Source organism: Equus asinus, chromosome 7, assembly GCF_041296235.1.
Source record: "Equus asinus isolate D_3611 breed Donkey chromosome 7, EquAss-T2T_v2, whole genome shotgun sequence".
Lineage (NCBI taxonomy): Eukaryota > Metazoa > Chordata > Mammalia > Perissodactyla > Equidae > Equus > Equus asinus.
Genome location: NC_091796.1, coordinates 63,285,426 through 63,573,783, shown reverse-complemented (window position 1 = coordinate 63,573,783; position 288,358 = coordinate 63,285,426). Strand labels below are relative to the sequence as shown.

Genomic DNA, 288,358 nt, shown 5'->3' with positions numbered 1-288,358 from the left:
TATGACTTGCAAATATTTTTTCCCAGTTAGTGGGTTGTTTTTTTGTTTCAATCCTGTTTTCATTTGCCTTGAAGAAGCTCTTTAATCTGATGAAGTCCCATTTGTTTATTCTTTCTGTTGTTTCCCTTCTCTGAGAAGGCATGGTGTCCAAAAAGATCCTTTTAATACTGATGTCAAAGAGTGTACTGCCTACGTTTTCTTCCAGAAGCCTTATGGTTTCAGGTCTCACCTCTAGGTCTTTAATCCATTTTGAGTTTATTTTGGTGAATGGTGAAAAAGAATGGTCAATTTTCATTCTTTTACATGTGGCTTTCCAGTTTTCCCAGCACCATTTGTTGAAAAGACTTTCTTTTCTCCATTGTATGCCCTCAGCTCCTTTGTCAAAGATAAGCTGTCCATAGATGTGTGGTTTTATTTCTGGGCTTTCAATTGTGTTCCATTGATCTGTGCACCTGTTTTTGTACCAGTACCATGCTGTTTTGATTACTGTAGCTTTGTAGTATGTTTTGAAGTCAGGGATTGTCATGCCTCCCGTTTTGTTCTTTTTTCTCAGGATTGCTTTAGAAATTCGGGGTCTTTTGTTGCCCCATATGAGTTTTAGGATTCTTTGTTCTAATTCTGTAAAGAATGTCATTGGGATTCTGATTGGGATGGCGTTGAATCTGTAGATTGCTTTAGGTAGAATGGACATTTTAACTATGTTTATTCTTCCAATCCATGTACATGGAATGTCTTTCCATCTCCTTATGTCGTCATCCAATTCTCTCAGAAAGGCCTTGTAATTTTCATTATATAGGTCCTTCACTTCCTTAGTTAAATTTACCCCAAGGTATTTTATTCTTTTTGTTGCGATTGTGAATGGTATTGTATTCTTGAGTTCTTTTTCTGTTGGTTCGTTACTGGAGTATAGAAATGCTACTGATTTATGCAAATTGATTTTATACCCTGCAACTTTGCTGTAGTTGTTGATTACTTCTAACAGTTTTCCAATGGATTCTTTGGGGTTTTCTATATATAAGATCATGTCGTCTGCAAACAGCGAGAGTTTCACTTCTGGGGTGAAGATATTTTTAAAAGCCAATACTTAGCAAGTAAAGCATACTAAGTCATTATCAACCATTAATATTTTACTTAGCATTAGTAATCAGTCAGATTAATTATTCTCTCACCCAGCACATCCTCGAAAATTTGTATATCCTAATCTTACCTATTCCTCAACATCCAATTAACCAAAGCCCAATTTCTATGTAAAGGTTTCCCCAGCAAACTTATGAGGCTGCAAGATGTACTGAAAAGAATATGGACTATGGAGTCCAGGAGAACTCAGTTTGAATTCTGGCTCTGCCGCTAATTGAGTGATGTAAGGCAAGACACTTTCTGCCTCTGGTGCTCACTTCCCTGTGAATAATATGCTAGAGAGAGCCCCTCCTTTTTAAGAAACATAGTAAGGAAAAGGGAGATAGTAAGAGCAAATCGTTAGTTTACTTTACAAAAGACATGTTAGCTCCTCCTCTCCCTAACATTTTCATCCTTTGTCTCCTTCTTCTAAAATTCTCTAAGATAGAAAGGGTAATAAATACTGAATCCTACATGTATTATATATTCCTCTGTGCTGGAGGGCATGGGATGGGTAACAAGCTTTGGGGTAGATGAGGGAATGAGGACAGGATCATAATGTATCCGCAAGTCCAGGCCAGACCCAACACTGCAGCCATGGAGCAGGGGGATGAGAATGCCTGGGTGGGGAAGTTGCTGAAGAAGAGAAAAAAGGACTGGAAGGAGAGTAGAGGGTCACTAAAGACCCACTTCACTGACACCACCTTCCAGCCAGCACCATTTCACCCTGTTACCTAGGATTTCAAACACACAGCATAGAGTAGGCATAAACCCAAATATAACAGAATTAATAAGACACTGAGATAAAGGCTGTAATAGAGAATTATTTGGTACCATGTGAGCCTCATGTGTCTCATAATTTCCAGGTTTCCTGCAGGTGGCTGTGGACAATTTGGAGATGGGATTTGGTTCTGAGTTTTTGCTACTTTGCAGTTGTGTGTGACCTTGAACAAGAAATGTGACTTCTCTAGTAATATTAACAATAATAATAGCTCATACTTATTGAGCACTTACTAGGGGTCTGGCATTGTTCTAAGTGCATGGCCTATATTGACGCAACCCCCACAACAACCCTTCAAGATGGCAGACTATTATCATCTGCATTTTACAGTCAAGGAAACGGAGGCACAGAGATGAGTAACTTGCCCACAGCCATATAAGATCCTAAATTTACTAATATATTGGATAATATAAACAATTCTCATGAACACTATTTCTCACAATAAAATGAGATATTCTATTTGAAAAATGCTCTGTAAACTGAACAACACTGTATGACTATCACTCTAAGCAAAGTCGAGATATGAACAAGGCACCGGCCTAAGAGATTTTCACCCTGATGGGGTTTCTCTTCCACATGGCACCACCCCCTCAGTTCTCTCTCTTGGCTGTGTCCAGTTTTTGGCAGTAAAAACTGAATGTATCCATTATTCCAAGAAAGTTGACTCCATGAAATAATCAGGTTACCAGTTCTCTTTCAGCAATGCTTTCCATCCAGAGTCTACTGATCATAAACTCGTCTTAGACTGGAACAGCCTTGCCCACAGCACCAAACGTCAGGCTCCATCGCAGACTGGCATGTGCCTAAGTGTGTCAGTGGATGGGAAAAGCAATCTGCCTCACTTACCAGGGGCTGAGGGAAATAACACCTAAGCCTAATTTCTCTTATTATAAATGTGATCAGAAGGTGTATATTCAATCCAGATGGTTTTAGACTATTTTAATTCAGAGAAAATTAGACTGGTATCCTCATCCTGGCACAGATGCCAGAAGAAGAATTACAAGGTGGTCCAGGTTTGTTTGTTGGTTTATCTTTAACTGTTGTACTGAGGAGCAGCACCTGCTTCCAGGAGGCTACCAGGGGAGAGGAGAAGACGCCACCGCACGGAGCCTCCAGGGCACCCTCCACAAGAAAGCAGGCGGCAGACAGTGATGCCAAAAAACTACTCTGAAGGCAGGCATGGGGCTAGCTTCCTTTTACATATTCTGTTTCCTATTTCATAAATATTAACTCTTTCATCCACAGTACTGTGTCAAATATAAGAAGTAAACATAAAGAATGTCCTTAGGCTATGGAATTATTTTTATGAGGATGGACCCACCATGACTCTGCAGATCTAGGGGTCCCTAGATTTATGGTGAGCAAAGCATGAGACTAAGCTTCTGGCTACAAGCCAAGAGACATGTCAGCAATGGCCCCAGAAAGCAGAGCCACAGGAGTGGCTCACTCCAGGTGTCCAGCCCACAGTCATGGGGACATGGGGACTGGGGGCTGAACTGCCAAGCTCATGTCTGTCCCTTAGACTTCTTGTCATGTGCTGATGCTTCATACCTTGGGTCTCAGCATCTGGAGCCTCATATGTTTGGAGATCAGAGTGTCCTCAGGATAAAGGAGGATTAAGGCCTAGAACAACATCTCGGTCAATGGGCTTCTGGGCCAAGTGTCCTGTACTCTTAGAATGAGAGAAGTTGGAACTCTAGATGCCCTTCCCCCCAGAAGGGGAGAAAGCAGCTGATGTGAGAAGTCGGACCCTCAGGGGAAAATGAATCTGTGATGCTGCAACTGAATAAAGCAAAGGACATACTCAGTTTACCGCAGGGACGAATATCCAAACAAGGGAAAATCATGGACCAAATAGCAGAAACTTTTATTTCAGTCCTTTGAAACTAGACTAATCCAAAGTCCTAAAAAGTGTAATATAGCAAACAACCTTAAACAGGTGACAAATAAGGACTTCCACAAAGAGTGGAAAGTCAGCCAGATCAGTGCTCAGATCCCAGCTCAGACGCGTGGTGACTTCAGGCGACTCTTTCGCTCTCTCGGAGCCTGTTTCTCCATCATCACCCTCAACACTGCCCTCATCCTTATCTCCTCCATCATAACCCTCATCCCTACCTCCTCTGTCACAACCCTCATCCATCATAACCCTCATCCCTACTTCAACAAGACGTGCAGACTGGGTGCTGTGTTTATACAAAAGAAAGGCACCTCCTTGGAGAAGAGAGATCATGAAAAAGCACCTTGCCCTAGAGGGGCAAGGTTTGGCCAGCAGACTAGCTTCTTTGTAGGAATAAAATGATTCCCGTCTCCAGCTGGATCCAGCCTAGCAGAGGGCATCTAGCCTGGCGATCGGAGCCTCGGCTGGAGTGCAGCTCCCACTCACCCCCTCAGGCCACTCCTGCAGGCCGTGCCCAGCCATCCATCTGCACAGCCCTACCTACCCTCAAGACTTGCTTAGGAAATGGGATGGGACCATGAGGCTGGAGTCCTCTACTTAAAGAATCTTGGAGCCAATCTGCAACAAGAAAAAGGGAGTCATTAATTGGAAAAGGAATACGATGACCTCTGGGGTCCGATAGCTAGTAGGCACTCTATAACTAGCAGCTATTATTGATGAGGATTTTTAGGCTGCTTAATTTCAAAACGGTTTATGACGAGGATTTTTAGGCTGGTTACTTTTAAAAGTACAGATAAGAAGCAGGCTCCAAGGAGTGGAATTTGCTTGCCCTTTGATCAGAGACAATTGCATTTGTGAAGGAAATCTCCATGCCTCCCTCTCTGCACCAGGAGGAAGGGGGGATGGCCTTATCTCTGGAAACTCTTAATGGGGAAGGCAAGAACTTAAGTTGTTTACTGTCTGGCAACCTCATGTAACTGACCCTCCCCACCCCCAAATCCTCCTTTGTCTTTAGTTGAAGATAATATTTGAGCGGTGACTTCTGCCATTTACTCAATCTGGTTTGATTCTTATCTAAAAGTTGTGGGACCGCCCAATGGCCAGACCCTACCTGCACTGGTACCATTTTAACTTTTTTTTCTTTGTCTCATAAAGAGATAATTCACATACCTATGCCTTAAATTTAGCTCTAACCCTCAACTTGGGGCAGCAGAGGCAGCAGCAGCAGCGGCTCCTCCTGCCCGTGGGCCCTCTCCCCACGCAGCAGCCTGACTGCCCATGGGTCCTGTCCCCATGCGGGCAGCAGAAGCTCTGACTGCCCATGGGTCCTGTCCCCATGCTATTCTATACTATTCTCTAAATAAAAGAGCACTACTTCCAGATCTTGAGAGTCCAAGAAATCTTTCTTTCGACTCCTCGGCTCACCGACCCCACATCATTTCCACCACAAATCCTTCCTTCAGAGTTTTGAACTCAAAGGTTCCTTTCAATCAATAGCATGCTTTAGCACAGCACAAAAATCCAGACTGGCCTTGAAACTTCACTAACACTGCCTCACATCCACCACCAAGTCAGACTACTATGGAATCTGTAATGACGTAATTGAAACTGGGTTCACATTTATTTAAATAGTATAGTTTTGATGGAATGAAAATATTTTAGTAAGTGGCACAATACATATTTGAGGACCAGAGGTCCCCCCTGCCCCACCGACTTCCTCACTTACCTGTAAGAGCGCCATTTGGAAATGAAAAAAGAGAGGGAGAAATAGGGAGGGGTGTTGAGTTTCAGTTCTGCATAGTGGCACCTTTAACAAACCTGCCAGCTCCTCAAAAGCCAAACAGGGTGGTTTGAAAAGCCTTTACTACTGCCAGTTAATAAGCACAGGATTCTGGGGGAACAAGAGCTCGCAGTGACTCCAATTTGTAAGTGCTAGTGTTGCCCCCAGACACGTGTCTCAGGTTCCTGAGGGGCACTGGGAGCTTCTGCCATGATGAGGGTGGGGAGCAGGAGTTTAAACGGGGAGAGGAGGAGCTGGGAAACAAAGCCAAACACGGAGGAGGGAGCGCCTGGAGGTCCTGGACTCGAGACCACTGACAATGGCGGAGACCTCACCTGTCTGGCTTATTCCACTCTAAACCAATATCTTGAACGTGGGGAAAACATTCAAAATGCACAAGGAGACACTTTTTGTCTTTTTGTTTGAAATTTTACTACTTTGCATCTGCAGATACCAAAAAAGGCTACACTTCCACTAGGGGATATCAAAAGAGCTGAGTGTGTTTACAACTCTGACAGTGTAATCGAAACTTCAAATGCTGCAGAAACAGTAACATTAGTGAGGTGAAGCCAACTCTAAATTAAAAGTCAGTGTTTCCATCACCCACTCTAACAGTGTTTTCAAGAGTTTATATAACTTGATCATTAAAAAATGTTCTAGGCTGAAAACCTGGTCTGTGTTAATCTTGGACTAAACCAGTTTACAAAGCTCTGAAGTTTGTTTGCCCATCTCTTTTATCCCTTGTCAGGAATGTATTACTTTAAATGCTACACATGAAACCGAACCAAACAAATCTGCAACACCTGATGAGCCAATGCTGTTGCATGCATCACTCATTTTTCAGATGGAATTTATGATATCTGTAAACTCACTTTCAAGGTGCCTATGGTTGGAAGTAAAGAGCTCAGATTTCTTTTCCATCTAAACCTTTAGCATATCCTTTCCCTGTTGGTTGCTTCGTCAAAAAGTATTGGAACTTCAAATTGGAATGTTAACTTTTTTCAAAATAAACTTCAAATTAGAATTTAACTTCAGAGAAATAGCGTTTACTATTATGACTTTATTAGATTGGCTCTTTGTGGAACAGAATAGAGCTTTTACCTGGGGACGTCAAAGAAGGAAGGAAGGGGGCTGGCCTGGTGGCACAGCGGTTAAGTGCGCACGTTCCACTTTGGCAGCCCGGGGTTCACTGGTTCAGATCCCAGGTGCAGACACATCACTGCTTATTTAGCCATGCTGTGGCAGGCGTTCTATGTATAAAGTAGAGGAAGATGGGCACGGATGTTAGCTCAGGGCCAGTCTTCCTCAGCAAAAAGAGGCGGATTGGCAGCAGATGTTAGCTCAGGGCTACTTTTCCTCAAAAAAAAAAAAAAAAGGGAAGGAAGGACAATACATCAGTTTAAGACACGTTCCAGTTATACTGCAGTGAAGAATAACAGCAGAGGGCAATTGTGCATGAATGAAAATATCTCTGAGATAGACATGGAAATATCTTGGTATTGAGACGCCCAACTATTTAGGCTGTGAGGTGCTGAGAGGCAGGTCTAACTCCCAAGGTTGGGCTGCAAGGAATGCTCAGGAAGAGGCAGGTCAGGAGGGCAGCTCCGCCTGCACCTGAGACGGCCTCAACCCTTCACCACTGAGAAGCACAGGCTTCTTCACGGTGCTCATGTAGGACCATCCAAGGGATCTAGGCAATTTGGATCCTTGCCTGGGAAAGAGGAGACAAAGCAAGAACAAACCTCTGTATGTGTGTATGTGTGTGTGTATTTTAAGTTTGTGTGTCTTTCTGTCTGTCTATACCTTACAGAGGAGACCATACATAGAGTAAATACATTTATAAGTGTGAAACAGGAAATATTATCTTAACATTACTACAATTTTATTTTGACTTTTCTAAAATTGTGGAAAATCATTATTTTGAATAAAAATAGAAAAGCCTAGACTCTCTAAGTCAAAAGAAATGATGAATTTCACTTCCTAATCTAGACACCCTCCAGTACAGTCCTTTCTATAATATCACTCAGCACCTAAAATTAACAGGCAAGGTAAATATTTATAATCCCAAACTTAAAAAAATCTGATGAGTTGTAATATATCCTGTGATTAAATACTTCCAGTGAGGGAGAACTCATTATTCACGAAATAGCTTTTCATTAAGACAACATTCATGGCTCAAAAGTCCTTCCTTATGGTCCTGGAAACGCGTTATTAATAAATATCCAAGAATTTTTTATTGTGAAGGACTATAAAATATCATGGCTAACATTTCTAAGTCCAAAAAGATTTGAACCTGGCCAAATGCAATAAATAACATAACTAAAGTATCATTATTTAAACATTGTATTTTATCAAGTTTTTAAGAGTGAAGTGACTTTTACCAAACATTAAAATCACATCTTAACAATGGAATATTATTCAGCCATGAAAAGGAATGAAGTGCTGATACATGGGTGAACCTTGAAAACATTATGCTAAGCAACAGAAGCCAGACACGAAAGGTCACATATTGTATAGTTCTGTTCAGATGAAATGTCCAGAACAGTAAGTTAGTGGTTGCCTAGGGATGGGTGGAGAAGGAAGGGGGAGTAACTCTTCGTGGGTACTGGGTTTCTTTTTGGTGTGATGAAAGTGTTCTGGAATTACATAGTGGGTGGTTGCACAACCTAAAAACCACTGAATTGCATTCCTTCAATGGGCAATTTTATAGTGTGAATTATATCTCAACTGAAAAAACAATATCCATATCTTAAACCATAGATCTTAAATTAAAAATCACTTTAGTAGTTATTATTATCCAAGGACCTCTGCACTCAATAAAATGTCCAAAATGAATACAAAGTCGAGCTCTGTAAAGTCTAGCTCTCTAAAAGTCATGCAGCAGGGGATGTTGAATAATCTATGAATATGGATTTTACCAAAGAATCTCTCACTATACTAATGTTAATACTCTTTGATCCATGGAGAATTTTGATCTCCTTTCTAGTTTACAGGGAGGGGTAGGTTATTACTTGTGCTTGCACTTATGAAAGATCAGGAAATTTGAAAAACACAAATGGGTTCCTCAAAGAAAAACTGACCATTGAAAACTGCTATTATGGTCTATTTCAAGTATCTCAGGGTTTCTTTAGGTTTAACTTAAAACGTGGATTGCATTCTCTCTATTTGAAATGCTTCTGTCTTTCCAAATGACAATCACATGTTCTACAAAACCTGAAGTAGAATTTATCTGATGGCAGGTTAATTTTGGAATGATGATACTATCTAGATAAAGTACATATGTGTTGACTTTTTCAGATCATAACTTCAAAACATAATATGTATAAGACATATTATTTCTTTATGAATGGCAATAAAGAACTCCAAATTTGAAAAAGAAACTATATGTGTCATTATATTTTTCCCATAAAGACATATGAAATCTCACATTATGTTTTAGAATAAGATTGAGGTCACTGTCATATAATGTTATTCAACTTTTGTACTCTTATTTGTCATGTTAGAAACTGTACATGTGTCACTAACTGTACCGTAAGCTCCAGGAAGTATATGTAAATCTTGATTTTTTAGATTAAGCCCAATGAGAATGTCTTACATACACATAGGAGGCTAATATCTAATGCACGTTAAAGATTCATAATTAAGTTGCCTGCATTACCCAATTCTCCATGGCAGAGTTTTTTAATATGTATTTATAGTATACCAGATTGCCAAATAACCAAAAGTTGCCATAAATTTTACAATGTAATTATTACATAGATTTCTATGAGTGTTATGACTTATAGCTTTATTATGCACATAAATAATATGAAAAAACCCACTATAATACTCACAGTTGTAACCAAGTGCAATACAGTGTTGAGCTTCAAGGCTGGCCAACATGATGTGAAAAATGACGTGCAGAGAGGAGTGACATCAGCATCGTGGCAAAGTGAGTTGTTCCCTTTGACTTTCCCTTTTAAGTTACAACTAATCGGACATTCATTAACCAACAGAAGATTCACTACACAGCACAACAAGATGCCTGAGAGATCCACGCAGCCACACATCTGAAGGTGAGTAGACTGGATCCCTGGGAATCAGTGGAACTAGGTGAGTGGGATCCCCCCACCCTGAGTGGTAGTGATCCAGATTGCATATCCTCACACAGCAGCCTGCACAACTGTAAGAGGAGGTAGGGGCAGACTTGCCCACATGCAAGTGCTTTCAGAGTGGGGAGCACCCATCATGCCATGGCAGCCCTGCCCATGGGAACACTCCACACTGAGTGGCAGCAGCTCAGCCCCCACAAAGGAGCCCCACCCTCCAAGAGCAGCACCTCAGCCAAACCACCTGCAAGCACAGCGCTGGCCCATGCACAAGAGAAATCACCTGTCCTGCCTAGTGCAGCAGCTCAGCGGGTCCCCTGCTGAGCAAAGAGGCCCTGCCCACCTGAGACCAACCTATCCATCAAGCACAGAGGCCCCACCTGCACATGCCTGACCTGCTGAATAGCTGCAGCCAGCCTGCGCAAACGCAGAGCAGGCCTACAGGCACAACTTCCAGCAGACAGTAGGATCAGAAAACAGCTCCTGTCCCCCCCCCAAGCAGTGGCAGGTGGAATCGGTGACCTGATAGTACGACAAATGGGCCAGCAAAGGATCAATTCATCAAACACCATGAAGAACTACAGTAACACTGCGGAACAGAAGGAAAGTGGCAAAGCTCTAGAAAGCTATCCTAAAGTCACAGAAATTTACAATCTAAATGACAGAGAACTCAAAATAGTTGTCATAAAGAAACTCACTGAGTCATAAGAAAACTCAGAAATACAATTCAGTGAGCTCAGGAATAAAATGAGCAGAAAGAATACTTTTCCAAAGAGATTGAAGCCTTTAAAAAAGTGTAGAGAAATTCTGGATATGAAAAATAAAGTTAATGAGATAAAAAATAATCTAGAAACTGTAAAAAATAGAGCAGACTTTATGGAAGAGAGACTAAGTTACCTAGAAGATAGAAATCTAGAAATACTTCAGGTAGAGGAGCAGAGACAGCTAAAGTTTTTTAAAGATGAAGAAATTCTTTGAGAAACACCAACTCAATTAGGAAAAGCAATATAAGGATTATAGGTATTACAGAGGGAGAAGAGAGTGGGAAAGGAACAGAGAGCTGGTTCAAAGAAATGGCAGCTGAGAACAGCACAAACCAGGGGAAAGAACTGGACTCACAAGTACATGATGCCAGTAGAACTTCTAATTACATCAATGCAAAAAGACCTTCCCCAAAGCATATATTAAACCTGGCAAAAATCAATAACAAAAAAAAAATATTAAGGGCAGCAACGCAGAAGAAAATAACCTACAAAGGAACCGCTTTCAGGCTTTCAGAAGATTCTCGCAGAAACCTTACAGGCTAGGAGACAATGGAATAATAAATTCAAAACACTGAAAGACAAACTCTTTCAGCCAAGAATATGCTATCCAGTGAAACTTTCCTTAAAATATGATGGAGAAATAAAGGCATTCCTGGATAAACAAAAGCTGAGGGAGTTCATCACCACTAGAACTGCCTTGCAAGAAATGATTAAGGGGGCCCTGCCCAGTGGCGCAGCAGTTAAGTTTGCACCTTCTGCTTCAGTGGCCCAGGGTTCGCTAGTTTGGATCCCAGGTGTGGACATGACACCGCTTGGCAAGCCATGCTGTGGTAGGCGTCCCACATATAAAATAGGGGAAGATGGGCACGGATGTTAGCTCAGGGCCAGTCTTCCTCAGCAAAAAGAGGCGGATTGGCAGCAGATGTTAGCTCAGGGCTAATCTTCCTCAAAAAAAAATGATGAAGGAAGCCCTCCTAACTGAAACAAAAAGGCAAAGGTTTACAAAGCTTTGAGCAAGGAGATAAATAGATAAAATCAGAAAACTGAAGCTCTCTTTAAGAACAGGTTAGCAAACAATTATAAAATATAAAGGGAAGGAAAGCATCAAAGATAACTATAGACACTTCACTGTAGCCACAACATAATAAAAGCATAATTTGTGACAACAATAACTCAGAAGGGGTAGAGGAAAGAGATGGAACCTACTTAGCCTCATGGAGATAAGAGGCTATCAGAAAATGGACTGTCTCATCTGGAAATATAGAATAACTGTAAAACAAGAGATTAAAATGGCAGTATTAAGCCCTCATATATCAATAATCACTCTAAATGTAAATGGATTGAATTTTCCACTCAAAAGACACAATGTGGCTGGATGGATTAAAAAACAAGACCCAACAATATGCTCCCTCCAGGAAACACAGCTCTGAGATGAAGGGATGAGTGAAGGGCTCATAGGCTCAGAGTGAAGGGATGGAAGGCAATACTCCAAGCAAATGGCAAGCAAAAGAAAGTAGGGGTTGCCATACTTATCTCAGAAAAAGCAGACTTCAAGTTAAAAAGGACAATGAGAGACAAAGAGTGACAGCAGGTAGTGATAAAAAGGATAGTCCACCAAGAGAACAGAATACTTATGAATGTGTATGCACCTAACACAGGAGCATCAAAGTATATAAAGCAACTATTAACAGACTTAAAGGGAGAAACTGACAGCATGCAATAATAGTAGGGGAGCTCAACTACCCCACTTAGATCAATGGATAGATCACCCAGACTGGAAGTCAACAAAGAAACAGTGGCCTTAAGTGAAACACTAGACAACATGGACTTAATAGATATGTATAGAACATTGCATCCAAAAACAACAGAATACACGTTATTCTCAGGTGCACATGGAACATTCTCAAAGATAGACCATATGTTGAGAAACAAGACAAGCCTCAATAAACTTAAGAAGATTTAAATCATATGAAACATCTTTTCTGATCACAATGCTATGAAACTAGAAATCGACTACAAGAAGAAAGCTGGGAAAGTGACAAATATCTGGTGACTAAACAGCATGCTACTGAACAACCACTGGATTAATGAATACATCAAAAACTACCTAGAGACAAATGAAAATGAAAACAATATACCAACTCTTATTGGATGCAGCAAAAGCCGTACTAAGAGGGAAATTTAGACAATACAGACCTATGTCAAACAAGAAAAATTTCAAATAAGTAATCTTAAACTATACTTAACAGAACTAGAAAAAGAAGAATAAGGTGCAAAGTCAGCAGAAGGAGTGAAGTAATAAAAATCAGAGCAGAAATAAATGAAATAGAGACTTAAAAAACAATAGAAAGGATCAATGAAACTGAGAGCTGGTTCTTTGAGAAGATAAACAAAATTGACAAACTCTTAGCCAGACTCACTAAGAGAAAAAGAAGTCTCAAATAAATAAAACTAAAAATGAAAGACGACAGATTACAACAAATACTACAGAAGTACAAATGATTATAAGAGAATACAATGAAAAACTATATGGCCACAAATTGGACAATCTAGAAAAAATGGATAAATTCTTGGAATTATAGAACATCCCAAAACCAAGTCAAGAAGAAGTAGAGAATTTGAATAGAGCAATCACAAGTAAAGAGATTGAAACAGTAATCACAAACCTCACAAATCACAAGTCTAAGACCAGATGGCTTTTCTGGAGACTTCTACCAAACATTCAAAGAAGATTTTTTTACCTATCCCTTCTCAAACTATTCCAAAAAATTGAAGAAGACGGAATGCTTCATAACTCATTCTATGAGGCCAACGTTCCCACAATACCAAAACCAAACAAGGACAAGAGAAAGAAGGAAAATTATAGGCCAATATAATTGATGAACATAGACACAAAAATCCTCAAAAAAATATTGTCAGATAAAATACAGCAATACATTAAAAGGATCATACACCTTGATCAAGTGGGATTTATAGCAGGGATGCAGTGGTGGCACAACATGCACAAATCAATCAGTGTGATACCCTACATTAACAAAATGAAGAATAAAAATCACATAATCATCTCAACAGATGCAGAGAAAGCATTTGACAAGATCCAACATCCATTTATGATAAAAACCCTCAATAAAATGGGTATAGAAGGAAAGTACCTCAGCATAATAAATATGTAATAAATAAACGTAATATATGACAAACTCACAGCCAACATCACACTTAATGGTTAAAAACTGAAAGCCATCCCTCTGAGAACAGGAACAAGACAAGGGTGCCCCCTCTCACCACTCTTATTCAACATAGTACTGGACATTTTGGCCAGAGCAATCAGGCAATAAAAAGAATAAAATTTATCCAATTGGAAAGTAATAAGTAAACCTCTCACTGTTTGTGGACGACATGATTCTATATATAGAAAACACTAAAGAATCCACCAGAAAACTATTAGAAGTAATCAGCAACTACAGCAAAGTTTCAACTTTGCTGTACTAAATCAACTTACAAAATTCAGTTGCATTTCTATAAACTAATAACAAACTAGCAGGAAGAGAAGTCAAGAATACAATCCCATTTACAATCACAACAAAAGGGATAAAATACCTAAGAATAAATTTAATCCAGGAGGTGAAAGACATATACACTGAAAACTATAAGACATTATTGAAAGAAATTGAAGAAGACATAAAGATATTTGATGCTCATGGATTGGAAGACTAAATATAGTTAAAATGTCCATATTATCTAAAGGAATCTAGAGATTCAGTGCAATCCCATTCAGAATCCCAATGACATTTTTCACAGAAATAAATAACCCTAAAATTTATATGGAACAATGAAAGACACCAAATAGCCAAAACAATCCTGAGGAAAAAAGGATAAAGCTGGAGGTATCACAATCTTTGACTTCAAAATATACTAGAAAGCTACAGTAATCAAAACAGAGTGGAAAACAGACAGAGATCAATGGAACAGAATTGAAAGCCCAGAAATAAAACCACATATCTATGGACAGCCAATCTTCAACAAAGGAGCCAAGAACATACAATGGAGAAGGGGAAGTCTCTCCAATAAATGGTGTTGGGAAAACTAGACAGCCAAAAGCAAAAGAATGAAATAGAACATTATCCTGGACCATACACAAAAGTTAACTCAAAATAGATTAAAGATTTGAATGTAAGACCTGAAACCAGAAAACTACTAAGAAAATATAGGCAATACACTCTTTGACATTGGTCTCAGCGGCATCTTTTCAAATACTATGTCTACTCAGGCAAGGGAAACAAAAGAAAAATAAACAAATGGGACTACATCAAACTAAAAAGCTTCTGCACAGCAAAGGAAATCATCAACAAATGAAAAGACACCCCCCCCAAGTGAAAGAAAATATTTGAGAATCATATATCCAACAAGGTGTTAATTTTCAAAATACATAAAGAACTCATACAACTCAAAAACAAAAAAACAACCTGATCAAAAAATGGGCAGAGGATATAAACAGACATTTTTCCCAAGAAGAAAAACAGATGGCCAAAAAGCATGTGGAAAGATGTTCAATATCACTAACTGTGAGAGAAATTCAAATCGAAACTACAATGAGATAGCACCTTACACCTGTCAGAATGGCTATAATTAACAACACAAGAATAACAAATGTTGGAGAGGATGTGGAGAAAAGGGAACCTTCATACACTGCTGGTGGGAATGTAAACTGGTGCAGCCACTATGGAAAACAGTCAGGAGGTTTTTCAAAAAGTTAAAAAAAGAAATATCATATGATGCAGTGTCCCACTACTGGGTATTTATGCAAAGAACTTGAAATGAACAATCCAAAGAGATTTATGCACTCCTGTGTTCATTGCAGCATCATTCACAATAGCCAAGATCTGGAAGCAGCCCAAGAGCCCTCCAACTGATGAATGGAGAAAGAAGATGCGATGTGTATACAAGGGAATACTACTCAGCCATAAGAAAAACACAAAATCATCCCATTTGTGACAACATTGATGGACCTTGAGAGTATGATGTGAAGCAAAATAACCCAGACAGAGAAAGACAACACTGTATGATTTCACTCATATGTAGAAGATAAACTCATAGATAAAGAGAGCAAATTAGTAGTTAACAGAGGGGAAGGGAGTCAGTGGGTGGGTGAAAGGGGTAAAGGGGCACATATATATGATGATGGATGAAAATTAGACTATTGGTAGTGAGCACAAAGCAGACTATACAGAAACTGATAAATAAAAATGTACACCAGAAAAGTTTATAAGGGAGTTCTGCCAACTTAGAAGGCACAGATAACCCCCATATTATAAGATTAGTTCCAGCAAGTAAAAAACGAAGAAATGTTACCTAAAACATTTTACGAAGTCAGAGTAACTCTTATTTCAAGAAATATTAAGGCTAGAAGAGAAGAGAAAATTATAAGTCCATTTTACTTATGAATACAGACAAAAATTACTTTAAAAAGATATTTGTGGATTGCTGGGAAGATAATGGCATAGGAGGACTCTGAACTCACCTCCTCCCATGGACACAACAAACTTACAACTACCCCTGGAACAACTGCCCCTAAGAGAGAACTGAAAACTGGATAAAAAGAACCCCCACAACAAGGGATGATACTGCCTAAGGTGGAAGAAGTCAAATACCTTTCTGGAGAGGAAACAGCCACATTCTAGCTGCAGAGCTTCACAGCCAGGAGCAATCTGAAGGTATGAAGCCTCCGCTGGAAGAGCGGGGATGTGAGCAGGAGAGCTTTGTCACAATAAGCAGCTCTTGAACTCAGCACAACTCTGAGTATCATAATATCTGGCTTTGCAGGCTACTAACAACAACAGGGACTACGTCCAGAAAAGCAATTAGACTTAAAAGAAAGAAAAGCCTGCCCTTAGAGGGCCCTTACACAAATTCATCCATTTTGGAAAGCAACCAAAATCACCAGAAAGAAAGATGTACAGTCCTTTGGTGAAAAGAAACTCACTTGACAGGCTCTGGGCACATCTTGGTGAGAACGGGACATCCCCAGGGACTAAGACATAGGCATCAGCCATTATTGTTACCGAGTACAGGCACAGGCACTGGCAGAGGCCATGGGATTTCTTCCCCTGGCCTGTTAGCCTGGGGGTCTGCCTCACCCACTAGAGCACCAATTTAATCCAGCTCAACCAGGGCAGGCAGTCTGCCCTAGGGACTGATCCAACCCAACAGCAAGCCCTCCGGCAATTTGTGGGCCCACATAGGCAGGGTGCATGGGACCTCTTCAGTGGGGCGAGTGGGTGTGCTTCTGCATGGCAGGGCATATGTGAGTGGCAGGGTGTGCATGAGGGGTAGGCCTGCATTGGTGGAGTGTGCAGGGCCTCTGCAGTGGGGCAACTGGGTCTTGTTCAGTGGGTTGGGGTGCACACATGGGGCAGGACTGTATCGATGGGGTGTGTGGGCCTGTGGGCAGTGGGGCTTGACAGCTGCAGCAGACTAGTGCTTCTCAAACAGCCACATAGGGGATCAGGAACACCTTCCAGCACCTGAAACCATTATGTGCTGCCACATCTGGGGCCAGCCCCACTGAGCTGCACTCCTCAGAGAGCTGACAACAGCCTCCCAGGCCAGAGGCCTACAGCAATGGTAAGCCCTTGAGCCTAGCAATGAGCCATGCTGGGGGCCTAGCCACTTAACAGAAAAAGTGCAACAGAAATATGCTATTAGACCTTGCAGCCAACTGTGCTGGGGCTCCCTTTGCCCAGTAAAGTGACTGAAGGGACTGTAGCAGCTTCACACAACTGACCATTACAACCAGCCAGCCTGAGGGACAGCCTAGCCTCCCCAGGCACCTGCAGCAAGAGCAAGCCTGCCACAACACAAGGACATACGTATCTCACACAGGGGACACTCCTGGAACATTTGGAACTGGTGGCGAGAGAAAAGCACACTGCAGGGCCTCATAAGGCCTCTCTTACATAAGGCCACCTCCCCAAGACTGCAAGACAAAGCCAATCTACCTAATACGTAGATATAAGCACAGAGGAAGAGGAAAAATAAGCAGGCAAAAGAATATGTTCCAGATAAGGGAACAGGACAAATCCTCAGAAAAAAAGGACTAAATGAAACAGCAATAAGCAATCTACCTGATAAAGAGTACAAACTAACAGTCATATGGATGCTCACTGATCTTAGAAGAAGAATGGGTGAATTCAGTGAGAACATCAACAAAGAATTGGAAAATGTAAAAACGAACCAATTAGAAATGAAGAATACAATAAATGAAATGAAAAAAATCACTAGAGGGAATCAATAGCAGAGTAGATGATACAGAAGAATGGATCAATAGCTGGACAAAAGACTAGAGGGAATCACCCAAGCTGAACAGATAAAGAAGAATTAAAAAGAATAAGGACAGTCTAAGGGAACTCTGGGACAACATCAAGTGAATTAACATTCATATTGTAGGTGTCCCAGAAGGAGAAGAGAGAGACAAAGGGGCAGAGAATCTCTTTGAAGAAATAATAGCTGAAAACTTTCCTAACCTAAGGAAGGAAACAGACCTCCAAGGATACAGGAAGCACAGAGAGCACCAAGCAAGATGAACCCAAAGAGGCCCACGCCACGACACATTATAATTAAAATGTCTGAAATTAAAGAGAGAATCCTAAAAGCTGCAAGAGAAAGGCAACAAGTTACATACAAAGTAAATCCCATAAAGCTATCAGCTGACTTCTCAGCAGAAATTCTACAGGTTAGAAGGGAGTAGCATGATATATTTAAATTGCTGAAAGGAAAAAACACAGCCAAAAATATTCTACCCAGCAAAGTTATCATTCAGAATGGAAGGAGAAATGAAGAGTTTCCCAGACAAGCAAAAACTAAAGGAATTTATCACCTTTAAAATAAATGCTAAAGGGACTTATGGGGGGAAAAAGACCACAAATAGGAACAAGAAAATTACCAAAAAATAAAAAAGTCAAATCACATGTAAAGGCAAATATACAGTATAAGTATCAGATCAACCACTTGTGAAGCTAATATGAAGGTCAAAAGACAAAAGTACTAAAATTACCTATTTCCACGAAAAGAGGATAACAGATACATACACAAAAAAGAGGTAAAATATGACATAAAAAATACTAAATGGGGGGAAGAGGAGAGGAAGGGAGAGCTTTTAAAAAGAGATCAAACAATAGACCATCAACTTAATATAGATTGCTATATACGTAGGTTATTATATATGAATCTCATGGTAATCACAATCCAGAAACCTATCATAAATAAACAAAAAATTAAGAGAAAGTAACCCAGACATAATACTAAAAAAAGCCATCAAGCCACAAGGGAAGAGAGCTAGAGAAGAAGAAGGGAACAGAGAAAACTACTAAAACACTAAAAAAAAAAAAAGAAGAACATAATGAAATGGAAATAACTACATACTTATCAATAGCTATTTTAAATATCAATGGATTAAATGTTCCAATCAAAAGACACCGGGTGGCTGATTGGATAAAAAAACAAGAGCTCTATATATGCTGCATACAAGAGAAATGCTTCAGACCTAAAGACACTCACAAACTGAAATGAAGGAAGGAAAAAGATACTCCATGCAAACAGCAATGAAAAGAAAGCTGGGGTAGCAACAGTTATATCAGGCAAAATAGACTTTAAAACAAAAAAATGTAACAAGAGACAAAGAAGGCCACTAAATAATGATAAAGGAAACAACACAACAAGATGATATAATACTTGTAAATATCTATGCACTCAACAAAGAGCACCTAAATATATAAAGCAACTATTAACATACATAAAAGGAGAAATAGACAGTAACACAATAATAGTAGGGGACTTTAACACTTTTACGTCAATGGATAGATCATCCAAAGAGAAGATCAATAAGGAAACATTGGTCTTAGATGACACATTAGACCCGAAGGACTTAGTAGATATATACAAAATATTACATCCAAAAACTGCAGAATACACATTCTTTTCAAAAGTACATGGAACATTTTCCAGGATAGATTACATATTAGGCCACAAAACAAGTCTTAATAAATTTAAGAAGATTGAAATAATATCAAGCAACTTTTTGGACCACAAAGTTGTGAAACTATAAACCAACTACAGGAAGAAAACCAGAAAAGCCACAAATAGATGGAGATTAATTAAAATGCTACTGAACAATGATTGGGTCAACAATGAAATCAAAGGAGAAATAAAAAAATAGCTAGAGACAAATGAAAATGAAAATACAACATGCCAAAATCTATGGAGTACAGCAAAAGCAGTTCTAAAAGGGAAATTTGTAGCAATTCAGCCCTATCTCAACAAACAGGAAAAATCCCAAATAAACAATCTAACAGTGTATCTGAAGGAACTGTAAAAAGAAGAACAAATAAAGCTCAAAATCAATAGAAGGTAAAAAAAATAATAATAAAAATCAGAGCAGAAATAAATGAAATAGAGACTAAAAAACAACAGAAAAAAAAAATAAATGAAACTAAGAGCTGGTCCTTTGAAAAGATACACAAAATTGACAAACCTTTAGCTAGACTCCCCAGGAAAAAAAAAGAGAAAAGGCTCAAATAAATAAAATCACAAATGAAAGAGGAGAAATGACAACAGACACCTCAGAAATACAAAAGATTATAAGAGAATACTATGAAAAACTATGTGCCAACAAATTGGATAATCTAGAATAAATTGATAAATACTGAGAATCATACAACCTTCCAAAACTGAATCAAGAAGAAATAGAGAATTTGAATAGACTAACCACCAGAGAGGAGATCAAAACAGCAATCAAAAAGCTCCCAAAAATAAAAGTCCAGGACCAGACAGCTTCCCAGGTAAATTCTACCAAAAATTCAAAGAAGACTTAATGCCTATTCTTCTCAAACTCTTGCAAAAAATTGAAGAGGAGGGGAAGCTTCCTAACTCATTCTTTGAAGCCAACATTATCCTGATACCAAAATTAGACAAGGACAACATGAAAAAAAAAAAAAAGAAAATTACAGGCCAATATCACTGATGAACATCAATGCAAAATTCTCAACAAAATACTAGCAAATCGAGTACAATACATTAAAAAGATCATACATCATGATCAAGTGGGTTTCATTCTAGGGATGAAGGGATGGTTCAACATCTGCAAATCTATCAAAGTGATAGACCACATCAACAAAATGAAGAATAAAAATCACAGGATCATCTCAATAGATGCAGAGAAAGCATTTGACAAGATACAGCATCCACTTATGATAAAAACTCTGAACAAAATGAGTATAGAAGGAAAGTGCCTCAACATAATAAAGGCCATATATGACAAACCCACAGCTAATATTTTTCTCAGCAGAGAAAAACTGAAAGCTATCCCTCTAAGAACAGGAGCCAGACATGATGCCCACTTTCACCACTCTTATTTAACATTGTATTGGAAGTCCTAGCCAGAGCAGTCAGGAAAGGAAAAGAAATACAAGGGCCCCAAAGTGAAAAGGAAGAAGTAAAACTGTGAGTATTTGCAGATGACATGACTTTATATATAGAAATCTCTAAAAAGGCCACCAAAAAACTTGTAGAAATAATAAATGGATACGATAATGTTGCAGAATACAAAATCAACAAACAAAAATCAGTTGCATTTCTAAACAGTAACAACTAAGAAGAAAAAGAAATTACAAATACAATCCCATTTACAATTGCAACAAAGAATAAAATACCAAGGAATAAATTTCACCAAAGAAATGGAAGGCCTGTACACTAAAAACTATAAAACATTGTTGAAAGAAATTGAAGACACAAAGAAATGGAAAGATAGTCCGTGCTCTTGGATTTGAAGAATTAACATAGTTAAAATGTCCATACTTCCTAAAGCAATCTATAGATTCAATGCAATCCCAATCAGAACCCCAATGAAATTTTTCACAGAAATAGAACAAAGAATCCTAAAATTTATATGGAACAACAAAGGACTCCAAACAGCCAAGGCAATCCTGAGAAAAAAGAACAAAGCTGGAGGCATCACACTCCCTGACTTCAAAATGTATTACAAAGCCATAGTGATCAAAACAGCATGGTACTGGCACAAAAACAGACACAGATCAATGGAACAGAATCAAGAGCCCACAAATAAACCCACACTTCTATGGACAGCTAATTTTCAACAAAGGAGCCAAGAACATACAATGGAGAAAGGAGTCTCTTCAATAAATTGTGCTAGGGGCTGACCCGGGGCCTAGTGGTTTAGTTCACTCTCTCCGCTTTGGAGGTCCAGGGTTTTGCTGCTTTGGATCCTGGGCACGGACATGGCACTGCTCATCAGGCCACGCTGAGACGGCGTCCCACATGCCACAACTAGAAGGACCCACAACTAAAATATACAACTATCTTGGGGGGATTTGGAGATAAAAAGCAGAAAAGAGAAAAAAAGATTGCCAACAGTTGTTAACTCAGGTGCCAATCTAAGAAAATAAATGTAAAGTAAATAAATAAATGGTGTTCGGAAAACTGGACAGCCACATGCAAAAGAATGAAAGTAGACCATTATCTTACACCATGCACAAAAATTAACACAAAATGGATTAAAGACTTGAATGTAGGACCTGAAACTAGAAAACGTCTAGAAGAAAACATAGGTAGTATGCTCTTTGATATCGGTCTTAGCAGCATATTTTCAAATACCACATATGACCAAGTAGGGAAACAAAAGTAAAAATAAACAAATGAGACTACATCAAACTTAAAACCTTCTGCACAGCAAAGGAAACTATCAACAAAACCAAAAGACAAGGTGACACTTGGGAGAAGATATTTGCAAACTATATATTTGATAAAGGACTTAATATCCAAAATATATAAAGTACTCATGCATCTCAACAACAAAAAACCCAACAATCTAATTTAAAAATGGGCAACAGATCTGAACAGACATCTTTCTGAAGAAGATATAGAGACAGCCAACAGGCACATGAAAAGATGTTCGATATCGCCATTTATTAGGGAAATGCAAATAAAAACTACAATGAGATATCAATTCACGCCTGTCAGAATGGGTATTATTAAAAAGACAATAAATAAGTGTTGGAAGGGATGTGGAGAAAAGGGAACCCTAACACACTGCTGGTGGGTGTGCAAACTGGTGCAGCCACCATGGAAAATAGTATGGAGATGGCTCAAAAAGTTAAGAATAGATCTACCATAGGATCCACCTATTTCACTTCTGGGTATTTATCCAAAGAACATGAAAACACGAATGTGTAAAAATATATGTGCCTCTATGTTCATTGCAGCAGTATTCACAATAGCCTAGACTTGGAAGCAACCTAAATGCCCATCAAGTGACAAATGGATAAAGAAGATGTAGTATGTATACACAATGGAATACTACTCAGCCACAAAAAGGACAACATTTTGCCATTTGTGACAATATGGATGGACCTTGAGGGTATTATGCTAAGCAAAATAAGTCAGAGGAAGAAAGTCAAACACAGCATGATCTCGCTCATAAACAGAAGATAACAACAACAATGAACAAACAGATAGATACAGAGATTGGATTGGTGGTTACCAGAGGGGAAAAGGGGAGGGAGGAGGGTGAAAGGGGTGATAAGGCACATGTGTGTGGTAATGGATGGTAATTAGTCTTTGGGTGGTGAACATGATGTAATCTACACACAAATCGAAATATAATAACATACACCTGAAATTTATATAATGTTATAAACCAATGTTACTGCAGTAAAAAAAGAAAGATATCTGCTAACCAACTGAAATAGCATAGTAAAAATATAACATATTATAATAAACTATGGTTTATTGTAGAAAAACAAGTTGGCTTACTATTAATAAATCTATAAGTGTAAGTCACACACTAGTGGGCTGATGTGATTTCCTCGATGGACACAGAATAAGCATTTCATAAAGTTCAAAATCTATTTATGATTAAAGAAAATAACACTCAGAAAACTAAGAATAGAAGGAAATATCCTTAATATGATAAAGGATTTATACCATAACTAAACCAAACATTCTGTTTATGGTAGAATTTTAGACATAATCCCATTAATGTCAGAGAATGATCAAGGGTACTTGATACCCTTGCCACTTAGATCATTGGGTGTGCTGGCCAATGTTTTAAGATAAAAAGAATGAAGAGTTGTAACAACGAGAATTATTTGCAGATAATATGATCAACTGGAATTATTTGCAGATGATATTATCATCAATGTAGAATGTCATACGGCAGCCACAGAGCAACCATTAGAACAAATACAAGAAAACGATTCAGATGCAGTATCATCTTACAGAAGTCAAGATAGCTCGTCTATATTAGCAATAATCAAACAGAAAACAAGATACCACTTAAATTAGTAACTTAAACTGTGTTGAAATGGTTTTGCCAGTGTTCGGCTGGGCTACCATCCCTGGTTATTTAATCAAACACTAATCTAGATGTTTTGTGAATTTACAGAAGTGATTGAAGTCCATCATCAACTGACTTTAAGTAAGGCTACTATCCATGGTAATCTGGGCAGGCCTGGTTCAATCAGCTGGAAGGCCTGGAAACCAGGCTGGGGGTCAGGGTGCGGGGAGGGAGAGAGAGAGGGGAAATTCTGTGCCCTGTGGACAGTAGCTTCAGCTTGCCCATGACCATGATGTTCCCTTCAGGACAGCCTACTGCCACTGCCCTCTGACCAGGCGACAACAGCTCACCCCACCCCACCCCGCGCGCACAGGTTAGCCTCCCTGCGCCCAGCAGGACCGGAGGCCTCTGCCTCATCCGTCACACCTGCCGGGAGATATGGCGGCACCTGCTGGATGCACCGCGCGCGTCCCTCTGGGGAGAGGAGGGAGGAGGCGGCTCTAGGATAATCCTGAACTGCACCTGAGAAGGCCTACAACCGCCGTCCAGAAGATTTGCATCCATTGTGCACGTCAGTATTTCAGGAAAGAAAATCCATGTGTGACTAAATTCATCACAGTCCCAGCACATGCGGAACCCAGTCACCCAGACTAGAGCTAGACGGTTCAGAAAGATCCGGATGGTGCGCCCCAGCGCGGGAAGTGAGATCGCCAGGCTGTAGCACTTGGGACAGCGCGGTGTGACGCCGCTGGCACCCGGACCGCGGCGCGGGCTTCCGGGACTGAGTCCCCGACCAGAGCCCTTAACTTTGGTTTGCTCGGAAATGCCCCCTCCAGAGCCACTCCCCTTCATCACCCTTCCCAAGTAACCTCGGTGAGCCGGCCACATTCCCCTACTGCCAGGCAGAGGGGGAGCGGCAGCCTGGAGATGGGTCCCCACACCCCTTCCGAGGCCACCGCGTGGGTCCGGCGAGTCCGAGCAGAGGGGCGAGGCTCGAGGGTCCTTAGGGCTGGGGCGCCAGGCCTATGTCCGCCTAGGGCCTCCTGCGGCCGGCGGCTCGCAGCCTCCGGGGCATCGCCTCGCCAAGGGCCGCCGCGCTGTCCGCTCCGAGGGCGCGCTCACCCGGCTCTCCGCAGCCCCTCACCAGGCTCTCGGCAGCCCCCCGCCCGGCTCTCGGCAGTCCCTCGCCAGGCGCCCGACCCGCCGCGGCCGGCCCATGCAGCGCAGAATCCCCAGTCCCGCGGCAGAGGCTTCTTCCGCGGGCGGCCGGGGCGGGAGCCGTGGAGGGGGCACTCGAGAGGGTCCTGCGGGGCGGCGCGGCGAGGAACGGGGGCGAGAAGGGCGTGCTGTCCTCTCGCCTGGCTCCTGGGGCGTCGCTCCGGGCGCTGAAGGAGTTTCCTCCGCGGAAGACCCTCTGAAGCCGACGTGCCTCGGCTGCCCGTTCCGCCCTCCGCCCTCGGCCCGGGCTCTCGCAGCCACCCGCGCGCCCCGAGCGGCCCCGCGGCGGGTCCCCGAGCGGCGGCGCAGCTCAGCTTCTGCACCCCCCGGCTTCGGGCCGGATGGACCCGGGCGGGAGCGGCCAGGCGCGCAGAACCATCCCCCACAGCCCGGGGCTCGCGCTCTCGGTCCGCGGGTGGCGCTGCGAGTCCCTCCCTCACTAGGAGGAACCGTGCGAGCGTGGGCAGAAATCGAGAGGAAAGCGCACAAGCAGTGCGTCAGGCTCCAACTCCCTCCTCCACGGCCTCAATTTAAGAAAATAAAATGAAAACCGAACGCGGTGCAGATGCCAGCGCGCCCCCCGCCCGCCGCGGTGCAGCCTCGCCCCTGCGCGCAGCCCCGGCTCCCGGGCGGGCGCGCACTCCTCCACCTTCAATGAAACTTTGGCAGCCCCACTCGGGGACGGGCGCGCCTCTGGGCCAATGGGACGGCGGCTCCGGGGAAGCCGGGCCTCTCCAACCCCGTGCGCTTTACGCATTAGTTCGCCCCGGCTCTTCGCCCTCCACCGCGGCTCGCTCTCGCCCACCGGCAGCCCTGCTGGGTCCTGTCATTCTGCAGACGCGGAATGCACACCTCCTGGCATCGTGTGCACACGGCGTGCCCCTGAGCTTACCGAAACCCAGGGAATCGTTTAATGTTTGAGGAAAACTGCGCAGACGCAGCATGAGAGTAGTCAGGGGCTCGAACGACTTTGTGGGGTTGCCACTAGTGCCAGGTCCCCAGGTACCCGCTTGCATTGGTCAGGAAGACTAGAACCGGAATTAAACCAGACCAGTGACCCTGTCCCTATTCACCCTTGTGAGAAGTTTCAACTCCGAATGGGCTCTGGGAAATCCCGGCTCTTTCCAAGAATGAACATCTTGCTTCAGATGTGCATCCATTTTGTGCATTCTGGAGAACTCTTGTTTTCGCCTGTTTGTTTGTTGCTTGTCATGGTTCCTGGAAAAGAGAGTATGTTTCCCTTTTCTCCTAATAATCTACTTTATTCTTGCTCTATAGGTAAGATTAGAGAAATGTGATGCTAGCTGGGAGACGCCCGTGTGTCTGGGTCTCTCATTTCACGGTTATCCAGGTGTGAGGGAGGTCTGCTGGAACGCTGACCAGGAGGCAGACGATCTTCCATCTGTGGGGAGGACCATTCAGAAGTGGCGTTTCCATCAAGAGGACAGAGAGGGAGGAACCGCCTTCCATCCTGCACCAGCATTCTGGGCTTGAACTGGCTGGAGACGGAAAAGTCTACTGATGTGAGTCTTGGTTGTCTGTGTTAGCCTCCCTTTTGTGAGATGTAGAAAGCTTTTGTTTTGAGCTCAGATGCCTTCACAAATTCTCTGAGAATGACACACTGTGAACCATTACTTTTTTATGAAGACTGGAGGCAGCAAAATCGTGTGAAGACACCCTGAAACTTAGACCATCTGTGTGCTCTGGAGCCCTCAAGAAGCCTAGATATCTAAACCCCCGATACAGTCACGAGCCCAACAGTAGGGCTGGAGGGTGGAGGAGACCGTGGGAACTTAAATTATCCGCAAATCATTGACTGCTACCAAGGGATGCTTTGTGTCTGTAGAAGCCTGACATAAACCGGCACCTATTTCACACAAGTCCAGTGTTTGGACGTTCCTCGGTGGCGTCCTCTCTCTCTCTCTCTCTCTCTCTCTCTCTCTCTCTCTCTCTCTCTGGTACAACTTGTTCTGGGGAGCTACTGGAGAGACCACAAGCCTTCCTGAATTTTAAATAGTATTGTGTCACCACAGGAAGCCTCAGTTTTCTATGAATATTTTGTCCTGTTCTTGGTAGGCTGCCCATATTAACAACTGTCTAGGTTTCTTCACAATAACCGTCTTGGACGCTTAAGTCAGGAGACACAAGACTCCCAGCAGACAGGCGGTCTTACCGAGTACACTTCTTGCTTTCTCTGCCACATCGTGTGCCGGTTTGGCTGTTCACGTCTTAGAGATTTTAAGACCTGGATCCCACTTCTTAGTCTTCCGAGCACACACTCAAGGCGTTTCAGTCGTCTAGACTACAGCTCTAAGGTGCTGTCCAGCCTGGCTGCATGTTGCAACCCCCCGGGAGCTTTCATAACATCTAACGCTCGGTCCGCACACGCAGAGATTCTGATCCACTCCCCACCCCGATGCCTGTGGTTCTGTGAAAGCCCGCGGGGAATTCTCAGGTGTGCTGCCGCAGTGGAGATCCACTGTCCTCCTTCACATGGCAGAACTTGGGAAAAGTGCCATCACTTTTCACAACTAGGGCCGCCGAGACAAATCCCCCTTTCTGGGGCTGTGTTTTCACACCGGGTTACATGTGCGTGCATATCAGCAGCCAGTGGCTTTGTCTTTACAGGGGCTGTTTTACCCTAAGCTTCTCCTAATCTGAGGAGAGGTATTTGATAGCTAGACGGGCTCGTTTTTAAGGACTCTCCAGCCCGTCGGGTGATTGATCCCATTGGTCAGAAGCCCTGCTTGCCTAGAGAGCTTTATTCTCCACGTGAGCATGATCTTGCCTAAAGCCTGGCAGGAGATAGAAAATGCTTTGGGGAGAAAATCAACTACCTAGAACACTCATAAACATATTATTTCGATACTTGGTGAGTACCTAAAGCAGAGGACCACAAGTTTAGCGCAGGTAATGAGTTAAGCACCAGCCCTCCGCCCCGCCCCTCCCCCCCCCCCCCCCCCCCCCGCCCGCCTCTCTGCACGGACAATCGCCGGCTTCTTTCCATCGTTACTGGGACTTTAGCGCGTCGGATTCCTCATCTGTGAGTTGAGGGAGTAATAAAACGACCTAACGTGGAGTGCTGTGCAGACAGAGGCAATTTACAGAGTGCTTAGACAAGTGCCTGTGCGTGGTCGTCACTCAGTGAATATCAGCTGCCATTATTACCACTATTATTACTGTTTTATTGTCATTACTGGAAAACAAGGGCTGGTCCCACGTTTCTGAAACTGTCACGCTGAGACACAGCAGCCTGCTGTGATGCTGAGAAAGGAGCACTGGCTCTTAGCAACCTGTTCGAAACCGTGGCAGAGTCGAGCGATAGGCCTTCTCCTAAATGTTTACGTTTAGCCCTAAAGCATACGTCACTTTGTCCTTCTGTGGGCTTCATCCCACTGGTTTAGCTTTTACCTCTTCTGAACTTGGTTTAATGCTACACTGATGGACAAAATCATTCAGAAACACCATCTCTGTCCCCAGTGCATTGTCTCTCCCATGCTTAATATGCAAACACAGAGTTAATAACCTTTTTCAGTCCCATGTCATGTTTTGCCCTATGTCGATTATTATTTCCTCAAACACTTGGTTGGCTTCTTTTGGAAGATCTCAGGGGTGGATCTCGTCTTAAATGGTAACTTTACCAAACAGTATTTTCCAGAGGATTATGGACGTTGTCAACCTGCCAGTGTCTTCTCCCAGTGAAATCTGCCAAGCCCGCGGATGCCCTCCAGCCTATGGAGAAGGTGGTGCCTCTCGCCGGCTTGCGGATGTCCCCAGCCTTGGGGACGTGCTCTCCTTACACATGCGCTGAATGACTTCTTTAGATATATACATTTCTATGTGCATCTATAAATCACAATTGTTGTTTGCAAGTTATTTTACTTAGGAGCCACATAGTTGTGGGTCTTATACTTGAAAAAACTCGGAAACAGAATGGAAGCCTTTCTTCTTTTTGCTCATACATTGTGGCAGCAACTTTTTTTAAGCTGTCAATTTAATGTTTCCAGCAGAAATATTTTCTAGTTCTCCAAATTCTAAAAATCTAGATGACTCCTGATAATTTGTAGGAGACAATACCTTGCTAGAGAGGTTCGCCCCCTGCCGTGCTTCCACAGTCATCCACAGTGAAAGGCACAAAACCCTGTTTGTGTTCCCCGCTCACCGTCTCTGACGTCTGGCCCTTCCACGAAGTCTTCCTGCTGGGTGGACATAAGGTTTATACCATAGAAAGGTCTCACATGAAAATAAAGCAGCATGTCACATTTTGTTTGTTTTGTGGAGAGGTTGACACATAAAGGAAGAGATGATGAACTTACGGGAGGCTGCTCTGTTTATGTCGGTGATTTGCCGTGGGCGCACAGGCACCCAGATGGCTGACGCTAAAATATGGAAACTGCTGTTCATTATTCACAGCCAACACCATGAGCAGACTTTTATCTCAGGGGTTGTACAGCTGTGTGTTTGCTCCGGGAGCCTTTGAAGAGGCTGCTGGTTGTAACATCATTTCATCCAGAAAGGCTTATCAAACTCTGGGAAGAGTTTCAAGGAGGGAACTGGAGTTCGGGGAACAATTTAGTAGTGAAATGTAGAGATTCAAAGCAAGTTACTAAGTAAAACGTTACAACTTGTTTTCTTTATCTGTAACTACTGAAATAGGAAAAGCCTCCTTGTCTATATCCTAGTAGCTATTTACTAGCTAATAAATGTGCATTTCACAATGATTTGGATGCCACTTGTGTCTGTTGTAACTCCATCAGGGGCTCTTCAATGGCCATGGACATGTTAATATGCTTAGTAAGCCTGAGTGATTTTCCTTCATTGGTCTTAAGAGATTTCAGATGTGTGTATGCATGTGAGTGTGTACAAGTTTTGGAACTGGCTATTTCTGATTATTAGCATTAGCCTGTAACTGTTACTCCTGGACCCATCCAATGACCGTTGAGTCAGCTAGTTTGAAGCTTTGTTCACTTATTCTCCTGCAGTGCCACCTTTTGGCTGAAAGTATATTGAAAAAATACAAAAACTGAGAGTCGAAAGCAAGCGATTAGGCACAATCAACAAATGTCTCCTGCAGCCAAGACATGCTGATAGGCTCAGAAATACAGCACAGCCTGCCTTCGTGAGCGGCCATCTGGTAAAGACGTTAATCAAATAATTATCAATAAACACGTGCAGAGGACTAAACAGAAGCAGTAGGCCTTGTGGGAGAGGGTGAACGGTGACCCTAACTCACTCCCGGGGAGTCCCAGATGGACAGATTCCTCCAGAAGGTGGTGTTTATTGCGATTGGAAGGGTGACCATGGAGGCTCCAGAGTGCGAGCTCCATGAGTCCCCCAGGTGAGTGGAGAAGGAATAACGTCATGAGGCAAGAAGAACAGCCAGCGCCCTGGAGGCAGAGGGGAGCACGATGTGGTAGAGGAATTATGAGACGCTCACGGTAAATTTCCGCATTCTAACAACTAAGCGTCCTCTGTGGCTTAAGCAGTTTTCTAGATCATATGGTCTCCATTTCATATCCTTTCTATCTCCTTTTTAATTCAATTGTAACAGTAATAAACACCTATTAGGCACAAGTAGAATAATGGACACAGCCAGGTACATTACGGGAATGGGGACAGTCGCCATGGAAACCTTGGGAGGTTACCAGTCCATGTCGGCCCGTCTCTGCACTGCTCCTGTTCACCGCAGACCTGACTCAGCCAGAGACCGATGCTGGAAGTCTCCAGACTCGGGTCACTGCGGCTCCAGCAATCTCTTGCTGAAACGACGCCAAATAAGTCGGTTGATCTTTCTGGATTTTGTGGGGTTTTCCCCACTTTGCGGTATGTGTGTGTCTAAGCTACTTTCCTTTAAATCTCTATGCAGAGAGAGCTTATTTATATGTGTTCTCTGGGCCTGTGGCAATACTGTAGCCTATGAGATGCTACTCTTTGGGTCCAGAACTTATTCACGTTGCCCTTTACTTTTCAGAGGGTGGAAGAGGCATTGGCGGTTCTGAGCGATACCTCACCTCACTCGCCAAACCAGCCAAGCACACGCTGCTGCTGAGCGTCCTGACTCTGAAGAGTCCTGTGAGCTCTCTCCACAGATCAGTGTGACACTTCCACCGGCTTGCCAGGCGATGGGGTAAACATCAGGGGCTTTTCCAAGATTCTTTTAGGTCCTTCAAACAAGTGTTGTGCTTATTTGTTTTGGGATGTGAGGAAACGGCCCTCTTACTAACATAAACGTAAGAAGCAGTCCCCTTTCCCCGCGTCTGAAGCAAGAGCTCCAGGCAGAGCCTCCGTGGAGAGGGCCGTCACCTCACCGCCACACAGCCAGCTCTGGGGCTCACTTGCCGGCCCTTTCCAGTGGGGGAGCATGCCTCTTTTTGTATTCTGTTTAAAAAGCTGAGAAAAGTAGACATTTTAAAAACAAAACATGCCACAAAATAAAGATGAATGAACCACCAATGGTATAAAGTGTCTTTTCCTAAATACAAGTTTCTGATGTTGTGCATCTCAAAACAATGCAGCCTTCTGAGATGCCCCAAGACAATTGCTCTCCCCTCAGACGAGTCCAGAGCCAGCCACACAATTTGCAAGCCCAAGTGCAGAATTAAAAGTGGACTCCTTGTTCAAAAAGCAGGAAAGAAGGGCTGCTAAGCGGACTGAAATATAAAGCTTTGCCCCTTCCGCATCTTTCTCTTGAATTGCCGCAGCATCTTTTATTTGCCATTTAATGTTATTCCATGTGAAGAAAAATTTAAAATTTTTGAAATTGTCAGCATGAATCTAACCATGAATCTTTATATTCTGCAATGCCAATATATTCTTATTATATACTCATTTTTGTCATTGAATGGTTAAAGTCTAATAATATGGAAACACTTTGTGAGTAGGTTTCTGCAAGCCTAGCTTCTTGCCGGTGTATGTGGAGGGATAATGCAGAGACTGGAGCTCTTGGGTGAGAACTATGACAGGGAGAGCATTTCCTGGGCCCAGGCATGCTATCAGGGACCCGGTGAAACATACATCTTTATCTTGGCTGGTTCTTTAGAGCAGAACCTGGAACTACGTAGCTGAGCCCTAAGGGGAACAAGCAGGTGGACTCTGAGCAGTTTCAAGCATATAAGTGGTTGGAAGTCTCCTTGGAATGGAGCGTGATGTCCGGGTGAACCAACAGCAAGGACCACACATGGGCACACAGCGGGGGAGGAGGAGCTGACTGAGGGGCCAGGGAAGGAGGGTGCCTCCTCACTCATCCAGGGCTGGCTGCATGGCTGTGCCACCTGACAGTGCAATGCAAATACGAGAGCTTGTGACTCACGTGCAGAACCACTGAAATCGCACAATTCCTGTTCTGTAGCTTGTACATGCTTTCATATTTTGTTCTTAGCAAACTTTGACAGGCTGCACAAAACTAATTAGTTTTCATTTCACTTCTTGGTACACTCACATGCTGCCAGCCCTCTCTACTTTCCATTTGCTGATGAGTGAGAAAGGACTAGAAGGAGAAGGAACCGGGGGCTGGCTTTTTGCTCCTTCCCTCTGTCGTCACTGTCAGCGTAAGTGGATAGCTGACACGGGAGTCATATGAGAAAGGACAGGATCCATAGTGTTCATGGGCAGTGGTGGTTCTCACGGTCTGCCACTGCAGATTCTGGTTCAAGCAGAAAGGGTGGCCTCTGGGGCCTGTCAGTGCTCCCGCCTTCCTCAGTCATCTGTATCACACTCCCTTGGCCTCCCACGCATCGTGGGGCCACTGGAGTTCTGTGCTCAAGGGATCAGGAATGTCAAATGTGGATGCAGGAGCAAGGAACAGTGGACATGCATATTGTATGTATCTCCTCTCCTCACGTCATGCTCTGTTGTCACTTACAAAACACAAGTTCAAAGATAAAATTATTTAAAATTTTGAGACAGGAAAAACAGCATTAAACCAAGCACTGGGCCCTCCTGGGGGATGATGGGGAGTGGCCGTGTGACCTGTCAGGTGGCACAGCCATGCAGCCAGCCCTGGATGAGTGAGGAGGCACCCTCCTTCCCTGGCCCCTCAGTCAGCTCCTCCTCCCCCGCTGTGTGCCCATGTGTGGTCCTTGCTGTTGGTTCACCTGGACATCACGCTCCATTCCAAGGAGACTTCCACCCACTCATATGATGGAAACTGCTCAGAGTCCACCTGCTTGTTCCCCTTAGGGCTCAGCTACGTAGTTCCAGGTTCTGCTCTAAAGAACCAGCCAAGATAAAGATGTATGTTTCACCGGGTCCCTGATAGCATGCCTGGGCCCAGGAAATGCTCTCCCTGTCATAGTTCTCACCCAAGAGCTCCAGTCTCTGCATTATCCCTCCACATACACCGGCAAGAAGCTAGGCTTGCAGAAACCTACTCACAAAGTGTTTCCATATTATTAGACTTTAACCATTCAATGACAAAAATGAGTATATAAGAAGAATTAGCCTCATGAAAATATGAACTGCAAGAAAACAACAGACTCAGGAGAATCTCCACGTGTATGACAAGGAGTTGCAGTTGTTCTCCGTACTGTTTCAATCATTCACAAAATTCACCTAGGAGAAAAATAAACTAACACATGGGAAGATACTCAACTTCACTAAAACTAAGATTAGAGAAATAAAAACCAAAACGAAGCACAATTTTTCACCCATGTAGCAAATGATTAACTTTAAAATGCCAGCCACTGTTGGCAGAGTTATGGAGAAACAGAAACATTTGTTTCTTGCTTAAGCCAATGTAAATTTGAAGACATCTTTTATAAAGGAATGTGGGAAAATATATCCCACATAAATTCCATAAACTTATCCAAAAGGACTAGTCCAAAATAGGGAAGAAATTTTCATTATAAACTGTTCATTAAAACATTGTTTGAGGGGCCGTCCCCGAGGCCGAGTGGTTAAGTTCGTGTGCACCGCGTCAGCAGCCTGGGGTTCGCCAGTTCCCAGATCCTGGATGTGGACCTACGCACCGCTGGTCAAGCCCTGCTGTGGTGGCGTCCCACATAGAAGAACTAGAACGGCTTACAACCAGGCTATACAACTACGTACTGGGGCTTTGGGGAGAAAAAAAAAAAGAGGGATATTGGCAACAGATGTTAGCTCAGGGCCAATCTTCCTCGCCAAAAAGCATTAAAAAAATTTAGAAATGTGTTAAAAAACCATTGTTTAATAATAGTTGAAAGACTAGAACTAACCTGATTATCAGTGAGGAAATGGATTAATAGATGTCATTTATAGGTTATTCATAGAATAGTATTGAAATATTTTAATTATAAAAAAATCAGTAACAAGACACTTCTGTTATGTTATGTTAAAAGACTCAAAATCCCAGCTAAGCTATGATTACAGAGTATAAAATGAAGTGTGCTAAACAACAGAACAAATTAATACAGTTTGATTCATTCAATGACAGACTGTAGAATTTCCCCTCTTTATCTTGGTTTGCAGCAACATTCTATGGTGTTTCTTGGGCAATCACAATTTTTTATTGTGATGAAGTTGATATACCATTTAATTTTCTCAGGAATTATGTGGTGACACTGATTTGTGATTTGACATAAGCAAGCCCAACTTAACATGCAGGGTTGTTGTAAAAATAAAGCGAGGAAACACATTTGAACATACTTAATAAGCTACAAACTATGGAATATAAACCAATATGTAATATCATTATCATCATGACTATAATTATTGTTTATTTTTTAAGTTGTCGCTTTGGGAAGAATTCTCCAAGAAGCAACATGTATCAAAGATACATTCTGCATGAGTCTTTCATTTATTATATGCACTGGAAGAGCAAATCCTACTGGACTCGACAACCTTAGATGTGGGAGAGCAGCCTTTAGGGCATTCTTTTCCCTGTGCAGTGAGCGACATGTTTCCTCAGCCCGTCTCCAAGACAGGTCAGCCTTAGCAATGTCAGGAAGAAGCTCTGATTCGGAATGGAACAATAGCACAGCCAAGCGGACAGGAGCAGAGCTGGAAACCCAGAAAGTCTGGGTGCGGGGCTGCCTTCACAGCTTCCTTGCCAAGAACCATGGAACAAGCCACAGAAACGTTCTGAACTAGGGCTTCAGCAGCTACAAAAACTAAGTAAGAAATACAATTAATAATCCTTATTTCTCAGAGTTGTTATGAAGGTTGAATGCAGTATATACTACAAAGCTGTCTGTAACTAGCACCACAGAGCTTAGAGACTTTATGAAAAATGGTCCCCATGCTTTGTGGATCACACACACTCATCAGAAAAAGGTTTGTACATATGCCCCAACTATAAGTAGTTATATACTTGTAAGTTATAAATTATGTTATCGGTAATATATGTATCTACATGTGGTAGTTATATCACTATACCTTGAGCAAGTCACAAACCTCTGTGCAGCTCAGGTGCCACATAAGTTGGGAAGGAGGCGTAGTAGTTATATATGGTATTTATATTTAGTAATATGTTATATATATTTACATATGTGTAATATATGTGTATATATGCATACACATATCTCTATCATTACCTAATAAATCAAGGTACACTATAAATTTAGAGGATTATCATTAATGAGACATAATTCAAACATCTCTTGATGGTGTTGAATGTTTTTGTCTGATTCTTGTTCGATCTGATTAAATGATAATTGCTTTTAGCCCTATAAGAGTGGCTTAACCAAACGAGAGTGAATTTTCTCGCAAGCCAGGCGTCCTGAGATGGGTGGTCCCAGGCTGGCGCGGCCGTGCTGGCCTCTCAGCACCTCAGGCTGCTTTTGGTCAAGGTCTCCTCGCTAGTGTGGGGCAGAGTTAGGACCAGCAGCCAGATGGGCGCCTATTTAAAGTATACAATTTGGTAAGTTTTGTATACTTGTGTGAAAACACCACCACAATCAAAAGAATAAACAATTTCATTATCCCCCCAAGTTTTTTCACAACCCTTTGTGATTCCTCCCTCTGATTGTCCATTCCTTGCACTCTGTCCAAGGCAAACAGTGCTCTCCTTTCTGTCCCTATGCATTAGTTTGCATTTCCCAAAATTTCACATAAATGGAATCACAAAGTTTTTGTTCCTTTTAGTCCAGCTTCTTTCATTCAGCATAATTATTTTGAGATTCAAACTTGTGTGGGTGTCAATAGCTTGTTCCGTTTTATTGTGAGAGACTATTCCATTGTAAGTACATATCATAATTTGTTTACCCATTCATTTGTTGGATTGTTTCCTTTTTTCGGCTATTACAAATAAAGCTACAATGAACATTCATGCCCCAGTCCCTGTAGGGACATTTGATTTCATTAATCTTGAGAAGAGACCTAGGAGTGAAATGGCTGGGGTGTATAGTAGATATATATACTATTATTTAAGAAACTTCCCAACTTTCCTCCAAAGTAGTGGACCAGTCCTGTGAGCAATGTGTCAGAGTACCAGTTGCATGTCCTTGTCAACACATAGTAAGGTCTGTCTTGTAATCTTAGGCTTCCTAATAGGAATGTAAGATATTTCATTGTGGTTTCGGTTTGCATCTCCCTAGTAACTAATACAATTGAGCATCTAATTCATGCGTGTGTTCGCCGTCTGTGTGTCTTCTTTGGTGAAATAACTGTTTAAATCTTTTTATTTTTTCAAGAGAAGCTTTAATTGTTGGCACACAAATTCTGAAGTGAGCAGTGTACCTTTGTCTGGAGTGCACTAACACTCTGTGTGCACAGTTTAGGAATTAGTCTCCTGAGGAGAGCACATGGCTCCACGGCTCTTACAGAGCGTCTCCTTGTAGGGCGTGTTCACAAATGATCCCTGCCAGCCAAAGAGCTAAGACAGACCTTTCACTGAGATTTCTTTTTTTTAATTGAGGTAACACTGGTTTATAACATTACTTAAATTTCAGGTGTATATCATTGTATTTCTGTTTCTATGTTGACGAAATCATATTCAGCACCCAAAGACTAATTACCATGCATCCCTGAAAACACGTGACCTCTTACCCTTTCCACTCCTCCCTCTCCCCTTTCCCTCTGGGGACCACCAATGTGTTCTCCATATCTATGTGTTTGTTGTTGTTGGTGGTTTTTTCTTCCACTTATGAGTGAGATCATATGGTATTTGACTTTATTCCTCTGACTTATTTCACTAAGCATAACACCCTCAAGGTCCATCCATATTGTCACAAATAGCAAGATTTCATTTGTTTTTATGGCTGAGTAGTATTCCATTGTGTATATTTACCATGTCTTCCTTATCCATTCATCCCCTGATGAGCACAAGTTTTGGCTACTGTGAATAATGCTGCAATGAACAGAGGGGTGCAAATATCTGTTTTATGTGTGTGAGGAAGATTGCCACTGAACTAACATGAGTGCCAATCTTCCTCTATTTTTGTATGTGGGACACCGCCACAGCATAGCTTGATGAGCGGTGTGTAGATCCGCACCCAGGATCTGAACCAGTGAGCCCAGGGCCACCAAAGTGGAGTGTGCGAACTCAACCACTGTACCACCAGGCCAGCCCCTGCAAATATCTTTTCACATTTGTGTTTTTGTGTCCTTTGGATAAATACCCAGAAGTGGAATAGCTAGATCATATGGTAGTTCTATTCTTAATCTTTCGAGGAAGCTCCATACTGTTTTCCAAAGTGACCGCACCAGTTTGCACTCCCACCAGCAGTGCATGAGGGTTCCCTTCTCTCCACATCCTCTCCAACACTTGTTATTTCTTGTCTTTTTAATTACAGCCATCCTGAGAGGGATGACGTGATATTTCTGTTCAAATATTTTGCTCATTTTTTATTGGATTGCGTTCTTACAATTGAGTTATGATAATTCTTTATGTATTCTAGATAGAAGTCCTTTATCAGATATGTGATTTGCAAATGTATATTCCAAGCCTGTAGAATTTTTGCATCTAAGTTCATAAAAAATTTTTGTCTATAGTTTTCTTTTTTTGGTTTTGTTTTTGTTAAGTTTGGTATCAGAGTAATATTGATCTCATAAAATGATTTGGGGGAAGTATTCACCCTGCTTATATTTTCTGGAAGAGAGTATGACAAAAAGAAATGGCAAGCAATAGGATATATTGGAGAATATGAGGAAGCCATTTGGTGTAAACCTAATTCGGCCTGACCTTGTTCTTCCAAAAGGGCCTGACCGAGGCCGTTGAGCGTGCATTGTATATCTGCTTTAGAGATTCCCTATGTCAAGAACAAAGGCCGTTGAGATAAAGGTGCAACTTCCCTCCCCCTCCCAATGTTGGCATTCCCTTAAGGATTAAGCATCTTTCCTTAGGCTAGGAACTGATCACTGCGCTCACCTGTGACCACCCAGCTCGAAACAACAGACTTGCTTCCTGCTGCGCCTGCCTAGGTAGCAGACCCACTACCTGCTTTGTCCATCAAGCACTGTGCTGACAGGGCAATCTTGTGACTATTGTGGGAGGGAAACTTCAATCATATGTGAAACAGCCTGTTTGGGGGTATATAACCACTCTTTGCACCTCACTTCTTTGGTGCTCTTTCTTCCTTCAGGAAGAAAGGCCCTGGGCCATGGTCCTCACATTTTAGCTCAGAATAAACTCACCCAAATTTTCATTTATAGATTGGTTATGGATTATTTTTGTTGACAAGTATGTAAAATTGGTGCTAGTTCTTTTCTTAAATGTTTGTTAAAACTCTACAGCGAACCTGTCTGGCCCTGGTGATTTCTCATTTTGATCAAAATTTAATTTAATTATAATTTAATCAATATTTATAGTACTATTCAGATAATGTATTTAACGTTGATTGAATTTGGGTAGTTCGCAGTTTTTGAGGAATTCACCCATTTCTTTAAGTTGTCCAATTTATAAGCTTAGAATTGTTTGTAGTCTTACTTACCATTCTTTAATGATAGTAGGATCCCTTGTCTCATTCCTGGTACTGGTGATTTCTTGTCAGTATTGCTGCAGGTTCATCAATTTTATTGATTCCATTTTGAAGAACCAGCTTTCTGTCTCATTGAGTTTTCTGTTGATTTCTTGTTTTCAGCTTCATAGATTTCTCCTCTTATCACTACTATTTCCTTCGTTTTACTTGCATTAAGTTTATTTTACTCTTCTGTTTCTAGTTTATTAAGGTAGGAATTTAGAGTACTCGTTTGGACCTTTTCTCTTTTTTTATGTAAGCATTGAGTGTCGTAACTTTTTGCTCTCAGCATTGCTTTAGCTGTGTCCCACATATTTTGATATGTTGTATTTTCATTAATTCTATGCATTTTAAAATTTTCTTTGAGACTTGCTGTTTGATACATGGATTATTTCAAGATGTGTTGTTTGATTTTCAGATGTTTGCAAAATTTCTTGCCTTTCTGTTTTTGATTTCTTGACTGATTTCATTATGGTCAGATAACACACTTTGTAGAATTCCAATTCTTTTAAATTTAATGAATTTTTTTCTTTTGCTGAGGAAGATTTGCCCTGAGCTAACATCTGTTACCCATCTCTCTCTTTTTGTATGTGAACCACCATCACATCATGGCCACTGAGGAGTGCTGTAGCTCTGTGCCTGGGAACTGAACCCAGGCTGCTGAAGTGGAGTGCACTGAACTTTACAACTAGGCCACTGGGGCTGACACAGTGAATTTTTTTTAAATCCCAAGATATAGGCTATCTTGGTGGATGTTTCATGGGCACTTAAAAAAATGTTTATTCTGGGGGCCGGCCCTGTGGCATAGTGGTTAAGTGCAGTACATTCTGCTTCAGTGGCCTGTGTTCATGGGTTCGGATCCTGAGAGTGGACATACACCACTCATCAGCCATGCTGTGTAAGCATCCCACAGACAAAACAGAGGAAGACTAGCACAGACATTAGCTCAGGGCCAGTCTTCCTCAAGCAAAAAAATTAAATAAGTAAAAAAGGAGGATTGGCAGCAGATGTTAGCTCAGGGCAAAACTTATTCAGCAAAAAAAAGTTTATTCTGTTGATGGGTGGAGTGTTTTTTTTTTTTTTTGAGGAAGATTAGCCCTGAGCTAATGTCTGCTGCCAATCCTCCTCTTTTTACTGAGGAAGACTGGCCCTGAGCTAACATCCGTGCCCATCTGCCTCCACTTTATATGTGGGATGCCTGCCACAGCATGGCTTGCCAAGTGGTGCCATGTCCACTCCCAGGATCTGAACCAGTGAACCCCGGGCCACCGAAGTGGAACGTGCAAACTTAACCACTGCACCACTGGGCTGGCCCCGGAGAGTGCTTTTATACATGTCAATTAAATCTGGTTGGTTGATTGTTCAGATGTTCTATGTACTTACTGATTTTCTGTCTAGTGCATCTATCAATTGCTGAGAATGAAGTTTTAAAGTCTCCAACTATAATTGTGGATTTGTCTTTTCTCCTTTCAGCTCTATAAGTTTTTGATTCATATATTTTTGAGGCTTTGTTTTTTCATGCATATACATTTAGTATTGTTATGTTTCGTGGAGGATTGATCCTTTTATCATTTTATGATGCCCTCCTTTTATTTTCCTCTGAAGTCTACTTTACCTGATCTTAATATAGCTACTTCTGCTGTTTTGGGGAGGGGGGTGGATTATAGGTAGTATGATATATCTTTTCCCTTCCTTTTACTTTCAACCTACCTATGTCATTGTGTTTGAAGTGAGTTTATTACATACAGCATATAACCGGTTCATGGGTTTTTAAAATGTACTCTACCAATCTCTGTCTTTTAATTGGTGTATTTAGGCAATTTACATTTAAAGTAATTATGACCACATTAAGGCTTAAATCTACCATTTTACTTTCTGTTTGCTTCCTCTGTTTCTTGTTCTTCTCCTTCGCTTTTCCTGCCTTCCTGTGGGTCACTTGAACATTTTGAAGGATTCCATCTTGTTTTATTTATCCTGACTTTGAGCATATTGCTTTGCATAATTTCTTAGTGGTTTCTCTAGGTATTACAACATAATATAGAACTTATCTCAGCCTACAGGTGTTCATGTTTTACAACTTTGAGTGAATATTGAAATCTTAATCCCTTTCCCTCCCCACTATTAAAATATAATTGTCCTGAGTATTTCCTCTACACACATTGAGGCCAACACCAGATGACGTTATAATTTCTGCTTCAACTATCAAATATGATTTAAGAAAATCATGAGGATAATAATGTTCTGTTCAATTTGTCCCTATTTTTATCTATCTGTTGCTTTTCTTTTCTGAGGTTCCAAGTCTTTTTATGTTAACGTATCCTTTCTGCACAGAGAAACTCTTTTAACCATTCCTTAAGGGTAGGTCTGCTAGTGAAAAATTCTCTTACTTTTCCTTTGTCTGAGGATCTCTTTGTTTTCCCTTCATCCATGAAGAATTGCTTTGCTGGGATTAGAATTTTCCATTGATAATATTTCCAGTACTTGAAAACTATTTTGTCAATTCTTTCTGGCCTCAATGGTTTCAGATAAGTTATCAACTCTAATTCAAATTGGTTGCTCCCCTATAGGTAATACATCATTTCTCTCTGGTTTCTTTTAAGATGTTTTCTTGGTTTAGTTTTAAGAAGTTTAATTATGATATACCTTGGCATGGATTTCTTTGGGTTTATCCTATTTAGTTTCATTCAACTTCTTGAATCTGTAGGTTCACATTTTTTGCTAAATTTTGAATTTTGGAAGTTTCTGGCCATTATTTGCTTGAATATTTTTTCAGCCTCTTTCTCTTCTCCTTTTAGGCTTCATACTGTATTATTTGCTTAGATCTTTTGTTATTGTCCACAGCTACCTGAAAAATCTTCACTTTTTTACAGTCTATTTTCCCTCTGTTTGAGTGAGTAAATTATATTGATCTGTCCTCAAGTTCACTAACTCTCTCCTCTTTCATCTTCAATCTACTTTTGAGTTTATCCAGGGAGTTTTTAATTTTGGCTATTGTATTTTTCACTGCTATAACTTCCATTTGGTTCTTTTTTAAAATACTATTTCCTTGCTGATATTTTGTATTTTCTAATTGCTTTTGGAAACATTCTTATGACAGCTGCTTTAAAATCCTTGTCAGATAATTCCAATATCTGATTGATTAAAGTATTGTAATTTTTTTAAAAAATTGATTCTTTTTTAGAGCAGTCAAGCTTTTCTTCATTCTTACTAAGACAATATTCTTTTAGTGTATCCTGGAAATTTTCAGGTATTATTTTAGGAGTGTCTGGATCCTATAATTCTTCTGTTTTAGCACGCATTATCTTCTGTTTAGGTTTGCTGTGTAGGTTCTGGCTTACTTTTATAGGTCGTGGGCTATGATTCCATGACAATGTAGCTCTCAGAGCCCCTGCCACGCTATTCTGTTCTGCTTCATTCACCTCTCCCCACCCAGGTGCCCATGTGATCCCTGCTGGTGCCGTCTTCAGGGAGAGCATACACTTCCCTTGGCCTGTTGCTGTTGGGAAGGACATGCGAGGTACCAGTAGAGAGAACTTCCCAGCCCTCCAGCCTGCTAGGTGCTGGCAGGGCTCATGCTCAATCCCTGCTGATGCCCCACCCTCAGGGTCAGAAGAAGCTTCCCTGGTACACCCAGTGCCTCTAGGGAGGGGATGGTCACTAGGCCTGTACTTCAAGTGACTTGGTTCCAGGGAGCTGTCTGCTTGGTCTCCACCAGTGCTGCTGGGAGGAGAATACTCATCTGGACCACTTCCTGCTGCTGGGGCAGTGAACAGCACAACAACAACTTAGTGTTTTTGCCACTGCCTTGGTTCGTGCTAAGGTGCTAACATTTCTTCTCATCTTTTAAATACATTGGTAAAAAGGCAAATGACATTTTAGTTTTACTTTGAAAATAGTTTTGACCTCATGAATTCCTTGAAAAATTCATGGAAACCTTAAAAGTCCAAACTTTGAAATCTCACTCTGAGAAACACTGGCTTAGGAAAGCTAAACATGATTACGCTCTATAACAATTGGTTGAATTAATTCTGAGTAGAACTAGCTCCCAGCTCTTTCCCTCACTCTCTCCCAAATGTCTTCTCAGTCTTACGTTTGCTACTTGGTACGGTTATGAAGTGTGTGAGGCAAAAGAGACAGATGTGATTTTTCTTTGCAGCCAAGACTTACCTCTACTACCTTTTTCTTATTAGCTTTCATGTCATTCTACACTCTATTAGGGTAGGGTTTATAAGTAAAAGCATTATTTTTTTTAGAGACTTTATTGCCAAAAGCCAGCTAAGCTAGGCTCAGGCAGAGTTTACTTTCTTTTCATCCTGAGGCAAAAGAAACTAAAAAAGTCTAAATGAAAGACATCCAGACTAGAAGGCTTAATGTTATTGCTGAATTTTATATTCAGACATAACCTCTGGCCAGAAATTTGACTTCCAGCCACTGACCCCTGTCAGGCCACAAGTCCTCGTGTCTGATGTCTTCAGTCTGGTGAGTGGAAGGGAAGCAAGATCTTTTAATTGGGAAAATATATATTTTCTTCAAAATTAAGTTATAGCTATTGACCAATAACAAGTTCAATTGAGAAAATGTATTTGCATGAATATCCATTGTATTTAGTTATTTCAAAGGAGACACACATAATAAATCATTTGAAGGCTAACCTTTTCATTGCTGTTTTTTTGTGCCAGCGCCCCTTGTTTATGACCTGCTGGAAAACCCTGGCCATCCCATCAGAACTCACTGTGCTAGGCCGTCGGGCCTGCAGTTCTATCCCTTTGCAGATGGCCTGCATTCAATTGAGTAAAGGAACGTTGGGCCAACGAACAGAACTGGCTCAATACATTAGCATCTTCTGATTGAAAGTATTTTGAGGGCGCATAATTGGCCCTGAGATTTTTTTAATGATTATTATTTTAGGTTAAGATACTGATGTTCCATGAAATATCATGTTTCATGTTACTTGGGACAGGTCATGTATTACCAGAATATTATTCTTCACACCCAAGATGAGACCCAAATCCTTAGCTAGTCACCAAGGAAGATCATGAAACATGGGAGACAAGCAAAGGCTAATGAACTTGGAGTAGAAGGTCCTGCACGGAAGCTCTACGGTACCTTGTTCCCAGAGTCACTCACGTCACTTCCAGAGTGCTGTCAGCAGCAACGCTTTATGAGAGTCACCGAGAAACAGATTTTTTTTTTTTTAAAGATTTTATTATTTCCTTTTTCTCCCCAAAGCCCCCCCGGTACATAGTTGTATATTCTTCGTTGTGGGTTCTTCTAGTTGTGGCATGTGGGACGCTGCCTCAGCGTGGTCTGATGAGCAGTGCCATGTCCGCGCCCAGGATTCGAACCAACGAAACACTGGGCTGCCTGCAGCGGAGCGCGCGAACTTAACCACTCGGCCACGGGGCCAGCCCCCAAGAAACAGATTTTTATTAACACTTGATTTGAGTCAACATGTAAACAATTGCGGAGAAATCACCATATATAATATACCTCTATTTAAAAAAAAAGTCCATGCCCATTTTAAAGGGATCTGAAATAATTTTTCTTAAGAAAAAAGTTCTGCTTTCCTTAAAAGTTATATACAAGTTTGTCAAGAGCTGGAAGCTTGTGGAAAACACGTGATGATAACTGCTATGAATTGCAGCTTAAATATCAAACACTCATTTCCTAGAAACGGGTAGAAGACGCAGGCCTCCTACAGGAAAATCTCCTAAGTGGAAGAAAACATCACAAGGTTTAACACGGCTAACTCAACCATTCTTTCTTTGTTGCCCCCGACAGAGCTGATGATGGGAAGAGAGACGCAACGCAATGACTCTTGCGCTCTTATTAACAATAGAACGTAAAATTATTTTTTCTAGATCCTCTTAGAACTATTATTAATGCACTAACAAGCTGCCTCGAGTCTGGAAACATAGGCTTTCACAAACAGTGAAGGGGAAGAGAAAGAAAAAGAATAGGTGAAATAGAAGATACGGTTGCAGATTCATGAAAAATAATTTTTTAAAATTTTTGTTTTAATTATGTCATCTTACAGTTAATATTTGGAGAGCTATTTCTGAAATTCCTAGTTCTACTAAAGCCTGGTTGTCTGCACGGCGAAGGTGTCACTGCTACCTCACACTCCACCAGCGCCAGCTGCCCATCGTCACTCATCTGTGCCAAGGAGGAAACACGTAGCTTCAGACATACTAGCAAACGGCACTCCAACACGAGGAAACCAGCTTGGGTGCTCGGAGGCCAGGCTCAGCGGCACAGACGGCCCTGGGCTCGGTGAAATCTACCACCTTGCAGTCTCTTTTTCCTCCTGATACAAATGATCAGAATGAGACTGCCTCTGCTCCGCAATGCGTGAAATGCACCATGAGGATGTTTATTTCACTGTAGACATCTGTCACATTTTGAGGCTGCTCAGTATTTTTGGAATGACCATCTCATCTTTGAAGAATTTCTTACCCTATAAGTCCCACCTCCCCAAGATAAAGCCGGAAGTTCATTTCCGGCCTCCCTTGCAGATCCGGGCAGAACCTGGTGCAGGCTCACCATTTAAACACACCCAACGCAGAACAAGCAAGCTTGCGGGGTCCGTTTCTGATGGAAGGGGTGGCAGAGGCAGCCAGAGCTGGGGGGCTGTAGTGGTGAGGTGCTTAGTTGCCCGATATGGGTGGTGTGAACCGTGCGCTCTGTGCTGGGCAGCAGCAGCCGGGGCATCTGCATGGGGCGGTTTGGCCTGTCCCTGGCTGCGCTGCTTCTAAGCCCACCCCTTTGGCCGTCCCAGAGAGCCTGGAAGGTGCTAACTCCCTTCCAGCTTTGGCGATGAGGTGGGTTCTGTAGCGTGCAGGTCAGAACAGCAGCTGGTAGAGCGCTTGTATTCATTCACTAAGCGTTGCCAGGCCTTTCCAAATTGCCGGTTTTGTTGAAGACGTAGCAGTGCCCGGCTCCACACGTGGGCCCTGGATAGGCTCCGTGACCCATGCTCTGCACGAAGCCGCGAGTCCCGCACAGGGAAAAGCCATTAGAACCCAGGCTTCAGTCAGGAAGACCCAAGTTAAAAGGTTGGATGAGAGAATTTACAGTAAGTGCATAATCACTTAACGTAATGGCTGCCTGGCCCAAAGTAGGCACTGCATGCATTTAGCGATGAACAGTAGCTTTTTACAACTTTTGTTAGTATTATATACTTTTTATAGGTTAGGAAATAGAACCTAAAGGAGATAAAATAATTCTCAGAATTATACAGCCAGTAAGCGGAGCTAAGATTCAAACCCGCCACCCGCTCCGTCCCCAAACCCCAGGTCCTCTCCGCTCTGCAGCGCAGCACGTGTGCCCGGGCCAAGGGCCGGGCCTTGACGGGCTGGCTGACCTCTTACAGGCTCTAAAGTGAACTTCTGACGTCCTCAGTAGTGGCTGCGGTGGCCTCCTCAGCCCAGCACGTGTGGTCGTGAGCGTGCGGACGGAGCACGTGGAGTGGGTCACCCGGCATTGTGCGTTGGGAGATGAGAAGGAAGAGGATGGTTTGTGCTCACCTGGCTATCTTTACTTACGACCGTGCTTCTAAGCACTGATTGGGATAAAAACGAAGTGAACTGAAAACAGAAACATGTCCCTTTATGACACTGGGGTTCTTGCACTGGCTCCCATTTTCCCACAGAAAGTAAGCATAACAAACTTCCCGTGGTCTTTTCTGTATATTAATGGACAAAGAGCACTTGAAATTAGAGTTGTTGGTTAAAAGCCCACCTTTATAATTTATATGGATATTTATTTAAACACTACAGAGTCTAGTCTGAATTGACTTTTCTAACGTCTATAAGGCAGACTTAAAATGTTTTGTTCTTGAATACCTAAATTAATTTTCCAACACTCTCATTTGATTTGAGTCCCTGGGGCAGCGTGGACTTTCGGGCAAGGCAGACATGGCACAGTCCTTTTCTATTGCTGCCCTAACAGACACCACAGGCTTGGTGGCTGAAAACAACACCCACGTATCATCTCACCGTCTGTCTGTCTGTCAGGGGTGCCACAGGGTGGCTCAGCTGGTTCTCTGCTCTCAGTTCACAGCCCCAAATCCAGGTGTCGGCAGGGCTGCCATCCCTCCTGGGATGCTGGGAAGGAATCTGCTTCTGAGCCCAGCAGGTTGTGGGCCGTTCAGTTCCTGTTGTTGTAGAACTGAGGTCGCCGGTCCCTGCTGGCTGTCAATCAGTGGTCATTCTCAGCTTCTAGAGACCAACTCCTGGGCTCCCGGCCCCCTTCTTTCATCTGTAAAGCCAGCAATGGCGGTTGGAATTCTTCTCATGCTGTGAATGACTCTGACCTCCCCGTGCCACATTCTCTGACAGGCTCTTCTGCGTTTAAGGATCACGAGATTCCATTGGTGCCCATGACCCATGGGTCCCACCTGGACAGTCCAGCATGATTGTTCATCTTAAAGTCAACTATTTAGTAACCTTAATTAGATCTGCAAGGTCTCTTTGCAGTGGTACTAGATCCGTGTTTGATGGAGTGAACAGGGGATAACGGGACTCATGAAGTGACAGCTTTAGAATTCTGCCAGCAACTCATGGCTGTGACTCCCACGTACAAACTCAGTGGCCTTGACTAATCCATTAAATTCAAAGAGCCTTGACTTTTCTTTTTGGTAAAATGGAATTAATTAAGACGTATTTCTCAGAATTACTGTAAGATTAAATAAGCCAAAGTGCTTAGCACAGTGGCTTGGCAGATAGTAAGAAGATCAATAAATCATAGATATTATTATTATTAGGAGGAGGGGTGTGATAGTAGAAGTGCTATTCCTACAACACAGTGGGTGCTTACTAAATGCCGATTTTCTGTCTTCCTACCTACACGGGACAGAAGCACTAAGCTTTCATGTCCTGGGGGATCTTTCAGGGGCGATCGTCCTGTGATTGTCCTGGAATCCAAGATCTCTGCTCTTCGCTGTTCCTTCTGCTTTCATTCTGCTGATGCCAACGCCAGCATGCCGACCGCTGTAATTGTGTAAACACTTTTGTTTACTCTTTTGTTTTTGTGTAATGGTGTAGCCATGTGGTGGAACTTTGAACGCTATGAGGCAGAAGGGTCTGTTTTATATCAAATATTGAGCTAAAACCAAAAGACCAATTCATCAAGATGACCTAACACTCCTAAATGTTTGTGTATCTAAATAGTGAAACTTCAAAATACAAGCAGCAATAACTCAGATCTGCAAGGAGAAATAGACAAATTCACAATTACAGGTGGCAATTTCTATCTCTCTCTTTCAGTAACTGATGAAACAGAAAATTGGTACAGATATAGATGATTTGAATAACACTACGTTTTTGACAATGCCTTGTTTGTGGTTGGTTGGAAGGGTAAAGCGGGTTGATGGAGAATGGAGAACCTGACAAACTCTTTCCCGTTGTGGGTTGGGAGGGTGAAATGGTTGATGGAAAATGTAGGTTATGACAACGCCACCACATGGAGGTTTGGTGGACAATGGAGATTATGATGCTTTCCCCTTGGGTGGGTGGAGGGTGAGGGGGCTGACGGAAAATGGAGGTTATGACCACGCCTCTCCCCACACGGCCAGGGAGCGGCAGTAGTGGAGAGTTATGTGGTGACTTGAGCCCACAGGGCCCTGGGTGGGGTCTAAACAGGACCCACTGACACTCTTGGAATGTGCAGGATTGGGAGAGCAGGGGGGAGTGCTGTCTGCACTGAGGCTGGAAAGATGGGCAGGAGTCCCTACCCGGCCAGATACGGAGAGGCCTGTGATACCAAGGAGAGCCCCGCCCATGCCCCAGTGTGATTGGCCCTCGAGGCTGCCTCTCTTCCGCCTTCTGGCCAGTCCCAGCTGACCCCCAGGGCCCTCACCTCAACCCCTCCAGTGCTGCCCTGTGACCCCCAGTCTCTCTCCCAGGGTCCACCCACACCAGCAGCATCTGGAGACCACCTACCAATCTCTGATGTGTTCCCCACCCACCGCCTAGCTGTGGTGGAGCCAACGGGGGCAGAGCTCAGACCCCACATGGTGCCCCTGGGTGTGCACCTCGTCAGACTCTGCCACAGTCTGTCCCACTCAGGAACTTCTTCCTTGCTACGCTATGCCATCCTCCCCGTTGGCCCTGTCATCTCTGCCACCTCAGGCTTTCAGCACCTTCCCTAACTGGCGCCATGCAGCCTCCCCTAATAACCTCACCTGTCCAGGGTCCAGCCCCACAGGATCTCCAGCCTGTGTCTTCTGGAGGCCGGGAAGGGCGTCTCCGGCCAGCAGACAGGAAGGTGGGGTGCAGTCACTGTGCATCTCCCGAGCCATCAGTGGACACTGGACAGGCTGGTGGACTGCCCCGTGGCCTCTTTTGTCAGCCACCTCCAAGGATGGAAGGTGGAAGAATGTCCTCAAGCTAGCAAGGACCTGGGCAAAGGGAATCCAGAGTTGCTTGTGTATCCACCATGGGGCTGTGTTGGGCAGGAGGTGGCCCGTGGCAGGCAGGGAGCCCGCATTTTCATGTGCTCTTCATGGGTTCTCCCCATGGCCTGGGGGCTGGATCTCCCATCACTCCCACTTTCAGGGTCGCAGTGGTCTCCTTCCTGAAATTGTACCGTGAGAGAGGGGTTGGGCAGAAAGCCCATGCCAGGGCCTTCTGTCTGAGGCCAACACCCCTGCTGGCCCTGCCTGTGCTGACAGGAGCATCTTGACCTCACAGCAGAAACATGAAGGCTTATGAGGCCACGACTCAGACTCAGCACATGTGAGCACCTTCCTTGTGTGGGGACCACGCTCAGGACTGGGGATACAGGGGGTAACAAAATGAGGCTGTCTGCTTTCAGGTTGCCCAGTGTCATGGGGAAGGGAGACAGTAATCAGGCGGACCCACAAACGCATTTGTGGTTACAATGGTGATAGGACAGTGAAGAAGACGGGGGGTCCTAGCTAGTGTGGGGCCAGGAGGGCGCCCTGGAGGAGATGACTGAGCTGATGATGGGCAAGCCTAGCCAGGTGGCCGACACCCAGGGTGAGGGAGGAGCACACGCAGAGGCCCAGCGGCGTGAAGGAGATGGGCCAGTTCTGGGAACAGCCGAAGAGGAAGGGGCTTTAGAGCTGTGGGCATGGGCAGGTGAGGAGCCCCGTTCCTGGGACCGCAGCAGCTGATAGGGAGACGCCAGCCTGGTAGACCCCTTCCCTGGGAGCTGTGGAGTGGGGAGGAGCCCTGGATAGTCAGGGATCAGCGCATCTGCATATAACAAAATGTCAACCTAGCAATGACTGGGAAAAAGAATGTGAAGTTCTTCTCTATCCTGTAAAGAAGTCTGGATTCTCCGTGCCAAGATTAGGGCCCTGTCTCCGACTTTCTGCTCCATCACCCTCCCGTGGCTTCCACCCCTGAGGTGCCACATGAGGGGGTCCAGCCATCACGTGCCCACTCCGTATCTGCAGGAGGAAGGAGAGGTGGCAGCGAAGGGGCTGCTGCCTCACTTCCAGATCCTCCTCAGAAATCCCACACAGCCCTTCTGCTCAAAACTTAGTCACGTGACCACACCAGGGCTCAAGGGAGCCGAGAGCCTGGTCTTCTTGGGATGGGTGTGTGGCTCCATAAGGAAGAGGAAGAGGGTGTGTGCATTGAGATGACAGGAGCCGCCTGAACAACTGCCAACCCCCTACTGGCGTGTCCCCGACAAGCTCATCTGATGGTCCGCAGACGAATTCCTGGGCAGGAGGCAGGTTCCCTCCCGCAGGGATTGGGGGACACAGGCCCTTCATCCTCGGGGTCCTCCCTCCTCTGGGCCAGGCCTAGACTTGTCCTCTGACTTGCTTTCACAGCAGACACCCCAAGGAGTCCACTGGGTTGTTCAGGTTCTCCATCTCTCTCTCTGTTTTTTCCTTGTTTTGTCTTGTTTTACAGTAGTAAAGATATTGATCTGGGTGAAGGGCTGTGCTCTGTCGATGGCCCCGACTGTAAACCATTCGTTACACACTTGTATTCATTACACGTTTAGCACTGACTGCGAAGGAAGCAAGAGGCTAGGACACTGGAGGACACAACAGAATGAGACACGACTTTGACCTGCAGTGGTCTGCGAGGGGGCCTCCCACCCAGGCCGCGCACCGTTCCAGCTCCACTAGACGGAGAGCGGGGAGCGCCTTACCTGGAGGCAGGCTGTTCCCTGAACCGGGCGACTCGCCATGGCTCCAGAGGGATGCCATGCAGACGTTCTCAGGTTTGGCGACACCACCACCACCGTTTCTGTAGATTCTTGTGTGCCCAGCACGAACTGCAGGCTGGACCATAGCACATTTGCGTTTGCCACTTGTTTTTCCGCTCATTTGAGGGACCTATAAATTGTTTTCTAATGACCCTGAACCTGAATCTTAGAGCAAACTGAGAAGCACGAATTTCTTTTCTATGAGGTAAATAGCTAACTGAAGTGGAATTCTTCAGTTTCTGAAAGTTTACTGTCTAGGGTCGTCTTCACACCAATCCAGCGCTACACTATTCCATATTAGTAGTAATGCCTAAGCAAAACGCTCTGAGATCATCTATCAGTTTAGCAATAACCAAAACAGTTTTATTCTTAGTGAAATCAGCTTTAAAATCATTGAATTGGGGAATGTTCATGATTGACTAATCTTCAAAACAAAATTTTAAATCTGTTGATGCGGTGAGCAGACCCTCTGCTGGGAAGCTGCTCCCTTGATGATGTTGTTATATGAGACTCCGCCTTGCCAGCAGACATGCTCTAGCCTCCCTCCCGGACCGGCTTTGAAGAAGTACAAGAAAGCACACAGGAAGCACAAGGAAATGAATTGTGCAAACAACCGAACAGAGCTTGGAAGTGGATCCTTCCCCAAGCCAGCCACCAGATGGGACCCCAGCCCCAGCTGAGCGCAGCCTTCCAGAGGACGCGGTAAAGCCACGGCCAGACTCTGACCTACAGAAACTGTGAGGGAACACATGCGTGTGGTTTTAAGCTGCTAATTTTGTGGTAATTTGTTATGCACCAATAAAAAGCAGATACAGATTTTGGTACTAGAAGTGGGGCACTGCTGTCACAAATACCCAAACACGGAGAGGTAGCTTTGGAACTCCCACACAGCAATGTCATGGGGGCTGGAAAAATTTGAGGAAAATTTTGAGGAAAAAAGGAGGAAAAGAAGGTTGAAAATATAAAATTTCCCTATGATGTATAATTTTATAAATGTGAACGAGCACTTGTTGCTGAAGACAGAGGAACATGAAAATCTCAGGTCTGGTTTAAAACAGTGAACAGTTACAACTTGATGGACACAAACTATGCAAACAGCTGCAGGTGTCCCTGGGAGACCACTTATCATTTTTGTATCAATAAACTATTAATTTTTCTCAATTTTTAAATTGGCTTCAAACAGAATTAAAATGATGCTTCAGTTTCTAAAATTAATACTTAGTATTCCTAGTAAGGACAAGTTGATAATTCCTTAAGAGACAAAGAACAGGAATTGGACTCTCAATAAGATCAAGATATGTGGTCAATCTAACGGTTTTCTGAAAAAAAGTTTTTTTTTTTTAACTTTTCATTAAGATTGATAGTTTACAACCTTGTGAAATTTCATCTGTACATTATTGTTTGTCAGTCGTGTTGTAGGTGCACCCCTTCACCATTTGTGCCCATCCCCAGCCCCCTTCCCCCTGGTAACCACTAATCTGTTCTCTTTGTCCACGTTTAAATTCCTCATGTGAGTGGAGTCATGCAGAGATTGTCCTTCTCTATCTGGTTTATTTCACTTAACATAATTCCCTCAAGGTCCATCCGTGTTGTTGTGAATGAGATGATTTTGCTCTTTTCTATGGCTGAGTAGTATTCCATTGTATATATATACACCATATCTTCTTTATCCAATCATCAGTTGATGCCACTTAGGTTGCTTCCATGTCTTGGTTGTTGTAAACAATGCTGCAATGAACATAGGGGTGCATGGGTCTTTTGGAATTGCTGATTTCAAGTTCTTTGGATAGATACACAGTAGTGGGATGGCTGGGTCGTATGGTATTTCTATTTTTAACTTTTTGAGGAATCTCCATACTGTTTTCCATAGTGGCTGCACCAGTGTGCATTCCCACCAGCAGTGTATGAGGGATCCTTTTTCTCCACACCCTCTCCAACATTTGTCACTTTTTGTTTTGATTATTTTTGCCATTCTAATGGGCGTAAGGTGATATCTTAGTGTAGTTTTAATTTGCATTTCCCTGATGATCAGTGATGAGGAGCATCTTTTCATGTGTTTATTGGCCATCCTTATATCTTCTTTAGAGAAACGTCTGTTCATGACCCCTTTTAAAAAACTAGTTAAAAAAAAAAAACACAAGTTAGGCACAGTGACATGGTAGGAAATGTCAGCAAGTACATTTAGGTGTTCAGGTGGCAGCTGGTATCAAAAAGACTTCTCAGTGCCTGGTACGTGAGGAGTGTGATGGGGAGGAGGTTGGGACCTCCTGGATGGCCTCTGCAGAACGCAGCAGGGAATCTGCTCAGCTGTGGAGCCAATGTAGGAGAGACAAGTGTTTCTTTGGTGGATTAAAAGCACCCAGAAATACTGGTTTTATAGCAGAGCCTCTCTGATTATTAAAAAAAATCAAAACTTTGAAAATGAGTTTGTGATAATGAGTTGTACTTTTCAAGACCTTCACTGGCAACCGACCAGTTAGACATACGTATTTGATTCGCATCTCCGTGCCTTGAAGGGTGCACACCCTGTACTACCACGTACACTTTCTCACCTGTAAAAAGACAGGCTGTTTCTACAACGCGGAGGAACGAGGTCTTCAGTGTCATGCGAATGTTACCTCTGCCTAAATACAGACAACACCGAAGTGATTCCACACACAATTCGAGTTTTAAATGCATGAACCATTTTTATTTCGCTATGCAGAAACGTACATTCGCCACGGGCTATGTGATGCAGTGGACAGTGTAATGGAGAATATATCTTCTTGAAGGCTATTTATAACTAAACGCTAAATAGTTTAATTACAGTGGAAATTCTGTACAGTTTAAGGCTTGGCTCTGAACTAGATTGTAAATATGGACCAGATTTGGAAATAAAACCTTTTTCAAGTAAAAGAAGAAAAACCAATGAAAAAATACAAGGAAGAGGAAACGAAGAAAGAAAACAAACCCTCAGAAACCCAATAGGTTGTCCTGGAGTGAAATCTCATAATATTGTAAACTAATAAAAATACAGATTTTCTTCCCAAAACAATGACAATTTCCGCATTCAGGACTTGTTAAGGAACTCCGGGAAGCTTTCCAGATTGAATGCAGACCAAAGTGGAGAAGGAAAAAAATCACATTAATATGCTAAAATCAGTACTACCTTTTAATGAATTAAATTAGGTACACAAAGCAGGACTGGAAGCATGAAATATTTCTGGAGGATCAGAGTCATCACTGTTCACGGGTAAGTAGTAAGAGCAGACGAAACGAGGACAAGATTCAAGTCGTTTCCTGAATAAATGTGGTTATTGGCACATCTAATCTGGAATAAACCTGACACACTGGAGCATTTCAGGGTAATCTTCATTTGTCTGTAAACAAAAGAGCTGTCACCTAAGAAATTGAAACTTTGCTTAGATTTTAATAGTAATGAGCTATGAAAGGCATGAACTGCTTATGTTACATGAGATCGCGGTGTCTACTGTCGGTTATGAACGTGCAGGAGTAGCTGAAAACTGAGACACTTGGTGAAAATTAAAAATGCTGCTCTTTTGTAACGTTACCATTGCTTCATGCAATATCAGTTTAGTGATGCTGATTTGGATTGTTTTATTAAGGGAAGATCTCTCTGCCAGTGTCTTTATTAAGGGTCAAGGTCAGGTCTTCCGGATGGAGTCTTCCGCGGGCAGATGAAGTCGGCGGGTCCGGGGGGCCTCCGGGCTCTGGCTCTCGCGGCTGGCGTGCCTGGACTCGTACGCAGGCTGAGCTAGTCCTGGAGGACAGAGATCTGATCAGTGACTCATCGGGAACCACCTGCGAGTTTTCCTCAGCTCAAGGTCACACAAAAGAATCTTGCAGGTTATTAAATGCTCTTTTTGACAAGATACCATAACCTACGAGCGTGGTCACTGACGCTCGCTCTTTTAAGTAACAACTGCATCACCCAGGTGGCGAGAGCTCATGGAAGGAAATTGTTTTTGCTGTCTATCTTCCAAATTACATTATTTTGAACATAATAAGTTATTTTTATATTTTTCTCTGCAAGAGAAGCCACTCATCAATCTATATTCCTTAAATCAGTGTTAGAGAACTTAGTCATTTCATTTACACATGTAAAGCGTTTCAGAGACTTTTATCACAGAGCCAAATGTGCAGGCAGCTGGACCGCTGTGCTCAGCGCTTAGAGCCCTCTAGGGGGCTCAGGCCCACGTGCGCTTGTGTGGCAGGTCAGTGCACGGCAAGTCTGCGCACACAAACAAGATGCTGGCCCAACAGCAGTGGGGGAGGCATGCGCTTTCTCGAGAAAAGCAGGACCACAAGACTGCATTTTTGCCTCCTCCTGAGACACAAAGCTACACCAAGCTTTTGGAAAAAAATCATCCAAAGAATACAGAAAATATAAGACGTCCAAAATGAAAGTGAGTGCTCAGGTTTCACATTAAAAACACGGCAAAACCAAAGCATAAACAGCTTGTAAGCAAGCACGGTTGAGGAGAAAGCTTACGACGAGACAACGCTGCCGTCAAAGAGAAAGTGCTCTATTTTATTTCCCTGGTATTTAGAACACACAAATTGCACCTCTCAGAACAAAACGACCTTAGTTCTGAATAGGCCACACAGCAAGTGAAATCAAATTTGATATTTCAAATTTGGATAACGAAGAGTACAGGGCATGGGTAAAAGGGAACAGCAGTGATGCAAGCAAAGAGTCTGCTTTCTCTTTATCCTCTAACTGGCACAGTGTTTGCAAAAAGTACACAGAATAGAACCTCCAAATCTGAAACAAACTGGCACCCACAAACTACTTCCCTATCCTCTTGGTAACCAGCCCGGCAGACGCCAGTGAGAGAAAAAGGCAAGAAAGGACTCAGGTGAAGGAGGAGGGGAAGCGCCCCACGCGACACGCCGGCCAAGCCCGGAGAACCCGCGGCCCTCTCACCTGGCGTCAGTCCTCGCCATCTTCAGGGGTGATCTCCGTCTCCTTGTGGACCACTACTTTGGTCACTGACATGTCAGGGTGCTGCTCTTTGGCCTCTTTAATTGCCTGAGCCAGAGCCTATACCCAGGGAACCACAGAAGGACAAAGACAAAAAGGAGGTGGGACATGCGTGAGTGGCAGCAAGACTTAGGAGCTGGATCTACATACACCATTTACAAATGAGGCACAAGGATCGCAAAAGGATCAGACGGAGTCTACTGGAAAGTTACTTCAGAAACTTGTTTAGACTATATGCCGGACGAGAAGAATAGCATTGGGAAGAGCAGGGCCAACTCGGGTTTCTCTGCCAGAGAACGGGCCGTCCCACACACACTACCTGGTCATGGTCAATGTCCGCGTCTCCCGTGATGACGATGCGCTTCTCAATTCTCGTCTCTGAAATGCCTCCTTTCACAGTCTGAAAGGAACAGACGAGCATTATGAATCTCCTCACTTGGAGGAACGATCATTATTCAAGGGGGGAAATGGCAGAAAATGCTGACAGAGTTTTAAGTAAGATCATTCATTCTTTAAGAATTGAAAAAGAATTCTGTGGCAGTTATTTAAAACTGTTAATCTCAGAAGCAAGGACAGAATGGAGTCCTTTGGGTTTGGCTGGCTAGTGTTTCTGGAACACCTACTATATGCCAAGTCCTGGAGTTGAGTGTTAAGCAAAGGCTATTGGACGTGGAATGTATATTCCTAAACAGAAACTAGCACACGAGGACAAATGCACCATCACTACTGTGAAAGCTCCGAGGCATCATCCTGCATCATGACCTTCCTGGAACCACTGGCTTGCACAGCCCACCCTGGAAGATGTTCTGAGGGAGCGCCTCTCTCGCTCCGTTCCCATTCCACTTACTTTGGTGATATGGGTGGTGGTCGTGGTGCTGGTGGTTTCTGACGTGATCGTCTGTGCGCTCATCAGCACGCCCGGCTCCAGATCAGCACCAGGGTCAACCTAGGAAAGCAGAGGAACAGACAGCACCCTCCCATATTCGCACCACTCCTTCAGCTGCTCGTCCTGTCAGTTCAGGGCACTGCGATGACTGAGTGACCTCTCACCATCCCTGTGCTGTTCCACCAGCCCTGGGGGCTGCTGCTGTGAGGAAGGACTGAACCAAACATGGCTGGAGCTGACCGTCATTAAACACTGGGACTTCCGCAATGTGAGCAGTGGCTGGCTGAGCTGACATTTTTCCTTATCTTCGGCTAGGGAAAGAGGTTCCTGAGCCTTTTTCTACATCTTGAGATATGTGAAGACCTGCTTAAGCCCCCTGATGCTTCATGATCAGTCATAAAATTACCATTACTGCATTGCTCCTGACGGAGGCAGCTGCTGGGTCCTCCGAGTCTCACACACGTCACGCAGCCACAGGTCAACGGACTGCGTCATCAGAGGGGTAAACAAAGGGCTGGGGCAGTGGGCTTCACAGACGCTCTTACCTGTGATGATTCATATGTTATGGTTTTTGTCTCTGTGTGAACCACCGGCACCTCCTTGGTAGAAATTTCAAGCTTTACTCCTCCTGGTAAAACACTGCCAAAGCTGATGATTTCTGTCTTCACAGCTGACGCCTGTACCCAGGGGAGGTAAGGAGGGGCTATTACAGTTTGCACAGACACACAGTTTGTTTTTTCTTCCCCTCTTGGTGGATATAAATAAGCACAGATTAGTATGAAATAAATGTTTACATATAACATGGGGGTAAGTTGAGGAATGGGGCACACAATAGACAGACGTCAAACAGTCCCTCAGAATTCCACAGCATCGTCTGCATGGAACGTTCCAGGTAAAGGAAAAAAAAAACCAAAACTTTTTACCTTGCTTCTCCTCTATCTTGTAAACTAATCTTAACAGTTTAAAAAGTCATAAATTAGCCTCTTATTAAATAACTTCTTGGAAAGAAGGAACGAGTAATAAGACATTAACCTCCCATATACTTTAGGAATCTCAATAAAAGAAGATAAAGAACAAAGTTCTGGCATTTGTTATCTGGGCAAGTACGATTTTTGGTCCTTCTGGACAACTACACTGATCAGAAATAATTTATCAGATTTTCTAATATCTTCACTGGCCATGCATTCCATAGGTTATTGCCAATTACAATGAGAGCAGAAAGCATTTTCTGGAACAATACATTATGAATAACCATTATAAACATCTGCATGTGATCTCACAGCTGGAAACTACCTGATCGCCTTGAAGAAGGAAACACGAGGAGATGCACACTGCACCTGGAAAGGGTAGAGAGCTGAACATGGCTCCATCGTGAGGCTGAAGTAAACTTGAAGGAATCCCACCTAAGTTTTACTTTAGTGCTGAAAGCAACAGGACTAGTTACCTCAAAAGGAGGTTCCAAAGTTTCAGAAATATGGATTGCCGCACTCGGCTCCTCCTCTGGCTCGTGGGAAGCAGTGGCCATCTCTTCCGGTTTGAGGACAGCTTGATCGGCCACCTCCCCTTTTTCCTCCTTAGCCCCCTCCGTCAGAGCAGAACCATCCTTCCCTTTAGCACCAGAAGCATCAGCAGACGCCACCTGGGCTGCAGCATCCCCGTCGTCTCCAGCCACGTGAGAAGCATCGCCGCTTGCGTGCACATGCTTCACGAATCTTTCCTCCAACACGGTTTCCTGCACAACCTTCTCAGTGCTGACTGGCTGGGGGTGCTGGGCAGCTTCGGTGGACTCTGCCTGGGTTTCTGTTTTCTGGATGGGAAAAGATTGTGGGGTGAGTGTGACTGTCCATAAACCAAAGGTCAAAAAATAGGAAACAAAAGAAGCCACTCACTAGGATGCCTAAAGCCAGTGCCACGTGCTTATAACCAGAAACACTTACAGGAAACATAAATTAGCCTTCGCTCCGCCCCCAGGGCCTGTGCTGCCCCGCCCCTGCCCCGCACACCCCCCCAGCCTTTCTGCTACTTCAGGAGATCCACAAAAGCAGCAGAATGCAGTACAAAATGCAATCGAAAACCAAACAACGAAAGCATCGTAGCACATTCACATTGGCTTTCGCTGCTTGCTTAGACCCAATGGGTGACATAAAATGCTTTAAAAAACTACATGCTGTTAAAATTTCTCGACACGATTGCCTTTTGAACATCTGCAGTACGTTCCTGAAATGGAACAAAGGCATACAACAGGCAAGCAGGCTCAAAGGAAAATAGGTGAAGACACGTGTGAGGTGTGTAGGGCAAAGCTGCTTGGATGCAAAACACACACACACACAACCCAAAAAGGCATAAAGAAAGGCAACAGGCAGAGCCAGGAACACCAAGGATGGAAGCAAATGGCCACCTGAACCCAGCTTTGAGAAGCAGAAGTAACCCCTCCTATGAATTCTGTCGGTTTTCTTGCAGACTCTAATAAACTGAAGATTTCAGAGCCATCCATGAGCTTTTCACCAGTAGACTGTTTAGTCTGAGTGAACAGAGAAACGGAGAGTCAACCACAGAGACAGATATGTACAGAGGCACAGACACTCACAGCTGATCAGACAAAACTCTGGGCGGAGGGAAGCGGGAGGAGGGAGGAAGGAATCCAGGGTGCAGACGTTGGAAACAGAAAAGAATGGGATAAAACAGCAAACCGAGGTGACCATGAGCTCTTTGGTAAAGCAGTTATTAGGGTTGGGGCAACGCTGGTTTAGGCAGATCGTTTTTTCCCTTCATTGCAAGCAACAGCAGCACTACCACATCTCAAGAACGGGGAGCTGGAAATAAACGGAAACTGTTTCAATGCTTACGTTGGACTGCGGTTTTGGTTTAACAATGAAAAAATTAAAAAGCTTGGGTTGGCTGCTTTCAACACAAAGTCAAGCAGCAAGAGAAACAGAAAGGTTCAGGGTGGAAGGGAGCTGCCCCAAACAGGTCATGCTGGAGTCTGAAACGGCGGCCCAAACCAAAGGCACTGGTTACCGCGACTCCGGAGGCTGCCGACTCGGTAACGGAATGAGCAGCAGCCACGGCGATGGCCGGTTCCTGGGAGTATCTCCACTCGGACAGGCTCTTCCTTCTGGGACCAAAGAGTCCCACTTTTAAGGCCTCACTCTCTGGTGCTGGCTCCATTTTGCTGAAGCGCACGCTCCCTAGGCCAGCGTGGAGAGCTGGACCCCTTCCCAGCATCTGAGCTTTCTGGAGGTCTTCTTCAGGACTCTGCCTTCGAGACTCAGCTTCCTTGATGGGAGACAGGGATTCTGACAATTTCCGCTTTGGAGTCTGGACCTCGGGTCCTCTCTTGGCTTCCTCACAGGCAACGGCTTCCAGGACCTCGTACTCTGCCACACCTGAGATGACCTTCCCTGACTCTGACAATCCTCTCTCCATTTTCTGAAGAGCTTCCAGAGTGGACGGTTGCACCACCTTGTCCCCCTCTTTAGCTTTTCCAGTCATAGTAACGATTTTCCCCGACACAGTATCGTAGGATTTTCCTAGAGTGTATATTTTCTGTTTGCTCTCTTCTTTCCATTGCATTTCTTGGGCCAAGTCACAGAAGCTCTGCATGTCAGTGGCACTAGACCTCAGCACGTCTGCGGGGATGTCACCAGTTGTACTGCTCACAGTCACCACCTTGTAAGTGACAATCCTTTTCAAATCACCACCAACTACCTCAGTGGGTATTTTGTCTACAATAACCCAATCCTCTGTGCCCTATATTCGAAATATAAAAGCTAAATTAGAAATTCTGATGGTATCTCATTTCCAAAATAAGAATCCTTTAAGAAAAGCAGGGCGAGAGCTACATGCAGGCCTGTGATGTGACTGTGGAGGCTGGTGTTCTTATCTCATAATTATGGCTGCAATCTCTTCTCATAAGAAACTTATAAGCTCTAACTTGCAACTTGAAATACAGTCTGCATGTAGAGTTGTAATTTCAGGCTTCTTCAAATGGGAACATACTTTGGTGGTAAATTTTGCAAGAAAAATATCTGATCTTAAGCTAAATATCTGATCATTTTGTATCTCAACATTAAATAACATGATTGAAGTTGCACAAGTTATTTAGATTTACTTGTATGGACACAAAAAGACAGTTTTCCGTATGAAACAAACACTGTACTTCATATCTGTTGTTCTCACAGAGAACTTGCCAGTATTCCACAAATTTCTGTGAATACCTTTTCCATGTTGTAAATGATATTTCCCTATACAGGACATCAAATCCACTATGGCACTCATTATCCAATAAATATTGAGTGTGCCTGAGTTCAAGACTCTGTAATGAAACATTTCCCATGGTTAGAGCCTCTTATCAACAGGCCATGGTGGTCTGTACAGGCTCCAATGTCATCTACAGCCGAAGCCCCCATCTGAGTGGTTTCCTCAGTGTTAGTCCCACTAAGGCAGAAGAATGACAGTTAAGCTTTTGTAGTGGAGGACCCTCCTAGGGTGTGACGAGGCAGCAGACGAGCCTACCAGGCTACGGGGGAAGAGAAACCAACGGGGGGCAGACGAGCACCCTGGCTGACACGTTAGGATGTTTTCTACTTTCCTATTTATCATGGCCTGAAAACTCAAATCTAGAAATATGTACCTGAGAAAAAGGATCACAGATTAATCTACATGCTCGTGCTGGATTAAATGAAATGAACTGAAAAATAACCTCTAGGGTCGATGGGACAGTTTTCTGGAAAACGATTTGGCGCGAGGTAACCACAGAGCCCACGGAGTCTCCCTCCTGTGTTCTCTTCATCACACTCGGCTGGTGGGGAACCAACAAAAGTTCACAACTTTCAAAATCAGTCAAGGTCATCTAAATTACTCCATGGGTAACACAGACAGTGAAAAGTCCCAATAATATTATTAGAAAGCATAATGCAAATTACCATAGACAGATATAATCACCTAGGAGCAAAAGCCATAAAGAAATGACGGCTGATAACTAACACAGGAAGAAAATTCTGAATTCCCCTCCCCAGCTCTAAGCAGAAATGACGTAGCTCCCTTAGTTTTAAATAAGGTTTAAATTTTAAAAGAAAAACAGAACTAAAGACATTTTACTGACACTGAAATCTGAAGAGCACTTCTCTTTTGGAAAATTCCTGTATGTTTGTTTTTACCTGGGACTCAAGGAATGGAGAGCTTCCTTGCTGCAAAAACACAACTTTTTCAGAAATCTCTCTTTCTTCTTTGGTCTGTTTGAATAGAGGGGGTTGGGTTGGGGAGAAGGAAGTAGACAGTTTCCAAAAAGGCAAGTTAGGAAGAGAGTTCCTTTATCGTGCTAGACATGTAATAGTCACACTCTTTTTTTTTCTGAACAAATAAATTGTTTATTAATTTGAAAAATGGTCTGAAAGCATCTCAAAGTTTCATAATTATTTCCGAAGAGTAACAGATTATTTTCTGAAACTCCTCTTTGACGCAAACACTTCTCATTTCTATAAACAGAGAACGTGCAAGAGCAAGATAAAGAGCGCCCTGGCATCTGACAGCGTCTACACGTCAGTTACCTGAAATACCACAAAACTGAGTGCTCGAAGTAAATGTTAACATTAAAACATTAAGTCAGGAATAAAGCCTCACTTCTGTTTCTATATTCCCCACTCAGGTGCTACCTGATATAGACTAAGGGAGTGCCCAGGGGTCACAGCATTACCTGTGAATTTGAATAGAGCCAGTTATGCCTAGACAGACTTCTCTACTGTTCCAGAAAGAAATATCAAGTATATCCAAGATTATAAATAACATGGTGAATAATTTAAAAAAGTTAACTTCAAAATACCTTGGTGAAAAATTAAGTATTTCATATCATATTTTTCTTTAATATATAAAATTAAGAAAGAAACATTAAATATGTCATGCTAGAACTAGTTTTCCCCTTTTATCTACTTTTTCTTCCTTTCTTTAGTATTAAATAATCATAATTCAAGTGGCAACACATTAGCTATTGAGCCCATCTCTGTGCACAGTGTACAGCTCCACAGGGTAGTAGTGAAAGAAAGGACAGCTGGGAAGACTAATCTAAAAAAGAGTGACAGAGGGGCTGGCCCCGTGGCCGAGTGGTTAAGTTCACGCGCTCCGCTGCAGGCGGCCCAGTGTTTCGTTGGTTCGAGTCCTGGGCGCGGACATGGCACTGCTCATCAGACCACACTGAGGCAGCGTCCCACATGCCACAACTAGAAGAACCCACAACGAAGAATACACAACTATGTACTGGGGGGCTTTGGGGAGAAAAAGGAAAAAATAAAATCTTTAAAAAAAAAAAAGTGACAGAAAGTTGCAAGTTTCTGGAAGAGTGAAGATTTTAAAATAAATCCTATTGTAAACACTATAATTGTACGAGCTCTATTTAAAGCTTCTGTGCGTCTCCAAGTCTATTAGGACCACATTTAATCATGTGCCTGTGAAGCAGTTGCGGGGGGCATCTGGAGTGTTCTCCCGAAGGACTGACAGACAGGTCTTGACACCACTATTCTCATACGCTCCTTCTTAAGGAGCAAGAAGACAGATGAAGGAAAAAAAATCCCCGTCCTGCCTCATTTTGGAGAAAGGTATTGGAAGACACCAAATGTACCATGTGGAATCAGTAAATGTAGTTGCTTTGTTTTTGCGTTCTCAACTGGAGCCTCTTTTTCAAACAGAAATAAGAAACAAGAAGGAAAGGTCAAAATTATAGGTAGTTTTCATATTAGCACTGTTAGGCCTCTAACTGTAATCACTGAACTAAATATTTTTCCTAAGAGAAAAGCTTAAAAACAATAATAGCAGGAAAACTGGTTTGCAGCATATTCTGTTATCTGATATCAAGTAATTTCAAAAATGTCTACATCTGTAATTGAAAACGTCAACACTGTCTGCATTCAGAACTGCATATGTCCAGGAAGAGAAGAGGGTAACCAGGGGATAGATTTTAAAACTAAATCCTGCATCCGCTCAGCCCTGTCCAGTTAGTTCAGCTGAAGAGAAGTGAAGAGGTGTTGAGAAGAAAAGCTGCTAACGGAAACAGTGACTTTTATCATGGGTTAGAATACAGTCAGATGGATACCCCAACCATTTTGTTCAGTTACTTAAACACTCATCTCTATATCATAATTGGGAAACAAGGTGCTGCGCTGGCAGACAAAGTTCTCAGAGGTATGACTCACTCTTGGGTGACGGAGGGTTTCTACAGAGCTGTGACTCACTTCCGCCTGGGTTAGGGGTTCTCAAATTGGGGTGTACATTAGAATGAAGTGGAGAGCTTGCAAATAATGGTCATGTGTGGGGTGCACCCCAGACTAATTGAGTCAGACTCTGATGCAGAATCCAGGCATCAGTATTTAAAAAACTTCCCATAGGTGATTTTAATCTGCACCTAGAGTTGGCCCCTAGGGCCTGGATGGAAACTCACAGAACTCAGATTCAGAGAATGGAGATAGTTCTCTCTATCCATAAACAGATGATCCATGGTGAATGAATTTTTTGCCCAGTTTGAGGCACATCCAAGACCTAAATAGCAAAAGTAAAGCTGGACAAGAAAGCAGAGACATACAGAGCATCGATTCTGGTTATCCATGGGAGGTCCGTCCTATGAAGTTGCCGTGAACAGGAATTAGGGAACACTGCACCAGCGCTCCTAGGGCAACACAGGGCAAGGGGCATGGGAGCTGCTGGGCATGGCATTTTCATCAACTGATCCACACATCACCTTGTTTTATCTATGTTTCTGTTTAAAGACTCCTATTAAATATGTATTTTTCATCCATTAACATTGAATTCACAGCCCAGAGCACTGTAACTCATTCCTGAACACATGCATTGCCCTGAAGGCACAGCACAGTCTCCTTGCACTTGGGAGCTGGACCGCACTGCAGCACTATGCTCTGGGGTCATTTCAAACAGCATAAGCACCAAGAAAAAACAGAAAAAAGCGAAAATGGGGCACTAAATAGGCTGTGAAAAGGACACTTGTTTATAGGGTGGGAGCTGAAACAAGACGGCAGAGCCGCCTGTTCCACCGCAGCTGGGACGCGCGCACCGAGCACCTCAGACGCCCCCACTCTGCACCCGGCGGCGAAGGCCCGTGATGGTGCTGTGAACGCTGACTTTAAGGTTACAATAAATTTTATTGAGTAGGTGAATTTGCAAATATGGAATCTGTGACTAAGGAGGATCGACTATACTAAGCTTATATACCTAGAAAACTACCAACTGTGTTAAAGAGAGGATGCTCCTGGCCCTACATCACTGCGTAAGTGCTGAGGAGTATCACATTTTGGTTGGCATTTGGAAACTTAGTATTCAAGTAACTACGAAGGAATCCTATGAAGGACTGTTTTTCAAAACAATCACTGAGATTACAAAAAGAAATCCAATTAAGGTTGGGGTCACTGAATTGAACTTTCTCCACTCTTCTGACACAAACAGTATTACTTTATTTGGGACGTCATTTTTAAAATTAAGTTAAAGTAAAAATTTCCTTTTAGAAATAATTGTACTTCTTTCTAAACTGGCCAATTACTGCTTAATAAATTTAAAGTGGAACATATTAAATAATAGGATGATATCATTAGTTATTTACTTAGAAAAATAATTCCCCTCCAAAATAAAAATCTTTTAGTTATGCTTGCAAACGAATATGCGTTGTATGTACCTAGCTGGGAGGATAAAATTATCTTTTGTGCTTTCAACAAAACAAATGACCAAATACAGAAACTGGCAAGAATTGAGAGCATGAGAAGTGCCTGGGTTGCTCTCAGGGCTCTCTCCAGGGCCCGCCAAGGGAGTATAAACTCAGATGTCATCAAGGGCCCTGGAGATGGGTCGCAAGGAGCCCCGAGTGCACCCTGCCAGCCCCGAGCCAAGCGAAGCACACAGGGCCCTGGCTGCCTAAACGGGGCTGCTCTTCCTCTGGGGCTCAAAGCTCCTCAGAGCTGCTTTTCCAGGGCGCCTTTGATAACCAGGGTTAACCAGCCTTGTTTCTAGGAAGTTCTTCTTTACATCTAGCCAAGTCTTTCTAGGACTTCCTCTTTTCACGGCAGCAGTGGAGCACTGTGGCACCGCCTCTGCAACAACTTAACAGACGCTGGACAGCAGCTACTAAACCAGCCTTTGGTCTTCTCCAGTCCAAACAACCTGACTGCTCTGTTCTTCTGCAGAAGACAGGTTTCCATCCTTTAATCATTTACAAAAAATTCTTTCTTGGGCTCACTGCAGTTTCTGTGCACTGACACAGAAAAGGCATTAAGATCCGGGGAAAGTTCAGTATATTCAAAGTATCGCTTCTTCAGGTTATTAGTGTTCATCACTGTCATTCTCCAAGAATTTAGTAAGTGAAAAGAACTTCTTTTATTAATCTAATGGCCTAGACCTTTCAAGCCCCTTGCTTGTTAGCAACCACCCTTCAGCTTCCCTAAGCTTCTCCCCAAACGTCCACTCCGAGCGGCGGGGCCCGAAGTGGCAGCATGCAGGCAGAGGCTTTGCTTGGGTGCCTTGTTTTGATTTTGGTGGCTATTTAGTGTTTTTGTGACTTAATCTACTATCTGCCATCTTCAGAGCCAGCATGTTCTTCATTATTTCCAACAGACACAGTAGAAACAGAAAAAGCCAAAGTTGACCAATCACAATGAAATTTATGCAATCATAACTACAAGTGGTGTTCTTAATAATGCAGGGACTGGAATATTTCTATCAACCTGAATGTGGAACTTGTCTCCTGAAGCTCAAGGAATCTGAATGAAACTTGTGTTTAATGGCACAGGAGGACTAGTAACAGTGCTTTTTATTGATTCTGCATAAAAAGGCCCTTTTCAAAGCAATTCAAATGCACATAAACCTTGTCACTTTTCATCTGGGATTGGAATTGTCAGCTCCATAGTGATTGTGGTCACTTTCCATACATAGCTTTCAAAGGGTGTTCAGAAAGTGATCAAAATGACTGTAATTCTATTCTTCTTCTCACTGCAAGGACCAAAGCATTGTATACTGGCTACTAGTCAAAGGATCTTTCTCTCATAAAGGTTTAAGTTTTAATTTTCTTCTGTTTCAGTTTTCTGGACCAATATCTCACAAAGAAGGAGTCTTGATACAGAAAGAAGTTAATCAACATGACGCTGGGAAGATGCAGTTTAAAGCTACTCCTTTTCAAGACAGACAGAGCAAGCTGATGCCTGACAGCGCCAGTCAGGTTAGCAGCACTGCTGTCGCTGGGCCCGGGCAGCACCAGCTGCATCCTCACGCTCTGGCTGAACATTTAGAGAGACTCTCCTACATGGGAGACTCCTACTTAAAAAGACATTCTGGCCTCTACTTTCCCTATTAAAAACCAAATAAAAAACTGATTATAAATCAGTTAAAATAATGAGTTATATATTTTAAAAAAGCTAAAATTAAAATCAAATACTGATTATCCCAGTAAAAGCCTGGTGTAACATTCCCAGAGTTAAACAGGTCCTGAAACGCTATCAAGTTCAGATCACCATTTAGGCAAACATTAGACATTCTCAACAGGCTTCATCTTGCAATTGATGAGAAACATTCTAGAGTTGTCAGGTCAATTCTTTCTGCAGCAGAAGTACATTCAGAAAAAGCGTCAGTTCATTTAGATAGTATCTCAATTTCTCCCAGATATGAAACCTAGCTTTACGGCTAGAATAAGCAGATTTGCTCCATAGTTTCCCTTTGACTAATTCACACTAAGGACCCCCAGACACAATTATTCACTTCTCAGCCACCTCATCCCTCTACTTTGCAGCCCTACTCTGCAGCCCTGAGGACGTCAGTTCAGGCTATCCACAGACAAGCGGTGCACTCTCTACTCAGGCGCGTGCTCAACCCTGCCCCCGCCACGACCCTGCAGAGAAGGGAGGCTAGCGGACAGAAGACCACTGCAGCCCAAAGTCTGGATACCAACCTCTTCAGGGACCAGCGGTTCAATCATGGGTGCGTCCTCCTGCCTGGCGGCCAGTCGCACTGGAGAGGTAGAAAGCCTCTTTTCCCATTCATTTGTGATGGCAGTGTCTGTGGAGGTTTCTAGAAAGGTTCTTTTCAGCTCACTGATATTGGTCTGATGTTTCATCAGGTCATCTTGAGTTTTATCTAGCTCCTATATTCAGAACATAAAGAACCCAACAGTCAATGTTTTAGATTTGTTTTCCTTTCTGTTCTCTCTTTAGTAATATCAATCTCATTAGTAGTCAAAACAAAAGAATTCTGATGAGGGCTCATGACACTACCACAAAGACTCTGGTGAAAATGTGGTATTTCTGAGGAAAAAAAAATCTAGTTCACGCAAGCATAAAAATCAAGAGAGTTTTAAAAGGTAAACTGTAAAAAGTGTAAATTTACATATAACCAGAGAGAATTAAAATAAATACACACACAAGAAACGGGGTCTATATCTAGGAGAGAGGAAGGAATCCAAGGAAGCTAAGAAGTCACCCCCACGTCTTCACAGGCGAGCACACGGTCCATGCAGCACAGCACGAGCCCACACGAAGCCACTCAAAGGAAATCAACGCACACGAACATGCACTGTATGCACCAGTACCAACCTCTAACATAAGATTACTATGTTTGACATACACATTTTCACCCTTTATTCGCTTAATCAGACTATTCTGAAAAAAGTGGAGAAGAAAGGGAAAGGTGAGGGACATGGTAGTCACGGGAACAAACGCCATCCTCCACACTGTACCAACACCATGGTAACCGGCCATGGGAAAAGACCTCCCTCCACACGGCACCATCATTGGGGTAACCGGCCACAGAGCATGCTGGGAGACGTGAACGTCGGAGATGAACAGTGACTTATCACACACTGGTTTTTGTTTTACTTTTATTTTCTACCTGTGCCTTGAGCTCTGCATCTTCCTCCTGGTCCGACTGCCAGCATCAAGAAAGAGCGGGAAATAAAGTCTTACCATGCAGTTGACTCTATGACTGAAGAACTGTGGTCTATACAAACTTGCTAAGTGAGGGCACTGGTTTGCTCTTGCATACGGATGCCATTTTTTTCTTATACACAAACCACAACATTCTCATACACAGATGATGAGGCTTGTTGAGAAGACGGGATACAAGACTCCTTGCTCAGTGGGTTCTTGGCACTTTAACCTGGAGACTTCCAAGTGTGACCGAGCACACACTTGTGCTTGGCAGGTGACAGCCAGGGCCTGGAGGGCTGTCCTTAAGGGACGTTAGAAATGGCTCAGGAAGTGCAGGGAGCCACATTAGAATTAAAATGCACACGAATGGCTATGATCACCCAATAATGAGAGCTCCCTTAGAGGGTATGAACCTCACAATAATCTTATGAGGTTAGCTATTATTATCCCCAATTTGTAGACCAGAGAACTGTGGCTCAAAGAATTTAACACAAAGATTCCCACATTTTAAAATTTCTTGAACCTATATATGTAAAAACAAATTTGGGTGGGGAGAAGGCTGATAAAGTTAAAAAAAAAATCAACTACTATCAACATTACCATCATTTCTTTAAAACACAGACAGGATAATTTTTAACAAATAGAACAAATTTATCTAAAAGCCACTTCATTATCCTTATTTTTCTAGCTTCAAGGATCTGTTTAATCCTTGGGCTGGTGTGTACCTGAGTACTAACCCCAGGCTACTAGGCAAGCCAGCCCTGGGCACTCTGACCAGCCAGACCTCACATCCGTGTGACAAAGAGGGCCAGAGTGAAGTCACGGGGGAGAAGACGGAGGCACTTGAGCAAGTTGCCTTAAGCAAATCAACCAGTGTATCTGGCTCTCACTTTCCTTATCTGTCAATGGGGACAAGACTGACTACCCAGCATGCCCCAACCTGCACTACTGTTGTGCTGGCTCCCAAGAGAAGAGAAGGGAAAGTGTTTACAGCGCTGCAGAACACGGACGTAATGCTAACAATGCTGGCAGCGTGCTAATTCCTAAGTGCTACAGGTTCAAGAAATTTTAAAATGTGGGAATCTTTGTGTTAAATTCTTTGAGCCACAGTTCTCTGGTCTACAAATTGGGGATAATAGCAGCTAACCTCATAAGATTATTGTGAGGTTCATACCCTCTAGGGGAGCTCTCATTAAGTGCACAGCTCTTCGTTTTAAGTTTCACAATCTACCTATGTTATGCGTGTTTGCATGGTTCGTTATATAAAATTTAAAACTGCTATAGAAATCTGAAGAATTAGTATTAAAATATCTTTCATTCATAGCACACATTAGGATTACAATGAAGTTTATTGAATATATTAACAAGCAGCCACGTGTAACTAATTCGTACAAAATTAAGATAATTTAAGTAATTTTGTTATATTTGGCATAGAAAATTAAGTTATAACAAATTTATATGCAATTGCTTAAAAGAATCTGGATACTGCAGTCATGTACCGCATAACTCTTTGGTCAATGATGGACTGCATATACGACAGCGGTCCTGTAAGGTTAGTACTGTAGAGCTTACGTGTGTAGCAGGTGGTACCATCTGTTTGTGTCAGTACACTCTGTGATGTTTGCACAATGACAAAATCTCCTAATAACGCATTTCTTACAACGTATCACTATCATGAAGCAACACATGACCATAGTTTTACAATATTATTTTTAGCTTTAAAAAATTATGATTTCTAAGCTTTGAATTGTATTCTGGCATTTCCAAAGGAATAAACTTAATAAAACTCCATTTTGAAATGCTTTTCTGAAGATATATTCAATTAAATGATGTATAGATACTACTTATAACATTTTTCAGTTCTTTCTAAATATCCAACTAGAAAATATTGTTATTATTGGGTGATGTAAAAAACCTAAAGTAAACACTATCACAAAGTAAAAAATAAATTCTGCTAGCACTTGGGAAGATGACCATCTTGAATTCCCTTACTATAGATAAATATTGTTTTTACAGAAATTTTAAATAGTTACTGGTAGAGAAGATTTGAAAAACACCATAAGTCACGCACATATTTAATTTACTCTATACAATTAATAAAATATAAATAGTAGCATTGCATCTCTCTTATCATTGTTCAATGTGATTATGGTTTTTCCAATAAACTGCTAACAGTAATTTGCTAATCTTCTCTTCCTTAGAGAATTCTGTTTTTTTTTTTTTTGAGGAAGATTAGCCTTGAGCTAACTGCTGCCAATCCTCCTCTTTTTGCTAAGGAAGACAGGCCCTGAGCTAACATCCCTGCCCATCTTCCTCTACTGTATATGTGGCTCGCCTGCCACAGCATGGCTTTTGCCAAGCGGTGCCATGTCCGCACCTGGGATCCGGGCCAGCGAACCCCAGGCTGCTGAGAAGCGGAACGTGCGCACTTAACCACTGCGCCCCTCAGCTGGCCCCAGAGAATTCATTTCTTTTGAGTGACTTAAGTTGCATGCAGCCTATGAACATGAGTTTAGGGAAGTATTAGAATTTTGACAAGTATTACTTGACCACCTGGGATTTAAAAAGACATCTGTATCCAGTCTACAGGCTAATTAAATTAATTGTGACCCTCCTCCCCACTCATCATGGCTATCATACATACATAACCTCTCATTTGGGATGAGGGAATACTTAAAAAAATATATTTTTCAGTTTAGTCAAGGGTTCCCAAAATATGAGCCTAAAATTGACAGAGTCAACATTGCCTTGGAATTTGTTATGCAAATTTGAATGGAAATTTTTGAGTCCTACCCCAAACCTTCTGAAGGAGAAACAAAAGGATGGAACCTCTGGATGATTCTGGTGCAGGGCAGGGTTTGAGAACCACTGGTCTAGGCAATTAACTATATTTAACCCCTACTGTTAAAGTGAGAATGTATCTCCACTCGAAAAGCACATGCAGTTCCTAAACGCAGAGCCATCCCACAAAGCATACGCGTGAGGCGACTCCCAGCCGCCCTCAGTGAGGGTACTAACCTCCGTGGCAGTGGTTTCCCCATCAGCGGCGGTGTCCGTGCGCTCACTGTCGGTCTATTGATCACAGAAGTGATCAGGTTCCAGGAGGAAGGCAGGAATAGAAAACAAACCCATCTGGTCAAATAGGGTCCGGCACAGGTCCCACAGCTCTTCTGCTCTGTGGTCTGTCTCACATTACCTTCCCCCATAAGAACACAGGTTTGAGCAAAGCAAAAGAGAGGCCAGAGCCAGGTTTCAGCGCAGAGCCGCTTGGCAGAGGCCAGAGCACGGCCTGCGGCTGCAGGGACCACGCGAACCAAGTCGACTTGCCTGGGTCACGTCTCAGGAAAAGTGAATTGTCATTCTTTCCCCCCTTTAACTAAATCCTGAGAAAGACCTCCTAAAAATGTTTAATGCGAATAAAACTGATGTTTATATGTTTTTTATCTAGTAATATGTCACATTTGAAAGGTAAATTAAAATGTAGATTTAAATAAAAAGCTACTATAACAGTCACTGGACTTTCAGCCCCTCATTTATAGCATTTTGATAATTTATATCCATTTATGACCATCAGGCTGTCTGCATTACCTATCAATTATAAAAAGCACATGCCAGTGACTCACAGGCGTATGTTTTATAGATGAAAAATGTCACTCGATTTTCAAGTAGCATTCCTAACTAGATATTTTTTAAGACTACATGTTGTTTATTTTGCCCCACCTTCCAATATAAAGAGGTAAATCAAAGTTATGTGTTTAAGTGTCTCATTCCAAAACATCATACAAATGAAGAAAATAATAAAAAAAATAGAGAGAGAATGACATCTACTTGGAAACAAATAAAACAAAGCACAGCATTTGACAGAGCCTAGGTTTCAGAGAATCACAGTGGTAATTGCAGAAATAGTTTTTAATCTGTTTCATAGAGGTTTACGATTTAAAACAAAAACAATTTTCTCTGGAGTAGAGTCAGAGCCATTGAAAATGGGACATCTAAATGCCTTGATATAATGCTAACTGACTTTCCCTTCACAAATATTAACTAACAATCAACAAAATTCCCTTGAGCAAAGATGTGTGATTAATATTTTGACAAGAAAAAACAGAACTGGGGGCTGCCAGCTTGTGCATCTGCCTCCTCTGATGACCTTCCGCCCTGAAGGAGGAGGGGCGGCAGTGGGACGGCGATGCTGCCATCAGCCCACCTGGGAGGCTGCCTTCCCAGCGCTCTCCCAACTCTCACTGTATCTGTTCCTAAAGGAAAAGGAGCTGGATTCACGCGTGGCATGGACACACGAGGTGGCCGTTCCGGCATCCTTGCCGCTACGCCTAAGTGGACAGCAATCATCAGCATGCTGGTAAAGAAGCGCGCAGACACACCATCACGACCTGACCGCCTCGCCAGCTCCGGGGGCCTCCTCATCTTCTCAAGGGTGCTCACGACTGTGGCACTAGCGTGGCTTCCTCCTCACAGTCCAGGGAGAGGCCAACGTGAATCAGGAAGGCAGACAGGCGACCGCTCAAGGTCACAGAATAACTCACAGAAATCGTAGGCTTTTAAGAAAAGCAAGAATGACTTGTGCTCAGTGTGCTAACTAGTTGTGTCAAAGACTTCAAAAGGAAAAAGCATTTTTCCTCCTATATAGATTATTTCCCTTATGGCTTTAAATTTACTTCAATAACTTTCCAAGCACTAGGGGTTACATTACCATCGTGGTTACGAGCAAGGGGCCTGACATCAGAGAGACCTGAGCTCAAATCCTGGCTATTTAAATCTGTGACACATTGGGCACGTTTAATTTTTAATCCCAATTTCCTTCTTGCAAAACGGGAAAATTAATAGCCCTAACTATATCAGGTAATGGATACTAAATGCTTTATACAATGCCTGACACGCACACAGCTAAAAACGCCTATAATAGCTGTAAAATATTGATATCAATATAATATTTCTTAATTATTACTATTTTTCCTGGCTATACACAAACAAATAGCGTAGGCCATATCTATACTCCCTCAAATGTCTAGTTAGTGCCTAGTCAGTCATTCCATATACAGAATTCCTGGTCCATAAATAATTAATAAATGAAGTAATAAAGGCTGAATAAAGCAGCTTCAATAGCAACTGTTACTTGTATAACACACTGACCAAACAAAACTGTACAACGTATAGGATGTCATAAACTATCATATAATACTTTGTTTACACAATTTAAAATTTAAAATCAAGTGATCAACTAATTTTTTCCTCCAGATTTGAATCCATCTCCTTTTTCTTTGTATTAACAGAAAACTCCTCACAAACTGACACATAGTTACATTCTCTGGTATGATGAGCTAAACTCATCTTACGTTTCTTGACAGAAGTCTTAATATGCTGCCCCCTCCTATTTGACCATTCTGAAAATACAAAAGAAAAGAAGTGACTGGCCCATAGCTTTACATTGAAATGATTAAGCCTTTCTATACGGGGTTTCGCTCTCAAGAAAGGCTGGGACTAACTGAGCCAGCATGTCACACGGAAAAATGTAAGCAGTGATGTTAAAATATTTAAAAAGAACTACAGCCATCAGTGATTTTGGAAAACAAAAGTGACAGTGCTGAACTGTGTGTTACGAAGTCCCCCAGTGTAGCTGCCAAAGTGCTTGAGGCCTAGAGAACAGAACAGGCCATGTGGACCAACGGCATTTCTTTAGCTGAATGACCTACATGTGAGGGCTCTAGCTCAGCATGAACTGCAGTGCACAGCTCTCAACACTTGGGGTTAAGAGATGACACTGAACAGATGGCCCAGCACAGCCTTCCGTCAGGTGGGCTGTCAAGGCTGGCTGAGGCTGGAGAGGAGGCACAAGCACCGCGCGGCCATGGCCGCCCCGTCTCAGAGGTTTGCACAAGGAGCGCGACGGACTGGGAAGCTCCAGTCACGCGATCACAGGCTTGAACGAGTAACTGCTGTGATTTGTTTTGCCAATGTAATGCAGACATGCCCAAGTAGAACATGAATTCTCATGCACTGGTTACAACAAGATGTATACCCTGGATTAGGCACAAGATCTGTGTGGGTTGCTACATACAAGTTCACTTATTTAGTATTCAGAAAAGCATAAAATGGCAATCTTTTTGCTTTATGTTAGCTTGATGACTAACTCCAGTGCTAAAGGAAAAATATATGCCCAGGTTGGAAACCAGCTAACATTATAAATAATCTTTGTAGATAATACTGTGCTCTTAACTGTTGTATGTTCTAGTCCTGCATCATTTGATAATACTGCTACTGTGAAAATAGTTACATTAAAGCCTAGGATTTAAAGTAGTTTTCTCTTAAAATATTTTCCACGTATGAAAATAGCTTTACGTGCGTGTGCGTCTAAATATATATCGTTGGAGCTAAGTCATATATGACCCAAGATCTTTGAAAAGGGCTCTTATGCAATACCCAAAGCCTGAACTTTTATTTGAAACATCTCTGAGACCATTCCCATTTTTTTCCTTCTACTGCAAAGAAATGGTCATAATACCACTAAATATAGACCCTTATACACTCTCACAATGCTGCACACCCACAGGTGCAGCTCAGATTTCGATTTCCAGCTGAGCACAGAACTGAATACACTTCCTTTTCTTTAGTATAGCCCTGACTTTGTGATGGTTCTCTAAATGCTAGAGTATTGGCCTGTGTCCTCCCACAATAGCCTGTTTTGTGGGAGCATGAGAGCTGGAGGAGCAGGCGAGCTGGGGGCAGCAGGGGAGGTGACAGCTAGGTGGCAGCTTCTGTTCTTTTCCCCTGGACTCTATTTGAAGCCTGTAAAGGGGGAAACTGCTGGGGCTGTTCATACAGCCATGGGTGTTGCGAAAGGACAGCAATTAAGAGGAAAACCTACTGGCTACATGCTGACTCACCCAATGGCCTGGATGAAGGACAGGAGAGTGACACGCGGCACTGCCTTCACAGCCAGAGGCTGAAGGCCCAAGTCCTTTCACCACTAAATACACGCCTGGCCGAGAGTCACAGAGGCCCATCCATCTTCCCTGACCTGACCAGACTGTCCACTGTGTGTGGGTTTTTTGGCTTAGGCTGGAGTTGAAGGAATCGCTGCCACCCAATACATGCTTTGGCATTACTAGTGCAGATGGAATTTCAGCCCATTTTTGCAACTGGTAGGAGCCTCAGATGAGTCTTTTCCTGACTGTGTTTGAAACCTGTTGCTTTTAATTGCAGTTCTTTCTGCTCCAGTCTCTGGCCCCACGAATGACTGACGTCATGTGCGCATTTTCAACTGCTCAGACATCCTTTCTGACCCCACACACCCAGGGGATTTGGCTCACCTCCGTGAGTAACAGTGACAGTCTGGCAATGACAGCAGAAGAGAGCAGTGGGGACGTTTCAGAAACCCCATGGAGAAGAGGCATTTACAATTGGTGGAAAGCTACCCCAATGAGGACGATGCCTCCCGATGGCATGTCCTCCCCCACCTCACCTTGAGTATCATTTATGTAGTCTATCACCACTATGTGTGACTGTATCAGGAACATTTTAGTAACACACCATAAATCTAGTCCAAAGTTACTTATCTGTCTTATCTGTAATTTACTTTATTACATGACAACTGTAGCCTGACTTTTTACATAGTTAACAGGTTATTTAAAATTGACTTTTGGCTGAGTCCTTCACAACCCGGATAATTCAGTGGGTAGCAGAGCGGCTCCGGCCGGGCTCAGACAGCTCCATCCACATGGTGTTGTGCCTAACCCTGGGGCTGGCTGTACTCCCCAACACACAAAACCTCTTCACGTATTGGCACAGACAATAAATGAGGCTCTGAAAGGAGGACTACTATTGTAGCAGCCGTCTACCACTGCTTCGGACCGAAGCCCCGACCACGACAGGGAAGTGTGCTCTATGCCGAGGTACACACCTCTTCCTCTGAACTGTCACTCGGGTCATTGTCTAGTGAGGCACTCAAGGAGGCCGCCCTGGGCTCCAGGTAGCAGAGGCACATAGCCAGAGGGAAGGAGAGAGTGAGGGCACATGGCACTGAGAAGGAGGCGGAGAGCAGGAAGAAAAAGATGAAGAGGAAACAGGGCAAGAGGGAGGGCGAGCGGATCGGGAGACAATGCTGCAAGCTCTGTGGGAGGAGTCTGGTTTCAGACAGGTTGGGAAAAGAGAGGTAGCCATCGTCATCTAGAAGAGAAGGGAACGACTCAGGGAGCTGCAAGGAGAAGGAAAACAGGGTGGTCCCTCTGCCAGTTTGCTGTTTGTAGCTAAAGGCCACATCTTGGTCCCCTAAGTATGGCTTCCCTTTGCCGTCAGAGTCCAAGGTGGGCTCTCCGTGCACACACACGGTGTCCCTGGACGGCTCGAAACCGGGTGGCTGGCGCTCATTCTCCTTACACCTCCTACGGAGCTCTGTGGGAGATGCAGGGGGTCGGTGGGCTGATGGGGGGGACAGGGGACATGAGTCAGTGCCAAGCCCAGGTGACTGATGTGAAAGAGAGAGAGAGAGACAGAAAGCAGCAAACAGAGGTGCAAAAGGACAAAAAGAAAACTGCAATTAGTTGATTTTCTTATGGGAATCAGTATAAAACTGTAAAACAAGAACTTTAGCACGAGGGTTGCTCATTATTTAAAGAATTCAAGCTGCGTGCCCACCCTGCCATGGACGGCTGCCATCATGCCATTAGACCCGCAGAAACGGGCGGGCTTTGTAAAGGAGTCAGAACAACAGAAGATATCTGTGGGCAATCTCAAAGTCTACATGTTTCACATGATCCAAAAATTTTGTTTAGACCAACAACTCTAGCAAGTTTCAGGGTTTTGAGAGCAAACACAACTCTCTGATCTCTTAAAATCCAGACTTTCAATAACTTCTCCTGATTTCCAGCTAACAGATCTGTTACTGTAGTTCAGGTGAATTAAAAATAAAAATGAATCCAAATTTTGATTATTTAAAAAAAGTCTCTAGCATTACCTTTCCTTGGTTAGTCAATTACATCCAAAACAGGTAGGTTTCCAAATCAAGAGGTTTCTGGCCCCACTCCTACGTGGGTAGCAGTTCCAACTAGGGAATTCAACAATTAGCATCTTAGGAACCCTGACTCTCCACAAAGAACTGAGGTTCCGCTGAAAACTCCTTTTCCATTGTGGCTCCTTTATCCATGATGTAAACAGAACTGAAACTCAAATAAGTGGTTTCAACAAGCTAATTAGCAAAAAAAGAATGCATTTTCTTGTGATATGGTTTACAAGCATTTACTTTGTATTATTTGTGGTGCACAAATAATAGAAGTATAGATACAATTTCCCAGCCTTCTGATTTTTCTTAGCAGACGAATGCTACGTTTAACTCCCCAGTTTGAGTCTTTAAAAGAAAGGCAGGCATCGCCACTAAAGTGCTCCCAGTGAGTTCAGGCTTCTGCAGAGAAAGTGAGGCTCTCTATAGTCTCTGGCCCGGGCAGCCTGCACGACCATGGCAGTTTCCTCTGCAGGTGGTGGGGGGCTGCCGAGCAAGGGCAGGAGTCAAGCAGGCTAACTCCCAACGGGACCTGGCATGGCACAGAGCTGTGACAGCGGGCAGCTGCAGACAAGGTCACCTGCAGCCCGACTTCATTGCTCTCTTGGACACTGTGCGCGTGTGCACACACGCATGTTTTGCCCAGTGACCCGACAGTATGGAAATTACTGGGCCTGCTTCGTGATGGTGATCTAATCTTGACGTGGTAAATACAGAGGATAAGAAAATGTACAAATAAAAGTACATCATGGATACATCAGAATTTAGAAGCGTCTCTCTTTAGTATTAGACAAGTTTGTCTTCCCCAGTACCCACACTTGACATTAAACACTGGGTTTTAAACAGGACCCTGCATAAATCTCATTCGACAGAGAATCACATAAAGTTATAAGCTGACTTCTGCACGCAGTTGTTCCCCAGGGCAGAAGGCTACCCAGTTACCTGGGGCCATTATCAGCCTGGGAGACACGCCTCTTCGCAAAGGAATCTAGGGGACCAGCCTTTTAAGAACTATTTTCAGTAACACATTTTTATTTTGGCTAAAAAATGAGTACTCTCTATGTCACTTTTTGAAGGAGAAGAATAAAACGTTTAATCTTCCATGCTGCTTATTAAGGTGATTTTTAAAAGACAGCATTGCAGGGGGTGGTTAAGTTTGCGCACTCCGCTGCAGGCGGCCCAGTGTTTCATCGGTTCGAATCCTGGGTGCTGACATGGCGCCACGCTGAGGCGGCATCCCACATGCCACAACTAGAAGGACCCACAAGTAAGAATATACAGCTATGTACCGGGGGGCTTTGGGGAGAAAAAGGAAAAAAATAAAAAAATCTTTAAAAAAAAAAAAAAGCATTGCACCATGGGAAGTGAAGACAGCCACCCACCCACTCAAGTACCAGGTCTCAGCCACAGCCCTTCTGAAGGCATTTGGGCCAAAGCACTGGCTTCTCAGGGACTCACACTATGAGAGTCAGAGTTTCCTTTGTCTTTTTATTTTCCCACGGCATAAATGGCACAAAGTGACGACAGCTTAGTGCTACATTTTACATAAACAAATTGGTGGTCTTTTAGAATTAAAAAAAGTGAAAGGGCTGGCCCTGTGGCCGAGTGGTTAAAGTTTCACATGCCCTGCTTTGGTGGCCTGGGTTCACAGGTTTGGATCCCGGGTGCGGACCAACTCCACTCATCAGCCATGCTGTGGTGGCATGCCACATACAAAGTAGAAGAAGACAGGCACAGATGTTAGCTCAGGGCTAAGCTTCCTCACCAAAAGAAAAAAGAAAAAGAAAGTAAGATGGCCTGGATCTATTTTTGCAGCAAACTAAACGTCATTTACTGTTATGTGCCTTTTTATCATGTTTACACATCCAAGAGAATCATATGTTGGCATGGGAGACTTCATGAAATCATGGAACACATTTGGTTTTTCAGGTGTACTATCTTCTTTTCAGGTCTTATTTAAAAAACATGCCTTGACTTAACTGAAAAGGAAGAGTGTAAAAACAAAATTCAGAACAAAGCACATTTTAACAGCAAAAGTGATTCAAATATTCTTGCTGTCATTTCCTATCCTGCTTTTTATTTTTGTGTTTGGCAAGTAAATAATCTTATCCTAAAAAAAAGAAGATGGATTGGGTCATTTAGAATAGTCTAACATAACTACAACAATGATATATTTGTTGATCTACCTATTTAGAAGTCATTGCTAAATTCCTGTCAAAAGGAGCATTTTTCTATAGGGCCCAGATGGTGAGTCTCTACCACATAGATCCATATTTGAAGAGCCCACGTGCAAAAGAGAACTTCTGAATCAAACTCAGGCAAGCGTCAGCAGAACCTGCAAGCTTTGCAGCATTTCCATCCTCTTAGCTCCTGTCACTCTGTTCTCTGTGTGCTCCAGGAGCCAGCCTGCTTCCATTATTATGTATAAACCTCCTGATGAGTTTTCTGACTTTCAGGCAGCTGCTCTGCTACATACAAAATCCACAAGCAGATGCAGGTTGTCCACTTGTTTTTTGACTTTTAAATTATTGTTCTGAAAAGTTGCCTTACAGTGCTGGATCGTCAGAAATAGGCATAATATTTAAGAAGAATTTGAATTTTGGGTGAAATGAAGTCACAAAATTTAATGAACAAAACCCCTTGGAGAAACTGCTGCTAAATTCACTTTCCATCTTCCCTTGCAGCCTTCTGCCTCAATAGCCCCTTTCAAAACATGGCCACTGGCCACTGTGATGATTAGATTATAATCCTAAAGCTGAGAGAGAAGACTGTGTGCGAGCACACAGGCTGCAGTCACCAAGTTACCGGCAGTCAGAAGAATGGTAACGTAATTACCGTATTTCTAAAAGAACACACAGTATGTGCGTAGGAGAATGGGGCCAGAAACAAAGAAAATGGCTTTAGCAACAGTTCTGAAATGTGAGACCAAACAGAAATATATAATATGCCACTGAATGTATTTTTACGATATCCAGACAGGACAGCTGTTGAAAGCCTTCCATAGCACATCAATTGTTAACATAAAATTTTCAAAAAGTTAAGAAAGAATCCTTCAGAGGAAAATAATAACTTAAAACTTGACAATATGAATGTGACTAATGCTGGAATATAAATTAGCCTAAGTCTTAACACATTCCTGGTTTACATCTTCAGAATTATTTAGTAACTTAAAAGTCTGAGCAAGCTCCAGGAGGCAGCCTGGGAGATGTACCTTTCCCTCTTGCCGCACGACTGCAGCGGGCGTGGCCTCTTCTGCCTTCTTCCGTCTGTCCTCGTCCTCGCCGCGCTCTTCTTCGGCCTTTTTCTCCGGAGTCACAGTGGTGATCAAGTTGGTTTGAGAGATGCCCTTTGTTGTGGCGTACTGGCCAGTACCAACCTCTGCAGCAGACACAGAATCCTTCATGTATATTTCATGGTTTTCATTCACTGATGCTAAAAGCAAATATAATTAGAGAAATAAAGTCTGAAATAGCTAAACCAGAAGAGCGATGAACACCACCAATCGTCCCATTATGGAAAAAAATATCCCTACGAAATACCAGGATTGTCTCCAAAAGACAAGTCAGCAATGTAGGGACCTCCGCCTCAGCACTGCCATGGGCTCACCTTTCTGTATCATCTGCACCAGTGTTTCAAAATGAGTTAGAGGTTCATCTCTTGAAGCCACCAGAATACTTTTCAGCCATTCTCAGACTCTCTGGTGAGGATGTGTGTGGGGGTGTGGTGGTGGAAGGATGAGGGCCTGCACTGCCCCCAAGCCTGTCAGCCCCATAGTAACCGGCTGAGCACCAGCACCAGGCACTTCGTAGCAAGTCCCATGACTAATGGCAGTATTTGCAGTAGACAATTGCTCTAGTACACTTGACTTTCAACATATGTATTGAAGTGTTATTCACCAAGGAGCACTGAAATGTTTTTTAAATTATTATTATTACTAGTAATGGTTGAAAAGTCTATCACTCCTACAATATAAGAGCCCCATGGGTAATAATGAAAATTTACCATCTTGGCAGAGATTATAAAATTCAGATGGCTAATCTGTTCAGCTGAAGTGCAGAAATGTTTTAATTTCTACAGCTCTTTAAACAAACTACCATGATATGCATACATTCATTCATCTCTAATATTTTGGGAAAACAAGACAAATGCTGCTAATGAAATTCATGCAAATGTAAAGCATGCAGACATAAGAGATACGGCACAGTCTTTCATCGCAGCTAAAATGTCTTAGTGAAAGAGATGCTTAATTCAGTCATATGTTTTAAAATTTGATACTCAGTTTAGGTTTTCAGTATCATGAAATTTATTGAAACTTCTAAATGCTGCTTTTCAAATATGCAGTAGCTAATCACAAGCAAAATATAACCTGCTTCACATTCTAGGAAGTTTAAAACAAATATAAAAAAGATTCTGAAATCTTTTTAATTTCACTAAAATACCTTCACTAAGATATTTTCTATCTCTTTATACTGATGAAAAAGCTCATACGAGACAGTTTCTTTCTGGGCCAGTTAGGCTGTTCCACATAAGAGGTAACCTTGCAAAAAGCAGTTTATATGCCAACAAGCAGCCCCGGCCCCAGCTCAGCAGCACAGAAAACATACTAGAATTGGCAGGACCCCAAAGAGTGAGAACCAACACATACTAACATCACTTTTGGGCAAGAAGGAAGAGACAGCATAATATTAGAACATTCATTTCACAATTGTCTTCTGTCTTCTCGGCAATCATTATTACACCAAAGGTGATGAGGAAAACAACATTTGCAACAAATGCGTTCCCTTGGGTACACATCACTGAATAAAGTGGATGATATTCAGGGAAAAAAGGTGTAATCCTACAAAAGCTCCTCCAACACTGACTGATAGAACACAGAGACTTTACAGAGAAAGAAGAGTAAACGAAACAGCACCGAAAGAAACCTTGAATGTGGATATTTAACACGGATATTTCAATCTCTTAATTCAACTCCAAACAGTTCTAATAAACATTTTATTCCAAAAATTTGGCTCTAAGTTAGATATTCTGAAAATGGGAAACTCTTAAAAGATAACAAATGGTAATTAACTTCCTAGGCCAGCTCACACAAGCCTAAAGGATAATTATCAATGTAATTACCTAGATAATTATAACTACATCTATAACAAGAGTGCTTTCACATATGTCTTATTCACTCTTTGCAAAAACCCTGTCAGAGGTGGCCTTACTCCCATTTATGGGTGATGACTAAAACCGAGACCTGCAGAGCTCAGATCATTCACCAACCATGACACGGACAGACGGCCTGGACTTCAGTCTGCATTTATCTACACAAGGTAAGTATTCTTGCCCCTTCACTAGTAACATACACGATATGTATCATAACAATTTTGATGACTTCTATAAACTGTTTAGAAAGTATCCCATTAGGGAAATACAGTCTTTTAAATCAGGGGATTCAGGGAGGATGTTGCCCCACCAACCGCACTAGAGGATGGTGAACAGGCACAGGAGAACTGAGACTCAGCGGCAAGTGGCAGAAGAGGGTAAGGAGAAAGGTGATCCTAGGCACTAGTAACATTATTTTTATTTATGTTTTTGCTTATTATTAAAATCATACACACATGCTAGAAACTTCTAACTCTTTTTATTTGCACATGATAGGTCTCCTATGAAAAGCTCATCAGAGGTGCCCCAAATTAGGAGACAGAGGCCTGGCCCCAGCTCCGTCCCTAAGTTGGGTGTTGGTACAGCTGACACGTCTTACAGCAGAAAGCACAGCTGCGTGTAACTGTGGACAGCTGTACAAAACTTTCCACAAATCAAAAAGCCTGCTGAAAGCTCAGTATTATGTCATTCCTTAACAACGCCATTTACGTGATTCCTTGTTTCACTCACACATTGACAACAGTAGAGAAGACTTACACGGCAATGCTCACCCAGTCCACCTGGTATAGCAATTAATACTAACCAGGAGGATTTAACTTAGAGCCCTTTGCTCTCTTAGCTGAATGCCACTCTTTCTATCAGCTATTATTCATTGATTAATAAAAGTCACATTTTATTCACAAAAATTTTTTAGAAACAGTGATAAATTTAACTCACAGTTTCCTTTCTGAAACAAATCATCTACAACAAACCTGATAAACATTTAGAATGTACTGGCAAAGAACTAAATTACTTATAAATTCTGTAATTACTCTATTTAGAATAAGAGCAACTTTCTTCAAATTTAGGTTGCCAGCTTATGAAAGCTACGCTCTTCATTCCCTAAGTACCACTCTTTTATGTAATTTTATATCAATCTACTAATAACAGACTTTAGCCTCACACAGGCGCTTTTTTTTTGAGGGTGGGCAGTTAAAACTTGCCATTCGGCCATAGACTAACAAATACTTTTCATTTCATACCATCCAAGAGGACCGGTGTTTACCGAAAGCTCATGACGGTTTCCCACTACTGCGTAGGCAACAGCAATTACTAAGGGCCAGTAAGTGATGCCTACCTCCATCCAAGCTGCGAGACATGGTGTAACGTTTGCTGGACGAGCGCTCAAAGTAGGGGGCTGGACGATCGATCAATGCACTGGCTCTTCTCGTCTGGGCTTGCGTTCTGCCACTGTAACGAAACTTGGAACCCAAGGTAAGGAATTTCTTTGGAGGTGCTTCTGGTAACAACAGTCTAAAGACGTTAAAGAAAAAAACAGCAGAAAGACTATTAAACGAAATATTAAGAACCCTCTTAGCTTTTTACTCTGTTCTGAAGGGAAAGTGCTTTGTGTGCTCAAGTTTAACGTCCAGAATGCAATTAAATGAATCTGATGTTACAAGAAAAAAATTAATTCACACAGAACATATCAACCAGGGATGTTGCAGAGTGGCTATAAGCAAAATGGGGGTTGGGTTGCACAAGATGACTTTAACATCCCATGCAACTGGAGTCTATGGTTCTATAAACCCAGAGAGCAGCCAATTAGGTGATTTAGTGAAGAAGAACAGTGATGGTTTTGCAGACACTAATCTGACAGTTCTAGTACTGTATGTGAACAAAGGAGTCTGGAGTAAGGAGAAATTATTGAAACAGTAAGGAATAAATTGGACAAATGAAAAGACACTAAAGATAATAAAGGGGAGATGGGGCAGATAAGTGTAAGAGAAATTAAGGAAAATCCTACAAATTTAGTCTGAAGTTCTTTCAGGATTTCTTCTCAAGAAATGTGGTGACAGTAAACTTGAAAGAATAGAAAGGATATGCTTCCACATTCTTCTTCCCAATAACCTCTTCCAGTATAAGTGATTCCAATCACTCTATTTCTTCCTTAGGAAAGAACAAAACGATCTTTACCTACCTGAAAAATGTATGGTGTTCAACACATACTTTCCATAGACGCTTGGCGGCTCGATGGTTTGGCAGCTTAAACCCAATGGTGCTTTCAAATTGTTCAAACTAAATTTAAAAAACATATTGAAAAGTAAAGTCAAGTTTGGAATTATAAATAACAAAAAAGCAAATAATTTACAAAATCATAATACCACCTACAAATTTTTTCTTTACTTACTAAATCAATTGCTATATGCAGAACTCACGCTATACATATTCATTCATTGAAAAAAATCTCCTTATATTTATCTCCTTAAAATGCTGCAGGTACAGATAACTACATTATATATGCAGTAAATATTTTATGTACAAGTACGGATCTTACGAAAACTGAATGCAAAAAAGGAGGAATACTTGGATTCCTTCCAGAAACCAATTTCTCATTTTAAGCCTTATTTTCATGGTTTCTCCAGGACATCATGACTTCAACTGGAATCACAGAAATGAACAAAAGGTTTATAGTCTATAGCATTCTCAGGATGATGCTTTCTCCCAGCATCTGGTCAGAAAATATGCCTCTCTCTCAGAGATACCTGATGATGTCGTATCAGATATTGCTGATTTTATTTGTGCACTCTAACATGGATTATCATGTTAAATGCGGACATCTCTTGATAAAACATCAGAGACTGAGAGAATACATTTTCATATTTTTCCGCTCGTCTAGCTCAGATGATACTCTACCAGTCATTTTGTTTTTTCAAGGTGAAATATCTGATTTCCTGAGTAACATAGTTTTTTTTGTGTGTGTGTGAGGAAGAGTGGCTCTGAGCTAACATCTGTTGCCAATCTTCTTCTTTTTACTTAAGATTGTCTCTGTGCTAACATCTGTGCCAGTCTTCCTCTATTTTGTGTGGGATGCCGCCAGTGTGGCCTGACGAGCCCGGGATCTGAACCTGCGAACCCTGGACCACCGAAGCAGAGCACATGAACTTAACCACTGTGCCCCTGGACCAGGCCCTGAGTAATGTATTTTAATACTATTACTGTAGATACCCGGCAACTTTTTATTTTCTGAAGACAGTATGCATGAGGCCATCAGAGGACAAGCATCTTAAACAGTAAAGGCTTTTTCCAAAAGAGCACAACACAACCAGACCACTGATGTAATCAACAGCAAAAGTAATTTACGTGGCAAAGAACCCAAGTGAGGGATCCTATGCATGGAACGTAAGATGTAATTATCCTTGACCTCTGTTTCTTATTTGTTGAGTGGGACTGGGAAATACATCACAGGTTGCTCTAATTGCAACTGCCTCCCCCAATTTCTTACTCACGCTGATGTTCACGTGCAGTGGGGGTCATAAAATCACCACTGAAGGACCCAGTGAGTCGAGAAGCCAGAGTATGACGGATCCAGACTAGACCATCCTCCATTGATTCATCCTGCATCTAACGTGCCCCACACACTGCACTGCGGCCAGAGGCCCTACAGAGGAGTTTGAGCCTGCTTCTGCCTGCACCAGAACCCTCTCCCTCCCCACTGCTGTCACTCAGCAGAAGCCTCAGCTACTTTACTCCTGACTTCGCTGCAACCTGGCAGGAGCTCCTAACCCCTCTTACTCCTAAAGGTCACAAGGGGACCTCACTGTCAAATCCCACGCACTTGTTGCTATTCCTGGTGCCTTCTCTGCAACATTTCACAGCGCTGGTTAACCGCGGCCCTGAAGCTCATCTCCTTGTCATCCTTGACCATTTTTGTCCCTTCTTTTCTTTGGCCATTTTTCCTGATCCCTACGTTCCTCCTCTGCCTACCTCTCCCTCAAAAAGTGTTACCCTCAAAAAGTGGTCTTACTCAGAGTTTCTGTTTTAGGGACTCTTTTTTTTTCTCTAACTTCCCTTGTTTTTTGGGAAATTTACTCCACGCCTAAGGCCCTGAATAAAACGTGTACAGTTGATGACTCTGTTCAAGTCTTACACGTCTTACTGTGCAAGAATCACCCTCTGAAACTCTGTCCCAAAGGAATTTCAATATTTTCTTCGGAAATTCTCCCCCTTCTTCTCTCGTCTAATATCTCCATTGACTTCTCCCACGCAAACTGAAAACCTCTGCTTCTCCTGGTCTCTCTCCTCTCTCGATCCTTCCCCGTCGTGTCTCCAGGGCTGACTGGCTGCCTCTGACTCGCCCCTGCCACCCTATCACTACGGCCTCTGCCCTCGCTCAGGAGGTACTGCACCACATCACTAAGCAGCTGAATTTCATCAAGAAACCCATCACTCCAAAATACGCCTCCAGTTATGTGAGGTCCCAACTGAAACCTCGCACGGCTCACTGTCGTCTCCTGACGCACTCGTCCAACCTTCCCTGCTCTCACAGCCGCGCCCGCTCCAGGTCTGAGTGTTATCACACTCACATCAGGATGCGGTAAGTCTAAGTGTGTGAGTCTGTTTCTCTGCTAAACAGAAAATCCCTGAAGGACAGGAAAAAGGAAATATTGACCTTTCTATTTCCAATGCCCAGTGTGGGGCCTGAAAATACAAAGATGCTCACTTAACAAATGTTTAGTGAATCTAAACAAATATCTATTGGTTCTAAGTTTAACATGCAATCTTTAGGAAATGTAAAAAAATGATTGTAATTTCAGGTATTTACATGAAAAGCTTATGCATTATTTTAGTCTTCATGACAAGTTTGATTTTCTATTTACATTAAACATGAATGTTTGCCTTACAGTCTAATATTTTAATTGCATTTTCCACCAGCAGAGAGGTTGATTTTGAAGACGAGATAATTCCATATCGTACCAGAAAATGTTCGGAGACAAACGAGCTGCAGCCTCAGAGCTCTGCCTGCCTTCATAACATTAACCGCACTAATTAGAAACTGGAGATATTCATTAATTATCTATTAAGCAGGTAATAGCAGATATTTACTACCTATTATGTACGAACCACTAAGGAGGATATAAATATAAGTTGATCACGGATGCTACTGCCCAAGGTATAAGGATTAGTTAACGATTATGATTCTTTCATTAGCCTCTCTGATTAAAAAAAAAGGTGGAAATATATTTACATAACTAGCACTCAGCATCCCTGAGTCTGATCTTTCTTGTAGCTTGACCCACATTCTCTCTAAGCTATTCACTTTAGGATGCTATCAGACTCGGGCAGAGAGAGAACACCGAGACCTAAAAACAGGACAGGTGGGAAGAAGTCGACTCTTCATTCACAAGGAGGTTTAATGACTAAGAGTTTCCTTTATGCTACAGCTTGATATATACAAAATATTATTCATGAATCTGGATTTTACATTAAAATATGTGAAAAAAATCCCTTTCAATCAATGTATGTAGTGGGGAAAAAACTGGAATAAAATAATAAAAAAAGAGAGGCAAGCCTGGTGGCGTGGCGGTTAGGTTTCTGAGCTCCACTTTGGCGGCCCAGGGTTCACGGGCCGGGATCCCAGGAGCAGACCTAGGCACCACTTGTCAAGCAAAGCTGTGACAGGCGTCCGACATATAAAAGAGGAAGATGGGCACAGACGTTAGCTCAGCAACAGTCTTCCTCAGCAAAGAGAGGAGGATTGGCAGGTGATGTTAGCTCAGGGCTGATCTTCCTCAAAATAAATAAATAAATAAGTAGAGAACATTTTATTTATTACTATTTACTGGACAAACCTACAATCAATTCTTTTAGGCATTTAGACATAATGTACCATGTCCTGCAATGTTCAGAACCATGAAGAGGCAATTTAAATGTTTGCTTGCTATCAGGTACCTTTATTCCTAATGTACGTGCAAATTTAGGTCTACTTACCTCTCCCGGCCGGATCTTAATGTAAAAGTTGTTCCGTTTGTATGAAATTTTTAGAACCTTAGGCCAGGCAAATCTGTTTATTCGCAGTCGGTCACGATATATCAACAGACCACTTGCACAAACTCCTAGCATAATTTCTACTCCCTCAGAATCCTGGAAAATAGCAGCAAGGAGCAACAGTGAGGACCTGGACCTCACTCGTTTCCAGTGACAGCTGGGTATGACATTTAAGGCCCCATGGCAGAGCCTATAATTGACTACATATAGCTCTAATTTAAATATGAAAAATACTGCAGCCATTTTTTAAACATTACCACTAAATAATAGCCTTTTAATGAAGATACTTCTCACTGTGGAGACTTGTTAGAGTAAGATCTGCTCACTAAGGTACTGCAGGCCCACGACGTAAACACTGCACACAGGCCGACCAGATGAGGCCGTGTTACTAACGGCAAGAGCCTGGTTCTTTCATTGAGCGGCAGGCGCTGCTCTAACCACTGTCCTTGCAGTGGCTCTTCTAATCCTCACTAGGGTGTGCTGAGATAGTTGCTGTTATTAGTCCCATTTTACAGATGAGGAAACTGAGGCACGGAGAGGATAAGTGTCTGTTCCAGTTGAATATGGGCGGCCTGGTTCCCAGGTAGCACTCCTAACTAATATTGCGTACTAACAGAGATGCCCTGTCCTTTCTTACGAGTGTTCTGGGGTTTGTTCCTTTAAAAAAGCCTTGATCTTTTTTATATAACATTATCGTCAGAGTAAAATTCAAATATAAACAGTTGTTTTGAAGTATAAATGAACTTCCCCAACAGGCCCCCAACACAGGCACACTGCCCAGTGAACAACCCCTGAACACACAGAACTCCGGAGACATTTTATCCATGTGTAGGGTTTGGTGTTTTTGAACCAAAGTGGATTAGACTATATTTGCAACTTGCTTTTGCTGTCTGTACATCTCCTGTTTAGGTCATTTCCCAGGGATGCGGGATGCCCAGAGCTCCCAGAGGTCCACAGAGACGCTATGTGAAGCTCAGGAGACCCGCCACGTGCAGTCTGACCCCTAAATGTTGCATTTGGGCGAAGTCAGGGTAAAATGAACATCTGCAGAAGCTGCGGGTGGGGTGAAAACCATGGAGAGGAGGCAGGACTGTGTGTGAGGTGCAGTCTCCACGCCCTTATGTCCCGGGTGCTGCGAGCAGGGGGCACGAGGCGAAGCTGGGCCTTCCGTCACACTGAGCGCAGGCTGTCCCGGCCGGGAGCCACCGCAGCACCAGCAGAGAGACGAGGGGAAAACGGAAGAATCCAAACAGGAGATTCTGACTCATCCGTATTGTGCGGATTTACCTCCTCAATCCAGCCAGTGCCAGGCATAAGATGAACATTTCCAGAATCAAAAATAAGTATTTTGGTCCATCTCTGGGAAATCTAAGTTTACAAGTACAAACTAATTGGTCTAAAATGAAATATTTTACCTTGGTAAAGGATCATTCCATTAGACGTGAAATTATTCTATAAGAGTGGAAATACTTGACAGCAGGATTTTACAACATAGTAAAATCTGAAGAAAACTCAAAAGCGAGAAACCACCCACACTTATCAAGGGCTTTAATTTGAAAGTGGAATTTAAAGAGCCAGACCCTGAGGCTGACAAGTAGCTGGCCTGACTGATCCTCTCGAACCAGCCAGTCTGCTCAGAGAGAAAGACATTTAAAACCTTTTTCATTATTTTATCTATTTTTAAACCACCCATTAGTGTCTCTGAATCCTAGGAAAACAGAATCCCTTTGTGGGAAAGATCAGAAAGGCTCCTTTGATCCCTCTTCTTGTCCCCTCCAACACACACTTCTGTGTCCTCTCATCACCCTGTTATCTCGGGCACAAGATAAGAGCACCAAACAAATGGTGCTGCCAGACTCCTGCTCCTCTCTCTTCTCCAGACGGTCGGCTGGGGGGGGCGGGAGCTCTGCTCAATCTCTGCAACCGGGTGGTCAGCATCATGCCTGACCAGTGTGTGTTAAGCCACTACACGTTTGTTGAAAGAAAGGGAAATGAAGAAAGTGTCAGGAGTACATGGTGTTTTAAACTAGATGAGCATCTCCATTTCATTAATCACACAGCAACAGAGAACGCTACTTTTGATATCAGGTTTTCTGCCTCGGCCCAGAGTACTGAGGTTAGTCCGGTAAATCTTTTGTTTTGAAAGCTGTAACAGCAGTTTTTGTGGGAGACGTGTGTTTCCCTATCGACAAACACATTTAATGCTCCCTTTAGCATAGAGAACTGAAGGAAGACCTGGATGGTCTCAGTCTATAGAAATTAAAATAAATAAGTGTACTACTCCCTTAATTTAAAATCACTGTTTAAACTTGCCCATCCTTTATGATCACTTTGTCCATGGGATATCTGAGATGGATTTATATCTACATTTTAGAAACTTATATGAAATAAATGACTCTTGACAGAACCTGTTCAGACTGACATTAAGTGACAAACAAGCAGAGATGGTCTTCCTAAGAAAAAAACAAAGCATTTAGAATATGTTTTCCGAAACAATGGACCTTCATCTAATATGGTATTTATTCTCTACACAGAGATGTGGAATCCAAGATCACAGTTCAGAATTTCTAAATAGGTCCGAATGCTCAGGGCCTTCCATACCATCAACAGAAGAGAGGCATCTCATTTATAACCGGAAATTAGCTCTAATTTAATTCAGTAAATTTCCTTCTTGAAATGATGGAGTGTGGCTGCATGAGAAAATGGCGTCCATAACGGAATCATTTGTCACACTTAACATTCAGATGAAATCCTGTAACAGGCTGCATTTGTACTTCCTTAATTCTTTCGTTTTTAATTGGCATAGTTTCAAATCGCATTACTGAATGAAAAAGCAGCTTTTTAATTCAGTAATTACAGCTATGGTAAGTGATTTTATTTTTCCTGATAGGAACACAGATAGATCCGGAGTTGCACTTCCCTAAAGATAAGCCCTAATCTTTTATTTACTTATTTTTCCTGGGCAGTAAATGAATCATTGTGTGCAATGTAACTCAAAAACAGACTTTGATTCACTCAAATTTTCAGGCTACTTTTATCTCCTTCTTGTCTCTTTATCTTCTAGCCACCTAGGGACAAATTCCAAGAGAAAAAACAATCTTAGTGCACGTCCTCATTTTCTTTTTAAATCTTCATCCTGTCTTATACCTGACATAAAATATAAAACACCTTTATTATCTGAGTGCAAAATAAGTGAAAAAGTATAATATTGAACTGGCAAGTAAACAGAGCTACGCCTGCTGTTCTAATTCCACACAAATGTCAGAGTTTGGTGTTCAATGTACCAGAGCCTCCCTGGGATAAGTCCCAGCGGAGTCCCGGAGAGGCTGCTACGCTCAGGAAGTACTCATCCTGTGTGTGACGCAGAAGATGATCCACAGACAGAACCAATCGAACCTGCATCTGTTTGATGGCCACCATTTTCTTATCCAAATTCACTATGGATTAGTGTGCTCCCCAAACGCCAACCAGGGAGCAGCTCTCCTTGCGGCATCAACAGAGCCTACAGATCATGATTCCCACCCCTGGGGCCTCAGCGTGGTGAGATGTTTGCTTGCATAGAGCGAAACTCTCTTCACGTCTCGGACCCACACTTGACTGTGTAATATACTCGCTTGCCTGGAAGCCTATTAACTGCCCGTTCTTGTGAGTCCCAGACCATGAAACCGGTGACTGCGCTGTCTGCTGGGAGGAAAATGCACATTCCCATACAGGGGGATGTTACCCTGTCAGCCCAAATCAGAAGAAAATGACCCTGGACTTCAAACACTGATCTTTTTAATGCTGCTGAAGTACCAGAATCCATCCCAAAGATCCTAACAAATGTCGTATGTCTTGATGATAAAAGTTTTCATCAAAGTTTGCCTGTGCTTCCACGGTACTTTCATTCACAGCTGTTCAAATAATAGACTCATAGTCCATATGCTCATTCTCTCACTGCTGAAAAATACAGAGATTCTGGAAAAAGCAGAGCACGGAGTAAAAGCTGCTCTATGTATCCTCACAACCTTAATCTTCCTACAGTTCAATTCCAACTTCCTTCTTCCCAAAACTGTATAGCCAACATAAAGCTTTAACATTTCACCGATTGCCAAGCAACTAGGCAATCCTCAGCCTGGGTGGTTAATTTTAGTTGAACTTCAAAATAACAATCTCATTTCAAAGTCCTGGTTATTTGTCAGAGTACTTAACTTTAGAGAAAGAATTTAAATTTTGTGTGAATGTACTGAGTCCTTGGTGGGTGGCCAGAGCAGAGGCTTAAACGGTCGTTGGCACATAATAGATGTGACAATTGGGTCTTGAACAATCGGACAAATTTAGATAGGCAGGACAGGAAGGAGAGGATAAAGATGGAAATGTTCAGAGAAAAGGCTGGGAGAGGTACTGGTAGGAGCAAAGGGCATGTATCGGCACAAAGTGGGAGATCCAACTGTCATGGGGAAGGTGAAGCAGGCCAAGAGCTCACCCTGTGAAGACAAATTTCTAATTGAATCAACAGGCGATTGGCTGCTTTGCCCACTGTGGGCTTTCAGTTGGCTGAGGCCACGAGCAACGTGAGTCTGAGCCAAGCAGAGCAAACCCTCCAATAAAACATCAGAGAGCTACATTTGTTCCACCGCTGAGCAGCCCTTAAAAGGCAAATAGACTTGAATCTCCAAAGTTTTTGCTGACACGAACGGAAGTAAAAATCACCAGCTTATAACAATAGCAACATTGAGCTAAAGAAAATTAAATAGGAAGTTTGGAGTTTAAAAAATGCATACCTTGGCATGATGTAAATCTACCCCATACATGGATAGTTTTTTGGCATTTTCCAAGAAATGCATCTCTGCTTCTGCTGGCGTCATTCCTCTGATAAGGAAGAAAAAGCGTTACAAGGCTGCTCTGCTTCCACCTGGTGGGGCTGTGACATTTCCCACTGAGCTCCCTGACTATCTACTAAGCAAGTCCCCATAGAGGCACCAGCACACTGGTGCTCTGAGGGGGGGAAAGGACAAAAAAGGAAAACAGCTTTTAAAGAAAACATCACAAACAGCCCTTCTGAGTGAGCATGTAACTATCCCAGAACTGTACCAAGCACTGAACCCCACTCTGCTTAAGTCCCATCCATAATGCACTCCAATCACTCCTGGACTAGTGGGTAGTACAAGGGATGCCCAGCCGTCCAGGCACAACTTAAATGGAACATTCCCAGGGTCTCTGCCGCGAACCTGTGGCTCTTGTGCAGCTCGATCACTTTGTCTTCCAGCTCTTTCGTGTGGTTTGGTGCAAAGCGGAACTCACTAATGTAATCGTTCCCACATTCATCCGGGTCATAGTCTCCAAGTTCTGACTGGACAGTGTAGGAGCCCAACAGGGCGAGGGTGACAAAGGAGCAGGGTAGCCTCCCAGACACGATGTCATCTCGCAATTGTAAGCAGAGGTAGTACCTTCGGGAGTCAAAAGGACAAAACAAAAAGCCAGCATGAGGATCCATGAAAAGGAGACCACTCAGTACAAACTGTGCTGTGTGCAACTTCTCCCTGTCAAATCGTGTCACTAGGACAAAGTTTCTTGCATCTGTATTTTGTCTAGATATAAGGGGAAAATACTTGGCTACAAAATACAATATTTAAGAGTATCTAAAGACAAGTCAGTGTTCATTATAAAACAGGGTTTTATTAATAAAGTGTAGAGTAAAAGAAATCTAAAAACATATTCCTCTAACATCTTTTAAAATAATGTTTAAAGTCAAATGAATAGTCCCCAACACACTCCCTAAAATCTCCTGTTGGGGGAATTAGAACATAAAAACAGTGCTCTTAAATATAATTATTAGGTCCCAACTAGCTGTAAGGAAGCTTCATTTTGATATCCAGATGAAAGGTTCGGCAGCTTGAACAAGACAAATGTCAGGTAACATGACAGCCATGCCACTGTAAACTCTGCTCTCCATGTCCCACATGCCTGATGAGATGGTCTCTCTATAATAATGAATCATTTCTGTTTCAAGTTCTCATTTTTTTTTTAGATAACTTCTTAGAATCCAACTGATATGAAGACTGATTTTGAAGAATTATTACCTTAAAATCTGAGAATCTCACCACTATAAGTAAACAATTTTAAGTTGGGGAAATATACAACATTTCTCTCATAATTTTGCCAAGATATCATACAAACATCTCCACTAATAGCTGACTTCTGCTCCGTTTTTGTTCTTAAGATTCACAGAGATAATTCGAGCTGCAGAAGACTCCACGCTAAGTGCTCACACTGCAGAGCTTTACTGACACCCTTCACAGCCCAGCACACGGGCACAGCAACAAAACACTCCGTGTACCTTTCATACAAGAAACGAACTGTTAACCTGTTGAAGCTGAGGACTAAAACGAAGTCTTAAGGTCCCCTCTAAATGTGATTTTAAGCTCATGATATAGTTAAACTCTATGTAATCCAGATACAGAAATTCCTATCCATTTCAAAGGCTCTACAAACATTGCACAAAGAGAATGAAAGGGACCATGCACTAAACTGCAAACCCAGGCACACAGGCTCTGTAACCACAAACTAGCCACGATTAAACAGTTCTTCAAAATTACTAAAAAGCATCTTTAAATAAGAAATTATAAATTTTGATTTAGTGCAAATATAAAAGTAATCCTCTGGGACTAGTTTTTTACCCTTCTCCTAATATGTCCGGTGAAATTACTTTTAAACACAGCAGGTGACAAACTCTGAAAAGCCTTGCCCAAGAAGGATGTGAGGCTTACACAGCAAACTGAGCGCACAGTGCACAACATCCCCTGGCCGGCTATAAACTTACTACCAGACACAGCGAGAGGCACGCGTCCCAGGGCAGAAGGCAGGGAAGCCGGGAGGACACATCCTCCCCAAGACAGCTTCATAACGAGATCCTTCACGCTCAAAGCTCAGTCACCACGCCACAATACTTTCTTCGATTCCTTTCTTAATGTCTTCTTTCCCAAACATGAATTAATCTACGTAGGGCACGGAAAGTAGACTCTTACATGGATATGTGTTTATGTGTATCTCTATGTGCACACGCACGTGTGCGTGATTTTTTAAAATAGCTGTCACGTATCAGATTGGTTGTATAAAAGGTATAAGTCTCCAAAGACCCATTTTTACTCTAAGTTTTGAGGCAGGAGTGCTGAGAATCGTTGTGTCATTTAAGGCTGAATTCCATAAAATCTGGCTGTGGAGGGCGGCTGACAGCGTCTCAATTCCGCATGTTTCCCCCCAGGGTCAGGCAGAGGGAAGTATTAGCTTAGCAACAAAGACGCAGCTGTGAACAGAGACGATCTGGCCATCTTCTCATCAGAGGTTTGCTCTTGTTCAGCTGCCTCTGTGTGCCATCTCAGGGTGGATGACCGTAAGGTTACTAGATGTCAACACCTCTTCTCTGGAGAACTTAAGAGAAGCACAACTCTCCCAATATGCCTGCCTCTTTCACAGCCAACTTTCAAATACCTGGTGATATCTTCAGATAGCTGGGCAGGGTCTGGCGGGTAAAATTTCACATTAAATGAAAAGTGCCAAGCACCATCTGCAGACATAAGAGAAAAATTAGAATAAAACCTTAGAAAATCCCTTTATACTTACTATTCTAATCAATAGCTGGAACTGTCTTAACTCCAAGTACTAACACCCAGGCAACTTTTGATCATTAATGGAAAACAGGGAAGTCTCCGTTAAATGAAATCCAGAGAGAAGCTGAAAATTCATCTAGTTTCTAACCATCTCCCCAGTCAAATCCTTTACTGGAGCTTCTTTTGTTTTGTTTTTTTTTTTGAGAAAGATTAGCCCTGAGCTTACTGCTGCCAATCCTCCTCTTTTTGCTGAGGAAGACTGGCCCTGAGCTAACATCCGTGCTCATCTTCCTCCACTTTATACATGGGACACCCACCACAGCACGGCGTGCCAAGTGGTGCCATGTCCGCACCCGGGATACGAACTGGTGAACCCCAGGCCACCGAGAAGCGGAACATGCGAACTTAACCACTGCGCCACTGGGTCGGCCCCTGGAGCTTCTAACTAGCAAGGAAATTGACTAAACCTCCTCCCTTTCTCAGGGACAAACTTCCGCACTTTCCCAGAGAGGAAAAAAGTGAAGGATACTCAACACAATTCTCAATCCTCAATCAGACAAGCCTGGAAACGACTGGATCTACTGCCATGAAGTTCCAGATGGCTCACATACCAACATTTACAGACATATCCCATCTCCTTTGTCCTTTCTGCTTTGTAATTACAGGTCAAACCCCATTACAACACATGTCAAGATAGTTTTATTTTATGGGAAAGGTCTGTTGGAGTGACTAAGAAGTGAGCTGCTCTATGGGCTGCTGAAAACTCTTTTTTTACTTGGGGAAATTTCTGAATAGAGAGATACTTGAATGTATTTACTGCGCATTATCAAATCCACACCTTACTAGCCCATGATGAGGATGGGTCCTCTTTACACGCTGCCATTCTTCATCCTGTGGCACCTACTTACAGTTGCTCTAGCAGGCACCTACTCTCTGACTGTCCACACGGACACTTGAAACATTATTAAGCCTTACTAAGCTCTCCATTTTATTAATACTACCTGTAATTGTGTATGGTTTTTATCATTATAAACAAGAAAAAACAATCTTTTCTTCTTTTCTACCTTGACTCTCTCCACAGGATCCCTCCTTTAACTTGTATTCATCTTGAGCTTTTCTTCTGGCCTTTGAACGCAGCAGTTTACTGAGGTCTGTGTGTGCCCTCTATGGGACAATGTATATTTGCTCCCTCCACCCAGCAGCCACGCTGAAGCACCACAGCGTAGCCCTGCCTGTATTCTGAATGGGCCGCTGAGAAAGTCCCCCAGTCTCCCCAGCTTCTGTGTTGGAAGCCTGTCATCTGTGCCGCACCCCGCAGCCATGGTCTTCCTTTCACTCTGTGCCTCTGTGGCCTCACGGTCCAGCCATCAGGCTTCAAACATCTCCTAAGACTTCCAAAGGCTCTCTTCTCCCCATTATAGACTTCCGGAAACTCCCTTTTCTCCATGAGCCCTTCCCAGACATTCAGAAAAAAGGCACAGTACTCTAAGTCCTTCCCAGCTCCTTTCTTTGCATTATTTCCTTGCCTATGTGGCAAATACTTAGCTGCACAGGCTATCTATATTTCTGTCATAAATGGCATAGTGCATTTATCAATTCTAGTTCATTCTTGACACCACCATTCATATTACACTTAAAAGTTCCACATGGCAGGGGCCTACCTGAGGTGCCTTATAAAGGACTTGGCATAGGGTCATGTGTTATTGGGTACTTAATATCATTCTTAAACTGCTCAGAAAATACTACTGAAACATGGGCTTTAAGAATTATAAGCCATAAAATATCTGTCAATCAAATACACTTCTAGTGATTATTTTCCCCACTGTTCTCAAAAAAAGTCTTTTGTTATTCTAAAAAGAGTCTGATTTGGTTTTCCTTTCCTATTGATTCCTATGACTTTCTGCTAAAATGGAGCCCCTCCAATGCTCGCCAAAGGCGAGGTTCGTCAGTGAGCGCTGGCTTCCCCCCAAGCAAGTGTAATTAAAACTAACGGGTTAGTTAAGGGCAATGCACTTACTGCTCCTCTATAATTTTTATCCACTTTAAAGTATGCCTTGAATCTAATGACTAGTTTATCAATGTAATTAAACAATCTCATAATAAATTCAGGGTAAAGACGCTAAGTTGGAAACTAAGAAGTAATAAAAGTATAAGAAAGATATTTCAATACAAAAATCCTCATTCTGGGAAAGTGAGTTTCAAACTATACTGGGCCTAAGAAGCATCTGAGTTGCTTGTTAAAAGCCCTCCCAGAGATTTTTATTCCAGAGATTTGGAATATGGTCTAGGAACCTATGGTTTTAATAAACCACCTTGTGGATCTAACACAATGGGACCACACTTTGAAAATCACTAATCCTAAGGAATCTACTTTCCTAAAGTTACAACCCAAATAACCACAACGTTTTACAGGACATTATTTTGCAATGGTGGGAAAGTTTAAGGAAATTACAATCTATACCATAATCAAGAAAAAACATCCAGTTAAATAAGGCATACAACTTGAAATTAACAAGAGAGGCAGATTAAAGCTCAAATACAGATCCCTGTAAAGAATCTGGTCGAAACAAATCAACCAGGAGGATGCAATCGCACAGAACGGGCTTGCGAGCCTGTATCTGCTCAGGTGATGGCCCCTTAGAAAAGGGAACCAAAACAGCTTGAATGCATTAAAACGATATTCCTGTAATGTTGATATAGGATTTTAAATCACAAATTTATGATAAATAGAAAATTGTGAAACTGAAGAGAGCTCATTCTTATGAAAAATTCTAGTTTTATTCTCCTATACCTGCTAAATCTTAAAATTTCTATATATACTCCATCTATAGCAACAAACTACTATATATCATAAAATACAGTATTAGAAATTTTAAGATCTGGTATGCATAAAAGATGACTACAATTAGAAATTTTTCATAAGCACAAACTCTTCAGTTTCACAATTTTCTACTTCTCATATATTTGTGACTTAAGATGTTTATCAGCTTGACTGTCATTCTCTTGAAGATCTCATTCTACAGAGACATATGGGCCTGCAGCCTAAAAGGGACAGAACAATCCTCCTGTTGTTTATATTTAGGACGAGGAGTGACATACAATAATTACATTAGGCGTGATACTACTTCTCTGCCTTGGTAGAAGGTACACTTTGCGGACATTTTGGTGCATGGGAAACAGTAAGGAATACAGATAAAAATACCAAATTGCATTTTTAAAAGATTCCAATTTTCCTTGTCTCCTCCTATACCCTATCCGCAAGATTGTGACTCAGTTTTCTGTATGTTGTAGTGACAACACTGCCAATCAGCGTGATAAAAATAATCCTTCACATCCCATGCTCTGATCGTCCCCTGAGCATTCTTCTCTTAGGAAGCTGGGAGACAGCATAAATGGGAAGTTCAGGAAAAAAAAGAATTCCACTAACAACAGACAAGAAAATTGTCTATACAGTCTTTCTTGTAACAGTATTATGACTTATCCTTGAACATTTAATATATTTTCAAAGTGCTTTTCAATTATAAATCACCCAAGTACAAAACAGCATTTTACCAATTAGATGAATACAGAGAACTTCATGCACACAAAATGTTACGATCTATACTCAGTATATCTGCTTTCAATGACTCCATGGAAAGATTCTCTGAACATATTCACCATCTTCTACTTTGTATTAGGGCTCTCCGGGGCCAAAGGAAGGGGCGTTTTCACTTATCACAACTGTGGCTGTCTGTGATTTCAATCCCAATTTATTTCTATCAAACTACTTAATTATCAAGTTTCTGGTTAGTGAATACACCAAATTTCTTTCAAAAATATGGGAAAGATGCTTTAGTTGTATAATCAGCAGACTCTCTAATATCTCAAAATATAGTGACTTTTTTTCCTCTTTTGAGATATTATCTAGTATTAAACCATTTCAAACTGCTCACTACTAATTATATTAGTTCTTGATGTCTTTTGATATCTCAGCACATTCAAAGGCAATAGAAAGATCTGCTCTCTCTTTTAATAGTAAACTGTTGAAAACTTTAATGGGAATGATGTTATTAACAAACTGGTCTTAAATTTATTCTTTAACTAGAATTAGTTGTTCAGGAAAATTAATCTAGATTTTACTGATAAAAAAATGAATGACTTAAAAAAATTAACTATTTAGTTAAAACTATACAGATTATCCACGTTTATGGTAAAAGCAAGAGCTACAGAAAGGGCTGAAGCCAAAACTAAAACGTTCCCCCTCTCAGCCCCTACAGTGCAGTGCCACCGCTGGAGGTGGTTACTGTGGACATTGTTCGTGCTCTGCCAACAGTTTCCACACACCTGTACGTGCATAACTTTTTAAAAACAACATGACCTGTTTGTCTCACTAATGAGAGGAAAGACATATTTATTCCACCTCCTTGTATTTAATAGCTGCCTAGTGTTTCAAGGTATGGCTAGTCCATGAGTGATGTAACCATCTCTCTATAAACAGATATTTCAGTTGCTTCTAGTTTTCTGCTATTGCAAATACTCTTATAATGAACTTTCACACATGTACATACACGCACATTTTCTTCTCTTATACAAACTGGATAAATTTCTGCAAGTAAAATTAGGGGTCAAAGAATAAAAACCTTTTAAATTTTAATAAATACTGACACCAAGTATCTTCTTAAAGGGTTGTACCAATTTATACTTCTACCAGTTGTGTACATAACTGCCAGTGCAAGGTATTACTAAACTTTTTAAATCTTTGCTGGGTGAGAAATGTCTCACTTTAACTTGCAGGTAATTGTTATTAAGATTTAGCACCATGTCTAGTACTTAGCTGCTTCAATTCAATTTTGTGAGTTGCTCATGCAACTGTTTTGTCCGTTAGGAAATATGCATTTCCTAACTTGCCTTTAGGGACCAAGAAAAGAGCCTGTCACCAGACAGTACACCTCAGTCTGAGTGGTTATTCCACTTCTAAACTATTAAACGACTATTATTTTTAGCTCCAGTTTTACACTTTTGTGGCAGTTAGGCTTAATATAACGCTAATAATTAAGTTTGGAACTTTTAAATGATTGTCAACTGGAGCACCCCTTGATTAAATCATATTTCACGTCTGTGTGCGGGCAGGGGGAAGGTCAAATGCCATAGTCCTTTTATTCCCAAGTTGTGATGATTAAAAATGGGTATCTGAGCTAGACCAACCTGCCAAAGACAAAATTTGAGATCTTAATCTCTTTCAAAAAACTGTATTCACACTAGCCATGAGGATATGGGCTACCAATCCAGACAACCCTACTCTCTGAATCTTCACATCTCCATATAGAATAACCCAAAAGAACTTACTTCGAATCTGTTTTTTGATTTCCTTAGCAGGGTCCAACCAATTCTGAAAAGGAAACGATAGATGCATTTGAATCAGAGAAGAATAAAAACGACTTAGTGTTGATCAGGGAGAGACATGCACTGTTATATCTGAGAGGGAGCGGCTGCTGCAAGGCCCTCCAAGCTGGGTCCTTCCCCCACGTCTGCTGCCCCTTCACCAGGTCCTGCGAGGGCCCAGGCTCTGGTCTCATGAGAAAACGTGTGTGTGCACCATTCATGCCTAACAAAATTCTTTTCTTTTACATTGCCTTCAGGGATTCAAGCTAGCACAGAAACAGAGGAGGAAAAGATGGTGGATTCTACGTTCACACAAGTTACTAGAATAAACTAAAGGCACACGTAACCTGACAGAGTGATGTCCTAGCCATCCAGTCTCACACAGTGGTTGCAGGGGTTAGTGAGACAAAGCCCTGCAGAGACTGCATCGCTCAGGTGTCAGGGTCCACAGGGGTATGACACGGAACACTAAACACCTACTGACAGACTAGACAAGCGTCAGCTCAGCAAATGAGCCATCTCATATTCTGACTCGGCAAGAACAGGAAAGCACAATAAGATGTATTAAGAATAGGACAGCAGACAGGGAACGTTTTCTATATAAGTATCAATGCATTTGATTTTCAGTGGCTCACATCCACTGAAATATATCATCCTCCAAAAGCACCAAATAAAATGCTTTCCTGGAACCATAAATAACTCAGGCATGAAAAACAAACAGTGACTTACTATTTTCAGGTTATTGAAGATTAAAGAAGTTGTCAACAATTTCCTTCATGCAGAGACAAGGTGAGTAACAGCATTTAGAGACTCAGAGTAGTAAATGTGGAGTGTCAGGGAAGGTGGAGAAAATGACTTTGCCATCAGTTTTAGTTCACCTTCTTGCAGGAATGAGCAGTTCACAGCATAATATCTTGTATTGCTTTTTTTTTTTTCTTTTTTTGAGGAAGAAGCCCTGAGCTAACATCCGCTGCCAATCCTCCTCTTTTTGCTGAGGAAGACTGGCCCTGAGCTCACATCTTGTTCCGATCTTCCTCCACTTTATATGTAGGATGCCTGCCACAGCATGGCTTGCCAAGCGGTGTCACGTCCGCACGTGGGATCTGAACTAGTGAACCCTGGGACCCCAAAGTGGACCGTGCGAACTTAACCACTGCACCACTGGGCTGGCCCCTTGTACTGCTTTTAATCACTCACCTTCTGGTTTTCAGCATCTCGATATGTAAGCCCAAAGTAGTCTTTTTCTAGCAAGTTCAGATGTTCACATACTTTATCAAACAGCACTTGGCCTCTGGAGCGTTTCTGTGGAAAACAAATCAGAAAAGCAACTTAACACACACAAAAAAGTTGTATCAATTGCCATGAATAAAAATGGGCAAAATTTAAAATATTGCTTGCAGGCTGGCCCCGTGGCTGAGTGGTTAAGTTCGTGCACTCTGCTGCAGCAGCCCAGGGTTTTGTTGGTTCAGATCCTGGGCAAGGACATGGCGCCGCTCATCAGGCCACATTGAGGCAGCATCCCACGTGCCACAACTGGAAGCAACTGCAACTAAGATATACAACTATGTAGGAGGGGGGATTTGGGGAGATAAAGCAGAAAAAAGATTGGCAACAGTTGTTAGCTCAGGTGCCAATCTTAAAAATAAATAAATAATTAAAATAAAATATTGCTCCAAAAGACCCTGAATTGCTAAAGCAATCCTGAAAAAGAAGAACAAAGCTGGAGGCATCACAATCCCTGACTTCAAAACATACTACAAAGCCACAGTAATCAAAACAGCAATGGTACTGGTACAAAAACAGACGCATAGATCAATGGAACAGAATTGAAAGCCCAGAAATAAAACCACACATCTATGGACAGCTAATCTTTGACAAAGGAGCTGAGGGCATACAATGGAGGAAAGAAAGTCTCTTCAACAAATGGTGCTGGGAAAACTGGACAGCCACATGTAAAAGAATGAAAATCAACCATTCTTTTTCACCATTTACTAAAATAAACTCAAAATGGATCAAAGACCTAAAGATTAGGCCTGAAACAGTAAGTCTGCTAGAAGAGAATATCGGCAGCACACTCTTTGACATCAGCTTCAAAAGAATTTTTTCGGACACCATAACCCCTCACATAAGGTAAACAATAGAAAGGATAAACAAATGGGACTTCATCAGGCTAAAGAGCTTCTTCAAGGCAAGGGAAAACAGGATTGAAACAAAAAAACAGCCCACTAAGTGGGAAAAAATATTCACAAGTTATTTACCCGACAAAGGGTTAATCTCCATAATATATAAAGAACTCACACAACTCAACAATAAAAAATCAAATAACCCAATTACGAAATGGGCAGGAGACATGAACAGACATTTCTCCAAAGAAGATATACGGATGGCCACTAGACACATGAAAAGGTGCTCATCATCACTAATCATCAGGGAAATGCAAATCAAAACTACACTAAGATATCACCTTATACCTGTTAGAATGGCAAAAATATCCAAAACCAAGAGTGACAAATGTTGGAGAGGCTGTGGAGAAAAGGGAACCCTCATACACTGTTGGGGGGAATGCAAACTGGTGCAGCCACTATGGAAAACAGTATGGAGATTCCTCAAAAAGTTAAGAATAGAAATACCTTATGACCCAGCCATCCCACTACTGGGTATATATCCTAAGAACCTGAAATCAGCAATTTCAGAAGCTCTATGCACCCCTATCTTCATTGCAGCATTATTCACAATAGCCAAGTCATGGAACCAACCTAAGTGCCCAGCAACTGATGATTGGATAAAGAAGTTGTGGTATATTTATACAATGGAATACTACTCAGCCATAAAAAAGGACAAAGTTGCCCCATTCACAACAACATGGATAGACCTTGAGAGTATTATGTTGAGTGAAATAAGCCAGACAGAGAAAGACGAACTTGGCATGACTCCACTCATAGGTGGTAGTTAACATATGGACAAAGAGAACTGATCGGTGGTTGCCAGGGGAAAGGGGGGTGGGGGGAGGGCACTAGGGGTGAAGTGGTGTACCTACAACATGACTAATAATAATGTACAACTGTAATTTCACAAGGATGTTAACTTTCATAACCTTAATAAAAAAATAAAATAAATTAAAAAAATAAAATATTGCTCGCTGTAACTGTTCAATAAGCGATACTCAAGCATGAACACTTGGCCATCTCCATGTTAACTAGTAAAAAGGCTCAATAAAGCAGACCTAAACCAACAGAAGTAGCTGGGGAAATGATATGGTGCTTGGAAGCCTCACATATCTTGTGAAATATAATATCCTGACAGTGAAAGGAATATTAAAGGACCAACACAAGCCATGTTTCAGAAGGCCCAAACTCAATTGCCCACATTATCAGATTCTGAGCCTGGGAAGAACTAATCCTATTCCTTGTCTTAGACATCCCCTTAAAACGCTCTATACCAGTCCTCACCTAGAAATTCAGCTGCAGATCACTTTATAAAGCCAGTTAAACTAGCTACGTTAGTTTATTTTTCCCACCAATTTTAGTTTTGTATTATAGTGTTCAACTTTCTCTTAATTTCTTTTAGAGAAAATCCATCCTATTAAACAGAACAAAATGTTCATTAAGTTTAAAGATTTAGTTATCATTTATAAATATAAGTTACAGATGTATGTGCTATATTTTTGGCCATAAAACAGTGATTAGGAGAAGGAAAAAGGTAGTCTTCTGGGGAAAAAATCCATCAACTGAATTTACTGCGTTCTCCGATCCCTCAAAGGTCTCTCAAGGTGGCCTGAGTGAGATGCTTTAACTGGCAACAATTAAGCTAAACTAATTTCTGTTTGTGTAGTACCAACACTTCATATCTAATATATTAAGCCTATTTGTCTTTAAAATTTAATAATAATAATGAGAAATATGAAAAACTGATAAACATTGTGCATATCAAAATAGTAAGTATTTGCAAGACTTGTAAGTGGGGTGTATTACTGTGCAACCATAATCAGATTGGAGATTAATCACTCAGTCCTCGAAAGCATGACGGTTTAGGAAAAAAGATCAATATACAATAGAGAAGTAAAGCTGAACTGCAGCTAGCTAAATCAACCATGTATTTAAAAAAAGTTTAATGTATGAAAATAAATTACATGTTAGCAAAGCTACATAATAACATTGCTCAATGGATGTGAATAAATGGTGTGACAAGGAAATGCTGCTCTATGGTTTACATCTTTTGCATATAAATAATAGCATGTTATTTCTAAATAATGCTTAACAAATGATAAAGTTTTAAAAAAAATTGGTTCTTCCAGTGCTTCTACTGAGTTATCTTCAGTTTACAGACAGGAACAGAGGGGTTCAGAGAAGGTAAGATGAGAGAGGCAGTGTCACGTAATGGCTGTGTGCGGTGGCTTTAGCAGATAAACCTGGGTTTGAATCTTCACTATGTCCCTCGCAGCTAAGTGAGCCTCTCTGTTTTTCCCTCTGTAAAATGGGTATGATATCACCTAATTCTTTGCAATGGATGACATTAAAATAAAACAAAGTATTCAAACCTATCCAGTGATGGCATATGTCAAGCATTCCACAAACGTCAGCTGTTATAGCTCAAGTAACTGCCAAATGGCAGGATACGTAACGTAGAACTTATACATTTTTGCTGTAGGAGCATGTATACAGCCCCTTGTGGTGCTAACACACGGCTTTAGTATTAACATGTCCTGCTCTTTCTTTAGATATCAATTACCTGCTTACTACCTAGTACCTTTAGCTAGATCATAATATTTACACAACCCACACAAATACACATCAGTGTCTGGCCAAGTACTTTCTCAATGAGCGAAAATAAAAAACAAAACAAATACAAATAAACACTTTTCTTCACAAAGCCTCCTATATCCTTTAATCCAGCAGGCCACAGCCAGCCCCTCAGTGGAGGAACTGTTTGGGACTATGCCGCAGGCTGCCTTGGGTGTTGTTTTCACCAGCTGTCTTCTGGCTGCTGTGTCCTTCTGTCTAACAGCTGGCGTGGAGTAGCTCAAGCAGAGACCACTATACTAAGTGGCTCTTAGTTTTCTGGCTTCTCACATTCTGATTTCTATTAATGACTCATAACTCTCTCTTGAATAGACCAGATTTTTTCTTACTAAATATTTCAAATATATTGTGAACACTATAAACAGTCCTTAAGACAATTACATAGTGGGCCATTCTTCACACTGGAGATTTCTTTTTTGGTCCTAAGAACCAAGATCAGTTGTCTAGAATATACTATAGATGGATATATGGAAACAATGAAATCCCCACCTGCTCAACATCACCACAGCCACCAGCTGGATGACACTGGAAAAGTCTTTTAAATTATTTGGGCTTCATTTTCTCATCCCTGAGTGAGGATTTAAGACTGTATGGAGCAAGGCGATCACGGGCTCAAGGCTGTAACGGGGCCCCCTTTGCTCATGGCAAAATTACTAATGTGTAATCACATACACACATACGTAATGTCTATCACACACACGCATACGTAATGTGTAATGCTGTAGTGCACGCTTCCCCACGGAGCCCAGATGTGGCTTCAGCACCTCTTCACCCTGTGATGAGAAAGACACTGCCAATGGATGGAGGTGGGACGGGACACGGAGCTGAGACTATTTTCCAGCCCTGGAAGAGATCCCTCTGCAATCACTGCCAGCTCCTAGAAAGTCCTGAGTCTTCTAACTCAGATGGTTTTTTATTCTAGCACATTATTTAGCTTTTCAAGTTACTTATTTCTACTTGTTGATATCTGTGTGTATCTTTAGGTAAATAGATCTAAATTTAGGTAAAAGACCAAAGCTCAACAATCAGACTGGAACTTTTAGAGACTTTATGTTAAATACCTGGTTCTCAAAGACATGATATTCAATAAGTGATCAATTCTAGATACCTTACTGTCACTGGCTGTGTTTATATACAGCCATAAAGAGTTAAGAATCGAATAGATTAAAACAACTCTGAGAGAAATATTCCAAATCAGTGGATGGTTTACCTCAGCAGAGAAGAGTAACAGTTCTTAGTCTTGTCTGCTGTCTTGTGAGTTGTTTAGTCATGTCTCTGACTCAGGCCTTTGAGCTCATGGAAGCATTCAGTACCATCACCTGAACACCCAAGAAAGCTGGTTCTGATCTCCTAGAGCAACAAACCAACGGTGGCGTGCCCTCCTCCTTTCCTAGAGCAACAAACCAACGATGGAGTGCCCTCTTCCTTCAACCAAAAAATTGGATTTCTGTTTCTAACAGAGTAAACAGAAACATTACAGCCCAACAATCTGAAAGACTTTATCTATCCTGAGATTGGTACATCCCCAAGCAATGTAAACAACTTTCATTCTTAACTATCTTAATTTTTCTTTAATTTTAAAATTTTCCAAACTGATCCATGAAATTGTTGGGTGTTAGGAGAAATGTGTCAAAAGGGAAAAACTTTGAGAGAATGGAAAGACAAGCTATAGACTGGGAGAAAACATTTGCAAACACCAAATATCTGATAAAGAACTGGCATCCACAGTACACAAAGAACTCTCAAAATTCAAAATAAGAAAACCAAATTAAAAAATGGGCAAAAGATCTGAACAGATACCTCACCAAAGAAGATATGCAGATGTCAAGCATGTGAAAAGATGTTCACATCACACGTCATTAGACAATTTCAAATTAAAACAACGAGATACCACTACACACCTATCAGAATGGCTAAAATTCACAACACAGACACCAGCCCATGCTAACAAGGGTGTGGAGCAGCAGGAACTTCACTCCTCGTTGGTGGAAACGCTAAACGGTGCAGCCACTCTGGAAGACAGTCTGGTAGTTTTGTACAAAACTAAACACACTCTTCTTACATGATCCAGCCAACACGTTCCTTGGCATTTACACGAAGGAGTTGAAAATTTATGTCCACAAAAAACGCGCACATGGATGCTAATAGCAGCTTTATTCGACACTGCCAAAATTTGGAAGCAACCAAGATGTCCTTCAGTAGGTGAATGGGTAAATAAACTGTGTCACAATCTGGACAGTGCAATGTTATTCAGCACTAAAAAGAAATGAGCTATCAAGCCATGAAAAGACATGGAGGAGACTCAAATGCATGTTACTAAGTGACAGAAGCCAATCTGAAAAGGCTGCACACTGTGGGATTCCAGCTATATGATGTCCTGGAAAAGGCAAAACTATGGAGACAGTGAAAAGGTCACAGGCTGCCAGGGGTTGGGGGAGACAGAGATGAAAAGGCGGAGCACAGAGGATTTTTAAGGGTGAAAATACTCTCTATGATATTATAATGATGGATACAGGTCATATACATTTGTCCGAACCCACAGAATGTACAACACCAAGAGTGATCCCTAATGCAAACTATGGATTTTAGTTAATAATAATGTGTGAATATTGGTTCATCAATTCTAACAAATGTAGCATAGTAATGTAAAATGTTAAAAATATGGAAAGAGGGAAGAGGGGAGAAGGGCGTGTGAGGGGTAATATGAGAACTCTCTGTACTTTCTGCTCAATTTCCTGTAAACTTAAAACTGCTCTAAAGAAGCCTACTAAGGGGCCAGTCCGGTGGCCTCTTAATAGACTGGTTAAATTTGTGCGCTCTGCTTCGGCAGCTCAGGGTTCGGGGGTTCAGATCCCGAGCGTGGACCTACACACGGTTCATCAAGCCATGCTGTGTTGCATCCCACATAGAAAATAGAGGAAGACTGGCACAGACGTTAGCCCAGGGACGATCTTCCTCAAGCAAAAAGAGGAAGACTGGCAACAGACATTAGCTCAAAGCCAACCATCTTCACCAAAAAAAAAAAAAAAGTCTATTAATTAAAAAGAAACAAAAATATTTAATGTATTTTAAATTGTTAATAATTTAATAAATACTTAAAAAGGTTAATAAAGTTAAACTCCAAATGATTTTACTTCTATCATGAATGAATGAAAAAAATTATTAAGAGTAAACATCTTAGAAAATTAAAAATCTTTAATCACAACACATACCAATGATAAAGGTAAAATCATTGTAGGATAGGCAGTCATCCACCTCCATCCCACGTACACACACCCAGGAACCTCGAGTCCAAAATGCCTGTGACCTACGCCAAGATGATCCGGTACCGAACACCAGCTGGGCGGTAGCTCAAAGCAATTGCTGAGGAGCAGCACTGCACACCCACGTTACAAACAAGGGGAATAACGTATTCGCTAAGGTCCGGAGGCTTTCTTTGAGCAAAAATTCAAGAGGATACGTCCATCATCACCACTCAAATATAGCACATGAAATAAGCTTTTCTGCAGCATTAACGAAACTTCCTGCAAGTCAAAGGGCATTCAAGATTTTTACAATGTTTGTACAACACTGGTTCTCAATGTATGGCTCATCAACCAGCATCACCTGGGAAGTCTGCATTAAAATTTTTATTTGCCTACTTAGAGGAGCAATTTTTAAAAACCAGTTTCAAAATGCTTTAGTACAGAAAATTTTAAACACAAACAAAAGTAGAGAGAATAGTATAATGAAACCCAGATCACTCATCACTGTCTCCACAGATGCCTTCTGAGGACCACAACCTTGGCCCATCTATGGTTCCACTCAACTCACCCTCCCCCTGGTTATCTTGAAGCATCTCAGCAAATAATTTTACCCCCATTATGTCTTACTACCTAACTCTACTCTTAAAGAATGTAATGTCAATATCTTTATCACATCTAAACAAAATTAGCAAGCAGTTCTTAATATCACCAAGTATCTAGTCAGTACTTCAATTTCTCCAATTGTTTCAAAGATTCTTTTTTTCTTTTTCAGTTTGTGTGGTAAGTCCACAGACTGCAACTGGCTGACGTATCTTTTTAGTCCATCTTAGGCTGCGAATTCTCCACGTGTATTGGTTTTCTCCTTGAAATCAATCTGTCTAAGAGAGCAGGTCATTGCCTGTAGGGTTCCCTCAGTCTAGACTTTGCTGTTTGCATCTCCATGGTGTAACTGACTCTGTTCCTCTGTCCCTTGTATTTCCCATAAACTGGGAGTTAAACCTAGAAGCTTGGTCAGATTCTGATGTCACTGTTTCCCCTAAGCAACGCTGGGTAATTTCATCAGGAAGCATAAAGTGACTCTTGCCTTTTTTGTGGTATAAACAATCACTGACGGTCATTGTCCTAGATCCATTAACACGAGGTTGCAAGATGGCAATCTTCGAATCCTACCCATTCCTCCTCTAGTTATCAGTTGGAGTGTGCCTATGAAGAGGCACTTCTCTGCCAGAATTGTGTTTATCCAGTGACACAGCTTGATGAGCTTGATGATGACAGTCGGGATCAACACTCACTCCTTTCCCTTCCCCCAATCTCAAGATAATGAGTTGGCTCTTCAGGATGATCCAAAAGCCACCCATTTCTGTCTGATATGATCACTGGGAACTCAGGGACTTCCACAGGCTTGAGGGGTTCAGTCCACTAGAGGTGTTACCCACATGTCCCCAAACGCTCCACCTTGCCTAGGGCCTGTCAAGTCTCACCCTTTAGGATGCTTCTCCAGTGCCACTTCCTGAAAACATTTCCTGTCCTCCCAGCCACATGTGATGTCTCTCTCCTTTGGACATTACTGCGCTTTACAGCACCAAGAGGGCTCTTTCCATATTCTGCCCTAGATCGCATCTGTGTCTCTGTGTACTTACCTTACAGCCCTACCAGCTATGACGACATTCCCAGCGGCATCCTGCCTCCTGTAGGTATCTGTTACGGAGCTCCATTTTGGTCAAATAGCATTAAGAAAATAAAAAGGTAACCTGATGAAACTTCACAAAAAATTTCTCTCAGTAGCATATCATAACCAATGTCACAGAAGCAATATTTTAAACTAGTGGTTTTCAACAACGGATCCTAAGAGTATTTTAAAAACGGCCAATGCCCAGGAACCCACCTCAGGTCAAATAAACCAGAATTTCCCAAGTTGGGCCAAGGCATCTGCATGTTTTCAAGGTCCCTAGGCTATTCATGCAGGCACGGCTGAAAGGTACACTTTAAGTCAAATTCTGTTTATAACTTAAAAATCCCTAAATATGAGGACTCTAAAGCAATTTTTCTTTTTTTGAGGAAATATATAACTTTTCAGTTATATATTCTTTCTTTTTAAGTTTAGGCCCAAACCAGTTTCTTTTAGGCCTCTGGTACCAAAACTCATAGCTGCACTATGATAAAATTTACTTACATACACACACATCCTTAAAATCTTAAGACATCTTTCCAACAAATTTTCTTAAGAAATGTAAGTTCTGAAGAAATGATAAACCAGCCAAATGCTGAAATAAAATATAAGAAAGGATAAATCACCAAACTGTAAAATAAAGAAGCCAAAACTAACTTGCATTTCAAGCCATGAATATACAAAATAAAAATGTTTTTGAGGGTTTTTTGCTGGGAAAGATTCGCCCTGAGGTAACAGGTGTTGCCTCTTCCTCTCTTTTTCTCCCCCTCCCCAAAGCCCCAGTGTATGCTTCTATATTCTAGTTGTAAGTCCTTCTGGTTCTTCTATGTGAGCCACCACCACAGCATGGCGACTGACAGACGAGCGGTGAAGGTCCCGTGCCGGGGAACCAAACCTGGGCTGCCGAAGCAGTGTGTGCCAAACTTAACCACTAGGTCATCAGGGCTGGCTCTAGTTTTTTTTTTAAGGGGTGGTATTTTCCCTTTGTAGAGCTAAAATACAGACTTCTACTCAAGAACCTGCTACATTACTAAAGAATGACCCCGGGTAGGTTAATAAATGTTGTGATTCCCTTTTTTTGAGCAAGATTAGCCCTGAGCTAACTGCTGCCAATCCTCCTCTTTTTGCTGAGGAAGACTGGCCCTGAGCTAACATCCCTGCCCACCTTCCTCTACTTTATATGTGGGACGCCTATCACAGCATGGCTTTCTGAGTGACGCCACGTCCGCACCCGGGATCCAAACGGGCGAACCCCAGGCCGCCAAAGCGGAACATGTGAACTTAACTGCTGTGCCACCGGGCCGACCCCATCCCTCTCTCATAATAGAGCAGAAGCACTGACACCTTCCCTAGTGGTTAGGGAGGCGACTGGGAGGGGCGCTGCCCCAGGGAGGACAGAGTGAGGAGTGCTCAGGATCCACAGCTGACCCAAGCTAGTCACACCCGGCAACACGTTCTCTGAAAAGAGCACTGCCTCGACGCTCAAGTCCCGGGAAATCACTTCTTAATCCATGCTCGACACTGAGAGCAAAAGCAGGCAGCACAAACTGCACTGAATCTCAGCAGGAGACTTAAGCAGCATTTCCTTCTTTCTTCAGTCTCGTAAAGGCTGAGGGCTGAAATGAGAGAAACCTGTAAAGGGAAATACCACCTTCTAGCTTAGAAGAGGAGTTACAGTTGCTGTCTATCGGAAGCTGCACAACGGTGAAGACGGCAATGCAGAGCGAGCCTCCTGCCCGAGAACTGGGGAGTCAGCAGCCCCCTCTGAGAAGGCCCAGGAGGAGGGCACGCTCACCCAAGGCGCTCAGGTGTGCATTTCCTTAGACCGTCACACTGACACCCTCTTGGACGGGTTTAAGCCACTCGTGTTAATACAAGGAAATGTGTATCATATTGAGAACTTCCAGGAAAATCGACACTTTGAGACCCTTGAAATCTGGCGGTGGTCAACATTGGAAATACTTTATTCTTTCTATCACATATCTTCCTCAAACAGACCACTGATTTTCTTTTGGAAATTATATTCTTCCAAGTATTGTTGTACTTCATGAACCTGTATTTCTGCTCCCTGAGAACAGGAAACTGTTAACCTTTTTAATGCCCGATACAGTATCCTAAATACAGAAGGCAATCAATATATGTGCCTAATAAGTGCTACTGGTGTGAATTTAAAGAATTTCTCCTCACATTATCTTGGAATAATCTTGAAGCAAAACGCCATCATTTTTTTTCATGCTTCCTTCCCTAATTACATTTTCCACACTGAATGCATTTCCATTTTCCTCACTTCTAAACGTCAGCTGGAATTCTCTTTATTTCTAAATGACTGCACCACAACTTACGTGCAGTTTAGGCGCATCTCAAGAGCCCAACAAACTCTCTAGGCCCAAATCAGACACCTGGACTCTGTGGAAGTCACAGAGGTTTTCCTTTTTCTCTGTTGGATTCTTGATGGAAAAACATTCTACACTGTCTGCCCTGAAACTTAAGTGGAGAGTGGATTTTTTTTTTAATCTGCACTTGGAAAATACCCAGAGACTGTGGGTTAAGATGATGGTGTCTAGTCTGTGACAACAGTCCATAAACCCTTTAGAGAAATCTGAGACTGAGAGGCCTAAGAAGCCATTTATGGCACCAGCTGCCCTATGTGCATCTCCCTCCTTTTTGGGCTTTCTGTCTCAAGTGTACTTTCCCAATGCCGAGTTTAATAAGCACAGTAGGAAGTCTGTTCTCCACATCACATCACTACTGCAGAATCCATGCCCACGGGGGCAGGGCTTCCTGCACTGGGACTAACCCCAGATGTGATCCGGGCAGCACATTCACAGAGGGTTGACATGAGAGGCAGAGATGAAATTTCTTCTGTCTAGATGTTACATATCTTGCTAGTTCTTTCTTTAAATTCATGAGCAATCAGTTTTTCAGGAAACCATGACAGTTCTTTCAAACATTAACAGTCGATCAATTATGCTGCCACATGCTTGCGCAGCTGAGTTAGCAATAACCTGAAATGTACTGTTAAAATATGAATATAGAACTATTTCCTGGTCGTGACAAGTTTTTAAACAAAACAGTGATTTATTTTCATGTCTCAATTATCTAGAGATAGAATTCATCAAGAATTATTTAAACATTTTAAAATGGATATTCCTACCTTTCAAGTTCGTTTTCCCACCATTCTACTCTAAATGAGGTGTTATCAGACAGCCCCAAGGCTGGACCCTGGTTCTACAACTAGCTGGCTTTGAGAGGTCAAACAAGCTATTAGCCTTTCTGAGCCTCACCGCCTTCACTATAAAATGGAAATAATGTTGGTACTCTCACAGGATTGCTGCATTATATAAGAAAAACCCAGGAAGGCATACTGTCTAGCTCATGGGAACCAATACCCAATAAATGCTGGTGGTGCTTAGTAGGCCCTTTGGATAAGGAGCCCAATAAATTTAGGGTTTCTAATGCTGAAGTTCGGTAAAGAGACTCACATACTATTGAAAGCCTATTTCTTCTGCAGTGAAATCATCTCCTTTCTCTTGTGAAAAAGAAATCTCGTTGCGTAGGTAAAACTAAGAAATTGCTGAAAAATAGTATTATTAACGGTAAACTGAGTATATCTTCAATTACCATTTACAAACACACATGAATGGTTTTAATATGCACTGGGTATACTGGCATGTTTTGGTACATCCTAGGCGAAAACATAAGATAGCTCTATCTTGTCATGCACAGGGCATACAGCACCGCCACAGCGACGGGACACAGTTCAAACGCAGCAGAGCCGACCGCTGTCGTGACCAACATCAGCCCAGACACATGCAGCGCATTCATCACGAGGGTCCCACATGTTATGCCTCTACACCGTTTTTTAAAAGAGGCCTTTTCTTTCAGCCACAATCTGTTTCTACCTTTACTTGTAGCAAGTCCAGCCTCTGTTTGACATCCGACTTCTATGCTCAGAGCCGTGCACTGTGGTAGATAAACTCCCCAGTGCAGCATGCTGCTTCTCAGCCAGCAAAGACACTGGGCTTGGTTCCTCACAAAGAGCTCACAGCACACACATGCAACATTGGCAGCACGTTCTCAGACCACGCTTCCTGCTGTTAACGTGCTAAGGATTCAGGTCACTAAGCCAATGTGTGCAAAATCGATGCAGAAACAGAAGCCTAAGAAAGAGGAATGTCTGAAAGAGACACAAATTTAAACTTGAAGCACGTAAAATAACCATAGTATCTAACTCTGAATGATGTGGAACGTTGAGAATGTTTTTCCTGTGAGAGAAAGTAATCTCCTAAGACAATTCTCAAAAAAAAAAAAATCCAACAAACGAAAACCCACATTGTGATTTATAATTCATTTGGTCAAATAAAGAGCTGGAAGCAGTGCAAATATTGACCATGAAAACATAATTTTTAATCATATGAATTTAATGAGTATTAATTAGCAGCACTGTCACTTTTCAATTCTATACAGGCACTCATGATCAAAACAACAAAGAATGATGCTATCATTGCTTTAGACAAATAGGTACTAAGTGAACCTGTGTCCTTTCCATCCACTGCTTTAGCCTATTAACAGGGCAAGGCTGTGAGCAAGCAGGAAGAGGAAGGACATCAGGGTTACTACTATAAACTACTCACATAATTTAGAAATGTAATTATATCATTTTACCAGTTAAATATAAGGTTTTAAATTAAAATGGTCTTATAACCTATGAGAGACCATAAGGAAATATAAATAAATGTCTGGTGAAAATCAGAATCGGTGATCTGATTTTTAATCAGATCCTAAATGACCCTTAGGATCAGCCTTGCCTTCATTTGAGCATATCATAATTTGGATTAGTATTTAAAATCCAGTAGAGAGAGGGAAAAAAGCCTTTTCAATCATCAAATATTTTGATTCTATATACATCTTCTTCAACTTTTTCTGACACATTTAACACCCCGTATGTCCCACTTTGGGGTACAGCTGGATCTATACATCAAAGGTCGGCACTGTTTTCTGACAACTTCTATCCGGGCGCGCTGATTTCATACTGCCTGAGCTCCCAATCCTGAGAAGCCAGCACTAATCCTCTTTGCTGGGCATCCCCACTCCTGGGAGTGGGGGTGGGGAGAAGGCTGCTCAGTCTGCTGAGCAGGAGGCCTGGTCCTAACTCTAGCGCAGGCCAGACGGCCCGGCTCGGGGGCAGTGTGGGTTAGGACGGGAGCAGCACACAGTGGCCCTCGACGCAGCGCTGCAAGAGTTCATTTAACGTCAGAAGAATGTTAGTAGCTCCTGTTAACTGAGTCTAAGATGGTTATTTCTTTAAGTTTTGCGGTTAAAAATTTTTTTTATTAGTAGTAAATAACAATCACGTTAAAACTGAAACAATAAGGCAGACTGAGTCAAGAAAACAAACGCCTTTTAAAGTAGGTACAACCTTTCACCCTAACAACAGGTACACTTGTTTTATTTACAGGAAAATTAAAAACATTCTATTCAAGAAAAGGTAAAATGTTACACATTCGTTCAGATTATTCTGCTTTTTCTTGCCCTCACAAGAAAGCTGCGGCCTTTGCTGGAGCTTGCCAGTCCTCAGGGCTGGACTGGGAGGCTGGCGCTCAGGGACGTCTGAATGCTCCTGGGGACTGAGGCGAGGCTGCTTCCCCTTCTTTCCATGCTGATACTATAAAGCTGTCCTACTTGCTCTCACCGGTCACCAGGGACTGCCAGGCAGCAAAATGCCTACCATCCAGCAAACGGGGAGCACGTGAAGTGAAATTCCAAGGAAATCCCAGAGAAATCTCACTCCTGAGATTTTACCAAATTTATTTTAACCTCTGTTTTTATCTTAAAAAAAAAAAGCCTCAGTGAGAATAAATCCATGTGGGAAGACCAGTATTTGGTATCGGACTAAGTAGGGAGAGGTGCTCTGGGACACACATGGCCCAAGTGTGGAGGTGGGAAAACCCGACTCGCAGTGGGCGGCTCTGCCTGCCTGTCCAGCTTCCACCCCTGCAGCTCCCTCCCCTCCCCTCACGCCAGCACACACCCTGCCTGCGCCCCGCGCCCCCTCCCATGCTTCCCTGGCCAAGGAAGTCTGCACAAGTGATCTCCACCCGACATTCCACTGCCCGCCCCCCCAACCTCTCCTCAAGGGCCCTCCTCAGGATGCTAGCCCCGGCCTCCAGCCGGCCTCCAGCACCAGGTCCCACGGAGCGAGCACGTCACAGGCCCTGCACTGCACTTGGCAGGGCACTTCTGTGTTGGTTTGTGTTATGATTTCAGTGATGTTAACGCTGGCCTCTCAGGTCAGCAGTTGTCATTTGCGATTGGATTCCCAGCACATGCCACAGTGCCCTGCACAGGGTAGAATTATTTTTTTAACAGGAAAGAAAATCAAGCTAAATAAACACATCTAGGGTTAATTTCCTGTTTCAAAACTCTTCAAAAACTGATCTTTGACATTTGTTCATGACCAGCTGATTTATATTTCTCTATCATGTGGCTATAATCTGCTCTGACCAGATCTAGTGTGTTGGGTTTTTCCCCGATTTTTGCAAGACGATACTTTATTCCCACAAATGAAAGGCCTATTAGTTTTCAAAATTCCACCTCAAATGTTCCAGGTTAGCTTCCTGACAAATTTCTCAAGTTCTCCTCAGGGGCAAGTGGTCCTGAGCTGTGGTTTCCCTCCTTACTTGCATTTGATACACGCTGCCCCCCTCACACTGAAATAGAGAAACACGCTGGGTCACGGTGTTCAAGGACCTCCCCTGGCTGGACGGCATGAGATCCGCCCGACGTCCAGGACCAGCAGACCCGCAGCCGCACACCCCCTGCCTGGGAGGTGAGTCCTGCGATGTGAATAGCAGCTCCCTGCGTGGTACAGGGAGGCGTTAGGGATTCTCTTTTTAAAATTGTCTTTAAAACTCCCAGACAAGTAGGAATCACATTCGCTCTCTCCTGACTAGAGGAGAAGAGAAAGATAAACATGTGGCTCACAGATTGGGGTTTACTAGGTGAGGAACTGGTTCAGCTACCTAAAAACTGCTCTAAAACTGAAGTATTTTTGTAGCAGTCACATATTTAATGGACTTAGTTAATAATCCTGTAAAGGAAAAGAACCTATTTACATACCTAGGCATACATTCTGCTTTGAGGTTATCCTGAGGAGGACAGAAGAAATTATACTGCTCAAGCATAAATGAACTACGAGTGCTTTGAAGTTTTTCTGGGCTGAAATCATTTAAGCCCTGCTCTACAACGCACAGTGGTAGGGTCGTAAGCATCCTTCTGTCTCTACAGTGGCCCATATCCCAAACTTCTGAGGCTATCTTAACCTCACCCTCAGGCACTTCTATGGCCCATGTCCTTGCAGAAGAAGGTGATGTTCATTTTGGGAACAGGATCCTGTCAAGCCCTCAACTCTCTGGAGGGATGTCAGTAACATCCCGAGTTCTGCTATTAAAAAATACAGCTCTGCACTAAACTGACAACACAAAAAACTGCACATCTCAGATACTTAATGAGGAGCATAATCTCAAACTGACAAATCACTACTTAATGCTCACTAAAGGTTTCATGAGAAAAATAGCAGTCATCGAGACCTTCCTGATGCTTATGCACCATCTTCTCCTGGAATAAGCTAGCAAAGAGCTGCAGTAAAGCGTTTCTCTCCAACGACTGGACCTGGAATAAACGTGCTTCGTTTGAGCAACTGGGGTATTTCCATCGTGTGGACACTGACTCAGGGTGTCCTCTCCAGTGCCTGTTAGAGAGCTCAGAATACGAGTTTTATGGTTAACCTCACTCCTGGATTCTTCCTCTCATTTTGTCTTGGTCCTGCTTTCTATTTATTTATTTTCTTCTCATTATATTATGTGTATTTATGTAAAATACCCTAAATCCTTGTTAGAACATGGTGGGGTATAAATAATAGAAGCCCCCAGTTAAAGTGTATTTTGAAACAAAGTACACTTACAATTTTGGTGGGGTTTTTTCTTATGATGACAAATGCTTGACTGTTATGCCATTAAAGAAGCTCTTTAAGTGGTGGCATCTGGACAGTATTCTTTCTAAAGGAGTGAGTGCAGACATTAACTGAAGCACTTTGCTTGAGATAATCATTTAAAGCCATTCATGTGCTTTACAAACTCAGTCTAATGGCATTTCCCTAAAGAATGTGGTGGCTCTTTAGTGACTTTATTTGCTGTCACCATGGAATGTCATAAGAATTTCATAAAGTCTCTTTATTCCTTCCAGTTTTCCAAACGCTATGATAAGAACCAATTCTTTGTGCTGGCCGTACATCTGTACACCATCACTCACTCCTACAGGCAGAGGTGGGAAAACGAGGGGCATTCCTAAGAGGAAATATGACGCAGTGATAGGATTTTCTTTCACTTTTCTTAGAAAATGACTTCAAATGTACACACCAGTTAAACACAGCTGACTGTCACATTGAACAAATACATCATGACACAGAAAAGATGTCTCATTTGTTGACAACAAGAAATTCTTAGCGATCAAAGCATTTCATGAATTACTATCCAATCTGGCCATTTTAATTTGCCATTTGTAGAAATATCCTGGACCTGGGTTGCAGGACTAGGCTACACTAACAAAATGAGTCAGTCTTGGCAGGAGAAGCAAAAGAAGACCTAAATTCCATTTATTCAGAACTAAAATAACCATCATAGTCATCTGACAAGGGAAATCACACCAAGATACAGGAAGCTGCCTTTATTAATGGAGATGTTGTATGTTCCAACAAAAAGTTCCCACAACTTGGGGCCTGTGATATCTTCTAGAAGAAACAAATAAAAAGCTCAAGGTGCATTGGTCAACGATGGTCAATACAACCCAGAAAACTGAAGAGCAAAGGCAGGCTTTGCTGCTCTGCTGCAGAGAGAGAAGCAAGCCAGGTGTTCAGCACTAGAAGCCATCCTGCCCCGAACCAGGAGGGAGGGAGGCCAGTGGTGGGCAGCGTGGAATATCACCTGAACGAAGAGCAGGGACCACAGTCCCTAACCTGAAAACTGCTGGAGCCTATGCATAAGGGGCTTATTTTTTCTAATTCAAGATAAAAAAATTTTTTTTTTTTAATTAACATTTTTTTTTTAAAGATTTTATTATTTCCTTTTTCTCCCCAAAGCCCCCCGATACATAGTTGTATATTCTTCGTTGTGGGTTCTTCTAGTTGTGGCATGGGGGACGCTGCCTCAGCGTGGTCTGATGAGCAGTGCCATGTCCGTGCCCAGGATTCGAACCAAAGAAACACTGGGCTGCCTGCAGCGGAGCGCGTGAACTTAACCACTCGGCCACGGGGCCAGCCCCTCAAGATAAAAATTTTAAGAGAACTTGCTGAAAGACACCACTCCTTCAGTTTATAGTATAATTATGGTACCTTAAAAATCACAGTTACACAGTATGCTAATATAAAAGTACTCCTAACAGTCAGCTTAAGTTATTTAAAGAAAACAGGGATCAGTCATTCCTTATTAAGAAATGTAACGTTATGGTTCTTATCACTTTGTGTAACTGAAATCCTAACATACCAAAAGGCAGCAAAAAGTCAAATTAAATAAAAGGAGAATTGGCAGTGAAGTGGAGGGAGGCACAAGAATCAATCAGAACAAATGACAACACTTAATTATGTCTCAATGGATGAGACCTTACATATCCTCCAGCTTCCTGTGTCCTATACCCAACAGTGCAATGCCTTAATGGCATTTAGGAAATGATACTGGGAATGCTTTTCTGTGTGAACTCCCTTCAAATGGTTTAAAGAAGATGCAGTCAGCCATAATTCCTGCCGTAATTTCCCTACGGGGTCAAGCACACCCAGTTCATAAGCTGTGCGTATGGCAAAAGCGGGGGGGGGGGGGGCGGTTAGGCGTATGGAAGAACCTGAGGGTGGGGTGGGGGGAGAGTTGACAAAGCTCTCCCCACTCCCGACTTCAAATCTTTGTGTTCCCCAGAGCTCTACTGTTAGTGCTCTTTTCTTCTCACTCACTCACTGACCACCGGCACAATCTCATTCACTCCCATGTTTGAATTAGTAGAAAAGATAACGCTCCCACAAAGTCTACCTGCCTGGCCTCTCTCCAAATGCTGCACAATACCCTCACTTGCAATAGCAGATTGCTACTTTCATATTCCAGGCACTTTAAATTCAATCAGTTTGAATTAAATTCATCGTCTTCCCCCATAAACTTTCCTTCTTATATTCTACATCTGTCTATGCACTCAATCAATCCAGAAATTTGGAAGTCATTATCAGTTACTGTCTCTTATCTCATACCCTACCCCCCAACCAATTAATCAAGTGCATTCTTTTCAGGATAATTCTTTAAAATCCAATCTCTCCCCTCTGTCCCACTACCGTGGCCTTGCTTCTGGTCCTCAGCATCTCTTGCCTGGTTCATTCCAACAGAGCTGACGTTGTCCCTGTTTAGAGCATCTTCCTGTTCAATGACTATTTAATAGAAGTATGTTTTAAAAACACAAATGGCCAAATAATTCCCCTATATAAAACCCCTTACAAGCACCCCATCATCTACTGTAGTGGGCAGAATCCTAAGATGGCCTCAAGACTTCCCAACCCCCTGGGGTGCACAGGTTGGGGAGGTTCTTTGTTGCTGAGATGGAGGGTACCTCACAGCCAGGACCCAAGAGCAGACTCTGCAGCCAAGAGTGGTCTCAGGCCTGCAGCCACCAAGGCAGTGGGGACTTCAGCCCAATAATCAGGAGGAAATGAACTACGCCAACAGCCCAAAGGAGCATACAGGCGAATCTCTCCCTAGCCAGCCTCCAGATGAAGACAGTGTCAGCAAACAACTTGATTTCTGCTTTATGAGGCCAGAGTAGAGGACCAGCCGAAAAATGTGAGATGATTAATACGTGTTGTTTCACGTTGCTAAGTTTATAGTAATTTGTTACATTGCAATTGAAAATCAACATATCCAAACAATACCCAATCTTGTTAGCACATCAATCCCATCCTTTCTGACAGGTCCTTGGCTTTCCCTTCCAGCCTCATCTGTCTCATCTGCCCCTGTTGTCTCAAATACACATGACGCTCACTTTTTACATCTCCTTATCTGCCCAAATTCTAAATAGAATTATGTAAATATCCTGATTATACTTAGAATTATTCTGGACATTTAAAAATAAATAAACAAAATATGTGAATGTCGCTTGACCTTAGGTTGCCTTGAACAGTACGCAGGAATAGTGAGACCATTCCCCATAATTAATATCTACCTGCCAAACAGGGGCTGGACACGGGCTTATCAGGTCTAACAAGAGGACCCACGTTTCAGGACTGCAGAATCTGTACTCCTAAGGAGGTATTTACAGCCAGCTAAAGATCAGCAGTCATGCTTTTTATACATCAGCCCTGTTTCAAAACCTAGATCCTAAAAGAGAAAAAAGAATCCAGGAAGCGTGCCTCAGCCAGCCACTCTCAATTTCTTCAGGTGAGACAGAACGTTCTCTGCGACAGTAGAGGATCTGTCCCAACGTAAAAAGAAAGTGATTGGGTAGGTCTCCATGTCTTTCCTCTTCCTAGCTGCTTCCATTATGTCCCTAGCTATCTTACTAAAGCCCAGCATACCTCAGAACTCCTAATGTGACAGGAGGCAGACAAGGACTCCATATCCCACACTTGCCACAGAGGGGCAGACAGGATGACCTCTACTTGTAGAGACAAAATAAAACTGAGCAGTAAAGAAGCTTCTTCAAATACACTACTCAGAGTTACTAGGTGAGAAATGAGTCAAATGGAACTAGAAAGAATGTTAAGTGCCAACGTTCAAAGGGACTACAGATGAAGGAAAAGGAGGGTGACTTCCTCAGACCCCTTCTATAACAGACTTTCCCACACAGCTCCCACACAGGGAGTTCATTACAGAAGTCAAGGAACATTAGCTCCTCCCCATAAAACGTGAGCCAGCCCAGGATAAGAGGCAAGCACTGGAAGCCAGCACTGGAGCATGTATAATTATTTTCAGAACACATGCAGGCTTGTTAAACACCTACTGATTTCTGACACAACAGCCAAAGAACTTTCACTCTATCTTCTGCCTCTTCTCAGCAGGTTCAAGCCGGGCAGTGTGAGAAAAAGCCAATTCCTGTTTTCCAGGTCAGTTTCCCAGTCCTAACAAGCTTCTAGGTAAATGGGTTTTAAATCTTAAACACAAGAACAGTTAACTTTCTGTTCATATTTAATAAAATCATTCAGCATTTCCAAAACTGCCAAATTAATGATTAGCTCATGTGAAGACACTGATACCGTTCTTTCCAGGTTAAAACAAGAACCTAGAAATGGAGAAGCAAGAAGAAATTTACTTTCTCATTTAAGAAACACTTTCCAGTGTCTAATACATTGTTAGATGATAAGAGGAGATCTCTAAATCATGTGGAGGCTATGATCCTATTGGTTTTGTTGTTGTTAACAACAATATTTTTAGAGCAGTTTTAGTTTCACAGAAAAATTGAGGGGAAGGTACAGAGATTTCCCACATACCCCCTGCTCCCACACATGCATAGCCTCCCCCATTATCAACATCCCCTACCAGAGTGGTACATGTGTTACATCGATGACTCTACACTGACACATCATAATCACCCAGAGTCCACAGTTTACATTAGGATTCGCTCTTGGTGTGGCACATTCTATGGGTTTGGACAAATGGACAATGACGTATCCATCATTATAGTATCATACAGAGTATTTTCACTGCTGTAAAAATCCTCTGTGCTCTGCCTGTTCATCCCTCCATCCCTCCTCCTCCTCCTCAGCCCCTGGCAACCACTGATCTCTTTACTGTCTCCATAGTTTTGCCTTTTCAGAATGTCCAATAGTTGGAATCATACAGTATATAGCCCTTCAGAGTGGCTTCTTTAACTAGTAACACACATTTAAGGTTCCTCCATGTCTTTTCATGGCTTGATAGCTCATTTCTTTATAGCAGTGAATAATGTCCTGTTGTCCGGATCCTAACAGTTTACTTATCCATTCACCTACTGAAGGATAACAGCAGGTTATCCTGTCGGTCACCAGGGTTCCCGGCAGCTGTAAACACTTACCATCCCCTCTCTGAGCCGCTCTCAACAACACAGTGAGCTCAGGTTAGAGATGAGAAAACTGACTGCAGGGGATGAATAACTTACAAACAAATGGCAAAGCCAAGATGCCACTGAGGCTAGTGCTGCTATGACATATTGCCTCCCAACATTCAATATTCTTAAGCCCAAAATTCAATTTTTTTATAGAGTCAATTGGGAAAACTTATTCTACTGTATAACAATCCTCCAGTCTAATCTGATTCACAATACTTCCACAGACATTCAGATCTTCAATTGTTAGGTTATCTGTGCATTATGAGTTTCATAAACACATTTTTAAAAGCCTGGGTGTGAATGATCCTTTTAACTGAAATACTAAATGCTGGTTCCACTATGGAGTGAATGGACTCAAAGTAAAACTAGAGTTTACCATTTCCAGTATCCTGTCTTTAAGGATTGTTAATATTGCGAGTAGCACAGCATAAAAACTGACAGGGCAAATTTTTTAGTGGAAGCCCCTAGCTACTTAAGAAAGTTAAAATTTGTCAAAGCTGAAGCTAATTGCTAAATTAACTTAGAATTTAAAAATGGCCCTCTGTTTATTGGAGGGACTTGTACTAGACACTCTGAGCGTGTCTGTCTGATATGGAAACCTTGAGAGAATAAGAAAATATAAGAAAAGCATAAAACAAGAATGATTAACAATACCTTTTTCACGCACTGTAGCCCCAAATGAAGCTTGCATTGAAAGCTAACTACACTATTAGGCTTGTGCCCAAACTGGCTGCTATAGTGTATTAATTTATTACCAATAATTGTCAGCCACGGGATATGTGTTACTAACCAACAAACAAAAAAAAGTAGGAAAGGAAGCTATTCAATTTCACTAGGTAAGATTTCAGCAGAGCTTTTTCTCTATTTCATCATCATGTTTTCCATCTCCAACTGAATTGTTTAATTGCCATCTTCAAACAGCAAACAACACTGGACTAAAATACTACAACAGATTTTCCTTTCTTCCTGTGCTGTAAAAATTAACAAGATCATAGGAATAGTAAAGCCACAAAAGGTATTCATAAATGCATTTTATCTCCTTTTATGTTAAAAATGTTTTTAAAACTAAGAGTATCATATTTACCTCTCTTCACATGCCAGTCAGACACTGGACCATAAGGCAACTGTGCCAGCCAAATTCTAAAACTAATTACTGCCTGACTGTGTGCACTTTCTCATTAGACTGGATCAGACAGCATGCGTATGCCAGGAGTCATGTGCAAGCTAGTTCTTCATAAATATTTTCCCATGTCCCTATAATAGGGCCTTCAACATCATACTGCACTCCAGTCTTCCTGAAACCCACTTCTCTATTTTGTTGGGAACGTGTGTATACACACACACACACCCCACATACACATTTTGAGGGACGGAACTAGAATTCATGTTCTCCTCCAGCTGGAAGAACCTGTGACTCTACCAGACTTCAACTCTGTAGCCAAAGAGGCCACAGGTGCTATTCTTAGGCCTTAGAATTTGGAGACAAGGTCAAAAAGACACACCTCTGAAACTAACAACAACAAAAAGTGACACCAAATTCAACAGACCATCCATTATGTGGAGATCTTCCCAGGTTACCACCCACCTCTGAACAGATTTTCTAAGCTGTGGCCGATACCAGTAGGCTGCTTCCTAAACCTCCTGAAGGGCCACGAGTACATCCACGAAGGCATCAACTGAAATGCTAACTAAGGGGAGATGAGCTATAATCTTGAAAATTATAACCTGTCTTTTATGGAAGAAATGCTGTAAGTAAGAAATGAATTGGCAATTGGCCAGGAAAATTGGAACAAAATTTACCGTAAGGTGCAAATTTTCTCTCCAGAAGGGATGGCTAGGTGCCCAGCACAGCCCAGCCTTTCCACTTTGAGCTGGACTGTGTGGTAACTGAAGAACCCGCTCCAAACCATTCTCTGTTAAGGCAAAGGAGCCTTGAACTTTGTTCTATACACCATTTGAAGAGCTTCTGTATTATCTTCCTCTTCTTACTTAAAAAAACCATACTGCTGGGGCTGGCCCAGTTGTGTAGTGGTTGGGTTCGCATGCTTCACTTTGGCAGCCCGCGGTTTGCCAGTTCAGATCCTCAGTACAGACCTATGCACTGCTCATCAAGCCATGCTGTGGCAGGCGTCCCACATATAAAACAGAGGAAGATGGACACAGATGCTAGCTCAGGGCCAGTCTTCCTCAGTAAAAAGGGGAGAGAATTGGCAGCAGATGTTAGCTCAGGGCTAATCTTCCTCAAAAAAACAAAACAAAACAAAAACAAAATCATACTGCTTCCAAGTTCCACTCTTCACATAGTACCTTATTTCATGATCATATAACCAACACCAAAGACGAGGCCATCATTTTGAGAAATCAGGTTTAAGCAGTCTTGAGAAAACAACATTCTTCCCACCAACTTAACCTGTCTGTCTTGGACAGGATCTGCTTGTAACCTCGGGGCCCTTTTGCTACCAGGGAGACCTAATCAATCCCCTTCTGGCCCAGAGTCAAGCCATCCCATTTATTGACAGGAGAGACCTATCACAGTGTCTACTGCAGGTGCGCTTCTCGGAGGTTCCATAGCTGCTCAGCCCCCAGAGGAGGGGAGGGAAGGAGAGAGGAGGAGGAGAAGGGGTGGTGGGAAGAAGGAAGGGAGACAAGAAAGTGAACAGCAGGAACAAACTTTGGTGGTCTAGCTTCCTTCTATTTACCCAAAAACTACATACATGCCTAAGCACAAAATTTAGAAAAATGGACCAATTCTGATGTCAAAAGCTTATAGAATTACAGATAGAGCATACATTCAAGAATCTAACCATTATTAATTATTAACGTGAAAAGCAAATCTTTCTCCTTCTTTTTCTCTTTTCTTCCTACTGTTTCGCAAGTCCATGCTGGAGGTAAATCCTGTATTTCAGTTTGCTGCTTCAGCTGCTGCTACAGACTTTGGATGTTTTAATGCCACAGTTAAGAGACCTCTGGGGCAGAGGGCAGGAGATCTGGGTTCCAGCCCTTCTTTGGTTATATTTCTGGACACGCATGTGTTTATTTTTAACCTTAATACTGTTTAGAGTGTTTAACAGACTGTGTCTAAACTCATGACGGACTATTACAGTTTATCACTTTTTTAAAATGAAAGCCAGGAGGAAAGATTTAATAATTTTAGTAAACAGCATTTTTTTCCCTTAATCAAACCTTACTGAGGACAAATCTGAACACTTTGGGAAGACTTCATGCTAACCACATCAGGTAAACGAGAAGGTGTGTGTTAGCTGTCCTTGTGTGTAACTGTTCTGCGGTTGCACCAGAGTCATTACACAGGCAAACCAAGTGAACCCTTCAACCCTTCAAGCCTCAGAGACCCCCACTGCAAGCATCTCCAAACAGGAAAGTTACTGCTGCTGCACTGGGCCATTCAGGCCCAGCAGGACACATGGGATAAGATGGTAAGGCTTTCAACTGAGCAGAGACCCACTGAGAGGTTCAAGTGCAATTTGCACAACTACACAGAATCAAAAACTGTGTAACTTATGCACCCGTTGAATGAACAATACTTGTACCAATTTGAAAAAATCTTATTTTTTATTTTTTACAATTATTATTTCTTGCAATCCAGGAAAGGCAAGAGGTGCTCTAATCAACTTTCTGGATTATGGCAATTCTACTTGCCATCTAGTCAAGAACTTCCAAAGGGACTGTAAGGTATTTTAATCATGTAACCCATAGAAGCTGGAAAATTCCGAAACTGAACTTGATTTTCCAACTAAACCTCAGTAAGTAGAGTATATGAAATAGAAGCATGATTTGGACAGTTAATTGAACCACAGGTAAGACAGAGCATTTGGAAATTTTTTAAACAGTCCCTTCCTGACCAATAGAAGGTAACAAAGGGACATTTAGGACATAGTGCCATAAATTTCCTTACCCTCTCTGGTTCCTTAGAAGCATCTCTGGGTGGTATCAAGAAATGCTTGTTGGAGTAACGTCCATCACTTCTGTCCTTACTCCAGACTCTGGGCCATCCTGGAGGGTCCTGAATGGTACTTAGTCATGGAGTCTGTTCGACCAGGAGGCCTCTGGACAGGGCTGAACCTGGAGAGGCAGGCTTTTCTGGTTTTACTATTGCATTTGAATAGATTTTTTTTTTTTTTTTTGCTGAGGGAGATTCACCCTGAGCTAATATCTGTGCCAGTCTTCCTCTATTTTGTATGTGGGTTGCTGCCACAGCATGGCTGCTGAGGAGTGGTGTAGGTCCACGCACAGGAACAAAACCTGGACCGCCAAAGTGGAGCGTGGGGAACTTAACCACTAGACCACAGGGCCGGCCCCTTAAGTGGCTCTTTGTGATTTGCCCCAGTCTGGATACAAGCCTCTCTCCAGTGCGGGTGATTCACTGGCATCTTCCCCTGGAGTGCCAGCCCCGTGTGGATTTCCCTGGGTCTCCTAAGCACTAAGTCTCCCTCACTATTGAATCAGCCCATGTGGGGGCTGCGCAGAGTAAAGGGAGGTCTCACCTGCACAGAGAAGCTGGGCAGGACCCTTGTGAGGAAGGTCTCTGTCACCTCTCCTAAAATACTCTAGACTCTTCCACCAATCAGTTTTTTTTGTGGAAAACAGACCAAACTACACCAAACACAGCTTAAAAATTTTATACATATACAGCAGTGAATCTATACAGTACTATGAAATGTGGACTCAAATTTCAGATCATTTTCCTAAAACCAAATCAGAGTAGATTAGAATGGTGCCCAAATAAGAGAAAACATTTCTAATTGGATGGTCATCAGGAAATATGTTGTGTGCTAGTCAGTCACACTCAAATGAGTCCGCCCAGCATGGAAGCAATGGGACAAATCAACGTGATGAGCACTATTTCCTCTATTGTATGCTTTTGTTGCTGTTTATTTTCTCTTTTAAAATTTACATTTGAGAAAACAGCAACAATGAGAACAAACTGGCTATAGAAGTCAGTGTTCCCTGACAATCCAACAAAAATAAAGGAAGATTTGTTGGCATGCATGAAAATCTGGAAGCATACAAACATTTCCTAAACATATATATCAAATTACTTAGAATAAGATCTTTTACTATATTTTCTTATATTTTGCTCATAAGATCTTTTCATATTTTAGATAACTGCACTAAGTTTGAAAAAATCATTAAGGAGAAAGTCTCTCAAATGGAAGAATACTGAATGCTACAGTGCTCTAAGCCTCCCGCTAGAGAGAAATCGGCAAAAGCCAGCAGCACCTGAGAAGGCGGACATTGCAACCCAGGGGGCAGAAATGAAGACTTAATAAGAGTCCGGTCACCGCTCTTAGAGAGCAAGTGTTCCTCGTATCTTGCTTTTCCGGGTCGCTGGGCTTCTCCCACTGCAGCACTGCTGGGCAAGGGGAAATGCTACCTTGTGGTTTCAAAAGAAAGGAGAAGTGGGCCATGCTATTCCACAAGGGGTGTCCTCGCATGCATGGGCATGCGTGTGGGCAGAGGATCCTTTACAGGGGACAATAAATTCCAATGATAAAGTCACGGCAGAGTTGACTCTTGTTGATTATGATGGTGAAATGATGAACGCATTAAATAAGCCATGGAGAAAAACACATAGGCATAGAGATTCATTAAGATAAAATGCCTCTGCGACTCGATTAAATGCAACAGAAGTTAGGGCTGTGATTGTCTCCTGCATTGTGTTCGTAATTCACCTACAACTACCGGTGTTGGGGACGGGGATGAGGGAAGTAATTCTGCTTTTTCAATTCAGATTTTTGGGTCTCTTCTCGCCATGAGTCTCATGGGCACCAGACGTTACCTGGTGTGAGACTGCACCCAAGGAACTGCTGGGCTCCGCAAACGCACCTACAGTTTCTGCTGGAACCCCAGCGGCAGAGTATATGTCATCACAAAGTCGACAGCAGTCATTTAAAACATTCCTTTGCTGATTATTTAAAAATCTGACTTCCTGTAACATCCACCTTAGTTTTACTTTCTACATGTTAAAAAAAAAAAAACTTATGACAGACATTCAATGACAAGATTTCAAGTAACTGAAAGTACCTATCGTGTCTCCTCCAAACCTTATTTTTTCTGTAATTCAACACATTTCAGTGGAGGGTTTCCAGATCACTCACCACCCTATAACTGTTTTATTTTTTCTATAATTCAACACATTTCAGGAGAGGGTTTCCAGATCACTCACCACCCTATAACTCTGCTGGATAAGCTCAAGTCAGAGTTCATTGTTTTTATGAACATTATTAAACAGCTAACATTTATCAAGAATATCTACATCCCAGAAAATGGTCAAGTAAATTATCTGCTTTATTCTTCTGAATAATGTCTTTTGAGGCAAATATTTTCACCCTCGTTTCTCTGGTGAGGAAACGGAGGTTGAGAAAGTTGAAGGGAGCTTCTGGAAATCACAAAGGTTGGAGATCTCGTCAAGACGGTGGCGCAGGTGGACTCTGAACTCATCTCCTCCCACAAACACAGCCAGCTTACAACTATTGTTGGAAAAATTACCCTGGAGAGAAAACTGAAAACTGGATAAAAAGAACCCCTACAATAAGAGACAGTCCTGACTGAGGTGGATATTCTTTCCAGAGAGAAAAACGTCACCTTTGCAAGTGGTGGAGTTTCACAGCTGGCCAAGCGGGAGCCACCCTAAGGTATGCAGCCCTTCTGGAGAAGTGGGGACCTTAGCGGGAGTGTGTTACCGCTATAAGCATCCTTCAGACTCAGCACAACTGAGACAAGTATCCTACTATCTAGTTTTGTTGGCTATTAACTGCAATGAGGACACCCCCAGAGAAGCTATCGGACAAAAGCTGAAAAGACTCGGGTCTTAAAGGGTCCACACACAAACTCACCAGCCTCAACAACCTAAAATCACCAGAGAGAAGGCTGACAGTCCTTTGGTGAAAAGAAACTCACCTGGTGGGCTCTGGGTGCGTCATGGGGAGAGGTGAGACCTCTCCGGAGACTGAGACACTGGTGGTGGCCACTGTTGTGACCTAGTACAGGTGTGCTGACACAGACGCTGAGAGGCACCACTGGAGTTCTTCCCCTGGCCTGATAACCCAGGGGTCTGCGACACCCACTAGAGCACAGATTTAATCCAGTTCAGCCAGGGCAGGCGGCCTGCCCTAGGGATCGGCTCCACCCAGCAGCAAGCCCTCAGGCTACTTGTTGGGCTGCATAGACTGGGTGCCTTGGTCCTCTACAGGCAGGTGAGTGTGTCTGCCTCTGTGGGGCAGGGCCTATTATGAACACCAGGTGAAATGTGGGGAACATTGGTGGAGAGGTGGGGTCCTCTGCAGTGGGTTGACTGGGTACACTCCAGGGAGTCAGGAAGTGTGCATGGACCAGGACCGTGTCCACAGTGTGTGTGGACCTGTGGGGGATGGGGCTTATGAGTGGCAGGAAACCTGTGCTTCACCAACAGCCACAAAGAGGACTGGCCCCACCTTCCAAAGCCTGAAACAATTGGGTGCTCCCATGCCTGGGCCAGCGCCACTCAGCTGCAATCATAAGGCAGCTGACAACAGCCTTGCAGGCCTGGGGCCTACAGCAACTGTAAGCCCCTGAGTCTAGCAACCAGCCACACTGGGTACCCACTCAATTATCAGGAAAACTGTAACAGAAATGTGCTATTAGACCTTGTAGCCAAGAGTGCTGGGGCTCCCAAACCCGATTTACTAATAGCCTGCCAGGGAGGGAAAGACTGGACTTCCTGGGTACATGCAATAAGAGCAACCCTGCCACATCAGAAGGACACAGGTAGCCTACACAGGGGCCACTCCTGGATCAGTGGGACTGGTGATGCGAGGGAAGCACACTGCTAGGCCTCAAAAGGCATCTCTTAGAAAAGCCCACTTCTCCAAGTTCAGGAGACATAGCCAACTCACCTAATACATAGATATAAGCACAGAGAAAGAGGCATAATGAGGAGGCAAAGGGGTACATTCCAAGCAAAGGAACAGGACAAAATCACAGAAAAAGAACTTAAATGAAACATAAATTAGCAATCTACCTGACAAAGAGTTCAAACAGAAACTCATAAGGATGCTCACTGATCTTGGGAGAAGACTGGATGAACACAGTGAGAATGTCAACAAGGAATTGGAAAATATAAAAAAGAACCAATCAGAAATAAAGCATACAAAACTGGAAATGGAAAATTCACCAGAGGGACCCAATAGCAGAGCAGATGATACAGAAGAACATATCAGTGAGCTGGATGAAAGATAAAAGGAAATCACCCAAGCAGAACAGAAAAAAGAATTAGACAGAATGAGAACAGTCTAAGGGACCTCTGGGACAACATCAAGTGCACTAACATTCATATCATAGCTGTCCCAGAAGGAGGAGAGAGAGAGAGAAAGGGGCAGAGAATCTATTTCAAGAAATAATAGCTGAAAACTTTCCTAATCTAAGGAAGGAAACAGACATCCAAGGAGAGGAAGCACAGAAATCACCAAACAAGATAAACCCAAAGAGGCCCACACCAAGACACATTATACTTAAAATATCCAAAATTAAAGATTAAGAGAGAATCCTATTATTGTGTTATTGTTTATTTCTCCTTTTATGTCTGTTAATGATTGCTTTCTATATTTAGGTGCTCCTATGTTGGATGCATAGATAAAAATCAGAGCAGAAATATATGAAATAGAAACTGAAAATACAATAGAAAAAAAATCAATGAAACCAAGAGCTGGTTCTTTCTAAATATAAACAAAATTGACAAACCTTTAGCCAGACTCACCAAGAAAAAAAGAGAGAAGGCTCAAATAAAGAAAATCAGAAATGAAAGGGGAGAAATTACAACAGACACTTCAGAAATACAAAAAGATTAGAAGAGAATATTATGAAAAGCTATACACCAATAAATCAGATAATTTAGAAGAAAGAGATAAATCCTTAGAATCATACAACCTTCCAAAACTGGATCAAGAAGAAGCAGAGAATTTGAATAGACGAATCACCAGTGAGGACACTGAAACAGTAATAAAAAATCTCCCAAAAAATGAAAGTCCAGGACCAGACGGCTTCCCTGGTGAATTCTACCAAACGTTCAAAGAAGACTTAATTCCTATCCTTCTCAAACTCTTCCAAAAAATTGAAGAGGAGGGGACGCTTCCTAACTCATTCTATGAAGCCAACGTTATCCTGACACCAAAACCAGACAGGGACAACACAAAAAAAGAAAATTACAGACCAATATCATTGATGAACATCAATGTAAAAATCCTCAACAAAATACTAGCAAATCGAATACAACAATACATTAAAAAGATCATACATCATGATCAAGTGGGATTTATTCAAGGGATGCAGGGATAGTTCAACATCCGCAAATCTATCAATGTGATAGACCACATTAACAAAATGAAGAATAAAAATCACAGAATCATCTCAATAGATGCAGAGACAGCATTTGACAAGATCCAACATCCATAAAATGGGTATAGAAGGAAAATATCCCAACATAACAAAGGCCATAAATAACAAACCCACAGCTAATATCATTCTCAATGGAGAAAAACTGAAAGCCATCCCTCTAAGAACAGGAACCAGACAAGGACGCCCACTGTCACCACTCTTATTTAACATAGTATTGGAAGTCCTAGCCAGAGCAATCAGGCAAGAAAAAGAAATAAAAGGGATCCAAATGGAAAAGGAAGAAGTGAAACTGTCACTACCTGCAGACAACATGATTTTATATAGAGAAAACCCTGAAGAGTCCACTAGGAAACTTTTAGGAATAATAAATGAATACAGTCAAGTTGCAGGATCCAAAAACAGCACACAAAATCGGTTGCATTTCTACACACTAACAATGAAGTAGCAAAAAGAGAAATTAAGAACACAATCCCATTTACAACTGCAACAAAAAGAATAAAATACCTAGGAATAAACTTAACCAAAAGGTGAAAGATTTGTACACCAAAAAGCATAAAACATTCTTGAAAGACACTGAAGAAGACACAAAGAAATGGAAAGATATTCCATGCTCTTGGATTTGAAGAACTAAAATGTCAGTTAACTAACATGTAATTAACATGACAGTTAAAATGTCCATATTTCCTAAAGCAATCTACAGATTCAGTGCAATCCCTATCAAAGTTCCAAAACATTTTTCACAGAAATAGAACAAAGAATCCTAAAATTTATATGGAACAACAAAAGACCCCGAATAGCCAAAAGAATCCTGAGGAAAAAGAAGAAAGCTGGAGGTATCACACTCCCTGACTTCACAATATACTACATAAAGCTGTATTAACCAAACCAGCATGGTACTGGCACGAAAACAGACACACAGATCAATGGAACAGAATCGCGAGGCCAGAAATAAACCCACACATATATGGACAGCAAATTTTCAACAAGGGAGCAAAGAGCATACAAGGGAGAAAGGAGAGTCTCTTCAATAAATGGTGTTGGGGAAAATGGACAGTCACATGTAACAGAATGAAAGTAGACCATTATCTTACACCATGCACAAAAATCAATTCAAAACGGATTAAAGATTTGAATGTAAGACCTGAAACCATGAAATTACTAGAAGAATACATAGGCAGCACTTTCTTTGACATCGGTCTGAGCAGCATATTTTCAAGTACCATGTCTGACTGGGCAAAGGGAAACAAATGGGACTACATCAAACTAAGAAGCTTCTGCACAGCAAAGGAAACCATCAACAAAACAAGAATACAACCTAACAATTGGGAGAAGACATTTGCAAACTACATATTGGATAAGGGGTTGATATCCAAAATATACAAAGAACTCATATGTCTCAACAACAAAAAAGCCAACAACCGAACTAAAAAATGGGAAAAAGATCTGAACAGAGATTTCTCCAAACAAGATATACAGATGGCCAACAGGCATATGAAAAGATGCTCAACATCATTAACTATCAGGGAAATGTAAATCAAAACTACAATGAGATATCACCTCTCTCCGGTCAGAATGGCTATAACTAACAAGACAGGAAACAACAAGTGTTGGAGAGGATGTGGAGAGAAGAAAATCCTCGTACACTGCTGGTGAGAGTGCAAACTGATGCTGCCACTATGGAAAAAAGTATGGAGATTCCTTAGACAATTAAGAATAGGTCTACCCTATGATCCAGCTATTCCACTGCTGGGTATTTATCCAAAGAAGTTGAAAACACAAATGCATAAAGATACATGCACCCCTATGTTCATCGCAGCATTATTCACAATAGCCAAGACTTGGAAGCAACCTAGGTACCCATCAAGGGACGAATGGATAAAGAAGATGTGGTATTTATACACAATGGAATACTACTCAGCCATAAGAAACGATGAAATCCGGCCATTTGTGACAACATGGATGGACCTTGAGGGTATTATGCTAAGCGAAATAAGTCAGGGGGAGAAAGTCAAATACTGTATGATGACACTCATAAGTAGAAGACAAAAATGACAAACACACACAAGGCAACAGAGATTGGATTGGTGGTTACCAGAGGGGAAGGGGGAAGGGAGGAGGGCGAAATGGGTGATTAGGCACACATGTGGGGTAACAGATGATAATTAGTCTTTGGGTGGTGAACATGATGTACACAGAATTCGAAATATATCATGATGTACTTCTGAAAGTTACATAATGTTATAATCCAATGTTACTGCAATAAAACAAAAGAAAGAAAGAAATCACACAGGTTACAAGTAGACAAGTCTGTTTTCACAGCCAGTCTGGTGGCTGCAGAGTGTGCATATCATGTGTGAACGAGACACTGCAAATGAGACCTCTGAAGCCTGGGGAACGGGGGCCACCTGCTGCCTTTGGTAAACCAAATACTACACAGCAGCTGCCTGTGACTGAACAAACGTTTCCGACAGCTATACCACACTGTTGGCTTGTCTTGAGTTTATAATCAACTTAAAGCCAAAGATGAGTTTCACCTGAACTGTTACTAAGTTTGACCACCTCTTCCTCCAACCCCATTTCTATTTTGCACTTGATCCTTAAAAACAGAGCGGTTTTACCTCCATTCCTGGTAGATGTTCTCTTGCTGCTTGGCTTTAGTGTCCACACTGTCCACTACACAAGAACCCTGGACTCTGACACACGGGCAGGTAGTCCATTTAAAAGCTCTATATCACTTAAAAAAAACCCTCAGCTGTTTTTGTGTGTGTGTGTGTGTGTGTGCCTTCATCCAAGACTTTTATAAAACTCAGCTTAGAGCAGAGCCAAGACTGAAGGACCTTGTCCTGAGGGCAACGGCTTTCAACCTGTTTACCCGTTTCACCCTGTGCACCTGTTACACGCTGTGCACAGATGTGACTCTTCTGTTCCAAGAAAAGCACTGAGTGTATTATGCAAAATATAACAGAAATGATATGGGGGTCGTAGACAGAGCAAAGAGGAATTGACGTGGGACACAGGAAATCAGGTGAGTTTGTGCTGGCTGTGTCATGAGGAAAGAGGAACAGAAATGTGTAAGCCTGTGGGGCGGGGGGGGGGGGGGGGGAGCTGGTGCACAGGGATGTGTGATGTCCCCGTGGGACAAAGAGAAGGGTTGGAGGCTGGACAATGAGCTCTCTGAATGAAATCATTAAATTTGAAGATGAATCACCTTGCTAAAAGAGCAACCGCTCCTTCCCAGCTACGGGGAGAAGGGGCCGTGGGCAGTACGCGCAGGGTTTGCTCCTCGGCGTGAGTTCATGCCCTGCACGTGGTGACACAGAGAAGTCAGCAGCACCTACCTCCACACCACGGACAGGCTGTGCTGCTCTCACCCGTTAAACACCTCTGACAAAAGTTATTCAACTGCCCCATCTCTGAGAGGAAGTGTAGTTTTCTTCACAAAAAGAACACTCAAGCTGCAGTGCTCACCATCACAACGTGTATTTTACCAATTACTCATTCTCTAAGCATGAAAATGGCATGCATAGTTCCAATTATCCTCCCACTCCCATGTACAGAAATTTCTAAGTTTCTACCAATAAACAATTGACTTGGCCAGAAATTATCCAAATAGAAAAGGTAAAATTCGTTTAAATGATAGTTCATAGCCAAGATATTTTTAAATACTTGATTTTTGGAAGGTGTTGGCGATTTTTTTTAAAAGAGGAACACATTTTTCTTTTGATTGTAACATTCTGGGGAAATTATAAGTATTTTCAGTAATCCGATCCTCCGTTAGAGATTTTGGAAAGAACTTTGTATTTTAGAAACTGGGTCTGAGTCATTTTCCAGAGTTCTGAAAAAAATAAAGAGGCATATTGTATGTTTTATACCAACATTCCCCAGCTCTCGATATCTTGGACAAAAAAGTTTAGAACCATCACTTACCTCCACATCACAGCCATATTCTGATCCATCCAGAAGCACCACTTTGCACTGCATACTTTTAGGCTTTTTGACAATCTTTAATGGAGATCGAGATAGCTTACTGCTAGATGATTTTTGAGAAAGTTTATCGTCTTCAAACTGCTGATATTCGAGCTGCTTTGCAGCTGCAGCAGCAAACTCCTGTTCCTTGTCAGCGACCTGTGAAGAGCAAACAAGCAGCAGTTTTCATTGCAAGACAGGAAATAAACATTGCATCGCTCAGGCAATAACAGAACACCAGAAACAGGCTTTCCGATTCCATAAAGGATGCAAATGTCTGAATTAGGAAATTAGAAATGGATATACATATACAGATATTTATAATGCTAACAGTTTCGCCTAAATAACTTTTGCCATCTAAACGTACCAATAGGGCTGATTTCAGTTTGACTCAAGGGTTTAATTTAGAAGGACTGAGTTAGCAAATGCCACCAAGACTTCACTAAGCAAAGAAGGATACAGATGGACTCCTGACTTTTGAAAAGGCATTGGACAGTACAGGTCTTTAAAATAAACCATCTGGAGTTTATCTGATGTACTCTATTTTCTTCATTCACGGGATCCTTCTATATTCCATGACTATAAATTTCCTAAATACATACAAGGTATCTTACAGACTTTAAGGCCTAGAGAGCTTCAAGTATTAATCTTCTCAGTAACTTTACAGCTATTAAAATACTTGACTTACCTCTAAATCAGTTCAATGAACCTAGCAGCACTAAAATTCACCACAAAGTATCCCCTAAGTCTGCTTCCCCTCATTGTAACGAACCAGTATATGAACAGATCAAATCTGTCCAGAAGCTTTAATCTGCTTTCAAATCACAACAGTCTAGTCCAGGCTAGACTCAAGGCTGCAGAGGACATCCTACCTAACAACGCAACTCTCCCTTGAGTCATCCCCCTTGGAAATCTCTCTGTGTGATGCTCTCCAACTACTCTTTTTTACACCTCTCTCCTGTCTATTAAATGACCACCAATGGTATTAGTGCAAATTCAACTCATGGGCCAGACCACACTTCCACTGTTCTGCAAATACACACTGACAGTCCAAAGAAAGATAAGTTCCACAATTCTATTTAGAGCCCGTGAATAAGCATGGGATCTCCTCTCTCATGAACACCCCACATCAGGTAACTACGAGCACACTGGCCTGACGGTAGACAGTGCTGACGGCTCATCACTTCAACTTTTCTTCTTCATTAGCCTCTACAGTTTTACAACACTCTAATAGAATCACAAAGTGGTTTTCTGGTGTATTTATTTTGGTTTTTAGGTATTATTTTCTGTGCTTTTACAATGGCATCATCTATCTTGTTTTCCATCCAGAAGATTACTAATAGTCCTTTCCTCCACTTCCTCCTTGCCCAGAATGCAAGGCAAAGTCTTGAGAAGTTCTTAAGAATAAAGACACCAATTTGCTGAGTGAAGAAACCAAGAAAAAACTGAGCAACCAACCTCAAATACCAAAATAGTTGAGAGAAGGCAAGCCTCCGCTAAAACAAGTAAATAAAAGAAAATGCTCTGGCAACCCGTCCAACATTTTATGACTGTTGGTCTTTCCATATCAAAGAATTAAAATAGTAAGTGCAAAAAAGTCATCAAATGCATTAATTTTGGCCAAGTTTGGTAACCTTGGAATTTTATATCAATAACCATAACATATCTTTAAGAGTTTTATAATTTACATACAACTTTTGCACTTTTAATTTACATTTTCTTCCCATCGTAGGCAAAGTCAACAGAAGCTACATTTTCATTTAAATTTTACCTGGAATCAACTTTTTCTATGTATTAGGAAATATAAAATTTCATTTTTCCTCTACTAAGACAAAATTATGTGTATGAGAATAAGCTTTACTGGGTTACTTAACACGTCAACTCCAAAAGTGTCTTAAACTACCACTGTTCAAAAGGAGGCCTCCTTTCTGGAACGCTGGACACACAAACCCATCACTGAGGCTCTTGTGCACATTCTTTAAAGAACTTTAACAATGCTACAAGAGCAGGCCAAGTACCTCAAATGCAATGCCAATCGTAGTCATCTAACGCATTCCAATTTTAACACACCAATATCAAACATTTTAGCAAATCCTCTATTCCATTAACCCTCATAACAGCTCTGGGAGGTAGGTATCATGACTCTCACCTGCACAGGAGGGAAAAGAGGCACAAGGCATCATCTCAACAAACTTTCTGAGTAAACTGGAATTCAAATCCTGCCAAAGCCCATGTTTTAACCATCGCTAAAAATCAAAATGTACTTCATTTTACCTCCAACATAACTGGGCTCCTGGTATGAATCAAAGAATTTTAGAGTGGATGACTAAGAGAATTATCCTTTCTCATCTTTCCATTCCGTAAACGAGGAAGCTGAGGCCCAGTGGGCTTGGAGGAGTTCTCTGTGCCTGGGAAAGTAAGGAGGCAGGAGACAGCACTACCTGAGGCCCCTCTGCAGCTCGTCGCCTTTCCCTCTAATGGCTCAGGATCGTTTCTTCAGTTTTGTTTCAAACATCTGACTACAGAAGACAAAGTGTATTTAATCATGCCTGGGTATAGAAACTCTTCCTTCTCTACAATTATCCCCCACTTTCACGTTATTTCACTTGAGAGTTAAGAGGAAAGAATGGACAAAAGCCAGTCTAGTAGCTGTAAATTTCTGAAGCCTGAACAAAACACCACCATGCTCACTTCTCCACAGAGAGGGAAGGTAAAGGAAAACCGTGACAGCAGCAGTGGCTCCTTAGATTTTGTGTAACAAGCTGGAAAGATAACCCCCAGCTCCCTATCACAAAACATCTGAGATCAGACACAGCATCTATTTATAGAGGTGAAAATAAACATCATTCTTAACATTACCTAAACGCAGAACTTAAAATGCCATGGGAAAGAAAGAAAATAATCAGGTTGTAAACACATAGTTTAATGTTCTAATGTGCTGTGCCTTCCAAAGGGTTTCACTGACATGCTGATTTCACATCTCCTCTCAACCTCTTCTAGAATTTCTAGCTTGACACGCAGATGTCCCACCTATAAAAGGGCCGTCATCTGCTGGGATTCCCAGATTTCCTCACCACCAATGAGCCAGGACTCTAAAAGATGCCGATTCCAGGTTTGAAGGTTGAAGTCAAAGAAATTTAAACAGGGATTCACTCCAGGTCCAAGTATAAACCATGCTTTATTTTTTTGCATGAAAACTTTTAAAAGAAATATTCACACTACACCTGACAACTTAAAGATGCCTAGGAAACAGAATTGAAAATACCCCTGTACATAGGAAAAGGAGACAGTCCTAGGTGAACATCGGGTAAAAGCAACTGGCAGCATTAGGGTCAGAGTGACTCCTGGAAAAATAAAACAGCTCCAACCCCTGGGTTTGAATAAAAATCTGGAGCATAATTAAAGCTGTCCTATGGGGGCTTCCTGCGAATCCAGAGGAAACCCGTAACCCGCAGTGCAGATTTCAGTGAGTTCACGTGCTCTCATCAGATGAAGGCACCGCCGGCCAGGGTGTGGAAGGCCATTCACTGGAAGCCTTGACATAGAGTAGACGCCCCTGCTGGGCCCACAAGGGGCGACGCCCACGAGCCCACAGTTCCCCTCCCGCCCAGAGACCGAGGGCGCGGGGGCGCGGGAGGCGGCCGCTCACCTGCTCCGGCGCGGGGCTGCCGGGCGCGGCCGCGAGCACCTCCTGGGCGCGCCGCTCCTCGCCGCCCGCCTCCCGCGGCTCGGCCTCCTGCTCCGGCCTGGCTTCCGAGTCTGAGCCGGATTCGGTCGTCATGGTCGATGGTCCTGCAAGCAGAGACAGGGGACTGCCCATCACTCGGTGCGCTCACTTTCCCGAGCGAGACAACCAGGACGCTGCACGCAAAAGGCCGAGGAGAAGCACAGCCAAAGGGGGAGAAACGCGAGAATCACACGTAACTGTGCTGCCCGCGCCTCACGGACGACTTCCGAATCCAGCACAGAGGCCAGTGCCCGAGAATGGGTCAAAATTAACAATTAACTAGAAGCAAAAGTTGATGTGTAATGATAACAGATTTTACTTCTATTAGATTTTTGCCACAGATGACCATACAATGATATTAAAGTAACGTCATAATAATTACTTAACTTAGATACATTTAATTTCATAAAACTGAATTTGCTGCATCAGTTGGAATATATATTTTAATCTCTGTGCAGGACGATCTAAGAATGGAAGCGGATATTCTTTCTCATTCCCTTTCCCCTTCCCACCTCCACGCAGAAGCCCTGCTCTGCCTGTCCAGACCCCGGAATCTGTCCACTCTTCCACGAACAAATGCCTTTCCCCTTGGATTGCTCCTGACTCTGTTATCCCCCTTGGACTTCGCAACCTCAGCCACAACCACAATGCAGGCTTCCTGGGATCAGCCCCCCCGCTGCACAGGCCGGGCTGCAGCACAGCTCAGCTCAGCTCCCCTGCGCTCACAGTTCATTCTCAGACGCTCCTGCCCGGCTCCCTCCTACTTCCCTTGTGTGCTGAAAGAGGAGCTTGTCTGTCTCACGGCTCATAAGGAGATCAAACAACAGATCTTAATATATAACTGCTCTTATATCCTAAAAAAGACCTTCTAAAATATATAACCACCATCTTCTAATAGTTTGCTAGTCAAGACACTTTAGTATTTCATGCCTCAGTTTCCACATCTGCCAAATGAGGGAACTGAATATGATCATTCCTAAAGAACTCATTTTCTGCGATTATTTTTTTCCCCTACTAATAGACATGCAACTATGTTTAAATCAGTTTTGCTCTAAGCAGCAGGAGGGGTGCCACGCAAGATTACCATGTTATTTTAAGTAATTTCTTATCTTAGGTATGTGGTAAATATCTCAAAAACAAATATCTCAGATGGCTATAATTTCCCTTCCTAATTCTAACTTTATGGTAAAAATGTCACCAGTAAGAGGCTTGTGTAATACTTTAAGCAAATGATACACCCATTAGTCTAATACAGAATTATGCAGAATGAAACTCCATAGTAAAATCACCATTTAGTTCCTATCTTCCTAAGCCACAATGGAGTATGTTTAATAATTTGAAGAAGAGGGAACATAACAAATACCGATCTATGTTATAAACTATGCTATAGCTGTGCTTTCTATTTAGGATTCTGTGTTACAATCACAAGCTATTCCTTTTGTTGAATAAAAGACATCAACTTGGCATGTGCTCAGTTGCCCAAAGTGTATGTAAATATCAAGACCAAACATAGAACAAGACAGCGATCCAAATAAAATTAAAAATTTTTCTTTTTTCCTGTTACACTTTGGATTTTCAAGCAAATCTTGAAAGTAAGTATTATATTCTCTTTTGCATGCTTATACTAGAAAGTGTTGAGTCTACAGAAAAAATGGTGGAGGAGGAGGAAAGGAGGTAGCATTGTGTAATTCAGAGGCTACAATCAAACTCTGCCTTTCAGAAGAGGAAAGATTAATTTTAAAAATTCAATTCAATAAACTCTTATTGAGTACCAAATATCAGTCAAGCACAACTCATGGTTTAGAAACAGAGCTAAGTATGTTGTAACCCTCCTCCTCAGCCCAAGGAGCTCATAGTCTGAGAGAGAAATTGACTCTCCCCAGAATCCATTTTCTCTATCTTACTTGTGGTGACTAAACTTTCAGTGTTAGCTGGGACTCCTCCACCCAGCTTGAGACCACAATGAGTTGTGGCCAGTCTGGACCAAGGAAACAACAGAGAAAATGGATTCAACGTTTAGGTCATCTTCACAAAGACAAAGCCACTTGCCTTAGATTTCGCTTTCCCATTGGCTGGAAAACAATGAGTGACACGGCTGCCATAAACCTAGTCAGGGAGGCCCCCAAGTTCAGGAGGCCGCCAGCCAGACCCCCTACAGCCTGAGTCCCAGGATGAGCTCACGGGGCACAGCCCACCTGCTCTGGACTGTTATATGAGGCAGAAATCAACTTCTGTTATTCTACCAAAACATAGTTATACTCTAGTGGGTCCTATCTTACTAAAACAAAGTACCCTTCCCTTGATCACACATCCTCCACCAGCTACTCCCATGTTTATTTCTCTGCTTTCCACTTAGCACTTCTCATTAACATTTTTTGTTGACTCTTACTGTCTTCTTCCTCACTTCCTCTTTCTCTGCGGCCACCCCAGTCTGACTCCACTGGGGTGGCTCTTGTGGACAATGCAATGGACTATCCACTATTGTCTGTTTCCGTCCCTCTGACCTTTTAGCAGCCTCAACCCAGGTGAGGAGACTTTCCCTGTCAACATGTTTCCCATCTTGAGATTCAGAACACACCGGACTCCTGCTTTTCTCCTGTCTCTGGCTACTCCTTATCCAATCTCTAAATGTGGAAATGTCCTAGGAAACTCAATTCCAGGCCCTCTTCTCTTCTCTCTATTTTCTCCCCAGCTTATGATATTTCCCAGGGCTTTAAATACTTCCTATAAGCCAACAGCTCACATATTCATATTTCTAGTCCAAACCTCTGTTCTGAGCCTTAAAACTCAGCTGGCCAATTGCCATTCCTCACTGATACCTCACAGGTATCTCTGGATTTTTCTCTCCCTAATCTGTTCCTCTCCTCCCTCACCTTCCTCATCTAAATAAACGGCAATGGTATTCCTTCAAGCCAGAATTCTAGAAGTTACCCTTGACATTTTCCTTTCCCTTACCTTCCTTATCTAACATACAACAGAAAGTTTTGCAAAATATGTAATTTTGAAAATACATATATAAATATACATGGCCAAAATATATCTTAAATCAGTCCTCTGCCACTACACAAGCTACCATTTCTTTCCTGGACCTTCGATCATCTCTTCCCTGCCTCTAGTCCTGACCGTCTCTGTCTGTTCTGTCTGATCTTCATAAAATATAAATCTAGTCAAATCACTCACGTTAACAGATTCCCAACGTGCTCGAAGTAAAATCTAAACTCAGTTATCATGGCCTTTAAGCATGAGCCTAGGCCTCAACCTCCCATCCACACCCAGTGGCACTGCCTACCCTTCTCGCCCACTCAGATCCAGCCACGTGGTCTCCTTTCAGGTTCTAAACCACATCAAGGTTTTCTTCCTCCAGGTGTCTTAGACATGCTGTTCTCCGCAAGAACATTTTTTCTCTGCTCTTCAAGTGGCGGACTCTCCATTCCTCAAGTGTTGCTGAGAGGCTTTCCCTTTTTACATAGTTATTCTAATCGTGTCTGATAGTTTCCTTCCTGTAACATGTCGGGTGATGTAATTATTCAACCCTCCCGCCCCAACCTCCTTCCCATATATGAAAGGGCAGGAATCATGGGGGTTTATACCCCAATATACCCAGTACTAACACAGTACCCAGAACATAGTAGGTATTTCAATAATTATTTGATGAATGACTAAATAATAAAATCAACCCCATTTACTATCTTACCTATGTATCTGAAGGTGTACTAACTCTTCCTTATAGCCTTTAATCACTGTTTAAGATCTCTCTTAAGGGGTAAACAGTAGGTATTTCTGTTTTTCTGAAAAACAACTCAGTTTAACTTTCAGAACTGAAATCTCCCTCACAGCAGTAGACACTATTGGTCTGTTCACAGTATAATGCTTTTATCAGTAAACCAAAGGGTCTTCGAAAAACACAAAAAGAAAATGTTTAAGTGGTTTAGAGAATCTCTATAAAAGAGTAACCGAAAAACCACTAGATCATGAACTTAAAAAGTAAATGACACTGGAAAAAGCATATTTTAAAATGATACTTAATTTTTCCTAGACAGTTCTTACATATAAATCATAGTATTAAAAAAAATTTGGTACCTCCAATATCTTCTATTTTCTATGAATATATTTAGAATTCTGTCATTATTATGTGTTTCAGCAAATAATCAGACATCAGAACTGTCAAAGAAGCAGAAAGCCAGAATCATATCTCAAAATATAAACATTTCAATGCATTTTCACTTGAAAATCTATGTCTAATCCTTATAGATATAATACATAAAAATGATCAGCAGTAAGTTGCCATGTGTGACCCTGGATGACTAACTTAATTTCTTTAGTCTTCTCCTTCCTCTTTCATAAAACAAGGGGTTCAGACTAGAACTTAGTGCTAAGTGAGGTGAGCGTGGGGGAGGGGCGAGGAGGGGAAGGCAGGAAACGCAGATCTCGTCCCAGTTTAAGCTAACAGCTCTGTCATCTCTTTCACCATCTTCTTTCAACTTCTTTACTAGTGAAACATAATGAGTTTTTACACAAATGTAGTCGTAATATATACATCTAATATAAATGCACCCTAAACTTTAAAAGGTGTCAAATATGTGTTAAAATAGGAATCTTTCTAAACACATGACGTTAGCTCCCAGACTCATTATACATTTAATAGAAGGGAAAAATCAGTACAGGAATATCCCAGTTTTGAGTTTCTGGGCTATTACTCCAGTCAGGTAACATTCTGCACCTGCCTTTGTCTTTAATTCCATGACCTTCTCTAAGGCAGACAGCCAGCTATACAAAAGCTAAATAAAAGTGCGAGATGGAACAGAGCCCAGAAACCACCTCTCAACTATTTAAATGATAAAATAATGCACCATTATTTTCAACCTATGAATCTGCCATATAACACTTACCCATCACACATAAACACAGACCTTCAAACCTCCAACAAACTCCTATGCCCTTGTCAAATATTTCCTAATTTTTCCCAGCACTATATGTATGCATAATATAATGAAAATCATTGCTGTTCTTTGACTAATTTTAATAAAACTTTCACTGCTGTTGAGAGATAGTAAAGTAATAAACCTTAAAAAAGTAAGACTTTTAAATTCTGGAATCTCACTAGAATCAATATTTAATTCCACATATCTGAAAGGGCCTAAGTTCATATTATACCTACGAGTGAGCAGTAGTGAGGCTAGATCAGTAAATTCAATTTCAAAACTTTTTTTGATAGTCCTCTTCCCTAACCACATACCAGTATATGCAAGCAATAAATGATTTTTAAATGGCAAACAGTTAAAATCATAAGCATCTAAATACAGCACTTCTCACTTTAACTCATTATTTTAATAATTTTATAGTGTGCACATCCAATCTGTATCCAAACGCCGAAACATTTTTTAAATTAGATTTTCACGATACTTACATTGCTTTGGTTTTTCTTTTTCTTATACTCATTCCTTGCTTTCTTGGATGACCCTTACCACGTAAAATCGTACATTTCCCTTTCCAAATCACTAAAAGTTCCTATTTTCCAACGTTCTCTTCTCTTCCCTTGATGTATTCTCTTAGGACTAAACACAGCTGCTACTTATTTCAGTTACGGGAAGTGAACACCACGGTCTGCAATCCAAGCAGAACGCGATATAAAATGTTTATGCTTGGCTTGGCCTTAAACCATGCCCTCTCTTTATACTAAATTCACCTTATTAATTGTGTTCTGCTTAGGCTAAAAAGGTTCAGATTCCTAGAAACTCGAAATCCTGTAAGTTGGGGTAAGGACATTCATTAAGTATGCTGGGGTAATGGCAAGAGGAGAACTTTATCTCTTCAAGAAACATAACCGATATTTCTTTACACCTCTCTCAGGGACATGTTCATTAAATAACTATCAAAAGAAATGGTAATGAGCTTCAAAGGAGGCATCGTGAGCCATAAATGAAATCATACTCACAATTCACAATTCATTTCACCTATTAAAAAATGGTCTTTGTCATGCATTTCAGGCTTTGTTCCTTTTCAGGTCTAATTTTTTATTCCATAGAAAAAAAATATCAGGACTGGCCCAGTGGCGCAGCGGTTAAGTGTGCACATTCTGCTTTGGTGGCCCAGGGTTCACTGGTTTGGATCCTGGGTGCGGACATGGCACCACTTGGCAAGCCATGTTGTGGCAGGTGTTCCACATATAAAGTAGAGGAAGATGGGCACGGATGTTAGCTCAGGGCCAGTCTTCCTCAGCAAAAAGAGGAGCACTGGCAGCAGTTAGCTCAGGGCTGATCATCGTCAAAAAAAAAAAAGAAGAAGAAGAAGAAGAAGAAGATTATTCTCACCTTTTCCACTTTTTAGAAGTAGCATCTCTTAAATCTCCATCTCCTGACTAAATGACTGCTAAGTTAGCTTCTCTATTAGAATTCACTTCCCTCTCTAGGTGATAGGAAAATTCAGTGGTATTTTACTAAAAGACACAAACCTGAGACTTACTGCAGGAAAATGCTTAATACAAATCTCTGTCATTTACACATAAAACAAGATTCCTATAGAATAACAAAGCACTTCATAAAAGAAAACCCTTCATACCATTTACCTGCCTCCAGGGATGTAGGACTACAACCAAAAAATCTTTTTTAAAAACAAGCTTTTGTTTTTTCTTTTATATTTCAAATATACGTTCATAGGAGAAGAGAGGCTAGCAGACCCATATATACTCAGCATAAGAATTTGTGACTACTGAACACTATCCACCAGTCCACTAAAAACCTTCTGCTTCGAGCAAACTAAAAGATAGTAATAGCCCTGGCCCCTCGACTGGATGCCTCCTATTTGCATTAAAAGAAAAGAAAAACAACTTAGTATCATCCATCTTAAAAAAACACAAGACTAAATCATCCTGCTCTTGGTCTCACATTCCATTCACCCCCATCTCTATCCCTATTTCTTTCCTGTTCTTTAGAGCCATGCTTCTGGAAAGAATTTTCTTCCCATGCTGTCACCACACTCCATCCCACTCACTCTTCGGCGTATTCCCCATTATTCTAGTAAACCTTACTAAGGTTACCAATGACCTCCCCATAAGCCGGTACATCCTAGGTGACATCCCTTCTCACCTTTGAATTTCTCTGTGTTTGATGCTCTCTTGATTTTCCTTAGACCTTTTATGGCTACTCTTTCTCATTTCCATTTGCCTCTTCATAGCCTACTTCTCATACTCTGTTTCTAAACTTTGCAGTTCTTTAGGAATCAGTTGCACTCTTCGAACCCTTTCTTGAGGGGCTCCTGCACTTTGCTTCAAATATAATGACAATTCCAAAATACAAGTTCCTCAATTTGTGACCTCTCTAAGCTTTAGGCCAGCCCTGGTGGTCTAGTGATTAAGATTCGGCACTCTGACCACTGCGGCCCAGGTTTGTTTCCCCGTCAGGGAACCACACCCGCGGTCTGTCGGTTGTCATACTGTGGAGGCTGCATGTAGCTGTGATGCTGAAAGCTATGCCACCGGGATTTCAAATACCAGCAGGTCACCCATGGTAGACAGGGTTCAGCAGAGCTTTTGGACTAAGACAGAGTAGGAAAAAGGACCTGGCCACCCACTTCCGAAAAAAATTGGCCATGAAGCCCCTGTGAATAGCGATGGACCACCGTCTGATACAGCGCCAGGAGGAGAGAGGACCGCAGAGAAAGGCTGGGCAGGGTCCTGGATACAGCGCTGCCGGGAGTCGGAATCGACTGGACAGCACTACAACCACTGAGACTTAGGTCCCTATGTACAACTCCACTTCTCACCTCTCTCACCCAGGTATCTCAGAGGCCCCTAAAAACTGAACACTTCTCCATCCAAACCCTTAATCCCCCCACCCTCCCAAGTGCCCAGTCTGCTCTGCCGCAGTCTCCCCGTTTTAGCAGGTGGGCTGCCACTCGGCCAGCTGCAGGGATCAGGGACACCACTCTCTCCTTACTCCCAACTCAATCCACTTCACACCTGTCAATTTCACCTCTTGAGTTGTGTTCAAAGAAAGGAGGAATCAGGAGAAAGTTTTAGGCAGAGGTTACCAATCAGGCAAAAGCAGAACAGCATGAAAAATCACGTGCACTTACTTGTATGAGGGCATGTGACCTGCTGTGGCTGGAACATAAGGGGCGTGTGAGGAGTGACGAGAGGTGACAAGATGAGCCACGCAGAAGTCAGGTCTTGCAAGGCATCTGGATCTCACTAAGGAGACTCCATTTCATTACACAGAGACCGCTCCGGCAGCCACGAGGATGACTTACATCAAAAGGGGCAGCTGGACTTCTCCATTGTTTGGGCTCAAAATTAGACCAAATTAACAGACCAAGAAGGCCTTGATGGGGCAGCAGTGAACCAGTTGCTCCTCAAAGCACAAAGAGTGGAATTCAGCACTGATCATTATGAAGTCTTCGAAAACTTGACAATAAAGAGTTGAGACGCTAAGCGTGACTAGCAGCAGGGACAATTCTGATCGTTTTTTTTCAAATAAGCTTTTTGGCCATACTAAGTTCAAATCTTGTAAACCAACATACCAACTCATATGGAGTACGCTGACTTTAAGAGTATAGAAGAAGTAGAAAGCTGGAATTTTTACGAAGACAACACAACAATTCAGACATTACTTTCACAGCAACCATGGTAAACCTGCAGGGGATTACCAAGATCCATCAATACGGAGACAAAGATCTCATAACAGCATTGCACACCTACAACTCTGTTCAGAATTTAAAAAGCTCAACGAGACAAAAATGAATAAATGAAGGCCCAGTCACCTATGTCAAGGAATGTGCATTCTGACCGGTTACCTGAGCAGCACACCCGCAGGGCACACAGGATGAGAGAATGGCCCCAAGGGCAGGTTTGCACAAGTCCGCCGGCAGGGAGGGCTTCCGCACGAACAATCCCTGTTTGATGGAGAAATGACCACTAACCTGCAGTCCCAAGGTTAATGACAAGTTTTAAGCTTTAGATGCAATTAAAAATCACAGGTGACTTCAGGAAGATAAAAGGGAAATAAAAGCACTAGGGAGGCACAGGATGGGGCAGGCGGGCGAGAGACAGCCTCAATTCTGCCATGTGCTCTGTGACCTCAACGGAATTTGGCTTCCCATTCTGTCCTAAGAGTCTGAAATTCTAGGATTCCTGAGAACCAGGGACACTGCTGTATTAACAGCAGGAAATCTAAGGAAATTTTGTCCTTTAACTGAAGACAGATACTAACTAACCTTACTGACCACGCGCACAGGCATAAGGCACCTGCAGCAGGTAACTGCCAGCCCTCTGGCGAGAAAGCCAACCTCCCCTCACAGCCAGTCAGCTGACAGCTTCATTAACTATGGAGTCTATTAAGGTTTTATTTAATTCACAGAAGTGATACTTTACCCAGATAATCTGAAAAAGCTAAAGCAAACACTCTTAGTTGATGTAATAGATTGGAAAAAACCTAGTTTATTTTCAGTAAGCGTTTACCTTTTCTTTTTAAACTCAAAAGTATTTGGATCTATATGTGAACAGAAAAATTAACAAATATAGTTTAGAACATAGATAGATATGGTGGTTAGGACTATGTAAGTGTCTACCTTATCAATATGTATTCCTATTTCCAAATCCGACTGGTGCCAAATACTGGGGTATAAAATTCTGTATACCTTTCAAATACCAAGACTATTTGGTTGTTCCTATAAGGCCCTAAATCTGTTTCAGTAAACCAAGGAAGCGCTGGTTTTCCCTCTAGAGGAACAGGGACTTGTGTTAGTGAAGGACCTTAACCGAGTTCAGTGACAGCACTAACACTAGGAGAGGCAGGGCTCCTGAGCTGACAAAACTACTTGCAAATTAAGCCTAGAGAAAGTGTAAGAAGAACCAATGCAAGTTCTGTTCTAGGATGTTAGCATTACAATCACTCTGTTACAAAGCGAAGAAGTTCCCAAAATGGGATTCCTGAACTCCAGAGGTTGGGTAAGGCAGCCTAAGGATCTGAGAGTTTTTTCTGATATTTTAAAGGAAAGCATACATTCAGCAACAGCAGGGCTGCACACACTAATCAAGTTCCTTTGCTTTTGGCTGGAAATGTTATCAGTTAAGGTTAGAAATAGTGGCTACATCATTTCTTCATTTGCTAATACACTGCTTCAACAAACATTTCCTGAATAGCTGTTCTGAGTCCTGGGGATCCATCAGGTAAAGACAAACAAGTCTCTGCTCTGGCGGAGCCTACATTCTAACTGAAGGAGAAAAAGAAACAGAAAAGGTCAGCTACAGATAGACGTCATGAGATAATCCAGTCTAAAGTAGATGAGTGGCTGCGTACATTGTGTGGTTAGGGAGGGCTTCTCCAAGGAGGGGATATTTAAGCAGACATTCAAATATGGCGAACAATCTGCCATGTGAAGATGTGGGGCTTGCGCTAATACTTTCCAGGAAGACGAGTGCCCAGGCCCAAGGAGGAAAGGAGCTTGGTGTGGTCAAGGAATGAAAAGAAGGTGGAGGTAAAATGGGATCCAGGAGGTATGGGCAAGAAAAGTACAAGATGAAGTACAAGATGTGAGGGGGTCACATCCTGTGGGTCTTTGTAAGCCAGTTCATGAAGCTGGACTTTACCTGCAATGCAATGGAGCATTTTAAAGTGAAGAATGATAGGGTCTTATTGATGCTTTTCAAAGACCACTCCGGCTTCTGAGTGAAGAAGCAAGGTGGGAGCAGGGAGAGCAGTCAGCAGGCTAAGGCAACAGTCCAGGTGAAAGGAGAGGGAGAGCAGTGGGCTCTTCTAGCGCTGTCAGAACCTCTGATCAGGGCTTCACGAAGACAGGAGATGGACTGAGCTGGCAGGCAAAATCTCGAATTAATGTGAGATCTCTCATAAACACAGGGATCCCTAGAGGTGAGAAGACCGCAAATCATGCCTTCTCCAACAGGCAGGGAGCCCACTGACAAACAAAGGTCCAGTTTCGACCACTATTCTTCCAGGGGGTGCTCTATCACCTTTAACACAGGACACCATCAGGGAACCTGATGTCAACAGCAACCTCTTCAAAACACCTCAATCAGATGAGAACCAAGGGCTGGCTTTATTTATAAAGAATATATTTTTGTGGATTTTTCGGGGCGGAGCAAAATGGCGGGGTGAGCTGACCTGGGATTCTCTCCCCTCCAAAATACGACAAAAGATTGGAAGGACTGAATTTCAGAAAATAAACATAATGCCAGCTTGTTAGAGACCTACAATACCAAGAAGGTGGAGATCATAAACCTTGTTTACACCTTCGGAGGCGCGGGAACGGTAGGAGAGAACATCGCTCCCTCCCCTAGAGTCTGCGATTGCTGCGGCGCGGGTCAGGAAGGAGCAGGGGAGGGGCTGAGCGACCAGGGGATCATCCAGGACTCCTGCCGCTGATTCAGTGGAGACCTGCTGATGGGGTGGGGGGTGGGGGGGGAGCTTCCGTCCGCGGGGACCCTATGAATCAAGGGCCTTGGGAGACCAGAGAACAGAACTGATCCGAACCCAGAACGGCGCGTGTGAGTAACAGCCCCTCCCCCCTAACAAAGCCAGTGGGCGCAGCCATCTTGCCCCAAGGCGGAGAGCTAACACGCCGCTCTCGACCCCCATCTAGTGGCGACAGGCTGTAACTGCAAATGAATTCTACCACCATGAGAAAAAACCGCTCCTCTACCATCCAGCAATTTATAAAAGCCCCAGACCAGAAGGAAAACAATAAAAACACAGAATTAAGTCCTGAGGACTTGGAATTAGGTAAACTAAGTGATAATGACTTCAGAGCAGCTATAATCAAAAAACTCAATGAGGTAGAGAGAAAGATAGAGAAACAAGCTGAGTTCTGGAGTTACTTCACAAAAGAGATTGAAATCATAAAGAAGAATCAAACAGAATTCCTTGAGATGAAAAACACAATGGACCAGATAAAACAGAATATGGATTCCCTGAATGCCCGTGTAGACAACATAGAGGAGCAAATCAGCATAATCGAGGACAGACAGGCTGAATGGTGCCAGACAGAGGAAGAAAGAGAGCTAAGAATTAAAAAAAATGAGGAAAATCTCCGAGAGATAATGGATTCAATGAGGAGTAAGAACATAAGGATCATAGGAATTCCCGAGAATATGGAAAAGGAAAATGGAGCAGAAAGTGTGCTTAACGAAATTATTGAAGAGAACTTCCCAAATCTAGGGATCAACGGAGAAATGTGTGTAGAGGAGGGTTTTAGATCTCCTAGATTTGTCAATGTAAAAAGATACACCGCAAGGCACATAATAGTAAAGTTGGCAAATAGGAATGATAAGGAAAGAATACTCAGGGAAGTAAGAAAAAAAAAGAGAACAACCTATAAAGGAGCCCCTATTAGACTGTCAGCGGATTTCTCTACAGAAACCCTACAAGCTAGGAGAGAATGGAGTGATATATTCAAAGCTTTAAAGGATAAAAACCTTCAGCCAAGAATACTCTATCCAGCAAGAATTTCCTTCAGATATGAGGGAGAAATTAAATCTTTTCCAGACAAACAAAAGTTAAGGGAATTTGTAACTAAAAGCCCTCCATTACAAGAAATCCTCAAGAAGGCTCTCATACTTGAAAAAAGAAAAAAGGGAGAAAGGGGACACAATCCACAGACTAGGGAGACCGATGGATGGAACCAGAACAGGATAGCAAATATTCAACTATAGCATTAGGGTAAAGGTAAGGAAACTACCAAAACAAGGACGATCTTAGCACTCTAACTACAAATTAATAAGATGAGTTGGAATAAAAAATGAAAATAATTATTTAGGAGGGGAAGAGCAAAGGGTCTAAATCAGTATTGGTCGAGTAAGTAAGAGACCACCAGAGAAGAGACTATATTATACACGAGATTCTAAATACAAACTTCAAGGTAGACACTAAAATAAAGTACAGAACAGAGTCACAAATCATAGATAAGGACAAATCTAAGAAACCCAGCATAAGAAATTGCAGTATTAAATGGATAGTCTAAAGCACACAGGAAAAGAAACACAGGAAAACAAGATAATGAGCGACAGATTGACAGCATTAAGTCCACATGCATCAATAATCACTCTCAACGTGAACAGATTGAACTCTCCAATAAAAAGACACAGAGTGGCAAAATGGATTAAAGAACAAGATCCAACAATTTGTTGCCTCCAGGAAACACACCTCAGCCCCAAGGACAAACACAGACTCAAGGTGAAGGGGTGGAGGACAATACTTCAAGCAAACAGCAAGGAAAAAAAGGCAGGTGTTGCAATTCTCATATCAGACCAAGTGGATTTCAAAATAAGACAGGTAAAGAGAGACACAGAGGGACAATATATAATGATCAAAGGGACACTTCATCAAGAAGAAATAACGCTTATAAATATCTATGCACCCAACACAGGAGCACCAAGATTCATAAAGCAACTATTAACAGACCTAAAGGAAGATGTTAAAAACAACACAATAATAGTAGGGGACCTCAACACCCCACTCACATCAATGGACAGATCATCCAGACAGAAAATCAACAAGGAAATAGTGGAGCTGAATGAAAAACTGAAACAATTGGACTTAATAGACATATATAGATCACTCCACCCTGAAGGAGTTGAATACACATTCTTCTCAAGTGCACATGGAACATTCTCTAGGATAGACCATATGTTGGGAAACAAGGCAAGCCTCTACAAATTTAAAAAAAATGAAATAATAACAAGCATCTTCTCAGATCATAGTGCTATAAGGCTAGAAATTAATTACAAGAAAAAAGCTGAGAAAGGCACAAAGATGTGGAGACTAAACAACACACTAATGAACAAGCAATGGATCATTGAAGAAATTAAAGAAATCAAAAAATACCTGGAAACAAATGAAAATGATAGCATGCCATACCAACTCATATGGGATACAGCAAAAACTGTATTAAGAGGAAAATTCATCGCAATACAGGCACATCTTAACAAACAAGAAAAATCCCAAATAAGCAACCTTAAAGCACACCTAACTGAACTACAGAAAAAGAACAAATGAAGCCCAAAGTCAGCAGAAGGAGAGAAATAATAAAAATCAGAGCAGAAATAAATACTATTGAAACGAAAAAGGCAGTAGAAAGGATCAATTAAACAAAGAGCTGGTTTTTTGAGAAGATAAATAAAATTGACAAACCACTAGCCAGACTTACAAAGAAAAAAAGGGAGAAAGCTCAAATAAACAAAATCAGAAATGAGCGAGGAGAAATAACAACAGACTCTGCAGAAATACAACAGATTATAAGAAAATACTACAAAAAACTACATGCCAACAGAATGGATAACCTAGAGGAAATGGATAAATTCTTGGACTCCTACAATCTCCCAAATCTCACTCAAGAAGAGGCAGACAATTTGAACACACCAATCACAAGGAAAGAGATTGAAATAACAATCAAAAGCATCCCAAAGAATAAAACCCCAGGACCAGATGGCTTTCCTGGGGAATTCTACCAAACTTTCAGAGAGGATTTAATACCTATCCTTTTCAAGCTATTGCAAAAAATTAGGGAAGATGGAACACTTCCTAACACATTCTATGAGGCCAAGATCACGCTGATACCAAAACCTGACGAGGACACCACGAAAAAAGAGAACTACAGGCCAATATCACTGATGAACATAGATGCAAAAATTCTAAACAAAATTCTGGCAACCAGAATTCAGCAATTCATCAAAAGATCATCCATCATGATCAGGTGGGATTCATACCAGGGACACAGGGATGGTTCAACATCCGCAAAACAATCAACGTGATACACCACATCAACAAACTGAGGAATAAAAACCACATGATCATCTCAATAGATGCAGAGAAGGCATTTGACAAGATCCAACAGCCATTTATGATAAAAACTCTGAACAAAATGGGCATAGAAGGAAACTACCTCAACATAATAAAGGCCATATACGACAAACCCATAGCCAACATCATACTCAATGGGCAAAAACTGAACCCCATCCCCCTGAAAACAGGAACGAGACAAGGATGCCCTCTATCACCACTCTTATTTAACATAGTACTGGAGGTCCTGGCCAGAGCAATCAGGCAAGAAAAAGGAATAAAAGGAATCCAAATAGGGAGGGAAGAAGTGAAACTCTCGCTGTTTGCAGACGACATGATCTTATATATAGAAAACCCCAAAGAATCCATTGGAAAACTGTTAGAAGTAATCAACAACTACAGCAAAGCTGCAGGGTATAAAATCAATTTGCATAAATCAGTAGCATTTCTATACTCCAGTAACGAACCAACAGAAAAAGAACTCAAGAATACAATACCATTCACAATCGCAACAAAAAGAATAAAATACCTTGGGGTAAATTTAACTAAGGAAGTGAAGGACCTATATAATGAAAATTACAAGGCCTTTCTGAGAGAATTGGATGACGACATAAGGAGATGGAAAGACATTCCATGTACATGGATTGGAAGAATAAACATAGTTAAAATGTCCATTCTACCTAAAGCAATCTACAGATTCAACGCCATCCCAATCAGAATCCCAATGACATTCTTTACAGAATTAGAACAAAGAATCCTAAAACTCATATGGGGCAACAAAAGACCCCGAGTTTCTAAAGCAATCCTGAGAAAAAAGAACAAAACGGGAGGCATCACAATCCCTGACTTCAAAACATACTACAAAGCTACAGTAATCAAAACAGCATGGTACTGGTACAAAAACAGGTGCACAGATCAATGGAACAGAATTGAAAGCCCAGAAATAAAACCACACATCTATGGACAGCTTATCTTTGACAAAGGAGCTGAGGGCATACAATGGAGAAAAGAAAGTCTTTTCAACAAATGGTGCTGGGAAAACTGGAAAGCCACATGTAAAAGAATGAAAATTGACCATTCTTTTTCACCATTCACCAAAATAAACTCAAAATGGATTAAAGACCTAGAGGTGAGACCTGAAACCATAAGGCTTCTGGAAGAAAACGTAGGCAGTACACTCTTTGACATCAGTATTAAAAGGATCTTTTTGGACACCATGCCTTCTCAGAGAAGGGAAACAATAGAAAGAATAAACAAATGGGACTTCATCAGATTAAAGAGCTTCTTCAAGGCAAATGAAAACAGGATTGAAACAAAAAAACAACCCACTAACTGGGAAAAAATATTTGCAAGTCATATATCTGACAAAGGCTTAATATCCTTAATATATAAAGAACTCTCGCAACTCAACCACAAAACATCAAACAACCCAATCAAAAAATGGGCTGGAGACATGAACAGACATTTCTCCAAAGAAGATATACTGATGGCCAATAGGCACATGAAAAGATGCTCATCATCGCTGATCATCAGGGAAATGCAAATCAAAACTACACAAGATATCACCTTATACCTGTTAGAATGGCAAAAATATCCAAAACCAAGAGTGACAAATGTTGGAGAGGTTGCGGAGAAAAAGGAACCCTCATACACTGCTGGTGGGAATGCAAACTGGTGCAGCCACTATGGAAAACAGTATGGAGATTCCTCAAAAAACTAAAAATAGAACTACCATACGATCCAGCCATCCCACTACTGGGTATTTATCCAAAGAGCCTGAAGTCAGCAATCCCTAAAGTCCTGTGCACCCCAATGTTTATTGCAGCACTGTTTACAATAGCCAAGACGTGGAAGCAACCTAAGTGCCCAGCAACAGACGAATGGATAAAGAAGATGTGGTACATATATACAATGGAATACTACTCAGCTGCAAAACAGAACAAAATCATTCCATTTGCAATAACATGGATGGACCTTGAGAGAATTATGTTAAGTGAAATAAGCCAGCGAGAGAAAGATAATCTGTGTATGACTCCACTCATATGAGGAATTTAAAACTATGGACCAAGAACAGTTTAGTGGATACCAGGGGAAAGGTGGGGTGGGGGGTGGGCACAAAGGGTGAAGTGGTGCACCTACAATATGACTGATAAACATTAATGTACAATTGAAATTTCACAAGATTGTAACCTATCAATAACTCAATAAAAAAAATAAAAAAAATAAAAAAAAAGAATATATTTTTGTGGTCTAAGTCACAGCTCCATACTTCCAAAAAAAAAGCCAATAGATTAACATGAAAAGCTTTGGCCTTTTGGCCGAGACTGTTTTTCCAGACTTCATCTGAGAACCTCACTCATGGCTAAACGCCATGTGACGTCTATGCTTGTTTCTCACATAATCTGGCAGAGAATTTTAGTCCCCGTGAAATTTCAGCATGATTACCAGCACTGAGATGCTGTCACTATTGGCAATTTGTGTAAGTGCTAGTAAAGTTTCCACATGGTCTACACAAGAATCCTGCTGATGTTCCTAAAGGGTTTTATTTAAACGTCTAAGTTGTCTACACGTGCATCCTATCTTGCCCTGGGTTGGACTTAGAAAGAACCACTCAAAAAAAAGCACATGGCAGGGTTTCCCCACAATATATTTACATGTTTTCACTTTGACTTTTTATGTATGCGTCAATATACAGCAGAAATGCTTTCAAGAGCTGTTCCAGGGATAGGAAAGTGCCGTATCTATGTATTTATTCTCAAGAGTTAACACACATACTTGAATTCAGTTTCCTGATAGCTATGTTTATAACAGTTCATCAGTGTTCCCTATCATTGAGATAGAGTTCAGAATTGACTATGACTTCATTTCCCTTAGCCAAAGGCACTCCCACAGTATTCTTGAAGTTTCAAGCAAAAAAGTAAATCAAAATGGAAATTTCAGAGCACCAATGAAGTATGTAAGAGCAGTGTTCAGCCCTTTATGTCAAACTGAATCCTGGAAAGTGTAAGAGAATAAGCTAGATATAGCAACTAATCTTTCCATTTTTTGTTAACTATAAATCACTCTTGCTAAGGAAGAAACTGCCATTATGCCTTCAGTGTGTAGATCACAATTCAAACACAGCATATCTGCTTAACTAAACTCTCCACAAATATCACAAAGTACTGCCTCATCGTTTCCTAACCATAAGTTCACCTCCGACCACCGTGAAGTCATGTTACCCCCACAGGACAGATGGGGGCAGTGAGGTCAGTGCATAACTTGCCCAAGGTCATGTAACAATAAGCACAGAGCCAAGAATTAAATCTGAGTTTCTGCCTCCTATAACAGAGCTTTGTCAATCCACACAAGTTCTGCACTTCAGGATACCAATGACATCTATTCTTCATTTCCTATTCCTATTTCAGAACTGGAGAACTTTTCAAAGTTACTGTTTTATATGATCATCTGTAATTCCATATTGTTAATACGCTACGTTACTCTTCTACTTAACATAAGTTAAACATTAGTAAATTCAAACTTATATAAAATTCTATTTTCTAAAAACTATTTTCACTCCTACTTATCTTTAAATATACATATATAAAAAATATCATGATACTTGTTTATTCCTCTATAAAAAACAGGTTTCTAATCAAGTATGAGCCTTCAGGATTTTGTCCCAGGTTGCCATTTTATTCCTGGAAAACAAAAACAAAAAAATCTTTGTTGCTTCTAGAGAAAATACAAATGGTACTGATTCTGTTCCAGATTCTCAACAATTTATAACTTTAAGCTTGTAGCTTAAAGCCTCAAATGGACAAGCCTAAATTGTAGTCAGTTTCAACTTTGAAAGTGTTATTAGTGGAGGGGCTCAAATTGACAAGAAGCCAATAACATATGTTTCAAGTTATAAATGTCCAACTCTATTGTTTAAAACTTTCAAGAATTCCATGGCTAAAATCAAAAGGAGAGAAAAACAGATAGCATATCTCCTCTATTTTGGTGGCCAATTCTACCTCTGTGAAGAACTTATTAGCAAAAAGATATCTTTGGCACCTCAATGCAGGAGCGTATTCTCCTAGTGCCTAACATCTGACTCTGCATCTGCGAGAAATGAGGTGTGAACCACAGAGAGTGAATAGATTAAAACAGTCAGACTCTGCACAGCCAGCCACCACCAAAGAAGAGCTCTCCAGCTCTTTCTCAAACAGGTCTCTCTCCCACAGAACGGTACATTTTAAAGATAGGGGAAAGGTTATGGCTAAAAACTTCCCACCTCTGCACTTAAGCGAGGGCAATCTACCCTCTGATATCTGGGGTATCGGGCCGAGGATCCATGACTTGGGTTTCTCTTTACAGGTGTCAGCACTACGGGGTTGAGGACAGCTAGAACAATAAGAACAGCTGTCTCAAGAAGACCCCACAACAAACGCCTGCGCTCTCATTCTCTGTCTGTCCAGGAAACCACTGCTTATGAATAGATGACTAACAAACAACAAATGAACGAAAAGGTCGTGTTTCTGAGTCCCCCAAATATAAGACAGCAAAGCAGGGCTCACTGCTCTCCGGGAGCCCCGGGAGCTCAGATGAAGAGCAGAGCACGGACCTGGCCATCTTCTGTAACCACATGCATGTCTCGAGGCTCTGCTCTGTGATTAGCTCCTAACAGCAGGCTTGGTGCAGGCCACCCTAAGCTAGTCACCAGAAGGACACGTGGTGAGAATGAGAAAGAAAACTAAGGGGGAACAGACCTTTCAAGGCCCCAGGAAAGGAAGCTGCCCGCAAACATCTGCCTTTTAAAGGAGGTCTAGGTGGCGAGTCCTGAAGATTCACAGCAGGAGTAACATTTGACCAAATCAAGAAAGAAATGTGGAAAAAAGGGTACTTTATTGCTAAGGAAAAGACATCAAATATATGGGAAAATTCATGGCATTCTAGTATTGCTTCAATTTAATACCTACAAAATCATACAAAGTAACCATCACTGGCAGCCTAGTGGTCATTCAACGTATAAATGACGAATGACTGAATATATCAGCCTCATTTAACTAAGTGTGTCCTACGTCATGTCTATAAATGGTATCTGGGGAAATCAGATCCCATTCTGACCCTAACCCCTTCGGCTGCCTTGTGGTATACTGCACTGGACAGAAACGAACACAAGTTAACAGCTCTCAGCTCTTCCCCACATAGAATGTGCCACATTTGATCAGTTTCTCTTTTCAATCCTGACATTTTCTAGGACATTTCTGGATTCCAAAGCCAAATTAATAGAATTTGGTTTTCCCCACAGTTCCGTATCATGGAGTCTTGGCCACCCAACAGTTAATTAACTAAGTGTTCACAACTCTTATCTTTCACAGAGGAAATGGGAATTCCTCGGGCCTTCTGGATCCTTCTATTTAGACCTTGGGGGTTTTGAGAGGCTGTTGAATTTTTTCATCCTTCAATACAAATGTGAGGCCAAGTATTTAATTATTCTGTTTTACTGTAATATATCAGCTCTTATCTCTATGCTAGTAATGGATGAAGACTTCAAAGAATGTTCTTAAAAGATCTCATTTGCACACAAATCAGCTGCTTGAAAACAGAGCCCCATCAGGCTGTCTGCAGGTGTGATGGGAGGGTCCCCTACTCCAGGGCTGCTCACTGGAGGGCTCTCCATTTGTGCCTCAAATCCTCCTGCTCAGCCCCCGCCTGCCCTCGCTCCTGCCTCCGAGGTGACTCAGCAGATCGAAACGCAGCCATGGTGGGAGCTGCCTTCAGATGTTCTGATTCTGCGGGTTCAATTCCCACCTACGCACCAAAAACTCACTCAAGGCTACAGGTGTGACGTTCCATTTATACTCTTTTTCTCTAACAGGCAACTAAGCCAATAAACAGCGCCTTAAATTTTTAAATCTACCTATTTCCAGTTCAATGAAGATTAACTTAAAACCCTACAGACAAAAGTAAATTTAAATAAAAACTGAAAGGCTGAAATGAAGTTCTCTTAAAATATTTTTGTAGTTTTTTTATGGCCTAGGTTTTTAAAAAAGGTTTAATCACAGCAAAACCTGTTTCACTTCCTATGTTGATAATTTTTTTAATTACTGTACTTTTCACAATGAAATTAGTTTTAAATCCTTTAACTTATACTTTTTAAAATGAAAGCAAAATAAATCTCTCTAGCTGGAAGCTTTCCATGTAAAGAAGCCACACTAATTTCTTACTTTAAAACTCTTTTGCTCATAGGGGTCCTCAAATAGGCAGAGAAAGGGGGCCTGCTCCCCCAAAGCAGACTTTGCCAGAGTCAGGCTGAGATGAGAAAGGTCACAAAACAAGGGTACAACAGCAAAACAGACCAATAAGAAGGGAGGGAAACGCTGGTCCCAACACCTTTACCAGGAACGAGTCACACAGTTTAGGACAGCATGACAGCTTCCAGGACCCCACTGGTGTTTCTGATCTAGCCAAGGAAAAATGAAGGGAGAGGGGAAGAAGATTCAACTGTCCCCAAGAGCAAGGAGTCAATTCTTTCTGATGGAAGGGATGGGCTGTCACAGAGGCCACGCAGTTGGAGAGGGTACCGCCAACCCGAACCCCAGAGAGGCTGTGAATTAAGCCGGGGCGGGGGTGGGGTGGGGTGGGGTGGTTTCCACATCCAGACTCACCAAGAGAAGACAGAGTTAAGTGATCAACCGAAGTGTTACGAGTGATCATCTCTAGATGGTTGATTCTGCCTTTTTCAGATTTTCTACAAAAGTATTATTTTTATAATCAGAAGAAAACAAATTAACAAAATATTTTTTCTTAAAAACATATTTGCCACTTCTTTAAAATACCCTTTCAGCTAGGTGATAACCCTAATATTTTAACTTAGTTTTTTTTAAAGAGAAAAAGGATTAATTCTAATATAAGTTGTTTTAATACTTCTGAAATACATCTATTTATCTTCCACTAACATAACTTTGTAGCACCATTCAATGGATGGAGCAAAGCAGTGGTTTCAGGTCTGCAGAGGGTACTCAGACCACCTGGGATCAGAATCAGCTGGGGCTCAGTAAAACTGCAGGCGCAGAGAATTCTTCGGAGTACAGATGCCTGGGTTACCCCACCAATCCAATCAGAATCCCTGGTGGGAGGTCTTGAGCAACAGGGAATTTCTAAAAGCCACCCTGGGATCCTAAACCGCAGGCTGGGTTGAGAACGGTGAGACACATGTCTGCACCGCCACTAAGCGCCCAGGCAACTCTTACAGTAAAGGTTACTAACCACTGGCCTGTGAGTGAGTTAGCCCTAATGCCACTGAGTGACCACATTCGGAGACAGAAATGACAAGCAGACAACAACAGACCATAGGCCCTGGTCAAGGCCATCAACTTGTGCTTATTTTGATTACTGTCACAAATCTGGCCCAGCAATCTTATTACTTTTTGCATTTCATATATGTATATGCCATTTTCTTTTTGCTGGTCTATGGAAAAGGTATATGCAGACTAAGTTTCTGAATTTAAGAGTTTCACTTTAATAACATGCAGTACTCAGTGTAACTGTCTCTCACAAGGTTACGTTTTCCGGTCTCAGTCACACTCAATCTTCTTTCCACAGCATACAAAGTAATAACTGGGGGAAGGCCTGTCATCTACCTACATCAGTGATGACTATTACTGAAATAAGGTTGAGGAGATCTGACTTCCTTAACATGGAGAAAATCTTATTTCCTCTTCTTTCCAAAGAAATAACTCCCTTAAATTGAAATAGGGTTCCATTGAGGAGAGAGAATTGGAGAGGAAGAGAAAGAAGAGTGGATAGGAAAAAGGGAAAAATAAAACCCTGCTAATTATAATTCACAGGTTGCCTTCAGTTTTCTCCTTAGAGATCACTCCAGTCTGGACACCCAACCAGCCCTTAACCAATGCTTTTAATTCAATTCCACATAAATTGCCGAGCACTCACCGAGTCAAGGTCTTGGTCACCTCACAGAAGAGGTAACAGATACACCAAAATCTTAATTTTTAAAAAAAGCCCTCATGACCAAACCTTTTATTTACCCGATCTTAGACATGAAGAAAACTGGTCAAGTCCTTCTCTAATAACATCTTGACCATATTCTTTTCACCCTGACAGCCCTGTGGTACTTCCCCCTGGGGAGGATGGGAGTGCAGCCAGCAGTGGTCTAAATGGATTTCAAGCAGCTTTCACCAAATTCAGTCAATGATCTACAATAGCACAACTGAGAATTACGAATCTAGCATTTTTATATCTTGAGAAACACTGGTTATGAAAAGAGTATAAAACAGTAACGAAATGAGGGCACAGATGATAAGCTACTCTCTATTGTTTCCTACTCCTATTCTTCTCCAGCTGGATTCCTGGCACTCTGGGATTGAGAGGCTATCTCTTTGCAAGCAATGAACCAAGAGTTCTCCACCCGTTCCTCCCCTGACACAGCATGAAGGGCAGCCACCCCTAAGCTGTGCTAACGCTCGAGCCTCATGCTCATCCTCAGAACATAAGCTCCAGTAATCACGAACCACTAATGGTGTACAGCTCTCCAAGAGCTCCACCAGCTCTCGAACGTACTGCCCCTGGCTCTAGAAGCCTCCAATCCACCCACTTTCCCCAAGCACCATGATGCTTCAACGTTTCAAACTCAGTTCTGACACCCCTCTACTCCAGTCTTACCCAGAAACAGTCTCCACCAGGCAACCACTGGACCTGTACACATCCTAGCACCACGTGCATCTCACTGTGTGTGTAACTTTGCTTCTGAGTCTCTGCTCCCAGACACAAGATTCTTAAGGGCAAAGACAGGTTTTTCACTCTCACTCTCAACTAGACGTCTACCTCAAACCTACCGTGTACAAAACTGAAGCTCTGAACTTTCTCCCCCAAACAGATTCATCCTCGAATCTTTCCCCAGTGGTCAATCCATCTTTCCAGGGCCATAAGCCAAAGAAAATACAAAAACAAGCTAACAAAAATTTCCACACAGTCCACACTAAGTTCCTTTAGTAAATCCTGCAGCTCCACCTTCTCAACACGCCCAGAGCGCCACTTCACCCTCTGCTCTGCCACCTCACTCAGCCCGTTCTCTTTGCTCGCCCAGTTTCTCCAGTATCCTGGCCTCTGTTCTTGCACTCTGTTGTGTTTTCCATACAACAGCCAAGTCAATGCTTCTGGAATATAAATCAAATCGTGTTATTCTTCATGCAAAATTCTCTAATAACTCCACATCTCACTGAGACTAAATTCCGAAGTCCTTACATCTCACTTAAAGAATACTCCATGAACACTCCCGTGATATCTCCTCTCTCACTCACCCAACGCCAGCCAGCCTCCACGACCTCTCCACCTTCCTCTGAAACCTCAGGACACTCCCACCCCAGCCTTAGTGCCTGCTACTCCAGCCTGGAACGGTCGTCTCTGGCTCACTCTCCCACCTCATTCATGTCTTGGCTCAAATTCACTTTCTCAGGGGGGCCCTCCCGGTCAACTCCCTCCACTTTCTAACCCCTTCTCGTTCTGTTTTTTTCCGTAACACTTATCACTAATCCGATATACGAAATCTTTCACTTATTTACTTTGCCTTTTATCTGTCTCCTCCCACTGGAGGCTCCAAACCCCACGAGGGCGGGGATTCTCATGTGTTATATTCACTGCTGCACCTCTCTTGTCTAGAATGGCATTTGGCGCAGCGCAGGTGTTCAATGACTAGTTGTTGAATATATGGACTCAGCTTTGAGTCTTCGGGCACTTGAGTGTCAGGCACTTAATACGCATTCATCAGGTTATGCTGGCTGAATTAGGACACCCATCTACTGAATTCCTGAAATGTTATTTTCAATTGTGCTGTCCATTTCCAGTCAATTTCTGGGCAAAATGTCACTACAATAGGCATATTTATCAAAATTCTTAGAATAATTTTTCATAGGAGACAGCGCAACCTAGTGAAAAGGGCGTGGTATTGATGTCAGACAGATATGAGCGGGAATTACAGCTATCCCACCTACTAATTGTGTGTGCTTGGGCAGCGTGACCTTGCAAATCTCAGGCTCTTCATCTTTAAATGAGCCAACATCTACCTCAGAAGGTTACTGTGAGGACTAGAGATGATGTACATAAAGCATCTGGCATGTAGCGGATCCTCAATAAATTACAGCTATTACTACTGTGGTTGTTTTTCTTACTAATTTCTCAGAACATTATTAAGAAATTACCCAATGTGAACTATTCTTTAATATAACAGGAGGTGGGACGAAAGTCCAGATTTAAAGAAGCCTTGGTACACCAAAGGAGCAAGGCATATCTGGGTCCTTGACTAGAAAATGCACAGTCACTGTCCACTCCAGGACCAGTACTTAAGAAAACAAAGGACTGGAGCCTTGTCCTCCAGACACATGACAGAATCACAGATGTTTCCTCAACTCGCATGTATTCCTTCTTTAGGGCCCCTCTAGAGCAGGGCTGAGAGACAGCATGAGGGTCTCCAGATCCTGGGCCAGAGCTCACCCTCCTCGAGTTCACCGCTAAGCATGGTCCCCAGATGCATGGAACCTGCAGGGCAGTTTGGATGGGGGGCTGACTAAGGCCCAGCCCCAGTGCGCCCTGGGAGAAGCTAGGATTAAAAGTGCTGGTACACTAATAGGTTACACCCATCTCACGCAGAATGCACTCATTCCACATCTGTCTGAAAGAGGAGCATGCCATTCTGCATAAAATCAAAAAGGCAAAAGTGTCTATTACCCAGAAAAGCACTTTAGAGAATGACCCATACATCCTGTGTCCTGCCCTCAGGTCCCTTATAGTGTCTCCCTCCTGACGAGGCTTCGCTCATCACAAGCTCATACTCCTCGTCCAGGCTCAGAAAAAACCACACAGCAACCAAAGGATGCGGAAAACATCACTATGAGATCCAAGAGGTACCACACAAATGGCCTCGCTCAGACTCAGCGTTAAACAATTCGGGACGAGCCTCTTCTCTTCCAAAAGAGATTAACGATAAAAGACAAAAGGACATTACTATTTTGAGAGACATTTATAAGCACCATTAATGGCTTTTGCCAATTGGTATTAGTCACTGATCTCCTTTGAAGTGTTAAAACCTAACAGATTATGTCAAATTTTAGCTGTCACTTACCAGCTCTGTAAATTGGAGTACGTTACTTAAACTTCCTAAAAATCAATTTTTATCAATTATAAAATGCAGGTAAAATACATCATCTTCAACTGCCGAAAATTAAGTAAAATAATGCACATAGAGTAGCATCTAATATAGCACAACACACGCAGGGGAGGCACTCAATAAATGGGTCATCATTATTTTTAAAGCAGAGGAGCAATTCCTCTCGTTACTATCTTGGGGCTAGAATTTATTCCAATATTAGTGAGGAAAAAAGAATGAACACTTTGTTAAAATCCACTGATGATTTGAGCAAACTTTCCTAAAACTTATGAAATATTATCTCATCCTATAGAGCTTTATAAGCCTTAAGGATTGCTAGTGCTAATACAATCATAATTAATAACCAAATAAAGGGACAGGTTGAACTCTCTCCTCGTCACTATGTCAGAAAAATGAGAGCAGCAGCTATCAGTTCTGCACACTTGTCATTTCCAGTAACACACTTACATGAACTCCGCTGAAAATCTGAGCTGGGTAGATAATTATTTTATCCCAGGACTCTCTCAGGAGGAAGATAATATAAAAGAGTTCAGACAAAGGTTACATGGGACAAGGATGCCTTTGGTTAGCCAGGAAGACAATGAAAGTAAAGTTTCTGGGTATCAAGAAACTGCAGCTAGAAAATCATAATTACTAGAGCCTAATTCTTATCTGATCCTTTAAGTACCTGTCTTCTTCATTTAGCTTCCAGAAAGCATAATAAAACAAAAAACATACTCGATTTTCCAAGCTACGTTCTCCCACTTTGATGGAGAAAAAGAGAAAAATTAACTACAGTATAATTTTTAGATTAACATTATCTAATACAGAAGATATACCTCCCACTGAAACATCTTCTCTTCATTCAAAACTTTTGCAATATATTCCTGATTCCATATTTCTATTTTGACCACATATTCCCTCATTTCTCATCACCACATATCTGCTTCTTACGTACAACAGCATCTAGCAAGAATCAGTTATTTGATGTGTCCATTTCCTAAGTCTGATAGCAACACACAGACCAGTTAAGCAAAGATCACATGGAAACATAAGAAAGCACACTGTATTTAATAGTGAAAACCCTCATATAAGGGTCACAGAGACTAACCTAGAAGAGGCCAGATTTGAGAGCCCAGTCAGGCAAACACACTTGAAGGTAATAAAAGTGACAATTTGATAACATAATCAGAGACCAGCAATGCTAAGAAATTCTTCATCAACATTAAGACTGGTTTTGCATCTGTGTGAAAGGATGCTTTAACTCTGAGAAGAGAAAATAAACAGAGAGGACACTTCGGGAGGCCAGTGCCAGCGGCAGAGGAGAGCTCAGATCCTCACCTGGCCCAAGCAACCCCCCTCCTACCTCCCACGGTGGGCATTCATTTCCTTCAGCTGAGGATTGAGGCGTAAAGGACTATACCCAGGTGTCCATTGTTGGCGACATGTGGACACCAGTTAATCCATCAGAGGCCTAGGACAGCAGGGTGTGAAGGAAGAGAGTTACATGTGGCAGGAAGGAAGAAACGGTTGGAAATTTAAACAGGAGCGAAGACATTACTCTTCCTATTTCATGGTTTGCTACTTGAGAATCACTCGCATCTAAAAGGAATAGAAGAAGATCAAAAAGTTAAGTCTCCAGGCGCCAACCGGATACGCTTCAACCAGGGGTACTGGCTCTCACCATGAAACTGCGGAATTAGCTTCAAATTGCTCTGCCCACCTTCTGTTCCAAGGCACTTTGAGTAAATTTCTACACTGGGATTTTTGCTATTATTCTGCTTTGTTTCAGTATGTAACATAATTATTCTAATCATTTTCTTTATAACCTCCGTTCATTCATAACCATTCTCTCATTTAATCTACCATTCAATAACATTTATATGCTATACGTTGGATCCTAAGGATGAGACTGACCTTGTTTTTGATTTGGCCTACTTTTGATTTTTACCACTGAACCACATGTAATACACCGTGATCATTAAAATAGCTAAATACACACAAATGAGTGACTTCTAGCTAAATATCCATGTAGACCCAGGTCAGGAGGCAGTGGTACACCTAGAGCGCACACTCTCACCTCACCCTACAGATGCGACATTTTAATATGGAAATCAGAGAAAGCTGGTGATGCAGTATTTGTTTTAAAATAATACTTGAGGGCTTTTACTCCTGAAAAATAACTCTTTTCACATCAGTAAAGTCATTAATGTGACACGACTACATAACTCTCTAATTTTGCTATAAAACTAGTTTTGGGGATCTAAGGAAGACTTGCATCTGTAGGGTATCTGGTCTACCAACAGGCCCCCATGTCACGTGGTCCGGGGAGGGATATGAGCTGACACACTATGCTTAGTAGTGGTGATAAGAGGGCCCAGAGGGCTCAACTTTCTCCCTCAAGGATGCAGGTGAAGCATCATTCCTTACACAAAACCACACGCAATTCCCAGGCAGTTCGGGAGCCCCTCCATCAGCGCTCAGGAGCAGGGCCCAAATTCTGAGAACACTGGCCACCCTGCCCAGCCAGTAACCCAGTGCCCAGCCAGACCACAGCTCTTCTTAAGCAGGGGGTGAGCAGTTGTCATCTTTCTATCCAGTGTCTAGCACAGAGTTTACAGATTTGTTCAATAAACATGCAGAATAAATTAATTTAGTACTTGTTTTATTTTAAAGTATATCTCATCCTTCAAATTTTATCAGATAAAATTAAATTTATATCAATATTTCTTACTTAAATGCTAGTTCCATTCAGTTATTCATTTAGGAAACGAATAATGAGGGATAAAAAATTCATTGTAGGCATCAATCTCCTAAAAAAAGAAGAATATTTGAAATAACCATACTTGTGTGTTGTCTTTTTATTCAACTGAGCAATAATTTCGCTCCACAACCAGTCAGCATTCCAGAAGTTCTGGGATACGTGCTACACAGTGAAAGCACAAAGAATGAGTAATCTATTTTCACCCAAGACCTCCACTCTCAATAAACCCAGAGGCAGACAGTGCATTATCATCCACGTGCTCCCACTTCTTCTTGCCTGCAGTGGACCTTTTGGTAAATTTGATTTTCATTAGGACTTCCATTATAAGGGAAGGAGGAAAAAACAAAGTATGTGAAATTCAAGCGAATTAATCTGACTTATCTCCAAGATCTCCTTAGAAAAACTGAGTTGAAGAGATGTAAGAGACAATTAAAGGAACTGAGCCCTACCTTTTAACAGCTGTGTTTTTTGGTAGGTATACCCAACTTTCCCTTATTTGCAGAGGTAATCAAAGGCTCCAATTTTGGGTTCTCCCTTCTTTAAAGAGAAGAGACTGGCTTTGGCCCAGATTTATGGTTGTTTTGCCTTTTTTTTTTTAACAATGATTCTAACAAAATCAAGATAATTTTTGGTCAAACATGTAATCTATATTTCACAATACAAAACTGAAGATTTTTAGGGTTTCTTTTCTACATTTACCACATAAAACGCTAAGAGTAATTTTCAAAGTGGTGATGTCCAGTGCTTACTTTTCAAGGACCTTCAGCATTCCACCCTTCCAGACACAGACAGAAGACCTCCTGGGTAGATCTATACACCAGGGACAGGACTGAAAAATCACAGAGGACTGTCTTGCTAGAGAGTAAGAACCTATGAAAATTAGCCTGTACCCAAATCATTTCAAAAAGTTTCCTATTCAGAGTAAAGTAATACTTGAGATAGCTTTCAATAAGACAAGGAAATCAGAGTCAGAAGTTTCTTTCTGGTCAAATCCAGGAATACAAGAAAATAGGTTTGGAGGAATTAGAGAGCAATTAGACTGGATTATATTGCCCAGCTGGTTGTTCCTTTAACTAACACAGCACTATGTGTTAATGCTGGGTTCATAATGATGGACACAAAAGACATGGCTATAAATTCTCACCCTCAAAGATCTCATAGTCTAGAGAGAACACAGACAAGCAAACAGTTCTAAACAGAGCTGAGAAATGTCATGAAATGGGGAAGTCCTGGATGCGACAAGACGTAGAGAAGGGGCACTCAAGCTAGACTGGGGAGATCAGGAACTCCTTTCAAGAGAAAGTGAAATCTGAGACCCAAAGAAGATAGCAAGTGAAGAAAGAGTGGGTTAGGTAGGGGGTTGGGCGTGGTAAGATGGAGGAGCCTAAAGGGTCCATGAGGCATCAGGTCACAAAGGGAACTCAAACACACAGCAGCAAGGAAAGGCAATTCAGAGGTCTTGAGCCTTGGGGAAGTAAGGTCCGAGTGGCGTGTTAGACACTCATCCTGGCTAGAGAGTGGAGGCTAGATCAGGGAGTACACCTGGGGGTGAAAATAAAGAAAGGAAGATCAGTGAGGAATGTGTTATGATGATCCAGGCGAAAGAAGAGGGCATGGATAATTACCATGTCATGGAAAGGAGAAGAATTTCTGGGGGGCAGAGAGAATGAGGATCTTTAGCTTTCCCTACTACTATCTCCTTCATTTACGACTTCCACCATAAGAACCTCCCTTCTCATCTACCTAAAATAATAATCTAAGTTAAAAATGGCGGGCTATGCAAATAAAGATGCAAGACAAATTCTCTGGTTCCCCACTTCCAAATGGCCTACCTGGCTACACCCCACCTATATACAAATGCTGGAGCCACCAGTAGGGAACAGCATGTACTCCACAGAGAGGGGACCCACAGAACATGGTGGGTCAAGGAAAGCACACTGAGCAGGGTGCCTGGGCGTCAGTGGACGATGCATGCATTCTCTGGGTTGGGGAAGGGGCTGCAGTAGTTAACAGTGCTCTCTCCCAAAAATTTCTGGTTCAACTCTTTCAAGGCACATAGAAGGATCATATGTCCTTGTCAGTCTGGGCCCCTTGGTTATTACCAGGAGCAAAGACCTCTTGTCAAACCACAATGCACATATAGCTCAAACAAGAAGCCAATCTTTGTTCTTTGAGGCAGCAGAGATTTGGGATTGTTCTGGCAGCACAATCTTGTCCATCCTAACCAAGTGACTGGTCAAGGCCATATGTCTGGTGCAATGAGAGGAGAGAAAGCCAGGTATGTGTGTGCTGAGTTTGAAGGACCTAGAAAAAAAGGAAGGGTAGGACAGTCAGATTAAATTGAAGGTGGCAGCCTCGAAAATGGAAAGACTTTTCTCTCATTTAAATATTTATGGAGCATCTCCTCTGTGACTATGTCAGGCAACTGCTCACACCATTCACTGGTCTCCATCTGTTACACAGACCAACACAACAGACAGGGTAAGGGAACAGACCCTACAGTCAGATTGCTTGGGTTTAGCTGGCTCCTCGATTACTCAGCTGTGTAACTTTGGTTCAGCTACTTAACCTCTCTGAGTCTTAGTTGAGTAAACAGAGATATTATTCATATCTGCCTATCTCACCAGCTTATGAGGATTAAATGAGATAATGAATAGAATTTATACAGTTTGGGACATATAAGTACATATTAAGTACCCAAGCATTAGCCATTATTTATTATTTATATTTCAGATTCCTAAACCCAGTATGTACGGAATACAGTATCTTACAATAATAATGGCTTATCAAAGGTAGGAAATCAAGATAATTTTAATGTCCTAACAGAAACCTGAGGATAAAAACAATATAGTGAAGCTAAAGCTGCATTTTTAAACTTGAAATTCACTTCCATAAAAAAAGTAATAATGACTTTGGTTTGGTTAATAATGACAGAGGCAAAAGCATAATTAAAAGGTTACAAAAGTGGAAGAAAATGAGCATTTTCCTCAGTATGTCTTGTGTAGTCAATCACAAGTTGAACAGCAACAGAGCTGAAATCAACCCTCTGCAATGATTATTTCAGCATGAAGCTCTTCTTCCTTCCTGCCCAATCTAACTGAAACAGAATGCCAGAACAGCTGTTACCATGGTACCACCCTCATCACTGACGACTGACGGGGCGATGGTGCTTTGCCCTTCACAAGATAAAGCAACAAGAAAAGCTTAGTGGATACACACGTTTATATCTGATGCCAATCACAAATACTGTAAATGTTTTTGCACTTTTTATAAGAGTAATTTGAAAACATAACCAAAATAAGATGTCACATTACGTAAATGGTAAAAATATAAGTTATAAGATTACTCATGAAATACATTTTCTTCCTCCATTTATACATAAGCATTACAGTCCACCTGCAAATAATTATTTCATTTCCAAAAGTTTTCTCTTCTTTAAAAGACAAGTACATGAACCTAGCCTTATTTGCATCAGATATTATTAATGTATATCTTTTATATTTATCAAGCAATGTCAAAATATTAATGAAAGTTACAAAGAAACAATATATTTTCAAATGAACCTCATCAAAATTGCTAAGTCAGAGAAACGTATTCATTCAGAGGAATCATTAGCACTTCCTTGGTATGACTTTGGTGCTGAGGGTGTTTTTTTTAAAACAGACGGACTATTCTCAGGCCACGTGTTTCTGATAAGAAGGTGGGATTTCTGTGGTCCTAGACTCCATTAGTGCAGACAGGGCACAGCTGCGCCCATAATACTCTGATATTCCCAATTACAGGTATATACTGTTTATTTCAACGTGCACTGAAGAGCTGAGGGTTCAAACCCACAATTCTGCACTGTAAAAGGGATGCCTACCCGCCCTCCTCACAGGGCTTCTGGAGCTGACACTATTACAATGCTTGGCCATCCATTCATTATCACTCAGATCAAGTAGGGAGACTTTCACAAGCGTGTAAAGCCAACATGTGCTGGACAGGACACTTTATTTTTATTCTATATGCGCTTTGGCTCCCTGGTGCCGAGGCAAACAGCTGTCATTCACATGTAGGCCTCTGCTAACACTTTCTGTAATTCCTAAGGGGCTTCCTGGCCTATAATTAGGCTTTCCAGCTGCCGCAGCGGACACTGCCGGGTGGAATTTAGGGCTCTCTGCCTTACAGCAGTCCCTTAAAAGTCCTCTTCAAGATGGTACTGCTGGAATGACATCGTTTAGAATTCAGCTTGGAGAGAAAATATGAATTCTTCAACCATTTGCTATGAACAGGTCTGTTCTACGAGAAGTTTGCTTTAAAATGAACTCTGAGCCAGCCACACGAGTAGGGAATTGAGACTAAGCATAAAAAATGGGGAAGTACAAAATAATACCAGAAACTTCCTAATTCAGAGTTGCAGAGAACATCAGTATTGACCCAGTTACAACAGCTCTCTCAGCCTTTTACGTAATTCTGCCTTCCAGGGACCATCACTAGGATTCAGTGAAATGGCACAGCAAGAGGAACTAACAGAGAGCAGGCAAAAATCTCACCCTGTTTCAAAAGACAGCTGGCAAGCCAAAGGCAGAAGCAAGTCAAGAAGTAAAAGAGGAAGCAAGCTTTAAACTGGAGTAAGTCTTTAAAACTAAAAAAGGTCTGACTTTTAAGAAAATGAAAACCTTTTCAAAACACATAGCACGGTCCACCACCCCCCGACTGTGGTCCAAGTCATCATGGGAAACAAACGAACAGGAGCAAACCTTCTCAACACAGGAGCACCTGCTGCAATTGCAGAGGGAGGTCTGTGCATGGGGCCATCCTCGGTCTCACAAATCATCTTTTCCCTGGCTAGAAAACGACTATTAAAATGAGCGGAAATTCAAGTGCCCACAAAAATTCAGATACCCCAAGAGCCGCTAAATGATACGGGGCGGGAAGAGGCTTTTCACTAACAAATGTTCCACGTGGTGCGGGTACCTCTGGTGTGTGGCGCACACTCGGGAGCCCCAGGGCCAGTGGCAGATATTCACACAGTCTACTGATGAGCTCCTCCTGGGCGAGCGACACCTGGACACAACTGGGAACTTACTTGGCTACCAAGTTCATCAACTTGAAAGAACAAGATAACAACTAAAACCAAGGGCTCATCTACTCCGTGGGCTTTTGAAAGTTAAGAGGATACTTTATATTTAAGGAATGGATGTGAGGACCAGCTCTGCCACCCAAATGAGGACTCCTCCTGATCATGTCTGTTATATGAAGGAAGCATCTGGGAATTCTTGTTCCTCTTACTCATTCTATTGACTAGTGCGAGAATTTCCCAAGCCAGAAATCAAAGGGGCAAGGAAGCAGTGGGTCCAGGCTGGTTCCAGACATTACCAGTTGTTTCCCACGTGAATTTTTCAATAAACTGAAGTTACTTCTGCTAGTACAAAAAAAAAGGCTTTAAAACTCCCTTTGATGGAAATAATTGTCAGTGTTCTTTATACTCCCATGACTTCCTAAACCAAAAATGCTCAACACTGTGAACTTCCAGCACTACCACCCCCTTCACAGCATGGGCCAGACTACTGTCCTGGGTATCAGTTGGTATGAATTCGGGGAATGCAAACTCACTTTAAGATTAGCCTAAGAAAGACAATTAATGAGACTTTTTTTCAACTCAACAGTCAAAATTTATACATTTACACTACTACACATGTCTATTAGCAGAGACAACCAAGAGTTGATTATTACACAAAATCTGCTGACCAAAATAGTTAAAACCAGAGTACAAGAAGTTCTCAACTCTCAATTAATTATATTCCAAAATCTTATCTGTAAAATGGTTGTAGAGGCAAAAATCCTGTTTTCCACAGAAACAGTGTCATAAATTATAGGTAGGCATCCAGGACTGCCTGTGAAAGTCTTACATCAGAATGTATGAGGACAGTATTTTAGTAGAATCCCTAAGAGCCAAGCGACTCCTTAAACCCAGCAGGGACTGCATCTGGGTGCTGTTCTCAAGACAAGCAACATCAGTTTGTCTATCTGGCTCATGGCTCTATCATCAAACATTTCAAGCAGTCCTCGGAACATATTAGGCACTGAATATTTGTGAATGAGTGAGTGATGAATGAATGAATGAGGGAACGCACCGACCGCAACCTGAGAGTCTAGTAGAGTGAAGGTTTGCATGATCCCACAAGAAGAAATACTCAAAGCAGTCCCAAGGAAAGAACAGAGGGACAGGTAGGGGTTGATCTCAATCCAAATGTTTTAACAATGGAAACGGTTTATATGCACTTAAAAATTAACCATGATTTTTAAGCTGAAAAAATTTCCCTCTCATATTACTGGAGCCCCAGTATGGCTCCACTGTCAAACTCCAATGTCAAGTTTTTTGGGTATTCCCTCAGAAATGTTCTAGGCATGGTCAAGCACAATATGTACATGAAAACCCTACACACACATGGTTCTACCTTGCTTCATCCATCAGCCATATGGGGCACAGCCACCACCTTCACCCCTCAAACATGCCCTCCTCTAGGATTCCTGACACCAGGCTCCTGGTTCCCCACCTCACTGACTGGCTTGGTCTGTAGACAGTGGAGAGCCTCAGGGCCAATCCTTCAAGCTCTGCTCTTCACCTACACTCAGTCCTTGAAGGGCTGGACCAATCTCAGGGCTCTGGATATTGTCACCATCGTCCCTTACCAGGATCAGCAGCCTGAGCTCCCAACTGGTCCCGCTGGCCCTCCCCTCTCTTTTACAGTCTTCTAGAGTTCATCTCTTAAAATACAAGGTCAGGTCAGGGATTCCTCTGCTTGGAAGCCCCAATCACTTCTCACCGCACTCAGGGAAGCCGAGGCCTTGCCACTTGTGGCCCTATTTCTTGTCTGGCCTCACCTCCTATTTCTCTCCCTCTCTCTGCTGCAGCCACAGTGGCGTCCTTGCAGCTCTGAAGCCACAAGGCCCACCCCCCCCCCAGACTCTACAGAGGGCCACCCTTGAGCCACTTCAGGGCTTTGCTCCCATGCACCTCTTTCGCCAAAGACACCCCCAACTGCGTTCTCTGAAATCCCAACCACCCTTCCTGTCCCTCTTCCTTGCTTTATTTCGCTCCATAACACTCATCAGACCTCCCATATTCTATATTAATTTATTGTTTCTTTTCTGTTTCTCGCCTCTAGAGAATAACCTCCAGGACGGTGAGGATTTTTATCTGCTTGTCCCCTGTTCTATCTTCAATTCCTAGAGTAATGCCTGGCACTCAATGATAGGCACATAATAAATATTTGCTGAATAAGCCAATGAATGAGCATATTTTGAAAACTATTTTCTAACAGTTCCCTTATTAGACGGATAGAGCAATCTCCTTCTATTTCACACTGACTGGTTGCCCATTGTAGGGATGCAAACATTTATGCAATTGGTCCCCTCCTGATGGACATTTAGGGCTACCCTATTCCTTTGCTATTTAGAAATGGTACTGCAACAAACATCCTTCTACATGGACACATATTTGCAGTTAAAAAGGAGCAAATATTAAACCAAAAACATTTGAGCTTTTTCTTTGTAAAATATCTCAAAAGTTAACAAGTATATGCAGAAGCTCACTAAACAGTGAACCCATTTGTTAGGCAAATTAGCAGGCAATCTGTTTGCTCAGCAAAGACTCCAGCTCAGATGTGTCTCAACTGACATCCCACAGTGAATTATCACAATAAAATTATAGAGTGGAGAAAAGAAAAACTGCAGGGAAAACGACTCACACTAGGCTTCTAGGCTTCGAGGAGAGGAAAAAAAAGACTGAAACAACAACAAAAAAGCCCCACGGCTGTTGTTCGGCAAAAGCACACATCACATTCCCAGCAAAGCCAGTCCCTGGCACAGCGCTGAGCGTGGCCAGCTCACAAGGACAGACGCAGAAATGCACGTGGAGGTCTTGACGAGGGGTGGGGGTGGGGGTGGGGATCGTGCAACAGCTTACAACTTCCAGTAAAGTAAGAAATCGATTATGATGGAACTCCCGCCTCTTCAACCCTGTTTCACCCATCCTACAACTCAGTTACACCTGATGGGTCCAGACTGTTTCTCGTCTCCTCTTCAAAAATTCTCAGCGAAACAGTCACTTAATTATCACCTGTAACCAAGAATTGCTATACCTCAACAAATCAAATGCCAAGTATGTTTTAAGAGCAGAAGTTGGTTCCTCTGAAACTGCTGAATGCCTTTTTCAAAAGAAGGTGCTGGAGCTGCCAGCTCCACGTCCCCCACCCTCAGGATCCCTAAGGGGACTCTGCAGAGCAATGCTGGGATGCTGTATGAGGACGCCTTTGCCACTGTCTCCTCACTGAGTCACTGGAGGGACCTCTGCTGGAGGTGGTGGTGGGATTGCCTGAATTTCAACCACGAGGTCTGTCCAACACCCAGGACAGTCTGTTTTCCCTTAGAAAGGATTTACCTTCCTTACCCTGAATTTGAGGCAGATTCGGCTGAGTAACCATCGTTAACTCTTCCTCCGGTAGTTATTCCACAGCTTCACACCATTCAGTTTTCACAGAAATGCTAGAGTGACGAATGTCATTATCTGTGTGGCACTGTACGAGTGCTGGGGAGCACAGGCAAACCCACCATGTCCACGTGGGCCCAGAGAGCAAACCTGCTGGGGATGCGACCACTTTGCCTTTGGAGGCAAGTCAAGGATCTTGTCCATGGTCCACTCCTGCATTTCCTACTGCACTGTGGGGCCTCATGACAGACTGACTAAGGAGGACACACAGAAATCGACAATGTCTCCAAGGTGTCAAACAAGAGACGCCCAGAAAGAAATATGCTTCAAATCAAGGAGAAAGTGATCAAGGCCAAATAAACTAGATCAGTAGATTTCTGAGTTGTGTAAGTTGGACATGCTTCTGAGTCATAGAGCATTAACTTAGAAGAGACAATCAAGCTGCCTGCCTCGTAAGAGACAGGAAAGGAGCCAGGTCATGGAGATGGAGGGCCTCTCCGTGAGCTAAAATGTTCTGGTTAGAAAATGCCAAAGTATAATAATATATTTTCCATGTGAATATTACTTTGTTATTAAGATTACTGTCAATCCAATAAGAAATGAAAGATAAACAATAAACTGTTCTTCCACTTAAAATATCTTCCAAGAATTTAAGCCCAACGTTTCCATAATCAAAATGCTGTTTAAAGAAAAAATATCTAAAAACTGGTAATATGAAATCAGATTAATAACAAAACAGGCAGTAACATTTAGCTTCTCCCCAACTACGTTACACAGATTATCACTCTTAGTGACATACATTATTTGGGGAACAAAATTTGAAAATGCTGCACTGATTAACTTTGGTTTTATTTCTCTTCCAGCAAAAATCTCTCATGCAGCCCTCCCCCATCCCCACGGTAAAAAGAGTATGAAGCTGGAACTTCCACTCAGGACCTACGGATAGGGGATAACAGTCACCTACCCACGGTGTCACAGGCTTCCAGACAACAGGAGATCAGACTAGAAATCAGCTCCTGTGGGCAGAGATCTTCTGGTTTTTGTTGACTGCCAAGTAGAAAAGTGTCTGGAGTACAACAAGCGCTCAAGAAATATTCAATAAGTGAATGAATGTCAAGGACTAACTCAGCCAGCACTCAAAATGTTACTGCGATGAACTCAGTCATAAAATACGGAAATACCGACAAGTAGTTTCAACATTAGCTATGAACAACCCTAATCATAACCCACGATATTAATAGTTAAACATTTAACTTGCAGCAAGAATGCAATTAAACATTATCAAACAACGCACCTCAGGAGGTTGTTTACAAGTAAAAGGTTTATCTCTGTAGAACAGAAACATTTACTCCTTTCAATGCCAAACAGATGTTTATAGTTACAGTACAATAACAACACAACCAACGTCTATCTGTAGGTATAAATGGTGATCCAGAGGGAAGAAGGCGTCTCTCATGCAAGGTGCTCCACAGACTGCCTTTTAGAGACTCTATCCGTTTCATCTTCCTGTAATCCACCAGCTTCAGAAATACCCCAGTGCAGTCCCCAGCCTGTTCACCGTTCAATTCCATCACAGTCCAAAGCCCTCAGCGCACACACTGATCCCCTCACTTTTTGACTACGTCTAATTTAGTGAGCTGAAAAGATGAGTAACTAAAATTGCTCTTAAAAGTCATCCTAATTGACGTCAAATCTTAAACAACAATATACAACAATCAAAGCGACAGATACAAAATAATGGACAAGTTTTCCATTTTACCACAATGTACCATAAATCACACTATACAGACTATTTCAACAGTGAAAGGGAAGTAACATTAAGGATTGAGTATCAAAAACATCGTTGGTTTAGCAAACAGAGATGTAAAAAATGACCAACCTCCACTAAAATCTTTCATAAGGACAGACATAATAAATACTACATGCATTATAGAGGGCAGCAAATGCCCTGACAGCGTACCCTGACATTACTGAACATGAAATGGTGTTAGCCAGGGCAACCAAACCAACAATTACCCATAATGGTTTCCAAACAGAAGCTACTCGAATGCAGATCACTTCAAGGTCTTCTGTTTCCTCCAAGTCTTCTTTTGATTCTAGGCCACCACAGCCTTCTTATGAATTGTCTTTTTTCTTCCTTAAACTATTTAAATTGGGTTTTTGTCAATTGAGACAATAAATCAACTCCAAATCAGAAATGGACTGATACTAGAAAACTGATATAATGTATAATGTTGTTGCAAAATAAAATGTAAATTTCTTCCATTTGAATTTTTAAAATACATCCAATTTCTAAAACTTTTCATATCCGCTGGTATAAGCTTATTAACTGACCTTTTTGAGAATAACTGTCCAAGATCATATCCTTACTACTTTTTTTGTTTTAAAAATCGTTCTTTAAAAATAAAACCACCAGGGGCCAGCCCAGTGGTGCAGTGGTTAAGTTCGCACGTTCCGCTTCTCGGAGGCCTGGGGTTCACCAGTTCGGATCCCAGGTGCAGACATGGCACTGTTTGGCACGCCATGCTGTGGTAGGCGCCCCACATATAAAGTAGAGGAAGATGGGCACGGATGTTAGCTCAGGGCCAGTCTTCCTCAGTGAAAAAGAGGAGAACTGGCAGGAGTTAGCTCAGGGCTAATCTTCTTCAAAAAAAATAAGTAAATAAGAAAAAGTAAAAAGCCACCAAGACTTAAAAAATAAAAATCTTTATGTTTTATTTAAGTACATATGCATATATATACAAACATAGCCCTAAAATATTAAATATTAATATACATGTGTATATGTTGCCCTAAACATATTAACTAATTTAATTCTCACAACAAACCTATGAAGTGGGTATGATTATTCTGCCCAATTGAAGAAACTGAAGGACAGAAAGGTATTTAACTTTCCTCTGGTCATATGCATAGTAACTGGCTGGGCTCTTAACTACTGTATTATATTGCTAATAGCTGCTTTTCTACTATCCATAATTAACCAATATAAACAAAAAAAATTTCCATTGGTCATTTTCAGGAAACAGGGCAGCTCCAGAGACCTCAGGGAGTCTACTTTGCTAAAACATTATGTCATCTCTCTTCCTGACATCATGCTTTCTAGGCCAAGCAAGAAGGCCACATTCTTCTATCTCAACCACTCAAAAAGTTAAGGCTGCCTTTCCTCCATCCACATGAAGAGTCTCCAGGGAGGATCTGTTGGGCTGGCCTGGATCACACGCTTGGCAATGGAGAAGCATGGTCTAGGTCACCTGTCTATCATTTTAGCCAGGAAGAGGCAAACTATACTGAGAGCCCCAAATTATCACAAGAAAGGAGTGAGGGGCAGTTCTCCAAAGCAATGGGGAGGAGGTGCTGGTCAGACTGAAAGATGCCCAGCATAAAACTTAACACCGTGAGATCAACTGTCTAGCTTATTTCAGTTATTCACTTTTAATCATTCATTGTAGAAAACTCAGTTTTAACACAGATATACCATATTTCATTTCATTCCACTTAAAATGATAGACAAATGTGAGAGCAGTCAAGTAACAAAGGTCCCCTCTTTCATGCCCATCCTTACATCTGCTCCTGCCTGGGCATAATAAGAGCAGGGCCTGACAGCTGAGTGGTCAGTGTCGGGCCCAGACAACTAAAGCAATGAGGAGCTTACCCAAGAGGGAAATGATAGCCTAGGAAAACTTTCACACGGACCAGCACTGTTCCACAGACTGGCATTTTGAAATCAAATTTATAAAGCATGAGTAATATTGATAATAATCCTTCCAGTAACACAGTGAGGTCAACTTTACTACAATTCCTATTTTGAATACGCACTTAGCATGCACGTAAACGTGACATATACCCAATGAGGCTAGTATTACTATCCACACTTTACAGGTGAAGAGGCTGAGATTAAGAGATACTAAAGAACTTGCCTATGACTGCGCTGTTAGTAAAAAGGGACTGAGCTGGAACTAAATGTAGAGATTATATAACATATAAAGATAATTTACTGCATGTCACAAATCTGGCCTAAAGCTTTGACAGTGATTATAATACACATAAATATCATATACATACTATAATCATAATATACATGCAGGATTATTATATAGATATTATTATGCATGACACATAATACAAAACATATAAAATAAAGATTTACAAATATCTTCTTAGAACCTAAAGACCTAAGGAGAAAGATTTTACAGGGCACAGGCCTCCTAAATCTTCACTTAAAGAATATTTAAATTGGTATCTTTTCTACCACTCAATCAACTTCCCTTATCAGGCAGGTGCATTAAAATCATTGCAGCACCTTTGGCACCTCGTCTAAGAATTTACCATCTACAGAAACAACAGTGAATGAATGCATATTTAATGCTTATGAGGACTGTAATGATGCTGGTATTTCTACTGAAATGTTTTTCAACCTCATCCTCTTTTTAGTGTCAGCTAAAAGAACGTCAAGAAACAAGACAGCTCTATCAAGCAATTCCATTTTACTAGAAAGGCATAAAAAGAATTACCTACGTCATCATAGAATCTTTAAAAGGAGCTTCAAAACATCAAATTTTCTGATCTGGACCTAAGACAGAATCTTGACTGCGATGCTGAAGAATAATAGCTTCAAATTGAGTAACAGTTGTTATCAGACATCCTAAAACCAGTGAAGCCAAACACAGGTGGATCCAAAGAGGTGGAGCACCTGTACATCTTGGTCAAACCCAGTGGTGTGGGCCGTCCGCTGACGTAGTTCACAGGGAGTGATTCTGGAGGGCGCAGGTCCCCCTCATCTTTAATTACTCGACATATCTAAGTTGATATCTTCTTTACCACTCACAGTCAACTCCCCTTTATCAAACAGACACATTCAACTCATTATACTGATCTTAGAGCCTCATCCAAGAACAAGTCACTGCTGGCATCAAGATGAAAAGAATATCACTGAAAATAAATTTAACAATGAAGAGAGGCCATTGAATTTCACCAGCACTTCCTGAGTATGTGAGACTAAAGAGAAATTCCAGACCTCTACCCTCGTGAAGTCTAGACATGATACCCAAATTTAGAGAAAACCTTAATTTCCTATAAAGAAACAGAAATAGGGCAGTAACAAAAACTTTCTTTTGAATAAGAAATCCTTCAAAATTAAGTTATAAATGATTTTGCCAATAGGAAAACACAAATACCTTTATACTTCAGAATAATTTCCTACAGTAGTCCAAATGAAAAATTAGCATTCACTTTTCTTTAATTAGAATGCATGCCTGGGGCGGGCCCCGCGGCCGAGTGGTTAAGTCCGCTTGCTCCACTTTGGTGGCCTGAGGTTTCGCTGGTTCGGATCCTGGGCATGGACCTAGCATCACTTATCAGGCCATGCTGAGGTGGTGTCCCACATGGCACAACCAGAGGGACCTACAACTATAATATACAACTACGTACTGGGGGCTTTGGGGAGAAGAAGAAAAAAAAAAGGAAGACTGGCAACAGATGTTAGCTTAGGTGGCAATCTTACCAAAAAAAAGTTCCTAATGTCGTCCATCTGTGTAAATGCTTCACCCTGACACATACTTTAAAAAAGGAGGTATGCCTAATCAAAACCTCACTCATCCACTTGGTGTTTAACAGAAGAGCTCAGAATTGGAAACCAGCTGCACTTTGATTTTCCCAGCACTGAATACAAAGAGTGAAAATGAGAGGCATACAGGTTACTTTCCAAATTTAAGACAATGGAAGGTTCATCAGTAAGAAAAAAACCCTGTTCACCTTAGACTGCTAAAACTGGAAAGGGAAGAAGAGGGCAGGCCAGACGGTATGTCTGAAAAAGTAATAATGCAGAAATGCTAATTCTTGGAGGGCAGAAAATTACCGTAACAAGCATAGAGTCCCAAGCCCACTGTCACTCTGCGAGGCCCGGCTGAAGTCACCGTCAGTGCAGGGAGGTCTCGATCTGACACAGGCCACTCCCTTTAGGTCCAAGAAGATCCCTTTGGCCCTACAGGAAGCGCTTCTCCTCAGGAGTCTCACTTTTTAAGGTTGTTTACAATTCAAAGCTAAATCACTTTTAACAAAACTGTAATGCTGTAAATGAAATTTTGAAGATTGATCTAGAATTCTCCTTCCTGAGTTCAGGGGATTGTTTCCTGTTATATTTTAAACAACGCCCTCATTTAAGTATTTACGGAGCACTGCTGCAAGGGCTGGGTCCATGGAGAATAGACAGACAGACATCCTGTCCTTATGAAGCTGATGTTCTGGTTGGGGGAGACATGTCATAAACAGAAATATGTAAAATACGTAGTAATACGAAGAAAGAGTAAGCAGGGCAGGGGAGCACTGTTGGGTGGTGGGGGGGCATATGTGCAAGGAGCAAGCTGTGCAAATGCGCTGGGGGAGAGCGTTCCAGGTCGAGGGGACACTGAGCGACACCTCTCTGAGGCAGGAAGCAGGAGCCTGTGCAAGGATCAGTTAGGAAGCCATGAACCCTGGGCTAGAGCATCAGCTTCGAGAATAAGAAACATACCCTGGAAAACGACCGATGTGAACACATATGAGTCTCAGACACAGTGCTGAACAGAGGAGGAGACTTCAGCCCCCCATTTAAAGGTTTTTAGACATTTAAACACCACAAATAACTTACTGATCCCATAAATAGTGATGTGGAAAAGAACAAAGAGACTTTATGGTCACAACAAACACGAATTCAGAAGCGTGGCTACTTCTAGGAGGAAGGGAGGTACAATTGTGGAGAACTCGGAGATTAAGCAATTTGGGGTTTTTCTTAAGCTGATGTTAGATATACAAGTGGTCATTATATTATTATTCACACTTTTCGTCTGTCAGAAATATTTTGCACTATTTTTTAAAAAGAATCCTCAACTCTCTCTCAGTATCCTCTGGTTTCTTAGTTAATCATCCATGGGTCATCTTGATGTTTATCTCTGACTAATGGACAAGACATCACCAATATTGCTGTTGAGCTATGATCAAGAATATTTTATCACTGGTAGAATCATTTCTGTTACTCTGAGGAGAAATGGAGAAAATTAATGGCATTAAAAAGCTGTCATCACCTTTCTGGCACTGTGAAACTACACACTACAGCCTTTTATGATCTACAGAAAAGGGCCACATAAAAGGATATATGGGAAATCTGTGTTTAGTGCTTTAAAGTGAGCTGCCTATCACAACTTTAAATACAGCCCCTCATCTACACAGGAGGAGGTATTTTTAGCAACGTCACCTTTGCTTCTCCATATACCTCTTTAAAAGAATAACACACTGTGGATAAACAGAGCCCACGTATGAATATACGTATAAACACGTCACGCATCTCAGCCCTCACCTCCCGCGTGGAAAGGCCGGCTGCGCCTCTGGCTCAGCCCGGCGTGGAGCTGTCCGGCTGGGGAGCTGTGTGCAGCGCTCTTGCTCTTCCCTACTTCCCTTTCCCTCCTCACCCACACGGTTTGCTCCATCCTCAGGACGCAAGGGGTCCAGGAGGGAGAGGAAGGCCAGGAAGCGCAGAGCCTGCGCCGCTCTTGCTAAGCTCCTCCCTGCGAGGTCACCACGCCAGCGCAGCCCAAGGCAAAGCTGTGGCAGGCGCAGGACTGCCTGGATGCTAGGGAGCCCTGGCACTGCTCCTCCCTGAAACGTTTCTCAACGCCTCTCGCTCTTTCCCGTCTACTTTCCTCATTTGCAAATTCCCTTCACTCTCCCTCTCTCTAGGGCCTCATCTCCCACGGCTCTAAGGAGCACCCCATCTTAAGGATTCCACATCTTGATCTTGGAGCTGGACCCCTTGGCCTGCAGACTCCTGCGCAAAGGCGCCTGCACTCTCTTCCTGGACGTCCCGCAGGCACCTCCAGCCCACCTCCTGACCTCTACCACCTTCACCAACCCCACCACCACCTCGGGCCTCCCTGGGTGCAAGTGCCCTCACCCTCAACTCCCAAACCCACCACACCACCAAGCCTGGAAATTCCACTTCCTAAGCTCCACGTGTAAACATTTTTCAAATGATTCAGGTCCCTCTGATGAGGATTTTAGGCTGGTTAATTTTAAAACTTCAGATGAGAAGCAGGCTCCGAGGAGTCGAATTTGCTTGCCCTTTGATCAGAGACAGTTGCATTTGTGAAGGAAATCTCCATGCCTCCCTCTCTGCCCCAGGAGGAAGGGGGGGTGGCCTTATCTCTGGAAACTCTTAATGGGGAAGGCAAGGACTTAAGTGGTTTACTGTTTGGCAACCTCATGTAACTGACCCCCCCACAAATCCTCCTTTGTCTTTAGCTGAGGATAATATTTAAGCAGTGACTTCTGCCATTTACTCAATCCGGTTTGATTCTTATCTAAAAGTTGTGGGACCCCCAAATGGCCAGACCCTACAGGCACTGATACCATTTTAACTTTTGTACATATCCCTTTGTCTTGTAAAGAGAGAACTCACAGACCTATGCCTTAAATTTAGCCTCACTCTCCACCCAACTTTGCAGCAGAAGTGGCAGCAGCAACATGCTGGCAGCAGCTCCTCCTGCCCGTGGGCCCTGTCCCCACGCAGCAGCCTGACTGCCCATGGGTCCTGTCCCCATGCTATTCTATTCTCTAAATAAAAGAGCACTACTGCCAGATCTTAAGAGTCTAAGAAATCTTTCTTTCCACTCCTCGGCTCACCGACCCCACATCACCTCCATCTCTACCACCACTTCCTTAGTTCAGACCGCCCTTAATTCTTGCCCGGACAATGATATTGCTGTTGGTTACTGAGGACTTACCATGTGCCAAGGACTTACACACGGGGTTGCTGTAAGGACTGATATACCGTGAAGTGTGATTAATTTTATTTTACAGAAAAAGGTGAAGTTTTTAAGGTCAAGCATTTCCCAAAGTTCTAACGCTAGACTGCTGTGGAGGCAGGATTAACGAGTTTACTGATTCATTCATTCGCTCAAAGGAAATGTCATCATCGTGACGGTAACGGTCCCTCACCAGTACTGTACAGGACTCAGAGGAAATATTTATTTCTCACTAAAAATAATGATGTAGATATAGATTTGCATACATGAAAAAGCTTCCAGGGACATAGTATTGCATAAAAAAGAAAATGGTTACATATTGGTATTTGAGTTAGAAGTCTGTTCACGTAAAACATCACGTACTGCCAATGCATCTGTACACAGGCAAAATAAAGTCGCTGCTATTGACTAGGCATTTACCATATCCCAGCTACTATGTTCAGTGCTATGCATGTATCAGATTATTTAATCTTCATGTCCTTGAGATCTAAGCATTACGGCCCTTTTATAAATGAGCAAACAGACTAAACGAAGTTAAGCGACTTGACCCATGTCACTCACTGATTAAAGAGCACGACTGGGAGCCCCACCCAGGTCTGTGTGATTCCAAGACCCCAACAGGCTGTGACGCACTCAGAGAGCAGGTCTGGAAGGCTGTTTGCAGAAACACCATCAGCTGTCTCTAGATGATGAGATTTCCTCTTTCTGTTTTGCAGTATTGTTAGAATATATTTTAAAGCGAGCGTGCATTATTTTTAATATCTGAAATGAAAAAGATGTTTTAATTGGAAGGATCAATAAGAATGAAGATCCTTCCATCTTCTGTAGATCTCATTTTCCACCCTAAATGGTCCAAAAGTAGTATTTAACCTTCAGCTAACTATGACCACAAATAACTTAGGTGGTGAGTTGCCAAAATATCCACCGAGATGAAAAATCATTACATTCAATTCTCAAAATTTCTGGATTAGTCCATTAACAAAAGACCATGTGTCTCTAGACTCTGATTCTTCCAATACATCCTACATTTATCACCAAACAGTCTTGTTCCCTACTCAACTACTGTCAGTGGCTCCTCACTACCCAGCAAAGTGCAAAATATCCCTCAGTCTCACATCCAGAACCTTCCACAGTCCGGTCCCACACTCCCTCCCCAGACTATCGCCTACTACTCCCAGGATAAAGGTGATGTTCTAGCTAAATTTAGGCCTCTTGCCTCCTGGAATGTCCTATCTGGAATGTATTCTCAACGACTAATGTCTATCAAAGTCCAACCAACGTCCAAGGACCAAAATGGAAAAGTCAAAATGGAAAATGAAGACCACTCAAGAGATTTTTCTTATAAAGAGATGCACAGAAGAAACATTATTTAGTAATACACTAATACACAGAATGGGCCATGTAAATAAGCACTGAACATTATAAAACACTTTTTAAAAATTTTGCATAGCCAAGTGATAAAGTGTATTTGATAAAATCCATGGCACCATTAATTATAAAAGATAACATGTCATGCAGCACTGTGCCAATGAAGCTACGACTCACACACTGGGATTTTTATTCTCTAGTTCTTTAAAGAACTCTTTTAGATTTATTTAGGTATTCTATGCATACATCAACAAAATAGAAACAAAATAATCTGGCCTAGGTATTTCTAAAAATTCTGCACTCAGTCAGAATCCAACTCTTTTAATTGCATGCCACCTCAGTCACTGTGGCCTCTGCTCTCCCACACAATACCACCTTCTATGTGTCTTCACTGGGGATGAATCTTTCTTAGGAGCAGTGTGTTATTGTCTCCAAGATTTTTTTCCAATCAGCTGACACCCAATCTCCAATTCTTGATACACGCTCCCAATCAATGAATTAAGTTAGCCGCTTTCTCTCTGCCACATGGCTGACAGCAGTTGTAAGACATGGCCCAATTTCAGATGTTAAAATGTGAAAAAAAACCCCACTTTGTTTTAGAAATGATGAAATCTGGGGTCTGAATAACACATACAGAAACTCACTGTTTGAGAATGTAAAGACTGTTATGTATAAAAATGACCAAAGAGAGATCTACAACAGAAAACAGTTTTCTCTTCTTAGTCCAACGTCAGGATTAATATCATCGCCCAGGCCTAATCCATTTTCAGCTTCTGTCACACTCCCACCTGATCCCTCTCCTGTCCTGAGGCCCCTCTACACTGACGTCCTCCCTGACACCAAGGAGAGCCACCAGGAAAGGGGCAGGCCGCCTGCAGGTCTCCCAGAAAGAAGCTCTTCTTTCTCTCGGTGCCAGTGTTCTCTTCTCTGGTTCGGCAAAACCTCCAGAATCTATGCAGTTTGAGCCGCGGGAAGAGCAGCAGCCTTGTTAGGAAGAGGACCATGCCAGTAGAGATAATGGCTGCATACACGAGGCCAGTAATTCTCATTTCCAAATAAAGCGGCAGTGCTTTTTAAGCCTTTTCAAATATTTCTGTAGTAAAGGGTAAGCGACAAACGGCCTCATTTTTTATTCAATTCCATAAATATTTACTCAACACCCTAAGTGTTTAGACCTGTACTTGGTTTGGGGTTGAAACTCCAAGAGAAATAAGTTCCTCTCCACATCAAGCACTCACTGAGGATAACTGGAGAGAAAAATATACACATGATGCAAGTCAAATATCCCATTTGTTTTCTAGATCTAATACAGACCTGTCTGCTTGTTCTTTTTTTCCGTTTTAAGTTTATCAGGATGGGCTTATAAGAACAATGTATCAAAATGTCAGCAAACTAAACATTAAGTTGTCGGCTTTTTCTCTGTACTGCAAATTACAAAAGAATTAACGGTTTTGTGCTAATAGAAGCTTACAGTTCTACAGTGTGCAATTTAACCAGTCATCACACGGTCTAAAAATGCAGTACCAAAGACACCTCGCCAAGGAAGCTGCAGTTCTCGTTCCTGATTTCAGCTTCTCTACTTGTGTCCTCTTCTCATGTTTTTTCTTCCCTCTGCTTTAGAAATGTGCTCTGGAATAGCTATATAGGTAAGTGCGAACTGCCCAGACCTCCTATGCACTACATGATACACTCACATGAAAAAATGACAGTCATCTTACCAAGGAGGGGCAGAAAAGACAATGCACATCTGCAGCTACTCTGTGGCTCTCCATTTCTTTACGTTTCACACCACATTAAATTCAGAACTCAAAACATAAATAAACTTTACAGTTTAAGAATTTCACACTTCCTCTTATAATTTATTTAATACTAATTTTGGTGAAACGTGTCTGTGATCATCTCTGCACTAGAAGTCTAAGTTAGGATTAAAATGCTAAATCACGAAATAATGTGCAAATAAAACAAAACTTAAATGGTAATCGATTACCCCAAATCACTGCAGATATCTTCTAACCTTGTGAAATCTCCAGCTTTTTCCATTTTTTCCAATTGTCAACTGCGACCACATCACTTAAAAATAAATCAGAAAGAACACTGCCTATCCAGAAAATAAACTATATTTATAGGCACCACTTACTTTAAGATAATACTAATAATCTAAACTAAGAATTTAGCATTTTATTTATTTTAGTACAATGAATAGTAACAAATGTAGTGACTGACTCTATGCATAAATAAAAATATCAACTCATTACTCTCGTTCTTTACATAATTTTTTAAATGGCTCTTTTTAAAGATTACAGCATTTTCCTCAATAAAAGGAATATTCAATGATTTGTACTATTTCACAAAAAACCTCTCTTCCTTGATCTATGAAACACACTTTCCCATGCATTCTTGCATTCACGTCTACCTTGCAATTCTCCAGACAATACCTTATGGCGCAGCTCAACTTGAGAAAGGAGAGTCTCATTCATTCATCAGGCAAAGTCAAAGCCAGCAAGATGCTTCAGACTGTCTGGTTGTGCCTGCCCCACCCTTGTTTCCTTTGAGCCATAGTGATGTCACAGCAGGCAGGGCAATGACTTCACTGCTCCAGTCCTTGCTTCTTGAGCACATAATTCTTTGCAGCCAAGGCAAATCAAATGACAGCAGAATCCTCCAGCAGCGTCTGTTAACTCCCAGCAAACTGGCAGCTGGCTAGCCTTTTGAAAGAAATAGATGCAGCAACTGCACCATTAAAGACGTCTCTAAATGAAGCGGTGCTAAAGATAAGTTTGATTCCTGGTTTTCAATAGTAAGTCTGTATTCCATAAGAAAGCTGGCTTTCAGAGGAAAACTGTGGTTGGATATTCAGAAGAGACTATGGGAACTAAAGATGACCAGGGTGTCGAAGACCTAAGAAAACCTTCTCTTCATTATAGTCAAATTCTCACGGAAAAGAAACATGTTATTTACTTTTCAGCCCACTCTCAGAGTTCTAGTTTACTGAAGAGGGCATGAATTCTAATCTGTGAACTTTAAGACTTTTTTTAAAGCAGTAACTTAAAAGATGAATATACAACATGGAAGCAAACACCTTGGACAGCAAATGCCTGCCACACTTGATCCAATGTACAACAGACCCACCACGGAGCCACAGCATCCCAACGGCAGCGCAGAGGGCTGCCTCTCTTCTACCTGGGTGCCCCTAACACATTTGACTAAACAGTCTTTAAAAAGCAATGCATATATAAAATAGCATCCTACCAAGTAAAAAAATCCCTCATTGCCCATTTCAACACAATTCAAAGCTGGCCAAAGTCCAAGCACTGCACAAAAACTGACAAAAACTGCTTGTAACCTACATTGCATTCATTCAGAAGAAATGACTTACAAATCAGATGTAAATATTTCACTGAGACACTGACCTTTGACCTATATCTTCTGAATCCTTCCCTAAAAGGGGTTTACCAATTAAAGTGGCTCCTCTTCTTGTTACTGATAAACCGTTCGCAAAACATGTCCTGTTTTGCAAAAGTATCTGCCTAAAGCGTATTAGCTTTATGCAGTAACTTGGGCATCTGATATTTTGCTTTTCTAAACCATCAGAAACTCACAATGCAAACGAGACGATGCCTTCCGAAATTAACAAACTGAAGTTACCCTTCTCAATTCAGAATTTATTTCCTCTTGCAATAAACTTTGTTAGTCCAACTAAAGTTTTAAAAGTTTGATACCAAAATTAAGATGCATTTTTTTTAAAGCCCGGTCTGAGCCAACATATAAATCACCTCCCATTCCCCAGAGCTCACTCAAGCTGGATGTGCTCCCTTTTTTTAATAGGGATTTTCGGCTAAATTTGCTGTAATTGGTGCTACGTCCCGGGCTCCCAGATATAAGTTGAATTTTATCATTTTTGTTTCCTTCAGACTTTAAAAACCAGTGTAAACGCATAAAGAATGTTTTTGACACTTGGTGTGATAACTTCTAATGGGAAAGTTAACGCTATCAAGAGAAAACCCAACGCATCTGCCGCCTCAGAGCCTAAAATGGGCGAGAAAAGGAAGAGGGAGGCTATCTGCGAAAGGGATGCTGCAAGACCAACGTAAAAGGGCTGCACCACCACCTTCAGCCCGTGATGGAAGCACGGCAGGACCAGGACTGCCTGGCCCTCTCAGGACTTCTCCAGCCCGCCTCCATGCCTAACTAATAGCAAATGTTTTCTGCATCTATTTGTTCTGCAACAATCTCTTCACAACTTGAACCCTAGGCTGCAACTGAAGGACAAAACGCTAGAAAACTCTGGATCGGTAAATATAAAACCCGGAAAGGAACAAACACTCCCAGCGCAAAGGACCACATTACAATTTACTAGATAACCACACCCACCGCATTGCAGAAGCCACGAACTTGGCGGGGGCTGCAGGGGAGAGGGGGAAGGGAAGAAGCGGGGCGAGAGGAGGGGAAATCCGAGAACGCCAGGAGCCGGGAAATACCCGCAGGGAATTGGCGGAGACCGCGACGCCGGCTGTCGGCAGCCGGGCCTCCCCGCGCCCCGCCGCGCAGACCCCCGAGGCGGCTCGCGGCCCCGCGGGCGCCAAGCGGGCGGCGCGCTGCCGGCGCCCGGGGAGCGCAGCAGGGGAGCGGGGCCGCGCAGGTGCCGGGCCGAGCACTCTCTTGAGGAGGCGCCCGCCCCCTGCCCGCGGCCGCCCCCCGCCGTCCGGGGGCCGCCGCCCCAGCTCGAGGAGGGAGACAAGTTACCGAAAGCGGCCGGCCAGCTACGGGGCGCCGAGGCTTCGTGCGAGCGCCCCGCGCCGGCCCCGCCCGCCCCCGGCGGCGCCGCAGTGTCGCCCCCAGCCCCCGCCCTCGCCCCACCCCAAGGGGTAACTTAAAACGTGGCGCCCCGAACGGGGGCTTTAAGTCAATTGACAGAGAAGGGACGCGGCACCGCATCGCCCATCTCGGCGCGGGTTCCGAAGGAGGCCCCCAGGCCGGAGGCCGGGGCTCAGGCCCCACGCGACCGGCGGGCGCGGCGCACCGGCCCGGCCTGGCCCGGCGGGGGTCGCGGCGGGTGCGCGGGGCCTGGGGCCGGCCCGGCCCGGCGCTGGGCTCCCGCCCCTCGGGCGGCCGTGCGGCGCTGGAGCCCCGCGTCAGGAGCGCATCCCCGCGCGCCGCCCCGGCCCCGCTCCGCACCTCGCCCCGGGCGCCCCGGCGGAGGCCCCGCCGCGGCAGGCGCGCAGTTACCTGGCGGGCCGGGCCGGGCTGGCGGCCGCGGCCGTGCGCAGGAGGCTCGGCGGGCGGACGCCGCAGACGCAGCTGCTCCCGCGCTCCCCGCCCCCTCTCCGGAGACGCGGCGGCTCGGCGGGGCTGCGGCGGGGCCCACGCCCAGAGCCGGCGCAGAGGACGCCGCCCGCGCCGCCCCGCTGCGGGGGGGCCGCCGCAGCCCCGCAGCCCCGCGCCGCCTCCGGCCTGGCGCAGGGTCGCGCTGGGGAGACGCCTCGGGACAGCTGCCGACAGCGGCCGCCTTCGGATTCGCACTGGAGGGCCGCGCGGGCTCTCCAGCCCCTCCTCCCCGCGCAGACCCCCCCCCCCCGGGAGGCGGGGGGCTGTTCCTGACCTTCAGGTGGGGTACGTACTGGCTTAGGGACTGCAGTCATGTTTTTCCTTTTGAAAGGAAAAAATTCAAACGGCGGGAGTCGTCCACAGGGTGGGTGCTCAAGAAATACTAAGTTAATAGAGAAGACCTTGAATTACAGGTTGAGGGAAGAGGTTGCTTGTCTCTCCGCAGCCCCCTCCTCCACCCCACCTCCCCCTCCCCCCGTAAATGTCCACAGTCACAGGTGGTCCCCTAAGCATCCTGGTCCCAGCCTAACGGGAAAGTCCTTATTGAGAAAGCTTTCCAGTGAAATGGAGAGGAAGGGGCTCACACTCTGATTTGTAGGTGAAAGAAATTATTCTTGTCATCTCACAAGATGTAATCTCTAACGAAGTGACCAAGAAGTATTTATTAAAACGTTTAAAGTCCTCTCCAAACACTCCTAGTCACCCTTCCAGGAGTTTACCGACTCATTTAGCGAGGAAAAAGTGGATTCACAAAAATATTGCATTCGCTATTGGGTGCCAAGGATATGATGCAGAAAATGGCTGCGGCAGAGATTAGTGGGCCTGGCCTGCCAGTGAGGCCACTGGAGGTGGGGAAACCGGGTTGGCCTGGTTTTCTAGGACAGGGAAAAAGGCAATGTTCTGGAGGAGGGGGCATTCTTCAGGTTGCATGGGAGAGAGGGTTGGAAAATTAAGGCTTCTATGTTGCTCTGGAGTGTACAGACCGGTATTCTGTATAAGATGTGCAGCTTTGGGAAATTTTGAGCAAGAAACTGTGACTCGCTTCATGTTATAGGAAAAATAATCTGGTGACACAGCAAAGATCAGAATGGATAAATACCAGGAGCAAATAGGAAGTGACTATGGCACTGTTCCAAGTACCAGAGTGACAGTTCAGATACTGGATGATGTGTTTGGGGATCACCTGTATTAACTTCCTGTCAGGGCCAAATGAGTGTTAGAGACATACACATCTACCACATTTGTACAGATGACTTGTGTGTGTTGCAGATAGGATCTGTGAATGGGGAGAAGATTTTCCTTGTTTGTGTACACACTGAAGCACTCTCCCCTAAAAGTGGACTCGAACAAACTGTTTACAGCAAACACTGAGTTGGCATTATCATTGGAGACACAGGTGGTTTCATATTTTCATTCATTTTATTGCTGTATGTTTGCTATCTTTTAATTGAAAGCAAACTGTTTTCTTCCTGATTCATAAATCTTAATCTTTCTGGAGATGGAGAAAATCAGCAATAGTGTATGAATGTCTATTTCCTTGGGAGAAGATGTTAGAATACTAAGCACTATTTTTTAAAAGAAGTACCCAGCTGATTGCCCTAGTATTCCATGAATTCAGAATTTGGAGCAAAAGCCATACTACTTCATAGTTTAATAGTGAATCTGGGAAGTGATCACTATGAAACCCTTTGGGCTTGACCAAGGCTCTCTGCCATTCCTTTTTGCTTTTCCTAGCAGATATGGAGGGAAAAAAATGCAAACAAAAGCTCACAAGCAGCACATGACTCCCTCAGTATCTTGCTTGCATCTCTGTAAAAACTCCCCTCCTCATTACTATCACGCAGGACCCTCACAGTCATGGCTCTTCCAACAGTGCCTCCCTGGGTCCACTGCAAGCCAAGCACTGAACATTTTTGCTCAATGAGTGAATGGATGTTGAATAATGAACTAAGTCATCAATTTACTTTGAGGGTTCAGCTTCCTCGTGTATAAAACAGGGAACTATTTCCAAAAGTCCTTCTCCTCCAAAAATACTTGGGTTCCATAAGATACAACGACATGATCACATCTGGATACCTGCTGGGTAAAAGCAATAATGAAAAACCTATTTAACTCTCATCAGGAAATAAAATAATGAGCTCTTCCACATGGAAAAGAGAAGGGCAGGAACAAAATAAAGTGGAAAGAAGGTGATGACACCATTCCAGTTGGATTTGCTTTCTTTCATGAAAGACTCACATCTCCCTGTATCCCTCTCGCCACCAAAAAGAAAGCCACTGTGCACGCAGAGAATTCTGTGTTCCTGTCGGCATAAAACCACTCAAGGTGCTTTTCCAGTAAGTTACAGAAAAGTTGTTCTTGGGTCCAGGAAAGGCCCCTCACACAGTCCCAGAGTTAGTGCAGATTTGACGTGAGCACTCAGACTGCTAGTTTAGTATGTCCACATTGCAAACACTGAAATAATCCAGGAAACATGGGGCTATTCTGTGACCCCAGCCTAGGTCTCAGGATGCCCATTTTGGTCTCTACCACATACTAAGGCTTAAAGTACAACACTGATCTTACTTACGGGCTTCCTGGAATTGCTCTACTATATACAGAATACATCACTGAAGGTCAACAAGCTGTCCAGAATTGAAGCCATGGGATGGAGGAAAGGGGCACAGCTAACTTCAGGTAAGATATGTGTGTAACTTCATCCCAAACTGGAGAGACAGGACTCCCCACGAACCTCCCTCTAACCACATGTGTCAACAGCATACTGACTCATTGGTCCTCACGGGTACTCTGCTACCTCAAGAGCAATGGAAACTCCAACCTGATGGCCAAGGCAAGGGCAGAATTTGCAAGTTGTATTACAGCCATATTGTCAGCCTCATCAATAAGACTCCAGGAAGAGATGATGGAGAATCTGTCCAGTGCACCCCTCAGAACTGTGCCCTCCAGCATGAGGACTGGAAGAATCCTGAAGCTTGACCAAACTCTACAAATGCAGCCACTCTAATAGGCATGCAGCACTCATTTGCCCTCTTTGACAATCTCAGACTACCCTGACATAAAGCATTGTGATATTTAAAAATATCTCCATATTCTTCAGTCCTTTCAGTTGACTATTTCTTAATGTAAGCTGCCTTAGTAAAATGTTAACAACACTTGCAGTAACTATTTGAGGCTTATTTTATGCTCAGGGTAATGTCATGCACCTGAATTGCATATCAAGTCCTTGAAATCAGGACACAAAGTCTCCCCCACAGGGTGACCAGGGACCATAAATAAGAGAAATACAGGGATGAATGCGTAATTCAAAAGAACAAGCTTATTCTTTTCTGAAATAAAAATTGGTTTAAGAGTTTCTGGGTTATAAGAAAAGTGTCAAGTTTACAGCTCATTAAGGCTTCTAGATGCTCTCTTCATCCCGGGTTTGTATCCATCATTTTAGGGGTCTGTATACATGCAGAGCACAGATGCAAAATGAAATAAAAAAACACTACTAAGTACAAATGTAGCACAAAATGTACAAAAATATTTACATGTGAGAGGGAACAAGTTTAGACAGGCTAACACGTTATTTTAAAAAATCTTTTTTTTAAAGATAGCACCTTAACTAACATCTGTTGCCAATCTTCCTTTTTTTTTTCCTTCTTCTCCCCAAAGACCCCCAGTACGTAGTTGTATATTCTAGCTGTGAGTGCCTCTAGCTGTGGCATGTGGGACGCCGCCTCAGCATGGCCTGATGAGCAGTGCCATGTCCGTGGCCAGGATCCGAACCGGGGAAACCCTGAGCCACTGAGTGGAGCACCTGAATTTAACCTCTGGGCCATGGGACTGGCCCTAAAAATCATTACTATTCATCAAAATTCCATATTTGCCTCCTTTCTCTCTTTACACTCTTGCAAAAATATTAGTCATAAAGGTGGGACCAATAGAGATTATGTAAGTTTCATTGTATTAAAATGTACCCTTATTAAATTTTTTACTCTCTCCATTTCTAGTAAATTTTACAAATCTCAGCACTTTTAAATAGAATATAAGGGTTATTCTAATCCTCAGTTCTTTATAAAGTTTAAATCCTCAATAATTCTATTCTCCTCCCCTTAAGTAAAAATAAAAATCCATTAAGAATATTTTATATTTAGATATTTTATATACGATGGCAAAATATACAGAATGGAAGCTGGTAATCTGTAGTATTACTAAACTAAACCACCAGGCTCCTCGCCCTTTGAGGCCACATTGATATCCCAAACAGATGACCACTACTGGGTTATGCCAAGACACTTAACATTTTAATCACTTTCTCCCCACAAGAAACAAAATAAATACCAGCAAGTCTCTCAGTCTCCTGTAAAGTTGTAAATAATCCTAACCAGCTATTATATTTCCTTTTATCAGCAATCAACAAGAATTAACTGAGGAAGAAAAACATAGGTCATAAGACATATTCAGATGTCTGATTATTAACTACTTGACTGTGTTCAGCTTCATGTTCCCCTCTTTAGGCAGACGTGCCATAGTTAACTTTATAAGCTAAGAAATGTACAACTGTCACTGCACCAAGAAAAATGTCAGCTTTGCTGCTCAATTTGATTCCTGTTTTCCAGCGCTTGTTTCCATTTCCAGTAGCCTCCCTATATATGCATACTTTAACAGTGTGGGTATAACTTGAAAATGTGACTCCACTCCAGAATGTTCTGGGAATCAATGAAAACATCATCTAGAATATCTGTGTCCCTTGAAGTAAATCTGGTGTTTAATAGGTCAAAGCCATTTTAAAGAAGCCCTCTGCTATAGACTCCTTCCTGGAAGGTGTTTATCAGGGCCTTGTCACCACATCCAAGACGGGCTTATCTGCAGATGATACAAATCTGAGAGTATGCCAGAGTTTTTCACTCCAGGTTGTTTGTGAAGAGTTTAAGTTTCATATTTCTGTGTCAATGATAATCTTGGAAAGCGATGAAACTATTTACACCGTTTATATCAGAATCACGCGGAGTACTTTTTAATAATGTAGATCCTTGGGTCCAACCCCAGCATAAATAAATCAGACCTCTGGTGTGGGGTCCAGAGAGCAGGCACCTTTAACAAACTTTTAAGAACCACTTACCTAGGTGATGAATGTACAACAACAGACACACAGGTGACAAAGTTGGAGTATTATTCAGACAGATGTTTCAGAGACGTTGGCACAGAGAAGAGTGGTAGGAGAACGGCATCATCCAGCCATATAGGTGAGCTGAACTGAAGGGAGCTACACTCCAGCAGTCAGCACACATGTTGCAGGAAGAGTTATTGCTTGGATCCGGTCATTGGACGCATCAATTTGCAAACAGCAGTTCATTAGCAGTAAGTATACTAATAAATAACAATGAAAGATTGTTCTGTACCCAACTCCAGCAATAATTGGATTAGATGCCCATTTATTGAAGATTGCAATAACACTACAACTCTGACCTTCCTTTCCAAGTGCACAAAACATCTTTACAAAGTTGCCAAGGGATGTCTCATTAAACTGGGAAATGGAGAACTAATTGCTGGCAGTTTGGGTTAAGTTTGAGATTTGACTATCCCAAACACAGCACAGAGAGATTTTAAATTATTAATACCTTTTGGTATAACATACGTATGCAAACAGGCTTGCCCTGCACTGATTAGTGAAAACTAGTGAACCAAATAAAGAAATTGACCAGAGGCCACATCTTTCTACCCTTAAGCACAGCATGAGGAATTTTGTTTTAGAAAAACAATATTATTAATCCCATTAAATATGTTAATTTTATTGTGTGTCTTGTATTTTGCATATCAATTTGTGAGGTTCTTTTGATTTTATAGTTGATAAGACCTATAAGTATGACAAATTTAAATCTAGCTTTACATCTATATATAAGTAACAAAAATAATTTAAGATAAGGGGGGGCATCAGAAAGATTTCCTTTTGTTAAAGGGATGTTAAAGAATAAGATTTCAACTCAATAAGAGAGGATTACCTTTCTGATATGGACCAGGCTATCGTATGAGCAGTGGGCTCTCCAGCTAGAATGTTCAAGGGGATAGCAGATGACATCTGTCAATAATGCCCCAGAAGAGATTCCTCTATCAGGTGAGCACTTGGGCAAGATCATAATTAAAGTCCTCTCCAACTCTGAGATAAAACTATTTTCCAAGTGTTTGCCACCCAGGAACCAGGGCTTGCCCATAATTCTTCACTGTTAAGGTAGCAACTCAAATGTTAACTTCATTAAGATGTACTGATGTATATATTTACATGTTACTGAATAGCTTACAAAACTTCTCCATTATAGATTGAGATTCATCTGTCATGGTTCACTACTTTTTCTCCATAAATATGAAGACAATTGCTACCACCTTTTCACGTGTCTTCTCTGACCCATCAACTCTGATCTGCTTGTCCCACCCTTTCTCATCAGACCCTTCTCTACCTATGAGCCAGGTTTTTCTGAGTTGCCTTAGGTGGATGGACATGATGTTGTTTCAGTCAAGGTATAAAGATTCTGAATGGCAGGCCACTCCAAGCCTTTTTCTGAATTTCCCCCAGGTGTTCCACTGCCATTCTCAGATTATTGCACTGTTCAACAAAATCAAGCAGGCTTACATTTACATGTTTACATACATGTTCATGAACACCCTTATGGCTTGAGGAACAGAATACTAGATGATGTCTTAAAATTGTTGTGTGGCCTTGAGCAAATTTCAGCTTCTCCTGCTATCAATATCCATTGAAATATTCCTTCCATTTTCTGTTTTACTGGAATAGTGTGGTGGTTCTCAACTATGGTTGTATATTAGAAGAATCACTTAGGGGAACTTACAAAATAGCAACTGAAGTTCATTATCATGGCTGTGTGATAGATACATATGAGCTTATTATTAGAATTCTCTCTACTTTGTGTACATTTGAAATATTTAATAATAAAAAGTTTAGGATGAAAAATAATTTTAAAATACTGATGCTTGAGATCTATCCCAAACCAATTAGATGAGAACTTCTTGGGAGTGAAGCCCAGGCATCACTATTTTTTAACATTCCCCAAGTGACTTTTATGTGTGGATAGAGTTGAAAGACTTTTAGTAAAAGAAGACTAAAGCAAAAAATTAAATGGGATGTTAAGAATTCCTCAAAAGAAGAATGCCATAAAAATAAATATTACTAGCAACCACCTATTTATGTCTTCTAAAAATTACCTGAAGTACTTGACAGAAGCCACTGGATTAAACATACGTGTGCCCATTATGCTCTATGAAGCCACTTGTTTTCTGAGCACATGCCTGTTTCCTTGGCAGTGCCTGCCATCAGCTTTGCTGATACACTCTTTACGGGAAAACTTTACTGTAGCTCGCTGCCCATTTCATAGTAATGTGTCAATAAAATGCTGGCATATTTAACAACAGGCATAAAGAACTCATAACACACTAAATATCATGACTAGAATTTCAACAACTCTTCAGACACCCAAAAGAAAAAATATCATTCATGGTTTTTTTCCAAGTTCCTGTGTGAAGCAGAGAAAATACACTTGAGCACTCATGATTATCTTAGGTGATGAATAATGGAAGGTTCCAGCATGTAGTTCGAGGGGTCTAATAGGGAATCACATCTAAATAAATATAATCTTAGTGTCTCATGAACTGGATCTGGTGACATTCCCCCAGGGGTGCTCAGGCAGTGGGATTCCACATCATGGTGCCCGGCCCGGGGGTCACTGTTTTTACTAAGAGGCAAAATTTAATGAGCATTTACTTTGTGCAAGGAACTGTTTTATGAACCCATGTACATTACAAGAACCTTGTGAGACAGAGGCTATGAAGACCCCATTTTACAGGAGGGGTAAATGCAGCAGAAGCAGGTTCCTCATTGTGTCCAGGGTTACAGGGCTGGGAGCAGCAGAGCAAGACACAAATCTGGGTGGTTGAACTCCTGAGGCAGATCTGTAAGGCCTCTAACTAGACGGTCAAATATAAGTGTACACACACACACGTATTTGGTTAAATCTCATGAAACTGCCAATATTCAGTTGTGTTTTGACTTTCAACAACAGTAATTTTACAGTACGATGATATACTGCAATGAGAAAACATTGCATTAGCTATGAATGCAGAGAAGCACTGGGTTAAGGAATGACTGTTCCTACTGCTGTGGACATTAGAGAACAGACAATGTCCTCTGAAAAGTCTCTAAGAACAGTAGTATAGACAGAGTACTCAGGTTGGCAAGAGTCTAAGAAGCTACTAAAAGAACTCAAGGCAAATGCTAATAAAATTATGATAATTATTGCTAACTTTTATTTAACCCCTCTATGTGCCACTCACTGTTTTAAGTGCTTTGTGTATATTATCTCTTTATTCCTCATAATCCTATGTGACAAGAACTCTTACAGTCCGCGTTTTAGAGACGATAAGACTGGGGCTGAGCGGCCCAGCACCTTGTCCCTGATCACACATTTGGGAAGCACTGGGGACAGGCAATTTCATTGTGGAAACCGTGCTCTTAACCGCAATGCTAAACTGTCCCCACAGAATTCCATATGTTTGGTTGGAATTTCCTCTACAGAAAAGAGAATATTAAATTTAAAAAGCTGTACCACAAATGGAATCCATGTATAGATATATATCTATTTTACTAAGAGGAACATTCTACTACTATTTAGAATCTGAGGAAAAGACCAAAGGGGATGCTGAAATCCACTGGTAAATCCTAGTGGCTCCACCTTTGAAAGATATCCTGGATCCGAACAATTCTCACCACACCCACTGCTAGCACTTGTACTGTCACCGTCCCTCTCGCCCGGGTTCCAGCAACAGCCTCACCACATTTCTCTCCTCTGCCACCCTGGGACCCTTTAGAGGCTTCTTCAAACAGAAGATATTGCGGTCCTAGTAAAACAAGTCAGATCATGTCACTCATATGTCCACAGCCCTGAAAGGCCTTCAGACCTGCATCACCCACCCTCACACTATCTGACCCCACCGGTCTGACCACATCTACCAACCATACTCCCTGTCTCACTCACTCTGGCCTCCTTGAACTTCCTCCAACAAGCCAGGCACACCTGACCCTCAGCTTTTCTCTCTGGTATACCAACAGCCTCACCTCCGTCAAGTCTGCTCACAGGTCGCCTTCTCAGAGAGGCCTACCCTGATAACCTTATCCAAAACTGTGACCAAGGCACCCCAGTACTCCTACCCCCTTATCCTACTAGACTGTTTTTCCTTATCACCTAACATACCTATCATTTCCTTATTTCTGTTTATTGTCTGTCCCCTGCCATTCTAGATGAAAGTCCCACAAAGGCAGGGGTTCTGGGGCCCTGTCCTATTCGCTGGGTGTCCCAGCGGCTGGAACATCACGTGGCATAGGGAAGGTGTTCAACACGTGTTTGCTGAATGAGAGAAGAAGGCAACAGGGACCATCAAATATGAGACGACTCTGGGGAGAAGAGTGATTAGAGGGATAGAAAGTACAGAACCGAAGAGAGAGCTTGCTCAGGATTGGGATTAGACACCAGACGGAAGAGATTCAGAAGGAAGAAACTAAATGTAAGAAACAACAGTGGATATATGAAAAAAGTGTGTATAGTTCTATGCAGCATAACTCCTCCAGCTCCAGGACTTGCCAAAATCTCCCAACCACCACGAAAGGCTCTCCGTTCTCACCCCCGAGTCAGTATGGTTGACGCCAGCAGGGACCATCTCCCACTGCATCCTCAGAGAGGAAAGGAAAGACTGGTAACGCCACCCCTCCCCAGAGGCCACTGGGTCATATCGTCACATCAGAGTGGCTATAAGGAGCACTTATATTGGCAGGACAAGAGAAAATAGGACAGGATTCAAGGAGGACTCTCTTCACTCATCCTCATAGTCAGTGGAAATGACCACTGCACTGGAGGATATCAGATCAACTGAAGCAGAAATGTCCAGGCTAATACTATTTTTCATATCAGTGGTTGCCATGTGATATTTATAAAGATTTAGCAATGATCAGGCAGTGAATACTTTTAAGAGGCTGTTGGAGGAAAAGAAGTAGCAGTCCACCCTCTGTCTTCAGAAATCACTGTCATCCCACTTGCTCCCAATAAATGGTTCACTTCTTTTGATTGCGCTTGGCACGCCCAGGAAAGATGACTTTTACTTCTATCACTTACAGCTTGAAGCTTATACTGTGTCTTCCCATTTGGCCTGCATTGAGGTTTTATTCAGTGATTCAGGGTGCCTTTTCAAAGGTCATCAGGTCATTCCTTCATCTGCCAACAATGCCTCCTAATCCCCAGCCTCTCGCTCTACCATGGCACCCAAGTTCTCAGGCTTCCCAGCCCTTAGTCACCCTCCAGCAGGAGTGTCTGTGTGTATCACCGTTGCCAACTTTATGCAACAGCCATACTGCAAACACATTTTAAGAGAAACCATATCTTAACCAGCTCCCTCTCTAGATTGTAACTTCTGTGAGGGAGGCAGGTATCTCTTCTTCATATTTGTATTTTCCAGTATGAGTAGCATGATACATTAACCCTAAAAAAATAACTGAAAAAGACTCCTAGCACTAAGTCCCAGAGAGCTTAGTGAAGGACACCACCAGTCCCCAGTCATGCAAGTTAGAAACCCAGGAGTCTTCCTGGTGCCTTCCTCTCCCTCCACCCCTCCATCAAGCCTACTAGCAAGTCCTGTGCCTCTTCCCTTAGTCTCCTGGATCTGTCCGCATCTCCCCTCCCCACCTGCCGTCCTGTAACAGCCTTTTCTCAGGTCTCTAATCCAAGGTCTTCCACCCGAGTTAGCTCTCAGATACACAAGGGTGATGCTGTGGCCCCTGCTCAGACCATCCCATTCGCCTGTCTCAGGGCATGGACAACACTCGCTAAGCCTCAATGCCCTGAGTCCTCCACTCTGGGCAGACGGGCCAGCTTTCCATTTCTCTTTTTCAACTTCCCTAACTAGGTTGCATACCCTCATGAAGGGCGCTGGCAGCTCCAGCCCCTCCGCTTTCCAGCACCTGTGCACTGTGCGTGTGCTTATCCGATGAGCTGCCATCTCCCTTCACGAGATGCAAGTCCCAGTCGGTGACTGGGGTTGCTTCTGCTCACCACTGTGTCCCCCGTTAGCACACTGCCTGGCACGCAGGAGACCCTGGTGAACATTTATAATAAACAAACATTGAAGGCCTGTCAGTACTGGAAATGTGCAATCCAGAATGGTTTGGTGTCTGCAAGCCCCTGCGTAGCCCCTGCTACTTCTGCTGGATACAAAGGAAAAAGCAAACAAACAGACCCAAAATCAACAAGGCTTTTCAGATCTTGGACACAAGTAAGGCTCACAATGGACACTCAAATATTTATTCATTTCATTTGCAAACAGGGACTGAGGAGAAACCAAAATCTCGCTGTTCTTCCTAGTGGTGCAGCTGGAGTAGGAACCTGGGCATCTGAAATGCTGCCACTAAAGGAGAAAAAATGACACGACTCTTCTTCACTTCAGAGCATCAGCCTCTAAACCTCGCTAGATGCCAGTGATTAATCCTGTCAGAGAAATTAAAGGGCAGAAAAATAGGAAACATTTGTATGGCCATCGGGGATGGGTTGAGGGAAGTCTGACAGACACTGCTTCTCTGTCTGCTCGCGGCTGTCACGGTGGACAGAGCAGGAGGGCTGGAGTCAGCCCGCCAGCTCCGCGCGCCAGCGCCCGACCCTGGGCTTCAGCTGCATTGCTTCCTCTCTTTTCATGTGCCTTCTCATTTCTAAACTGTGACAACCTGCTTGCTTCAAGGATCTTCAAGGGGATTAAATGAAATAATTGATGTAAAAAGCACTTAGTAAGCTCTGAGTGTCACGTAATCGTGTGCTACAGTTAGGACGGCGGCTCACGAGAACACCACTTGGCAACTCTCCCTTAGCCAGTGCTGCCCAGAGACCCCTGAGGTCGCCCCCCCTCCTCTCACCTCAGTAGACTCAGAGATGCAGAAGCTCAGCAGGGGTGCCCTTGAAGCAGCAGCCCTTCTGACAAAGTGAAGGAGGACGGCACTTGAGCCTCGGGAGGCCTGTTGAACTCAAATCCACCTCACAGAGGGGCTGGGAAGCAGCGGCCAGGAGCCCTTAACCGCTGACCCGCTAGGACTGCTGACTTGATTAAGTGGCCCAATGAAAAGGGGGTAAGTGCAGGAAACTGCATTTGCTGGGAGATAACAGTCCTCATATTTTTAAATAAATGCGTAACAACTTATATATTAACATGTGTGCTGGCCCTAATATGTTTCTTTCCAGTCTTGTAGCCATTGCTCAAAGCATTTTTAAAGTACTTATTTGAGAAGTTCTTTCAAGAGCACATGTCTCCCTATTTGGGAATCACTTCAAAAGCTGCAAATACTCATGTTGAAAATGGATTGGTTTTTTGAAGGAGACAAAGTGACATAGCACCAGGCTAATGAAGAAGTGTGTCACTTGGGCTCAGGGCCATTGGGCATCAAAACCAAAAAGGAACTAAAACCCTGGGGCCAGCCTAGTGGCACAGCGATTAAGTTCATGTGCTCTCCTTCGGTGGTCTGGGGTTCGCAGGTTCAGATGCAGGGTGAGGACCCACGCCCCGCTCATCAAGCCATGCTGTGGCAGGCGTCCCACATACAAAACAGAGGAAGATGGGCACAGATAGCTCAAGACCAGTCTTACTCAGCAAAAAGAGGAAGATTGGCGGCAGATATTAGCTCAGGGCTAATCTTCCTCTAAAAAAAAAAGCAAGCAAGCAAAACCCTGAGTTTTAACTACAACCAGATTCAACAGAATTATTAGAATAGTTTAATGAGCTAGTTTAGAAGGAAGTTCAAAAAATAGTTCCAAAAAGATTTTGACCAACAGAACCATCTCCACTCACAAGAATAACTACCATTTATTGAGTGCTTATTATCTGACAGGCGCTCTGTAAGCGCTTTACATACACCCCTCACTTAAGATTCAGAAATCCACTAAATCTATTATACCCACTGTATGCATGGAAATTAGTAACTCGCTCAAGGTCACAACCAGGTAAATGGGAGAACTGTACTTATCTGCATAGAGGTACCTACTTGAATCTCTCTCTCCTCTCCAAGAAGACAGCATTCTTTTGAATGAATGCACTCGGATATATTTGTTTTTGTTTTTATTGAGGTCACATTGGTTTATAACATCATATAAATTTCAGGTGTATATTATTATATTTGCCTTGTGTAGACTTGACTGTGTTCACCACCAGAAGTCTAGTTGCCATCCATCACTGTACACATGAGCCTTTTTACCCCTTTCACCCTCCTCCCCCCACACCCCTCTGCTAACCACCAATCTGTTCTTTGTATCTATGTGTTTGTTGTTGTTGTTGGTGGTGGTGGTGGTTTTATCTTCCATCTAAGTGAAATCCCATGATATTTGGCTTTCTCCTCTGACTTATTTCACTTAGCATAATACCCTCAAAACATAATACCCTGTTTAAAAAAAATTATCGTATAATGATCGAGCTTCTTTTAATCAATGTGAAAACAGAACACTGCAACAAATATGCAGGACTAATGGAACCTGGGGCCTAAACCACTGGGAACAGAGCTTTACAAATGTAGAGAAATCTCCAATGCCTTAGGGGAACCATTATGAGACCCTTCCAGATGGGCAGCAGAAATGAGCCCAATGAAAACCTGGAAATGGGTAACAGATAATGGCATTCGTATCCAGATAGCATAATGCTTACGTGGAGAGTTTAAGGTGGTAGTATACAGAATAATTACGTATTATATTTAATTCTATAGAAGCTGCACAGCCTAGGTGTTAGGAGTTGAGTTTCAACCTAGCTCTGGGAGCTGCTGGCTGTGGGGGAAGCTGTCCTTCATGGCCTCAGTGTCTTAGCTGCACAATGCAGATGACCCATCATGGTCTTCATGGGGCTGCTTGAGAACCAGTATGTTAAGCTCTTCCAGTTGTGCTCAGCACATAGTTAGCACATTATGAATGTTAGCTATTATCATTAATATTTATGTATCAACACATTACTTCAGTTTTCCCTAAGGGTCGTACGCCGGGGAGGGCACCCAGGGACAAACACTCACATTCTTCCAGTGCACTCGTCTTTGGCAGTGGCACTTTAATTCAATTACATTATAGCAAGAATGAGTGTTCTGAACATTAGGAATATCTTCCTTGCCGACATTACACAGTGTCTGAAATTAATTAAGTGATAGCTGCTAAAGTGCAAAGTTTCCAGGACTGTTTCTGTATAATCCCTCAAAAAAGAATAAATTTGGCATGCACTCCTTATGAAGGTGAATAAACTTTTTTTTCCTGTAGAGGACTTTATGATCTTTAAAACATTTGGCTATAGTTTTATTTACTTATTTTTTTTTAGGAAGATTAGCCCTGAGCTATCTAGTGCCAATCCTCCTCTTTTTGCTGAGGAAGCCTGGCCCTGAGCTAGCATCCCTGCCCATCCTCCTCCACCTTATATGTGAGACGCCTGCCACAGCATGGCTTTTGCCAAGTGGTGCCATGTCCGCACCCGGGATCTGAACCGGCGAACTCCAGGCCGCGTGAGAAGCGGAACGTGCGCATTTAAGCGCTGCACCATCGGGCCGGCTCTGCAGTTTTATTTTTATGAAGTTGAGGCACTTACTCCAAAGTTGCAGATCAACAGAGTAGATGATAATGTTTTCTAACATGGAATATTCCCATATCATTAAGTCTGGACTTATTAACAGCCCTATTTACTATTAATGGAGAAGGAAATTTTTCCTGGTTTCCTAATTTAGAACACTGATTTTCCGCATAAAGAGAGAGAGAGACAAAGTTATGGTGGCCTGGGCTGTCTCCCCTAACTGTAGGAAGTCCCTGCTTTGCCATCGGAGCTCTGCTGGTCACAGTGCTGGGGAATGTGTGACACTAGGGCTCTCTGTGAACCCTGAGCTCACCCAGCAGACCCTGGAGATAGGATCCCGAAGGTAAAACTTCACAGCAGCGATGCAAAAAATGGCAGTTCTGTGTAACTGAAATACCACAGTTTATCCACACTTCAAATATATCCTGGAAATAGGCTTTTCTCTAATTACCACTAAAACAGTCTAGGGGAAAATGTCTTCTAAGTTCCAAATAATCTGCAAATGAACTTATGGATGTTGGTGTTTATAAATTTACGGATATTTGGTTTAATTTGAAACCCTCTTGCCGTTCATATCAATCATGAAACATTTACTTGGTTACCTCTTTAGAAAAACCTATGAAGACTAAACAAAATTATCTATGGTTTAATTACTCCCTCAGCTTCTTTGGATGTGATCTAAATAAAATATTTTTCACCTACCACATAATTGACAGTTTTCTAGTAAGAGAGAAAATTCATTTACTCACCCATATTATGACCTTAGTTATTACATTTAAAATGTTGCCTTTATGTACTCTAAAGCGTGAACATGTTATTTAGCCTACTTTTACATAGCCTGTTGGTTTTTCTTTTCATCTTATTTTGCTCTTTGGCTCAAACATTGACACCCTCCAGATGTGAAAAGAGATGCCCCTCCACTGACCTTTCCCCATATGCTCCTTTCCCTACAAGTCCTCTGAGAACGTGTGTGCTGGATTAGGTTTTCCTGCATCTGTGAGCTACAGAAACACTGAAAGTAATCAGAGGTGTTTGTATAAAAGGGTGATATAAAAATGGAAATAGCACAAGAGCTGATTAAAGCTAGACCTAAACTTAGATGGGTACCCTTGAGTGACAGCACAGCAGCAGGCTGATGAGTGATGGGGGAACAGTCACAGTCCACGTTCGTCTAGATTCAGTAACTCTAAGAGTGAAGAACTCTCATCCAGACTTTAGAATTAATTTTTTTTTTTTAAAGATTTTATTTTTTCCTTTTTCTCCCCAAAGCCCCCCATACATAGTTGTATATTCTTCGTTGTGGGTCCTTCTAGTTGTAGCATGTGGGACGCTGCCTCAGCGTGGTTTGATGAGCAGTGCCATGTCCGTGCCCAGGATTCGAACCAACGAAACACTGGGCCGCCTGCAGCGGAGCGCACAGACTTAACCACTCGGCCACGGGGCCAGCCCCCTAGAATTAATTTTTAAGAAAACTCTCCCTCAGAGAAACATTTAGGAAGACTAAATCATTTTGGCGGCACAATCTGCCTGATAAGAGTAGCTTTTTAATTTTAACTTTTTCAAACTTAATTCACTCTGTAGGAAGAGACAACTGGTTACCGAACTAAGTCAAAGCCTCAGGTCAAGTACAAGTTCATCTAAATAGGAGAAGGAAGCATGCAGATGCTGAAAGTTCTAGAGAACACTGCGGGATCCCCCATGGCACCATTCCGAAAATCTACATTTGTTCGGGTACATTGATCAGGAAGGGGAACATGTGCACGTTTACTGAAAGGAAATTCAACGGCAGGCATTGCTATGTGACTTGAATGTTACATCCCACACTTTACATGGTAATTTCCAAGACTTTATATTGGGGGAAAAGAAGAACAAAGAACTTATTATCTTCTGTGGTTTTCTTATGGCCATACAAGGCAAACCCTTCATAAGATTTGCCAAGCTTCTAAAAGGCTAGTGACAGACTGAATGAGATGTCCAATAAGAAATTCTAATTTTCAAGTGATACGTAGTTGTAATTAACTTTTAAAATTTGCTTCATTTGCTGAGCCTGGAGCATTCTATGGTGCCATAAAGTAAGGAAGCACTTAAAAAAAAAAGAGAGAGATGGGGCTGGCCCCGTGGCCGAGTGGTTAAGTTCGCGCGCTCCGCTGCAGGCGGCCCAGTGTTTCGTCGGTTCGAATCCTGGGCGCGGACATGGCACTGCTCGTCAGACCACGCTGAGGCAGCGTCCCACATGCCACAACTAGAGGAACCCACAACGAAGAATACACAACTATGTACTGGGGGGTTTTGGGGAGAAAAAGGAAAAAATAAAATCTTTAAAAAAAAAAAAAAAAGAGAGAGAGAGAGAAGCAGACAGAAAGGGCACAGGAGCCAATCTGAAAGAGCTCCTAATGGCCAAGGCTGAACAATTTGAACAAAAAAATAAATAAGAATAGTATTGGATTATAACCCAAAGAATAAGTAAATATCCATGAGTCCATACTGCTATAAATAAATGACTGAATAAACAAATAAAAGGAGGAGAAGGAACAACTTTTCCTTACAGAAGAATTCTGACTAATAATTGTAGGATGAATGAAGGCAATAGAGAAATCACCAGTAGAAAACCACAGGAATAAGTGCGGCAGGCAAGAGCCACTGATGCGTGCTAAAATTAGTGGGTGAAAGTTTAAGTTGCAGTTTCAAAGTATCTCCTCCCAAATATTTCGTAATTACAAAAGGATCCATGTTAGCACCACAGGAGGGAAACCCAGTAGAGCCACCTCAACCATGCGATGGAAGTTAACATCGTCAGGAATAAGTTACACAGATGTCACCAGCCCCCAACCTGATGCACTGAGAGGGCATAGCACCTGCGTAGATTCTTCCCCCAAATGCATAACCTCAGCCTCATCATGGGAAAACATGGGACAAACCCAAATGGAGAATTCTACAAAATACTGTGGTGAGTTATTCCTTAAAAATGTCAAGGCCGTGAAAGACAAGATTAGAGGAGACTAAGGAGATCCCCCTAAGTCAACTAACATGCAAGGTGGGATCCAGAATGGATCCTAGAACGGAACAAGGGCATCAGTCGAGATACTGTGAAATCTCAACAAAGTCTTTAGTGTAGTTCATGGTATTGTCCTAATGTCAATTTCTTAGTTTTGATCATTGTACCATGTTTATGTAAGTTGTTAACATTAGCGGTAGCTGAGTGTGGGAGGTACAGGAACTCTATTACTTTTCCAACTCCTCTGTTAAGTCTAAAATTATTTCAAAACAAAAGTTAAAAAATAAATAAAAGATTTAAAAAATTTGCTTAGCTGCTCTGAATCCAAACTGAGTTGTATTTTGAAGGATGGAAAGGAGTTAAACAATGAAAATATGGATTATAACTAGTTTAGATAAAAGAAGAATTAGTCATATGACCTGGTTCCATTACACACTCAACCAGTTATGAGCTGTGTGACCTTGGGCAAGTTACTCTCTCTCTCTAACACTCAGTCTTTTTTTTTTTTTTTTTTGAGGAAGATTAACCCTGAGCTTACATCTGCCGCCAATCCTCCTCTTTTTGCTGAGGAAGACTGGCGCTGAGCTCGCATCCATGCCCCTCTTCCTCCACTTTATATGTGTGACACCACCATAGCGTGGCTTGGCAAGCCATGTGTAGGTCTGCATCCAGGATCCGAACCTGGCGAACCCAAGGCCACCGAAGCGGAACGTATGAACATAACCACTGCACCAGTGGGCCAGCCCTGCAAGGCTCAGTCTTTTCACCAAGAAACAGGGGATGAGGCAGGGCACCTACCTCATGGAGCTAGAAATAACAATTAAAGGAAATAAGACATACGAAGAGAGTGACACGTTCGGCATATTGTAGGAACCTGATCAATGTTAACCATGGCGATGGTGACCAACAGCCTGTTGGCGGGCCACTGGCACAAGTCTCCTCCCACCATGAAGGCCTGAGGATACCCCATCCTCACACCTCAGCCGCAGAGGTTGCCAAAGCTCTGGTCTGCACACCACCACTTTGGTCCTGTCAGACCCCCCATACCTTCCTGGCCTTGTTCCTATCCCATGCTGTTCAAATGTTTATTGAGCACTTACTGTGTGACTCGGTGCTACATTAGGGCAGCAAGAACAAAGACAAGAGAGAGCCAATCTCTGGCTTTGGAGGGAGAAATAGACATGTTATTTGTCTAAGGGAGAACGGACATGTGAACAAATCATTTCATTTAACACAGGGAATGCTCTGCTGGAGACAGGCCAAGGTACTGTGAGCGCACCTGACTTTGCTGAGCTGAGTCCTACAGGATGAACAGGAGCTTAGACAGCAAAGAAGGATGGGATGAGGATGGGGAAACTGGGTCCAGGCCAAAGGAACAATTAAATTAGAAAAGGCACAGGATCCTTGAAATGGCCAGGAGCATGGAGAATTCCGTGAGAAGAGAGGAGGGGAAGAAACCGAACCGAGGCAGGTAAGGTCTAGCTGACAGATGACTGTGGATCGCAAGGTCAGTCCTGGAATCTTCCTTCCCCTGTGAGTGATGGGCCGAGGTCGGGAGCGACAGGGTTAGATCTGTGTTTTGCAGCTCCACTCTGATGGCGTGCAGGAGAAAGGACTGGAGAGATGGGGGCTGTGCAGGAGAAGGGACTGGAGAGATGGGGGGTGCTGAGCAGGAGAAGGGACTGGAGAGATGGGGGGTGCTGTGCAGGAGAAGGGACTGGAGAGATGGGGGGCAGTACAGGAGAAAGGACTGGAGAGATAGGGGGCTGTGCAGGAGAAAGGACTGGAGAGATGGGGGGCTGTGCAGGAGAAAGGACTGGAGAGATGGGGGGCAGTACAGGAGAAAGGACTGGAGAGATGGGGGCTGTGCAGGAGAAAGGACTGCAGAGATGGGGGGCTGTGCAGGAGAAAGGACTGGAGAGATGGGGGGCAGTACAGGAGAAAGGACTGCAGAGATGGGGGGCTGGTGGTGTCGGCGACACTGAGGAGGAAAGTTTTGCTATTCTTTAAACAAGAAATAATTACTAATATTAATAAATCAGTTATTATTATTACCATATTAAGTTATTAGTGGGACACCAATGGTAGGGATGGAAGAAACAAGATGGACTGAGAAATATAGAGGAGAAAAAACGGACAAAACTTGATGTTCCATTTCTTTATACATAATTTCTACTCAATGCACAAGTTTTGACTGAATTAAGTGACTATAATGAAACTAGATTTCCAGCTTAGGTAACTGTGTGGGTAGTGGTGCCATTTATTGATAAAGGAGATAATGGGGTGAAGAAATAGGTTGATGGGGAAGACAGAAATTGGACAAACAGAATATTCTGTTGTGTACATGTTGAATCTGAATTCTGTGTGAGGCATTTAGTTCCTATTTCTAACAATCAGTAAAATATTTGCTTGAAGCTCAGGTGAGATTGGGATTAGGGAGAAGTTAAGACCATGACTGTGGATAAGGTCATTCAGAGGCAACATGGATAAAAAGAAGGATTTGAGGGGCCAGCCTCATGGCTGAGCGGTTAAATTCGCACACTCTGCCTCAGTGTCCCAGGGTTTCGCCGGTTCAGATCCTGGGCGCAGACCTAGCAGCACTCATCAGGCCATGCTGAGGTGGTGTCCCACATAGCACAACCAGAAGGAGCTACAACTGGAATATACTACTGTGCACTGGGGGGCTCTGGGGAGAGGAAGAAGAAGAAGAAAAAAGAGATTGGCAGCAGATGTACAGATGTTAGCTTAGGCCAATCTTAAAAAAAAAAGTAAGGATTTGAGTCAAAGGTGAAGCCCCTGGGAACACCCATGGTTAAGGGTTGTGTATGAGAGAGGGTCGCCATGAGAAAGACGAAGAAGGAAGGGTCAGGGACAACGACTGGGTGGAGCTGAGTCATCCAGAAAAACAAGGACTGAGAAGAGGCCACTGGACTCAGAACATAAACACCACAAGCGGCCTTGCCGGAGCAAATTCAGCTGAGTGTTGGGGATAAATAATTCAGTGGACTGAAGAGAGAGAAAGAAAGGCAGACATTTAAATATCAATGAACTTGGTTAATAATAATAATAATTGCCAACTTATTGACGTCTTACAGGGGAAGACAGGGTTCTGTATCTTTTGCATGTGTTAGTTCATTTAATTCTCTCAATAACTCTACACTGTAGCTACTATTGTTACTGCCATTTTTAGAGATGAGGAAATAGATAAGAAAAGAGAGAGACAAAATGCTAGCAAGAAGTGGATCAAGGAGAGCCAGCCCCTATGGCCTAGTGGTTCAAGTTTGGCAGCCCGGGTTCACTTCATGGTCACAGAACCACACCATCTGACTGTCAGTAGCCATGCTGTGGCAGTGGCTCACATAGAAGAACTACAACAACTTACAACTAGGATATACAACCATGCACTGGGGCTTTCAGGAGGAAAAAAAAAAAAGAGGAAGACTGGCAACAGATGTTAGCTCAGGGAGAATCTTTCCCTGCAAAAAAAAAAAAAGAAAAGTGGATCAGGGAAAAGGGTTTTTGTTTCTGAAGGGATGGGACAGACTTGAGCATAATCATTCCTAAAGGGAAAAGAATCACAGAGAAGCAGAGCTTGGAATGATGGAGCAGATCTGGGTCCCTGGCAGAGTTCTGGAGGAGAGCAGGTTGAGAGCCCAGGTGGAGGCAATGTCCTTGAACTGAGAAATGAGAAGGAACGAGAGGGAGACGAGCTGAGATATAAAGTTTGTAAGTAATGGGTCAGGAAGTCAAGACAGCTCAACTTTATCATCTCAGTTTTTCATCTGAGTTCCCAAGGAAATAAAAATTCTCATTTCCTCTCCCAACTCTTCCATTCCTATTGAATTCCCTGCCACCAATGGAACCCCAAGTCCTTGAGCCACCCACAGCCTCTATCAAGGCTTGTGTATTGAGGGTAGGGAGGAGATGTCGGACAATGCAGGGTGGGACACAGACATCAGAGTTCTACCTAATAGGGCCTTTTTCAAATAATGCTAACATTTGTACGGCAACTAAATTCATAACCAGAATTTTTCTCTCGAACAGACTACCATATAGCAAAATGTTTATTACCTACAATATGGTCTTCAAATTGGAGTATGGATACCTCTGGGAGCACACAAAATGTTTTTAAAGGAATATGCTGACACTTGTCTAGTTTTAAGGGACTCAGTTTCCAGATCCTCATACCAATCTGCCTGAGAAAGTGACTGGCATCTGAGCTTCTCCTTTCTTATCTCCTATTTCATAACCCCCTTCTACCCACTAGACGACGCAAAGGCAAACCAGCCCCCACACCCCATCTAGACAGTGCACTGTCCCAGGACAGTAAACCTCTAGTGGGCAAAAGAAGGGACTAGCTAAAGATCCACGCAGGCTTCGACACAGCAAGTTTCTTCAATGATTGGAATTAACTTGGTGACTGATTAACAAATCCTTTGCAACTCGGGTAAGTTCTAATTTTTTTCTTTCAACCGCAATTGAAGATGGGCAAAATGAAGTAGTCAATGGATTAATTCAAAGGTTTGGGGGATATTTGCTGTAATATGGTTCTCCTTCCATTTACATCTACTTTTGTACCTCAACAATTTTGTTTGTGCTTCTCTAAGAAGTCAAGAAAGAGAAAAGAGAGAAAGAAGGGAGAGAGGGAAGGAAGGAGGGAGGAAGAGTTGCTGAACTGTCTCATTTTAGTAATATGTAATATTTACCCACAAATACATAAACTAATGGAAACAATGCTCTACCTGTCTTATTAAGAGATTAATTTCCAATAACATTTTACTTTTTATGCTTAATATTCTACATAGTTTATACTATATTTGTGTTGTTTAGATCAAAGTGTCTACTGCTAATAATTATAATGATCACTTAATCCAGAAAATATTTCTAAAACTTAGGATGTTATGGTCACATAAAATGAAGCTCAAATTTCCATTTATATACCCATTTGTTGCAAAGAATTATGATAGGTAATCAATAAAATGCTTTCAAGCATAAAAATATTACATCAGGGTTATATTCTATAAATGAAGTGAAACGGAAATAAAAGTTTAAGGAGAAAGAGAAATGATGCAAAATATCTCTAAAAGAAAAGTTTGTTTCTGTACTTAGGAAATAGATGATGACAGATTGCAAATTGCTACAGTATTTATAAGCTACATATAAAAGAGTGATATACTTGTTTGATCATAAAAGTACAATATATGCATGATATCTGAAATTACATGCTGTATAACCATTTAAATTTAAGATAAAGATTTTAAATGTGAACTTAAAAATGTGCAAAGGGTACATAGATATTCAAACTTTTTTTAGGTGGTAAACAAGCAAAAAGTGAGACTACTGGTCCTCAGTGGAGTAACCATTCCATCCACACCCAACAGCTTCCCTCCTCTCTATACTATGGTATCTACCAAGTCCTGTGGATGGTTTTTTTTAAAAAGTCAGGTATGAGACAACACAAAGGCTTTGTTGACATTATCAAAGACTGTTTTTGAAACACTAAATGTGAATATGGATCTAGATTTCCCAGAGGTATAGCCGCATTTGCTACGGGGCTCTCCAGGGCATACTGGAGCCCTGATGAAATGCAAAACATCTGTGGGTGATACTGATTATTTGTCAACATGAGGAGAGACTAATGAAGTTGCAGTAACGTTCTGCAAGGCACCTTCCTAGCAGCATATATTCAAAACATTCCCAAGCTGGAATGGAGGAAGCATGTTAAGTATTTTGCGTTAAAGCCCATACTTTCAGACCCCTGGACTTCCAAATTAAGAGGCTGTTACTGAATACGTTGTTGTATGTTAACCACTTCCCATGAGATATTTGGGAGAGCCCTGGCACAGCCCTGGCAGGCTTTGAACTGGGGGAATGCTGTAAGAAGCTCGAGCTGCAAAATCAGGAAAAGAAAACTAAGACTTGCAGTTATTAAAACTTGAGCTGTTTGAAGATTGAGTTTAGTGCTAGTTATGCAGTCTCCTCAGGAACATTTCCATAAATACAATTTTATAAACTGTATCTTGATTATAATCTGTAGATTTGATTGGGCAATGTTTCCTTTCAGTTTGACTGCATAGAATTTAAGAACAATTTCAGCAATCTGGAATAGGAATACTACTCAAAATTAAACCAGATAGAGAGGCGATCTGAAGGAAAAAATGACGAAACAAAACAACACTGGGCTCTGCTTCGGTAAACATTCATTTTTAGTTTGGTGGCCGCATCTTAAAGACATGGTCAGCTGCCTCTCAATATTTTTAGCAAGTATTGGTCCTTCTCTATGAACTTAATCCAGTGCTTAATAACCATCACTCACTTTTAATTTGGAATTACTGTCACTGCTGTGGGCCTGACCAAAACAGGAATTAAGAGTCAGCAGGGCTCACGAGCAATTGGATTACATGTTGCTGAGGTGCAGCATATACAGTAGTCCTCAGGTTAGGGGCACCCTCATTGTGCAGGAGCAGCCCACCTGGGGGGGAGAGGGAGACACACATGCTTGGCTTCCTTAGGGGCAAATGCATCGTACTACACAGTTATAACACCCTGAGCACTAACCTCGAGATGTGTATTTCTCTTAGGTGGAGGTGAAAACATTTCTCCCTTTTCTCTGTACGTTTCCCAAGAGCAGACAGATTTCTGTAGCTAACTATCGATGCCTCTGAGTGGGGAATCTTTATCTGGTGTCCCTAGTTGGAACTCATAATATATTTCCCCAAGACAACATCTCATACATCATAGATAGAATTAAATTGTTGTGTTTCTATTGTAAAGTTCAGCTATACAGAACTCTCAGGCTTTGGTTGCTCTAGCAGGACGAACTTAGCTTAGAGCTGAAGACATACCTTTTTAAAACTTGTAACCTGTGCTATTTTCTTTTACATATTTGCTATTTATGATGCAAGCTTTCTAAAATGCACACTAATGAGTCTTTTAAAAGAGCACCGTTTTCTTGGTTATGGGATGGTTATTTTAATTCTTATAAGGAGGTACAATAGAGTGCAGGATGTCGAGAGGTGGATGGGCCTTCCTACCTTATGGTAAAAGGCCACGGACAGCTGCGTTTTGAGTTGTCTAAGAATTTCTGTATCCAATTCTGCCTTCAGGTTGTCGGCAATTGCTTCTTAATTTTGTCCGTATGCCTTCAAAAAGCGAGACTCGTTAAAATTATATTTAAAGAAAGACTACACGGGGCTTGGCTGCCTCTAACTATTTCTATGACTCAGAAGAACATGCTCTAATACAGGGGTTTTGTACGTCTATTTTGACTGTTCAGTGGCATTTTCTCATTTCCTGAAATTTGGCAATTTAGAGAAGAGAACCAACAAATTCTTCATTCTGGATAGGAAAGGTGCTGCTTTTCAATACTTCAAGAGCAGTGTGAGTTAAACAGCACACAGTGGCTGGCTTATAAACTATCATTTACAATATTTTTCACATGAAAAAATGCATTTAAAATTCTAAATAAGTGGCTCACCAGCTCCTAGAATACAACCCGTTCTGACGTCAGGAACTTTACTCACACAGGTTTTATTTCTCTGCTGTTGCTTGGCAACTGAGATGTGGCAAGAGATGTCAGAGGTTAAGGAGCAGACTAAAGTCATCATGGAAAGAAGTCTTATCAGCATTTTCCATCTAACTTTGTAATCCTTGAAATAAAATAGGTTTCATTGTATTGAATACTCTCTATTTTTTTTCCTAATCAAATGCCAAGTTTTTAGAGACTTTTTGCTTTCTGAATATAACCCCAGTGTACATGGAAAATTTTAATTATGTACATTGCTCTGAAATGGACTTTGCTATTACACTGGCACACTTTGGAGGTTAAAGTGAAAACTTGGCATTCTGAAGTCATGTACTATGTGAAAGTGGTTGTGAACACATTTGAAAGCATTCCAAGAGGAAACAAAAATATGCATTGCTCTAAATTTCTGCACTTTTAACCATTAGTTAATGTTGAATAAAATTCCATTTTCATATACATTGACCTGCTTATTAAAAAATTATTCTTTAGAGAAAGGAATACAAAATGTCCTATACGTTTGCTTGTCTCTATTCTGAAATGAGAAGGAATGTGACCAAAATTTAAGCACCATCTCTGGAGTTTTTTTCAGCCTGTTCTGTACCAAATGCTAGGCCCCCAAGGATTCCTAGCTCATGGATGGTTCATGGCATTTCAGCATGATGCACTTTGAGACTTATTTTCCAGTGCACATAGCATAATAAGCTTTAAGGACATTTCATTTCTAGGCAACATGGTTGTTCCATCCACTCCTAGCCCAAATTTTCAACTTTTCCAAATTACTGCTATAAAGGTAAGGCAATCTGAGTTAGAAGCACTTTCCACGTTGGTTTAAAGTGGATCTAGAATTATTTTTGGAGGAAGATTTTATCCCTGCTTGTGGGTCCTCCCTTATTTCATCTCTAAGTGAAGCCACGATGACCATCTACTCAGGGATGTGTTCTTAAATCTCATTAGAAAAAATTAACTCTATCCTTCCTCAGTTGACTCCCAAATATTTTGGCAACACCGCACTTCCAGTTTTCGTCAGAGATTATAAACCAAGCCTCTACTTTGAATAATTCTTATCAAAAACCCAGTTGGGAGAAAATACAGCCATGAATATAATTGCGTGAAAGAAATGGGGATTGCCTATTCCTCTGAATTTCCGGGATTTTACTTTTGGACAGTCCTGTGTCCTCGGAATCTTGCTTCTTTTAGAACTGCTCGTACTCCATGAGGTTTGCGCAGCACGTAAATGAATGTATACTGATGAGCTCAGGATCAACAGCCATGTGAGGCTCACGGCCTCTGTTAAAGGTGCTGGTGAAGTCACTGTGCTGTACGTTACCCTGTAAGAGCCTCCCTGGAAGGAACTCTGCTTGGGTTTTAGTATTAGGAAACTTGGGTTTTTATCTTACAGATGTTCCCAGCCTCTCACTGACCATGTTCGCCCTTCACTTTCACTGCTGGGAGCTCGGGCCAAATTTGCAACCCGCGTCCATCCGTGCACGAGGCTTTAAGATGTGCGCCCATCCCACTCATCCTACCACTGTACCTCTGCCTTCCCATACTCTCTTTACCCCTGACTCCCTCAGCCACTTATCTATTTGAATAATCAGGGTGCCTACCTCAAGTCTGCTTTAGAGAAAGGCAGGACATGAATTTTTAAAATGAACAACCAACAAAATAGTCACATGGCAGATACACAAGATAATCGTCTTATTCTTGTTCCTAGACCTCCATTTTGCGTACCGAGTGGAAGGAAGGCTCCCCCACCTATTGCTGCCGTGAGGAGTCCCGACATCCAGAGGAGACGGCGAGAGTTCGGAGTAACAGGAGTAGGTGGGAGTGGGGAGGGCACAGCAGAGGGAAGGATAAATCTCAGTCTTTGGCAGCAAGGGAGAAAGTAAGTTTCTGTGACTACACAGTCACTTCTAAGGAAAGTCAAAAAAATGCCAGTCAGGAACTCCTTGCATTAAATCCAAAGGTGACATTTAAAGCCCTGACACATTCAATTTGCATAAGAATGTCATCTCCACAATACATATTCGTGAGGTAGTTTTGTTCATAGTACTGCACACCTGCTGCATCACCATTTGTCCCACACACTTACGCAATTCTAAAAATTATCCCAAACCCGTTACTATATTTCCCACTCCTATAAGAGAGAAGCTTCAGTTAAAGAAAAAAAAGGAATGTAGAAAAGTTGCTTTTGCTAAGAAAAATGGTTATTTTTACGATCTGCAGCAGTTATATATCTCCAATAAACAGGACTTAGACATTTAATTTAGTAGCTATAGAGAGATGTAACTGTGCGTTCTCAGAAGCCACTACGGCTAGAGGCATGGCATGGACACGCCCAGGCAGCTGGAATCTGCCCATGCTGTAGGGATAACTGGTGGGGAGGAGATTTTTTTGCTAGAATGTTTAGAAGCCTATATACATACGTTGTTTCGTGGATTTGGTTCAAAGACTAGCAGGCACCTCAGTATCTCCCATTACCCTAACAGACGCCATTTCCTATATTCCTTTTCTAAATCTACACCCATAAGGACACTTGCGTCATGTAAAAACAAACACTGGGGCCAGCCTGATGGCATCATGTTAAGTTCACATGCTCTGCTTCTGCAGTGTGGGGTTTGCGGGTTTGGATCCCAGGTACGGACCTACACACCACTCATCGAGCCATGCTGTGGCAGCATCCCCCATACAAAGCAGAAGAAGACTGGCACAGATGTTAGCTCAGGGACAGTCTTCCTCACCAAAAGAAAAAGAAAGAAAGAAAACAAACCTCAAGGGAATTGTTATAATAATAATTATTATTATTCACATAATGTTTACAAGCAAATAAAATTAGCTACTTATGTTTTAAAAAAATCAAGACTAGTTAGACAACTCAGGTAAAGAACTACCTAATTTCACCGAGTGTTAAGTAAAATAAAAAGCTAATTCAGGTCCTTTGAAAAAATTGCCTAAAATAAATACTTTTTAATGGTATCAATAATATTTTCATGTTAAAATTATGTCTGTTAACAGTATGTCCTTCACGGCTAATACAAATTCAAAATTCCCTCTTGACACTAATCCTTTTTTTATGTGATTTACTCTCTAATCATGACACAAGAATGTACCATGAACATGAACTTCATTACAATCAGTTTTATAAAACGGTAATTTACCAATAACCTGAATGTATTTTATTTGTGGTAAAAAATATATATCTATCTGTTTCTAATTTGACTCCCTCTGTCATCTCAGAGTCAATACATCCAGAATTTAGAATGTTTCCCCTTCTCATCCAGCAACTCTTCATAAGCAACCTTCTTCTGCCAAAAAATACCCTACCATGTATTTCATCTCCCAGACTTGAAACCATCTTGCTATCCCTTCATTCCTTATTTCCAATCTGTTTATTCTTCCCATCAACTACCTATCACTTCTCTTTTTATTCTCATACCAACATCTGAGATTTGAGCTGGATTATTTCTCAAGTCTCCTGGATCTGGTCTCTCACCAATTGCTCCACTCTGCACCACGCTGAGAAAAGAACTCTTCTCTTTTAACATGTGCGGCCACAGTTCGCCGCTGGAGGAATGAGGCGCGTCCTGTGGGACTGCACTGGCAGAGGACCCTTGGAAGCCTGGGCTGGGGTCCCCAGACTTCGCCCCAGTGCCTTTCCCTCTGCAGATTTTGCTTTGTATCCTTTTGCTTTGATTAATCTTAGCTGTGAGTAGAACGTTAAGCTGAATCCAGTGAGCCCTCTTAGCAAATCCGAGACCCCTGACACCACTCCTTTGGCCTGTTACATCATTCCTAGCCCCTCCCGTCCAACTGCTAAGGCCCTTCATAACCTGCCCTTGCCGCTGCTTCCCCAGGCGCGCCCCCTGCTGGAGGACGGGCGCCAGTCTGGAGGGAGCAAGGCCTGGGCCCGGAGTGAAGGGGCCCGGCTGCCGTTCCCAGTGCCCTCTGTCTGTCCTGCTGTCTCCTGTTCAATTCTGAGTAATTCACACAACCTCTCTAGCTCTTAACATCCTTACTTATAAAATATGAACAAAACTACAGGTACAAATAATATCCAGGTGCAGGATTTTGGTTTTCTGTATAAATAATTTCTTAGCAGTTTGCTACTAAAAGGTGTATTCTTTCAAAGTTCACCGTTAAGGGAGGCCCATTTTCTCGATAACTCCCATTATACAAAGTTAATTTCTGTATTGTTCTGCAAAAACTTCTGTACTCACTGAAAAAAAATGTGAGAAATATTTCAGAATTAGATGTTCACAGGAAAATATAGTATGGTACAAAAATAGGATTAATACTCAAAATGTCACAACGTAATCTCCCGAGTAATAATACTGTTTTTGAAAGTTACTGTCAGAAAAGAAAGGAATTAAGAGAAATGAGCAACCCAGTACTTGGCAGGAAAGGAGTTGGGTTCCTGTTCAGCCAGAACCCCGGGCCTCAGGATGAGGCAGGTGATACAGATGGGGAACAGCCCCTTCTGAAACATTATGAACCCCCTTTGTGAAGGAAGGTCAAATGTTTCAACAAGAGCCCACTGAAAACCCTCTCTGAGTTTACTGCTGCATCTGTGTACATACCTTGCTAATTTGTCACTTCTAGAACCAACTATCGTTGAAATTCATTTTCCCAGTGATCAACAAAAGACCAACAAAAGCCACTGAGGGAGCCACACATAAGACTCTGCAGCCTGAAATAGGTTCCTGGCTCGGCTTATAGGCAGCTCCATCCCTTTGAGGTGTAGGTATCATCCATGTTTGAATGAAGTTGTTTTTACAATTACTTACAGAATAAATTATATCTCACTGTTCTGTGTAATTCTTGGCACAAAGGAAAATGAATTACAACTTGTGAATTGCAAAGCCTAAGCAGAAGGGTGTGGCATCTCGTCTTTGGAGAGCATGCAAACGTTCGCTTAACCATTTCCTACTCAGAAGTTGCCATCTCAGCTAAAATCTGTTTCCAAACTCGTTCAGCACGTGTCCTTAGAACGAAGAATTTCTGACAGATTGGTCAGACCAGCATGTACTGAGGACAAAGGGAAAGGTGAGACGACATTGTAGGTGAACTCCATGTGTTCTCTACTGCAGATTTTCCTACCAAAAACTGAAAAGCAAAGCTTTGGAACCAGAGAAAAACCAGAGAACAGTTAGCATAGTAAAGTCACGAATGAACAAACATTTTAAGAGGCATCATGCACTAAAGAATAATTTCCACATTTCCTTGGCTGAATTTACATGTGGACCTGCTTAAATATTTATCAAATTCAGAGTCATAACCACTAAAAATTGTCACTTCTCATAATTATACATTAATGCTAAGAATACAAAAATTCTACCTCCAAATCCTAAGAGGGACTTTGAACACAGGTAGAGGCAGACAAGAGGGCAAGCTGTGGCGCAGCAACTTCAGGTGCTGCGGGCTGACGCTCGGCCTTCGTTCCTCCAGGAATACCCTCAGTGAAATACAAAAGGATCCAGGGTGGTGAAAGCTCTTGTTTGATTATCACATCCAGATACTCTCCTTGGAGTCAACGCTCAGAAAACAAGCCCGGAGCAGGAAGCAATCACTGCACAGCATTTTAGGGTGTCCTTCAGATGCTTCTCCTCATATTTTTCCTGGTTCCCAGTGCGGCTTCTCCGCATGACTGTGCAGCACACTCGCGAGAGTGCCATGGGAACAGCTCCCAGAGGCAGCAAACAGGGCGCCCATGGTGTCACAGGGCTTGCTGTGACCCACGGCTCCCAAGCAGCATCCTAGAATCTTGGGCGTGGTATCGAGTTTTCAGTTTATGGATATTTTTAAATCCTTAGTTTTCCAATTGCGATATTAATACACACTTCACACATCTACAGACAGGGATATTAAGATCAAAACAGAATAATTATACCAGTATTTTTTTCCTTCATTTTGCCAAGGACTCCACTGAAATTCTTCTCTGCCACTTTCTTTCCCCATGTTTCCTCCAGCAGAGTCTGAGTTCATTTTGATTGCTTTGTTCCCTAAAGTACAACAATATCAGCAGGACTATACCGGCCCCAGCAACAAGCAGAGATTCTCCACTAAGCACACGGGGCAGATTCCCACACACCAGTCGACCAAACGGAGGCTCCCGTTCCGACAAGCCAGTCCACCAAACGGAGGCTCCCGAGGGGAAGGAATTCCGACACGCCAGTCCACCAGACGGAGGCTCCCGAGGGGGAACGAAGCTTTCTTGATTGTCTATTATGCTGAATGCAGTATTTATAAGTACCGTACGCAAATATTAATTTAATCCTAAAATCAAGCCTATGCACATTGTATTATCACCTCCATTTTTAGATACAGAAATATCTCAAAATGATCAAGTATCTTGTCCAACATCTCCTACAAACCAGTAGGAAAATCACAAGCAACCCAACAGAAAAGTGATCAAAAGATATGACTGGACATTTCACTGCAGAACAGACACATAATGCCAATCAGCATGAGAAGAGGTGTTCAGCATCATAAGTAATCAGAGGGATGTAAGTTAGAACCCCAGTGAGAGAACCATTTTACATTCATTCAATTAGCAAAAATGAAAAAGTCTAACAATTCCAAGTGTTGAAAGAATATGGATGCACATTCCAATGAGACTGAAAATTGTGGCAAGCAACTTTAGAAAACTATCTGGTACTATCTCCTACAGCTGAACATTCCTACACACTATAATCCAGTGATTGCATTCCTACCCAGGAGAAATTCTTGCACACATGCACGAAGAGTTATGTTCAACAATGCCAAAGCAGGTTTCTCCACAACAGTAAAATCCTGAAAACACTCAAATGCCCATCAAGAAGAGAGTGTATAAATAAACTACAGCATGTTTTATGCATTAGAATATTAAACAATAATGGAACAGAATTGAGAGCCCAGAAATAAACCCACACATCTCCAACAGTTACTTTTCGACAAGGGAGCCAAGAAAACATAACAGAGAAGGAAAGTCTCTTCAATAAATGGTGTTGGGAAAACTGGACAACCAAAAGAATGAAAGTAGACCATTATCTTACACCATACACAAAATCAACTCAAAATAGATTAAAGACTTGAATGGAAGACCTGAAACCATTAAAATTCTAGAAGAAAACATAGGCAGTACAATCTTTGACATTGGTCCTAGCAGCATATTTTCAACTACCATGTCTGACCAGGCAAGGGAAACAAAAGAAAAAATAACCAAATGGGACTACATCAAACTAAAAAGTTCTGCACAGCAAAGGAAACCATCACCAAAACGAAAAGACAGCCTAACAACTGGGAGAAGATATTTGCAAACCATATAAAAAAAAAAGGGTTAATATCCAAAATATATAAAGAATTCATACATCTCAACACCAAAAACCAATCCAATTAAAAAATGGGCAAAAGATTTGAACAGACATTTTTCCAAAGAAGATATACAGATGGCCGACAGGCATATGAAAAGATGTTCAACATCACTAATTATTGGAGAAATGCAAATCAAAACTACAATAAGATATCACCTCATGCCCATCAGAATGGCTATAATTAACAAGAAATAAATGTTGGAGAGGATGTGGGAAAAAGGGAAGTCTCATACACTGCTTGTGGGAGTGCAAACTGGTACAGCCACTATGGAAACAATATGATTCCTCAAAAAGTTAAGAATAGAAATACCATACGATCCAGCTATTCCACTGCTGGATATTTATCCAAAGAATGTGAAAACATGAATGTGTAAAAATATATGCACCCTTATGTTCATTGCAGCAGTATTCACAATAGCCAAGACTTGGAAACAACCTAAATGCCCATCAAGGGATGAATGGATAAAGAAGATGTGGTGTATATATACAATGGAACACTACTCAGTTATAAAAAAGGATGAAATCTGGCCATTTGTGACAACATGATGGACCTTAAGGATATTATGCTAAAGGAGATAAGTCAGAGGGAGAAAGTCAAATACCATATGATCTCACTCATAAGTAAAAGATAAAAACAATAACAAACAAACACATAGAAACAGAGATTGGATTGGTGGTTACCAGAGGGGAAGGGGGGAGGGAGGAGGGCGAAAGGGGTATCTGGGCACATGTGTGTGGGGATGGATGGTAATTAGTCTTTGGATGGTGAACATGATGTAACCTACACAGAAATTGAAATACAATGGATGTGCACCCAAAATTTATACAATATTGTAAACAAATGTTACCCCAATAAAAAAAATTAAATAGAACAAAAGAAATGTAGTAGAGCATATCACAATATAGATGAATCTTCCCAATAACAAGTTAGTCTCAAAGGATTATATACAACATTGTCCTTTTTAGAAAGTTAGAAACAATTATCATTAAAAGTTTCCTTTTCAGAATACTTATTAATGCAGTGAGATTGCATCTAAAGGAAAGTAAAGGAATAACAGACATGAGGCTCAAGATGACTTCTCTGTAGGTAGAGACAAGGGAAAATGACCGGACAGCCATATGGTTAGCCGAAGGTTGTAGTCAAAATCCTAGCTTTTGTGTGGGGAGGTGGTCTCACAGGTGCTTATTACATTATTTAAAATGTCTAATAAACAAATAAAGAGGGAACACTGATTAGAGTATGTCATTAACCAAGGATCATTAGTAGTCCAGTTTTGTACTTCTGAGGTCCTAAAAATACCCAGAGAACCAAGAAAAAAACAGCAAATAGACAAAAACCGGCCCAGGTCATACAGCAAAGCATTAAGGGCTCAAATTCAGATCCGCCAGACTCTGAAGCCCAGGCTGCCGCCAAGGAAGGACCACTCTTCCTTCCTCAACCAGATGTACAAAACCAGCGCAAGCTTCTCCCATTCTCCACGACAACGGAGTGACCCTGTCTACACGGCATACTCAGAACTGATCAACTTATTCTTTTCAGAGAGTGTAGAAAGGCAGGAAGGATACTGCCAGTCTGCCAGATACTTCTGGGCAATCTACAGACGGACCTACGCTCGATTACGGACCTGCTCCGTCCGCCTATGTCACTGGTGGGGAGTGTTTCCCTTGAGAGGCTCAGCTTCCTCGGGCCATGAGCATTGGAGATGACAGTACAGGTGGTGAGAGTAATGACTAACACCTGTAGCTGCCTATAAGCCAGCATTTTCCCAACATTTTTAAATATGACTCTCACGACAATATATGAAGCATGAATTATTATTACTCCCAATTTAAAGATGAAGTGATTGAAAGAAAAAGAGGCTAAGAGATTTCCTCATGTATGTCAATTATATCTGAATTAGAAGAAAATGGTATCTCCCCAAGGTCATACAATTATGATGGAAGAACCTTGAACTCAGCTCTCTCCTGCTCAGTTGCCCAAATTCTTAACAGCTAAGATACACACATACACATATGTATATTAACACACATATATACATACAAACACCAATAGATGAATAGATAAATATGCACAGATATGCACACATGTATACTCATGCATATAGACACGTGTACAGATACATTCATATACACACATTCATAGTCATACTCGTAACAATATATAGATACACACTCATGCACACATACATACAAACACACATGAAATGCTGCCTAGCTTTTCCAGCATTGCTTGAGAGACCGCTAACTATTGTTAAAAACTCCCTCATCCCTTTCCGTCTGGCACACCTCGCACAGAGCTGTCCAGGTGAGAAGCAATTTGACTTCAAACACTGGACGTCTTTCACCTGGAGCACCTGGCTCCGTGACTCTCGCCCTGGGGCCCCTCTTAGAACCATCCTCTGCATTTTCAGCATGTGCTTCTCGGCCGGCCTGTCCCTCCGCGTCAGCAGGCACAGAGCCTCTAACCGCACCTCACTTTCTGCCCCTCTGGACGGTGAGGCCTCGCAGAGTGAACTGGGTAGAAGCTAATGAGTCAATATTTGTAATCAGATCTCTCTAACTTTAGAAAAATCCACCAAGCCTTTTTGGTGTGACAACCAAATGAACAAAAATTTAGTTTTATTTATATTAATATATAGCAGATGGAGTCTGGTTCTTACTGAATGGTACCAATTATTATTATTAAAAACAAGACACTTTTCTCATTACTTAGAGAATCTGGTTTTTCGATGTCTCAATTTTGGAGCTTTTTAGTTTGGGCGGTTTACCCTTACAATGCCTAAATATGAAGTTCTCCAATGAGTTTAAGTTCAGTTACAAGAACATTCTCTCAAATTGTATTTTAACAGTCTGGGGACCCGAGAGAACACTGGAAGAGTAAACAGGTTACAATTTTCAGTATTTCCTGTTGATGTAAATAAGTGAGATGGATCTAAGAGTTGGAAGCGGGATACAGAAATGCAAACAAGCTCTCCAAACCCTGACTCTAGAGTATGTGAGGACCAGATATATTTACCACGAGGGGAGAGTGAGCGGGCCCCTTTCCCACACACTCTTCACGACCTAGTTCTGCCACAATCTACCAAACCTCACTCAGGTCTTCGAAACACAAAAATTTAACTTTTTAAAAGACTACGATGTTGTGGTTTCACCTATACCTTTCACGCAAAAGGCAGCAAAGGAAAAGAAAAAATAAAAATTTGAAATGTTGAGTTTTCCATCAAACTAGAAAATTTGCTTTATGGTGTCTCAGCAGAAAGCACCCCAGCGATTTCAAATCCAAGACCATCGGAGTGGGTGCTCAGACCGAACCCCAAGGCAAGGGGGCGCCAGTCTCTGAGCTGCGCTGGCACATCAGAGAGGAGATGCGGCGTCAGGCTGGAAAGTGCGCAGGAGCCCGCGCAGGAGCAGGAGCCCGCGGAGCCCACGGCTCAGGAATCGTGGCCGCGAGGAGCGGGACGCACTGCAGAGCCACGGCTGGACTCACCGCTTTCCTCCCAACGTTAAACAGATGCTTACTCTGAAAACACTAAATACGATATGATTAAGTATATCCTAAAACTAATTTTTCTAAATACAACAAATACAACCGGGTGTTTTTTACAACGGCCAAAATGATTTTAACACAGAGAAGATTAGTGCTGCAAAGGACCAAAGAAACGAGATCTCCTAGTGGAGGGAAGAAACTGAGTCCCCCGATAGTTAAGAGACTTACCGATTCTAAACAAAGAGTTTGTGACTGAGATAGAAGTAGGAGCGAAGTGGTAATTTTACTTTAAATGTTTTAACCTCCTCCAGGCTCCCACGCCCCATGGAATTACAGGAGCTGTCGTGACAGGGTAAGTGCCACCGCAGCGGTTCCCGGGGATCCCGAGGGCGGCAGCTCCGCCGCGAGGTTGAGCGGCCCAGGGCTGCCAGGGGCGGCGCCGGAGCAGCAGGCGGGGCGGCCGGCGGCGGGCGAGCAGGAGCGCGGGCGACAGGGGCTCCAGGGCGCGCGGGGCGGGGACAGCGGCCGGGCCGGGCCTGCAGCTCCTGCAGCTCCTGCCACCGGCCCGCCGGGAGTCGCGGCAGCGCCCTAGCGCTACCCAGGTCTCCCAACTCGGGGCGTCCCGGGGGAGCCCGCGGCCCGGCCGGACCCGGGGCCAAGCCGAGCACCACGCCACGTCAACGGGCGCAGTCCTTCCTGTTTTCAGAATATCATCTGGATACAGCTGACTAGGGGAAAAAAGTTTACTTCAAGAAAATTATGTCACAAGCACTCCTTATTTCCTCATTTCCAACACGTACTTTTCTCTGGACATTTCAACATTTCTGAGATCAGGATGTGACACTGAGTGATACATTTAATGTGACAGTGTTTTCTCCCTCAAAAGCTGTTACTAAATTGATGGGGTGATCATACAGCACCTGAGAATTGAAGAGCTGCGGTCTTTTTTCAGCTGACAAATCCCTTTGAAAATGCCAAATTAACCATTTTAAGGGACATGGTTCTAGAAACAGTTCTTAAATGCTTACCGACCTGTCTCTGACCCGGACCATGCCTTTTCTGAGCAGGCTGTCTATCCAGACGCCCCTGGAGAGGGTCGGAACGGCGGCCGCCTCGCTTCCATCCTCAGTCTTTAAGGACGAGCCGGCCGCCGGGCGCAGATGCCCAGCTCCTCGGAGCGCACCCCGCGTGAAACAGGTGCGATCCGAAGGCCTCCATGTGTGGTGCCAAGCGCACGTTGCTGTTGTCAAGGTACTGAGCTTAACATTAGCAGATCATCTAATTTTTATTGGGGAGACAGCAAGGTTTAACAAATATTTGGTTCATTTTATAGTTTCACAAAGTTACTTAAGCTCTCTGGACCTTTTCCTCCACTGTCAAGTGAAATTAATAGCACCTACAGCACATAGCTATTGTAAGGACTGTGACCGGTGAGCAAAAGTTATTGCAGACTTGTTTGTGAAATAAAATGAAACAGACAGAACAAAGAAAAAGGTTAAGGCACATATAGGTATTCAACAAATGTTAGTTACCTTCTTCAAGTAATATTTTATGCTTCTTCCTATGATAAAGGGAGGATTTCACCACTCTAATCAATAAACATATGAAAATAACTTACAGCCACCCGTGGTGAGACATCCCAGAGCATCAAAGTACTTCATCTGCTTCACAGTGAAAATCTGCAGCAAACCAAAACCAAAAGCATCCACCTTCAAAGAGAAAGCTGACGAATATAAACATGAACACAATGCTAAGTGTGGCTTGAGACGATGACTCAGGACACTGGCCACAGGACTGTGGCTCTCACTGTGCCAGTCAACGGCTGCCTTGTGTAGAGGAGGGGCAGTTTCCCCAAAATTAACAGAATGGGCCTTTCTTCCCTTCAGGAATCGTGTGATACTTTTTAAGAAAGAAGACTCACAAACGGAAATTTCAAGGAAAGAGGTAAATAAATAAAACTCCTAGGTGCAGTAGCTACATTTTCGTTTCTGGTCTTTTTGAGTTCTTCTAGTCTTGCTCGACCTGAGTCTGCAGGTGTAAGTTGCAAGAAGGGGATGCTGCGTGTTAGTCGTGATGAAACTATTGCCAACGTGTGATCATCTCTCTACTTGTTCCTGCTACTCAAATAATAGAAAGATCTTAAATATCTATCTTTGAAACAAGTACTGCAAATACAGACCTATTTAAAAGATAAATAATTTTATTATATACTGCTCTTCTGAACATGTTTACCAATAGATTTCCTTAAAGGGAACCTCAAAATTCTATCATGCTAATTAACTCTTTGTCAGGGACCCAGATCCGTTTTCCTCTTCACTTTGCTCTGCTCAGTACTAGAGTTGCGGGGGGAGTCTACTCCTGTGAACTGTGTCACTCGGGCTGCCTGACCCTCTGACTTGGGCTGGCTTCGGCCATGGGAGACAGCACCAGGACGGAAGAAGTGCAGGACAGAGAGGATAGGGTATTTTCCCCAGGCTTCCTCTCTGCTTTGGGGCCGTGCGCCTGCCAGCAGCCGCGTCCTTCTCAAGGAGGGTTCTTGTTAGATGGTCTCTCCTACCACTTCAGCTTGCAGTGGGCTCTGTCAACACTGTTTCCTCCTCTCACTGTTTCAGCCTAAGGTGGTAACAGCTTCCCACTGTTTTGGTTCCGGTGCCTCCACACCCCTTGTTGGCTTCTGTAAAATTCCCTGCCTTACATTCTCCAAAACTCTCAGCTGAATGTGCCGCCTGCTTCCTGGGATGGTCCCTACTGACACGTCCACAAATCAAGCTAATACATACTAAAATTTTTCCTTACTTCAATAATTCAGTTAAAGAAAAATTCTATGATTTTGTCGTAGTTTTTAAAAAAAAAGTCATTTGAGCAAGCCACACTAGACAGAGATCATATGTTATGAATAAGTAGTCTAAATATTTTAAAAATACCAATGAATTTTATTGCATTCTGATTTTCTGTGTGTGGTACTGTTTAAGATAAATAGGATTTTCTGTATGGTAATTTAAGTTATTTCCAAAGATAATTATTTGGCAGCCTGGTTATTCAGTGTGCTCCATGAAGCCTGACGACACGACACATTTACAGGCAGATGTTGAAAAACCAGAGTTGGTATTTGAACGATTAGTGTCCCCAGTAATTAGTCATCATTTTTTAATCTGTTCAGAACCCTCACAATTCTTTAGCCTTTCACCTGCACAAGAAGCGGCAGCAAGACCTTAACTCATTAAACCATCTTGTGTAAATATGAATAAATTACATATTTTGGCTTATAACATGTTATGAATTCATTAATAGAGATTTTAATATATGTCTTGGAAATGACATTTAACCCATAAAAGTCACTATCCCTCTCAGAAATCAATTGCTCAGGAGAATGATTTTATGCAACGTTGAGGAAATAGGAAGAAGCAGGAGGAAGCAGGGAAGGGTAGAAATTAATCAAATGACTGTGGGCCTTACAACTGGAAAAGGACCACCCCAGGGAAAGTGCACTGGTCGTGCAGACCACAAACAGCTATAATATTCCTTCTTTGCCCTCCTGCTTCTGTTTCCTCACGTGACAGCCACAGAAATTTCCATATGATACAAAGGCAACCAACAAAAGCTTAAAAGGATCAGAGAGAGAGAGGGAAAGTTGGGGTGGGGGGATTTTAATTCTGGAGAGGAACTAGAGTTTGTTTGACTCTTATAATCTATTAATGGCTTTAAGGAAATAAAACAATTCTGTATGACATGAAAATGACAACTAAGATGAAAATACAAACAGCTACAGTTATCACAGTAATTTCCGCCTAGTATGAACGTAAGCCTAAAAATACCTGCTGAAGTCCCTTAGGGGATACCTAACCTCCACTTGAGAAGAGAACAACGCCGTTCACACAAAGGAGCTAACATGACACACTCGGAAATGACAGTCAGCTTCACAGGCAATGAAGGCAGCATACATGTAAATCAATATAAAGCACCATTTCACACTTACTGAACTAGGAAACACAAGAGATAATAAATAAATAAACAGAATAATAAGTCTCATGTTGGCAGGAGTCATAGAGAGTCCTATAAATTCCCGTGAGTGAGTGCAGTGGGCTTGGAGAGCAACCATGCAAGAGTCAAGGACTGAGGACATGGGTCACAGCCCAGGACCTGGCGACTCCAGCTTTAGAATCGGTACCCTCAGGATATGACGCCAAAGGGAGGAAGACGTATGCGCAAAGAGGTTTTTAAATATGCCTTCAATAATGTGGAAATGGGCTTTTCCTACTATAAGTAAGCTAAAATGATATGTTATTATGATAAAGTAAAATAATTTTATATTTGAAATACACAAGCTATATACATCCTGAAAAAGTATCTAGGAAGCAATCTTGAGTGAAAAAGGAGAAATAAAATAGTAGGTCCATTCATTCACTGAACAAATATCTGTTAAATGCTTACTGCTTTCTCACAGCCCTGAGACTGCCACACTCATCCCATGTTCACTTGTCACAAACATTTCCATGTTAAGGACATGGGTCAAGGTCACAACAGTTTCAGTGGTGAGCACACACCAGGAGTCTGTGACCGACAGGGAGCCTCCAAGAGCTACAGATTCTCACTCCTCTAGAATTAAAGCAAAGGTTTCTATTTTTATAGGATTTGTGATGAGTTGGAAAAAAAGCCAATATATCTAAAATGTTGAGACTTATAAAGTGGAATTCATTAACAAATCTGACGACTTTAGTTTCTGAAGAAAAGAAAGGGTAGGGCCAATTATTACAAGATGCACTTCCAGGCACCCAAGTATTTATGCCTTCTTAGTTCAATAAAAAAATTTATTGCCCTGTAGATGAGAAAGTATATTTAATTTGAGAGATGGATATTTAAATCCGTATGCTATATTGCACTTAGAGGGATGCAAGCCCACTATGTTCCCACAAATAATTAAATGAATAAGCAGGTGATACTAGGAATTTATTACAGCTAAAGACATAAAAAATGTTGATCATAATTTCTTCTCTCCACTGAGGAGAATTCAGAGCTAATTTTACGGTGTCATTACACAGTATAATTTTATAAATGCCAATGATTATAGGAACCTTTAAAACATTCAGCAATCCATAAGAGACTTTCTTCCCTCTCGCACCCTCCCAGTCCACCCCTCCCAGAAAAATTACTGTAAACTTACTTGGGCCTCTTGTAAAAGATTAGTAAGAACTGTGTTTCGTTTACAATAATATATATTGTCATTTTTCTCTTACTCAAGGTGATCACGACTTGACTATATAAAAATATAAAGCAAGTAACTGAATACACCTTTTTTGATCATGCAGCTATAAAACATATGAAGGTGCAGGTCTCCATTAGGCACACTGACTTATGTTGACATGATTCTTCAGCTCCGTGTAGTTTCATCCAAACTTGTTATAAAAAGAAAATGTATGAAAACAACAAAAACTTTTCTATAGTTTGTATACTCACCAGTTTTCTCATACCTAACTTTATTTATCAATTTCCCAAATCGTGAATTTTTTTTTAAACATTTTTCCTTTTTCTCCCCAAAACCACCCTGGTACACAGTTGTGTATTTTTAGCTGTGGGTCCTTCTAGTTGTGGCATGTGGGATGCCACCTCAGCATGGCCTGATGAGCGGTGCCATGTTGGCGCCCATGATCCGAACCAGAGAAACCCTGGACCACCAAAGTGGAGTGCACGATCTCTACTCTCGGCCACAGGGCCGGCCCCGAATTTTGCCAATATTTTCTTCCAAAGTTTTGAAAAAGAAAAAGGTATATCCCTCCTCCTAATTTTACACATATTTTGGTTTGGGGCAGGTTTTCTGGCTGCTGCTGTTTGAAATGAGGACTCCTGCCAGGAGAGTGACTCTCTGATGCTTCAAGGTCATTAATCAGATTCACAGCTGGTGGCACAGTGATTTGGATAAAAACATAAGAGATCCTTTGATTATTTCAACTTCTTTTTGCCAGAAACTTTTTCTTCCATCACTGTTCAGTGACGTAAAATGTGTTTTGTCTTCCTCAGGTAGACATCAATTTAAACTAAAAGGAACAACTCATAACATCCATTTATTTTCCACTGAGGGGAGGGAAGGAGGTGAGAAATGCGAGAAAGAAGGCAAGAGAGCAGAGGGAAAGAAAGGGGATGATGCAAACTGCTCCATTCCTTTGAAGCTGCCTCTCATGCTGTCCCTTCTCCCCTCTGCCTGTTCTTGGGCTTGCAAAACTTAGCCAGGAGGAGACCAGGACAGGCATCCCTGAGCTGCCTATCCAGAACGTTGCGGGTGAGGAGTTCCCAAGCACATCCAACGCACCTCTGACCCAGTGGAGTAATTGATGAGCTGAGATAGTACCAAGGGCATGCTCCTTCCCCCTCCAAAATGCACACCTGGGCAACCATACACCTATTAGAATGGCTAAATAAAAAGTACTGACAATACCAAGCACTGACAAGGATGTGGAGCAACTGGGACTCTCATACCTTGCTGGTGGGAATGCAAAATGGTAGAGTTTGGCAGTTTCTTATCAAGTCTTACCATATCACCCACCAATCCTATTCTTCTGGGCATTTACCCTAGAGAAGTGAAAACTTATATTCACACAAAAAGACTGTACATGAGTGTCTATGGTAGCTCTATTCATAATCACCAAAAGCTGGAAACAATCTAAATATCCTTCAGTGCGAGAACGGATAAACGCACTGCAGTCTATCGATACAATGAAATAATGCTCAGCAATAAAAAGGAATAAATAACTGACACATGCAACAACTTGGATGACTCCCCAAGGCATCACGCTGAGTGACAGGAGCCAGTCTCATAAGGTTACAAACAATGTCATAAACAGGCGCACCTCGTTTGATTGCACTTTGCTTTACTGAGCTTTGCAGGAGTTGTGTTTTTTACAAATTGAAGGTTTGTGACAACCCTGCTTTGAGCAAGCCTATCGGTGCCATTTTTCCCAACAGCATTTGCGCACTTTGTGTCTGTGACACATTTTAGTAATTCTCACAATATTTCTAACTTTTTCATCATTATTATATTTGTTACGGTGACCTGTGATGAGTGATCTTTGCTGTTATTATTGTAATTGTTTTGAGGCACCACAAACTACACGCATATAAGATGGCGCACTTCATTGACAAATGTTAGGTGTGTTCTCACTGCTCCCCACCATTCCCCTGTCTCCCTCCCTCTCCTGGGCCTCCCTATTCACTGAGACACAACAGTATTGAAATCAGGATTATTGTTAATAATCCTACAATGGCCTCTAAGTGTTCAAATGCGAGAAAAGTCACACGTCTCTCACTTTAAATCAAAAGCTAGAAATGATTAAGCTTAGTGAGGAAGGCATGTTGAAAGCTGAGCTAGACCAAAAGCTACACCTCTTGTGCCAAACAGTCAGCCAAGCTGTGAATGCAAGGGAAAAGTTCTTGAAGGAAATTAAAAGTCCTACTTTAGTGAACATATGAATGATAAGAAAGCGAAACAGCCTTATTGCTGACATGGAGAAAGTTTTACACATCTGGATAGACGATCAAACCAGCCCAACATTCCCTTAAGCCATAGCCTAATCCAGAGCAAGGCCTTAACTTTCTTCAATTCCATGAAGGCTGAGAGAGGTTTGGAAGCTGCAGAAGAAAATGTGAAGCTGGCAGAGGTCGGTTCATGAGGTTTAAGGAGAGAAGCCATCTCCATAACAGAAAAGTGCAAGGTGAAGCCGCCAGTGCTGATGTAGAAGCTGCAGCAATTATCCAGAAGATGCAGCTAAGATCATTAAGGAAGGCAGCTACACTAACAACAGACTTTCAGTGTAGCTTATATTGGAAGAAGATGTCATCTAGGACCTTCATAGCTAGAGAGGAGAAGTCAATGCCTGGCTTCAAAGCTTCAAAGGACAGGCAGGCAGGCTCTCCTGTTAGGGGCTAATGCAGCTGGTAACTTTAAGTTGAATTGAAGCCAATGCTTATTTACCATTCTGAAAATCCTAGGGTCCTTAAGAATGAAGCTAAACCTACTCTGCCTGTGCTCTATAAATGCAACAACAAAGCTGGGATGACAGCACATCTGTTTAAAACACAGGTGACTGAATATTTTAAACCCACTGTTGAGATCTACTGCTCAGAAAAAAGATTCCTTTCAAAATATTACTGCTCAGTGACAGTACACCTGGTCACCCCAGATCCCTGATGGAGATATACAGTAAGGTTAATGTTGTTTTCATGCTGGCTAACACAACCTCCATTCTGCAGACCATGGATCTGGGAGTAATTTCGACTTTCATTTTGCAAGGCCACAACTGCCATAGATAGTGATTTCTCTGATGGATTTGGGCAAAGCAAATTGAAAACCTTTTGGAAAGCATTCACCATTCCAGATGCCATTAAGACCATTTGTGATTTATGGGAAGAGGTAAAAATCAACATTAACAGGAGTTTGGAAGAAGTTGATTCCAACCCTCACGGATGGCTTTGAGGGGTTCAAGACTTCAGTGGAGGAAGTAAGTGCAGATGTGGTGGAAACAGCAAGAGAACTAGACTCAGAAGTGGAGCCTGAAGATGGGACGGAACTGCTGCAATCTCATGATAAAACTTGAACAGATGAGGAGTTGCTTCTATGGATGAGCAAAGAAAGTGGTTTCTTGAGATGGAAACTGCTCCTGGTGAAGATGCTGTGAAGACTGTTGAAATGACAGCAAGGGATTTCGAATGTGACATAAACTTAGTTGATAAAGCAGCGGCAGGGTTTGAGAGGACTGACTCTAGTTTTGAAAGAAGTTCTGTGGGTAAAATGCTATCAAACAGCATTGCATGCTACAGAGAATCGTTCATGAAAGGAAAAGTCAATCGATGCAGCAAACTTCACTGTTGTCTTATTTTAAGAAAGTGCCACAGCCATAACCTCCAGCAACCACCACCCTGATCAGTCAGCAGCCATCCACATAGAGATAAGACCCTCCACCAGCAAAAAGATTATGACTCGCTGAAGGCTCAGATGACAGCTAGCATTTTTTAGCAATAAAGTATTTTTTTGTTAAGGTATGCACATTGTTTTTTAGACATAATGCTACTTCAGCCTATTATAGTAGACTATAGTATAGTGGAAACATAACTTTTATATACACTGGGAAACAAAAAATTCATGTGACTCACTTTATTGCAGTATTAGCTTTACTGCAATAGTCTGGAACCAAACCCGCAATATCTCCAAGGTATACCAGTAAATGACTCCATTTATACAACATTCTAGAAAACACAAAACCATAGTGATAGAGAAGAGATGAGTGGTGGTTAGGAGTGGGGGAGGGTGTGACTACAAAGTGACAGCACAAGATAGCTTTTGCGGTGATGGAGCTGTTCTGTATCCTGATTGTGATGGTGGTTACACAATTCTATGCATAGGAAAAAGGCACGTGTAAGAAGGTAAATTTGTTGCATGGTAATTTAAAAAATAAAATCAAAATCACAAAGTTTTAAAGAGAGAAAAAAACCCCAACCTTAGAATCAATAAAAAACCCAAAATAAAAACACCATCTATCCACCATTTTCTCTCTCCTTTCCATTTAATAAATATCCATGGAATCTATATACTCACTTTTCAGGCTTAGGAGAAATGATATCACTTGTTTGGGGGGAAAAAAGTGTAACAAATATTAAGAAAATAAAATTTCAAGTGGCACTGCAATAATTGCTAAAATTTTGGATATGTTATTTTTCCTTTGTAAAACTTGTGTGAGAATCTCATCTTTATTCCGATCTCTAAATATAGAGTAAAAAAGAAAGGTCAGGAATGAAAGAAAATGAAATCAAACAAAACTGTCAAAAGGTTTCAATATATCGTTTTTAGGAAAGGGAGAACACCATAAAACAGGGGTGTGATGTCATCTTTTACAGTCAGTGGCCTTCCCAGAAAAAAATAATTGCCAAAGAACCGCCAGGCTGACTGCTGTCTGAGGGGCACTCCAGATTTCTTTCCTATGAAAGAATCCTTAGCTAAGTGTGGTCTAGACCTAAACAAAAATGCCTTAGACAATGGTGAATTTCCTCAGTGTCTCTCGCCTTTGAAAAACAACAAAGTAATCAAATATTATGATAAATAATTTACCTACAAAGTTTTGCCACAAAGAAACTAATTAGAAAAACCACTCCGGGGGCCAGCCCTGTGGCCTAGTGGTTAAGTCCAGAATACTGTGCTTCAGCATCATGGGGTTTGGTTCCCCGGCACGGACATACACTGCTCCTCAGTGGCCACACTATGGTGGTAACTCACATACAAAATAGAGGCAGACTGGCATAGAGGTTAGCTCAGGGCAAATCTTCCTCACCAAAAGAAAAATAATAATCATTCCAATCTTTAAAATAGAAGTTAGGTAAGCTGCTGACTGGCTGTTGCAGGAATGGACCTTAGATGGTTGGGAGCCTGGCTGGCAGGCTGATGGATGCCTTCAGGGGTGCCTCCCTCCAATCTCACAGCACACACTCAGGAACGTGTCGAGGAAGGGGAGGTGGCATCAGCTACTTCACTTGTAAGCAACAAGCACACAGCCAGACCCCCCAGACCAGAGGCAGAAGGGGAGGAGCTGCCCCCCTGCTTTAGGGACGGGGAGGCAGGAGCACAGACAGAGCTCAGGTGAGAGTGGGCAGTGATGCTCCCTGCCCCTGCAGACCCTCACTCCACATGGGCTTCATCAACCACAGCTGTACCTCACTATGGGGAACTCCAGGAGCCTGGAAAGTCATACCTCTGAGAGCATGCTGTTATCTCCTGCTTCATGTAGCAGTTTCTGGATGTTTTCAAATCAATTGCCATTTAAAAAAAAAAAAGACGTATCTTCTAGCTGTACTGCTGGCATCACATCACTGACCAAAGGTGACAACCATGCAGGTATCATGCAGGCCAGTGCATCTCAACTCTAATTGCACTGGAGAATCACCTGGGAGCCTTTAAAAACCAAGGCCAGGGCCCAATCTTCAGAGATAGAGACTTAATTGATGGGGCCCAGGCAGCAATATTTCTAACTCCCCAGTTGACTGTAATGATGAGACCCACTTACAACGCCATAGACCTTGTACTGTTGGATTTCTTAGCACTGTACAGACACGGTTCCGACGCGCACCCCTACTACACTCTAAACATGTTACCCACTGTTCCTACACTCGTGCTAATTCTTCATTAATTCATTTCAATTCTTCTAATGCACACAAAGTAAAGTTATTGGGCTTCCTCTTCTGTTTCTCCCAGTATTAACAGGTGGAAGGGAAAGGGAAAATGCTTTTTCTCTTAAGGACTTTGATTATAAGATAACGTACAAAAAGACATAATTTGCATTTTCCATAAAAGTTCATTTAATTGGTAATTTTAGCCCAGGCTATTTAACTTTTAATTATAATTAAAAGTCATCCTGAATTCTGACTGTGGGTTGTATATCTTCCACTTTCAGATAAAGCAACAGCATCATTTTCCTTCAATCAACTTTTTAGAAGGTAGCCCCAAACCAGCTCTTTGAGGGGCTGGCCCAGTGGTGTTGTAGTTAAGTTCATGCACTCTGCTTCAGTGGGTCGGGATTCACAGGTTTGGATCCCGGGCATGGACCTACACACTGCTCATCAAGCCATGCTGTGGCGGCGTCCCACATGCAGAATAGAGCAAGATTGGCATAGATGTTAGTACAGGGACAATCTTCCTCAAGCAAAAAGAGGAAGATTGGCAACAGATGTTAGCTCAGGGCTGTTCTTTCTCACCAAAAAATCCCAGCTCTTTGACTTGTGTGTTCTCACAGCAAATTTAAGCAACCTCTGTCAGTAATGAAGTCCTAATATACTCTAGCAGTGAATACTGAGGATGAAGATTCGATCAAATCAGAAAATACTTTTACACTGCCCTATTTCTTCTGAAATTAAACAACCAAGAGATGGTGTTGGGCTACATGGGGTCATCAAGACACAACGATCGTAATTATAATTGGAAAGGTCTAGGAAATAAGTAGAAAATTATCTCTCTGACAAGAATTAATTAAAATCTTGTTAAAAGACTAAAGAGCAATGTCTTATGAGCACCTATTAAGTATACAGAATTAATCAGTTCACACCAGGCACACTGAAAGTAAGCAACTTATCAGTTACTAGCTCTCTAAAATGACCCACCTTTTAGTTTCTTTAAAGTAGAAGTAAAAATACAGCTCAAAATTCTAAGAAATGTCTTGTGGGCAAATGGTTATAACTCGCTCTATAAGGAGAACAGCCAAATTGTTTAAGATCTAATATCCTCAGTTGGAAGAAATTATTCCAAGAGCACCCTTGGAGCTAAAGCAGAGAAGTGACAACCGTGCACATTAACAAAAGCGAGGGGAGGAAAGGACTCCGCTTCATCTCCTTCTAGAGATTTCTATGTAGCCCTGGAAGAAAGCTCAGAAAGAGACACAGGCTCCTCACAGCAAGCTCCTCGCTCACCTGGGCCTCCTGCATGGCCTTGCCTCACACTATTCTCTCAGCTCTCAAACGCTCCTCCAGCTCGGCGCCAAAGATCAACTCCTGTGCCATCTCTTTGGAGAATTTCTCCCCGATATTTTCTGGCAGAAGGAATCTGCGGCTCATTTGGTACTTGTTCTGTCCACTTTTGCAGACAATTTTGTGAAAGCTCACAAAGAGGAGGATATATCCCACGCAGGACCTAAAACAGCACCTCTGCCAGCAACGAGTGTCTGATGCACACTTGACAAACAAGCGGAAACTGGGAGAACGGCACCGGGTAAGTCTCGACTTCAGAAGCCCTGGAAACAGGCTCACTTTCCTTAACAATTTACCAGAAATGTTCTAAGTCAGTTCTCATTAACCAAGTCCATGAGGACCAGGGATGGGTGTCAGGGAATCTGTGGACTCCCTGAAAGTGTACATAAATTTAACATATATTCTCGTGTGTGGCTCCCCTCCTGCCCCCACACACACCCTGCAGAATCTTTACAGCTCTTTTTCAGTCTTTAAGGTAACTGCAACCCAAAAATCAATTTTAAAAAATCACTGCTCCACATATATTTTTGTATAAACAATAAGATATAAGAACTCCCTGAAATGATTAAACAACGCAATGAGCCACCTAAGGCAGTCTCCATCCTCTGGATATTTATAAAGGGACAATTCTGTGTTCTGATTGCCCCATACAACCACTCACCTGAGGCCCAGACTGAGCCCCATGACTCTCAGAACCTAACAGCACAGAAACTAGAAGGAGCCTTGGAGATCACGTGGTCCAGTGGTTCTCAAACTGTACACTGCACGGAATCATCTGAAGGGCAAGTCGGAACACCGTGTGCTGGGTCCCGCTCCCACAGTTCACGTTTCAGAGGTCTGAGACAGGGCCCAGGCAGGTACTTCTAACAATTTCCAGGTGACATTGAATCTGCTAGTCCGTGGACCACACTTTGAGAACCACTGATCTAATCTTATTTCCTCATGTTATAAATGAGTAGACTGGGACCTTCTGACGCTGGGTGTGACCTACCCAAACTAACACAGCTAAGTCAGAGACCTGGGAACTGACGGTACTCTGATTAGCAAGGTCCTCTCAGGCAGGTCACATATGGGTCTCGGAAACTTGTAAATGACCCCCGCAGACACAAAAACCGAGTCTCAGCTAGAGACCTTCAAACTAGCTGGCAATACTAGTTTTACCTGATACCACTGAAGATACAAAGAGAAAGGAATCTCTTATTCTGCTCTTCCCAAGCAGAGAGTTGAGGAGTTTTTTTCCTCCCATCCTCTAAATGGTAAATCTCTTGTGGAAGTTTTATTGTTGTGGCTAAAATGTTCTTTTGAAACAGAAACATTGTGTCATCTTTCTGACAGTGTAATATGATTCTTTGCATGGGGTCATGTTCTAATAATGGTGTATTTTTCCATAAACCTTTTGAATAAGTTTTTAACATTACTTTCCCTCATTTTGCAGCTCTCCCTAAACTAAGCAAGACCACAGATCAAAGCATGGTCTCCCAGATTTGGCTCCAGCCCAAACCGTTCACACGCCCGACCCCTCCCAGCCTGCGAGGGCTCTAGCTTCAGTCTACTGTTTGCTCCTGACCTCCTCTGGAGGCCACCAGAACTCCCCAGGCTCCCTTAGGTTTTCACATGCTGGTCGGTCTTCCCGCTTCCAGATCTCTGACTCATGTTCTGGCCCTGTCTCATCACCTCTCTTCTGACCCCGAACACTTAAATTCCTCTCCTTGTAATATGACATCTTCCATTGTTCGGCTTCATCCTGACAACAACCCTTTAGTGTCACATGTCAGAGGCACAGTACTGTTTCCAAAGGGTTATAGAAAAAGTGGGCTCAGCACATGTGACAGATGAAATGTGCTCTACTCAACAACACAATGTGTTACACTGCTGAAAGCATTTGTAAAGCCTTCCCAGAATTTGTTTTTTTTACTTTTCCAATACCATAGAACCTACTTTCTACTGCTACTTTTATGAAAAATTGCAATTATTGGGGCAACCCAGTGGCACAGTGGTTAATTTCAGAGTGCTCCTCTTTGGAAGTCTGGGTCAGAGGGTTCAGATCCCGGGCATGAACTACACCACTGGTTAGCCATGCTGTGACAGTGACCCACATACAAAGTAGAGGAAGACTGGCATAGATGTTAGCTCAGGGCTAATCTTCCTCAGGAAAAAAAATTGCAATTGTTAATTATACTTAATAAATTTTATATTAAATATGAATATAAAATATAAAACCCCATATCTACTACATTTCTTCCAGTAATAACCACTGTAACTAGTTCTCTGGTGTAGTGTATTCGAAACACAGGGAGGTTGTGCAAACCCTGCAAATCAGGCTTATTCTGGATGGGAAGGACAGAACACTGTGATGGACTAAGCCACATAACCTCAGAATAAGAGGAATACTGTCTGTCAATAGCATCACTGTCTCCCACATTATTTTACTCCTAGACACCCTTGAACTGGGCGTGACTTCATTTTCTGACTCTGGGCCTCACACCCCCAAAGACCAGGGGAACAGCAGCATTTCATCACTGACATCACATCAGCATCACAACCATTTATTTACTGACTTCTAGGTGCCAGATCCTGCAGGCATGTTCTTTCTAATTTTTTTAACAACGGTTCTACCAAAGGTTTACTAACTCCCCCAGGGCTTCGTACCTGGGAAATGAAAAAGGTGATCTCATTTTACTTAGACCAGCAGTTCTCAAAGTGAGGTCCAGGAACCCCTGGAGGTTCCTCAAAACCCTTTCATGGGTCAGCAGTGTCAAATAATTATGTGAAAAGGCTATTAAAATACTCCCTTTTCCAACAATATTTTGGTGTGAAGATGGATTTTCTTACTATACTTCAACCAAAACAAGGTATGGGAACAGATTGAATATAGAAACATGAGAATCCAATTGTCTTCATTAAGTCAGATATTAAGGAGATTTGAAAAAATGTAAAACAATGCTACTCTTCTCGCTAAATTGTTTTGTTTTGAAAATATGGTTATTTTTCATAAAAATATGTCATTTATGCTAACGAGTAATAGGTTTACTAACGTTTTTAAATGGATTAAATTAACACATATTTTAGAATATTATTAGTTTTTATTTCTAAAATGGTAAATATCAATAGGTATTGCTTACTTAAACAAAAGCTCTGTGTGGATCCTCAATAACTTTTAAGAGTGAAAACGGGTATCAGCCCTAAAAAGTTTGAGAACTGCAGCACTCAGATAAAACTCCTTTGATTCATCATATCACCTCCATCCCAGAAGAAAAGTTCTCATTGCTGGAGAAGGGGAGGTGGAAAAGAAAACCCCTTGCTTTTAGAAATGGGAACTCCTATTGCACCAATTATCTATACCATACACCTGGCACGTAACTAAATGTACAAGGGGGTATATGGTCTTAGAACAGACACTTGTGCTCCGTCTCTTCAGTTAAGCTGAAGGTTTCTTGAGGACACGAACAGTATTAACTGTCTCGGAACCTAGCACATATTGAGTCTTAAATTAAACCAGTGATTAACTGGAAATGTAAGGAAGGGTTGGTGTCAGGAAGGATTTGGTAAGGTTTATAACGTTAGTAATATGACATAAAAGAAAAACCACATACTATGGAGAGACACAGACTTGAGTTCAAATCCTGACACGACCTAGATAAGTTACTTGATTTCTCTGCGCCTCAGTTTCCTTTTCTGTAAAAGAGATCTCAGAGTCCCTAACTCACAGGGTGCCCTCAGATATGTACCACACCTGTCACGCAGTAGGCACACAGAAACTACCACTCCCACTGCAACAGCAATGGGTCAGTTCTCCGGCAAACGCTGCCCGTCCAAAACTTTAAATGCTTGAGGGGACATTTTTCTCAAATGAATTTCTCAACTCTCTGTGTCTTGGCTGTTGATGTCATGAAGTTAGGTCATTTTCCGTATGTGTCACTTCAGCCTAGTATTTAGCCCTTTAGAGACATACATACATTCTGTTCTTGGAACCCAATGGCAATAGATATAAGCACTGAAAACGCTCCTCTATGAGAAAATAAAATAAAGAAATTAAATACCACATTACAGTGATATTTTCAAAGTTGTAAAAGATCACATCATCAACAGTAGTACAACTCTACTTTGTGGTTGCTTAGTAAAAAATCTGAATCTTAAAGCTGAATGCAATAGTAACATTTTCAAAACATAATTAGATGATGCTATAAAAAGCATTAAATAAAAATGTCCATCTAAAATTTAAGCCCGTTTACAAAAAAAAAATTTTAAATGCAATTTCAGGTAGTAACTCTAAGTTTCCTAACTGTGAAAACATCCCAAACTGTTTCATTTAAGATTCTTGTCTGGTTACACCACTGGAAAACTGGCTCTAAATCCTTTCACCTTAGACAAAGAAAATGTTTACAATTTTGCCTTTTTTTTACTGAGTTCATAATAGTTTACATCAATGTGAGATTTCAGTTGTACATTATTGCTCAACTATCACCACATAAGTGCTCCCCTTCAGACCCTGTGCCCACCCCTCACCCCCCTTTCCCTGGTAACCACTGAACTGTTTTCTTTGTCCATGTGTTTGTTTATATTCCACATATGAGTGAAATCATCTGGTGTTTGTCCTTCTCAGACTGGCTTATTTCGCTTAGCATAATTCCCTCCAGGTCCTTCCATGTTACTGCAAATAGGATGAATTTGTCTTTTTTGTGGCTGAGTAGTATTCCACTGTATATATACCACATCTTCTTTATCCAATCATCAGTTGATGGGCACTAGGATAGTTTCCATGTCTTGCTATTGTGAATAGTGCAGCACTGAGCATAGGGGTGCATATCTTACTTTGGATTGTTGATTTCAAATTGTTTGGGTAGATACCCAGTAGTGGGATAGCTGGGTCATAAGGTAGTTCTATTTTTAGTTTTTTGAGGAATCTCCATACTGTTTTCCATAGTGGCTGCACCAGTTTGCATTCCCACCAGCAGGTATGAGAGTTCCCTTTTCTCCACACCCTTTCCAACATTTGTTATTTTTAGCCTCAGTGATTATAGCCATTTTAACAGGCATAAGGTGGTATCTTAGTGTGGTTTTGATCTGCATTTCCCTGCTGATTAGTGATACTGAACATCTTTTCATGTGTTTATTGGCCATCTGTGTATCTTCTTTGGAAAAATGTCTGTTCATCTCCTCTGCCCATTTTTTGATTGGGTTTCTTTTTACTGTTCAGTTGTGTGAGTTCCTTATATATTATGGAGATTAACCCCTTGTCAGATATATGATTTGCAAATATTTTCTCCTACTTGGTGGATTGTCTCTCTGCTTTGATTCTAGTTTCTTTTGCCTTGCAGAAGCTCATTAGTCTGATGAACTCCCACTTGTTTATTTTTTCTTTTGTTTCCCTTGTCTGAGAAGACATGGTATTTGAAAAGATTCTTTTTAGTTCGATGTCAGAGTGTACTACCTATATTATCTTCCAGGAGTTTTATGGTTTCAGGACTTATCTTCAAGTCTTTGATCCATTTTGAGTTTATTTTTGTGTATGGTGTGAGATAGTGGTCTACCTTCATTCTTTTGTGTGTGGCTGTCCAGCTTTCCCAACACCATTTATTGAAGAGGCTATCTTTTCTCCATTGTATGTTCTTGGCACCTTTGTTGAAGATTAGCTGTCCGCAGATGTGCGGTTTTATTTCTGGGCTTTCAGTTCTGTCCCATTGATCTGTGTGCCTGTTTCTGTACCAGTACCATGCCGTTTTGATCACTATAGCTTTGTAGTACATTTTGAAGTCAGGGATTGTGATGCCTGCAGCTTTGTTCTTGTTTCTCAGTATTGCTTTAGCAATTCAGGGTCTTTGGTTGCCCCATATGAATTTTAGGATTCTTCACTCTATTTTTGTGAAGAATGTCATTGGGATTCTGATTGAGATTGTGTTGAATCTGTAGATTGCTTTGGGTAGTATGGACATTTTAACTATGTTCATTCTTCCAATCCATGAGCAAGGAATCTCTTTCCATCTCTTTATGTCATTATCAATTTCTTTCAGTAATGTCTTATAGTTTTCATTGTATAAGTCCTTCACCTCCTTGGTTAAATTTATTCCTAGGTATTTTATTCTTTTAGTTGTGATTGTAAATGGAATCGTATTCTTGAGTTCTCTTCCTGTAAGTTCATAATTGGAGTCTAGAAAGGCAACTGATTTTTGTAAGTTGATTTTGTGCCCTGCAACTTTACTGTACCTCTTAATTATTTCTATTAGTTTTCTGATGGATTTTTTTGGGTTTTCTATATATAAGACCATGTTGTATGCAAACAGTGAGAGGTTCACTTCTTCACTCCCTATTTGGATTCCTTTTATTCATTTCTCCTGCCTAATTGCTCTGGCCAAAACCTCCAGTACCATGTTGAATAAGAGTAGTGATAATGGGCATCCTCATCTTGTTACTGTTCTCAGGGGGATGGCGTTCACAGTTTTTGATCCCTGAGTAACAATGTTGCCTTTTAAAAAAAGGTATAAACATAAGAATTTGTGGAAAATGAGGGAATAAGGAAAAATGTTTCTAGGTCCCTAAATTATCTGAACCATAAAAGTATTTTATGAAATATCGGTCTTTCGTTTTGCACTCTTATCATAAAAGAGTACATTCAGTATTTTTTGCCCTTCCCTTACAGCCAGACTACTTTTTTAACCTATAACTTACACTAGGTGGAGCCCCTGTCCAAGATTTGGAATGATACAAAAACCAAAAATCATTAACAATTGAACACAAAACCAAAAACGCACTTATATTCTTTCATTTTAAAAATGTATCCTCAAAATCTACAGTACTGCCAGAAAAGAATTTTTCTTTCTAATAATTAAAACCATGACAATGGACAGACCCGCTAACATTTATTACAGAGAAGCCTAACATCTATTACAGAGAAGCGCTAGTTGGCAAAGCTGTTGCTGCAGAGTCAAGAGCCATGAGGTTCTGAATTCACCGCAAACATTAAATTTCCTTTGCGCAGGAGGTATAGAGGGCATGGGGGATAAAATCTTTCCTGGATACTTGTAAAAATATTTTAACAATGTTGATGCCTTCGTTTCTAAAGTGGGCACAGTACTCAAGCACTTCATGACATTCCAATCAGAGAGATACACTGTTGTTAAAAACAAAGACTCTTTAAAAAACCCCAGAGCCCTAGCAAAAGGCAAAACATCCAAAACACATTCAAACCTTGAAGTTTTCCATGATACGGAAATACAGGAGGCCCTAATCGGACATTTCAAAAGAGAGGCCTAAAGAGGGAGGGACTTCTGAAGGGAACAAACCGCGTGTTCAATTCTGGCTCTGAGGCTTGCGGCTCAAAACAGCGCTAACTGTCCTCTGGAGGCTCGCCATGGCTTCCCTGGAGGAGGTGAGACTCCCAGCTGCTCTCCGCCCCCCACCTCCCTCACGCAGGTCCCCGACGCTGGTGCCACCGCGGCTCACACGCATCTGTCAACATACTAGGCAATAAAATGTTGTGGAGTCTTTTTTTTTCAGATTTATGAAAAATCTTGGACCAGGCAAGCCATGGTTCTGCTGACAGCTGAATTATGTGGCAGAGTAACCTTTGAACAAGTACAAATCATTGACCTCACATAAATTCTTCCCCAGAAAGTCCAAGAGACAGGTTGAATCAGGGTCGACAGGCATTCAGGCAGTCAGTGCTATGCCAAGAATGCGTTCCAAACCTGACTGGGCGCTCGTGCCTCTCAAACCAGAATGATTATGAAATACAAGTGTTCGCTGAGGTCTGCTTCATATTTTCCCTATGCAAGCTGACTTTTCTCCTTTGCAAGCTATTTACTAAATTCACATTATTACTCTGCTACTATAAATGATTTACAGAAGCAAAACTAACAGGAGTAGAGGAACAGCACTCAGGAGTGGGTGCTCTTCTGTGATGACAGAGGAGATTTTCTAAAAAAAAAAAAAAGGAGAAAAATACCTGAGCCTTGGGTTCCCAAGCCATTTACGGCTAAAGTAAAGACTGGATGAACTGGGCAAACTATATTAAATAGATAGTCTTTTGCAATACCTTTAAAACTGACGGAAGTTTTCACATAAAATTGGTCATTAAACTTTGTATATTTTCATGCCACGTTCTCATATTGATGGTAAGGCTGTTTTTCCTTTTGGTACAATTTAATGGAGTTTTCCAAGTAGTTTTTTGAATGGGGGGGGGTGCCTAGCACATGTCTTACAGCATAGAAAATACACACAAACACATTTTACCCCTCACGCAGTGCCCCTTCCCATCCCGCCTGCCAGTCTTATACCTGGCATTAAGAACATGGTCATAGATTATACAAAGTAAAGCTATATTCAAATTCTTCCCTACAAGACATAGGTGAAGCAGGCACTTTGTATCTGCTTCTACATGATACAAGGGAGGTGACGTCAGGCGTCAGGCGAGCAGGAGGGACCAATGCAGATCCAACACTTTCACAACCCTCTGCCCTCCTCAGTCTCTCTGGTAACAACTTCAGAAGAGTCAGAAGAGGAGACGGTAACTAGTGCTTTAAAGAGTTAGATGCAGGACTGTAGGACTGACAGGAAAACGGCCCGTAAAGAAAGCTGCCACTAACATAGATTGTAGAATAACTTGCTCTAGCTAATAACCTCATTCTCTGCCGGGGGGAAAGAACCCGATGAAGTGATTGTTTTCCATTTTGCTCACACTCAGTATTGGTCCTGAGAACAATTCTTTCTAAGCAAAGTAATGTTGAACCACTTGCTTATCATCAACACTGCCTCATAAGCTTAACTTAGAACTTCGCTTTGTAATTCAGCACGCTTCGTTTTCTTTTTCCTTTTTACTAATAAACCTTTGAGAGAGAAACCGTAATGTCTTCTTCATCAGCACTGTCATCATCTTGGCAATTAAAGAGACGGTGGGGAAAACAAAGGAACTGCATGGGCTTAGAACTCATCGAAAGGAGGGGGAGCCTCCTTACAGGGATGCAAAGGGACCAGGGGCACGTTCTCTTAGACACGGTGGAGGTGAGCTGAGGTTCACCTCCCAGGTGCACAGGCTCAGAGTCCCCGAAGGGGACAAGGGTGCACAGTGGGCCTTGGAGGTGATTACAAGATGACGTCAGAAGGCAAGGCCTGTAGAAGACTGTAGGCCGAACCCTGGAAGTGAAACACTGTCCCACATTTGCGGACTTTGTCCCCCTACACGAACCAAACCTGAGAGGCAGGGGCGTCATTTTATTTTCAGTCTGCAAGTGGAACAGAGAAGGAAGAGTGGTGATTCTGATTTCAATGGCAACTGTAGGTTTTGGTAAGAGTGCCCCTCCTTCTCATACACAGAGGTCAGCAGCTGCAGAAGCTATACAAGGTGAATGGGATATTATTTCAGACAGAAAAGTAAAAGCTAACATTTCCTGGAAGAATCCCATTCAGGACTCTGGAGGGTCAAAGCTCAGTTCATATGACATCTCACTCCCACGTTCCCTTCTGCTTTGTATTATGATCAGTTGTCCAGATGTCCTTATTGAGCAATGATTTGAAATCTTCTTGATATGTGACTTACTCTGTTTCTAATTTTTTTGGTTCCACACCAGCGACTATAGTGCTGTGTTATCTTTCGGGTAGTTAATAAATGCTTACAAAACGAGTAGCAGAAGTTTATGTATTTGGAATAGTTAGAAACATGAATTTGCTGCTTTTAGGACTGGAAAGCTTAAAGCTTAAGGGGTCTTTAAAAAATCATATCTCCTTATTCCGAGGGAAATCCATTTTATTAAAACCACTTCTATTAATAGAACAGGTAGAAATTGCCTACGTATTTTATTTCCTCCTCTTATCCCCAATTTCCCAAATTCACAGGCATTTTGCTCTTCAGTTAATTTCACAAAAAAGTTATGTGCCTACATGGTGGACACTAGGACACACTGCCCAGACCCGCTTCCCGGAAGGAAGGATTTATAATCCTCCACTGCTAGAAGTGATGCCAGAAGGCAACCCTCAGTTGTCGGCCAGCTTGGGTGACAGCTTCCACTGAAGAAACTGCCTTGTCCAGGTCACACCTCCTTCCAGGGCGGCCCACATCCCAAATGACCCATCTATGTGGGGGTAAAAATGCTGGGGCCCTCTTGTTCCAATTAGAAACCACCTGGACGTCATCCCAGCTCCACGGCTACCCACGGTGGGGGGGGCGGGGGGCTGAAGCCTGTGGTGGGGACCACAACTCAGCCCAACTTCTCCCTCTGCCCACACCTGTCTTCTTCCTTGGCAGCAGTCCCGGCAGCACTCACTGATAAACACCTTGGCTGCCAAGGTCCACTGCACAGTCTACTTCTCAAGGAATACAATCTGTGACGGCCTAACAAATTTTAGATGTTAGGCATAAAGAAATTATTAAAAGATGAAGTCCCAGTTCTTTCCAATTTTATAAAACAGTAGGGGGAATATGCAGGTAAATCCATGACTCCCTTACAATATGCAAAGACGTGTGAGAGAGGCACACGCAGGGCGCTGGAAGAGAGCAGCGGACCCTCACATCTGGGGGGACGGGGAGCAGAGGGTATCAGGATAGGCTTCTCGTAGGAGGTGTGCATCAAAGACAAGCAGGAGTTACTAGATAAAGAGAAGGTAAGGAGTTGGAGGCAGAAAGAAGAAGATGAGAAAAGTCACGGATACATGAGGGTTCCTGGGATGCTAAAGGCAGCCACACCAATGGGCACAGCAGGAGTGACACATGAGAAAAGGATGAGGCCAAAAGTCAAATGGCACATGGCATCTGGTAGCAGTGACAGGATCAGGAAAAACTTGCAAGTCATACCACCGAGCTTCATTTCTGACCTTTTCTTTTTAGACTGAGACCCAAGACAGATGACTTACCCCTGCAAATTATACTTCTAGATTTTTCCAACTCCTCACCTCTACCAAAATTATTTGTGAAAATAAAGCAAAGAGTAGCACAGACATTTTGGGAGGCTGAGCATAGTATTGATAACACCTTTATATCAGCATGTAAGTAAGGACATCATCTAATTAATGTATGCTAAATCAGTCATTGTATAAGAGAAATCCTCAGTGCATAAGATTTTTCAAAATATCTTGTTTTATTTTAAAAGAAGCATCTTGTCTTTTGTTTCAGACCTCCATTACATGGGTAATTTTGAAAAGGTAAATAAACATCGACTATCAAAGAGTAAATATGTTATTTATTGTTATTGAAACAAATGAAATGTACAGATTTTAACTTTATTTATATGACTTATCCTCTTGCGAGTTTTACGTTTATCATCACTTTGCCGTTTGTTTGGTAATGATAAACTATTGTTGTGAAGGGTAAGACTGTTCATAGCTTCATTACTTTATCAATCCTTGTCTTCCTTCTTACCTAGAAATTACCCATGAGTGAAATTACATAGACAAAGTTAATAACTACAAAATCACAACTCCCAAGTGCTACAGAAGCTCTGGATAAACAGAATTATTCCACCAGGAACCAGTCGGTGACGGGACAGATAAGCAAGGCTAGCGACTACAGAATCCCTGGTACCTAGCCAGCCACGGCATCCTCCCTGTCTCCCTCCCAAACACACACAAGAAATAAAACAGAGTAAGAGTGTAAACAACATTGCCGTAGGGGCAGACTTGAATCCAGTCTATTTATTTAAGAAAACAAATACTTTAATACACGATTTATTACTAGTACACCTTACCTGTGACACCCACACAACTGATCAACACTCATGAGTCTGCTGCAACACTATGATGGAGAAGCACCACTGGGAGCAACATGGCGCCCACTGGGGGGCGCAAGAGAGAAACATGATCGGATCTACAGTTTGGATAGGTCTCTCGGGAGCCAATGGGGGATGGAATGAAGATGAAAAGAAGGGTTTAGCACAAGCTGTTCAAAACTCAGATAAGATGTGATAAGGATCCGCACGCCTTCGGCAACTGGGAATATCAGCATTCTGGGCAAACACTTCCACGGCTTAGCTGCCTTAACTCCTACCCTCATTAGTGTACCCTGAGAGAGTCAAGCAAGGCAAGCCAGCTGACCAAGAGAACTTTCTGCTTTTCCTGTCTACCTGATTTTGAGAAGAGCCTTGTTACCCAGACTAATAAAGCAGAAAATTAGCTATTTAGAGAAGTTCATGATGAGATTTAGAAACTGAACAACACTCAAAAACAAGAGTCAAAAATCCAAACGGAAATTGTAGGTACAAGGATTTATCTGAATTTGGAAAATGATTAGCTTCTGTTTGATTTTTCCTCCAAAACTACCGTTAGTTCTATTCAAGTATGATTATACCCTCAGATACAAAGATATTATCAAGTTCTCTAGAAAGAGAAATCCTTTCACAGGGCAAATCACTCTACTAACACGTCTTTTACTATAATCGCTCCTGTCCCCCCTCAGCCACCACAGGATTGTCACTTTTGACTTGTGAAAGAGCTTTACATAACTGCCAGATAAAAGACAAATGTAGTTGTACATGACAAAGTATTGTCCGGGAGGCACCAAAATTCTGTCTTTGGAGGTAGAGAAGAGTCAAAAAGTATCTTAAACTGGTTAAAAGAAAATATGTCCAGTGAAAACATTTTATGAATATGAGCCTGGTGGCTTTTGACAGGTAAAGCTGTGCCTCAGTTTGCTCATCCATAAAATCAGACAATAAAAAGTTCCTGTATCATCAGGTTGTTATGAAAATTAAATTGGACCCCCGTAAAGTCCATAACCCAGTACAAGGGGGAGGAAACGAGGAGGTTGATGCTGAACATGAAGGGGATGATAATATGTGATCATGTTAACTGTGTCACTGTGACAAATCCACCTGCTATTTTTTTTTTTAAGAAAATGAGCTCTTATTGACCAACCCAGAAGCTCTTCAGGCTGCAGGGCCAGCCTGTAAATGGAAGCTCCTCTCTATAAATAGAACAAAGCAAATAAGAAAACCAAACTACCCTCAAGTCAAAAGATTCCTCAATAGAAAGAGGCCTGAGAAAGAGAGGTGAGGGGCCGGCTGACGAGGAGCTCACACGTGCGGCAGCAGGGTCAGCTCAGCGATGACTGTGCTGCTTTTAGGATCAGAGATTTCTGAAGATTTTCTGAACATCTCACAAATACAGTGTTATCTTCAGAAGGCTTAGAAGGTACCAGACAAAAGGAGAAGTCACAAGAGTTGGCTCATGATCAATTTAAAAGAAGTAGGTTCTGGCTACTGATTATTACTGGAAGAGAAAATGAGATTTTGACGATGACCATCCTGCTGGCTATCGTTTGCGAGAAGGAGGGAGATGAAAAGACCCAAAGAGATACACAGAGGGAAGCACATGACGTGAATCCTGAAAGGAGATTTTAGATGTGGAACCGAAGAATCATCACATAACCCAACAGGCAAAGCAGCTGATTAGGTGGTAATTGTGTCAAATCAACCACTCACAGCTCAACAGACTAAACTCAAATGACACAGATTCCTGAGGATATTTATGGGTAACTAAATCATCTAAGATAAAGATTCCCAAATTACTTACACCAGAATAGAAAAATCTTACAAACATTGATGCCAAATTTCATGCTAACATTCAATATAATTATGGAAGTTTCAGAAATAACAGATTGCAACAACAAATGTGTTTGCTCCCAGCAAGTGAAACCCTGCCACCACAGCCGGCGAGGCAGGGACTTGCAGTCTGATGTATTTAGAAGGAAACTCAGGAGCAAAGCGGAAATGATAACCAAGAGAATGATTTTCCTACAGAGCTATATGTCACCTGATTTCTTTTTTCCAGGAATCAGTCATGCTAAGCACTTTAAGAAAAGTATAGAAGCCACTTCTATAATATGCTAATCAAAGGCTTTTCTCAGAATCTTCCTTTCCACATGCTCAAGAACTAAAAAGAAAAGTCTTTAAAACTCTATATTTTGTTTTCAAAATCTGCCTTTTGTCTAGTCTCCATTCCATAGCAAAAAACCCACCAGCAGACAAACCCTCTCGCTCAGCCCTATATGCAGAACAGCCGAGTGCCAAGTACACCCTTATCACCCAGTTTTGGAAGAAGAAAGTGCGGGTCTGATATTGAACAGTTTTGCTACCTTGAGTTTTGAAACCATCTACTAAGAACCACTTGAAGGAGGAAGCTTTCATGTCAAGATTCATTTAATATAAATGCGTCAACAATGTACCATTTCCAAAGTGTTTATATTCAAAACAATGCCAGCATCACAAAAATAAATACATTTGTGTCTGCCATAAATGTTAACTATGAATATTTGAGGCATGTGATTTATAGAAACAACTGAACAGGAGCCTTAGAAAATTCCATTTCAAACTATGTGGGATATTCTCAAATTACTCACATAGAAGTATTATTCAAGATCATATAAGCCATCTGCCCCCCGCCCCCGCCCCCACAAAAGAAAACCAACAGCAAAGGTGTAAATATCAGCTTTTGTCATGGAATGTGATTCGTCTTTGTTTCACTGAGTTTGGGACTCCTCACAGTACACCTCAGGACTTCTCCCTCTAATGCAGGAGGGTTCACTCTGACCGAAGGCTCACGTGGTGCGCACACATGGGCACTGGGATGCTGAAGATATTTTCCCACCGAACAATTTCATTTGGCAATTTTTTTCTTCCACAAAGAGAAAAATCAACAGCTTAAACATTAATGTCAGGACTCACCCACATTTTCCACGTCCCAAGGCCCAGAGACAACATTTTTTCCAGATGATGGGCAAGTCCACGTTCCACGTTCCGAGAGGCAGTGAGACAGGGAGGGTGAGCAAAACAGAGAAGAAAACATAGTTTAGGAATCATTCAACAACTGGTGGTAACTTACCCCATACTAAGCATGATGACAAGTGTTCCCTCCTTTCTAGAAACTGCCCCACTGACAAGACACTGGTTGAGGTTGAGGAGAAAGTTGCTGCAGAAAAAGAAAGTAGACAATTCATGAGAGATCCAAAGGGACCTGTCAGTAACACTGTCACCTAGCAGCTGTAAACAAGAGGAACACATGGAAGCCACATCTGAATGTGTTGAGAGACGTTTCCAGAAGACTATGAAAGAGTTGTACGAATATATAGGGACATGAAAATAATTAAAGCAAGTGTGGACTAGCAGGGGCAGGGACTACTGCAAGGTAAAGACCTCGGCTGATGCAGAGTCAGAATCAGAAAACCAGCAAAATTCTTTACACATTCCAATAGGCATTTGACTAAAACAATTCTAATTATACATTCTTAAAGAATATAAATTATAACCCATTTCAGATGCACTACAGGTCAGAGCCATAGAATAGAATTTGAAGTATTCAAAGAAAGGACCAAAGAAATAAGTTATTATCATCTTTTTTTATAGAGGCCCAGGAAAAAAATTTATTTCGTATAAAACTTCTAGGATACAGTGTTTTTCAATCCTATAAGCCATGACAGTTACTCTATTAGGACAGAAATTTTACAGCATAAAATCACATAAAACATGGGGGCCGGCTCAGTGGCACAGTGGTTAAGTTTGCGTGCTCCGCTGAGGTGGCCCAGGGTTTCACCTGTTCAGATCCTGGGCGCGGACATGGCACCGCTCATCAGGCCGTGCTGAGCAGGTGTCCCACATGCCACAACTAGAAGGACCCACAAATAAAATATACAACTATGTACCGGGGGGCTTTGGGATGAAAAGGGAAAAACAAAATCTTTAAAAAAAAACAAATCACATAAAACATATTTTCAAGTAGATGAAACTCCCCAAACTGGGCCTTTGTTTAAACAGCTCATCTGTCATAGGCTTTCCACATGAGCAGTCACCTTGGAAAACCAGACTCTGCCCAACGTCATGCTAGAGAAATTCTGTGATTCTTGGGTCCAGTGGGGCCTCCTGGGCCTCGCCCTTGCAGACGTACAGTACTAATCAATTCCATCAACAGCTACCGTCAACTCAAAAGAAGTGAAAGCAAGGTCTCAAAGGGATATTTGTACAGCCGTGTTCATGGGAGCATTATTCACAACAGCCAAAAAGTGGAAGCAACCCAAGAGTCCACTGACAGACGAATGGATAAACAAAATGTGGTCTATCCAGACAATGGAATATCATTCAGCCTTTAAAAGGAAGGAAATTCTTTCACATGCCACAACATGCATGAACTTGGAGGACATCACGCTAAGTGACCAGGCCAGTCACAAAAGAACAAATACTAGGATTCCATTTATATGAGGTACTTAGCGTAGTGAAATGCATAGAGACAGAAAGGAGAAAGGTGGTTGCCAGGGGCCCGTGGGGAGGGAGAAATGGCGAGTTGTTCAATGGGAAGATGAAAAGAGTTCTGGAGGTTGGTTGCACAATGGGAATGGACATAACACTACTGAACTATACATTTAAAAGGAGTTAAGATGGTAAATTTTATCTTACGTGTATTTTACTACAATTAAAAAACAAGAAAGTTACTGTCAGAATGGTTCTTGGAACTGTTTGGCCACCCTGTGCAGACCCAATCTTCAAAGGAAAGAATGAATAAGAGTGTAAGTCAACATGGTATAAAGTGTAAAAAAGACTGCGATTTGGGATAGGACAAAAAGTAGCCTAGAATAGGGGCTGGCCCCGTGGTCAAGTGGTTAAGTTCGCGCGCTCCGCTGCAGGCGGCCCAGTGTTTCGTTGGTTCGAATCCTGGGCGCGGACATGGCACAGCTCATCGAACCACGCTGAGGCAGCGTCCCACGTGCCACAACTAGAAGGACCCACAACGAAGAATATACAACTATGTACCGGAGGGGCTTTGGGGAGAAAAAGGAAAAAATAAAATCTTTAAAAAAAAAAAAAAAGTAGCCTAGAATAAATTCAAGGATTTTGGTCTTCCTCTCAGCACATGGTACAATGAGAGCAGTTGCTTAAAGGGTACTGGAAGAAATCATAACAGATATGCCTACAAAGACCAGAGATGAGCCAGGCTGTCAGCACTCGATCCGCAGCCCTCTCCTGTCTTATCCAAGTCGTGGATGCCTTGAAAAGTGCCTGTGCAAGATCTTCCTAATGTCCTTTGAATACTCAAAAAGTTTAAAAGCTTGGGTTGTAGATGGCATTTTGTTTAATCTAGTCTCTGTAGTCCTGGTAATGAATGGTGAATTTCCTTCTCATTGTGGACATGCAAACTTCAATTGTACTGGCCAAAGCATACAACTGACCCTCTCTCATACATTAACTATTTTTATTTGCTAAAGAATCAGAAATGGGAATGCAGTGGTGCACACCTGAGTCACTGTAATAGAAGTGAGCTTGACCATCTGCTTCCAATTCCTTCTGCTCATGACTGCCATCACCCGGCCCCTGGGGACATGGGTCAGCCTCACAATGAAGGCAGACGCCCTGCAGAGGGGAAGGACTTAGGGATCCGAGGCGTGGGGTCAGGGTCCTTTAAGGAACTGGGTAAGCTTGAGCAAGCCACTGTCCATCTCTATGTCCTTGAGTGAAAAAGGAGAACAACAGATGTCCTGGTTTTCTCATAGAGTTACAATAAAGATCAAATGAGACGATGCTTGAAAAAGCCCTTTGAGAAATACGAAGCAGGGTAAATTCAGAGTGGGCTTTGGAATGTCCTCAATTGTTGCCTGCCTTTTGGCAGGAATGCTCAGCTCCTTGCCAGAAGTTGAAGAATGTCCAAATAAGACAGGATATACTGTTGCCCCAACTTAACTTTCCAACCTCATTTCCCATGATGCCTGTCATTCACCCTACTGAGTTATTTCCAACCAAGTGAAGGCCCAAGAGTCTACAGCAGTGGTTTTGAAAGTATGGTCCAGGATCCTGGGAGGGCCCTAAGACCCTTTCAGGAGGCCTGTAAGATCAAAACTATTTCCTGGTCACACTAAGACATTATTTGCCTTTTCACATGCATTCTCTCAGGAGTGTACAGTGGAAGTTTCTAGAATCTACATGATGTATGCTATCTCACTCTCAGTTTCTAATGCAGAAGCAGGGATAAGAATCCACCTTCATTTATTACGTCATTAAATAGATTTACAATGCCACTTTTTACCCTAAATTATTTTTATTTTGGAAAACATAATTAAGTTTCATAAAAATATTTGTTAACATGGAATAAACTTTTATTATTTTTAAACAAATATTTTTAGATTCTCAGTTGTAATTTCTAATATAGTAAATTTGTGGTTGTTAGTGCTGTTGAGTAGATTCTAACCTCTAGCAACCCGGTGTCCAGCAGAGCGGAACCCTGCCCAGTCTTTTTGCACCATTCTCTCACCTTCCGGCACTAAATCAGACAACACTCTACTGCTATGCCTAGGGTCTTCAGGGCTAATCTTGGCAGAAGTGGGCGGCCAGGTCCTTCTTCCTAGTCTGTCCAGGAAGCTCCACTGAAACCTGCCCACCACGATTGACCCTGCAGGTATTTGAAACAGCGGTGGCGTAGCTTTCAGCATCACAGCAACACACAGCTGCAGGACAACCAACAGTGGGGAGGGGGACCAAGGAGTGTGGTCCCCTGACTGGGAAATGAACCTGGGCCACAGCACTAAGAGTGCCAAATCTTAACCACTAGACCTCCAGGGCTGGCTATAATGCACTGAATGTGAGTAGATATAACTTGTGTTCTTTGTGGTCCTCCAACATTTTTAAGAATAGAGGTCCTGAGACCAAAATGTTTGAGAGCCCCTGTGTCTAGAGCACACAGCAGGAAGCTCAAACGCTGCGAGAGGGGGCAGCAGAAGGCTGCAGGAGCAGACCCAGTGGCTGCGTGAAGGGTTCTGGTCTTTATCCAAGAGCAACATCAGGCTGTTCCATACACGCAGAGGCTGCAGTTACTGTTCCCTTCTCTGCACGTGACAAGTGTACAGAATTATTCATTGTTCAACTTACCTTTCCACTCGATAATGGTTCATTATAAAAAATGAATTCATAAAGCTCCGTCATAAAGCTTCACCACACTATAATGAATCTCAAGGTTGCATTCAAAAAGAATAACTTCCCCTACACGGTCAGATGCAGTGTCTGTGCTTAGCTTTTTTTTTTTTTGAGGAAGATTAGCCCTGAGCTAACATCCGTGCCCATCTTCCTCCACTTTATACGTGGGACGCCTACCATAGCATGGTGTGCCAAGCGGTGCCATATCTGCACCCGGGATCTGAGCTGGCGACCCCCGGGCCACCAAAGCAGAATGTGCAAACTTAACCGCTGCACCACCAGGCCGGCCCCTGTGCTTAGCTTTTAAAACCAAGTTCTTGGTTAATTTGGAAGTGTAAAATGTTTACAAATGAGCTTACTTCTATCTCCCAATATCAGGAGCCCACATTCCAGGGGAGCCAAACTCAGGGTGAGAGCTCATGCTGAGGACACTCCGTGGGGAGCGGGAGCCCTGGGAAAGACAGCCCTTCCCGATTCAGTGCGGCCCTCCTGGCTGCTCGCAGGCCCTCTCTGCTCCTCGCACTGGCTCTCTCTGGCCTCTGCCTCGGACGGTGTCACAGACTGTACTCATCTCCAGCCCCTTCGCATCCCCTCACTCTCAGGAAAACTCACTTTTGACCTCACCGAGAGGCTCAAGGCAGGAAGCTATGGAGTTAATAGTCACGCACTAGGACTATAAAATGTATGACTAGTGACTTTATCATCAGCACGATAAAAATAATTATCTTAATATGCAGTTCCCAGGAATAAATAGCAACTGAAAGTGTGATTCTGATTTTAACAACATGAAAATAATCTCAGTTAGTAAAATCGCTGAGCAAAGACAGATGTGAGCCATGTCAAGGTAGGGGAATGTGTGTCAAGAGGGCCTATGGAATGCAGCCAGAGGACAAGGCAAGTCACGGCAAAAGCGTTTATCTGAGCACATTCTCCAGGGACGGCAGCTGGAGCCAGAGCCCTGTGACTCGGCACAGCCCGGACCTGAGGGCAAGCAGCTGATAAGGGTCAGAACCTTCCATCAAGACGGAGACGGTCAAACATCAAGAGGACGACAGATCTTTACAAACGCTAAAGACATCTGAGCAGAAAAATGCATGGAGTTGAAACTTCTTGAAGGTTCTTCTCTTCTTTTCTCTTCATTTGAGGGAGGGTGAAGCACGGAGGGAAACAGTTTATTTCAGAGACAGTCTGACCTTTTTTGAATTGACTTTGGCTTGGGTGAGTCACTCGCCCTGTGTAAGCCTTGATTTTGTTATTTCTTTACATTACACACTACAGAGTTGTGTCAGAGGATGAAATAAAGATGTTTCCATCCCTCAGATCAGGATACTGGGTGCACAGCAGGTGCTCAGAAAAGGCGGCTCTTTTCTTGGTCTCTTCCCTTTTTCCTTCCTATCAAATAGCCATTCAAGAGCCGCCCAACTTTTAGATAACTATGATCTATGTGCATACAAAAAGATTTTTTTTTTTTGAGGAAGATTAGCCCTGAGCTAACTGCTGCCAATCCTCCTCTTTTTGGTGAGGAAGACTGGCCCTGAGCTAACATCCGTGCCCATCTTCCTCTACTTTATATGTGGGACGCCTACTACAGCATGGCTTGCCATGTGGTGCCATGTCCACACTCGGGATCTGAACCAGTGAACCCCGGGCCGCCGAAGCGGAACATGCACACTTACCACTGTGCCAGCCCCAAAAAGATATTTTTTAACAGAGACAGAGAAACAGAGAGCAAATGTATATAGAGCGAACACAGATGCCTATAATTACTGAACATATTAAAAAGAGAATCCTCTGTCCCCCGAGATTGGCTGAAACCTTCCTCGCTGGTATCTGTCACTGGAAATGGGAACTCCACAGATGTGCCTTCTGCAAACTTCTTGAACTTCAACGTCTGTCAGGAGTCTGTCTGTAATTTCATCTACCCTCTTCTGACGGCTTCTCCTTATCCCCTTTTCTCCAAGGACAACCCCTTTCTGTGCTATGGAACCCTACCTTCCATGGGTCTGAAACCCCTCTGCCTGGGATGTCCAGGGTCAGTGCCCCGAGTTCTCCTCCAGCACCTGGGCTCCTCCTTCCCGGGGTCTTCCTGGTTTTCCTTCCCGGGTTCCGTGCCCTCCCCCTGGTTCTGTCTGTGGCTTATTCTCCTTCCATCCCAGGCACTCTCCCTTGGTAATCTCATGCATTCTTTTTTTTTCTCGTGGGTTCTTCAAGGAGGTTTACTGGCATCACGGTCACCTGGCTGCCTTGCAGAGACATACTCTGACACACCCCCTCCCTCACCTCTCCCAACTTCAGCTTTTACACCCCCTGCCCCGACACCGCCCACCCCATTGGGTCTCAAGCCCACTATGTATATGCGTGCCTCACTCTCTCTCCCTCCCCACTTTCCACCACCCAACATTTATCTGACCCACAAATCCCTACTTTTCCTCCAAGCCCAGGGTGAACACAGCCTCCCCTAGGAAGCCTTCCCAGTCTCCCAGGCAGAATTAACTGCTCCCTCTTTGCTGTTTCCCCAAAACTAGGGCAATCATTTAAAAATGCACATAAAACATTTTTATTATGCAATAATTATGCACATATATACATGTGTAAGCTATGAACCATAATAATAAAATAAGACCTGGGAACCCATCACCTAACAATAATGAGAATATTGCCAATATCACTCATGCGCCCTTCAGTCTTCCTACCTCCCCTCAGACAGGTTTTCCTAAACAATGCGTGTTTTTGAGCCTTATAAACACGATACGATGTCATTCAGTCTTCTGCAACTTTTTTTTGATCAACAGTGTTAAAGATTCATCCATGTGGTTGGTTTAAAGTATAGTTCATTCATTTTTGTGGCTGCATGTCATTTTATGAATATACCATAATTTATTTATCCATTTTCCTGTCCATAGACATTTGCCTTGTCTCCAATTCCTTGCTATTATGAATATTTTTGAAACATTTCTTGGCGCATATGTGTGACAGTTTCTCAAAGGTATATAATGATAGACCAAATTACTATGTTGGACAATGTGCCTATCTTTACAAAATAATACATAATTGTTTTTTAATATTGCTGCTATCAATTTACCTGCTTTCCTCCAGGGATGTATAAGATTTGATATTGTCATAAAATTCTCTTTTGAAATTCATCATTATCAGACTTTATATCACATTTGTTGGTGTTTATATACTTGTTTCCCTAGAAGATGATAAGCATGTTTTATTCACATTTTTATTCCCATGGCCTACGTAAGTACCTTACTCGTAAAAAATAACTGAAAACAAACAGAAGTAACTACAACAACCTGTACTTTATTTGAGTTACAAGACTTTCTACTTTGTAACGCAAATAGCATGGAAGGATCATGACATTATCAATCCTTTGCAGAAATATGATTAATTCAATCAGATTGCTTTCCTACTACCAAGTTAGGTCAGCAGAACTAAGAAAATGGTAGTTACATTTGAGAAAAAGAAAAAGTAATAAATTGGGAGCAAGGAATATATTTTGGGAAGAAGAAAGCCTGACTATAAGCAAAAAGTGTGACTCAGGTTAGCACGTGGACACTACAGCCCAGAGAAATGGGTGCTGGAAGGCAGATGAGGGTTCAGGAGGGAGTGACAGAGCACTGCACACTCACCCAGAGACCGTCACCACAGGCTGTCCACGTGGCTTCCTCTGCAGTCTCACTACTGACACTCATAGTTTCAAACTCTGTTCCCAGTATGGACTGAACAGAGCTGGCGGGCCAGTCTGGAACCTTAATCATAATTTTTACCATCTTCTCTCAGGGCAGAGAACTCAAAATTCCAAACAACTACTGACAAATGTACTTTTGGAAAAATGACTCCTCTGTAAAATGGGGAATGCCTATATTCAGAAAGTAGATGTATGCCTTTCATCGCTCCAATTTTTTTACCCCTAGGGCTGAAAAAGCCAGAGGCTCAAGTAAAGAAGTGTTTCTACGCTTAAAACAAAATGCACAACATCCATTAAACTACTCTTTGATAGCTGCTTATCCTCTGCTTTGAAAAATAACTCAGAACAGGAGTGCCAAGACATCCCGAAGTATGAGATACACGTGCATTCCTTATGGGGGAGAGTTTAAAACTTCTTTTAAAAAAAAAGTTTAAAAAAAAAGTTTAAAAGACGACTATGGGCTCAAAAAAGAGGAAAACTATGTGGGCAATATTGCCCAACCTGTGTCTAAAGGGCACAGGACACCACTGAAACTGAGTCTCTCTGCGTGGATGCAGCAGAAAAATAAAAGGCTTCGAAACATTCGGAGGTCAATGACCTTGTCCTGCCCATATCTTTGATGCTGGCTTTCACATTGTGCAAATTGATACTTCAGTAGGTCAATGCTGAAAAGCAAATTCCTGAATTCAGTGTCTCTATGTGAAGAGAGAAGAGTCAAGAACTACACGGTAAGTCTCCAGCAAGCAACCCCAAACAGACAAATTCAGTCTGTCTCTACCACAACAAAACCATCCAATCATCAAGAAAAGAATGTGTTTGGAACAGAACTCAGTGTTTTCAGCCCTGGTGGAGCGCACGTGCTCACAGCACTGACTGGTGTTAACTGCTAGCTCAGGTCCAGGGAGAAGTTTAACAAGACAGACATCTTTACCCTATTACTCTGATTAACTCAGCCACTAAACTTTTTTGAAAATACATCAACAGATGTGCTCTAATTTCTGGCCTAGTTCACAACGCTAAGTCAAGTCACTATATTTATTTGCATTTACTGAACTGTACTGTACTGAACTGTAAAAGGAAGCCCCACAAAAATCTGGCTCTTGGTTATTACGAGAGTTTGGGAGTTTTCTGGGAGGGCGGGGGCGGCTGGGGTGATGTTGAGGGGCAGTGGGCAGAAGGAGAGGGAGCGCTCTCTGACTAATTTTCTGTGAACACAACGCAACTTTCTCTACTGCGTCCATGACACAGGGCGTGAACTTTCATCCACGTCCAACACAGGGAAACGTAACGTGAGGAAACGAGTCTTGTCTTTGCTCTTTTTTGTTTTTCTATTCTCAACTCTTTTCCTTAATCTTGCTAAAATTATACTTTTGGTCAGAGCAATAATTTTATGGATGAGATACTTTTCCCCAAATACACTCATTTCCAGGCAGCCACTGGCGGCTCAGCAGCTGTCCTCTGAAGCATCATACAAGCAGCTCACAGTTTAAGCCACTGACTACCTTCCACCCCCGCCTAGAGGACGTTTCCCTTCTAGACCAACAACTGGTCAGACGTAACCAACACTGCCATTCCTTATGCTACGTGGAGGCCAGGAGAAAGCATTTTAAAAGATGTGCTATACTTTAGTCCATATTTATCATTTCAATAGCTTTTAATGGAAACCACACAGATAAATCACCTGCTAGGCTTTGTAAAGATACCCAGAATATCTCTGAAATCATCTAAATCTACGAGGAGAGGTGAAAGGAGAGGAAAATGAAATTCAGGTAACATGGTTAAACAGTGAAAGTGCTCAGCCAGTTCAGGAAAGCAACAGGTTAACTGTCATCAAGCTAATGTGATCAGTTACCCAGAGAACAGAAGCTATATTACCTGTGATTATAATAATAATATTACTATTATTGATATTAAAGAATTCCTTATTTTTTATATAGCAGAGCTTGCGCAGGGTGATATTTTCATTTCCTGGTGTCAAAATTGTGTTTCAATAACACTGAGCTATAGAAACTATCATAACGTTTACGCTGTGTTATCAGGTGCAAAACCAAAAGGTTTTTAATCTGTAACGATGCTTTAGGATGGTAGATTTGAAAGCTGAAGCAGCTGTAACTCCATCATAAAGATGAATAAACTGTCATCCAGGAAAATTAAATGACGATGAACCCACAATCTGGAAAATTCCATCACTGCTTATTGTTCCTGAAACACACTTAGCTATCTTCTAACCCTGTCGTAGGGAGACCAAAGCCACACCCAACACAAAATACTACATGAAGTAACCTGAAAGATAAGAGTGTATTCATATATTAAAAGTAAAAGACATAAAACATCATGGTACTTTTTCACTTTGTGAAAAGGTTTGACAAGTGGGTCACACAGACACTTAAGCACATTGCTCGCTCCTGCATTACCTAATTCATGTTAATCTTTAATATGCTTTTCAAAGGAAGCAAATAGCTAAAAATAGCACAAATTATGCATCCTTTATAAATACAATGTAGATGATGTTGTAACATAATAATATTCCTCAGGATTCATAAATTTTGTGAGAGAAAAGTATCTAAGCCATCCAACCTTTTAAAAATAACATTATACATTTTTAGCTTTTGTTATTCCAGTATTTAACCATAAGAGAAAAACTAAGCAGTCTCCTGGGAAGGAAGCCAGGTCAAGGAAGAAGAGAGTCAAGGTATGAACCTCAGCCAAGGTCACTGTGGGATGCAGTGCTGGGTGCAAAGGCCTCCCAGCTGCCCATCGAACTCTGTCCTCGTGCAGTCAAACTTTCTCCACCTGCAACCAGGATACTCTTCCTGTGTCTAACCTCCTCATGTTACTCTTCTGCGTAAAATCCTTCCACAGGTCCCCACTGCTTGTTTGATAAATTCCAAGGTTTCATAGGCTTATAAGTTGGGTACACTTGTCTAAGCATTTATTCTGTGCCAGGCATTTTATATGAAAGCATGGAAGAGCTAACAGACTTAGAATGTGACACGGAGTATGCTGTCCTCCGTCCTCCATCCTAGCACCGAGATGATGGTGTCTGAGTCCTGAGTGAAAGAGCACTTCACTGCACTCACAGAATCCACACAGTGCCACTGGTGTGCGGTGGTGCCGCCAAGGCAAGGAGATGAATGCTGGAATTTGTGGGGCCACGGGGATTACACAGCGGACTGAGCAGGGACCCAGAACCTGCACCCAACCCAGACCTCAGGAAAGCTGAGGAACACATCACCTGCTGGCAGTTTAGGGTGACTCTCCATTGGGCTTGGGCCCCAGTGGGTTTAAAGCATCCATCGGTGCCTTTGGGATCTTTGATATTAAATGTCGCCATGGTGGCCAGAATAAGAGCAAGTAAAAATGGTGGATGCACAGAGAAGATTTGGTTTTGCCAGCAGGAGGGAGATGGCCAGGGGTTCCTAAGGTCAGTTGGGAGAAATGTCCCGATGGTTAGAATTAACATCATTGCAGGCGGTGAGAGCATCAAAGATAATACAGTTGCATGACAGACATGCGGGTGTTTGGCCTGGAAACATGAGCTACACTTATCTGCACCATGAATTCAAGTGCTCTTTCAAAACCAGAGCAGCTCTGTCCATTTTAAAAAAATGGAAGTGAGGTAGTTTTACTTAATTACCTTAGTAATTAAATGATCAATGTAGATCAAGATCAAGGAGTCTAAATGAATTTGTCACAGATTACTTCAGTGCAGACACAGATAAATGTCTATAATACTCATTATTTTTCCAACATGAATGATGCAGATATGGAGGGGTAGACCAACAAAATACTAATTTCTATGCCATTTGAAAATGCAGAAACATTTTGCTGGATTATCAGGTTTTGTTCGGTTACTGTTAAAAAAAACAAAAAAATGGCAAAGAGGAACTTACATTTAAATATACTCAGGACTAAAGTTTATTTTTAAAAATGATTTAAAAATAAGTAAACATTGGACCAAAAGCTTGACATATAAATATCGAGAATAAAGCTTATTTGTTAAATATGAATTTTCCTGCTGGATTACACGTTAATAAAATATACATCATATGACAAAGGAATGGGGACACTTGTTTGAGCAAATACCCTGTGCGAGACACTTTATAAGTGTTATTTCTAGTTCTTATAACAGCTCTGCTAGGTAGGTATTACTAAACTAATTTTGCAGAAGAAACTAAGACTCAGAAAACTTAGGTGATTTGTCCCCAGACACACAGCCAGAACTTACTGGTACTGGAGTACAGTGGGATGAGTGTGGCAGCTTGATTGTCCCACACCTGCACTGAAATCTTTATCTTGGGGGTCTGTTTCTGAGGGAATCCAGACTCAGACAACACAGACACTGATGTGTGTGTGAGTGGGGTCAGAAGCTTAGCTCATAGGAGTGTGGAGGGTAGGTGAAGGTAGGGAGACCATTCCCCAAAAATGACATTATTTAAACAATTTTTAAGGACCCATGTTGCAAGTTGTTGTTAACACTGTGATGAAAGGGTGTTTGAGGAGTTGACATCAAAGTGCGACAGAGAGGAAACCGGCAGAATGGCACCTTTTCCATGTTCTGGCCCCAGCATCCATCCTCATATGCGTGTTTCCCCACGGGCCCTCACATATGGTTTGCAAATATCTTCTCCCATTGTTAGGCTGTCTTTTCGTTTTGTTGATGGTTTCCTTTGCTTTGCAGGAGCATTTTAGTTTGATGCAGTCTCATTCATTTATTTTTTCTACTGTTGCCCTTGCCCAGTCAGACATGGTACTTGAAAAAATGCTGCTAAGACCGATGTCAAACAGCGTACTGCCTATGTTTTCTTCTAGAAGTTTCATGGTTTCAGGTCTTCCACTCAAGTCTTTAATCCATTTTGAGTTGATTTTGTGTATGGTGTAAGATAATGGTCTACTTTCATTCTTTTGGTTGTCCAGTTTTCCCAACACCGTTTATTGAAGAGGCTCTCATTTCTCCATTGTATGTTCTTTGCTCCCTTGTCGAATATTAGCTGTCCATATTTGTGTGGGTTTATTTCTGGGCTCTCAATTATGTTCCATTGATCTGTGCGTCTGTTTTTATGCCAGTACCATGCTGTTTTGGTTACTATGGCTTTGCAGTATATTTTGAAATCAGGGAGCGTAATACTTCTGGCTTTATTCTTTTTTCTCAGGATTCCTTTGGCTATTTGGGGTCTTTTCTTGTTCCATATAAATTGTAGGATTCTTTGTGCTATTTCTATAAAAAAATGTTGGAACTTTGACAGGGATTGCACTGAATCTGTAGATTTCTTTAGAAAGTATAGACATTTTAACTATGTTAATTCTTCCAATCCAAGAGCACGGAATATCTTTCCATTTCTTTGTGTCTTCTTCAATTTCTGTCAACGTTTTACAGTTTTCAGTGCATAGATCTTTCACCTCTTTGGTTAAGTTTATTCCCAGATATTTTATTCATTTTGCTGCATTTGTAAGTGGGATCATCGTATTCTTACTTTCTCTTTCTGCTACTTCATTGTTAGCGTATAGAAATGCAACTAATTTTTGTATATTGATTTTGGATCCTGCAACTTGACTGTATTCATTTATTATTTCTAAAAGTTTCCTAGTGGATTCTTTAGGGTTTTCTATATATACAACCATGTCACTGGCAAATAGTGACAGTTTTAACTTTTTCTTTTCCAATATGGACCCCTTTTATTTCTTTTTCTTGCCTGATTGCTCTGGCTAGGACTTCCAATACTATGTTAAATAAGAGTGGTGACAGTGGGCATCCTTGTCTGGTTCCTGTTCTTAGAGGGATAGCTTTCAGTTTTTCTCTATTGAGAATGATATTAGCTGTGGGTTTGTCATATATGGCCTTGATTATGTTGAGATATTTTCCTTCTATACTCATTTTATTTAGAGTTTGTATCATAAATGGATGCTGTATCTTGTCAAATGATTTTTCTCTGCATCTATTGAGATGATCCTGTGATTTTTATTCTTCATTTTGTTAGTGTGGGGTATAATGCTGATTGATTTGTGGGTGTTGAACCATCCCTGCATCCTCTGAATAAATCCCACTTGATCATGGTGTATGATCTTTTTAATGGAGTGTTGTATTCAATTTGCTAGTATTTTGTTGAGGATTTTTGCATCAATGTCCATCAGTGATATTGGCCTGCAATTTTCTTTTTTTGTGTTGTCCTTGTCTGGTTTTGGTATCAGGATAATGTTGGATTCGTAGAATGAGTTAGGAAGCCTCCCCTCCTCTTCAATTTTTTGGAAGAGTTTGCGAAGGCTCAGAATTAAGTCTTCTTTGGATGTTTGGTAGAATTCACCATGGAAGCTGTCTGGTCCTGACATTTTATTTTTTGGGAGATTTTTTATTACTGTTTTGATCTCCTTACTGGTGATTCGCCTATTCAAATTCTCTACTTCTTCTTGATCCAGTTTTGGAAGGTTGTATGAGTCTAAGAATTTATCCATTTCTTTTAGATTATCCAATTTGTTGGTGTATAGCTTTTCACAGTATTCTCTTATAATCTTTTGTATTTCTGAGGTGTCCATTGTAATTTCTCCTCTTTCATTTCTGATTTTATCTATTTGAGCCTTCTCTCCTTTTTTCTTGGTGAGTCTAGCTAAAAGTTTGTCAATTTTGTTTATCTTTTCAAAGAACCAGCCTTTGGTTTCATTGATTGTTTCTATTTTTTTTCCAGTCTCTATTTCATTTATTTCTGCTACGATTTTTATTATCTCTTTCCTTCTGATGATTTCAGGCTTTGTTTCTTCTTTTTCTAGTTCCTTTAGGTGCACTGTTAGATTGTTCATTTGGGATTTTTCTTGTTTGTTGAGGTAGACCTGAATCTATAAATTTTCCTCTTAGAACCGCTTTTGCTGTATCCCACAGATTTTGGCATCTTATATTTTCATTTTCACTTGTCTCCAGGTAATTTTTGATTTCTCCTTTGATTTCATCATCGACCCAATCATTGTTCAGTAGCATTTTCTTTAATCTCCACATTTTTGTGGCTTTTCTGATTTCCTTCCTGTAACTGAATTCTTAGTGGTCAGAAAAAATACTTGGTATTATTTCAAACTTCTTAAATTTATTCAGACTTGTTTTGTGGCCTAATATGTGATCAATCCTGGAGAATGTTCCATGTGCATTTGAAAAGAATGTGTATTCTGTGGTTTTTGGATGGAATGTTCTGTATATATCTACTAAGTCCATCTGGTCTAATATGTCCTTTAAGGCCAGTGTTTCTTTATTGATCTTCTGTTTGGATGATGTATCCACTGGTGTAAGCAGAGTGTTTGAATACTCTGCTATTATTGTGTTGCTATCTATTTCTCCTGTTATGTCTGTTAATAACTGCTTTATATATTTAGGTGCTCCTATGTTGAGTGCATGGTATTTACAAGTGTTATACCCTCTTGTTGAATTGCTCCCTTTTATCATCATGTAGTGCCCCTCTTTGTCTCTTGTTATAATTTTTGTTTTAAAGTCTATTTTGTCTGATGTAAGTATTACTACCACACCTTTCTTTTCTTTGCCATTTGCAAGGAGTATCTTTTTCCATCCCTTCACTTTCAGTTTGTGAGTGTCTTTAGGTCTGAAGTGTGTCTCTTGTATGCACCAAATATACGGGTCTTGTTTTTTTATCCAATCAGCCACCCTATGCCTTTTGATTGGAGCAATTAGTCCACTGATATTTAAAGTAGCTACTGCTAAATATGTATTTATTGCCATTTTATTTTATGTTTCTGGGTATTTTAGCAGTTCTTCTCTGTTTGTTTGTTCTTCTCTTGCTCTCTTCCCTTGTGGTTTGAGGGCTTTCTTTAGTAATATGTTTGATTTCTTTTTCCTTACTTATTTGTTTATTTATTATAGGTTTCTGGTTTGTGATTACCATGAGGTTCATATGTAATATTCTACATATATGGCAATCTATATTGAGTTGATAGTCTCTTTAACTTGATCTCTTTCTAAAAGCTCTACTATTTTACTCCCCTTCTCCCTTGTGTGCAATGGGCTCTTTATAACTGTTTGTTGAGGATGAATGTATCCTCTCAAGTTTGAAGGCTTGTACATTTAAGACTGTTTGGAAACATTTCTGTTCTTGGAATATGGAAGCTGGCAAGCTTTTTATAATAATTTGTTTCTCCACCTGTCCTCAAACATACTGTATGCACACAAGGAATGGCTCAGTCTTTTCATTCTTCTAGATCAGAAACATCTGAATAACTACCCACGCTAATTAACACATGCCTGATTATATGTTGTAAATCCAGGAGCCACGATAGGAATCAGATGAAAAGCTTCCTAAAGGAGATTCTAGATCAGACAAACTCATAGGCCTCAAACCACTAATTTCTCTCACATATTTCTGGATGTATTCAGCACTTTATGGGCATCTTGCCCAGCACATCTCGTTTTTCTTTCAGCCCAATCACTATCAGCTTGGCTCTCCACATTCTAGTCTGCTTTTGAAAGCTCTGTCCAGCTCACGTGACTAAAAGCTTGTTTCTACAATGAAGAATGTTAATAATTATACAGATTCCTCCAGTTACCGAAGCTTAAATTATTCATGTAATTAGACCAAAATGAGATAGAGGCTGGTTTGTGAAGTTTCCAGATGACTGCCTCTTTTTCACTTTGCCTACAAAGACTCAATCAAGGGCTGGTTACTTCTTCCAAATGCCCACTTGACTTCAGTTTGAACTTCCTTCTTCTGACATCGCCCAGCTCAGGCACCCCTACGCACGCATGCATTCAATGAGGTTACTGAGCCCTACTCTGCGCACCACCTAGTGGTGAAGGCAAAGATGAGAACATTGTCAATCAAGGGGAACACACTAAAGAACAATACATGGTACACACGAAGTGAGACGAAAAGCAAAGAGCTGCAGAAGAAAAGATGAGGGAGAGAGACCTGAGAATGATCAAGAAAAACTTCATGAGGGAGGTAGTTTGGGGCCTTGAAGAACCAGTAGGATTTCGAGATGAATACAGAGCGAAGAGGAGCATTTCAGTTGAAGGAAATGGATGAGCACAGGATACAGAAATAAAAGCTAAAGGTATGCATAAGACATGGTGACAGGTGCAATGAGTTTCCCGTTGGGGCCCGTGGGAGATAATACAGAACATGTGGACACAGGAGAGCAAACATATGGTTCTAAATATAAATCTAAAACATTCAGATCTTATCCTTTAGGAAATAGGGGAGACTAGAGGTTTGGAGCTGGGAGTGATATAAGCAAAGCTAAAAGACTGAACGGGAAGCAGAAGTTAGGGCAGGTGGGATGGGAGTAGGCTGGGACGATTACCACGAGGATCCAAGCAAGAGGTGACAAGAGCATGGGGTAGGACTGGTGGCACTATGACAGAAAGGGAGTGACAGTGGAAGCCAGCACAACAGCACCACTGACGTTTCTGTGGTGTGTGTCTGTGGGGGAGCACCGTGAGAAAAGGAAGGCCTGAAAAGCGACAGCCAGGCTTCCCGCCTGGTGACTTGAAACATGATGCACAGGGGTAAGGGAGGAAAGGACAAAATCGACTAACGGAATTTTTAGCCTGAGGTGAGTATTCAGTCTGAGGTGACTGTGGAACAGCTAGGTAAAAATATCTGCTTGGCAGCTGGAAATGTGAGAGTAGATTTCTAACGGAGGCTGAAGATAAAGATCTGCTAATAACTCATCCAGCCAACACACACTCCTGGTTCTAGAAAACCAGAGGCTTGTTGCAAAGTGCTAATCTAAAGGCTAGGCTGGGCGCTAGGTGTTCTACATTCTTCTCCTGGTTCAGCTGATGAGGACCCTGTGGCTCAGAGACATTCCGTAGTGTGCTGGAGTCAGCAGCGAGGGGGCTGAGCTCTGATTCACATCCTTGTTTTCCACCACACAGAAATGATAGCTCTCTCCTCCTTTCATTTCAGAGTCCCCAGTGTAAGGACTGCCATGCATTCCTTTGCCCATTAATATTTCTCCAGTTCTGATCGCTGTTCATTCTACTTGACTGAAATCTCTCCAAATTGGCCCCAATAATATTCAGTGCCGTCCCCTATCTTATCACTGCTTTTAATCTAGTTGGCTGCTCACTGTCTCATTATAGAGGATTCCAGGATAGTGGATTTTTAGCTCCTGTGTCTTGAATTCTGTGCACAATCCTGCCAGGATATGTCCCCTTGTGTTTGCTTTGGGTATGTGACCCACAGCGAGTACGTGACTTCAGAACACATGCTGCACATCTATCAGACCTGCTGCTTTACAGGATGTGTCATCATGACACCAAATGTTCCCAAACAAAAGCGTCACATGCTACTCAAGCTGCATTAAGACAAAATACATTATTCCCTTCTCCTCAGCAACTTGGTGACTATCTGATTTCTGTCTGTTGCACTTTCATCTACTCCCTGGCAAAATGACAAATCATAAGTTTTCTAACGGCTGTTTACATTTCTCCATCTTTAGGGTGAAGATCATGGCTCACCAGCTTTCAAACCCTCCAGCCTCTGTAGCAGCTCTCACTCAAAGTCACAGTTTCTAAATACCTGCTGCTCTTGGTTATCTGTTCAGAACTGGAAAAGGCTACGTTCCACGTGCTGGCGTCACACTGTTCTTTCCAGAACATCTGATGACTCTGCAGTCATGAATGAATTCTCACAGGGTGGCAGGTGAAAATTATTATTCTCCTTCCAGATGAGGAAATGGCTGCCCAGAGTGGACCGTGACTCACTTGGCTCCCTGGATCTTTTTAATGAGCGGTTCACACCCAACTGCCCTGACTTAAAATTCTACAGAAATCACCCCCGCTTTAGTTTTGGCTTCTTTTTTTCAGAGGAAGCATGTTAACATTTAGTGTGCTGTGAGCAAAGCCAGCGATCTGGGGTGAGAGGGACATGAGGAACCTGCGGCTCTCTGGCCTGGAGAAGAGAAGAAACAGAGAGACATGGAGGCTGTCCTTCACTCTAAGAACGGTGGGCGTGTAGGAGAGAGAGAAGGCTGAGTGTTACACCTTGGCAGACGGAACTGGAAGGAAGGAACAGAAAGGCAGGCCAAGCTCTGGGGAGCTTCTGCTGAGTCTGTTTATACAATCCTCCAGGAGAACTTCTCCTCCTCCTTCAAATCCAAACCACAGGACCCATCCTTCGATAAGTTTCTCCTGCTGTTGCCGCTCGAAGCAAGAGATCACTTCACTGAAATCCCTTAGCTTTCTCACATGTCTATCCAATAGCATCAAAATCACACTTCCTTTCTGGCCCGCCAACTAGAACATGAGCTCCATGTGGGCAGAAGCCATGTCATCTTCACCCTGTGTTCCTAACATTTGAATAATAAATTTATCTAAAATAGATAGAATACTTGTAAAAGTAGTGAGATCCCCGTTTCTAGAGGTATGCAACCAGAGACTGTTATAGAGGGACTTCAAGCACACAACTGTCATTCTGTTATTTCTAAATTTCCTAATAGCTTAAGTACATTTTTATTTAAAGTGATTTCACCAATCCTAGTTTAAAAATATTTGTAACTAAACAATGTACATTAGGCCTCAAAATGACTATTATAATTAATATCCTGATTTAAATGATGATTGATCCTAGAAATTATTAAATGCCTTTTCAGGCCAACGTTTTTAATTATAAGCACCAGTCTATAAATGTCTGTTGAACACCTACTCTATACCAGGCCCCGGGATGGGAATGGATGAAATGATGGACCAGATGAAAGGATGAGAGAGACAGAGTCCACGGAACAACTTACACTCCAGGGAGGGCCATCTCCTTTACTGGAATTCAGAGGTCATAGCCTAGTTGTAAAATTTCGGTTTTGTACTTCTGCTCCTCAAAATAGACAATGTTTTCCAGAGGTTACTACACGTTCTGTTCTAAGAAGCCTATTTAAAAGTCCTCTCTGAAACTAATGTTACAAGAGAGGATCTTTAACCCCTTGGTGTCACGAAAGTCTCAAAGGTAATTGATCCAGCTGGGAAAGCCTATGGCAGACAAGGGAAGGGGAGGAAAGTGTCCAAGGGCATTTACAAAGCAATCTGAATCCTCCTTGTAAATTAATTGTAAAGCTATGTGCACCCCACCCCCACCGTAGCAGGAACCCTTCGTGGGAAAAGCAAACCCAGCCGGGCCTTCGCTAACAGCCATTAGGAGAAACGCAACACAGAGGGCCCCCTCTCGGGCAGCTCTGCCAGATTAGCGTCTGTATCTAATCAGATTGAATTCAGATTTAACCTGGAATTAGATTTGGATTTACAGTCGCTTCTACATTCATTCGCTTCGTGGATTCCAGGTCTCTCGGCCCAGTCTTAATCCAATGCACTGCGGAGGGAATCAGACAGGAGTGGTGACGAGCCTGAGAGCTGGGCTGGAGGGGGCTCTCCCGCTCGGTCCCCTCGGGAGAGCGGCGCCACCGGCCGGGAGCAGGACCTCGCGGCTGGGTGAGCCCTGCCTTGTCTCGGGGATATTTGGCGCTCCCCGCCGGATCCCGGCATTTTCCCTTTCTGCGTGTTTTGGACGCCGCCCCTCATTCCCGAGAGGGCTTCGCCGCCAGCATCCTAAGCTTTCCGGGCGCAGACGCTTCACTTGTGCAGAATGAAAAGCGAAAGCCCGACCGGCGGGCCGAGGGGGCGGCCGAACGCGCCAAGCGGCTGCTGCTTCTGAATCTGCAGCGGCCGCGGGGGCTGTCACCACGCGGCGCGGGCCCCGACCTCAACTTCCAGCGCAACTCCGATGCCCCCGAACCCAGCGCAGCCGCGACGCGGCCTCCCACGCCGGCCCTACGCCCTCAGGCGCCCGCAGCCCGGGGGCGCACTCCCGCAGCTGCTCCCCAGCCGCCCCACCTCCCGCGCAGCGCGCCCCCTGCAGACCCCTAGCTCCTCGGTTTCCAAGCAAGACGCACCAAAGGGAGTTCGGATGCTCAGCGGCCCCAACTTCGGCTTCCCGAGTGTCACGACGCCCTCCCTGGAGCACCGACCCGCCTCCGCCCGCCTCCACCCAAGATCCTTACAGTCGAGCCGCAGGAAGATGAAACGCCCAGCAAGGGGCGCTGCCCTGCATTTTGAAAAACCGCCTCATCCGCCTCGGGAGCGCCCCGATCCCCTCCTCGCTCCCTCCAGCCAGATGATTTCCACCCTGGCACGCGCCTCGGTGGCGGGGCCTGGGAGCTGGAGCGCGAGGAGGAGCGGAGCCAGCAGCGCTGAGTTGCTGGCAGGCAGCTGCGCATCGCTCGCGGCGAGGGGCGGCGGGATCGCGCGGCTCGGCCAGGCCGGGGAACGGGCTCCTGGCCTCTGCCTCACGGAGGATGGCACATGCCCACCCTCACACACACACTCACTGCCGCCAGCACCCACACGCCGCGAGCCCGGACGCGGAGGTCAGAGCCACTGTCCACTTTACGGCAGGGGCTGAAATGCCCAAGTGGAGGCAGAGGCTCGCACCACCCTAGGAGGCCCCCAATTTCCTGGAGCGAGCAAGGTCTGGCTTCTGAGACTCCGTCCGCTCCCTGGGCAAGCGGTTCAAGCTGCAGTGGGGCGGGGAGGGACGAGAGAGCACTGAAGAGCAAGCCCGCGCTCACCTTCGCCCTCCGCGCACAAAACTGGCCAGACCCACTCGCCTCCAGCGCACAAGTACGCGGCGGGGCGCTCCAACTCCGGCGAGGGCCGGGAGGGGAGTGACTGCACAAACACTTCGCGCGTTGGCAAAGGCGCGGAACCTCGCAAGGCTGATCCGCCGGCGCGGAGGAGGAGTTGCTGGAGCCCAGAGGGATGACGTCCTCTAGCGCTTCTGGCTCGCAGGGACCCAAGATGCGTGCGCTCGCCCTGCCCGGCGCGCTCACTCGGGGCTTCGCAGAGGGGCCGCGCTCGGCTCCCTCTGCGGCTCTCGAACGGCGCACGGCGGGGCGATCTTGGATAGCTCAAGCCGGCGCGCGGCGGGGCGATCCTGGCTAACTGAAGCCAGCGCGCAAGCCCTTCGGCCCCCTCAAAGCACCTCTCTGCCCGCCCCTCGTTTCAGGGTGCCCGCCCGGGAGTCCCTTCCAGGAGGTCCCGGCAGGCAGCCCCCGGCCGGGCCAGCCTCGCCCCTTCCTCGCTTTCTCCCTCCTCGACCTCGAGCCAAGGGCAGGCGCCCGCACCCCGGCCCTTGCCCATGGGGCGAGAGGGCGTCCCGGCCTGCGCCCGGCTGCGACACTGGAAAGGAAAGGTTCTCACCTGGGTCACCGGGAGCCTTCCTCTCCGGCGCCTCCTGGAGCCTGTTCTCAGCCCCCAGGCACAACCTTCCTTGAAGAAAAAAAGTAGCGCAAGGGCAGAGGAGGGGTAAGGGCTGCTCACAGGTCCCCTGCGCCGCGGCTCTTTCCTTCGGATTCCCCGGGTCTAGTCTCGGGTTTGGCGGCGGGAAGGGGCCGCCCGAGGCTGGAAAGGGCCGCCAGACCCGGGCTCGGCCCGCAGCGGTGGTGGCGGCACCCCCAAGTTGCCACCTGCAGCGCGCGCCGCCCGCCTGTGCCAGCCCGCGCCGCTCCGCCCTCCCCGCCCTCCCCGTGCGCTCGTTGGCTGCGCCCCGCGCCGGGGCGGTCCCCACGCTCGGCCCGCCCGCTCCCGCCGCAGGGCCGCCGGCTCGCGGGGAGAGTGGCTCCGCCTTCCGGGCCTCCTGGGCTCTGTAGACTCGACACGCGCACACACACAAAAGACACACACACACTTTCCTGTAGACTGGGGATTGGAGGAAGGAAAGAGGGTATGAGAAATGCCCTTCGTGTGCTTAAGGGGACCTGGTAACTTCGTTTCTTTTGCTGCTATTAAATTTGTGCAATCTCTGGAGTTAACGTCACAGCGGCAACTAGTGCAGGGATGTGAGCCAGAAAGTAGTTTGCGGGTTGTTTTCGCTTGTCTCCCACAAGTTTACGTGAAGCGCATTTATATTTATATTTCACGTATTTATACGTGAAAATAAGTCCTACCGTCTCTGTGTTTTCTAACCCAGCCCGCACCACTCCCATGGTGGAGCCTCGGGTTCCCGCACCCACAAAGCCACGCCCTCCCTCCCGCCCCCTCAGCCTGGACTGGTGCCCGCACAGCCTCCAAGCTGGAAGGCCCGCGTGTCAGCCACGTGCTTACTTGATTCTGCGGCTGCGAGTCAAGGCCGTGAAAGTTCCGGTGCATATACGAGGCCTGTGCTTTGCACAGCTCTTGGGCCTTTGAAGTAAATAGAGGGAACATCATCTTTCTTTTCCCTTCCACTCTCACCCCAAAGACTAGGACAGGAGTCCACGGCACAGTCTCCCAGAGCATTCAAGTGCACCCTTCCTTCTGCCTCTTAGGCCTCCTGAAGTCATGCTTTCTGGAAAACCGATTTGGTAAAGTCTTCTGGAGAAGAAAAACTACACAAATAGGAAAAGTACCTGTTTGAAAAGCCATCCAATCAACCAGAAACATCTCACTCCCGGGTGTATCTATGCGAAAGAGTTACATTGCTAAGTAGCTATTAGTTTAATAACATTTCAAAATTAACTTCCCAAATAGCATATTTTATAGCCCATTAGGAAACATCTGTTTTGCGAGTGCAGGTGTGGCACTGCTAAGCGTGACAAAGCACACACGCAAACTCATGTCTAGTGGTGCTTTGTAGAATCTTCAGCAGGGTGAGGCAGGAGGAAAGGGGCTTTACTAAAGGAAGTCGGAGGGGCATATTGGGGAAAGCTGGCGCTAGTCTAGGAGCCGCCCCCTGTCAGCTGTTGCTAAGTAACTGGGAATGCTGCTTTATAGCGCCGGTTCCTTGCATTTTAAGTCAGATTTTGTTTCATGAGATCCTAATATTTTGGGTCTACTTTGGGAATTAATAGCCAACTTTTTTTCCTGCAGCCAAGTGCTTGCTTTTACCTGTCTCAGGAAAAGCCAAGCTAGTCCTTATCCATCTTCTTGAAATTTCTGGAAACCCAAGAAGACTTGCGGAGCGCAGTTCATAGGCAAAGCATTCACAAGGGGATATTCCAATACTCCAGGTTAAGCGCTTGCTTAGTGAACTGCACTTTGACCTGAACTGGGTGAAACAATGAGTTGAATGAAGGTGTGCCTTGCTCAGGTTATTACTGGAGGAGTACCTGGTAGAAATTGGGGGTGGGGATGGAGTGAGGGGACGTAGCGATTGTTAACCCAGATGAGCATCCAATGTGTTGACAACCAGGAGAGACACAAGCAACTAGACAAGATGTGTTTCCTTAATAGTGCAGAAGGAGCTAAGCCTCAGGTGAACGAAAAAGCATTATGTAGGAGAAAGGAGAGAAGGGAAAAGGATTGAAAGAGAAGATTGGAGGGTGTGTTGACAGAGAAATCAATGGACACTGGTTCACTGGACTTACCAGCGGTTGCTGTGTGGTTCAAGATTGTGCAGGAGGAGACCAAAGACACTTGCTGGGACTTAGAGGCAGTCAGTGTAGAAGCTGAGAGTCCTGGAGTGGATTATGGCGTCAGCAGACAGGGCTGAGTCCTGGCTCCAGCACTTCTGTGTGTGACTTGTTTGCTTTACACGTGGGACACATTGTTAAAGATTCCTTTTCTTCATCTGTGAAGAGGGAAGAGGGCTGCCGACCTAACAGAGCTGTAGTAAGAATCAACCGAGATAATGTATCTGCCATGCTTGGCAGAATGTTCTGCGTATAGTAAGCATTCAATAAATAGTAGCTATTATTGTAAATAGTGTTTAAAAGGGCCTTAAAGGTCACCTAATACTTTTGATATTTGTTTCTGATAGAATATTTCTATCGAGTGCTCATCCTGCTTATGTATTCCCAGTAATGAGAATCTCACTAACCCTGAGTCCATTCCATCTTCCTTACTTGAAGATGAAGTGTGTAAAACTACACTTTTTTACTGGTTGGTTGTTTCTATTCATGGTGGTCATACAAATTTCTGAACCCTATTTCACAAGAAGGTCCTCCAGATTATTTAACATAGATAACAGATCCTTTGTGTAACTCCTTGTGTCCAGGCTAAGATGCCTGCCCCTCAGCGTCTCCTCACATGGCCTGGTTTCACAATCTTTTACCATCTCTTACCCTCCAAATTGCCTCTGACCTTCTTAAAATAAGAATACAGTGCTCCAGCCCAGTCCTTCCAGCAAAATGCCTTTCTCAATGAGCAGCTGCTGGTGCAGGCTGCACTTTTGTACCTGTTTTGAAGGGAGATCCACTCTTGATACATCGTAAATCTTCTTCATGTGTTACTGTTTGTTTAGAACTTTGGAGGTCCTAGTGTTGCATTCAGTGTTTCTTTTCTTTTCTTCTGCTTCTTCTTCTTCTTTTTTTTTAATGGCTCATGCTTTTGGGGTCCTTCTTTTTTAAAGATTGGCACCTGAGCTAACACCTGTTGCTCTTTTTCTTTCCTTCTCCCCAAAGGCCCCCGGTACATAGTTGTATAATCTAGTTGTAGGCCCTTCTGGTTCTGCTATGTGGGACACCGCCTCACCATGGCCTGATGATCAGTGCTAGGTCTGCGCCCAGGCTCCGAACCGGGCAAACCCAGGCCGCTGATGCAGAGCACGTGAACCCAACCACTCAGCCACGGGGTGGCCCCCGTGTTTCCTTTCTGTAAAAGGATAGGATTAGACCCAATGACTAATGAAGTCACTTTATAATGATTTATTTTGAAATAATTTCAAACTGACAAAAACATGGAAAATGGTACAAAGAACTCCTACGTCCTTCTCTCCTAGTTTTCCTGATTGTTATCATTTTATATTTGATCTCTTTTTCACTAGTTAGATGGATAGATACATAGATACATAGATAGACAGATAGATACTCATGATCAATAATCTTCTTCTGAACCATTTAAGAGCAGGTGTGGATGTGATGCCCCATCATCCTTAAATATTCCAGTGTATATATTTCCCCCAAACCAGGATTCTCTCCCACATAAGCACAATACAACCAATCCATAGATCCCTTTCAGATTTCACCAACTTTCCCCAAAATCTCTTTTTCATTCTTGGTCCAGAATCTAATGCAGGATCACACATTACATTTAGTTGACATGTCTCTTTGTTCTCCTTTAATCTGCTGCAGTTCTTCAGTCTCTCCGAGTCTTTCATGCCCTTGATAGCTTTAAATGCCATGTGTCTTTCATTCTGTGAATTTCATAGATCTCATCCTGGATCTCTCTGACATTTCTTCATGTCCCACCCAGGCCATGCATTTTTGTCAGGAATATCAAAGATACATTGCTGTGCTCTTGACAGTGCATTGGCATTAAGAGGCATGTGATGTTGAACCATCCCATCGTTGTGATGTTAACCTTGATCATCTGCATTGACGGACGCTGAAATTCTCCAGTATAAAGTTACAGTTTTCCCCTTTCTTATGGATAGGTATTTCTTAGGTATTTACTCCAAGGTTACGCCCATCTTCTGTTCCTCACTGAACCTTCACTCAACCAGTCTTAGGGGTATTGATGATTCCCACCTAAATTACCCAGCTTTATGATGGTTGCCAAGTGACAATCTTCCATTTGCATCATTCCCTTTGCATTTATTAATTGGCATTCTTCTGTAAGAATCTTTCCCTTCCCTGCATTTATTTATTTATGTCAGTATAGACTCATGAATTCCTTTTCCATTCAATGAGATGTATTCTGTTACTTTCATTATTTATTTTCATGCTCAAATTGCCCCAGATTTGGCCAGTGGGTGTCTCTTCAAGCTGGCTCTTAGGTCCCTGTGACATGTCCCCATTGTTCTTTGGGCACCTTACTTTCTGGCACATCAAGGTGTTCCAGGCTCATTTTGTACTTTCCCTGCCCCAGCCCTGGAATCAGCCAGCTCTCCAAGGAGCTCTGGTTCCTTTTAATGGAGGATGGCAGTTAGAAATGAGATCTGGGCGCCCAACATGCTCACTACTACTGGCATGTCATAACCTCTAGGCTCTATCAGTGGATAGAGCTAGGAAATAAGTAATACAGGTTCATACACAAGCATATACACATTTATGTCTATTTCTATGTGTGTGTGTATATCTGTGTATCTATTTCTCTATATATCCCTTTGTAAATATATCTATGTAAATGTATAGAGATATATATCTATCTCCCTCTCTCTCTCTATCTCCATCTCTTTCTCTATATCTATATCTATATTACACCAGTACCTCCAGTTCTAACCCAACACGTCAGGGTTCTTTCCAGCCTTCCCCCTTTCTACACTTGTAAATCTCTTCTCTGACAGAGAGAAACCTGACTCCTTTCCCTCAGTATATTGACTTATTTGCTGCGGCTTGCCTTATGTAACAATCTTCTGACCACGTTGTTGCCTCCTCACCCTGGCCCCAGCTGCTGCCTGCAGTGAACTCGCAGCCTCCTGGGCCCCTGGCTCCTCCAGTCTCTTCTATCTCGCTCTCCTGGGGCCCTGGTGCTGCTGTCAGCTCCTGACCAGACCTCATCAGTAAAATGACTTTTCTGTCCTTGGAGTTGTTCAGGTCCCAATCCTGAAGTCATGCTTGATAATACCCTTCCTTTCACATCCCATACCTGATCTGTAGCAAATTCTATTTTTCTACCTTCAAATAGGTCCAGAATCCAACCCTTTCTCACCACCTCCCCCATTACTACCCTGGCTCAGTCAACATCATCCTTTGTCTTGACTGTTGTAATAGCTTCCTAACTGGTCCCCTGTGTCGGGCCTCGCTCTCCTACAGACTGTTGTTAGCCCTGCAGCCTGAATGATACTTTCAAAAATACAAGTCATTTCATTTTACTTCCCTGCTCAATGGCTCCCACTTTGTCACAAGAAAAAGCCCAAATCCTAACAGATTTGCCTCTTTGGCCCCAGTGCCTTCTTTTCCTCATCCCCTGCCGCTCTCCACTGTGAGTCCGCACTCCAGGAGCCCTGGCTTCCAAGCTGCCCCTGGAGCATGCCAGGCTTCCTCTCCCTCTCCACGAGACGCTCTCCCCCAGGTATCCCCGTAACTCCCACCACCTCCAGGTCTTTGCTCAAATGTGTTTTCCTCAGTGAAGCCTTCTCTGGGCACCATCTTTAAAACTGCACTCCCTCCTTCCAGCCCACCTCCTCTCTCACTGCTCGATTTTCCTCTGTGGTATGATTGCAATCCAATTGATCGTTTATTGGACCAAATGACTAAATTATACCAGGCACTAAAATTAAAAATTCCACAAATATTTCCCAACATGTTCTTTAATATCATGTACTATGTTAAAAGGAGTTTTGGCCTTTTTCTCTTGTGAAACAGAAGTCTCTTGTCGCAAAAAGAACTTGCTCAAGGGGATCACAATACTTCAAATTTAGCGCCTTCGTTTTTTAAGGTAGCAACTCAGCTCACAATGGAAATAAGTTCTCTTCTTGTATTATGGAACCCTTGTGTCCAACTTGGTCCTTTATAAGCCAAAAGTCCTTAGAAAACATTTATACAAGATAAAATGTAAATTCACACACATTGGGCAAATTTTCAGTGTTGATTGTCATCAAACGTTTAATGTGTTTTATTCTGCAGACTTTGCAGACTTGGAGCACACATGTAAGAACTGTTTAGAGAACGAGTTTCACTGAGGCCGGTCCTATGTTAGTTAATGACTGTGCTTGGAGATAACACAAAAGATTAAGTAATTTATATTTGAGATTGCAAAAATAGTTATTTTTAAATCCTCCAAAGTATCCAGGTAGATATTTCAATAAAACTCAGTGAATTGACTGGAAAGATGTGCCTCGGATAGAGATGGTAGGTGTTCTCCCTTTTAAAGGTTTTCAGCACATCCTCCATGGAATGATGAGATGGTGGGAAAGAGGGTTATTTCTCTTAAATTTATCTCGTTAGTATGTAGCCTTCAAAATCAATTTTGGACTCTGCAAAAGTAGCCATCTGGTTTATGCATTAAGCTTCTTTTGAAAGGAAGAACTTTCCATGTTTTCTTGAAGGAGCCATCATTGCTAACGCGATGTCTGGCAAAACTCATCGCTGGCATCCTGTGCCGACCACTGTGGCCTGGAGACCTGCCTTTGCAGCATAAATCTTTGCTTCCTGTTGCTGCTATTTTGCCACTGAAAACTTCAAAATGTTAAGCAAAAAGTCAAATAAAGTTATGATTTCTTGAAATGACTTTCAAGTTCTTCTGCAGTGTTGTTTCTTTACTAGCTGTGGGATCTCAGCATCAACCTCTCTGATCTCAATCTCCTTGTATAAATTGGGAATGGCATTGAGTACCTCATCGAATAGATAGGATTAAGTGAAATAATTTGATGAAGGGCTTCAAAAATGATGGAGAGCCGTAAGAAGGACAGTCTATCCTCACTGCCCCGCCCCACCTCCTCCAGCTCCTGACATTGAGTTATGGCAGCAGTTTGAAAGCGCTGTTGCTGTGAAGCTGGCCTTTGTTTACAGTCAGACTCTGCTACGCTCCTAACCGGCTTCCCCCTGAGGGCAGGCCTACTCCAATATTTAAACTGTTCAGTCTTCAGTGACTTCTCTGCCTGCAGAACTTGGCAGGCTTGGCATGGCATGAAGTAGCCCAGAATGATTTTCCTTTTTTTAAAAAAGTGTCTCTAAATTGTAATAAAAATTTAACCAAGTTGCTGAGACCAGAAAGTTCCAGAGTAAGCTCTGCCCTTTGCAGCAAAATATCAAACAGCGGTGACCGATCAGTAACCCTTCTACGTAAGTGCCGATTATACAGTTGTTGTGAAGACGTAGGCCTTCACTTCGCCTCTCCCGTGCGGGGCACACACTGGCCTGTGAAAGGCGCACTCTATGTGCAGAAACTGCTTACGTTCCTTTTTGATCTGGGGCAAAGCATGCGAGCTCAGCAGTAAGCTGAAGTTAATTATCCGAAAAGTGAATTCTTTGCCAAATTTTAGGAAGCAAGAAGTTTTCCAAATACAATATACGACTGATTTAAGTGGGCAGCTTTGACATCTGTATCACGTTAAGCCAAGGCTGATAAGTAGACTGAACGTTAATCTGATTTTCACTTTTTCTATTTTGTCAGAGCCACATTCTTTGCCATGAAGATCCATGTGTTGTAGCTGGTTAGTGATATTTATTTTAATTAACTGAGATTTAGTAAATTTTTATTTTTACCGTAAGAGATCACTATATATCTCTCAGTCAACTGAACACTGGGATCAGAAGCCCAGTTTCTGAAGGAGGCAACCTTTCTTTAATTACCTTGGGGTTCTGACGGCACGACCCTCCTCCATTTTTGTTAAGTTGATGGGGATGATCGTATCTTCTCTGGTACCTGATGTTTAAGTGCAGGGCCACCCAAAGGGCTGCCTTTCCTGAAAATTAGGAAGACTTCCCTTCCGGAAGAGCACATCCCCCAGGCGCACAGCAGCTTGTCCCAGAGCAAACGCTGGCTGCGGCCACACTCCCTGGCCCTGCCCTGCTCAGGCTCTACAGAGAAGGATCTGTATGTCCAGGTCCTGCTGAAATCTAAAAGAAGCTCCTACGTTGCCAGGCCATCACTTTGATCGTCTTCAGGAGCTCCATCCTGCCTGGTGGCCTCTGAGTGTATTAGTGGTCGCAGCAGCTCGAGCTCCCTTTACCTGAAGTTATGTTTCGGCAAGAAAGGGAAGAGGAAAGCTCATCAAAACACACCAGGCTGGCTTTGTGGTTGGCTAGGCATGGTGTAGATTGAAAATGGATGTTCTGCGGGTTGAATTATTACCTTTTCAATGCGTCTTTACATACCCTCATAAAATTGGTTGGGGCCAGTTCAGGTCAAGGCAAATCACTGGCCAGTGTCGATGATGACAGAATTCTAGAATCTCAACCACGTGGCTCCCAGGCCTTGTCTCTGCCTCTGGCCTAACACTTGCTTTTACAAGCTAGTGGGTTGTTTAGGTCATGGGGTCGTCCCCTGGGGGCTGGGGCTGATGCAGAAC

The 288,358-nt window shown here is 42.4% G+C and overlaps 1 protein-coding gene across 50 annotated transcripts; it reads right to left on the bottom strand.

Moving 5' to 3' along the window:
* Window positions 1-53,710: 53,710 nt before the first annotated feature.
* Window positions 53,711-279,994, bottom strand: EPB41L3 (erythrocyte membrane protein band 4.1 like 3). Of its 50 annotated transcripts, none has more exons than XM_070513599.1 (27): window positions 279,688-279,994; window positions 141,783-141,892; window positions 138,095-138,292; window positions 103,155-103,259; window positions 101,922-101,964; window positions 96,478-96,553; window positions 94,218-94,436; window positions 93,771-93,858; window positions 88,951-89,103; window positions 85,160-85,257; window positions 84,317-84,492; window positions 81,044-81,264; window positions 76,738-77,301; window positions 71,841-71,894; window positions 68,785-68,820; window positions 68,490-68,555; window positions 67,850-68,041; window positions 62,079-62,153; window positions 61,622-61,720; window positions 59,938-60,669; window positions 59,318-59,440; window positions 58,364-58,726; window positions 57,465-57,596; window positions 56,881-56,979; window positions 56,353-56,433; window positions 55,977-56,093; window positions 53,711-54,809 (listed from the first exon to the last, which is right to left on the bottom strand). In XM_070513599.1, the coding sequence occupies exons 3-26, from the start codon at window positions 138,146-138,148 to the stop codon at window positions 55,983-55,985; spliced, it is 3,960 nt and encodes a 1,319-aa protein (XP_070369700.1). In that variant the 5' UTR covers window positions 138,149-138,292; window positions 141,783-141,892; window positions 279,688-279,994; the 3' UTR covers window positions 53,711-54,809; window positions 55,977-55,982. The 50 variants fall into 50 exon arrangements, with proteins under 50 accessions (XP_070369700.1, XP_070369696.1, XP_070369704.1 ...); XM_070513595.1 differs by having other exon boundaries at window positions 141,783-141,925; window positions 279,688-279,820; XM_070513603.1 differs by lacking the exon at window positions 279,688-279,994 and adding an exon at window positions 278,382-278,472.
* Between the last annotated feature and the right edge of the window lie 8,364 nt (window positions 279,995-288,358).

Bases quoted from the DNA above. Each gene is read 5' to 3' on its own strand.
- EPB41L3 (XM_070513595.1), bottom strand. From the start codon at position 141,914: ATGACGACCGAATCCGGCTCAGACTCGGAAGCCAGGCCGGAGCAGGAG. The intron at 93,859-94,217 runs GTTCGCGGCAGA...CTTCCTTATCAG, and splicing joins GAGCTGCACAAGAGCCACAG to AGGAATGACGCCAGCAGAAG. The intron at 62,154-67,849 runs GTTGGTATCCAG...CTATTCAAACAG, and splicing joins AACCGCTGGTCCCTGAAGAG to ACCAAAGAAGAAAGAGAGAT.